The sequence below is a fragment of the Falco biarmicus genome, chromosome W (assembly GCF_023638135.1).
Source record: "Falco biarmicus isolate bFalBia1 chromosome W, bFalBia1.pri, whole genome shotgun sequence".
NCBI classification, from domain to species: Eukaryota; Metazoa; Chordata; class Aves; order Falconiformes; family Falconidae; genus Falco; species Falco biarmicus.
The window spans coordinates 19,025,838-19,314,195 of record NC_079310.1 but is presented as its reverse complement, the minus strand read 5'-3'; the positions used below and the strand labels follow the sequence as shown (position 1 = coordinate 19,314,195).

The following is a 288,358-nucleotide window of genomic DNA, read 5'->3' as shown; positions in this document are numbered from 1 at the left end:
CAGAAGCAAAAATAAATGTGTTATGCTGTATTCCAGAACTCAGCCTGCGAGTTACAGTCTGCTGTGAGTTCTGCGTTATAATCATTTGACACATGTTGGGGTTGCGATTGTGAAAGTTGTCCGTTTACAATTTTCATTGGCATTATCATAGCTAGTTGTTTTAAAAGCAACCCTTGAGCTTCCTCATGTTCGACTTGTTGCAAAATATTCTGAAGCCGATCAATAAAAGTCAGTATATGACTCTTTAGGACCCTGCAAGACTGTGGCAAGACTCCCATATCCTGACTGCCTTAATAGCCATCTCCTTCATTTGCAAATAGTTGTCCCTGAGATACCTTGCCTGAGTCACAGAATCGGCACAATTATTTTCTCCAGCCAACTGCTCCTAGTTAACAGCAATTCCCCAATTAAGGTTTTCAGTCAAGGCCACTACACATAGCTCACAAAAATCAGATAACCACATCATAGACTGTATTAGAGTTAGTACCATACAAAGCAGTAACTTCCAATCGTGCAGTGTGAGTGTATAAGGCTCTGCCATCACTTCAAGAAGGGACATAGCAAATGTATTATGAATCCTCCCTTCCTGCACTGCTTTGCTTAACTTTTTAACAGCCTCATATTGCACAGGCTGCCACTCTGGAGGTTGATTTGTGCAGGTATCCTGCTTTTTCTCATTTTTCTGGCCAACAATTTTATCTCTCTGTGAATACACAGTTTCTTTGTCTCCCTTGGCCTTGCATATGTCCTTCACAACACCTGCAGCTTGTTACAGCTTTGGCCTGCTCGGCCTGCTATTACAACAGTTACTTGGTCTGGATTGCTCATAATATATCCGTTGTCTTCCAGCCACCCCACACTGTACCAGACATTGTTACCCTTGTGTGTGCTGCTGGCTAGACTGGAATAAGAGTCTCACTTTGTGACTTAATTTACATACTACTCTCATACCCTTTTGGTCTTATTTTGCATTATCAATATGTAGCTGTGACAAGTGAATGTTTCTCTTTTTTAGTTAGGTATCTTTCCTTTGGAGATTGTGCAAACCCTGTTCTAATCGGGTTTGGTTACTTGGAAGGTTATCTGCACATTTTGCTTGCAGCTCATTGGCAATTCAACCACATTCAGAATTTGCTATTTTCATTGAAATGTGGAGTATCTTCCTATCTAGGTGTATACAGTAAAATAGTTTGAATCATAGGTGACATTCATTCCTCAGAGCTGGTATCAATGTTTTTATCTCTTGGGCAGTAGGAGGAGGAGCACTTGTGGTTAGGGATTCTTGTTCACTCCTTTCTTGGGCAGAGGGAGGGATGAGCCAGACAGTTGTTGCCCATGCTTTCTGTGAATACAGGAAATGTATTCTGCTACTAATACAAATGCTTTCATTACTAGAAAAGCTGATTAAATTGCTACCTACTTTAAAATGTGTACTGACATCTTTCAACTACATAAGCTGTGCAGATATGCCTGTGTGGTTTTAATGATGTCATAAATCATTATTGAATAAAATAAACAAATATGAAAGGACAGCCCTAGAACAATTCTTCATTATCTTGGTTGTGTTTGTTACATTACTGCATGAAAAGTCTTAAGAGGCCTTTCTTTTTATCAAATAGATGAGTGATGTTTGAAGTACAAATAAATAATATGCCTGAATGATTAGATGTGCTGCAGATAATTGATTGCTATAACCTGAGTCTTATCTGTTGAGTGCTACTTGTATCTGTCTAATGCAGTGTTTTGCACCAGGAGGTGCTGGTTTGTTATGATCCAAGTAAGGAAGGCACTTAGACTCTGTAAAGTAGGCTCCAGGGAGACCTTACTGAGGCCTTTTGATACTTAAAGGGGGTTTATAAGAAAGACGGAGAGAGACTTTTTACCAGGGCCTGTAGTGACAGGGCAGGGGGCAACAGTTTTAAACTGAAAAAAGGTAGATTTAAATTGGACATAAGGAAGAAATTTTTTACAATGAGGGTGGTGAAACACTGGAACAGGTTGCCTGGAGAAGTTGTGGATGCCCCATCATTGGAAACGTTCAAGGTCAGGTTGAATGGGTCTTTGAGCAAATTGATCTAGTGAAAGATGTCTCTGCCCATGGCAGGGGGGTTGGACTAAGTGATCTTTAAAGGTCCCTTCCAACCCAAACCATTTGATGATTCTATGATTCTAAGTATCTCTTAAAATGCTATTTATTGGAGCTAGCTATTGGAGCTATTTATTGGAGCTAAAGAAAAAGAGGACAGTACAGATAATCTTATCTCCCTTTGTCATGGTTTAACCCCAGCAGGCAACCAAGCACCACACAGCTACTTGATCACTCCTCCTCACCCAGAGGGATGGGGAGAAGAATCAGAAAGGAATGTAAAACTCAAGGGTTGAGATAAGAACAATAACAGCTTCATTCCTCTACAATTCCCCCCCTCTTTTTTTTTTTCTTTTTAACATTTCATACCTCATGTTTTTACCAATCATCACAAACTTTTTACAAATAAACTTTTCATACAGTCGTCTATAATTCCTCTACAGATGACTACTAAATTAATATTGTAACTTATTGCAGTGCCTGAAAATCCTTTAGGGCTGGCTCCCAATAACTGGGATTACAGCACAAGCTGGTACATCTGTGGTGTGCAGTATGGAACCACATGTCCCAGCAGGTCAAAAGAATATAATAAAACCTCTTTTTTTTCTTTTATTACTTTCTCCAAGATAATAGCTCTGCAAATAAGCAACTTGAAAATCCCTCACCTGCTAAACCAAGAAAAGAATAAAACCATTATTTTTGATGCAGTATTTGATAGTAATATTTACTGTATTTTTATGAGGGTAAGGGAAGAGTTTCCTAACCTTGATTGCTCTTAAGAATGCTTTTTATCTTATTTTAGTATTGCTTTAGTGTCTTCTAAGCTTATCTAACCTGTAAACTGTGCGGCTCCCTCTTCTGATTAACTAGTAGCAGCTTCACTGTTTCCTTATTTATTTAAAGTCATGATAACCAGCACACTAAAATGGCATCAAGTAAAGTTACTTTGAGTAATGACTGATGGTGCAAAGTTCTCCTCTATAATAAAATTAAGCTCATAAAGAATCAGCTCCAAATTGCAATGATGCTCTGCCTTCAAGTATTTGCTCTGATTTTAAGGCTTTCCCATGCATTCTTGCTCAACATATAACAAAGTGTCACAATAGAGCATTGTGAAATTACTAGCTAGTAGAAAATGATGAGCAAGTCTGCATATGACTGGCTCTCACACATCAGACTTTGGCCACTGTTAAGCTGAAATCTTGTGGTTCTTGACTACAACCAGTATTCTTATCATATAAGAGGTTCAATTAAGAACAGGTTTGCCAACCTTTCAAAGTCAGAAGGAAAATAACTCAAGATCAGGCAGTGGCACCGCTGCACTGTTTACAAATGGCCATCTGAGCCTCCACAGCCTTGCAACTCAAGCTGTTATATTAGAGCCTATCTAGCTTGTGTTCTCTGCATAAAGGCTGTTAAGGGGAAAGATAACTGGATCTCTGCTTCTAAATAAAGGTAGTTGCTGAAGTACCTCTTGAGTTTCCTTGTTTCTCTGTAGAAGAATGGCTGCAGAAGCATGGCCACAGAAACCCTAAAGATCTGCACAATCCAGGCCTGGAATTAGAATAGGCCTGGAATTAGAATTGTGCTGAAGTTGTTGTGCTGAAGTTAACAAGAAAGTGGCCTTGATCTATTCTTGAATCCTGAGACCAAGTAACTTTGTTGTACTAACAGGCCATGGCTGTAACAAGCTGCAGCTGTTAGGGAAGACAGGTGCAAGGCCAAGGGAGATAGGGAGTGGAATGTGAATAAAGGGAGTAGCAAACCGCAAGGCTAAAACATAGCTAACGCAAATAGCTGCATGGATAGAATGCTTGTTCTAATCATGATAATTAGTGGTGTGAGAGCAGCGCGCGCTTAGGGGCTAATAACCAATTATATGTTTGCTTTGGGAACATGCTTGTGTATCGAGGCTATATAAGAAGTGTTAGAAGCCAATAAAGATGAGCAAGATGCATAACTCATATTGAGTAATTTCTTGACTCCAGCGGACCCCTCTCCCAACATTTTTCAGTCCTTGGAATTGTGGGGCATTCTTCCAGAGTGGATTCTCTTTTCAGAGGTGCCAATCTAAGGCTGTCTTGTTCTCCTTGAAATTTCTGCCTGGGCTGAAAACCTTTCCAAGATTTAGGGTGCCAAAGATGCGCTAGCTGTATGGTGTTCCTGATGGCTAGTGCTGAATCATTCAGTCAGAGCCCTGTGAGAAAGGAGCAGGCTGGTAAAGCTGAAACCCATCATTTTTTGAGAAAGTTGTCTTTTAGGCAGCCTGGCTGCATTAATTGAATGGTGACTTCTCTCAACTAAAGGAGAGTACATTTATTTGGGAAGCAGGACCAAGCTTTGAAAGCTCTCAGCTGTTTATTGTGCCTGATTCTTGTTAAACTTTTTCAGTTTTCTTCTATACCATACAAAATATATAATGCTCAACAGTATCATAAACCTTGTAACATTGTGTGCTGGGAATGCTGCTAGGATCACTCTAGTCTTGTGGTCCTCATTGGGACTACAGTCATGCCACTTGCTAATAAACAAAAAACCAAGACACAAACAACCATCATCTGAATACGCAGAGTTTCATGAGGGATATAAGGTCCCTTTGAATGGCAGCATACTCATCTGGTGTATCAACCACTCCTCCCAGTCTTGTGTCATCTGCAAACTTGCTTAGGGTACACTCTGCTCCATCATCCAGATCATGAATGAAGATGTTGAACAGGACTGGACCCAGTATTGACTGCTGGGGTACACTGATAGTGACTGGCCTCCAGATGGACTTTGTGGTACTGATTACAACCCTTTGAGCTCAGCAGTTCAGCCATTTTTCAATCCACCTCACAGTCTAGTTATTTAGTCTGTGCTTCATCAGCTTGTCTATGAGGATGTTACAGGTGACAGTGTTGAAAATTCTGTTAGAGATAAACAACATCTACATCTTTCCCCTCATTCACTGAGCCAGTCATCTTGTCATAGAAAGCTATCAGGTGGGTTAATCATGATTTCCCCTTTGTAAATCCACATTGATGACTCCCAAGCACCCTCTTGTCATTAATGTTTTCAAATGGTTCCCAGGAGGACTTTCTTTTGTCACCCTGAGGCTGAATGGCCTGTAGTTCTTTGGATTCTCCTTGCTGAAGATGGAGCAACACTTGCTTTCTTCCATTCCTTGGGAATCTTGGGTAGGGCACCAAGATCTGATTGAATATCACAGAATATCTCAGGACACACGCTGACCTGTGCAAACTCAAGTTTTTCCTGCTTTTGGGGAAGTGCACTCTTTACTGGTCAAAGCAAAAATAAAAAAAAAAGGCGACATTATTTGGCTGATCCAAAAGTAAGTTTCAAGCTCAGATCTGGGGGGAGGGGAGGGACAGAAAGGAGAATGTTTGCCTTATATTACAGTCTTATTGTCAATGTTATAAACGATAAAAATTAAAACAATTTTATTTTGGGTTCAATCAATTTAGGTTGAGAAACAATAAGCAAAAACAGCGCTGGGTGCGCAGAGAACTCAATTAGCTCCACCACACGCACACCTGAGTCCTAAAAGCAGCATCTTTTACACCAGCATCTTGACCAATCTCTTCTCGCCGGATGTTCATCCTGCTCTTTCTCCATTGGGTCGTTAGGGTACAGCTTCTCCTCCTATTGGGTCGTTCTTTGGTGCACTTTTGAAAGTCTCAGGGTCTTTGTCTTTCCCTGGCGTGCTTTCTTTGTCTCCTTTGGGGGGCTTTTCTAAGTAGTGATTGCCTCAGGGGAAGGGGGAGTTTTTACATTGTCTTAAAAGGAGAAGCACATGTGCCTATTCATTACAATTGTGATACAGGTTATAATGGTCACAAACTAGTTTAGATTTACACAGGGTACAACAATTACACTTATCACACTATATTCTATTTTGACATGAATCATGACTGTGTTTATCACATCAAGAAGCAGCAAAAGTGGCTGCTTCCCAAGAGAAGACAAGCCAGGAGTTGAGGGTGACAGCAAGGCAGGCAGGAACAGCAAGGCCCAGCTGTTCCCTAAAGGACAGGCAGCTGGGCATAGTAACACAACTAGCAGGAGAGAGACCTCAACAGGGCCCTGTCCCACAATACCTGAGCAGGGCAATCCAGGGAATGGCAGCTGGGGTCAGTCAAGAGTCCAGATCATCAGGCAAGTTCACGGTGATGAGGCAGGACTGAGGTAAAGCCAGAAAGTCACTTTATGGTTCAGGGTCCAGATCAACAGGGTCCATGGTCAGGCACAGCTGTGACAGAGCTGGAGGCAGCCACACCTACAACATAGCTGAAATGGACTGAACTGAAATGGAGCTACTGAGCCCATGGGCAGAGGGTGTGTGTAGGCTGGTCAGGCCCGTTAAGGTCTTTTAGTGCACTCAAAGGCCCTCACAGCAGTCTTACCAATAGGGGGAAGTCCTACAGCACTTAAACAAGAAGAGCAGAACAAGTCCAGTGATAGTAACCAGGGGTCAGTCACAATCCAGTGTTTGCTTGAGAAATCCATAGTGATGGGGCAGGTCTGAGGTCAAGACAGGAAGCCAAGTCAACAAGTCAGGATCAATATAATACATCACTGAGCACCACATACCTACAGCATAGCTCAGCCAAGGCCCAAAGATGAGGACCTAAGCATAAATGCAGCTTGTCAGTGAAGAGGGAGGCTTCTCCCAGCACTTTCCCACCGAGCTCTTTCCCAGCAGCCTGATCCCAGGTTACATGGCTAGACCATATCAGACCTAGACTTGAGCACAGGTAGTCAAACCTTTAGGAGAGAAGGAGAGATTGCAGATCCTGTTCATGTGCTCGGGGCACTGACAAATTCTTTCATAATGATATGACATATAATGCTTATGATTACCAAAGTAAACCATGTCTTGGTTGCAGAGATTCATTAAAGCCTGGCAAAGTGAGGTTTGTTAGGAGAGCTCATGTTTATTATTAGAACTGCTGATATGTTGGGAGCTGTACATCTGCCTAGACATGGACCCTGTTGATATGGATCCCAACCCATAGACTGACTTTCCAGCTTGACTTTGGTCCTGACTTGTCACTATGGACCTGCCTGGTGATTACTGGGCTGTGTCTGACCCTGTTTACCCTCACCAGACCTGATCCTGACCTTCAGATTGTCTTCCTGGCTTGACCTCAGATCTGCCTCATCACCATGACTTTGTCTGGTCATCCACCTTTGGCTCTGTCCTGTTGACGCAGAAGGTTCGAACACAACTTATACGACCAATGTGATCAAGTTAGTGCCACTTTATTAGGGGATACACAGCAATTTATACAGTAGCACAAAGCACACACATTGCTTCTAGATTGCTAATAGGCTAAAGCTGCTTGTCTATTCACTCTCCTGCACTCTATGATTGGTCACGGCGTGGTATCCATGCTCCTCGCCTACACTCTGTTTCGACATTCTATTTTCTTATTTTTCAGTCCAACTCCTTTATCTCTTTCCCACGTACAGTTCCTTAATAGTCCAACTTTCTTATCTCTCTTCCAGTACACAGTTTCTATGTCTCCCTTGGCCTTGCATATGTCCTTCACAACAGCTGCAGCTTGTTACAGCTTTGGCCTGCTCGGCCTGCTATTACAACAAAGTTACTTGGTCTGGATTGCTCATAATATGTCTGTTGTCTTCCAGCCATTCCACACTGTCCCACTCATCTTGCTTGGGTGCTGTGGGACTGGGCCCTGGCTGATGAGGCCCATGTAATCCCCCTTGGATCCTGTCCCTTAGGGAGCAGCTATCTCTTACTACTCCCTGACATTTTCTGGGCCTTTGGGTATGGCATTGAAGATCCTTCTTTCAGGATAACTGTTCAAACCAAAAGTAGAGACAGCAGTTCAGATTTGTCTTAGCTCCTGCAACAATGCATGTGCAGCTAGTAGGTGAGTGGTAGCCTGCCTACATGCTTTTTTGGGTTCTTTTAAGTTGAATTTCTGTGTACCTTCTTATTCTGCCTCATTAAATTAAATAGTATAGAAAAGGTCACTCATAAAATCTTTCCTAACTCTCCCTTTTCTCCCTTTTTTTTTTTTTTGTGGGTTAACTTTGGTAGGCAGCAAAGCCCTACACAGTTGCTTGCTCCCTCCTCCGCAGTGGGATGGGGGAGACAATCAGAAGTGTAAAAGCGAGAAAACTCATGGATCAAGATATAGACAGTTTAATATGTAAAGCAAAACTGTGTATATAAGCAAAGCAAAATAAGGAGTTCATTCTCTACTTCTCATTGGCAGGCAGATGTTTAGACATCTCCAGGAAAGCAGGGCTTCATCATGCGTAACAGCTACTTGGGAAGACAAATGCCATAACTCCAAACATCCTCCCTTCCTCGTTCTTTTCCACAGTTTTTATTGCTAAGCATGATGTCATATAGTATGGAATATCTCTCTGGTCAGTTGAGGTCAGCTGTCCCAGCTGTGTCCCTTCCCAATCTCTTGTGCACCCCCAGCCTACTCACTGGTGGGGCAGCGTGAGAAACAGAGAAGGCCTTGATACTGTGCAAACACTGTTCAGCAATAACTAAAACATGGGGGTGTTATCAACACTGTTTTGGTCATAAATCAAAAACATAGCCCTATACTAGCTACTATGAAGAAAATTAACTGTCAGTCCAAACCAGTATACCCTTTTAGGAACAATTTTAAAAATTAGACTGAGTAGAAGGAGAATAAATTAAAAAATTGCAAGAACTCAGAAATAATTTAGCATTTGCTGTTAAAATTAATTTCTTTGAATTCTGAAAACAATAAACCTGGCAAACATCTCGTATACAGACTGATTAACAACAACAAAAAACTGAGTAGCTCTTAATTTTATGGGTTTGTTCTTGATAAACCTTTCCTGACCATTTCTGGAAGGGGTTTTTTTTTCCCCTCTAATGTAAAATTAATGACATAAATGAAAGCTACAGGGCCTAATAAAATACAACTGAGGATTCTGTTAATAATAATAACAACAACAGTGACAACAATAATAATTATTATTTTAATTATTATTATTTTAGGCTACTGTTACAAGATATGTAGTATTATAATCAAAATGCTTGCTACTGAGACAAAGTGGACAACACTGGTTAGTAACTTGCATTTGATTAAAACAGTTTCTTAATTAAGTGGTATGTATGGCAGAATACTGTAACTTAAATTGACAATAGTGATAACTGTGTACGAAGATATGCCAAATCCTACTGTTCAGTGGTAGCTAATCTGTTTAAAAAGGCATACTGCAGTTGGCAGTCTTGGAAAAATTATCTTAATCCTGCTGCCACTAAATACTGTGAAATTGTTACCATGGACTTAAATGCTGTGGTGGGTTGACCTTGGCTGGTCTCCAGATGCTCACCAAGCCACTCTATCACTCCTCATTTGCAACAGGACAGGGGAAGAAAATATGACGAAAAGCTCACGGGTCAAGGCCAGGACAGGGAGATTAATTACCAATTAACCTCACCAGCAAACCAGACTTAATTTGGGGAAATTAATTTAATATATTGCCATTTAAACAGAGCAGGATAATGAGAAATAAGAACAAATCTAAAACCACCTTCCTCCCACCCCTCCTTTCTTCCCGGGCTCAACGTCATTCCTGACTCTTCTACCGCCTCCCACCCTGAGTAGTGCAGGGGGATGGGGAATGGGGGTTGTGGTAAGTTCATAACACTTTGCCTCTGCTGCTCCTTCCTCCTCATGCTCTTGCCCTGCTCCAGCATGGGGTCCCATTCCATGGGATACAGTCCTTCAGGAATGGACTGCTCCAGCGTGGATCTCTCCACAGGTCACAGGTCCTGCTAGAAAACCTGCTTCTGTGTGAGCTCCTCTTCACAGGCTACAAGTTCTGCCAGGAGCCTGCTCCAGTGCAGGCTCTCCATGGGCTGCAGCTTCTTTCAGGGCGCATATCTGTTGGGGTCTGCAGCGGGTCTGCAGACAAGTTAGTTGACTTCAAAGACTTATCCGTGTACCTTTAAGACAGCCACAAATTTTCAGGTATGTAAACAGGGTGTGTGGAACAGGAACTTAGAACCGCAGCATACGGGCACCTACAGCAAATAGCAAATAGCAAGCAAGAAGAAGAACACAAAAACCTATCAGGGTCTGACACCTGTACTGTCTAAGATATATAAATAGTTTGTATAAACAATAAAGGCCATTTTGTCCGAACCCAGCCATGCAGACATAGTGTTTTTTTCAGTCTGCCTCGACTTGCATCACCACATTTGGTGACTGCGACGTGCCAATGTGATCCCAGTAAAGGGTATCAAAAAGAGACCCTGAGACTGTGCCGACGTGACCCCAGTAAGGGGTGTCAGGAGCAGATCCTGAGACTGTGACCAGTGGGTTGCTGGGGAGGCAGAGCCTGGTGAAGCGGAGTAGCGCAGCGGCTGCAAGATCCCGGGAGAACGTGACACCGGTAAGGTGAGCCACCAGGGACAACATGGGGAGTAAGTTATCTAAAGAAGATACCATGGTGCTATCAATGTGGAAATTAGTATTAGAGAAGCGTGGAATTACTTTAGGTGGGCTTCATTTAAAAAATATGTTATTGTGGGCCAAAACACATGGAGTGGAAGTGTCCCCCACGACTTCTCTTAGTGTGTCAACCTGGGACAATTTAGGATCAACACTGTCAGAAGCTCTGGAGAAAGGGGACAAAAAGGCGCTGGGGCTTTTGCTTACCTGGGGACTGCTTAGACATGTTGTAGGGGGCTTCAAGAATCCGCAAGACACAAATGGGGGCTTGCAAAGTCAGCAAAATGCGAATGGGGGTTGCAAAATCAGCAAAATGCGAGTGGAGGCTTGCAGAGTCCGCAAGACGTGAGTGGGGGCTTAAAAAGTCAGCAAAATACGAATGAGGGTACATCAGTTCAAACCTCCCCTGTATCCCCCTACAGAATACAGACAAGAGGATGAGGGGGGTGGGGGAGGGGGAGAGTCTGTGCCCCTTACCAGGCGCCACTCCCCAATGCCCTGAATCCTCTAAATCTCTCCAACTGCATCGACTTATGCTCGATACCGATTCCGAGGACGAGGATGACAAGCAGAAACCTCGGCAGACCGATCCCAACCCCCTGACTCCCCCCAACATTTGTGCTAGCCCACACTCCTTCCCCCCTCGGCTCCGGCCCTACCGCCCCGTCTACTCCAACTCTGCCTGCGCAGGATGGAAATGCCGAAAACCCGGATTCGGGTCCAGCTACGACAACGTTATCAGTCACAGGCAATGAAGAAGTTGGAGGTGGTAAAAATCCAGTTTCCAGTGGTACAGTAATGACGAGCGACCCTCGCCGATTTTGGCAGGCTGTAAGAGATGGGGCATTAAGAGACGGGAACTGGGATTTAGTAGAACTGATAGGCGGACCACTCCTTGATCTTCCTACTCCTTCCACCGATGCACCGCATGCGTATATTATTGTATTGGAGATGCGGCTGCTGGTAATCCTCACGTTCATACACCATTTGCTTGGGAAGTAGTCCAGGACTTGCAAAAAACTGTTTCTCAGTACAGGGTGAATTCGCCACCTACAATGCAATTGCTGCATTTGCTAACCATGGGTGCTTTGACTCCTTTTGATATTTCTCAGCTGGCACAGATTATGTTCCAACCTATGCAACTAGCCGTTTTCCACGCCACCTGGCGGACAGCTGCAGAACAACAGGGGCTGCAGAACAAACCTTCCACAAGATCATCCCCGGTTTGCTAATGGGCCTGATCTGTTGATGGGTCTTGGGCAGTATGCCAACCCTCAAGATCAGGCTCAGTGGCCCACCATAGTATTAGATCAAGTAAAAAATATAGGCATGCAAGCAATATTGAAAACTGCACAATTAGCAGAGCCAAAACAGTGTTATACAGCAATTAAGCAAGGTCTAAAAGAACCATTTTTGCCATTTGTGGAAAACTTGCAACATGCTATTGCCTCTCAAGTGTTTGACCCTCACCTGCGTGACATGCTAGTAAGGCAATTAGCCAAAGATAATGCTAATGCTGATTGTCAAAAAATAATAGAAGGATTACCAGGTGAACCCAGTTTAGAAGCGATGATATCAGCCTGTGCCAAGGTGGGCACCGTGGAACACAAACTAGCAGTAATGGCTGCTATGCAAATGAAATATTATTCTTGTGGTAAGTCAGGACATTGTAAACAGGACTGCCCCTCCAAAAAGCAACACGCGCCACGACATAAACTGTCCTCGGCGATAACTCCTTGCTTCCGCTGTGGAAGGAAAGGGCATTTTGCAAAACAATGTAATTCTCGTTACGATAAAGAAGGATTTCTTCTACCACGCCAGGGAAACGCTCACAAGACTGCGAGGAGGCACGCGATGACACAAGTACCTCAGGTTGTCATACCAACCGTCCAGCCTTATGTGACCAATTATCAGGGAGGACCCAGGGATCAGCAGGGATGGATGTATACACCAGTGAATCAGTAACTCTAACCAACCATGGAGTGTTTAAGGTCCCTTTGAATGCTCAGGGGCCAATAGGTAAGGGCCTTAGTGCCTTACTAATAGGTCGATCTAGTACTACTTTGCAAAATATCCAAGTACATGTTGGTGTTATTGATGCAGACTTTACAGGTCAAATATGTGCCTCAGTTTCTACACCTGTGCCTCCTGTTACAATTCCAGAAAATGCATGCCTTGCTCAACTTGTGCCTTTTATGAGTTGTGTTCCCAGAACAGAGCCTAGGTGGCGGGGTGATGAAGGATTCAGCTCCACAGGAATACCTCAAGTGTGTTGGACACAAGAACTATCTTCACAACTACCCAACCTGACCTGCACCTTGGCGTTATCGGGAGGCACTCCTGCACAAGTGAGATTGAGCAGTCTTCTGGATACCGGAGCAGATGTAACTGTCATATCGGGCAAAGACTGGCCACCTCAATGGCCTTTGATAAATAATGCAGCAGGAGTTGTAGGTCTGGGGGGCATGACTACTAGCTACTTGTCTGTAAAACCTATACAGATCAAAACACAAGAAGGACAGACTGCCACCGTCTGCCCATACATTGCCACCGCACCATTCACTTTGTGGGGTCGAGATTGTTTAGGACAATGGGGAGTTCATATCACCATGGATTTTTAACTGGGGCCACTGTACTGCAGGGAGTGAAACAGCCTACCCTTGGTCTCACTTGGTTAACCGACAAACCAGTATGGGTAGATCAGTGGCCCCTGCCCCAAGAAAAGCTGTATGCCCTGCATGAATTACTTAAGGAACAGTTAGACGCAGGCCACATTGAAGAATCACATAGCCCGTGGAACACCCCTGTATTTGTGATAAAAAAGAAGTCTGGTAAATGGCGATTATTGCATGACCTGCGTAAAGTCAACGCAGTGATGGCCCCCTATGGGGGCCTTACAGCCATGATTGCCATCTGCCACCGTGATACCAATGGACTGGGACATTTTAGTTATTGATCTGAAAGATTGTTTTTTTACCATTCCTTTAGATCCAAAAGACAAAGCAAAGTTTGCTTTTACAGTACCATCTAGAAATAACTCTGAGCCCACAAAAAAGTACCACTGGACCGTGCTGCCTCAGGGCATGAGAAACTCGCCAACCATTTGTCAATGGTTTGTGGCCCAAGCCCTGAGCTCTGTGAGAGACAAATACAAGGATGTTTACTGTTATCATTACATGGATGACATTTTGCTGGCAGCACCGTCAACAGAACTGCTGAACATAGTTGAAAAAGATGCCAGACATAGCTTAGCAGAGTTTGGATTGGTTGTAGCTCCTGAAAAAGTTCAGAGGCAAGAGCCTTGGAAATATCTGGGCATGAATGTGCTGAAAAGAACTGTGTGTCCACAACCTATCAAATTGAAACTGGACATAAAGACTTTGAATGATGTCCAAAAACTTGCAGGAATGCTAAATTGGTTACGGCCTTATTTAGGCCTTATTAATGAACAAATACACCCTCTTTTGCAACTTTTAAAAGGAGACACAGATCTTTTAGCCCCAAGGTATTTAACACGTGCAGCCTTAGCACTTGTGAAAGAAGATGAACAGTTGATCTCTTTGCGACATGTGTGGCATGTAGATATCACACTTCCTTTAAGGGGTTTTATTTTAATGGACCAATCTTCTCCTTATGCTATGTTGGCCCAGTGGAACCAGGCTTGGGAAGATCCGCTGCATGTACTTGAATGGTTGGTTTTGCCTTTGCAGCCTAAGAAAACTGCTGTTGAATGGTATGAACTTGTTGCCGATTTGATCATAAAAATCTGAAAAAGATGTTTAGAGTTGACTGGAGCTGATCCAGCAACTGTGATTATCCCTGTACAACAATACTATGTTGAATGGGTGCTGTTAAATTCTGCTGCCCTTCAAGTGGCTCTTGCCAATTTTCAAGGGCAAATTCAGTACCATCACCCACCTCATCCACTTCTAAAAATTACTGTAAATCTAACTTTGCAGCCACGGCAACTAAGTCAAAGACAACCAGTTGAAGGTGACACAGTATTTACAGATGAATCTGGAAAAATGGGAAAAGCCGCAGTTGCTTGGAAAAAAAATGGGCAATGGCATTCCCAAATTGTATATCAGGAAGGATCCCCGCAAGTTGTAGAATTACGGGATGCGTCTTTGGCATTTCAGTATTTTCCAGGCCCTCTTAATCTTGTTACTGATTCGGCATATGTGGCAGCCCTCCTTCCCAAGCTAGATATGGCTGTCCTTGGCCATGTCAACAACCCCAAGCTTTTTGCAATTTTGACTTTAGTTTGGGAAGAGATTCGGAAACGCCATTCTCTATATTATGTTATGCATGTTAATAGCCATACTTCCCTACCTGGTTTTATAATTGAAGGCAATGCTCGAGTTGATGCTCTAGTTTCTGTGGCTCTGTCAGTGCCTGTTCCTGATGTCCATCAGCAAGCCGTGTTAGCCCACCAATTCTATCATCAGAATTGGTGATCCTTGTATCATCAGTTTGGCCAAAAGGGTCTCTCTCAGGCTGCTGCATGCAGTATTATTGCAGCCTGTCCAGACTGTCAAAATGTTACTTCTGTGCCAAATTATGGAGTTAATCCTAGAGGCCTTCAAGCTTTACAACTTTGGCAAACAGATGCAACTCATTACAATGAGTTTGGCAGACAAAAATATGTCCATGTTACAATAGATACATATTCTACTGCAATGATTGCTACTGCCCACACAGGTGAGACTAGTCGTGACGTCATTCAGCACTGGCAATGTGCTTTTTCTGTGCCTGGTGTCTCTCTTGAAATAAAAACAGACCGTGGACCTGCCTATAGTTCCAGGCCTGTCAGTCAGTTCCTTTCCCAATGGAGGATCTCCCACAAAACTGGAATTCCCCATTCCCCTACGGGCCAAGCCATTGTTGAACGCATGAATGGTACTCTTAAATGCCAGCTTGAAAAACAAAAAAGGGGAATGAAGGGAATGACCCCAGAGGCACGATTAGAGAAAGCATGTTATGTTTTGAACTTTTTGAAAATCTCTGTTGACAATACAGTGCCTCCCATTGTGCTATATTTTGTGTCAATTGGTGACAAGCAGCAAAAGCACGAAGGCATCTTAGTACGCATGAAAGACCCTCATACCAGGCATTGGTCGGGACCACATGAATTGTTAACTAGAGGGAGAGGTTATGCTTGTGTTTCTACAGATGAAGGTCCGCAATGGATAACTGCTCGCTGTGTGCAGCCTGAGCTTAGCGTGCCAGACCGTGGGAGCACTGCTGCCGCCAGTCAACCCAACAACTAATGTGTGGCCTCCTTACTGAACCAGTCCTTGTTTGGTGTGCCCTTCCTTGAAACTGACTTTCAGACACTGTTGGAAAAAAGTGAATGTATGCGGGGAATGAAAAATTTACTGAAAGTCTTGATATTTTTGATAATTAATTACCTCTGTTTAATGTTAACCCAAAAGAAGTTGATATTGTTTGCTCTTTGAATATCGATAGTTGTCTTTATGTAGATGCTAATGTAGTAGGAGGCTATGATGGGGCCATGACACCCACATAAATCAACACGTGAACATGTTGATAAGCATGATGCGTTTAAACGCAATATAACTTTGGATGAAGCATGTAATGATGTAGTTGATTTATGGAACTGATGGGAACGTATTGCAGCAGTTTTCTCTTATCCGAAGTAACAGCAGGGAAAGCATTAAAGAGTTAAATCACCTTGTTTGTTAGGCAGTTAAGAATGTGAGTCAAATTTGCCACCATTACATACAAAACAGAGCAACTATTGGCTTTTTGTTGTTGGCTCAAGAACATGGCCGTGAGGATTTTGATGTTATGTGCTGCATGGATTTTAGGTGCCCCATTGCAGCAACACGTTATCAAAATCTGAGAGAATGTCAGCCTTTTTGGCATCCGTTCACTCAATTGGTAGTATTGTTTGTTTGCTATTGCCTTGTTACCATCATGTTTGCAAGGGCCCTGCAGAACATGACAAACCTGGTACTAGCTGTTCAAAAAAAAAAAGGGGGAATTGTTGGGGTCTGCAGCGGGTCTGCAGACAAGTTAGTTGACTTCAAAGACTTAGCCGTGTACCTTTAAGACAGCCACAAATTTTCAGGTATGTAAACAGGGTGTGTGGAACAGGAACTTAGAACCGCAGCATACGGGCACCTACAGCAACAGCAAATAGCAAGCAAGAAGAACACAAAAACCTATCAGGGTCTGACACCTGTACTGTCTAAGATATATAAATAGTTTGTATAAACAATAAAGGCCATTTTGTCCGAACCCAGCCACGCAGACATAGTGTTTTTTTCAGTCCGCCTCAACTTGCGTCACCACACATAACCACCTGCTCCAGTATGGGGTCCTCCACAGGCTGCAGGTGGGTATCTGTTCCACCATGAACCTCCATGGGCTGCAGGGGGACAACCTGCTTCACCATGGTCTTTACCATGGGCTGCAGGGGAATCTCTGCTCTGGCACCTGGAGTACCTCCTCCCCTTCCTTCTTCACTGACCTGGGTGTCTGCATTGTTGTTTCTCTCACATAGTCTCACTCCTTTCTCTCAGCTGCTGTTGAGCAGCAGTTTTTTCCCCCCTTCTTAAATATGTTATCACATAGGCACTCCCACCATGGCTGATTTTCTCAGCCTTGGCCAGCAGCAGGTCTACCTTGGAGACAGCTGAAACTGGCTCTGTCAGACATGGCAGCAGCTTCTGGTGTCTTGTCACAGAAGCCACCCCTTATAGCCCCCCCCCCCCCCCCCCCCCCGCTACTGGAAACCTTGACATGCAAACTCAACACAAATGCTAGGAGGACTAGATTACAAGTCTGTCTTAAACACTTATGAGTAAAAGGTGATGTGCCTTGTGCTTATTTATTTACTCTTATTTATAGTACAGCATTTAGAAATCAATTAATTTAACCTCAAGATTAATTCATCTTCTAGTTGACTGACACAAGTAACTCACGAGACAAAGGAGACTCGACCATTGTCTCTGCTGGGGCAGAAGGAAGGACCTTCCCCCTTCCCCTAAATTGACTACATAACTGATGTGATGCTCTAGAGTTGGAGAACGGAGAGCACACGAGTAACAGACAGGATCCAGGAAAAGCTGACCTTGCAAAGTTGATCTAACCACCCATTCACATTAGAACCAGTGCCACCAGAAAAGCACGTAAAGTATTGGAGATTCCTTACTGACAGGCACCAAAGCACCCATTTGCCATCCAGACAATTTCTCTAGTAAAGTTTGCTGCCTAGCAGGAGCTCACATTTGCAGCGTCACTGAGAGGCTGCCAATCCTGGTGAACCCTACAGGTTATCATCCACTCCTACTTTTCCACATAGGGTCTAATGCTGCGAGGCAACTTGGAACCCTCAGAAGAGACTGTATGTCCCTCAGAGCACTGTTAAAAGGATCTGGAGCACAAGTGGTGTCCTCCTCTATCTTCCCAGTCAGAGGAAGGGGTCCAGGAAGGAGGAGACAAATTGAACAGGTGAATGCCTGGCTGTGTGGCTGGTGCCATACTCAAGGTTTTGGCTTCTATGATCATGGATCTACCTTGGAGAAGCTGGGTCTGTTGGGAGTTGATGGGATTCACCGGACCAAGTAGGGCAAGAGGGTCTTCACCAACAAGCTGGACAGACTTATAAGGAGGGCTTTAAACTAGATTTAGTGGGGGAAGGGGATGGAGTTTTGAGCACCAGACAGGAGCTGGGGGTTGCTGATGTATTGGGAAGCACCTGTGAAAAGCCTCAAAGGAATTAGGGCATGTTCCTCTAAAAAGGTGACAAGTCTGATAGCCCAGCTGAAGTGCCTCTATACCAATGCATGCGGCATGGGTAACAAACAGGAGGAGCTGGAAGCCACTGTGCAGCTAGAAAGCTATGATGTAATAGCTATTGCTGAAACATGGTGGGATGAATCACACGACTGGAGCGCTGCAATCGATGGCTGTAAACTGTTCGGAAGGGACAGGCAAGGAAGGAGGGGTGGGGGGGACTTCCCTCTATGTAAAACAAAAATGTATTGACCACACGGAGCTGTCCTTGAAAAACTGCGATGAGCAGGTTGGGAGCTCATGGGTAAAAATTAGGGGCCAAGCCAACAAAGGAAACCTTGCGGCTGGTGTTTACTACAGGCCGCCTGATCAAGGGGAGCCTGTTGATAAAGCGTTCTTACTTCAGCTACAGGAAGCATCACACTTGCAGGCTCTGATCCTGCTGGGGGACTTCAACCACCGTGACATCTACTGGAAAATTTGGATAGTTTTTTAATCCGGATGATAGACAGCCTGACCAGGGCTACACCAGAGCTAGCAACTAGACCTGTTGCTTACCAACACAGATGAACTAATTGGAGAGGTCAAGATTATTGGCAGCCTGAGATGCAGTGGTCATGCCCTGGGGGAATTTACAATCTCGAGGGATATGAACCAGGTGAAGAGTAGAGTCAGGACCCCGAATTTTAGGAGAGCATACGTTCATTTCTTTAAGGAACTAGTGAATGTGACCTGGGAAACTGCCCTCAGGGATAAAGGAGCGGAGCAGAACAGAGCTGGCAGCTCTTTAAGGACATCTTTCTCAGGATGCAAGAGCTCTCGATTCCCATGTGTAAAACTCAGGGGAGGAAGGCAGGAGACCAGCATAGCTGAGTAAGGACCTCCTGGTCAAACCAAAGTGTAAGAAGGAAATGCACAGGCAGTGGATGCAGGGACATGTATCCTGGCAAGAATATAGGGACGCTGCCTGGATGTGTAGAAATGGGTCTAGGAAAGCTAAGGCACAGCTGGAGCTGAATTTGGCAAGGGATGCGAAGAATAATAAGAAAAGCTTCTACAGGTACGTTGGCCAGAAAAGGAACATTAAAGAAAATGTACCCAGCCCCAATAAATAAGACATGTGAACTAGTGACAACCAACATGGGGAAAGCTGAGGTGTTCAACACTTATTTTGCCTCAGTTTTCAATGGTAATCTCTCTTTCCACATCTCTTAAGCCCCTGAACCTCAAGACAGGGACTGTGGAAGTAAAGTCCCTCCCTGTTTTGCTGATTGACTGGATACCAAGCAAAAATGAATTCCAAACCAAATATAAGAATAAATGCATTTTATTACATTACAATATAATAAAGGAGAATAACATGCAATATGATAAAAGGAAACAGTACTAGTTATTATGCACAATATGATAAAAGAGCAATAGGAGCGATGCATCAACTCATTACTGAAAAGCATTACAGAGACTATGGAAAGGATACATCACCAATTACCACTTTAATAACATCATCTAGGCCCACACTTCAGCTGGGAAGCCTCATTGCAGCTGGCGCCAAGAGTCTCTTGGTAACTGGGAAAATTCCTACACGGTGCGTCCACCCATAGGTGAGGCTTCTGGCCCAGTCCTGGAGCTTGCCTGCCTTTATACTCCCCGAAAAAAACAAAATAATTTACACACCTAGTGTATGTAAACTTTTAAGTTTAGGCTAAGTCCAGGTGTGCACTATCTCGTGATTCACAAGGTTCATTCATGCCAGGGACATTGGCCAGACACCTGAGCATGGTGGAGTTACTGTCATGACACAGTTGCACAGAATATTGTCTGGTTGTTCCTGCTCATATCTTGCTTGTTCAGGGGGCTCAAGACAAACACCACCTGCTCATTAAACTTGTCCTTTTGCTCCCTGAGCTCACTGTCCAAGTTAAATGATTCCTAATTAAAGACAAAGACTTTCTCATAAGCAGTAATCAATTTAATACATTTTTACCACACTCTCATTGTAGGAGAAGATCAGGTCTGAGACCACCTGAGGAACCTGGACATACAGAAGTTCATGGGACCCGACAAGATGCATCCCAGGGTCCTAAGAGAACTGGCTGATGTACTTGCCAAGCCACTCTCCATCATATTTGAAAAGTCATGGTAGTCAGGCAAAGTCCCCAGCAACTGGAAAAAGGAATCATCATGCCTGTTGCAGAATGGATGAAAGAGAACGGCCACGGTTCCATGGAAGGACTGTGTGATACAGCTTTTGACATAAGTCTGGAGTGAACCAAGCTAGGCCGCAGCGAGAAATTACCAGGCTTGCTAAAAATGGAAAATTACCAGGCTTGCTAATAAGGGAAGAGAGATAAGGTTATGCTGACCTTGTGCCTAATGTTGTAAATAACTTTGAGGAATTCACGTAGATAAGAGAGAAAAAAAAATATATGTAATTAGCTATCCGCAGAAACCGCAAATAGGAGGACGTATGAAAGTGTAATCCTTTAGAGCTTAGCCAATCAGCAGATGATTTGTAGGCATAATTAACTGGAACTGTATATAAGACATAATTGCGCCGTAATAAATCGAAGCTTGCTCTATCACTCACATTGAGTCGGCTGCTTGCTTCCCCTCGCTCGTCAAAGTGGCACCCGAACAGGGACCCCCAATCCCTGTTCTTCACCAGACAGCGAGGACGGAGAAGCACTGGTAGCAGCGACCAGAGAGCAGAAGATCGGCTGATGCTGGCATCGTACCCGATCCGTGCTTGAGCCCAGGAAAATTCAAGAAGGGGTTCGCCGTCCGTGAGCTGCTACCCAAGGGAAAAGGCTGCAACAAAGAAGACTTTAACGAGCGCGCAATGGAAAAAGAGGTAGCGCTAGCACTTTTACAATGATTTTTAGAAAAGCGGGGAGTAGGCCCTTTAAAAGATCTGGCCGGGTTAATTGCATTCAGTAAAGCAAAAGGATATTTTGCAGATCCTGAGCATATGTTTGAAGTAGAAGAATGGCGTAATTATGGGGATTGTTTATGGGATTCAGTAATTGATGATGATAAAGCTGCTAAGAAATTAATGAAACCTTGGAGAGAAGTTATTAATTGTTTAAAAAGATATAAAGTTGAAAAACAAATGGCAGCAGCTGCTTCCAGCCGACTCGAACGGTCTGACCCGGCTGCTGGGCGTCTTACGGCAGGAGGTGATTATTTTACCCCCCCTGCCTCGGGAATCCCTCGGCTTATTGATTGTGACTATAAAGGAGAAATTTTTATAATTGTTCAAACAAGTTTTCCACCTATATATATTCCTAAAGGTAGTCGCATTGCTCAATTAATACCACTCCAACACTTAACTCACCAAATGTCTGCAATCTCCAATCACGATCGCGGGACAGATGGTTTTGGATCCACAGGAGGCTTAGTGATGTTGACTGTACCTATGAATCAACGACCACTCGCCCAAATTATTCTTGTACATGGGACTGATAAAAAACACATGACTGCACTTTTGGACACTGGTGCCGCTATCACAATCATCGCGCGTGGTCAGTGGCCTTCTTATTGGCCACTGCAACACGTCCCTGGAGGAGTTGAAGGAGTAGGGGGAATAGCGCCTGTTCAGCGCAGTCAACAAAGAATACAAATCATCATAGATGGAAAAACAGCGATACTACATGTTACTGTTATGCCCTTACCTAGTGGAGTGAATGCACTCATCGGAAGAGATGTGTTGAATCAATTAGGAGTACTACTTACTACAAATTCACCTTTTTAGGAACGGTCACTGCCAATTGGACTTTCCCGATTCCTTTGAAATGGCTAACAGAAGAGCCTGTTTGGATCGGACAGTGGCCGTTGAAAAAGGAAAGTCTGCAACAAGCACATTTGCTAGTTCAAGACCCGTTAACACAAGGTCATCTTAAACCGTCAACCAGTCCTTGGAATACACCGATATTTGTAATCCAGAAAAAATCAGGAAAATATCGGCTTTTACATGATCTACGAGCAGTGAATCAACAAATGCAAGCAATGGGAGCCTTACAACCGGGTCTTCCTAATCCTGCTATGTTGCCCACCGAATGGCATTTATTAATAATTGACTTAAAAGACTGCTTTTTTACGATTCAGCTACACCCCAATGACACTCAACGATTTGCATTTACATTGCCATCGGTTAACAGAGAGGGACCTGACCAGCGATTTGAATGGACTGTGTTACCACAAGGCATGAAAAATAGCCCTACCCTGTGTCAGCTATTTGTTGATGCTGCTCTCCAACCTATTTGAAAAGCATGGCCTCATGTTATTATTTACCATTATATGGATGATATTCTATTTGCTCAAAAACAGCCTTTCACTGAACAACAGGAGACCTTTTTACAACGACAGTTAGAGACGCAAAATCTCGTCATAGCAACTGAAAAGGTCCAGCGTTCACCCGCATGGAAATATCTTGGCTGGAATATTACTCAGTCACAAGTGAGTCCACAAAAATTAACCATTTGTAAAGATCTGCATACCCTCAATGATGCTCAAAAGTTATTGGGTGACCTCCAATGGCTACGCCCAGTAGCAGGCATCACCAATGATGAACTAGACGTGTTACGACCTTTATTAAAAGGAACAGATCCATCTAATCCTGTTATTGTTTCTAAGGATCAACAAGTTATGATTCAACAACTCAGTGAGCGGGTTGTAGAGCGTGCAGTGGATCGAATTGACCCTAATCTTCCTGTAGACCTCACTGTGTTAAACGGTCCCTCACACTTTATTGGTGCACTTACACAGTGCAAAAAGAAAAAGGGGGAGACTGTGAGAGTATTAGAGTGGATCTTTACCAAAATGCAACCAAAGACTACCATCCAAGAAAAAACGCAAAATTTGGCAGAAATCATTCGAAAAGGAAGAACGCGAATTTTACAAATTACCGGAATGGAGCCAAATGTCGTGTATCTACCAATACGCAGAGAAGACTTGGAGTGGTGGTTGCAGAATTCATCAGCTTTACAATTAAGTTTATTAAGTGAAGCTCTGGAGATTAAAGTTGAGCCTTTAAAAGCACCTATATTAAAATGGATTAGTAATTATGACTGGTTAAAGCGTCCGAAACGAAGTGAGCGACCCTTAGCGGATGCTATCACAGTTTATACGGATGCAGGGAAACGCTCAAGAAAAGCAGCAGCAACATGGCACGAGAACAATCAATGGCACCACCAAATCCTTCCTGCGAAAGCAGGAGATTCGTTACAAACTTTAGAGCTAGCTGCTGTTGTATGGGTATGTACCCAATGGATACATGCGAGGTTAAACATTGTAACGGACTCGATGTATGTTGCAGGAATCGTAAGCCGAATTGAAGATGCTCGCCTTAAAGAAGTGCAAAGTCAACGGCTGTTTGAACTCCTTAGGCAACTGTTGTCAGCAATACAGCAGCGCACGCAACCCTACTGCGTTATACATATTAGAAGTCATAAATAGTCTGAAGGTTTGGGGGAAGGGAATGCGCGCGCTGACCAGCTCGTGTCTGTAGCAGCTCCACTAAGCGAGTTTGTTAAAGCACGAGAATCACACAACACATTTCACCAAAACACGCGGGGACTGCATCGACAATTTGACATTACAGTGGAAGAAGCTAGAGGAATTGTACGAGCTTGTCCTACGTGCAGTCATCATGGACCGGGACTAGGTATCGGAGTGAACCCCAGAGGACTTAAAGCCAGAGAGTTGTGGCAAATGGATGTCACTCACGTTGCTGAATTTGGCAGATTAAAATATGTACACGTTACAATTGATACATATAGTAAATTTGTATGGGCTACAGCACAAACAGGGGAACGAGCACTCCATGTAATAAGGCATTTAACAAGTTGTTTTGCTGTCATGGGAGTGCCACAGACAATAAAGACTGATAATGGCCCTGCTTATGTCAGTGAAAAAATGAGACGTTTTTGTCAAGCATGGGGAGTGCGACATATTACAGGTATTTCTCACTCTCCCACGGGACAAGCAATCATTGAAAGAACACATCAGACATTAAAGCAATATTTACAAAAGTTTGAGAAGATTACAGATGTACAAGAGAGACTTGCTAAAGTTCTTTTTGTGTTGAATCATCTATGTATATTTGCAGAACAGCAAGAATCACCTGCATGGTTACATGGGTATCTTAAAACATGTAAAGATGATGTTCCAATGTTTGTTATGTACAGGGATCCTTCAACTGGTTTGTGGAAAGGGCCAGCAGAAGTAAAGTATGCTGGAAGAGGTTATATGTGTGTACTTACCCCCACAGGGCCGCAGTGGATCCCAGCAAAATGGACCAAAGCAGCAGTGACTGATGCTCCAGTAACCAATGTCAACTCGTGATTGATTTATTAATATTGTTTTAGCTATATTTTAAGCATAATGTTGAGAATTGTTGTGTTAATTAATTTTGTTGTCGTAGTTGTAGCTTTTGTGCCTAAATCATTGTTTGATTTGCGAGAAAATGTATGGGTAACTTTAAGTAGAGCTATTAACACAACCACGTTTTGTGCAAGTTTGTCAACCCCTAGCGTACCCTTTTTAACTTGTTTAGTAGGTGTGCCGTTAAATGACTCAGATTGGATCGCCCTTAACCAGTCTCTTAACCAGATGCCAAAAGTTACCATATTGGCTCGAGGTAATAATATGAGCAGCTTTTTTGAAAAATTTGATAACTGGGATGACAAACTCCCTATTGGTCCTAGCCCTCAAGAAATTGAACTAGTCGATTCACTAAATGCCTCTTACTGTGTATATTTGAATTCTTCCCGGTACCCTTGTGCTGGTGAAGCCTCTAACATGCCTTGTAGTACAACTGCTATCACTCCCGTATATCCAATTAAGAATCAGTTTAATTGGAGTGTTTGGTGTAACCATACCAGTCGAAATCTGTCTAATCCTGCACCTGGAGTATTATATCCTAGGAAATTACCCCCTGGTTTGTTTTTTATTTGTGGTAATAGAGCATGGAATGGAATACCCTCAATGCCTGTAGGTGGTCCATGTACCATCGGTCGTCTGAGTTTAGCCTTACCACATATTCATCCTAACAAATCAAATCCAGTGAGATGGAGAAGAGACACTTCCCAGATCCTTGGTAACATCTGTGATGATAACGTTCAACTTTGGAACAAATGGGAGGTATTTTTTGCTTCGTTATTTATCCCAGGTGCCGCCGCTGCTCGGGCCCACAAAAATTTAGAAACGCTGTCTTGTTGGGTGGTTAAACAAGCCAACCTCACCAGCAGAGTTTTATCAGACCTAGCTGATAGTTTAACTATTGTTCAACATGCTGTTTTGCAAAACCGCATGGCCATTGACTTTTTACTATTAGCACATGGACATGGCTGTGAAGATTTTGAAGGCATGTGTTGTATGGACCTTGAAGATAATTCAAGCTCCATACATAAAGAAATCAAACAATTGATGGAACATTCTCAAAAAATTCAACAAGATGTTGGATTTTTTGGCCTTGAAAGCTTAACAAATTGGCTTGGGATAGGAGGCTGGTTAAAAAGACTGTTGCAAAGTGTGTTGCTTATAGTAATAATTGTTATCATTGGATTTATATGTTTAAGCTGTGCTCTCTCTTGTATTCGAAAATTATTTGAGCGTGTAACTGGACCAGTTTTCCTTGTCCAAAAAGAAAAAGGGGAAATTGCTGCAGAATGGATGAAAGAGAACGGCCACGGTTCCATAGAAGGACTGTGTGATACAGCTTTTGACATAAGTCTGGAGTGAACCAAGCTAGGCCGCAGCGAGAAATTACCAGGCTTGCTAAAAATGGAAAATTACCAGGCTTGCTAATAAGGGAAGAGAGATAAGGTTATGCTGACCTTGTGCCTAATGTTGTAAATAACTTTGAGGAATTCACGTAGATAAGAGAGAAAAAAAAATATATGTAATTAGCTATCCGCAGAAACCGCAAATAGGAGGACGTATGAAAGTGTAATCCTTTAGAGCTTAGCCAATCAGCAGATGATTTGTAGGCATAATTAACTGGAACTGTATATAAGACATAATCGCGCCGTAATAAATCGAAGCTTGCTCTATCACTCACATTGAGTCGGCTGCTTGCTTCCCCTCGCTCATCACATGCCCATTTTAAAAAAGGGTAAAAAGGAGGACCCTGGGAACTACCAACCAGTCAGCCTCACCTCTGTGCCTGGTGAGATCATGGAACATATCCTCCTGGAAGACATGTCAAACCATATGGGAGACACAGAGGCGATTAGTGACAGCCAACACAGCTTCACTAAGGGCAGATTGTGCCTTCAATGATGGAGGGACTGCATCAGTGGAAAAGGGAAGAGCTACGGATGTCATCTACCTGGACTTCTGTAAGGCCTCTAAACTGGAGAGATATGGGTTTGACAGATGGACTGTTAGGCAAATAAAGAATTGGCTGGATAGCCACATCCAAAAAGTTCTAGTTGATGGCTCAATGTCCAAGTGGAAACCAGTAATGAGTGGCGTCCCTCAAGGGTCCGTACTGGGACCAATACTGTTTAATATATTCATCAATGACATAGACAGTGGGATTGAGTGTACCCTCAGCAAGTCTACAGATGACACCAAGCTGAGAGGTGTGGTTGATTCACTAGAGAGAAGGGATACCATCCAGAGGGACTTTGACAGGCTTGGGGAATGGGCCCGTGTGAACCTCATGAGGTTCAACAAGGCCAAGTGCAAGGTCCTGCATCTGGGTCAGGGCAACCCCCAATATCAATACAGGCTGGGGGCTGAATGGATTGAGAGCAGCCCTGCAGAGAAGGACTTGGGGATATACTGGTGGATGAAAAATTGGACATGAGCTGGCACTGTGTGCTTGCATTCCAGAAGGCCAATCACATCACATCAAAAGAAGCATAGCCAGCAGGTCATGAGAGGTGATTATCCCCCTCTACTCTACTCTCATGAGACCCCACCTGGTGTACTGTGTTCAGTTCTGGGGTCCTTAGCACAAGAAAGACATGGACCTGTTAGAGTGGGTCCAGAGGAGGGCCACAAAAGCAGTCAGAGTGCTGGAGCATCTCTCCTATGAAGAAAGGCTGAGAGACTTTTTTTTTGGGGGGGGGTTGTTCCACCTGGAGAAGAGAAGGCTCTGGGGAGATCTTATTGAAGCCTTTCAATAATTAAGGGGGCTTATAAAAAAGACGGAGACTTTTTACCAGAGCTTGTAGTGACAGGGCAAGGGGCACCTATTTTAAACTGAAAGAAGGAAGATTTAAATAAGGAAGAAATTTTTTACAAGGGTGGTGAAACACTGGAACAGGTTGCCTGGAGAAGTTGTGGATGCCCTATCATTGGAAGCATTCAAGGCCAGGTTGGATGGGTCTTTGAACAACCTGATCTAGTGAAAGATGTCCCTGCCCATGGCGGGGGGGGGGGGGTGGGTGGACTAGGTGATCTTTCCAACTAGGTGATCCCTTCCAACCCAAACCAGACAAGCTGCCAGTCTCACAAGTCCTTTAGTACCTCTCTGTTTTTTCCAAGTATATCAACTGGTTTAATAAAAGAGGTTGCCTGTCCTGCAAATCCTTGTTTTGTATAGATGTCTCATGGCTACAACAACTATCCTACTACAGCTTAAAGGTATGTGCAGCTTTGGTAGGTCTCCACCAAGTGCTCCCATTAACCTTTACACAACTTGCCATGCTAAGAAGCCACTTGGTTTTGTGTTGACACAAGGCCTTTGTTTCCCTTTCCTAATGTGCATGACATCTTAAATGTTCGAAATCAAGATGGAATTGATGCCATACACAAGTTCTTGCACACATAGAAAGCTCACTTTTCCTTGGAATGTGGCCTCAATTAATATCATGCAGAGTTTTAGCTACAATCATTCAAGGCCTGAGTTTTCAAACCTAAGTGCATTACATTGGGCTTCCAAATGATGGTTAAAGTGTATAGTTTTATTGACATTATAGCCCAAAAAAATCTGATGGGACCGTTATATCTACAGAAATTAAAATCCCAGGGCCCTGGGCTCCCCAGTGAAAGTGGCTTGATCTTTTAGAGGTCCCTAAGATATTATAACTTGTCTCTATACGGTGCTGCTTGCACTATCCTGGTCCTTCCAGCGGGGGACGCTGAAGCAGCACTAAAGAAGGAACAGAGAAGGGAAAGGGAAAATGGGTGAAGAGGAATTGGACAAGGAGAGGGTGAAAACATTGATGAAAAAGCATAGCCTGAAAGAAGAGAAAAAGGATAAGGAAAGTGGTGGTTGTGTTTGGACATTAAAGGGATGTGGACTAATGGATACTGGGATGTGGTGCAGTTGCCTGTGGGAAAAGGGAACATGAAGGAAGAGCAGTGGATGGAGAGCAAAGAGCAGAGAAGGACTGAATAGGGCCATGTGTGGGTCTGTGAGCTGGTGTAAAATGAGCAACAAAAGGAGGAGAGGGGTAAGGAGCTGTAGAAGAGCTGAGTGACTTCAGAATACATGGGCAGTCAGAAGGAAATGCTGCAGCCTGTATATTCTGGCATGTAAATGCATGTCTATGTCTCAAAAGCTTCTGGTGGACTGGGCTAAAAATGCCTCTTGCCCTGGAAATGATGCATATTCTAGGAAGTGGCTATTGGTAAGAGCTGCTCCAGAGACATCTGCTGATGAGTGACAGACCAAAGCGCTGGGAACTGAGACGTGGCTCCAGAACTGCAGTCCCTGAGGAAGTGCTGGGGCAAAGGCGAGGCTTTTGGACAGGCTTCTCTAGGAACACCTCCCTTTTCTTCCCATTTTTGCTCTAGTAACCATCTGTCACCATTCTCATGAGTATTCCCCTAACTGCTGCCTGCATAGTGTGAGAAGGCACAAAGGTGCCTGGCAATGGCTCCATGATTTGTACTCATTCCTCAAATTCTGTCACAGTCACACTGCATCCTCTGCTGCCTGTGAAGGATTTATTTTTTTAAGGATGTCATCAAAACCAGTCCAGCTGTTCTGAGAGTGAGGCTTAAAGAAATAGTTTAATTGATACTAAGATGTTATTTGTACTCAAACATCTTTAGTCTCTTTGTGGCCTGGAATCATAACCTGTAACTCATTAGGCTGTAAACCTGAGGTCAGTTATGAATCCTCTGAAATATGTGGAAAAGCAGAGGCAGGTTCTCAGCAGAAAAGATTCAGGTTTTATCCAGAAATTCATGCTATGTCTCAGGGTGGAATTTCTACATGCTTCGCTGTTGTTGGTAAAACGGAGCATTCATGTGTACCTCTGTTCAAAAAGTGTTTGAGAGCACAACTGAATGAAGACTGAAGAAGCAATTCAAAGAGAGTATGTCTTCCTCCTCACCCATACAGGTCAGCATCTCAGCTATCAAGAGCGTTGCATAATCTGTTTTTCTCTGCTAAAGGGAACTGTGAGTGCATGCTGCATGCCACCATATGGTTCTATCTGTGACGATGACGGAGACATGAGGAAGTAGGATAGTGTACCTACCTCAAACCTAGAAGCTTGGGTACATTAATTGTGAAGAAAAAAAATGTCCAAAAAGGGTCCGTCCAGGAAGTTTACTGCTCTGGTTGCAGACACAGTAGAAGGGCTGATCCTCCTGATGTTGATAAAGGGACTTCTAGTTTGCAATTACAGGAGTCAGGTAATGAATACTCCAACCAGGCCCTTCCTCTGGCCAGGTGGAGGAAAGGGATAACCCAGCTTACTGGACTGTGTGGATTCGATGGCCTAGCTCAGTGGACCCATGGGAGTATAAGGCTCTGTTTCACACCAGTGCATGGTGTGCCCTAATGCCATCAGGGTACAAGGGTGTCCTGATTTCAGCTGGAATCGAGTTAATTTTCTTCTTAGCAGTTAGTACAGTGCTGTGTTTTGACTATGATGTGAGAATAATGTTGATAGGATGCTGATGTTCTCAGTTGTTGTTGGGCAATGTTTATACTAAATCAAGGACTTTTTGGTTTTTTGGGCCCTGCCAGTGAGAGGGCTGGAGGGGCATAGGAAACTGGGAGGGGACACAGCCAGGACAGGTGACCCAAGCTAGCCAAAGAGGTATTCCATACCATATGATGTCATGCTGAGTATATAAACTGGGGGAAGGAGAAGGAAAGAGGGGGACGGGACATTTGGCGTTATGGCGTTTGTCTTCCTGAGTAACCGTTACGCGTGATGGAACTCTGCTTTCCTGGGGATGGCCGAACACCTGCCTGCCAATGGGAAGTAGTGAATGATTTCCTTGTTTTGCTTTGCTTGCGTGCATGGCTTTTGCTTTACCTATTAAATTGTTCTTATCTCAACCCTTGAGTTTTACATTCCTTTCCTATCCTCCTCCCCATCCATCTAGGTGAGGGGGAGTGAGCAAGCAGCTGCGTGGTACTTGATTGCCGGCTGGGGTTAAACCACAACAAAGGGGGAGGAACCCATATGGATTTCTGGAGTGACAGGGGGATCCTAACAGTTGTCTATGTTGGAGGCTGAGGTGAGCCTAACATGGAAAGAGCAGCAAAAGCATCCTACTGTGACTGGCCTGGAGGCTCTGTGTATCCTTGGCATAGACTACCTCAGGAGAGGGTACTTCAAGGACCCAAAAGGGTACCAGTGGGTCTTTGGTGTAGCCACAATGGATACAGAGACAACTAAACAGATGTCTACCTTACCCAGCCTCTCAAGCATCTCTCTGTTGTGAGGTTGCTGTGTGTCAAAGAACAGCAGGTGCCAATTGCTACCATGATGGTGCACTGGCAGCAATATTGCACCAACCAAGATTCCCTAGTTCCCATCCATGAGCTGATTCATCAATTGGAGAGGCAAGGAGTGATCAGCAAGACTTGCTCACCCTTTAATAGTCCCATATGTCCAGTGTAAATGTCTGATGGAGGGTGGAGGCTATTGTGGCCTGAATGAAGTCATGCCACCACTTAGTGCTGCCATACCGGACATGCTAGAGCTGAAACATGAACTGGAGTCAAAGGCAGCCAAGTGGTGTGCTATGATTGACATTGCCAATGTGTGTTTCTCAATTCCTTTGGCAGCAGAGTGCAGGGCACAGTTTGCTTTCACATGGAGGGGTGTCCAATACACCTGGAATCAACTGCCCCAGGGGTGGAAGCACAGCCCTACAATTTGTCATGGACTGATACAGACTGCACTGAAACAAGGTGAAGCCACTGAACACCTGCAATTCATTGATGATATCATTGTGTGGGGCAACACAGTGGAAGAAGTGTTTGAGAAGGGAAAAAGAATAACCCGGATTCTTCTGAAAGCTGGTTTTGCCATAAAAAGGAGCAAGGTTAAAGGACCTGCACGAGCAATCCAGTTCTTGGGCATAAAATGGATGGATGGATGTTGTCACATCTCTATGGATGTGATTAGTAAGATAACAACTGTGTCCCCACCAGCTAACAAAAAAGAAACACAAGCTTTCCTAGGCATTGTGGGTTTCTGGAAATAGGCATTTTGGGTTATAGTCAGCTTCTGAGCCCTCTTTATTGAGTGACCCAAAAGAAGAACTATTTTGAGCAGGGCCTTGGGCAACAACAAGTCTTTGAACAGATCAAACAGGAGATAGTTAATACGGTAGCCCTTAGGCCCATCCGTACAGGACCAGCTGTGCAAAATGTGCTCTACACTCCAGCCAAGGAGCATGGCCTCACCTGGAGCCTCTGGCAGAAAACACCAGAAGAAAACTGAGGTCGACCTCTAGGGTTTTGAAGCCGGGCTTATTGAGGATCTGAGGCCACCTATACCCTGACTGTAAAAGATACTAGCAGCATATGGGGGGGGTTGAGCTGCTTCAAAAGTTGATACAGAAGCACAGCTCCTCTTGGCACTGCAATTGCCTGTGCCACTATGCTGGACGTTCAAAGGAAGGGTCCGCTCCACACATCATGCAACCAGTGCTACATGGAGTAAGTGGGTAGCCTTCATCATGCAATGGGGAATCCCAAACATACAGAAAACTTGGAAGAGATTGTGGACTGGCCAGAAGGCAGATATTTTGGGAATACACCCAAGGACGTGGCTCATGCCCAAGAGGCACCACCACATAATGAGCTATCAGAAGGTGAAAGGCACTTGTTGTGGTTTAACCCCAGCCAGCAACCAAGCACCACACAGCTGCTTACTCATTCCCCTCACCCAGATGGATAGGGAGGAGAATCAGAAAGGAATGTAAAACTCAAGGGCTCAGATAAAAACAATTTAATAGGTAAAACAAAAGCTGAGCACGCAAGCAATTATTGGGCTATCAAGAAATTGCCTCCAAACTGGGACTTTGCAACTGATAAGGATGCAAACCTGAGGGTCCAGGATGTTGGAGGGGGGTCGGTGGCAATTGATGAAGGAATGTGCAGGGGAAGGAGGAGCAGGGAGGAACAAAGAGAAGAGTAACAGAAAGGGATATAAAAGGGACTGGTTGTGTTTAAAACAGGGCTTGTCAGTATGTGTGTCTGACTGAGCTCTGCACCTGATCATCACAGTCTATCCCATCTTCTCATTAAATCCTTTCTTAACTATCTCTGTGCATAATCTCATTCTTTATCCCATGTGTATATGTGCTGCAAAGGCTAAGTGCCAGCTATTGGTGAGACTGGTGTGAGTAGATTTGGAGCCAGCAACTGGAGTCTGACTGGGGGTGTAGGTGCCCCGTGGCCTATGGTGCCAGTAATTGGAGCAAATGAGGGTCACAGTGTCAGTACTTAGAGGGACTATAGCTCTCTAGATCTAGGGAGGCTCCTACAGATTTTGTGCCCAGATTGCCAGCTACTGTGGGGATGCTATAGTGAAAAACCTAGAACTCTGTTGCAGACAGAAGCTACATAGATAACAGAAACATTAACACCCGAGAAAGAGTGAAGGGCGGGAGCTTAGCACTTAGCACTTCCAGAAGGGACAATGCCGAGAAGAGACAATTAGTACCGATGTAAATGAGCTCAACAAGAATGTAAATAAGGAGCCTTCTGTCGAGGATGTGCTAACTGCTAAAAGAAAATAATCCAAGGTAAAATAATTGTGGTAGTAGGAGATTAGGGACCTCCTATTCAAATGGCCCCCACCCCAAAGAAAGTGGATTCCCCCTCCTGGGTATCATGCTGCTATAGATTAAAAGCAGCCCAGTGGGCATGTATTAGCTTGATTGCTTAGAGTGGACAATAAGGAAGGACTAATAGTTAGCTAGCAGATGTTTTAAGATGACAGAAACTAAATAACAAAGACTGCTAATGTATGCAAAGATAAACAAGAACTTCAGGTAACTGCCCAAGAAGGTGAAAAGTACATCTTGAAGAGGCGCCAGAGGGAGGAGATGCTGCATGTTCAGAAACCTTATGTATATGCATGACTTTGTATAATAAATATCAGACTGCTTGTTGAAATGGTGTGCAAGTTAGGAGGAGCGATCCCCCTTGCACCCAGCTCTGTAATAAACATACTTGCTTTATAACTCTCCTGGAGTTGTAGAGTTCGATTCCACATGTCAGGTATGAGCATGAGTGGATATTGAGCCAACAACTGGAATTGTACTGGGGGTTTAGGTGCCCTAGGCCTGTGGTGTCAGCTACTAGAGTGAGTGGGAGTCTCAGTGCCAGCTACTGGAGTGGATGGGGGTCTCAGGCACCAGCCACTGGAGCAGGAACAGTGTATGTCCTGAAAACTAGCTATTGGGAGGGACTGGTGTAAGTGAGGTGAGTGAGGGGGCTTAGCTGGAGTGGGACCACAGGTCACAGGACCATGTGCCTGTTGCCAGCTGCTAATGGGGGCTGAGTGTCTATCTTCCCCAAACCTTGTGTGTGTGTTCATGCGTAATACACTAGCAAACTCCAAGCTGGACTAGCTGGTGAGAGGATGTCCTGGGACTGGGGAGAGGTATCAAGTGGGTGATGGGTCCATACTAGTATACCCAGGTGGACTTGCAAATGTGGTGTGCCTGTGAGATAAGTGTGTGTCTGCTAAGGATCATCAAACCAATGATCCTTAGGCTTCAGGGGTGGTGGGTTGGCTGATGTAGATAAGGTGCAGCTGTGGCTGGTTCTGTTAAGTGGTTAAATAACTCTAAGAAGAGAACAGGCAATGAAGAGAGATTTGGGGAGTGGGATGGATGGATGGATGGATGGATGGATGGATGGATGGATGGATGGATGGATGGATGGATGGATGGATGGATGGATGGATGGATGGATGGATGGATGGATGGATGGATGGATGGATGGATGGATGGATGGATGGATGGATGTGCTTGTGAATCTAGGGGTGAGGTGGGTGGGTGTTTTCTCGCTAATGAACTTCTATCTCTAACTGAAGAGGAGGAAGGGGACTTGACTGTTTATGTCTTATGTGAACTGTATATGTGGGTACTACCATTTTATGTCACATAGCTATACATATTCATTACACTTCCAGGTGTTATCTGCATATGTATGAGTCTTCCTGGGACCTTCATCAATATTATAATGTCCTTTTACACCTGTGCAGTTATGACTCTAGGTGGTCGTCTTGATAGTATGGTGGTTGTTACTTCCTCTTCATCCCATTGTTTGCCCCATGACCTTTTAAGTCAGGGGTCCTCAAACTACTGCCCACGGGCTGGATATGGTTCCTCCAGGGTCCTCAATCCGGCCCCCCATATTTACAGAGCCCCCCACCCCTCCCCCTGCCGGGGGTTGGGGGGGGGGAACCAAGCAGCCGCAGATGACCTCCTGCCACTCCTCTTCTGCGATGCGCGGCGGGCGAGAGGCGCGGGCATGTCCTCTGCCGGGCAAGCTCAGTCGGCAGCCTCTGCACTGCGAGGTCCAGCCAACTCGGGCGAATCGCCAGAGCCCCGGCGCGGCAAAGTCCCTTCAGTCCCTTCTGGCCACCCTGTCCGGACTGCGCGGCCGGGCTGAGGAGGGGGGCGGCGGCATCAGCGAGGGGGGCGGCTCCCCCGTCTCTCCCTCCCTCCCTCCAGCTCCCAGGCAGGACAAGCAAGCCAGCACCAGTGGGAAGCGTGCGCACCATCATGTCAAAAAAAAAAAGAAAAATTGACTCCGAGTGCGGGGTATTCCAAGAAAAGTGGACTTCTGATTATTTTTTCACGGAGTACAAAGAAAGAGCTGTTTGTCTGATATGCCAGAATTCAGTGTCTGTGTTCAAGGAATACAATTTGCGTCGACACTACCAACCTCAACATAAAGATAAATATGATTCTTTGGTCGGACAAGTGAGAAAAGATAAAATATTAAGACTGAAACATGGATTGACAACTCAGCAAAATACTTCTGTGAAGCAAAAGCAGCTCAATATATCATCACTTTGAGCAAGCTATCAAGTTGCCAAGCTCATAGCGCGCACTGGCAGAGCATTCACAGAGGGAGAATTTGTTAAAGAATGCTTTCTTTCGGTGGCCAAAGAGATGTGTCCAGAGAAGGCGCATTTATTTAGCACAGTGAGTCTTTCAGGACCTACAATTACACGAAGGATTGAAGAAATGGGGGAAAATTTGAATCTGCAGTTGCAAAACTCCTCAAAAAAACTTTGCTATTTCTCATTGGCACTCGACGAAAGCAATGATGTTCGTGATTCTGCACAACTTCTAATTTTAATTTGTGGGACAAATGATTCTTTCAAAGTCACGGAGGAGCTTGCTGCACTGAAAAGCATCAAAGGAACAACTACAGGAGAGGATATCTATGAGAAAGTTTGCCAAACTATGAATGATTTGGAGCTGGACTGGGGTAAACTATTCAGTGTGACAACTGATGGTGCTCCTAGCATGGTGGGGTCCATGAAAGGAGTGGTTGCACACATTAACAAAGAGATGGACAAACGCAGCCATTCACATCCAATAGCCATACACTGCATCATCCACCAACAAGCACTGTGTTGTAAATCACTGAAGCTGGACTCTGGCATGAAAATTGTGGTTTCTTGTGTTAACTTCATTAGAGCTCATGCACTAAACCACAAACTTCCTGACTTCAAGCACCAGTTTTTGTCAAAAAGGCCCTTTGTTTTGGCAGGCTTTGGGAATCACCCAGTCTATGTAGCAGTGTACACAGCAGCTGGGGAATGACGTGATGTAGTCACTTGTACCTAGACCTTAGTTTAAAATGTGGAAATAAATTAGGTTTTGATTTTTAAGAAGGCTTTTTTTTCCCTCACGATCTGATATAATTGTCTGAGTTTTATGATGCAAATGGGAATTTCTAAACAAGGAAATCTGACTGTGGATTCCACCATGCCCTCTGTATCTGTTGGAAGGTGATCTGGATCACAGGTGACTTGTGGAAATACAGTCTTAGGACACAGTCATTTACATCAGTACTGATATATTCAGTATATTTTTTCATTCATACCTTTTCCCCACTCCTTGCTGGGCTGGAGAGGTTATAACGCCTTATGAACTGGTGGTGATAATGTTCTACAAAAGGCAATATCCAGTAGTCTGAATACCTACTATAATATCAAATAGTTGGGCATAAAACTGCCTGAACTTTGGCTTTTCTGCAATTGTATGACACAAGTTTTATTCTGAAATTTGTCCTTAGTGAATTTATTCCCTACCCTCCCTCCACTGTAAACCAGTGCAGATGAACATCAAACTGCAAAGCAGATACTACGTACAAATGGATCATGAAGAGAAAAACTACAGAAAAACAAAAAGACTAAATTAATTTCCACATTTCCTAGTTTTGCATTCACTTAGATCTTGTATTTCACAATTATCTTGGAATTAGAGGGGTTCTAGTAATAAGCCTGATTCTCTATCATAGAATTCTATAATAGATATCATAGATATCTATCAATCTCTATCATATTATATTCTCTATCAAAGAATCATAGAATGGTTTGGGTTGGAAAGGACCTTAAAGATCATCTAATTCCAAGCTTCCTGCCATTGGCAGGGATACTTTCCACTAGACCAGGTTTCTCAAAGTTCAGTCCAACTTGGCCTTGAACATTTCCAGATATGGGCCCAAAAGATGACCCAGGAAACTACAGGCCCATTAGTCTTACTTCAGTCCCTGGGAAAGTAATCATGGAATCATAGAATGGTTTGGGTTGGAAGGGACCTTAAAGATCATATAGTTTCAAACCCCCTGCCTTGGGCAGGGATACCTTCCACTAGAACTGGTTGCTCAAAGCCTCATCCAACCTGGCCTTGAACACTTACAGGGAGGGGGCATCCACAACTTCTCTGGGCAACCTGTTACAGTGTCTTACCACCCTCATCATAAAACATTTCTTCATAATATCTAATCTACATCTACCCTCTTTCAGTTTAAAACCATTGCCCCTCATCCTATCACTGCACTCCCTGATAAAAGAGTCCCTCCTCATCTTTCATGTAGGCCCCTTTTAAGTACTGGAAGGCTGCTATACGGTCTCGCCAGAGCCTTCTCTTCCCTAGGCTAAATAACCCCAATTCTCTCAGCCTGTCTTCATAGGAGAGGTGCTCCAGCCCTCTGATCATCCTTGTGGTCCTCCTCTGGACTCATTCCAACAGATCCACATCCTTCTTATGTTGGGGACTCCAGAGCTGAACGCAGTACTCCAGGTGGGGTCTCACGAGAGCTGAGCAGAGCAGAGGGGGAGAATCACCTCCCTTGACCTGCTGGTCATGATTCTTTTGATGCAGCCCAGGATGTGATTGGCTTTCTTGGCTGCAAGCGCACATTGCCAGCTCATAGTCATTTTTTCATCCACCAGTACCCCCAAGTCATTCTCTGCAGGGCTACTCTCAATCCACCCATTGCCCAGTCTGTATCCATATTTGGAATAGTCCTGACCCAGGTGCAGGACCTTGTACTTGGCCTTGTTGAACTTGAGGTTCACACAGGCCCACCTCTCAAGCCTGTCAAGGTCCCTCTGGATGGCATCCCTTCCTTGTAGAGTATCAACCACACCCCCTAGGTTTGGTGTCATTCACAAAATTGCTGAGGATGCACTCAATCCCACTGGAACAAGCCCTTCTAGAAACTATCACCAGCCAAATGAAGCAGAGATTTGGGAAAAGTCAGCACAGATTTACCAAGGGCAAATCATGGCTGACTAACCTGATCACCTTCTACAGCAAAATAACTTCTGTCAACATTGGGAGAGCAGTGGATGTTGTTTGCCTGGATTTCAGCAAAGTATTCAACACTTTTAAACAGCCTTCTTTCTCCTGAACAAACTGGCAAGATATAGACTGTATGGGTGGTCTGCAAGATGGGCAGGAAATTGTCTGACAGGCCACACTCAGAGGATGGTGATCAATCATTTTTCCTCAGGCTGGCAGCCTGTGACAATTGGGGTCCTCCAGAGAGCAATACTGGGCCCCACGCTGTTCAACATCTTCATAAATCACCTGGATGATGAGATTGAAAGCACCCTAATCAAGTTTGACGATGACACTAAAGTGTGTGGTGAGGTGGACACTCCAGAAGGGTGAGCCATCTTACAGAGACACCTGGATAGGCTGGAAGAGTAAGCTAGCAAGAACAGCATGAATTTTAACCATGTTCTAAGCACCATGTCTACATGTTTTTTAAACACCTTTAGGGATGGTGATTCCACCACCTCCCTGGGCAGCCTGTTCCAATGCTTGACCACCCTTTCAGTGAAGAAAATTTTCCTAATATCCAATCTAAATCTCCCCTGGCAAAACTTGAGGCTGTTTCCTCTTGTCCTGTCACTAGTTATCTGGGAGAAGAAACCTACCCCCACCTGTCTCCAACCTCCTTTCAGGTGGTTCTAGAGAACCTCCTTTCAGGTAGTTCTAGAGAGTGATAAGGTCCCTCCTGAGTGTCCTCCTTTCCAGACTAAACAACCCCAGTTCCCTCAGCCACTCCTCATAGGATTTGTTCTTTAGACCCTTCACCAGCTTTGTTGTCCTTCTCTGGACACGCTCCAGAACCTCTACATCCCTCTTGAAGTGAGGGGCCCAAAACGGAACACAGTATTCAAGGTGTGGCCTCACCAGTGCTGAGTACAGGGGGACAATCACTTCCCTAGTCCTGCTGGCCACACTGTTTCAGATACAAGCCAGGATGCTATTCGCTGCCCTGGCCACCTGGGCACACTGCTGCCTCATGTTCAGCTGGCTGTCAACCAGCACCCCCAGGTTTTTTTCCTCCAGGCAGCTTTCCAGCCACTCATCCCCAAGCCTGTAGCTTTGCATGGGTTGTTGTTACCCAAGTGCAGGACCCAGCACTTCTTGTTGAACCTCATACAATTGGCCTTGGCCCATCAATCCAGCCTGTCCAGATCCCTCTGCAGAGCCTTCCTACCCTCAAGCAGATCAACACTCATTCCCACCTTGGTGTCATCTGCAAACTTAGTGAGGGTGCACTCAATCTCATTTTCCAAATCATTGATAAAGATATTAAGCAGGACTGACCCCAATACTGAGCCCTGGGGAACACCACTTGTGACTGGTCGCCAGCTGGGTGTAACTCAATTCACTACCACTCTTTGGGCTCGGCCAGCCAGCCAGCTTTTTACCCAGCGTAGAGTACAGCCATCTGAGCCATGAGCAGTCAGTTTCTCCAGGAGAATTCTGTGGGAGACAGTGTCAAAGGTTTACTACTAAGCCTACTACTAAACCTGCCAAGGTCCAGGTCGACAACATCCACAGAATTTCCCTCATCGACTAGGCAAGTCATCTTGTCATAGAAGGAGATCAGGTTTGTCAAGCAGGACCTGCTTTTCATAAACCCATGCTGGCTGAGCCTGATCCTCCAGTTGTCCTGTACGTGCCATGTGATGCCACTCAGGATGATCTGCTCCATAACCTTCCCCGTGACTGAGGTCAGGCTGACAAGCCTGTAGTTTCCTGGATCCTCCTTCCAGCCCTTCTTGTAGATGGGCATCACATTTGCTAACCTCCTGTCTTTTGGGACCTGTCCAGTTATCCAGGACTGTTAATAAATGATGGAGAGTGGTTTGGGGAGCTCTTCTGCCAGCTCCCTCAGTACCCTTAGGTGGATCCCATCTGGCCCTTGTGCATGTCTAAGTTGAGCAGCAGGTCACTACCCATCTCCTCCTGAACTGTGGGGACTAATGTCACTTCCAACCTAGGTTATTCTATCATTCTATGATCTAACATTTGACTTTTTCTCAGGTTTGCTGAACCTAGTTTCATCTTGGCATAAGAGGAGATGACTTGTTGCTGAGGTGACAGAAAAACATGCCTCAAGGTGGTCAGTCCCTGGGTAGCAGGGTGTATGGAAGGATTTGGGCAGGTGCCTAGGGTAGTTATCATCTCCAATAGCCTGGGATTTTGTGCCTGAACAGGCAATTAATCCTTGTAAACTGACACGCCACCTGATAGAAGGGTGCCTTGCCTACCCCCATGAATCCCAGCAGCTCCTAGCACCATTCTGGGGCTTTTCCTGTGCCTATCGAGCCTTCATTCAGCATTATCAAAGGAGCATGGCTGAGACAGGGACCCAAACCACATCTGAGGACATCATGATTGAGACAGGGAACCAAACCCCAGCTACAGAAAATAAAGGAAAGTGAGAAGATTTATGGATCAAGATAATGGCGGACTAATAGGGAAAACAAAAGTTGCATGCACACAAGGAAAGCAAAAAGATGAATTCATTCACTGCTTCCCATTGGCAGGCAGATGTCCAGCCACTTCTTGGAAAGCTGGGCCTCAGCACATGTGGTGTTTGCTTGGGAAGACAAACACCATAACCACAAATGTCCCCCCCCTTCCTCCTCCTTTCCCTGAGCTTTTATTGTTGAGTGCAATGTCATATGGTATGGAATATCTCTTTGGTCAGTTTGAGTCAGCTTTCCTGTCTATGCCCGCTCCCAACTTTTTGCCTACCCTCAGCCTATTGGCCTTTGGGTGAAGGGGGTGGAGAGAAAAGCCTTGATGCTGTGCAATCACTGCTCAGCAATAGCCAAATCATTGGTGTGTTATCAACACTATTTTAGCCACAAATACAGAGCAGAGCACCATATTGGCTGCCATGAAGAAAATTAACTCTATCCCAACCAGACCCAGAACAAACTGGTAGAGAACTAAAACATCATGAGCCTAAAATCTGTTCAGGATGCATGCTTCTTTCCATTACAGTGTGGTCAAAAGTTAGTCTATTCTTTTGAGCATTCAAAGCTAGTTAGTGACTTGATTTTGCTCTTCCCTCTCTTATATCTTATGTTTGCAGAATATTAGAACACCACAAGCTGAAGGAGCTACATTATTAGAAAACTACAGCACAATGTTTCTAGTTATTTTGTACTCTCAACAGAGCTATTTTAGTCTGGATGCATCTCTGAGGACTCTTTAGCAGCAGTGCTTTTAGTTTGACAGACTTGTAAGGAATCGAGGGAGGTGGAGGAAGACTTGGCTAATGATGAAAGTGCATTAAAGGAATGCTCTGTGGGTTGCAGGTTTAATGGTGTCTGCATGTGACATTGATTTTAATTTTCTCTGTGGTTATCTGTATTTTGTCCTTTGAGGTAAAAAGGGTACAGCTCTAGTTTGGATCATATCAGTGATGTTGTGTTTTAACATTTCTTATAACTAGAACATGACTTGAAGGAGGACTGAAACATGGCTGCAGAGTAGCCTTGGTGAGTGTGTGATGTGGCCCACACAGCCCTTCCAAACTCTTTTAATATTAGTATCTTGTAACCCTTACACTTATTAAACCTCACACCCACTGTCCTGTGATCATCCTGTCTCCATTCTGATTGTGTGACTTATTGCAGGTTTCCTTAGATCTACACTGTTGGGGGTAGATCCACCAAAGATCTTAAATATGAGAACATTTGGCTTCTGAGTACCCTGTGGTCCTTGGCCTGAGTTAAACCTCTAAGCTCCTTGAGCATGGAGGTGGTAGAAAATTAGGGACCCAGGAGCAAGGTTCACAAGAAGTCAGCAAATTGAGTGGGCCACTAACTCAGCCAGTAAGTTGAATACGCTGGAGGGGTGAAATCCACACTTTAAAACAACCCACCCCTCAGTCTCTAATGTCAGGTTGAATGCAGGCACATCCTTCTGCTTGGAGTCCTCAGCCATGAGCACTCTGGGTGTCTGAGGAAGATTAACACCTCTCACTCATTTAACAAAATATTTCTGCCAAACTTTGAGGAAGGTTTTGTACCTGAATTGCAAAACATCTTTTTAGGTCTACTATTAGGATCTAAAAGGGAAGGAGGTATGTCTGTCACAGAGAAAAAGATGTAACCTAGCTTTGACATGCAAACTGTGGGTTTTGGATTGGATTGGAATAAAATTGGATGGATGCAAGCACTGCTATCCATTGTCAATGCTTTTGTACCCAAATGTCTTCTATGTAGAGTTTCACCAGTTTTACAGTATCTGCTGGGTTTGGACACGCAATTCAGATAGGTAGGAAAAGTCCCAAGCAGAAAGTCTTGCTTAAACTGCAATGAGAAATGAATCTTTATGGCTTTGTTGGATTTAGGGACTAGGTGCTCCAGTACAGGACCATTCTGATACTGCAGGCTATCAGGTTTGTTAGGGGAAGACATGCCTGAGTGGTTAAATTGGACATCTCAAGAATATTGAAATGTTGGGATCAGCCATTTAAAGCAAAACTTAGATGTCTAATGTGCTTTGGAATATTCCAAGAAGTTTTATGAGCTTTGTCTTTAAAACTGCAAGTCCTTTAAACCTACTTTTAATCTGTACAAAAATTAGGATTGCAGAAAGGCCCTGATCATTTGGAGGCTCCACTCCTTTCTTTAGTCTCATTCCTAATTAACTACTGTGATGCTTCAAATGAGAAGATTTGATGACTGTGAGGCTCAGTGTTTTGCTATAGCAGACTTTCAGGAATGTTTTTATTATTTGGAGACAAGGCATCAATGAGCAGAACATATATAGTTGCAGGAATGTTTTCTAAAATTATCCTGTAGACACAAGTCTTGAGACACAATGTAGTGCCTCAGGAGAATTCTACCAAAGTCTACATGCAATCCCATGCTGCATTGTCTTCTGTTTCAACATAGATGAGTAAATTTGGATTTACATCTCTCACATTTGTGATTCTTGGGAGACTGTGGGAAAACCTACCCAAGTTTATAAGAGTGAGTAGCATTATATTTTTGGGGTGGGGGGATAATAGGCACCTTAGTCCCACTTACAAACTAGTGTCAGAACTTAGCTTCTTTGCTAACCCTTTCTTCAGTTGGGCAATATATCTTGCAAATTCCAGTGTGCCAGCACACAGTGCTTACCTAATGCTGTGTAATGGTGAAAGTACATAAAAGCCTGTTGTTATGTGTTTAAACAAGGTGCATCAGCAAAGAAAGTTCTTTCAATGGAATATTTATACTTTACATTAGCCATGAAATCTTGGAAGATTTCATTAAAACCTTTTTAAAGCCCAATACTTTGGTATATTTTTTCTACCTGAGTAATAATTTTGGTATTATTACACACTAAGAAGGGATTATGGAAATCAAAGCATGGTAAAAATGGCAGTAATTATAGAGCTTGGTTTTGTTCTTGTAGAAGAATGGCTGCAGAAGTGTGGCCTTAGAATCTCTAAAGATCTGCACACTCCAGGCCTGGCATTAGAATTAGAATTGTGCTGAAGTTAACAAGAAAGGTAGCCTTGAGCTATTCTTGAATCCTGAGACCAAGTAATTATGTTGTGCCAACAGGCTGTGGCTGTAACAAGCTACAGCTGTTGGGAAGGCAGGTGCAAGGCCAAGAAAGATAGGGAGCAGTATGGGAATATAGGAAGTAGCAAACCACAAGGCTGAAGCATAGCAACGCAATTAGCTACATGGATAGAATGCTTATTTTAGTCATGATAATTAGGGGTGTGAGAACAGCGTGCGCTTAGAGGCTAATAACCAATTATATGTTTGCTTTGGGAATATGCATGTGTATCGAGTAAGTAGTGTAAGTAGTGTTAGAAACTAATAAAGATGAGCAAGATGCATAACTCATATTGAGTAATTTCTTGACTCCGGCAAACCCTTTTCCCAACAATTGGCGCCTGAATGACGGGAAAGCTGGAAAAACTCTGCCTTTGCATTGCGACGGTGGGCTTTGCGAACTGAGAGTCGCTGAGAGGAGTTCGAACAGGAAGACGTCCGTAAGAAGTAAAGGCGTCTGAATCCGGCATTGACGTCGTGCGCGGACCTGCACCGGTAAGACCGTTTTTCCCTCGATAATGGAAAGGGAGGCAGCACTCACGCTATTATCTGATATTCTTGCTAAGCGAGAGGCTAGCGTGAGCACAAAGAAGCTCCATGAGCTCTGTAGGTGGGCGAAGGAAAAAGGACACTTAAAAGACCCGCAATTGCTGTTTAGTGTGACTGAGGGGCGAGAGATCGGGGATTCCCTTTGGTATGCGATCCTTAGCGGCAGCAAGTCGGCCAAGGACTTGGGACCAACCTGGCGGGAGGTCATGAGCCATTTACGATCAATGGTTGCAGAGAAAAAAATGGCTATGGCTGCCTCAGACCTCCTCGGTAGGGAAACCGAGTCGGAGTCTACCCGATTATTTGGTCAAGGCGTTCCGTCTGCGAAAGGCATAATTGTGCCTGTTAAAAATCTGCGACAGAGCTATTACACCCGACACCGGAGGGTGCCGCCGCAACGGGTGCTCCACGCCGACCTGAAAGCTACCGAGAGCCGCCCCCCCTGCTAGATGAGGAAGAGGGTACTAGGGCGGGTCCGAGAGCACCTCTGAATGAGAGCGCAGAGTCCGATAAAGAAAATGAGCCCACCACAGCTTCAGCTGCCCCGATGCCCCGTCTCCGAACAAAACCGTCCGACCGGACCTTAAACCGCTTGCTGCAGCAACTGAACGAATGCCATCTGCCTACTGCCGGTCGTGATGTTCAAGTCCTGACCCAGGAAGGCGTTATCCTCCAGCCTGCCGCTCCCCAAAGTCGTTGGTCTGGGGTTATACGAGACGCTATATTGGCGGGAGAGTGGCAGGCTGCTTCTGCTGTTGCATGTCCGGTGCGGACCACCACTTTACCAGATGGTTCAGCAGCCACAGCATGGAAACCTTTTGATTGGAAGTTTATGCAGCAGCTGCGACAAGCCGTTACACAATATGGATTACAATCTGAACCAGTCAAACACCTGCTGAATTATTTGACTCTGAAATCATGACACCCAGTGACTGTACTTCGCTAGCCAGATTGCTTCTTACACCAGCACAGTTCCCCGCGCCCCGCCAGCGTGCCGTGCCGTGCCGTGCCGTGCCCCGCGGCTCCCCCCGCTCGCCCGCCCAACCACCGCCACGGATCCCCCCAGCTGCTGGCGAAAAGCGGAGTCCAGAGTTCGGCGTGGAGCTGCAGATCGCACCCCCGCTGGTGGTAAAACCGCGTAGAGTAAATCGCGGCAGGACTCTACGCTAAATTCCTCTCTGTGAACTACGGAAGACCGCGACGAGTAAATCGTGGCAGGGCTTCTCCGCGCTGATATCCTTTCTGTGAGAGGGGGGAGCTCTGAGAAGACCGCGATGGAATTAGACGCGACAATTAAACTGTTAACTGGCATCCTCCTTAAGAGAGGGGAGGGCGTTAAAGAGACAGAAGTGGAGACCTTAGTTCGCTGGGCACGAAAAAAGAATAAGATCCCCGAGCCCGCGTTATTGTTTAGTATTGCGGAATGGAGAGTAGTGGGAAATTGCCTCTGGGATACTACGATCGAGGGAGGCAAAGAAGGAAAAGAAGCTAAAGCGTTAGGAGTGACGTGGCGGTCGATAGTTAACACTCTGGAAACTATGAAGGCGGAAAAAAAAAAAAAGTAGCGGCGGCAGCCATAGAAGCGTTGGGGTGATGTGGTAGAAAAGCCGGTGGAACAGAAGGGTGATTCACCTAAGCCTTCTCTCTTGGCTACACTTTTCGGAGTTGGGCATACTCGTCCTATGAAGGGTATGTCCGCCCCTGCGTGTTCAACAGTGCCGGAGCTTTTAGATAAGACAGCGGACAACTAAAAGTTACTCCTCAAGAGCCTGCGGTAACTGAGCCGAACCCGGAAGAGGCTGCTGAGCATCCCCAGGAGGGCGGGGCAGAGAGTCCTGCTGCACCAATCACGTCAGGGAGGGCAAAAGCGCCGTCCGATGTCGTATCCTTCTGGTCCTGAAACATCATCGGACGAATTTGGGGAGGAAGGCGGGGAAAAGCCTTGTGATAACAATACAGAGAAATCCTTACAGGAGGTAATAGATAAATTAAGAAAACTGGTAAAGCGAGTTGAAATGAACCTGCCTACTACTTCAACACCTGTAATTCCTCCAGTTAGCCCAACTACCCCACCGATGCTGAAATTGGAAAGATCCAATTCTACAGCGTTGGTCTGGTGTTATTCGTGATGCTATTTTGGAGGGTGATTGGCAGGTGACCAGCTCGTTAGCTTGTCCAGTACTGATTAATAGTCGTGATGCACATAACTGGGACATGATTTGTGGAAGGTTAATGATCAGATTTTAGCGATGGGAGTGTTGCAACCTGCTCTTCCACCTTTTATGCTGATCCCTCAGATTTGGCAAATTGTTGTGATAGACTTGAAAGACTGTTTTTTTTTCATGATTCCCTTACACCCTAATGACAAACAAAGAGACCAACTAACGATGATTTGCAACTGTTCCGATCCTGGTTGCATGGCACCGAAGCCAACAGTCCTCAAACTTGTTCACCAGAACAGCGGGCTGCCCTGGAAGTTATGTCCCGCAAGAATCAGACTGGCTGGTGTGGTCGCTGAATGGCGAATCATCCGTTATCGTTTTTGGTTTGTAATGTTGCCACTTCACCTTTTGCCCTTATTTTGCAATGGCAAAAGAAAAAGGGGGAAAATACGGCGATCATTTTAGAGTGGTTGTTTTTGCCATTGCAACCCAGACATCGTATTTTAAGTCACCCTGAAGCAGTAGCGGCCTTGGTGAGAAAAGGAAGAGACAGGATTGTTGAAATTGATGGGACTGAACCGGCAGATATCAGTATTCCAGTCCGTGGTGATGATTATGAGTGGCTCCTGAGACATTCAACAGCCATACAGGAAGCCTTGATGGGCTATACAGGTGTTGTACACAACAACCGGCCAAAAGGACCTCTCTGGAAGATGTTAGAACATTATCAGTGGATTGCGAGACCGTTATGCTCAAAAAGACCAGTTAACGGGCCAACGGTGTTTACAGATGCAGGACGAAAGATGAAGAAGGCTGCATGTGTTTGGCAATCCGATAATCAGTGGCAGAAACAAGTGATCACCGGTGAACCACGGGACAACCTTCAAGCCTTAGAACTGAAAGCAGTGTGTTGGGCATTGGGAAGCTGGAACAACACACCTGTAAACATAGTATCAGACTCATTGTACGTAGTTGGTGTAGTACAGCGTATTGAAGATGCCTTGTTGAGAGAGACAAAGAACCAACATCTTGGTGAAATGTTTCTACAACTGCGTAGTACTCTTCGACAGAGAAAACATGAATTTAGTATTATGCATATTAGAAGTCATCAGTGGACCATTGGGTTGGGCGAAGGTAATGCTAGAGCTGATGAAGCAGTCAGCTATCTGGCAATAACTCCTCCAACAAGTAAGTTTGAAGAAGCTCGTAACAGCCACGAGATGTTTCATCAAAATGCAAAGTCTTTACATCAACAGTATCAAATACCCATAGCAGTTGCAAAGGGTATTGTCCGCTCCTGTCCTCCATGTAGTCATCATGGACCTGGTTTAGGGGTGGGCACTAACCCAAAAGGTCTGAAGGCACTTCAGGTTTGGCAAATGGATGTAACACATGTACCTGACTTTGGGAAGCTTAAGTATGTGCATGTCACAATTGACACCTATTCTCATTTTATATGGGCCACTGCACAAACCGGAGAAAAGGCATTACATGTGGAGAGACACTTAATGTCTTGGTTTGCTGTCATGGGAGTACCTGTAGAAATAAAGACAGACAATGGTTCAGCGTATAGTAGTCAACGAGTCGCTAGGTTTATGACAGCTTGGGGAATTAAACACGTTAAAGGGATTCCTCACTCCCCAACGGGGCAAGCAGTTGTTGAAAGGGCAAACCATACCCTGAAGGATTATCTTCAGAAACAGAAAGTATCGCAGGACATAGATGGAACTAAACGGTTGACTAAGGTGTTGTTTACCTTAAACTATCTCTCCCTTATGGAGAATAGAGAGGGACCACCTGTTGTTATACATCACCAAACAGCGCGAGGGAACCAAACAGCTGCAGTTCCTGGTTTGAATGTTCTGTATAAAAATATGGCTTCAGGTGTATGGGAAGGACCTAATCCGCTGTTATTTATTGGTAAAGGTTATTTTTGTATCTCCACAGATAAAGGACCTAGATGGGTCCCTAGCAAGTTTGTGCGACCTGTATGTCAAGATCAGAAGACAGAAGAGAAGACTCAGAGCGAGCAGATGGAATGAACTGTCTATGTTGCAAGGGATGTAACCCGTGGGTATTGTGCCGATGTATGCTATGTGGGGTAAAATGGTTCTGTAAGCCAAAGCTTAAATGTAAATGGTGAAAAGAGTGTATGTGTTTGATTAGTAACCGGGCATGAAGCAAGAGAAAACATACGACTAGTGTAATACCATGCTGATTGGAGACAGCATACATCATCAGAATCTGTGAGCACAGATTTGTGGGGTGGAATGTGAAAAAAAAAAAGAAAAAAAAAGGTGGAAATTGTAGGACTAAACATGTTTAAGTGGTGGACTTGGTTTACAGTCTTGATGAATTTTTTACCCGTTGGCCAAGGTATTTTTGACATCTTGCCTAGAACAAACATATGGGTGACATGGGCAAATATCACGGGAGTAACAGACTTGTTTGTCTGCAACAAGATGACAACCCCTTTAGAACTTGTTTAATTGGTATTCCCTTACAGGTGGATGAAACAATTTTTGATGGGTTTTGGAATGTTAAAACAGTGGATCTGACTTCCAATCAGAATGGTACATGTATGAGTCCAAATGGGCAATATGTTTGGCCTTCTATGCGTAATGCAGCGTGGCAGAAGACGGTTATTGAGAATTTAAATCAGCCACATCATTTACCTTTGCAGGAGTTAGACCTATTGGCTAGCGTTGTACCTGTTGAATATGTTAATGTTACTGCAACTGGTATGGCAGACTGTACCCACATGTCATCACCACTTCAACCCGTGAATGGCACTGGAGTAATTTGGTTTGGTGACCCGTGGCAGTTATGGCTAACACGTCAAGGTGAACGGGGGTTTTATACAGGGTTTCAAAATCTAACCGGTTCACCTAATTGGGGTGAATAGAAAACTGGAGGTTTCCATACAGATGTATCAGGGGGATATCAGTTGCCACCGAGACTCTTTTTGATATGTGGGGACAGAGCGTGGCCAGGAATACCTATGCATCCTGTCGGTGGACCATGTTATTTAGGGCATTTAACTTTGTTTGCTCCACGTATGAAAGACTTATTGAAAATAACTCCACAATCTCATAGATCACAGAGGGCACTGCGCACCTTTGATGAAACATGTAATGACCGAGTCGATCTGCAGTCTGTAACAGCAAATGTCCTAGCCTCCATATTTATGCTGGGAGCAATGACAGCATTAAATGCTAAAAATATACGAAGGTTAGCATGCTGGGGAGAGAAACAATTTAATCCTACATTGCAGATTTTAAGTTCGTTATCGCTTGATGAAGATAGTGTTAGGCATGCTACATTACAAAATAGAGCTGCAGTAGATTTTTTGTTATTAGCACATGGACACGGTTGTGAGGATTTTGAAGGGATGTGTTGTATGAACCTTTCCGATCATTCCATATCTATCCACAAGAAGTTGTCACAACTGCAGGGAAACATGAAGCATATTCTTGCTGATGATAATCCCTTTGATGAATGGTTGAGAGGATTGGGGATAATAGCTTGGTTAAAGATGTTATTGATGGAAGGAATACGCTTTGTTATAATCATTAATGTAATGCTTTTAGTTTTTAGCTGTGCTTTTTCTTGTTTAAAGAGAGTAGTTTTTAACATAACCAATCAGGCCTGGCTTGTGCAAAAGAAAAAAGGGGGAATTGTAGAAGCAGAAGCAGAAGTGTGGCCTTAGAATCTCTAAAGATCTGCACAATCCAGGCCTGGCATTAGAATAGGCCTGTAATTAGAATTGTGCTGAAGTTGCTGTGCTGAAGTTAACAAGAAAGGTAGCCTTGAGCTATTCTTGAATCCTGAGACCAAGTAATTATGTTGTGCCAACAGGCAGTGGCTGTAACAAGCTACAGCTGTTGGGAAGGCAGGTGCAGGGCCAAGAAAGATAGGGAGCAGTATGGGAATATAGGAAGTAGCAAACCACAAGGCTGAAGCATAGCAACGCAATTAGCTACATGGATAGAATGCTTATTTTAGTCATGATAATTAGGGGTGTGAGAACAGCACGCTACTGTTGCGACGGAGGGAAGACACAGTCACTCAATATGAGTGATCAGCAGACTTCGTTTATTGTCCCTTACAGTCACCTTTTATGCCTTCTTATAATTAGCTCATACATATTACAAAAGTTAAGCTCATTATTGGTTAGTTGCCTAAATACCAAGCCCACCCCTAGTTTCTCTTCTGTAGTTTTCTGTTCCCACCTGCAACATTCTTTTCCCACCGAAATCTTCCTGTTACTGTGTAACAAGGACAGCCAAAGACAGTGTATTTTGCTTTACTTCAGATAAGCTGAGAGCGATGTGCATTTTTGTCCAGCCAGCTGGACTATGTCTATGTGACCCTTTTCAGCTAGCCAGTTATCCATACGCTACTAACCAATTATATTTTTGCTTTACGAATATGCATGTGTATCGAGTCTATATAAGTAGTGTTAGAAACTAATAAAGTTGAGCAAGATGCATAACTCATATTGAGTAATTTCTTGACTCCGGCAAACCCTTCTCCCAACAGTTCTAAGTAAAGCATAAAGTGTCTTTAAAGAAACTGGTTTAAAACCAAACTAGCGTTTAAAATATAAGTAATATGAGTAAAATTTTGGGTTTTATTATAAAGTAAATAGAGAACTAGGCCATGGGTAAAAGAAACAGTATAAAGTTTGTATATATCTTCAGATTACTGCATTCCTCTTACCTGGAAATGATTGTAGAAATGGGGAGGTTAGCTTCCTAACACAGTTCTGGTTTGAGGAAAAATATACATGGTCTCACACCCTCAAAGCTGCAAGGTTCTAGCCCTAAAGTTCTGAGCCTGTTTTGACATGTCCTTTCCCTTGTGCCCGTTGGGTTACTCTTTCTTTCAATCCCTTATGAATTATAAAAGGTAGCCACAAGTGACAGTCAAACTGTAAGCAGGGATCACACAGGTATTAAATTCAGAAACTGACAACATAATTCACATAATTATTTTTTTCTTTGTGAAATACAAAATGTTTTGTATAGTAGCATATTCAAGAGCAGTGTTACTAAAGTTGATCTTCCACTTGACTACAGAAGAAAGTAAATAAATATGTGCTGTAAATATCAAATTAAATTTGAGACAGCTTGATGCAAATATTTTACATTTGTTGGAAGGGTGCAGTAAAAGAGGGACTGGAGAAAAGTCAAAGAATTATTCAAAAACAGTCTGCAGTTTACAAGAATACCGAAATTCTGTTTTGTAACAGCATACAAAAGTAAAAAGCTAGCTTAAGTTGAAAAGTGTAGCTTTAGAGTATATAAAAAATTGGCAAATAAATAAAGTTTGAATGCATATCTATTTAAAATTATAAAGGACAGACAACTAACAATTGTATTAGTTATCATTTTCATACTTGTTTAAAAGCAGATGAATCACAAATGTTTTGGTTTTTACATGTGTACTTTTGGGAAGAATACCCATTTCCAGTGTTATGCATTATCGATCTGTTTCACAAACATATTTTTTAAACAACAAAGAGTATAAAAGATGCTTTACCCAATATTAAACTTGATGATGCATACTTTGGCACAAATTTGAAAAAAAATTTAAACATGTTTGAAAACTTTATCTGTACCCTACTCAAGGTTAGAAGTGTCAAAACTTGTGTGTGCTAGTGGGTCAGCGAATCAACCTTCCCACCTTCCTCAGCATCCCTCCTCCTTCTCCAGATACCTAAAACTATACAAAGGAAAATTAACACGTAGTTGAAAATAATAGCAGTCTTACAACTATTAGTTCAAATTTTTGTATCTGGAAGGATTTTGAATATGCATATAACTACACAATTCTTTAATAGAAGGGATGGATAGGTGCTTGATTTTGGCTTTCAGTCTCCAAGATGTCTTTATCTGCCTATCTTTTGTGTCCCACATAGTGAGCCTAAATTCTGAGGTTTTTCTATTACATGTTTTTAGCATTTTAGTTAAAATTAGGTGGGAAACTCTGTGGAAAAAATAAGTTCTCAGTTAAAGGTAATGATACAATTAACAGTGGGAACAGATATTTTTCTTCTAGTTGGTAGGTCTACTGAAGACTCTGAATCTGTGGCATGACTAAGCAGAAGGTAGAGGGAAGGCAATAATGTCATATCTCTCCTCTTTCCTTAAGCACTACAACTTCAGGTGTTGTAATGAATTTGCTATATACAGAGATACAAGAAACTTCCAGTCTCCAGTGAATTTATTAGTGATTTGTAGCAAGCATAAACATGCTATAAAAAGGTGCCATACAGAGTGCAAGATCTTCTCTATGACAACCTGGCTGCATCTATGCTGCATATCAAAACAGCTGAAAGCACCTGAATTGGTTACTATAATTCAGCAGTTCCTTTCACTGAAAAACTGAAGAGGAATAAAGGTACAGGTTTACCTCTGTTGCGACGGAGGGAAGACACAGTCACTCAATATGAGTGATCAGCAGACTTCGTTTATTGTCTCTTACAGTCACCTTTTATGCCTTCTTATAATTAGCTCATACATATTACAAAAGTTAAGCTCATTATTGGTTAGTTGCCTAAATACCAAGCCCGCCCCTAGTTTCTCTTCTGTAGTTTTCTGTTCCCACCTGCAACATTCTTTTCCCACCGCGATCTTCCTGTTATTGTGTAACAAGAACAGCCAAGGATAGTGTATTTTGCTTTACTTCAGATAAGCTGAGAGCGATGTGCATTTTTGTCCAGCCAGCTGGACTATGTCTATGTGACCCTTTTCAGCTAGCCAGTTATCCACATACCTCTGTGTAGAATTCAAGTGAAATGTAAATGCTTCTATTGAACAGATAGTTTGTGGAAGCAATACTGCTGTTCAAAATATCAGTAATTTTTTCAACTAAAAAATTTATATATTTAAAATGCATTAAGCCATATCAACTTAGTCACCTAATGAAAAATTGGGTTCCCTGTAGACTTTTATTGACTTAGCAGTGCTTGTTGTTTGAAGTTTCAAGTCTCAGAATTTGGGAGGGTTGTATAATTACTGGCATAATTAAAGGTTATATGATGTAAAGAGGTCAGATTTCTAAAAGCAAAATGGGTGACAATAATGAAAACTAATCCTATTTGGAAAGTTCTGATAAGTAGAAGGCATGTTTAAAGTGAAGCTCAAATGGAACTGAGGAATTGGTATTAATTTTAAAGGTAGTGTTTTGGATCTGGTCTGACAACATCATTCCTTTGGAAAGGGGCTTAATTGGCTTAATAGTGTTCGATAAGAATAGGAAAAGGTTGTTCTGTATTGTAAATTAAGCAGTGGGGAATGTTCTTGTTCTGATGTCTTTTATGATGTAGACAATTTTATATGTATTTAGGGTTTGTAGCTTGATTAAACCATGATTTGAACTATGTTTCACCTTGGATTCACAGTTACTAAAATTTTCATACAAACACATTGCCACAGGTATAAAGGTATAACATCACTATGAAACTTTTGAGTCAAACAAAATCAGGGATATATCAGAAATTTTGTCTCACAAGAGTAACTTTCTTGAAGTAAGTGAAAGGGGAGTACCTGTGGTAGAGCTGTCAGAGTTAAGAAATGTTTGGGAGGTGCAAAGGGCCAGATTCTTCTGGTTTAGCAGTACAGTGCAGCTACAGCTGTTAGCCTACTGCAGCCCTGTTTAAAGAGCAGAAAGATTCTTTAATAATTGAAGCACAAGTTCAGAGAGAACTAGTTTACATATTAGTAATCCAAGTATTCTGTTTTGCTATTGCATTTAATATTTGTGGATTTTTTTTATGTTGAGAAAGACTGAAATGACTGAGTTGACTGTATAAAGACAGTACTGTGAATCTTTTAAATATTTTTTTTAGTGGTGGAAATGTCTTCCTCAATAGCCTCAACATGTACAATTTAGAAGCAACCTCTATCAAAGTGATTTTTCTTTTAAAAGCATAATTGCCTTAAACTGAAGAAGGGTTTTAATGGAGAAGCATGAGCTGTCTCTCAACCTATTCACAAAATTTCAGCTATGTAGCTGATTTATAAACTTTTGTAGTTCTAAAACTAGATGAGAGTTCCAAATAGTGGCAATTTAGGAATACTTTTTTTTCCCCCAATCCTTCTTTGCTAGTAGCAGTATGCATCCTATGTTGTCCTGTTGGATAACAGTTCATATTTACCTATAAAACACCAAGACAGCTGTTGCAAGTTTTACTTACAAAGCTTTCAATTCTGGGAAGGCAGAGGAAGAAAGTATCAACTTCACCTAATTCTGTTTTCACTCTGTGACCTCAGTCAACTTCATTTGAGAATTTTATTAATTCTTTTTTTTTTTTAAATACAGCTAACAGTAGGACAAAGATAGTGGGAGATCACAACCTCCGACTCAAATAGTCCCCCCAAAAGAGGGCAAAATCCTGCTTGAGGAGCATGTGTAGTTAGTAGAGAACTTCAGTAGTGCTATTTGAGGATGTGTACTAATTTGCATTAAAATTGAGAAACTTGTAACCAATCCTGTGTATGATGAATGAATATGCAATGTACTATGAAGCATAAAAAGTGGACAGATGAGGGAAGAAGTTAGGGAAGACTCCATCGTAACTTCTGGGATCAGTCGATGGGCTGAACCTGTCATCTCCCCCATAGGGATGCCTATTGGGTAAGAACTTTTTTCTATGACTAACTTATGCTAGCTGCTATTAGATATATTGCTTAAAGCTTACTTGCAGTTACTTGCAATCTTCGAACCTTATTCTGTCACAAGTTTATATTAATAAAGAGTATTATTCCATAAAGTGTTAGTGTTAGTCCTTCGTGGGCACTAGGAGTTGCTGGCAGCGGGTAACATATTTGAATAAAGTGGGAAGACCTGCTGAGGGGTCCCCCTTATGCTGTTGGCACGTTTCCCTGAACAAGTCAGTCAAATCGCCCTCTGATCCAGCAGGACTTCTCAGTGAAGGGTCCCTATAGCGGGACATTGACAGACCGGTCAGGCACAAGGGTCTTGCCTTTCTTGGGATGCTGATAGACAGATCAAACACTAGGGGTCGAGAAAATCTCCCCTCCCCTTTGCATGACATAAATCCTGCCTAAATGATGTCTAAAAACATGGTGCTCTAAAATGGCTAGTAATATACAAATTCTTGAAAATTAAAGAAATCAGAATTAACACATAAATTCTACACCTGGACATATATTCCAATTATAATTTTATGTAGAAGATACAAAGGGACATGATAGTCCAAGTTGCAAAGAAAACCAAGAGTCATAGTAACAAACTTTGTGCCTTTCCTCCTCTGAATGTTGAGTCTTTATTCTTTCTGTAGGAATGTTATTTTTTATACAAACTTTTTCCTTCTTGTTGGCACTTGCAGCTCTACTGTCCCCAGTCTTTTGAAATCTGATTGTAATGATTTTAAAAAGCTAAATGGTTAATGTTTCTACTCTGCCTCGATCAGTCTGCTAGAGGCTTAAAACATATTTCCTTATGGCATAGAGAAGCAGTGTTTTTATTTGGATACTATGCATGGAATGTACTTTTGTTTAGCTTTTGCAGGCTTCAGTTGCATACTGAGAATTACTGCAAATTGAAGGAAAAAACAGGATCAAAAGCATATCTAGTAATTCACATTCTTTTACTCCTCTAAAACTAATCCTATTTGTTATATATAACATGCTGCTATCTTTAGCAAATCTACTTCTTGTTGACCTTTTCTACATGTGTGCACCTACTGCTTTTACTTATTTTTTGTAAGGCAGATGATTTGCAATATTTGTTAACAACATACATGTAGTCAAGACTTGAAATTGGCTTTTTTGTTTGTTAAATAAATGTAGTTCATTGCAAAAGAGACATATCACTGAATTCTGATGGGTTCATAGGAAAAAAGCAGAAGCTTAAGTAAATCACATCCAAAGTCAGAAGTATTTACTATAATGTGATAAGAAATACACATGTAGTTCAATTTTCTAGAAAAGAAAATTCTGGATTTCCCCTTACATCCAGAATCTGACCTTCATCCTTAAACAAGGTATCATTTAAAAATATCAGTTGCATAAAGAATTTAAAAAAATATAAAAGTGTCTCATTGATATACTTATCAAAAACTGTCTTCACTTTTAAGGCCATCGTGTGACACAGTCACCACATTACAGTGCCATAGTGTTGATATCTGAGACAGGAATAGGAGAGAGAGAACCCACCATAATGTAGAAAACCTCTGAAAAATTTCACTAGCATTTACTTGCTGTAAAATAGATAGAATCCACAGTCACAATATGTGCCTTTCTATTTATGTGTATCATAAATGACAATATTACTGTGACTGGATATACAGCATTTGTCAGAATATGTCTTTAATGCAGGTGTAGACATCATTGGTAGACTTGTATATATAAAAAAAGAGTTAATTTTAAAGTAGTTAGAAGGATATTGCAAATAATGTTGTATAAATGCATTGTTTAAGGGGAAATATTACTTTACTGGAAAATAAAGTCCTACAGACTGAGTTGGCACTAGTTCATCACTATGTCACTTTTTTTTTTGCTTGAAGACAGCTCTTTCTGAATCTCACTGAATTTTGGCCGGTTTTCAGGTTTGTAGGCCCAGCACCTCTGCATTATTTTAAATATTTCTTCTGGACAATTTTGTGGTGCTGACATTCGGTATCCTGGTACACAAAAAAGGGAAAAATATATAGCATTGATAAATGATACATATTGACAAATTTAAAAAGAAACTAGCAAAATTCAATATTGTTGTATTAAAAAAATATTATGCAGTAGAAATATGTAGAGGATAAAGAGTCCTGAAATGCCACTAAAGATGATGAAATCAAAGACCTGAAACCCTGTTCACAGTTATTTACTTTTATTTAAGTCTTTTGATTATTTTGTAAAAGGGAAAAAATACGTGGCATTTGCTGTTCAACCAGCTTGTCAATCTCCACCATAACTTAAAATTTTGTCTGAAATACTTTAATAGAGAAGATGATAGAATGATATAATTTTTTTCCCTAGCAGTTTGGAATATTTCCACTTGCATTATCTTAACTAATTTATTCTGGTAAAGCCTTTATTTGCACAGCAATCAATCCCTCCTCTCCATTTCACCTTTTAGTTCTGTAGCCATGGAAGCCAACATGCTATAACTCTGTCCTCAAGTCACTAGTCATTATCTTCCTTTTTGCAATAAGTCTATAAATCACACTACATCTCCCAGAAAGCTAAACAGCAATTAAGTAATCTTATATTTTTGCTAAAGTAGCTAAATAACCCATATGTTATTTCTTTGACATTTTTTATACTGTATGTATCTACAGCCCTATGGATCTACACAGCATCTCTTTTGCTCCCTACAGTTAACTACCTTTCTCCACTTGTTCTCGTGCTTGTTGGTTTGTCATTCCAGGGTACGGACATACTCCTAAACTGAAGGTCTCCCACAAAAGGATTCCAAAGCTCCATACATCACTCTCAGATGTGTATCTCCCTAAGGAAAGGAAAGAAAACCAGTGGCTTAAATTAGAGAATAATTAATGTATTACATAATTATGGCCACATATTTTCTGCAGAGGTAAGTGTTATTTTGGCAAGCTTTAAGCATAATAAAGCGGTAGCTCCTAATGAACATTCTTCAGATATCATGTTCTCCTGTATTTCAAATTGTAAGCATAAATTATCTTAAAAGTTAATATCTAGGAATAATATAAGCTAACCTAAAGTTCTGTAATTTGACAGAGACTTGTTACACAAAGCACATGGTTGAGAAGATCTTACTATGTTGATAATTTTCCATGTAAGTTAAGAATTTATTTCCATTTACTGCTCAAAAATATTTTTTATTATCTTTTAATATAAAAGGACATAAAAATGTCAGGTTTTTTTTTCCTTGTTTATAATAACTTTCAACTCTGAACATACTTTTAAAAAATGTACCTTTTCCAGTTCCCTAATATAACACGAATCCTCCAAGAGGAGCTAAAGTCATTGTAGTTCTTAATTGCAAAGAGGACCTGGGTTTCTTACTCTGAGAAACTGTTCTCTGGAAATGAATCTACAGTTGCTTCAACTGTTGTTTAATTTGGACCTTGAAGAACTAATGCACCCAATCAGGTTACAAATAAATAATCTGGCCTACTACTATATTCAACTATGCTTCAGACATATGGTAAAATTAAGATAATTTAAATCCAAACCTCTTTGTGGAATGAAAGCTTTATATTATGGGAGAAGGACAGCTTTTGGGGGAGATATTTCTATTTCCCTGATGGATTCACATCAAGATGCACGTTATATCAGAAAGTGTAGGCTCCTAGCCCTTTGTAACAGGCCCCATGAAAATGTTACCTTAAAAATCCATTTATCATAATTTTTCATGACTGTATTTCTTTGTTACATTCTATGAGAGTCTTTAGACTTAAAAACATACACATGTTTGCAAATGTGTGTTTGTTCATCTCTGAGCATTAAACAAACCAAACTAACTCACTTCTCTTATTTCCCCTTCCTTCTGCCGCATTTCCAGAAAGGCCCTATAATCCCATAGCTTGTGTCAAATTTTCAGCTAAACATTTTAAATCCACTTACACTAGAAAAAAGGAAAATACATGTAATTTATAGCAACAGTTGGTGATATGATAACTGTTCTGAAGTCAGAAAGTTCAGTTTACTCTTAAACTAAATATCACTTCCGGCTGACCACTCTACATTAGCTTGTGTGATTAGTAGACAGTAATTAGGGACATTCACTTTGCTTTTTGTAGTAAAATTAGTTTTCTTGTCTATATATCAACTCTCTTCAGTTTGGCATCCAGTAATTTAAAACTTTTCAATAAAGTAATTTGATAGATATAAGTGATTTTTTTTTAAAAGAAAGTACAACTTCTGTAAAATTAATTCTCTGGAGAAAAAAAGGGCATACCCTTTCATAAACAAATACAATAGTTTATTAAGATTACAACGAAGTGTAAAAGTAGTACTGGAAAAACATACATTAAAAGTGCATTTTAATTTTGAGATAACTGGAAGCAAAAATGCCCTAAACCTTGGCCTAAATATGTAATTTTATTAAGTGTGTTTAAAGCAATTTTTCAGTTGCTGGAAGTGATGGAAATCATATACTCCCAAGTAAAAATAATGGCATGGAATGGCATTGAAGAATAACCACTGAACTAAAGGTTAAATCTTCATATGCTCCAGTAGCATCAAGATTTAATTCATGACTTCATACACAACTCTAACAGTTTCATTTGCCTTAATCCAGTTTCTAGACTTCTCAACCTGAATTTTTTAATTTACAATATTTTTGTGACTGCTATTAATGTCATGTAAGGTGAATCTATAAGTGTTTAAAAAAAGGCACTTTTATTTATTTTCTTCAGCACTGTATCATTCATGTAATGACCAAATGACTGTATTCCTCATTTTCCTCCAACCATTAAATTTTGCTAGTTAGAACTCACATGCTCAATGGCTGTCATGTAGATTTGAAATACTGTGCATTAAGTTCTGTTTCACTCTGGTATCCTTAAACACTTTCAGTTTTACCTATGCAAATAATACAATACTTATGACCATATTATTAGAATGGCAAAACACAAACCAATTATTTTAACTTGCACTTTTCAAGAGAGTGGAAAAAATGATCCATCAAAAAAACATGCATCAAACAAAATAGTGTGGTGGTTTGACCATGGCAGATTGCCAGGTGCCCACCAAAACTGCTATATCACTCCCCTCCTCAAACAGACAGGGGAGAAAAAATATAACAAAAGGCTTGTGGGTTTTGATAAGGACAGGGAGATTGCTCAGCAATTACCTCACGGTCAAAACAGACTCAACTTGGGGAAAATTAGTTTAATTTATTTCAATCAAATCCGAAAAAACACCTTCCTCCCACCCCTCCCTTCTTCCCAGACTTAACTTAATTCCTGATTTCTCTACCTTCTCCCACCAAGCGGTGCAGGGGAATGGGGTTATGGTCAGTTTATCACACATTGTTTCTGCTACTCCTTCCTCCTCACACTCTTCCCCTGCTCCAGCATGGGGTCCCTCCCATGGGGGACAATTCTCCATGAACTTCTCCAGCGTGAGTCCTTCCACGGGCTGTAGTTCTTCACACACTGCTCCAGTGTGTGTCCCCCATGGGGTCACAAGTCCTGCCAGCCAACCTTTTTCGGTGTGGGCTTCCCATGGGTCACAGCCTCCTTCAGGCATCCATCTGCTCTGGTGTGTGGTCCTCCATGGGCTGCAGGTGAATATCTGCTCCACTGTGAACCTCCATGGGCTGCAGGGGGACAGCCTGCCTCACCATGGTCTGGTCTTCACCACGGGCTGCAGGGGAATCTCTGCTCCGGTGCCTAGAGCACCTCCTCTCCCTCCGTCTTCACTGACCTTGGTGTCTGCAGAGTTGTTGTTCTCACATAGTCTCACTCCTCTCTTCTCCCACTAGCGCAGATATTTCCCCCCCCCCTTCTTAATATGCTATCACAGAGCCGCTACCACCGTCACTGATTAGCTCGGCCTTGGCCAGCGGCAGGTCTGTCTTGGAGCTGGCTGGCATTGGCTCCAATGGACATAGAAGAAGCTTCTGGCAGCTTCTCACAGAAGCCACCCCCGTAGCCCACTCACTACCAAAACCTTGCCATGTAAACACACTACAGAAGTAAACATGAACTAATTTTAAAGTACGTGTACTAATTGAATAGACAGCCTTCATCATTCAAGGATCTCAATACCTGAATGATAACATGACTTAGAATCACTGAGACATAAGCTCTATAATCAGAATATTCAGGGGAGAAGGAACTATAGGAGTAATTATTTCAGATGGCAAATGATAAGTCTCCAGGTATTTGCCCATTTTTTTGTGGGAAGGAGCTAGGCTGAGAATCAAGCTGGGTTCCTGGGCAAACTGAATGGAAAGATGATTCGTTGCTGCTTTTGATGGGATCGAGAAGGAAGGACACGATAAATCCTTGTTAATCTGCATGTGTTGTACACAAATATAGCAAAACATAATAAGCTATAGCAGTTTGATACCTCACATTCAGCTTGCTGAGTCACCCAAATCAAATCAGTGGCTAAGTGCTATTCTGTTCAGTGGGAGACAGAGGGTCTTGATGGATGATTCTTATCTCTTTCCAAGAGGTGCTGCTGTCTTTTATAGTTATAACACTATGTTACCTATCCAATAATTGCTATTAGCTTCTATGTGCACATGATCAAAGCGTGACAGGCCCAATCAAAATACAGAGATTTGGCAAGACAGTAAAGTTATAGCTTCCGGTTACCCTATCTTGGTTTGCTATCAAAGCTTTTTGCAGCAGAAGTTTCATTTCAGTAAACTGATAATACCTACTTTAAAATCCTCCATAACAGAAAAAAGATTCCCCAGAGGTGCAACTATGAACAAACTATGAGGAATTTATGCTAGATAGTGGTGAGTGATGAGGAAGTCTGTGTTGGCCCCTGCTAAGGCATAGGCCTGTGTTAGCCTAAAGTAGGCCTATGACAAGGCTTTGGCAGATTTATAGTGGATTTCAACAGTGTTGATAAATGGGGTATCAGAACTAAAATAATTCATTTTCACAATTTGCAAGTCATATGCTATAAAACATAACTTACTTGAAGATAAAACTTGTTATACTACCTCATTGGTAACAGAATGCCAGGTATAATGTTAGAAATAATATGGAATTTTAGAAGAAACCCCATCATTTTCAGGAGAAAATTTCACAAAAAATAAACCTAAAGCCTCGTTTTTAAGTTCTGTTACCTTCTGATGGTAACTGATGGTTCTGATTCTCTCTCACACTGTCGTAGATATTTTTTTTTTTTCTCCTCCTTCATATGCTGTCACAGAGGCGCTACCACCATTGCTGATTAACTTGGACTTGGGCAGTGGCGGGTCTGTCCTGGAGCTGGCTGGCATTCTCTCCAATGGACATGGGCAAAGATTCTGGCATCTTCTCACAGAAGCCACCACTTAGCCCCCCTGCTACCAAAACCTTGCCATGCAAACCCATTAGACACAGAAAGCTTCGACCATATTTTGAAAGCTGAATATTAGACTGCTGAATACTTTAATCAATGTTTGAGACAGGTTATCGTCCAAACACTGCAGAAAAACTCTTAAAACTGGCTGGGTGTTGATTCATTTTAGGAAACAGCAAATAAGTAGATATGTTAATCAGCTATGCATTCTTCTGTATGGTGTGGAAAATAGCATAGTCTCATAAATACAAAATGAAGGTGTCATAAAAGCCAGTTTCCTGCTGGACTGGTATGGCTGTGGAGAAAGGGGTTCTATTATATATCAAATAAACTACAAGTACTTTTGAAACACTGAAAATAAAAATTCAAAACACCTTTTATAAGTAAAGAATTTTACTTTTTTAAAATAAATGTACTTTTTAAAAGTAAAGAATAGGTTGAACGAAGTGTTTTCAAAATATGACCTCATTCATTTAATATGCTGCTGCTTCTTCACAGCTCACTTAGAAGAACTTTTTTTTCTACTTTTACCTACAAGCTAAAAAGCTAAATCCAGATGTTTTTATTTTTGTTTTCAAACTACTATATTATGGACCACTTCACTCAATCAGAAATAATAGATTTTTTCCCCCATAACAGCATAGTAATATATAAACAAAAGCTGCAGTTTAAAAAAAATAAAGCATTTTTTTTCTCCAATACAATGATTTATTTAATCATTTATTTGATAGAGTGCTCTAGAATGTTAAATTCTTCTGCCCTTTTTCTTAAAAAAAGCCATAAATATGCAGTATTTCCCACTCACTGGAACAACTTAACAACATAACCACAGCATTATTTTACTGTTGAATAAGTATCGAATTTGATGTTGCTGTCTTGTTCTTTTGAAGGGAAAACAGTATTTTTACATAACTTAAATGAGGCTGAAATATTATTTTTAAGGTAACTAAAATATTTTAAACAACTGTTGATCTGAACTGGGAAAAAGGAAAAATTATATATATATATATATGCTCAAATATTGTCCATGTTATAGTCCCCTTGCACCTTATACTGTATATTCTTTTTACCAAAAAGATAAGATATATCCTTACCATAGTTGAGAGCTTCTGGAGCAGTCCACTTGATAGGAATCTGCTTTAAGCCTGATGATGAATAAACTCCATCATCCTCTTGACGAGACATTCCAAAATCGCTTATTTTCAAAATGTTGTTTTCGTCTACCAAGCAATTCCTTGCAGCCAGGTCTCTAAGTTAGAACAAGAAATAACCACCCCATATTTTCACACATTTGAAACTACTAAAAGTCATGTAAAATGTGAAGAAAATTCTTAATTAGTGTACTGGGTCTGGTTGGGATGTAGTCAACCTTCTTCAGAGCAGCCCATATGGTACTGTGTTTTGGATTTGACTAAAACAATATTGATAACACACCAATGTTTTAGCTGTTGCTGAACAGTGCTTACATTGTGTCAAGGCTGCCTCTCTTTCTTGCTCTACCTCTGTCAATGAGTAAGCTAGGGGTGGGCAAGAGGTTGGGAGGGGACACAGCTGGGACAGTTGACTTGAATTAATGAAAGAGGTATTCCATGGCATATAATGTCATGCTCTGCAATAAAACTGGAGGGGAGGAGAGGTTGGAGTTTTCCCTAAGTAGTTGTTGTTTGGAGACTGTATGGGCATTGGTCAGCTTGTGGGAGGTGGTGACTGACTGCCTTTGTATCATTTTTTATTCTTTTTTCCTTCACTTATTAAACTGTCTTTATCTCAACTCATGAGTTTTTAACAATTTTGGTCTTTCCCCCATATAGTTGCAGGGGAAGTGAGAAAGCAGCTGGTGAGTGTTTAGTTGCTGGCTGGGGTCAACCCACCGCAAGTAGGTTCCTATATCTTTTCTATCATAGCTGAATTTATCAGTAAGAGTGAGTATGTCACAATATAGACTAGGTTTCTAGACACCAAATAGATATGCATTTAAAAGATGAAATAAGCAGATGTAAGGCAAAGAGCTGCTGCTGCTATACTACCCATTGAAGTCACTGAAATAAATCCACAGATTAACAACTTTAGTTGATGCAAAATGAGGCAGAATTCAAAGCAGCAGCCCAAAATGTTTTCTCATAATTGTGAAAGATACTGAGAAGCCAAAGAATTGGCTTTATCTTACCTCTCCTATTACAGTTTCCATCAAAAATCAAAAGCTACTGAGCATTATAGGAAAATATTTTTTGGTTCAGTGTTGGATGAGAAGCTCAGAAAAATCAACATCCTTCTTTTCCCCTCCCTCCATTTCAAACATGCTTTTCAACAAGAAACTGTAAATATATAGGGCTTTTGATAGGAAACCACTGTGAAGAGTCAATATTACAGATAACTTTGCTGTTAAATATTTGTAGTAACTCATCACACTTTCTAGATGGCCTTTAAAAAACCCCCACAAATATGTTGTTTGTTTTCTCTTCCTTCTCCTTATCTTTCCCCAAAGCAAACATCCCAAAGAAGTACAGGTATAATTGCATGGATTTTAGTGCCTCTTTCTCTCTGGGGAATTGTTTTTCTTTTCATACAGCATTACTACTTGCTGCAGTAATTCCATAAAAACAGTATTTAACTTAGAAAAGCAGCAAATGTTCCTTATTTTCCATTGTGAAAGCTGTACAAATTGAGCACAAATTACAGTGAGATGCTACAGAACAAGTTGATTAGTAAAAGAATATGTTTTTCACTTTCTCATACCAAGATTATGGAAGTTTCTAGTGATTATTAAGAACAAAGTAAAAAGCCCCTTCCTCCAACTACCAAAGAGTAAAAATTAATATTTCATTTTCAAACACTAATCTGGTTTCTATAAAAACAAACAGCACAGTGATCACATGTCACTAATACAAGTTGAATATGCTGAAACTACAGAAGATAGCTCCCAACACTTTTGCTAAAAATATAACAGCAAGTTATAGAGTAAGTGGAGGCAATTTCTTCATGCTGAGAATTGTCTGTCAGTGAAGACTTAAACCTCGTAAACTTTTCTTTAAGAACACCCCTGGAAAGAACTACAGAGGAGATAATACCTAGGATTTCAACTGAATTCCATCAGTTAAAACTACAGCCATGTTATTAAACCAACAGGACAGATTGCTTCACTGAAGCAATTAGCCATTTTATACCTCCTCCCCGGGTCAGGTACTTAAAATACACTTGGCTGATAAAAACAAGCAATTAATTAGTGAAAGAATCAGTATACCTACACTGCATATTTAATTCAACCAAAATATTCTATTATCTAATCAAAAAAGAAGGGGTGGCAGGTCTACAAGTGTAACTTGGTTTTCTGCGGACTACAGACACTTCCTCTCTTCCAGCCACTTCAGGTAACTTGCAATTCTGGCTGGCTAACTAAATAAAAACATACCAGTTTCTGAAGTTCTTGCTACTCATGTGCTGCTATTTTTGCTATATGTGGACATCATATCAATAGTATGTGCCATATCAATTAATCTGTGTCTAATAACAGGAAAAAATATTAGAGCGTCAGAAGTAGATCCTTCCAAGTGTTCTGTGTTAGCCTTCTCCTTTATACTTTTATTTGGTTTTTTTTTCCATATTGTTGTAGTTAACACATAAAGAATAATAATAGAAACTATTAACTGTAATACTAATCATTCCTTTCAGTTCCTAATGTCATCCTCATTGTCACAGATGGATAGTGCTAGGAAACTAGAGAAGATCCAAGTTAGATGCAGTAATGATTTCTCAATAATCTCAACTCTTCTACTTGCTATCCATAAGATATTGTTCAGTTTTTCCCAGCTATAAAATTAGTAGATTTCCCCACCTCAGAGGAGAAGTGACATTCAATTACTCCCTGTAAAGCATTTTGAGATTTTTCAGACAAGGGATTTAAAGATTTTGCAAAAACAACTCAAAAGTATCACAGAATGGTTGAGGTTGGAAGGGACCTCTGGAGGTCATCTGGTCCAACCACCCTGCTGGAAGACAGTGTCAAAGGCCTTACTCAAGTCCAGGTAAACAATAGCCACTGCTCTCCCCTCTTCTACCAGGCCAGTCACTTCATCATAGAAGTTTATCAGATTGGTCAAGCATGACTTCCCCTTGGTGAAGCCATGTTGACTACTCTTGATGACTTCCAGCACTTTATGTGCCTGAAAATGGTTCCCAGGATTAGCTGCTCCAACACCTTCCCAGGGATGGAGGTGAGGCTGAAAGGCCTGTAGTTCCATGGGTCCTCTTTCTTGACCTTCTTGAAAATAGGAGTGACATTTGCCTTCCTCCAGTCTTTGGGCACTTCTGGTGGCCATGATTGATCAAAGACTGTCAAGAATGGCCTCACAATTACATCTTCCAGCTTCCTTAGCACTTGTGAAAAACAAAACAAAAAAGCCCCAAACAACTGTCTTCAGTAACTGAACACAACCACAAAAACCAGGCTTATATCTAAAAACACATTCTTCCACAGAACCTTTATTTTCTCCACCTGTAAGACTAAAATGTATCCCTGTAAGACTAAAATGTATCCTATATTCCAGGAATAGTCTGCATTGCACTGCTCACTCTCACTGTAATCAGTGAGAGTTATCATATAAAATGATTTATAGCGTTTCGGTGAACATATCCTTGTGAACTAAGGTTACAAAGATAATAATAATAATCAAAAGGCAAACTTTGGAAGTAATATAGGTCAAAGAAAACAGGAGAAAATAAGAACTGACAATAAAGCTTAAGTATTTAAATTACTTTAGTAGACTATAATATGGTCTAGGCAGAAATTTAGGTTGGTAAACAAGTAGTCTATTCATAAATGTCAAATTTATGGAAAATAACAACTATATTGAAATAAAAAATGTATTCACTAGATATTGGAAGGTGTTAAGTGTTTTTAAAAATGCTCTAAGTAAGGATAAATATTGATATATATGTATGTACACACACACACTATTGAGTATAGTAGTGTTCCTAATTCAAAATTGCAGATTTATGTACATTACTGTCATCATCCCCACCCTCTAAGAACTTACTTGATGACCATTATGTACCTGATTTTTTCCAAGTGCTTTGCTATATATGTGATAGATTGTGGCATGTGTCATGGTAGTAGATGATGGAAAGTTACAGCATCCCATGCAGAATTGCAGAATGGGATGCATTTGGTTTACTAGGGCAAAGCAAATTGTTTCATTTACTGAGGACTGTACAGCTCAATAAGGAAACCACTGCATGCAGTGAAATTCACCCTCAGTCCTACTGTACACACCTTCATGCTATTTCCTTTTCTACAGCTAGCTTTTTTGCGCAAGTGAAAGTTGTCCTGAACTCTGTAAACACAGTAACAAAGAACAATCTTAAGGAACTGTTGTACAGAAAACTATATTCATATTTTCTCTACAGTAGTTATTGGTAATGCCTTCATATACACATATCTGAAACAAAATAAAGATATAAAGTTTACTTATTGTACAGTCATTTCTGATGAGCAAGTGTACTATGAGAATCAGAAGATTATATTCTTTTTTATAGTCTGCAAAATGGTTAGCTACTAATGAAAAAATACACAATTACAATAAGGTATACTTTGAGGTAGATACAAAAATATTTGGCATACTAAATTATAATATATAATTAAATTATTTTTGTAGAAGGGGTGGCAGTAGGACTTTAGGAAGAATACCTTCCCCAATGTTTATGTTTCAGAGACAAACTTTCTGTTTTACTTCTTGACCATGATAGAGATCACTCATATCTCAAAGGGCATAAACTGTTCCTGTAGAAGTACACAAGTAAAGCACAAGCCTACATAATGTTCATAATGTTATCACCTCTTTTTTTTTTTTTTTTTTTTTTTTTTTGTAATCTCCTAATACTTGGTACCTGATATAAAGACTCTGGTTCTATGAGCTGAATAACTGTGTTAATTATGAATCTCAATTTTCATTAAAAAAGAAAGAGTTTAATCTAGATGACTGTTAAAAAGAGACTGAAAGTTACCTTGGAGTTAAGAGGCAAATAAAACATACCCCAGGCTTCCTATTTTCTGAATGTTTTGCAGTTTTAAATGATGCAGTACATTTTTATAAATAGCGAGATTGGTATTTCTATGTGGAAGAGAGGGGAGCTGATCCAGCCTCCTGCTGTGATGAGTGACAGGGTCACTCCTGCTTCTTGGAGCTTTCTCACCTTCCTGTTCTGGGTACATTTTTATTAGGAAGAAACCCAAGTTGGTACCACACATTGTATGGGAACTGTTACCTACAGAGGTAATAATGGAGGAAAATTAAACAACTGTTAACTTACTGCTTGCAGCCTGGAGAAGGCTCCAGTGAGTATACAGATCTATTGACACATTGTAAAACTTTTATCTTCTTTGAGTTTTACTCAGGTAAGTTACCATGTATCCTCCATTTTCCTAGTAAAGCAAGATTTCTGTATCAGCTATTTTAAAAGAGGCAAAGAAGGGCATGGCACACAATGAGCAGTTCCTGAAGAGAAGTAAGTATCATCATAGCAGACTTAGAACCTGGAAATGGAGCAATAAACCAGTATATGAGCTATTCCTCCCACCATTTCTCTATTTCCATGGTTACCTTCACAATGTATGCATGTGGGACAAATATTCCTATCAGTAGCATCTACAGGTTTTTCATCTGCATTGTTTTTCAACTTTTAAAGAACTTAATAGTTATTGTTTGTATTTTTCTGAACAATTATTTTAATGAAAACTGCATCATAGTCAGTCTATAATATAGCCACCTTTGTACTGATATCCCTGTTGATTTTTGTAACACATTTTTCCCATGCGCATCTGATGGCATGTAATGTGCTAAGCAAAATGTGAGACTTAGGAATGCCTAATGCCACACACAGGAATAATACCACTGCTGGAATGACTCTTGGATTTCAATATTTCCTATGCTAGATGATCTATAGATAAACTTTATTAAAATTAAATTCAGCTGCAGCAATTCCTATGATGTTGAACTGCTGGAAACACTGCAGAACATAACAGACACAAATATGTATAAATTTGATAACCATAACATTTTTGATATTCATTGATATGCAACTGAATTATAAGGAAAAACATGTGTCTAAAAAGTGATTATCCAAGATAGACTCTGACCAGAATATAATAATCACAGAAGTACCTGTTTGTTTTTTTTAATTTTACCTTTCTAGCCTTGTTTGCAATTTATAATCACATTACTGGTGAATAGATTTGCCTGCTCTTCTGGACCTCAGTTTCTCTGAAAAACATTAAGCTAGAGTATATGAAATATTTAGGGAAAAGAAGGGTGAACAGCAGCTATGACAGCTGTAATGTAAAATGCATGGAACAGTCATTGCAATACAGACAACTTCCATGAGACTAAAATTCTGTAAGTGTCATTTAGAAATGCAAGTCAAATGTAAGTCAGCTTAGCTTTAGTAGTTGGATTTAAAGATGAAAGCAAATCTCAGGATAGAAATTGGTCTCTAACTCGCTAAAAAGAAGAAAGTGTGAAAGAGATGAGGCTGGAGCATTATGAAACTGCTAATGAAGTTGGAGATGTGAGCTAACTCTTCCTATATAAAAATAAGAAAGGAAAAAAAAGTATTTTCCATACAGTTAAAAACAGTAAATGCCTGCTTCTTATTTACTGTAAATGTGATCCACAGTGTGAAATCCTGGCTCTACTAAAGGTAAATAACTTAATGGAATCAGGAATTCAACCATTGTCTTCAAATTCAAGTTGTTCAAGTATTTTACTATATTTTTTCCAGCTTTGTTTAGTTTTTCTAAAGAATACATAATTTCTTGAAAGGGAAGCATTCTGCAGACTTGCTCTGCAAATGAATTGATATAACACAGGGGAGTAATGCACAGAAAAGTGGGGCCTAAGAATTTACAAAACCAAAGTAATTACTTGGTGACAGGACAAACTAAATGCCCTTTTTAAAGTAAAGAATAAAAATATGAGTTGGTAGCACATATTATTTTTGGGAAGCTGTCCTGGTTTTGGCTGGGATAGTTATTTTTTCTTCTCAGTAGCTGGTACAATGCTGTGTTTTATTTTTAGTATGAGAATAATCTTGATAACACACCAATGTTTTAGTTGTTACAAATGAGTTTGTATTGGAAAGTGTGGCATGATGTAAATGGTATGGAATAAGGGGTGAATTCTGTCCTGGTTTCAGCTGGGACAGAGTTAATTTTCTTCTTAGTAGCTGGTGCAGTTCTGTGTTTTGGATTTGGTGTGAGAATAATGTTGATAGCACATGGATGTTTCTGGTTGCTGCTAGGTAATGTTTATACTTAGTCAAGGACTTTTCAGTTTCTCGGGCCCTGCCAGCCAGAAGTCTGGAGGGGCACAAGAAATTGGGAGGGGACACAGCCAGGACAGCTGACCCAAACTAGCCAAAGAGGTATTGCATGCCATGGGATGTCATGCTGAGTATATAAACTAGGGGGGAAGGGGGGGTGGCTGGGGCTTGCCAATCGCTTCTTGGGGACTGGCTGGGCAGTCAGTGGGTGGTGAGCAACTGTATTGTGCATCACTTGGCTTTTTCCCTTCCCTTCCCTTTGGATTTTATTCCTCTCCACTTCTCTTTCCTATTCATTATTATTTTATTTTATTTCATTTCATTTCAGTTATTAAATTGTTCTTTTCTCAGCCCTTGAGTTTTACCTTTTCCCTGATTCTCCTCCCCATCCCGCTGGAGGGGTGGGGTGAGTGGGTGGGGAGGGAGCGAGTGGCTGAGTGGTTCTTAATTGCCAGCTGGGGTTAAACCATGATAGAAGTGACCATGGCAACTAGTATAATAAAAAAAAAGATATCCTCCGAATCTAAATGCTAATTTTACATAGCTTGGCTGAAATTTACTTTAGACACACAGACATACACACACACACACACACACTTCACAATCTTGAGGGATATGGGCCAGCTGAATAGTAGTGTCAGGACATTGAATTTTAGGAGAGCAAGCATTTAGTTGTTTAAGGAATTAGTGGATGGGATTCCCTTGGGGAAGCTGCCCTCAGGGACAAAGGAGCAGAATAGACCTGACAGCTCTTTAAGAACATCTTTCTTAGAGTGCAAGAGCTCTTGATTCCCATGTGTAAAAAATTGGGCAAGGAAGCCAGGAGAACAGCATAGCTGAGTAAGGACCTCCTGGTCAAACTAAAGTGTAAGAAGGAAATGCACAGGCAGTGGATGCAGGGACGTGTATCCTGGGAAGAATATAGGGACGCTGCCTGGATGCATAGGGATGGGATTAGGAAAGCTAAGGCACAACTGGAGCTGAATTTGGCAAGGGATGTGAAGAATAATAAGATGAGCTTTTACAGGTATGTTGAATAAAGGGATACGAAGAAAGGCTGAGAGACTTGGAATTGTTCACCCTGGAGAAGAAAGGTCTCCAGGGAGACCTTATTGCAACCTTTCAATACTTAAAGGGGGCTTCTAAGAAAGATGGAGAGAGACTTTTTATCAGGGCTTGTAGTGACAGGACAAGGGGCAAGGGTTATAAACTGAAAGAGGATAGATAAGATTAGACATAAGGAAGGATTTTTTTTTTTTTTTTTTTATGATTAAGGTGGTGAGACACTGGGACAGGTTGCCCAGGGAAGTTGTGGATGCCCCGTCCCTGGAAGTGATCAAGGCCAGGTTGGTCAGGCCTTTGAGCAACCTGATCTAGTGGAAGATGTCCCTGCCCATGGCAGCATGGCAGGGGAGGTAGACTAGATGATCTTTAAAGTTCCTTTCCCACCCAAACGATTCTATGATTCTATGATATACATATACGCTAGAAGTAATAGAACTTCAGGATACTTTTTCAAACTTTTTAAATTAGATTTCCCAATAATCAGACTATTTTTCTGTAGAAGAATGGCTGCAGAAGCATGGCCACAGAATCCCTAAAGATCTGCACAATCCAGGCCTGAAATTAGAATAGGCCTGGAATTAGAATTGTGCTGAAGTTGTTGTGCTGAAGTTAACAAGAAAGTGGCCTTGATCTATTCTTGAATCCTGAGACCAAGTAACTTTGTTGTACTAACAGGCCATGGCTGTAACAAGCTGCAGCTGTTAGGGAAGACAGGTGCAAGGCCAAGGGAGATAGGGAGTGGAATGTGAATAAAGGGAGTAGCAAACCGCAAGGCTAAAACATAGCAATGCAAATAGCTGCATGGATAGAATGCTTGTTCTAATCATGATAATTAGTGGTGTGAGAGCAGCGCGCGCTTAGGGGCTAATAACCAATTATATGTTTGCTTTGGGAACATGCTTGTGTATCGAGGCTATATAAGAAGTGTTAGAAGCCAATAAAGATGAGCAAGATGCATAACTCATATTGAGTAATTTCTTGACTCCAGCGGACCCCTCTCCCAACATTTTTTCTTTCTTGACTTTTAATCACAGTGCAGTTTGCTACATTTATTGGATAAGTTAAATCAAGTACTTTATCTCCTTTGCAATGTTATCATTTAGCTTCCTCTGAATGTGAATTTTGCCTATATTTTTGCTTTCTTCTGAATTACCAGTTTATTTACCACTTTTTAATATCAGTGTCCAGAGCTGCATATAGTATTCTGTTCAATGTGATTCACTGTTGCCTTACAGACTATCTATTTCTAGTGCATGGATATCTATTGTTATTCTTTATGCTAACTCTGAAAAATGGGAGATGTTTGATATGCTATGCTATAAATAAAATAAATTTGTCATGAATATGCATATCAGAATATAAAAGAAGTATATGATGCATCAGTGAAAGTGGTGTATATAGCACAGAATTTTAAGGGAAATAAGTGAACAATATTGTTGTTTGTTTGTTTTTTAATATTAAACCAATAGCTGCAACTAGTAAATTAGCTGAAGTGGATCTGAATTGTGTCCAACAGGTATGTTTACATTATCAAATAATTCAGTGCAAGAGAAACAGACTGAAGTGGCTGGTGCTAAGGCTCCTCAGATTTCCCTTACATGAAGTCAGAGAGGTTTACTTAGGATTAAATGCAGTCTGGTCTCCCATGCCAAACATGGTCACAAACTGTGTGCTGCAAAGCTAACATACAAATTATGGCTTCCTAAACTGCAGGCTTCTTTAGGGAGCACCACTTTGTCCAGCATATCAGTGCCACATCATTACCATCATTGCTCACAAAAGACTCCATATTATTTCTGTTCCTTCTCATGGCATTTTGAGTTATATCATTGTGCCTAATGACTGCCCTACCTTCCAGCTCAAAGTTTGGACATCTACTGCAAGGCATCAAAACACCAGTAGGAGTGAACTGTGAGAGTTTAAAGAATAGATTAAAACTATCATAGAATAAAACTATCAAAGAAAAATCCTGGCTCACAGTCAAATATAAAAGATTACCAGTCACTATAGCAGTTACTTATAGCAAGACTCCAAAAGGAAGCTGAAGCACTTCAATACAGTGTCTACTTCCTGGTTAAAAAAAAAGCTGGAACTGTATGTTTAAGGATGAAAATATGTCTTTATGTTTTAGATTGGAAAATCTTCCATAACTAAAAATTTTTCTTAGGGCTCCCTCTGCTTGACTCTTTCTGAAGCTTACAATGCTTTCTTGTGTTAGTGTCCTGGTTTCAGCTGGGATAGGGTTACTTTTCCTTAGTATCTGCTGCAGTGCTGTGTTTTGGATTTGGCGTGAGAACAATGTTGATAGCACACTGATGTTTATAGTTGTTGCTGGGTAACATTTATACTAAGTCAAGGACTTTTCAGTTTCTCAGGCCCTGTCAGCAAGAGGGCTGGAGGGGCACAAGGAATTGGGAGGGGACACAGCCAGGACAGCTGACCTGAACTAGCCAAAGTGGTATTTCATGCCATGGGATGTCATGCTCAGTGGCATGCACTGGGGGGGGGGGAGGGGGGTGTTTGGCCGAGGCCTGCCGATCATTGCTCAGGGACTGGCTGGGCATCAGTCAGTGGGTGGTGAGTAATTGTATTGTGTATCACTTGTTTTCTTTTCTCCCTTCCCTTTGGATTTCATTCCTCTCCCCCTCTCCCTCCTTTTCATTATAACTGATATTATTATTATTGGTCTCTTTGTTTTATTTTATTTCAATTATTAAATTGTTCTTATCTCAACACTTGAGTTTTACATTCTTTGTAGAATTTTACATTCCCGCTGGGGAAGGGTGAGGGGGAAGTGAGTGAGCGGCTGCATGGTACTTAGTTACCGGTTGGGGTTAAACCATGACAGTCCCCCTTCCTTCTTCTTCCCCCAGTTTATATACTCAGCATGATGTCATATGGTACGGAATATCCCTTTGGCTGGTTCAGGTCAGCTGTCCTGGCTGTGTCCCCTCCCAATTTCTTGTGCCCCTCCAGACTTCTGGCTGGCAGGGCCTGAGAAACTGAAAAGTCCTTGACTTAGTATAAACATTACCTAGCAGCAACCAGAAACATCCACGTGTTATCAACATTGTTCTCACACCAAATACAAAACACAGCACTGCACCAGCTACTAGAGAAGAAAATTAACTCTGTCCCAGCTGAAACCAGGACACATAGATTCAATAATTCTTACAGCTCCATGTACCTTGATGTTCTCTTTCAATCTTCCAAATCAGTTAACATGCCGATAAGAGTTTCTTCACTGACTGCAGCCTTGCATACGGGATTTTGAAATATCCTTTGACAAAGCGTAAGTCCCTCTTTCCGTCAGTACTCGCAGTGGTATAAAAATGTTTCATAAAAGTATGTGCTCACACTGTAATTCTGCCAAAAAACATAGAAAGAGGCTAAAAACTACAGAGTAATGAGAAAAAGTGAAAGAAAATAACATGCGCTTTGCTTACTGTATATTTTATTTTATTAATTCTATAGTAACTGTGGTTCCTTTAAGATGTATGATCCAACTGGATTCAATTTCTCAAGGATGCATTTGCTCAGATTTGTTCAGTCTTTTTTAACCAATATCTATTGTAACCGAGTCTAACTTTCATTATAGCTGAAGAAAAATAACCTTACCTAAGATTATCTCAGCTTTATGAGAAAAATATCTTGATGCTCTAAGAAAGATCAATAATAGGTTGGAAAACAGTAATTACTTAGTTATTTGATATGGAGAGCTATATGCCATCTATGGTCATGCAGAAGTAATATACCCTCTAAAACATAATGCTTTTCCATTAGATAAACTTAAAAATCAAATTTTTCATGGAGGCAAACTAAAAGCCATTTTATGTTCTTCCTCCATCTTGCTATTTTTCACTGTGTACACAGCCACACATATATACTGAATATAATATTTCACTAATAAAACTACAGCAATGTAAGGCCCTGAAGTACTTCTGAAAAACTTCTCAAGACACAGGGAACAACTGCACTAGAGTAAGGTATATAATCATTGGTATTATTGGGGGACACACACCAACCAACCAACCAACCAAAAACACAACAGTGGACAAATTTCATCAAACTCATAAAACAGCTATAAACTTGTATGCATATATGTGTGTGTACAAGGAAGTAGAAAAGGGAAATATGTTTATTCTCCTCATAAGAGCAATATAGGAATTCATTATTCATCATCAATGACATACAGCCTAAGAATTTTCAATTAAAATTAGTGACACCTTTGATACACTCCTTTTTGGGCTGTCAAGAATCAGTATCAGGAAGCCAATAAAATATTGAACCATAACATGTACAACGTATATTTCCTTTTCTAGAAATAATAACTAGAATTGTCCATTATAAGGTAAAACCAGGAAAAGTTCTACATTGGAAAGAGAAGTAAGTGTATGTTTGAGAGTGTTTTGGCTTTGTTTAGCAAATATTGATGCATATACTTATATTTTGGTCCATGATCTATATCTCATTTCTGAGGTGACCTTCTTGGCTGCCCTTCTTCACCCCCTCCCTAATCCATCTACTTCTGGGTTTTTTTATCATATGATCTAATTGGCTGTTCATATCTGCATTAATACCTCCTTTACCCACTGTAAAAATGAAATCCTGCAATCCATCTTTTTTCTACAAACTATTAAAAAATAGCTTAAAAAATCTGTGAAATTACCACCACTACAAATCAGCCATAACTATGCATTCTTACATCTCCTTGCTATGAAACATTGGTATTTAGTGTAGGTAATGGTGTTCCCCAGTGGTCAGTACTGGGTCCAGTCCTGTTCAACTTATTCATCAGTGACCTGGATGAAGGGATGAAGCAAGTTTGCTGATGATACAAAACTGGGAGGAATGGCTGATTCACCAGACGGCTGTGCTGCCATTCAGCAAGACCTGGACAGGCTAGAGAGCTGGGTAGAGAGGAACCTAATGAAGTTCAACAAAGGCAAGCATAAAGTCCTGCACCTAGGGAGGAACAACCCCATGCACCAGTACAGGCTAGGGGTTGACCTGCTGGGGAGCAGCTCTGCAGAGAAGTACCTTGGAGTTGTGATGGACAGCAAGTTGACCACAAGTCAGCAGTGTGCCCTTGAGGCCAAGAAGGCCAATGGGATCCTGGGGTGCATTAGGAGGAGTGTGGCCAGCAGGTCAAGGGAGGTGATCCTCCCTCTCTCTACTCTGCCCTGATGGGGCCACACCTGAAGTACTGTGTCCAGTTCTGGGCTCTCCAGTTCAAGAGAGACAGGGAACTACTGAAGAAGGTCCAGTGGAGGGTTGCAAAGATGATTAGGGGACTGACACCTCTCCCTTATGAGGAAAGGCTGAGAGAGATGGGCCTTGTTTAGCCTGGAGAAGGGAAGACTGAGAGGGAATCTTATCAATGCATACAAATATCTTAAGGGCGAGTGTCAAGAGGATGGGGCCAGGCTCTTTTCAGTGGTGCCCAGTGACAGGACAAGGGGCAGCAGGCACAAAGTACAACACAGGATATTCCATCTGAATATAAGGAGGAATGTCTTTACTTTCAGAATGACAGAGCACTGGAACAGGCTGCCCAGAGAGGTTGTGGAGTCTCCTTCTCTGGAGACATTCAAAGCTCGCCTGGACACGACTCTGTGCAATCTGCTCTGGGTGAACCTGCTTTAGGCAGGGGATTGGACTAGATGATCTCAAGAGGGTCCTTCCAACCCTGACCGTTCTGTGATTCTGTGTTGCCCTTTTGGACCTTCTCCTGAATCTTGGGATCCTAACATGAGTTCCACATGACAGAAAGACCAGATCATTAGCTGAGATTATAAGGAACGTATTCATTGTTATTCACTCAGATATATAAAACCAGGAATACCATCTTACTAGCAAAACAGTTGTGATGTACCTATGCTGTATAGCAAGAACAAATATACTTCCTGAAAAAGAGTTTTGTAAATTTCATTTTCCCATTCGTTTCTTTTCCAATTAGGCAGTGAAACCTGGAATGGTAGTGACAATGGAAATGAAAGGTAACAAATGCCAGAAGGAGAAGCTCTGAACCAAAAAAAGTAAAATTCTTTACTTATAAAAGGTGTTTTGAATTTTTATTTTCAAATTTGATACTTATTCAACAGTAAAATAATGCTGTGGTTATGTTGTTAAGTTGTTCCAGTGAGTGGGAAATACTGCATATTTATGGCTTTTTTTAAGAAAAAGGGCAGAAGAATTTAACATTCTAGAGCACTCTATCAAATAAATGATTAAATAAATCATTGTATTGGAGAAAAAAAATGCTTTATTTTTTTTAAACTGCAGCTTTTGTTTATATATTACTATGCTGTTATGGGGGAAAAAATCTATTATTTCTGATTGAGTGAAGTGGTCCATAATATAGTAGTTTGAAAACAAAAATAAAAACATCTGGATTTAGCTTTTTAGCTTGTAGGTAAAAGTAGAAAAAAAAGTTCTTCTAAGTGAGCTGTGAAGAAGCAGCAGCATATTAAATGAATGAGGTCATATTTTGAAAACACTTCGTTCAACCTATTCTTTACTTTTAAAAAGTACATTTATTTTAAAAAAGTAAAATTCTTTACTTATAAAAGGTGTTTTGAATTTTTATTTTCAGTGTTTCAAAAGTACTTGTAGTTTATTTGATATATAATAGAACCCCTTTCTCCACAGCCATACCAGTCCAGCAGGAAACTGGCTTTTATGACACCTTCATTTTGTATTTATGAGACTATGCTATTTTCCACACCATACAGAAGAATGCATAGCTGATTAACATATCTACTTATTTGCTGTTTCCTAAAATGAATCAACACCCAGCCAGTTTTAAGAGTTTTTCTGCAGTGTTTGGACGATAACCTGTCTCAAACATTGATTAAAGTATTCAGCAGTCTAATATTCAGCTTTCAAAATATGGTCGAAGCTTTCTGTGTCTAATGGGTTTGCATGGCAAGGTTTTGGTAGCAGGGGGGCTAAGTGGTGGCTTCTGTGAGAAGATGCCAGAATCTTTGCCCATGTCCATTGGAGAGAATGCCAGCCAGCTCCAGGACAGACCCGCCACTGCCCAAGTCCAAGTTAATCAGCAATGGTGGTAGCGCCTCTGTGACAGCATATGAAGGAGGAGAAAAAAAAAAAAAATCTACGACAGTGTGAGAGAGAATCAGAACCATCAGTTACCATCAGAAGGTAACAGAACTTAAAAACGAGGCTTTAGGTTTATTTTTTGTGAAATTTTCTCCTGAAAATGATGGGGTTTCTTCTAAAATTCCATATTATTTCTAACATTATACCTGGCATTCTGTTACCAATGAGGTAGTATAACAAGTTTTATCTTCAAGTAAGTTATGTTTTATAGCATATGACTTGCAAATTGTGAAAATGAATTATTTTAGTTCTGATACCCCATTTATCAACACTGTTGAAATCCACTATAAATCTGCCAAAGCCTTGTCATAGGCCTACTTTAGGCTAACACAGGCCTATGCCTTAGCAGGGGCCAACACAGACTTCCTCATCACTCACCACTATCTAGCATAAATTCCTCATAGTTTGTTCATAGTTGCACCTCTGGGGAATCTTTTTTCTGTTATGGAGGATTTTAAAGTAGGTATTATCAGTTTACTGAAATGAAACTTCTGCTGCAAAAAGCTTTGATAGCAAACCAAGATAGGGTAACCGGAAGCTATAACTTTACTGTCTTGCCAAATCTCTGTATTTTGATTGGGCCTGTCACGCTTTGATCATGTGCACATAGAAGCTAATAGCAATTATTGGATAGGTAACATAGTGTTATAACTATAAAAGACAGCAGCACCTCTTGGAAAGAGATAAGAATCATCCATCAAGACCCTCTGTCTCCCACTGAACAGAATAGCACTTAGCCACTGATTTGATTTGGGTGACTCAGCAAGCTGAATGTGAGGTATCAAACTGCTATAGCTTATTATGTTTTGCTATATTTGTGTACAACACATGCAGATTAACAAGGATTTATCGTGTCCTTCCTTCTCGATCCCATCAAAAGCAGCAACGAATCATCTTTCCATTCAGTTTGCCCAGGAACCCAGCTTGATTCTCAGCCTAGCTCCTTCCCACAAAAAAATGGGCAAATACCTGGAGACTTATCATTTGCCATCTGAAATAATTACTCCTATAGTTCCTTCTCCCCTGAATATTCTGATTATAGAGCTTATGTCTCAGTGATTCTAAGTCATGTTATCATTCAGGTATTGAGATCCTTGAATGATGAAGGCTGTCTATTCAATTAGTACACGTACTTTAAAATTAGTTCATGTTTACTTCTGTAGTGTGTTTACATGGCAAGGTTTTGGTAGTGAGTGGGCTACGGGGGTGGCTTCTGTGAGAAGCTGCCAGAAGCTTCTTCTATGTCCATTGGAGCCAATGCCAGCCAGCTCCAAGACAGACCTGCCGCTGGCCAAGGCCGAGCTAATCAGTGACGGTGGTAGCGGCTCTGTGATAGCATATTAAGAAGGGGGGGGGGAAATATCTGCGCTAGTGGGAGAAGAGAGGAGTGAGACTATGTGAGAACAACAACTCTGCAGACACCAAGGTCAGTGAAGACGGAGGGAGAGGAGGTGCTCTAGGCACCGGAGCAGAGATTCCCCTGCAGCCCGTGGTGAAGACCAGACCATGGTGAGGCAGGCTGTCCCCCTGCAGCCCATGGAGGTTCACAGTGGAGCAGATATTCACCTGCAGCCCATGGAGGACCACACACCAGAGCAGATGGATGCCTGAAGGAGGCTGTGACCCATGGGAAGCCCACACCGAAAAAGGTTGGCTGGCAGGACTTGTGACCCCATGGGGGACACACACTGGAGCAGTGTGTGAAGAACTACAGCCCGTGGAAGGACTCACGCTGGAGAAGTTCATGGAGAATTGTCCCCCATGGGAGGGACCCCATGCTGGAGCAGGGGAAGAGTGTGAGGAGGAAGGAGTAGCAGAAACAATGTGTGATAAACTGACCATAACCCCATTCCCCTGCACCGCTTGGTGGGAGAAGGTAGAGAAATCAGGAATTAAGTTAAGTCTGGGAAGAAGGGAGGGGTGGGAGGAAGGTGTTTTTTCGGATTTGATTGAAATAAATTAAACTAATTTTCCCCAAGTTGAGTCTGTTTTGACCGTGAGGTAATTGCTGAGCAATCTCCCTGTCCTTATCAAAACCCACAAGCCTTTTGTTATATTTTTTCTCCCCTGTCTGTTTGAGGAGGGGAGTGATATAGCAGTTTTGGTGGGCACCTGGCAATCTGCCATGGTCAAACCACCACACTATTTTGTTTGATGCATGTTTTTTTGATGGATCATTTTTTCCACTCTCTTGAAAAGTGCAAGTTAAAATAATTGGTTTGTGTTTTGCCATTCTAATAATATGGTCATAAGTATTGTATTATTTGCATAGGTAAAACTGAAAGTGTTTAAGGATACCAGAGTGAAACAGAACTTAATGCACAGTATTTCAAATCTACATGACAGCCATTGAGCATGTGAGTTCTAACTAGCAAAATTTAATGGTTGGAGGAAAATGAGGAATACAGTCATTTGGTCATTACATGAATGATACAGTGCTGAAGAAAATAAATAAAAGTGCCTTTTTTTAAACACTTATAGATTCACCTTACATGACATTAATAGCAGTCACAAAAATATTGTAAATTAAAAAATTCAGGTTGAGAAGTCTAGAAACTGGATTAAGGCAAATGAAACTGTTAGAGTTGTGTATGAAGTCATGAATTAAATCTTGATGCTACTGGAGCATATGAAGATTTAACCTTTAGTTCAGTGGTTATTCTTCAATGCCATTCCATGCCATTATTTTTACTTGGGAGTATATGATTTCCATCACTTCCAGCAACTGAAAAATTGCTTTAAACACACTTAATAAAATTACATATTTAGGCCAAGGTTTAGGGCATTTTTGCTTCCAGTTATCTCAAAATTAAAATGCACTTTTAATGTATGTTTTTCCAGTACTACTTTTACACTTCGTTGTAATCTTAATAAACTATTGTATTTGTTTATGAAAGGGTATGCCCTTTTTTTCTCCAGAGAATTAATTTTACAGAAGTTGTACTTTCTTTTAAAAAAAAATCACTTATATCTATCAAATTACTTTATTGAAAAGTTTTAAATTACTGGATGCCAAACTGAAGAGAGTTGATATATAGACAAGAAAACTAATTTTACTACAAAAAGCAAAGTGAATGTCCCTAATTAATCATGATGAGGGTAAACTTTGACCTGGTAGTTTGCCTATGAACAAACAGAATGGAAAACCCAAGCTGTGAAAGGACCCCCAAACGATCAGAACCTGAGATTGTACCATGATCTTTCACCAATATAAGAGGATTTTCTTGGTAGTGTAAAAGATTAAATATTTTCAGCTACAGATACTACCTCTCGAACAGGGGTCCTCAAATACGGCCTGCGGGCCAGATATGGCCCCCCAGGGTCCTCAATCCAGCCCCCGGTATTTACAGACACCCCCCCCCCCCCCGTTGGGGGTTGGGGGGGGAAACCAAGCAGCCGCAAATGACTGCCTGCCACTTCGCGCGCCGGCCCCCTGTTTAAAAATTTTGAGGACCCCTGCTCTAGAATGTCATTCATTTCAATTCAGACCAGTTCAAAAAAGAGGAAAAAGTATGTTCCAGGTTAAGTGGTAATATAATAACTTCCAGCATAATTTTTGTGAGTGTCATTTCCACTTCCCTCATCGCAAAGAATGTATTATGTTTTTTTTCATTAACAGACAGTAGAATTCAGGAAACAGTAACATCTAAGGAAGTCATTGGCAGATAATAGTTGGGATTGACTGAAAAGCAGTCTGAATGTGAACCTTGCTCTGCTGTTATCCTGCAACACAGGATTTCATTCACCAGAGCTGCTATTTTAGTTTCTTTCAAAAGTACCCAATTCACAGGGTTAAATTAAGTTTTCAGGTCATATATAAGTTATATATAAATAAATGGAGTATTCATGGTTCCTTAAAAATACAATACTAAGAGTCAAATTGTGGATTAGAGTCAAGAAGTTACCTTGTAATGGTAAATCTAACCTCTAATTGCTAACTGAAGAATGAGATATACCAACACAAATAGCAAAAGTGGAATCTGTTATACAAGCCTAACTACTGTGAAAAAGAATATATTTTTAAGCTTTCCTTGCATTAATGTTTATTGGTGAATTCTATTCCACAGATATTCCTATTTCAATAGTTTATAAGTAAGTCTACAGAATTATTCTGCAATAGCACAATTAAACAATTTATCTCTTCATGACATTTCAAATCATTATCCTAGGAAAAGTGACATACTGAAATCTCAGAGGTCAGAAAGAATTGGAATGTTTTACCCATTTTATGGGAAACATACAGGATGACATTCAAACACAATCAACAATGGGGAAACATTACTGTAAAATGAAAATATCAACCTTGTTAAAACCTTTAATTTAATAGACACTTTAAAACATTAATATAAGGGACTATCTTTGGCTGATCAAACTGCATTACCCAAATGCCATTCAATACACAGACTGTGTATTCACTAGATATAGGATGAAAAATAAATGAAAATTCAATTAAATAAGATGACATATTATAATATAATTGTATTTATAATTACAAAAATAAAAAAATATTTCTTGTTATTTATTTTATATGTAGAAACTTCAGTTTGCCATTCTAAACTGAGAGACGGCAAAATCTAATATCCTATACTAAACTGGCCTCTGGGAACTAGTCATTAGTAATGCTAGCCTCAGAATGACCATAGTTAAACCACAACTTTGCTTTGCAGTTTTATTAATAGATGTCTTGATAATTTAAAATTTAATGAGTGTAGCAATTTGCAAAGATTTTTATTGCTGAAATTCCCAATAGCAAGTAAGATCTGTCCTATTTGTCACAAACTTAGGTTGAAGAAAGGTTTGTTCACAAACAGCAGGTGATGAAAGAAATGTGGCATTATAAAAGACAACAGAACTTCGAGTTCTACCACTAATGCAACAAACATTATTTTAATATAATAATACACAATCAATTGTTTATTTATATAACACCAAAAAGCCACAACTAAAATATATATTTCCTACACACTGTGATCACTGACATCTCTGGTAACAGGACTGCAGCACTGAGCCTGATTCAGACATAAATATATTCAGATATTACTTTACATCATACTCTGATCATCTGAACCCATGCATCGCTACTGAAATCAGAAGCCTTCTGAACTATTTCTGCAGCTGTGGCAAAGCTAAATCTGAGATGTGGGACATAACTAATTTGCTTTTAAGCAAATGCAATGAATTTCAAACAAAGCACACCAGAGGAAGCAGTACCAACCCAAGCAATGAATACACAGTTTTCATTGGAAAACTATTCTTCTCTCTCCCTTTTAAAATCTTTTCTTATTTTGCCATGCCAAAATTTGGAGATTATTAATAACTTAGGGAAACTTGCAATACATTTGAAGGAAGTTCACTTTGTATTCAGAAGCAGCTCTTCATCATAAGGCACATCTGCTTACATTATAGTATGTTTAGAATTCAGTATTCTGTTTTACCGAGTTTAGAGTACACATTTGCAGTATTGAATTTAATGGGTTTGAATGCTTACATTTCCTATATTTTTCTCCTTAATACTTTCAGATCAGAATTACACAAGCACATTAAAGAAAAAAACAATTGTGTTGCTAAAATAACATTTCAGACAATCAGAACTACCATTTCAGAACTGATTCAAGTTTAACTGTAAATGGATTACTCTAGGATCAAACCACATTTACCAATGTGATAGTGGAGACAATTGTAAGTTGCAGAAAAAAACCCTTGAAAATATTTATGTCCAGTTGTTCATTTTTAGTCTGATATCTGTAATTACCTCACTTTGTTTTTTAAATTAAGATAAAACAGTAAAAGAATTAGTCAACTTTATACCTCTAATATATGTGAGCTCCATAAAAAATACCAAATCTAATTGTCAACAACCTATTTATGTGTATTTCCTTTTTGAAAAACATTAGAAGATATTGTGTTTCATTGTTAACAAAAGATTTAGAAAATAAAAAGATATTACAGTTAAGATAAGAAGCACTACAACTATACTCTCCTCCTACCTGCTTCTTATTGCAACATAAGGCAAAGCAAACCCAGACTCCAAATTTTTAGTGTGCCTCCAATGTAATGCTGTTTCTGGGCTGTGCTCTGCAATTCTCAGTACTACTTCTGATTTGTTTACCAGGGTGCTAATTAAAGGCTCATGTGATGGTGGGGTTTTGTGATGTAAACATCTACATAGAAAGTGAAATTATTTGCCCCATACCAGCTATCAGATGGTAACATTTTTCAGATTTCAAACTTTGTCCAAAATGCAGGACTGTAGTAAATATTGCAATATAATACTTCTGCAGTTGACTGCCACATTTTAAACTCGGGAATATTATTTGTACAGACAAGTTGCAAAGTTGAACACTTAAAAGTTAGGAAATGATGAATTAGCATTATTAGTGCAAAAATACAGCTGTACCTTCATGCTTTGTATGGAATTGATTTTTAAACTTAGCAATATCCATATCAATGGTGAGCCTCATTGCACTCTAATGTGCAATTCATGCAGTAATAGAAGGAACAAAGTATTCTCCTTCATCTAAATTTCTCTCAACCAAAGACTCCCAAGATTAGGGAGGACTGAAGAAGAGTGGAATTACAGTTGTGACTGCATGTACAACCCAACAGAGCAGTCAGAAGTAAAGAAATAATGTCTCTTCTTTGAGTCCTTGTCTGTAAGTATAGTCAGACTGCAAGTGTTTCCGTTGTACTCTGCAACACAGTACCTAAAGGAAAATTCACAGTTTCCCTATTTGATAAAGACTAAAGGATGATCTTTCCAAAGACAAAACAACTCCTACAAGATTAGGAAAAATATGATTCTCAATGGAAGTGTGACTGGAACTGGCAATTCCACAGATATCAAGCAGCCAGGTGATTAGTATTCATAGTATGATGAGTATTCAACTGTTAGGAATAAACTGAAATTAGACACTCTGAAGGTCCCCAAAAGAAAATCATGTGAGACAAACTAGATTGAGGAGTTCCTTGATCCTTGGTCTTGCCTTATCAGTGAAGGTATGTGTGTGGGGAGGGGGGGAGGGGGTGGGGTGGAAAATATGCACCAGTGCTTCTGAACATGGCATCAAGAATGCATTTTATATTGATCAAAGAGCTGGCCTCTGTTACAGTAGAATTTCAGACACTTCATCTTTGAGGAAAAAAGATTTGTGTCTGGGAAGACACAATTCTGAAAGATTTAGATTAAAACTTCCTCTTGAAACTGCACTTCCCTGCCTTTTGATGAAAAAAACACAGCACTGTACCAGCTATTAGGAAGAGGATTAACTCTATACCAGCCAAAACCAGGACATATGGATAATGTCATCTGTGATTATCTGAATATGCTGTTTCAAGATGAACAGAAGGAAGACATGACAAGCTCTGAGTTGTCAGAACTCTGAGCTCTGTGACATTGATAACTTGCACGTGTTACTAGGCGACTCATCTCTCTGAACCACAAGAGCAGTATTAGAGACTGCCATTCTGGACAGGGTTATGAAAACGAAAGGACTTTCCTATGCAAATACAATACAGAATTAGCCACCAGTGCAGGGATATGGGGCAGAAACCTACATAACCATTGTGTAGCAGACTTTCAGTCATTAGACCAAGAAAAACATCTGAAGCCTTCTCATCCAAAAGTTTGCCACGGGAAGTCACGTAGATACATGCAGACAGATGCTCCAAAAGGGACAGATTATTTTTTAATTTTTTTTAAACTTAAGACCAAAACTAATTTGTATGCATAATGAGTTTTGTTAGTGTAATGGGTTTACCTGGCAAGGTTTTAGTAGTGGGGGGTGTGTGTGTGTGCTGCAGTGGTGGCTTCTGTGAGAAGACACCAGGGGCTGGCCCCATGTTAGCAACAGCCAGTTCCAGAGAGCTCCAAAATGGACCTGCCACTGGCTAAAGCTGAGCCAATCAGTGACACTAGTGGCATATCTGTGATAATATATTGTTAAAAGGTTAAGAAACCCCTGCAAAACAGCTGAGAGAGGAATGAGAAAAAAATGAAACAATTCTACAGGCACCTAGGTCAGTGAAGAAGGAGGAGGAGGAGCTCCAGTCACCAGAGCAGATTCCCCTGCAGCCCACTGTGAAGACCATGATGGCACAGGTTGTCCCTCTGCAGAGCATGGAGGACCATGTCAGAGCAGATATCCACCCTGCAGCCCACAGAGGAGCCCATGCAGGAGCAGGTTTTCTGGCAGGAAATGCGGCCCATGGAGGACCCATGCAGGAGCAGTCTTATCTTGAGGGACTGTACCCTGTGGAAAGGACCTATGCTGGAGCAATTGTTGAAGAACTGCAGCCAGTGTGAAGGAGCCACATTGGAGAAGTTTGTGAAGGACTGTATCCCATGGGAGGGACCCCATGCTGGAGCAGGGGAAAAGAGAAAAGAGTGGCAGAGATGAAGTGTTATGAACTGATCACAGCTCCCATTCCCCATCCCCCTGCACTGCTCAGGGTGGGAGGAGGTAGAAGAGTCAGGAGTGAAGTTCAGCCTAGGAAGAAGGGGGGGGGGGGGGGGGGGGGGGAGGGGGGAAGTGTTTTAGTTTTGCTTTTGTTTCTCACTATCCTGCTCTATTTTTAACTGGGAATAAATGAAAATAAACTTCCCCAGCTCAAGTCTGGTTTGCCTGTGCCAATAATTGGTAAACGATCTCCCTGTCCTTATCCTGACCCATGAGTTTTTTCATCTTATTTTCCTCCCCCGTCCTGCTGAGGAGGGGGAGTGAGAGAGTGGCTTAGTGGACACCTGGCAGCCAGCCAAGGTTAACCCACCACAGTTAGTCATGAAGACTAACCTGAGAAAGGAATACTGGTATCCAACCTATTACCTTCAGATGTAGGAGCAGGCATTGGGTGAAGTTTCTGAATATTCACTTTCAGATTTAGAGAACCCAGATAAATTACAATATGTTTATAAAGGCCCTCAATGACATTAAGAGACTAAAGGGTAATCCTGATAAAGATAGTATTGAGCTGTGAAATAGAGACACTTTTGTTGTGAAGACCAGATCAATTTGTAGATGAGATGTTTTGCAGGTTGCAAAGCATGAACCGCTGCAACTGAATAATCTCTAACAGAGATACCAATGTAAACTTTTAATAAAGGCATTCAAATTACTTAAATTAAAAAAGGTCTTTAGCCTCTTTCCACATAAAAAGTACTTGTTAAAAATCTTTTTCCTCTAAAGCATGGAGAGACCAACTTTATGGTTCTATAAGCAATGACGGAATTTTCTGCTGAAACAGGCTTCCGTGAGAGGAGCCCCTGGAAAAGGATGGAAGGTCGTGTGAGCAGTACAGACTGATTACACAGAAAGTAGGCAGACTGCAAAAAATTTGTTTCAGCCAATGATTATCTTCCTAAATTTAATCTAGTTAGACTATATATAAACAATTATAAAAGTAAAATTTAATGCTAAAATGTGAAAATATTTAGAATGTTTTCCTGAATTTTATATTCATTAGATGCATAGCAGACATAAACTGTTTTAGAGATTCATGTCACTACATAGTACATGAACTTTAAAATAAGATACTAACTTAGCATGCATACTTCTGTTTAGACACAGATTACAATGCAGCATTGTGCTGCCAAAAGTTTAAATACTTCAGATAGTGAATATTTAACTGTTTGGCTCTTCATGTTATTTGTAAAGGAAATTGGTTGAACAGGAAAAATTTTCAACCAGAAGATTAAAATGATTAATGAATGACTAGAAATTATACAACTCAGTAGTTTAAATGTTGAGGAAGTAAGCAAATTGGAACTGTATTAACAGAACAACTTTTTTCAGTGTTACTTACAATGAAAGACACAGTAAATATAGGGAGAGCTCATAAAGGGAAGAAAAAACAAATGAAATGTTATTTTGTTGAGCTGATCCCTGAGAAGTACAGCAAAAGTTTATCAACAGCATCATTTCAAATTATCTGATTAAAACCAATAATTTCCAGTAAGATATTACAAGTACATCTATTTTTAAAACCTGAAACCTGGTCTATGATACTCCAGTCCATTGCTATATGGCAAACAGAATTAAATGGAACAGTGTTCACCTGCATCTCTCTCTCCCTAGATGACAACAGTCAAAGAGCACCATGTTAATTATTATAGGGTTGGAATTACCACACTTCAAAGTGCTCACAATAGCATGAAAACTACAAAAAATAATTTTCTGGAGCATTGCGGAGCACTGACATATTCATATTGTCTAATTCAGGTTAAAATAAATGTTAAGGTCCATAATGTATTTTTAATAGCCACTAATGAATTAAGGTTCTTGTTCAGAAAGACTACCTCAATAGCATCGCTCCCTTGGAGCACAGAAACAGACTGAAGACTCCAAACACCTTGGTACAGCATTAGCAGAGCATCAGCGCACACGGCAGCCTTTAGATGGGTGCAGTGTTCCTTTGTTGCACTAGAATCAGTGACAAGTGATGTGGAGAGGGGAGCAGCATCATTGTTTTGTCAACAGTCAACACTTCCTTGTTTTGCTTAGCAACGACTAGGAGTTCCAAGAGCTGCTCTTGAAATCTATTTTCTTTGGAAAGAGTTAGCATAGAGAAATTCAGCCACCCACAATAGGGCTAGGAGAAAGAGGGCTTCTGCAGCCTTCCTGTATACTTGCTGTAAGTCTGTGTCATTTCTCCACGTAAATGTAATGCATTTGTAATAGCTCTTCAATTAATAGATTTTAGGATTAATAGACCAAATTGAAAATAATCAACAACCGGTGTAAAAACTGTAATGTTATAACTGCATCTAATAAAGTCAGATGAAATCCTGTCTTAGTGAAAAAAAAAGTAATTAGGTAAGAGGCGATAAAGAAGTTTTCATAAAGGATATGCATAGTAAGAAATGAAAGCTCAGTACATGGTACTGCAATGTGGCAATCAGATTCAAAATTTGACTAAAAATGCTTTTATAGATATGAGAGTGAATAAATTTGTGGTTGCCTTTTTTAAGCAACATACCTATGTTAAGCAGCCAACAGAAAGTAACAGTTCTTTCATCAAAGTATACATTTGCAGTTTTGATTTCAAACAGAATGGATATTTTTTTAAATGTTTATATTGTAAAAAACATTATGCTTTGAAACATTATTTTAGATAAATCCAAGACATCATCTTATGAATAATTAAAAATTAAGCCTTATTTATTACATTTATGTGCTGTTTCAACCATACCACTGACAATAATTCTCTGAAAGAATTATTGGCTGAAGCATGATCAACTATTATTATTAACCATCAATAGTATAGAATATTTTGATTGAGGAATAAATGATTAAATGTTTTCTAGCTATGGAAAAAGGTACAGAAAAGGAACTTTGCGTGATAATTTAATTTTTTACATGCATTGCTGAATGAATCATAAAAAGCTAATTAATAATGACAATAAGTGTACACAGAAGTATAGAGACAGAAAAGACTAACAAATTTTCTGAGGATCTGCAACTTAAGTTTGTATAATACTTATCTAAAGAAATAATAAAACATTAATTTAATAATAAATTTAATATTTCTTCCACTACTGCTTTCTTTTATGAAGTCATTAATAATCCCTCAGGATATTTTATGAATTATGGGAGTAGATATATTCTTTTAAGAAATTACAGCTTGAACAATAAACCTTAATGAGTTTATGTAATTAATAGAAAGGCAAACTCATTCCATGGAAATGTAGTCTTTCTTCATAGTCATCACCAGCACAGAAAATTACAGAAACTACAATAAAGATCTTGGGTATTGCAATACCAACTTTTACACACTTTCTGCCCCAGGAGGAAATGTAGTATTCAAAGAATCATGTTGTGCTTGAGGACAATAAGGTACTTTAGAACAGAAATAAAACAGCTATTCTACTGAATTGCTTGGAGTCAGCCAAAATGAGGCACTAGGCACAGACATGTATTTAGCTCCTATCTTCTACAAGATGAGGTACAGAAATCAAGCAGGAAAGTTCCTCCACCAACTTAGGAAGGATACCTGCTCAACTTTGGAGTTTAAACCGTCACCTCCTATTTCCCAAGAGAGTTAGATCCCTACCAATATACTAAACTGAACAGGATCTACACTAAGCTGAATAGGAACGCATTCTTCGTGTAGCAACTGAACCACTAGTCCAGGGAGAAAGAAAAGATTCAGACTAAGTAAAAAAGAAGCAGTAGTAATATGAATAATGATATGGAAGAACTGGATCAAAGAGCTTGATCATCTCGCCACAGAATACAAAAAAAGAAGCAGTAGTAATTTGAATAAATATATGGAAGAACTGGACCACAGAACTCAATCATTTTACCATTGAATAAGTCTTTAATTCAAGATATGAGAGGCTTCCAGAACATTAACTCTAGTGACTGAAAGGAAAGCCTGAGTAAGGAATATAGATTGATTGCTGTTTGTACTAGTGCAGGTTTTGGCTGGGGTATAGCTAATTTTCTTCATAGTAACTAGTATGGGGCTATGTTTTGGATTTGTGCTGGAAACAGTGTTGATAATACAGGGTTGTTTTAGTTATTGCTGAGCAGTGCTTACACAGACTCAAGGCCTTTTCTACTTCTCACTCCAACCCACCAAATGACCAAAGGGATATTCCATACCATATGATGTCATGCTCAGCAATAAAAGCTGGGGGAAGAAGAATGAAGGGGGAGACACATTTGGAATTATGATGTTTGTCTTCCCAAGTAACCGTTACGCATGATAGAGTCCTGCTTTCCTGGAGATGGCCTGCTGATGGGAAGCAGTGAATGAATTCCTTGTTTTACTTTGCTTGTGTGTGCAGCTTTTGCTTTACCTATTAAATTGTCTTTATCTCAACCCATGAATTTTCTCAATTTTATTCTTCTGATTGTCTCCCCCATCCCACTGGGGGAGGAATGAGTGAGTGGCTGTGTGGTGCTTAGTTGCTGGTTGGGGTTAAGCCACGATAGTACCAATCTTCTCACATGTATGGTGTCTATAAGGAAAATAAGTAATTTGAATCTGATACCAACTTTATGCTATATCTGGCAAAGGAATAGTTGAAGGATATTGATGAAAACTTCAGTGAAAAACTGGCTCTGGGAATGTTTATTAATTGACTACTTTTAAGATTCAAACTTTTATAATAGCATATTTATAATAATTCATCTTGAATTTTGTTTACATTATTTTAAAAAGTAAGCTGGTTCTTAATTTGTTTGTAAACCCCTTCCACGGGAAAAATCAATTTACTTCTCAAGTAAAACAGTGGAAATGTACAAAACACTGTTAATGCACAAAGTAATTAAAAGAAAAAAGTATTTCTGCTAGTTTCAATTAGAATCATATATGTTTTACTTGTAGATACAACTGGAAAAATTCATACAGAAATAATATTTTCAAAACCTAACTGTTCCGTTGATTTTATGAAGTTTTACTGACTATCAAATAATAAAAACAGAAAAAAAATATAACTGCTTCTATTGATGTTAAAATATTTTACTCAATAATAATTTGATTTATTTTCATTAAGAGATGATGGTGGGTAAGGAGAGGGCAAAATAAAACAACATATATTCAAATTCTCTGTATAACATACCTTCATCTTTTCTCCTGTATTGCCACAGGGTTGCTTTGGGAGCTAAAAGTAAATTATGGACAGATGCATTCAACATATGCAATCAAATACTGGAAAGGATCAGTCATAAATGCTTATTGAACCAGAGATTATCACATGTCTATGCTAACCTTATTGTAGTGGGTGTGGTTGGGATGGAGCTAACTTTCTTTATAGTAGCCTGTATGTTGCTGTGTTTTGGATTTGTGACTAAAACAGTGTTGATAACACACCAATGTTTTAGCTATTTCTGAACAGTGCTTGCACAGTGTCAAGGCCTTCTCTCTTTCTCACTCTGCCCCCTCGGGGAGTAGGCTGGGGTGAGCAAGAGATTGGGAGGGGACACAGCCAGGATAGCTGACCAGAACTGACCAAAGGGATATTCCATACTATATAATGTCATGTTCAGCAATAAAAGGGGTGTGTGGGGGGGAGTTTTTACAAGGTAGCTGTTGCTCGGAGATTGGCTGGGCATCGATCTGCTGGTGCGAGGTAGTGAATGACTGCCTTTGCATCTTTTGATTTTTTTCTCTTTTTTCCTTCACTTATTAAACTATCTTTATCTCAACCCATGAGTTTTTCTTGTTTTTGCACTTCTGGTTCTCTCCCCCATCCTACTGCAAGGGAGTGACCAAGTGAGTGGGTGGGGGCTTAGATGCTAGCAGGGCTCGAGAGGTTGGAGATAAAGACAAATTTGATCAGAGTGCACTAGACTGAATTTATAATTATTAGACCTGTTTATCTGTTAATTGCTGTTGCTGTTTGCAATGTTGACTTGTTTGTTCATGACACTGGCTTATTTGTTCCCTCACCTGCTCCGTGATGTTCTCCCGCTCTTGCTGTGCATAAAAATCCAGGGCTTGTTAATGGCTGCTTTTGGCTTTTGCTGTTTGCTGTGCTGTTTATCACTCTGTTTTGCTTTACCTGGGAGAGCTATGATAAAGGCACCTCCCCCTTCTTCTCTGGGGTAGATGCTTCTGCCTTGTTACAATGGTCTTCAGTTTCTTGAACATCCCAGAATGCTCGTATTGGTGTGTGTCGTGAATGATTTCAGTTTTTCCTAAGGTTAACCAACTAGTTGGGAATGACACACAGGGATGTGCTCTGAGATAGTCTGATCATGGGTGGCAAGGTGCTTGGAGAATTTGGGCAGGAGCCTAGACCAGTTTTCACTTCCAATGGTGTGGGACTTAACTCCCCAACAGGCATGGAGTCCTGTTGAAGTGGCAGAACACTTGAAGAAAGGATGCCCTGCCTATACCAAAGAGATACAACTTCTTACACTGTGCTGGGGTCTGGCCTGCACCTACAGAGCTTGTGTATGTGTAGGTGAGATGGTCTCTGGATATGAGGCCTTACAAACAGAATCTGAGACCCAACCATCAACTATAACAGTTGCTCCTATATTCAAGAAACAATGGAAGTGGAAGTCGACTTGTTTAGTAAGGGAGGAAGAAGCTCCTCCTGAGAGGGAACAGGAAGAAGAATCAGAAGAGGCAGCCTGTTCTGCAGCAGAACACCTGAAAGAACAAGAGAGGGAAGAGACAGAAATCAAACACGTCAGAAACCACCCAGTCCCTATCCCTGAGTGAGCTGCAAGATATATGGAAAGATTACAGCCATCATTGAGACCAGAAAATTATCACCTGGTTGCTCTGATGCTGGGTTATTGGCACCAACAGTCAGGAATTAGAGAGTAATGAAGACTGGCAGCTGGGATCCATCACTAGGCACTTGGGAAACAACAAAGGCAATCGGAAGAAGGGCGACAATCCACAGCCTCTAGAGGCAGCTCCTGTCAAGCATGAAGGCAAGGTATCCCTTCAAGGAAGATCTTGTAAACTGTCAAGGCAAATACTCTATAGCAAAGGGAGGTGTCCAGTATCTGAGGGAATTAGCGGTGGTGGAGGTAATCTACAGCAACCTGGACAACAACCAGGCCTCCAAAGATCTGGATGATGTCCAGTGCATGTGGTTCATGTGGTGGAAGGTGTATGGAATGTACCAATGTTATACGCCAGAACCCTAGTAATAATAGATTGGACAGATTGAGGCACCAAATGTGGATAGACTAGCCTGACAGCTCCAGCAATTAGATTCTCTAATCTCTCTTCCTCCCCAACCCTACAGGCCTGTCTCAGCTATATCAACTGTTCCAACAGATCTTCCTCCTCACCCATACAGGCCAGCATCTCAGCTATTGTGTTGCATGGAGTCTGTCTTTTCCTATCAAAGGAAAGGGAATCATGAGCCCTTGGTTTTATCTGCATGACCACAGGGAGAACATGAAGTGAGCCAGCGCACCTAACTCAAACCTAGAAGCTCCTATACGTGCAGTGTGAGGAAAAATAGTGGTCAGAAAGGGTCCATTGGTGAAAATAACCCATGATTTGAGTTGTACAATGCCATAGTTGTATGTTAGAAGTACTACAGCAGGAGCCTTCTGAACCAATGGAGGATGAACCTCATAAGGAACCAAGCAAGTGCAGCAGTGATGCAACCTGAGCTGATTCAGCTCCCAACAATCCCAACACAATACACCATCTTTTCTGTTCTGAATGACCATTGCAACAGATGGAGCCCAAGTCATGGACTAAATGAACCGAATGGACATTTGAATGGGGATGGCCCTATAGACTAAGGGAATGATACCTGTGCATATGTCAAAGGACAAGGAAGGGTGTGGTGGTGGTTGATGAGAATTTATTGAATACTGTAGGACCTGAACATGATGCAAATGGTATGGAATTAAAGGGTGGAGATTTTACTGGGTGTGGCTGGGATGGAGTTAATTTTCTTCATAACAGCCTGTATGTTGCTGTGTTTTATATTTGTGACTAAAACAGTGTTGATAACACACCAATGTTTTAGCTATTTCTGAACAGTGCTTGCACAGTGTCAAGGCCTTCTCTCTTTCTCACTCTGCCCCCTCAGGGAGTAGGCTGGGGTGAACAAGAGATTGGGAGGGGACACAGCCAGGACAGCTGACCTGAACTGACCAAATTGATATTCCATACCATATAATGTCATGCTCAGCAATAAAACTGGAGGGGTGGTGGTGGAAGGGAAGATTTTTTATAGAGTAGCTGTTTCTCAGAGATTAGCTGGGCATTGGTCTGCTGGTGGGAGGTAGTGAGTGATTGCCTTTGCATCACTTGCTTTTTCTCCTTCACTTATTAAACTGTCTTTATTGACCCATGAGATTATCACTCAGAATGATAACATAAATTATCATCACATCTCTATGCTAATTTTGTGTTTCTATTTAAGAGAAAAAAAATGGAACCATATAAACAATGGAATGTTTTAAAAATGAAAGCAAGAAACAATTTGTCAAACAATTAAATGGAGATGAAATAACTGCATACTTTTGTATATCTTTAGCCACTCATTTTATTTCTTTTAATAACATTTATTCATGCAGCTTTCCTTATTTAAGCCCGCTGATTTCTGCTTTTTAATTAGCACAAAGAGAGAGCAAAAACCTAGTGCTTCCTGGAATCTAGATGAGATGAAAATGCAGATCAAAGAATCATTCATGTACATTAAGTGTCCTAAGCCTGACAAATTTAAACTTTATATCTGCACCTACTAAAATACCATAGCACACATGAAAATAGAAAACAGAGAGCAGATTAGTTGTTGCACTGTCTCAACTGCTGAAAGACTAAGCAAAAGCATGACTGAATTGGCAATTTTAAAAATCCAGATCAAATTTAAATATAACTTTAAAATATAAAAACTAAGTATAGCCAGTGTACTATAACTAAAAAGTGGCATGAAAATAATTTTAAGAAGCTGCTGAGCAGTCTTAGTTTCACATTAATAGCAAACCAAATGCACATGCTACTATAAATGTCACCTAAATTACTAAAAAAACCCCAAAACCCCCAACAAACAAACCCTACACAAGGGTTCCAAACAGATTTTTAAAACAAATAGGGGTACTGCATAGCATAGTAGCAAAACAACTTTTTTATTGCAACCTACACAACAGAAGCCACTTCTAATTAAGTATTATTTAAGGTCCTTTTTTCTTGGCTAAAACAGTAATCAAAGCTTTTTGTCTGTTAATTAAAAAAAAAAGTAATAACTCTGCTGCTTAGTCTTTTTTCCCTCTAATTTTCTTACCTTTTTTGTTTTCTCTAAGGAACTACTTTTAGTTGATGAATTTTCTGACAAACAAGTGTTTCTTGTTCTTTTAAAATGTTTTTTTTCTTTTTTTCATAATGCTAAATCTTCTTCCTAGTATAAATTAAGTTGTTCCATTCTAATCTACACAGTCTCAACATTAAATTTACCCATGACTAGATTGCATCATTGTTTTACCTGACCCGTAAAGGAGGGAACAAGGTCTCCCATATTCCTTGTACAGACCATACAGTCACACAGTTGCACCTTCAGTGCTCAAGTAAGGAGTGGCTGAAACTCTAATGAGGATGAGTCCTATATACCTAAGAGCTTTCTTACAAAACATTAGAGAGTGTGACTTTTCCCTGGTAGTCTGTCACTCTTGTATTTAATATAATCACAGCATAGCACCAGAGTGCTGCACTCAGTAGTGTGCAATAGGTTCAAAGTACATAGCAAGTAATAAACATTCTGTACTTCTGTGGCAGACATATCCAAGGTTTCTAGACAACAGGATCTCCAATCATTCCCCAGGGTGGCCAGAAATACTGGGCAAATGTTCAAGCTCCTCAACATTTCAAACAGAGAACATACCTAGAAAATTTTATGTATGCTGATCTTAATAAAATGCAATTTAGTCTTTGGTAAAACATATTTTAAAATTTCATGAGATACTTTCCTAGAGTGAGCATTTGCCAATTAACTTGTGTTAGTAAATCAAAAAAGCCCCAATAATTATGTAGTGCCTATAGCATTACTACTAAAAATCACTAAACTTGGTTGTTTGTCATCATGATTCAATTTTTTTCATTATATTTTCCTATCAAATTCAGAAAATTAGCTCATAAATATAAGCATACACTATGCTCAACCATAGAAGTCTGAAAAATCTTAAATATCCTAGAAAATAAGATTGTTAAAATAATACTGGAAATGCATATTTTGATTTATTAAACTGTGTTTCATAAAAGTAAGCAGTGTTCCTGAAGATATTGACTACTTGGTTATGTTTTGAAACTGCAACTTTCTCCAGAATATGTTTATTAAAAATTTTGTTTCTACCTTTAAAGGAAAGTGGCAGCTCTCTATCATAAACTTCTGTGATAATCCGTGATAATAATAAACAATTTTTGTGATTCTGAAAGTTAAAAGGTAAACAAAAGGGAAAGACCTTTTTCCCCCCATGTATACCACAGTATGTGTAACCCAGGCTGTGTGCACTGGCAAAGTCTGCAGTACTAAGAAAACAGAAAATTATATTACAGTTCTATTTCCTGGCTTTAGACCCACATGACATATTTGCATTCAGCTTTCTAAATTTATCATAATGAAACCCTCATAAGGTAAGACTTTGCTACATACATGTTCTCTCTGAAATGGATTATTTGAAATGCAAATTATTCTTTTCAAATATACCTTTAAAACAAAAAATAACAAAAAACTTATGAAGACAGAAGTTAGAGGAAAATAGCAATTAAAAAAGGACATTAACCATTATCATAAGCTGTTTTAGCACAATCACTATACAGTTCATCCACAAGCCATCATGGATATAATATAGTTGAGAGACAGCAGTTGATGTAATGAGTAGTATTATAAGTGAGTCTTTAAAGTTTACTCTAAATAGCAGAAAAATATCTATTCCTATTCAATGCTAACTGCCAGTATCTGTCTCACAGGTATTTTGAGGCCATACTAACTAGACCAGTACTAATTAAGACAGATGAGCAACAGAATGCTTTTTACAGAATTTAAAGGGGGAGGAAGGGGAAATAGCACTTCTCAAAAAATAATCGTTTCTAAAATTGTTTATATTTTACAGGTGTCACATTACCGTTTAATGAATAAATGCAGTACTCTTTTTCAGTAATCATAATTACCAAGTAAGACATAACACAATACACTTCCAATAGAGTTTACATATTTCTTTTCCCCTTTATTTTATTTTCTAAGAACATGAGATCTAAATAGGCCCTTCTCATCAAACATGGATACAACAGTTAAAGAAATGAGTAAATACTACAGTGTTTGTGAAGATAGTAAAAATCACTAATGCTGTTAATTGATTTGATTTGTATGCCATTATTTTCTTAACAGTCAGGCAAAAATGCATTCTACCATGACAGAATGCTGTGACTTCAATTATATTTTCCCCCATGTTGCTTAGAATACTTTTCTGGGATTTCCTATAAGGAATATTCTACAGTTTTACATAGTAAGTATGGGGGTTTTTTCTTCAGTTCTACTTATATATTATGGTCTAGCAGAAGTGTTTCAATTAATTTGTTCTTCAGAATAATTTATAAACAGCATAACTATTTTATTTAAGTATCCTTAAATCAAGTCAAACACAAAAAAATCTAGTAAAAACATATAAATGATACTTACAATAATACTATAATATTTTATAAATAGGTTTTAAACTTATTCTTGTTGGAAGAATATGTTTAAAGATAAACCTACTTCTTGACCGGCAGCATGTAGAACAACTCAGTTGTGATAAAAACCTAAGAGAAATGCTGTTCAGCTCTCATTAAAACTTTGCTAAGTATGAAATGGGCTGATTTTTTAAGTTAAGTGGCACAGAGTTTAGCTACAAATGTTTAAAAAAGCAAACTGGAAATAATCAGTATTATAAATGAAAATGTTATTTTATAATTTCCTCTGGAAAGGGGATTATCATCATGTTTCTGTCTCATATTTTAGCCATATGGGTTATATACTGTGTTATTTTGAGATAATTTTAATTTTTTTTTTTTAAAGAAAAATTTACATTCCTTTTGATACACAGAGTTAAGCAGCTACAGAACAGAGTCAATCTGTGGAAGAAACAACAATAAGGAATATAATGTACCCCAAAATCATAAGACCTGATCATCTTCAATATTGCAGAGAAAGCAGTCAAGACAATTAATAATGTTTTAATATATAGAACTCCAGCTTCTCTCCCTTGATCATCTGAGATATCGGTGGATTTCCCTGAAACACACTACAAACATACCTTAACTTCTGTATTGGCTATGCAAGTATCTTAAAATTTCAGGGAGGACTTAAGATGCATAGATTGCTATGATTCATTGGCACTAAAATTCATTGCCACTATACATTTAACTTGCTAGCAGTTCAAGTGATCAAAATTACAATACTGAAAATAAATGACTTCCTTACCTATGTATACAGTTTTTAGCTTCAAGATATGCCATACCAGAAGCAGCATCTAGTGAAAATTTCACTAACTGTTTGGGTTTTAGCTCATCCTTCTTTTTTCTTAAAAAGGACAGGAAATCTCCTCCTAGAGAAACAGACAGACAGACAGACAATGAGACAAGAGAGAGAAATGTCAGTAATCTGTTATTAGGGATGCAAGACCAAACAAAATGCAGCTATCAGCTATTCTCCTCAACCTATCAGTCTGAAGTTAATTTAAGAAAAAGGAAGGAATCACCAGATGTAGTTTCCATAAGCTCCCTTAAATATGAAGTGCTTAAAAGTGAAAACTGCACAAAGTATATCAGAAGTTAAGCAAAACCTGTGGTTTTGTTATATTAAAAATCTTCACTAGTATACATTAAATACACATTTATATGAAAAGTATTGACAAAAACAACTGATAAATTGTGATAAATGTAGTTCTAATTACAGAATGGTTGCTAGAAGGGTCTATTAAAATTGTGAATAAAGTAATTAGTTTCTACTTGTAGGTTTATATACATTAAAGTAATTGATTTGTAATTGATCATTTGTAGTAGTGTTTCTCAAACTCTACACTGAAGCTTTTGGAAAGGTTACAAATTTTACTTCTTGGACAATATTAACTGCCAATATTAACTGCTGACAATTAAAGGCAAACAATTATTACTGGGACTTCGGTCTTCTGCCTTGGAGGAACTAACTTGCTACCATCTTGTCTGAGGAGGGGAAGGTGTCAGCATAAAGGATTCCCAAAAGGGAATCTGCATTTGCAAAATAGTTTCAGAAAAAGTGATCTAGCACAAAGATAAACATGGGAGACATTATATAAACACTGCAATGCCAAAAAACCATAGTATAGCTTTCCATGTCACAATAATTACTTGTTAATTTATAGCCAGCCATTGTTCCAGACTTTGTTTCTTTTCATTTTGCACTGAACTGACTACAGCAATTCTCTCACAAGTAATACTCTATGACACAATCTGAGAGGTTATTGATCCAGTCTAGTAACTGACAAAAAGTAGATATAGCTAGGGAGAAGGAAGATGACCACTCCATTGAAATAGGTGTCATTTCTTCCACGTGTAAACAGAATTGTTCTGATTACAGCAGACGGTTAAAAATAATTTTTAAGCATTCCCTCATATACACACACACAAGCAATATTACATTTAGAGCTGACTAAAATTATTGTTTATATACTGAGCGCTCACTGCTCATACATAGGAATCATCTTCAGTACATAGGAATTGTCTTTTAATAAGTATGATTATACGTCTACACGAATGTGAAATTCTTCCAGTGCTGACAAATTATGGCATTGCTTGTATGGGAAGAGTAAAACAAGGCAGCTTACAAAAAAAGCCCTGTAAGGTCATCTTAAAAAACAACTAACCAGAATCAGCCAGTTTTCAATATTGAAACCCACATCACATAAATGCATTAATCATATGCTGGAGGATGCATGAATTTTGGTCCCATGAGACAGGAACACCTCAGGGTCCTGTCAGAACCAGGTTCCAGGCCATCAGAGCAATAACTGCCTTGCAAGCCTTGCCTTGCAAGGACTTTTAATTGAAAAATTGTATATAATTCCTTTCTAATATGCTTAAGCAAGCAGATTAAGATCCTAATTTTAATCAGGTGATTTCGACTTGCTAATTTATCTTCAGTGCTTGACATGCACTGCATGAATTTCCATATTTTTGAGAAAAAATAGCACAGTATACCTCAGTTGTATACAGTATATTTTATGTTTATCATCAAAATATAGATTAGTAATTCTAATGTCTCAAAAACACAATAGGGAAAAAAACTCACCAAGGGCATGTTTTTTTAGTAGTTCTGTTTACTGGTATTTGTTGATCAATAAAGGTCATGAAAATATCTTTTAGATACTCTGTTCAACCTTGACTTGAAAGCACTGTTAGTTATACATGGAATTAAAAAAAGTGATTTCCATTGTATACTGTACAAAATATATTATGTCATTTCAGGTTAAATCTGTTTATTCTCATCACTGTAACACAAACATAAGCTTAACTGACTGTCCTTTAACAAAATTGCTCTTACTAGCAAATTCTGACTTTTACAATCTATTGTGGCCCATGTTTCATCTATTCATCTTCACAAGAAACCGTCCACAGGAATATCTTCAAAACTAAAGTGGATTTCACTACAAGCCCTTCAGTATAGAACTCTAGTTAAATATCTTTATTTACTTCTTAAAACAAGTTTTACTATAAAAGCAGTAATTCACTATTTGCAGCATATAGTGTCAAAACATAATCTTAGATTTCATAGCTGTTAATAAAAATGAAATAAGCAAAATTTTAAGCAAAAATATTACATCAGCATCTCCCTGTCATGCTCATGATTTATAGCATAAATTTTATGTAATATTTTTTCGTCATATAACAGTTCACTTAATGTGGAAAGCAAAAAGAATCTACTTTTTTCCAAGACCAAAAAACTTTCTATGATGAATGAGAACACAATAAAAAACAGGAAACAGCAATGAAATATGCTAAATAAGTTTACAAAATATTATGGTAATCTCTAACTTAAGGCATTTATGATCAACTGTAAATATATACTTCAGTGTTCTCTTGAGCTGGTGCCTAAAATGGTACTTATCCACATGTTCTAGACAGTCTTGTAATTATTCTAATACCAATATTTATACTTAACATAATTAAAATATAGTTATAAAATTATGATGGGAAACATATATATTCATATATATATAAAAAATTAAAAAAGTAGAAGTTCCTTTTTTAAATAACAACCATATTAAGCAGAAATTTGTTTAAAGAGTCCACTTATTCTTTTTACAGACGGTAATCACTTGGATTCAGCATGCTTCTGGCAGTACCACTGAATGGTCACCTAACACAGATGAGTTCCATGATTCAATACTCATACCTGTTTTATAAGCTTTAATAATAATATTAAAATTATTTTTATATGCACTTCTAAGTATTTAGAAATTTGAGGATTCATACAGACTGTCTGAAGTCAAGAAATTAACATTTACTTTATTGCCTTGTACCTTAAAGCATTATGTATTATCAACAGAATACAGCCAAACACAGCTACTTAAAACTATGAATTCTAAACATTAAAAAGGCATCTGTAGCAATTCTAGAAAATACTTTTAAAAAATGTAAACATCTATTTGGCAAACTATAAAAATTTAAGACTTTAGAAATGCTAAAGTTGTCACTTTCCTCAACATAGTTAATTTTCACTTTTCAAGTAATTGAACATTTGTGTGTAATGCAGTACTTTCACCAGTATTTTTAAAATAACATAAGTAAGTAGTAACAGAAATTGTAAATAAACCCCAGTTTTTTCACGTACCTACAGATATAAATAATTGTATTACTGTTGCAAAACCGAGTTAAAACTTCTGTTAAGCAAACTAAATAAAAGCTGCTATAATAATGTAAAGTTTTGCAATACTAATATTAACATTGGTATTAATGAAGTATGAATGGAAATGCATGCTTGTAAAAGCAAAAGATGGAAGAAAAGATCAAGATCTGAAAGAATGTCATGCACTGGGAGCCATGGATATGATTTAGCAGCAATAAAACAGGTAAACACTGAGAAGATATTGCTTACACCAGGACCACAATGCAGATGACTTGTTAGCAGAAAACTTGTGATGAGACCACAACACAGATGACTCAGCCCAAGATCTGCATGCCAATAAAATTGGATAACAAGGTTACAACACATTATATGTGCTGTTACTCTTCCTGTTAACAGGAAGATGCACTGTCAACATAATATATTCAAAATGAGTTAAATATTGACAATGGTCTGCAACCTTGCCTAAGATTTAAGGTGGGTCAGATAAGCTAGTCTGAAGCCAATGATCCTACCGCAGCAACTACTGACTCCCAAAAGGCATAAAGGCCTGTCTAAAACCCAGCCTGTGATCACTAGTTAAGAGGAACCCAGAAATCATAGCAAGAACTCAACAGCCAGCATCTATTGTCCTCTGTGAATATGAGTGTATAGATACAACTTATTTAAGAAATTAATTAAAATGAAAATCACCTTCCCCTTTCATGAAGTCTTCTATTGAGTTTGGTTACATTAATTCCTGCAATTGGACTATATAATTTAAAAAAATATTAATAAAATCAATAACCTTAAAAGATACTCATGATAAGAAAGTAGCAATGATCCATGTGACACATACATGTAGAACAACTTTTTTTAGTCTAAAGAAAAGCAATGAACATTTATCTCCAAATGAAGACACATTAATATTTTTATTTAAAAGTTGGTTTTAGGCAAAGCAAAAAATAAGAATATGAAGGAATACCAATAAATAAAACTAAGGAAATAACACTACATATAAAGATCTTGTAGCTATCAAAATGCGTTGTCTACATTTTTATATTTGATCGGTTTCATTCAAATTTCCAAAAGACTGTCTATTTGTTTTGTCTGCTTGCCAGTGGATGAAATATACTTTTTTTGTATAGTCTTGATACAAAATATAGTTTTGTTAAAGCCTAAAATATTTAAAAATATAAAAATCAAATTCTACTCTCAAATATTACAATTAAAAAAGACTGTATAACAGGGCTTTGGTTTTGTTCCATCAGAAAGAGCAGCTCTGAGCTGAAAGAAATTTTTAATCATCATCTGTTCCCCAACAGAGGCATCTGACTGTTCTCCCTGTTCTCTTAATATCCTCACAGATGGAAATCATGCAGCAAATAAGAGGAAGGCAGAGCCACACATGAACGTATAAGAGTAAAGAAACAGGAGAGGAAGAAGAAATGGGGTCTGTTTGCATGTGGGAGTGTTACAAGAGGGTTTGGGAAGGAGAGGGTGAAGTGGGACATATATGCAGAGAAGAAAGTCATTGGAGGGTCTGACTCATAGGGTGATATGCACAACAGGAGAGAATGTGGCAAGGGCAGAAGCATTGAAAGTTGCAGAGGAGTAGAGAGAGAAAGAAAAATGGAAGCTGGAAGATTAGCTGAATGCAGGAGGAAAGGACAAAGTAAGAGAGATGAAAACTAGAGGAAGAGACAGGGGTCATATTTGTGTGAAGAGAAACTGTAGGGGTAGACAGAAGATGGCTTCAGCAACAGGCTGTGTATTGAGCCAAATAGCTTATTTGATTAAAAACTATATTACAGAGGAAAAAACAAAACTTGAATTAAAAACAGACAGTAACTATCATTGTTAAAAATCTGCACCTTATCTCTAATTTGAATTTGTCTAAAATTTGACTATTTGTTTGTGTTGCAATGATTTTTGACAGTGTGAAGTAAAAGATTCAGGATGTTACTGATAGTATAAAGATCTCAAATTTGCTGGCAAAACTCAGCTACTGATGATGTACAACACAACCAATGAGGCGGATCATGCACTACTATATTAAAGATTTAAGAGGTCTCAAAACAGAAATGATTGGAAAAAACCATGAATGATCTTTTATAAAGTTCTCACTGTCTCTATAAGCAATAGAAAATGGGAAAAAAAAAACCAAAAAACATACAAAGCAAACACCACAGAAACTGAATCACAGAACACAAAGAAAAAAATTAAGCTTTTTAAACATCAGTCAGCATTCCAGGCCTATGAATGGAATTGGCTGTATCCCAGAGATAGCAGGGCTAAACTTCAGGCTCAGGTAAGACAACGTATGCATATTTGAGTGACCCTTACACTACAGTGAGATCTCATTTACTCAATAGTTCATTTAGACACTCCAACTAGCAGAAAAACTCAGATAATCTGGATATTATACATGATATCAACAAATAAAACATACCTACCTTGGTACTTGGTTCCAAATGGGCTTGTTAGCTTTAGTGCAGCTAACAGCAGAAATATATGGAGTTAGCTGTGATTTGGTGCTATACCCAAAAATATAACTACAGAGCATAATACAGAAAATATGAGTAATTCCATAAAACTCAGCTTAGATTTAATAGGATGTATTAGCTGCATCTCAGCACCAGCTATACTGAATCTGTAGGCATTTCTCCACTTGATACCTTGTAGCCCTCCCTTCCAAGGACAAGAAAAAGGCTTGCTAGGTCAGGCAGAATACTGGCCTTTATTTGCAAATGCCTTTGACCTAATAAGCCCACTGGAGCTAAAAAGTGCTGTAGTATACAGAAAGCAGCAATGGAGTTGTCTTAATTTCAGAAGAGCTGGAGTGAATAAGCCAAGCTGAACCAAAGCCAACTGCAGATATGATGGCATGAACAGAGTGCATAGGTAGCCCGAGAGCCAGAGTTAGGAACGGCTTATCAGATCCTGTTACAGGCATTATAGAAATAGCCATGCTGTTTCTGAACATGCCAGCATAGCTGAAATCATGCAGTGCTGCACCTGAGCTAATAAAAACTGTCACCTCTGACTTGTTTCTTCATCAGTAACAGAGAATTTGCATCCTAAATGATTCTGTCCAAATGTGAACAGCTGCAGAGATGGGTGTGATGACCTTGCTGAATTCCACCTAAAAAACTAGTTACGTATGTCTAGGTATAAGCTGAACATACATAGCTGAAACCTGAATCCAATGATAAATTCAGACAACCTTCTTTTGCCTTTTATATGTACAAGCATAGCTCTACCTGTTTACAGTTGCAAGCATTCAGCAAATCTACTCCAATGTATGTCAGCATGAGCATAAATAAAACAAGAAACACAAACTCAGTGTCCAATTAATGTGTGTGTGTGTGGGCAGGTTGGAACCATGCATCCATTATCAAATAGAAATTTTATGGTGGTATCAGGAATGCATGCTAGTATTCCAGAGTAACATTTGCAATGCACTCAGTATTACAGTGAAAACCCCAGAAATGTCTGCTGGGGGGAGGGGGGGAAGGGGAGGGGAAAATCCCACTAAGAGCAGATCACTGATAGAATACATTAAATAAGGCCTGTGGCCATAGAAAGGATTTGGAGAAGAGAAACAAATACTGAAAAACTGTTCAGAACTGTATGAGGAACGGATCTGGTATGAAAAGGAAATTCAGTTATTAAAGGCTGCATCACAATATATATGCTAGAGGAAGCTAAATTCAGACTCAACAGACAAGTCAGATTTTTGAACTGTCTATTTTTGAATGCTTGACTTTGCAAAATGAAAGTTCTTTTAAAAAATTTCAAGGGATGTAATTTTAACTATGTTAATTATAAGAATGCTTAAATATGCACAAACCTGAAAGAGAGAATAGGCTATCTGCTTGTGATTAAATAGTCCAACAGCTAAAATGAGTAGGTCATGAAAAGTGTAACTGCAATCTTATTTCTACCACCTTGAATCAATAGTTGGAACTTATGAAGATGTTTGCATCTGCTGTCATTAGACAAATCCTTCTAGAGAGAACTGATACAGGCTTAACTAAGGCGCATATTTTGACAGCCTGTGCAGATTTTCTTTGCTGAAGAAATGAAGGCATCTTTGAAGGTTCTATAGGATATATTTTTCAAAGTATTTGCATGAAGTGGTAACTCCACAAGATGATACAACTAAATTAAAAATTCTCCACTCTAGAACACATAATTCATGAACATGCAAAGTTCCTTCCTCTACCTTAAGTCCCTTTAGAGCAAGCTGAAATTCAAGTAAATTGAAATGAACATAAAGTAGAACAAAGAATTTTGTGGCTTAGGATTGCTTTTTGCATCTGAAAATTTAATTTGATTTTTATTAGCTTTTCCCTAAACCTAGGAAAAGAAAAAAACATCAGGAGTTTAGAGGGTCTCTTGCAATTTGATTTTGATTGCATGGGAGATTGCATGATATATTATGAGCAAATGAAAACAGAATTAAATGATCCTCATGGTTTCAGTGAATTAAATCCCTTTATTCTGAAAGCAGAAATATCATAGTAAGGTCCATGATCAGTGAGAAAAGTTGGGACTAAGAAATAATAGTGAAGAAGGATGAGACAGAAGGGTATTCTAGCTTCTTCTTTTCCATAAAAAGATGCAGGGTTCATTCTGAAAGGAGAAAAGAGAGGGAATGATCTTTAGAACACTGACCAAGGGTTTCTTGTTATTAGGTAATCACTAACACCTACTGAGATATTTATCTGTGGTATATGTGTCACAAGAAATAAGAAAAGGTTGGTAGAACACTCTCTTTTGTAGTTAAAGAAACAATTATTATGCCTCCTTAAACAATGATGCCAGTTGCTTATCTGTAAAACAGAAGAACACAGCTCTTTTAAAAATATTCCAGTTGATTTTTTCTGTATCAAAATGTAATGTTTAGTTTTATGTGTTCCTTGATATAGGCTTTTTTAATATGTAAGAAAGAAGTTTATCTTGTGATTGACAACAGGCATATTTTATTAGACAATCATAAAATATTATTTGTTAAAATATTTGTTATGATCTCTGAGTCATCAGGAGAAATTGTCTTTAATCAATTTACTGGACTCTGTCAATTTGATACAAGAATCATATGAAGCTTAATCTTTAAAAACCCTAAGCCTCTTATTCCTATGTTTTCAATACAGTGGATAAAACTTCCCAAGTCCAGGTCATCATCAATGGTACCATTATGAAAACATGGTTAGAATAACAAGTTCTGTCTTCTCAGGCCTTCTCCTTTCTTAGTCAATTTAAGGGACTATCTTTTTCATCAAATGTTGTCTGAGAAGCTAGGACTAGAACGACCTCACACCAACCAACTCTAGAAAAAGATGTCACAATCTGGTTAAAGAATTTTCCTCCCCTTTCCCCTTGTAAAGATGTCTGCAAAGCCCACAGGACATTACTGAGAAGTGACCCAGCCCCTAACAACCCAGCCAAGAGAAGTGAGATAGGATGTATTTTTCCACACATACATCTCCTTAAAGTAAAAAGAAGCTATAACACACATGGACAAATTAGATTAAGATAATTCCTTCATTTTATGATAGGCAATGGACAGGGAAAAATATAACAAAATATTTCTTTATTGGGGTATTCTATGATGGATTGACACTAAGTGTATGTATGAAGTTAGGTCTAAATTTGCTGTTGGCCATGTTGAAGAAACTGAAATGTAGGTAAATGATGGTTCTTTTTCATTTAACATATATAATTTCTGACAGACCTTTTCATTTTGTTTATATATCTGCAACATGCTCTGCTACCTTACTTACTATTTTCAGTTACTCATTGCTATGTCAACTTTCTTGAATTTTCTTCATCAGTGTGATCTTTTCTTTAGGAAGCATGTCATTTATTATGTTCTGTTAACACAAAAAATAAGGGATCTAGCTATAAAGGATTGTTGTATTTGACAACTTGTTGCTAATAGATAGCAGACAAAACATCTGGGCTGCTTTTTGTACTGGGACTGGCTGGGATGGAGTTAACCTTCCTCATAGCAGCCCATATAGCACTGTGCTTTGTACTTGTGGTTAGAGTGGTGTTGATAATGCACCAATGTTTTGACTATTGATGAGCAGTACTTGTACAGCATCAAGGTTGTCTCTCCATCCCCCTCTTCCAAAAGCTGGTAGTGGACAAGAGCTTAGGAGGGGACATAGCTGGAACAGTTGACCTGAACTGACCAAAAAGATATTCCATACTATATGACATCATACTCAGCAATAAAATCTAAGAGAAAGGGGGGTGGGGACATTCATTATTTAGAAGCTCATATTCCGAAGCAACTGCTACATGTACTGAGACTCTACTTCTCAGGAAGCAGCTGGATATAGCCTGCTGATGGAAAACAGAAAATAAATCTCCTGACTCTTCTACCTCCTCCCCCGCTGAGCAACTGAGGGGGGATGGGAAATGGGGGTTATGGTCAGTTCATAACACTTTGATGCTCCTTCCACCTCACAGTTTTCCCCTGCTCCAGCATGGGGTCCCTCTCATGGGATACAGTTTTTCATGAACTGCTCCAGCATGGGTCCTTTCCATGGGGTACAGTCCTTCAGGAACAGAGTGCTCAAGCATGGGTCCCCCACAGGCCACAGCTCCTGTCAGGAGCCTGTTGCAGCATGGGCTCTCCACAGGATGCAGTTTCCTTCAGGGCATATCCACCTGGTCCAGCATGAGGTCTTCCATGGGCTGCAGGGTGAATATCTGCACCGATGTGGTACTCCATGGGCTGCAAGGGGACAATCTGCTTCACTATGGTTTTCTCCACAGGCTGCAGAGGAAATCTCAGCTCCAGCACCTGGAGCATCTCCTCTCCCTCCTTCACTGACCCTGGTGTCTGCAGGATTGTTTCTCTCACTGTTTTCCTCACTTCTTTCTCTTACTGCTGCTGCATAGCTTTTTTACCCTTTCTGAAATACATTATCACAGAAGCACCACCAGCATTGCTGATTGCCTCATCCATTTTGGAGCCAGTTGAAACTGGCTTCGTCCATCATGGGGGCAGCTCCTGATGGGAAGCCACGCCTGCATTCTCCCGCTACCAAAACATCACCACATAAACACAATACAGTTTTGTATATAACAATGGATGCACAGATGCTTAAGTATGCATTTGCCACTGTCTCTATTGTTTTCACTGATGACTTTATCCAGATGCATATTCCTTAGTTCCATTTACATTTGAGACAATGGAAAAAAAACAAACAAAAAAGATTTCCTCTGCAGAGAGAGTTAATGACAGAATCACTAATAGAATAACACTTCTCTACATAAAGTGCTAAGTTTCCAGAAATTTTTTGAACACCTGAACATAGTAAGAATCTGAATTGAAACCTGAATCTGAAATGAAAAGCAGAATCTGAAATGAAAACCAGAATAAGCCACTACTGAAACACTGAAACCCACATCAAAGTAGTCTCAAAAAGACACAGTAAGCATTCAGTGTACATGTATTTGGGAAATAAAAACTGTAAAAAAGTGAAATTAAACAGAACATTAAAAAACCTAACACAGAATTCCACACATTATGGAGCCATTTCTAATGTTTTCTCAGAGAAGAAACTGTAATGTATTAATCACACTTTCACTGCTGTACACTTACAAAATACAATTCTAACTTAAAACATGCCATTTTTTGTCATTAAAAATAATTTCAGAGTTATTCTGTTTAAACATTTTCAACTGTAAAGACATATAAGACAAAGCACAGATAAAGATGATACTGAGAAAGCTGAGTTGTGAGTGAAAGTCAAAAAGCCCACCAACATTTTATTCTTCAAAGGGCAGCATTAAATATCAAATCAAAGCACTAATAATATTAATTTTAGATAATCTCATCCAAACTTGCAATTAGAGAACAGAAAACAAGTAATATCAGAACCACTGTTTTTCTGAACTCTTTTGTCTGTCTTTCCTCTGCCAACTTCTTCAGTTAGCATCCTTATCTTTTCTAGCGGATTTGGCCAGTTTTACAGTGTGCAAGCTAAGTTTTAACTGTCCAAAGAACACAGAAAAGTGTGATGATTCAAGCACAGTGTAATGTTATAGAAGGCAGGCAAACATAGAAGTTATCCAGAGGACTTATAGCCCAGAGAAAATTAAGAAGTTTCTTGCAAACCCAAAGTCAGGACACAAAATTTTTTGATGGATTTGGACTGCAATCTGGGCATGAGAATCAGTGAAAGACTTCCACTAATTCCTTCTCTAATTGTATTAGTATGTTTCAACAGCTTGCCCTAGACTCTGAAAACCCTGAATCAGAACGATAAAGTTGTTAAAAGATGGGGCTTTATATTTATTAGCAGAGATGTCTAGAGAAGCCGATTACCACTGTATGTCTGAAAAAAATGTCTCAGGACAATGCCATTAGTTTCCATGTTAATAAAGTCAATCACATGTACTAATATAATAATCTAATAGAATAAAGGCAGAAAATTACAATAAGTCAAAGATTTCATCAATGCACTTCTACTAAAGCTAGTTAGTACTCAGGAATTATAAACAGTCTAAATATTTACTAAGTCTTCATGAATTAAATCTAGCAATATATAAAACAAAGTGTTGCATATTAACCAATACCAGAGGCTACCAAACTCACACATTTTCCAGCTTCTAAGAGAATCAGAGTGATACAGTTGCCTGAATCTGGTATCATCCCATCAATTTGAAACTTTCTCCAATCATTCATGAATAATATGAACTGAAGGCTAAAAAATAAATCAAGAACATCTGAAAAAATGAAAAAATGTGCTGAACAATGCATTTTCATAAAGAGAAAACCTATATGAAAGATAATCCAAATTTGAGTTACTAAAATTGAAACGCTACCCAGTCATTAAGTTTCTTTAAATACAAGTATAGCATTAATAATATAACCCTATTGTTAAAGGAAGTATTATTTAATATCTTTTCAGGAGAAAAATTAAGATATGGCAGAGATATATTGTAGAAAATTCTGCTCTTGAATAGTTACAGAAAAACTCACAACAGATTTGAATAGCTCCTTCCACACCTAAGGTGGTAGAAGTTAAGATCTCCAAAGATTTGCAACACGGGTGACTTTTGAGATTAATCATAAGAATGCAAATAAAGGCAAATAGGAAAAAAATATATTTTACACTATGGAAACAATACATATGAATATATGCTGTGAGAAAAGAAAAAAAAAATACCTGAAACAAGTTCCATAACAATATAAATAGGTTGTCGTTGTGTGCAAACTCCTATGAGTTTTACAATATTAGGATGATCATACTGTTTGAGTATTCTGCAAAACATACAGTAAATTTATTATATTAATAAACTTTATTGTATAAACTGATTAAGTATCATAGGAAAATATCTTAAACCCTTAAAATTATTTTAATGGAACACATCATTACTGTTATTAAAAATCAATACAACAGATCAATCATCACTGTGTTTGAATGAGGACACATCAACTCACTTATAAATCAAGACTGAATGCTATATTACTTTTATTATAATTCTACTATTTGTCTACATGACAAAAGAACTGAAAAAATGGCCTGATAGATCTGTAGTTCCTCAAGAACCCTTGTAATTAAATAACATTTCAGTGGTGGACCAATAGCAGTTAGGTCAAAAAAAGCCTGCACAGCACTTACCTATACTTTTCTTCTGCACTGTTCAAATGCACACTCATTCCAATTTAAGAGATTAATTTGTACAATAAGTTTTAAAATAATTTAAAAGACAGCAATTTCAACTTTGGAAATTAAACCAAAACATTCATGTTTTCTTACACAATGCTTTAAAAAGTACATTTGCAATCTAAACCAGCATTCTATAATTTACAAGTATAATGAAGAACTAGGAAAAACTCTGAAGAAACAATACAAAATTTAAATGTTTCTTCTACTATTTGCTAACTTAAACTATGTCTTCTTTTTCATAAAAGAAAGTAAATTAGTAACCTAGTTAGTACATACATACTTAGACACAGCACATTTATTTTTCTTTCATTATAAGACTGTTCTTCCAGCAGCAGGCTGCTTAGCAAATGAAGCATCTCTGCAGTAGCCAAGTTATACGCCATTTAAAGATATTAGATAGATATAATGGCTGATATTAGTGATTTAAATAATGTCTTATAGTTTTCCATATTGATCATACTATTTTTTGAGTAAAAATGAAAATATATCAAGTTCCATAGCAAGAAGAGAAAAAGATAATTTAAACTTTTAAAATTATCTTGATATACCTCTCTACCCTGATGACATTTATATACCCTGAAGATATTTATATACCCACATAAACAGCCTAAACTCAGAATAATTAGGGTATTGTGGCATGATTATAATCTGAAAAATAGATATGCAATCACATGCTGCCTGACACAGCACAGAATCTCTTCTGAAGTGAATACTTCTTCCCAAGAAAATATTAGTAAATGGGGATCTATACTATAACCTGGCCAAATTTTGTCAACTCTATTAATCAAGCAGGTGAGAAAGCAGGATTTATGACTGGTATATTTCAACAGTTACAATGCAACAGTGTAGTGCAACAAGGGGAAGTGCAAAGTCCTGCACCTGGGAAATAACCCCGTGTACCGATATAATGCTGGGGGTTACCCAGCTGGAAAGCAGCTCAGCAGAAAAGAAGGTGCCAGTTGGTGGACAAGTTCAACATGAGCCAGCAATGTGCCCTTGCGGCAATGGAGGCTAATGGTATCCTGGGATGATTTAGGCAAAGTACTGCCAGCGGGTCAAGGGAGGTGATCCTACCCCTCTACTCAGCACTGGTGAGGTCACACCTGTAGTATTGTGTCCAGTTCTGGGCTTCCAAGTACAAGAGTGACATGGACATGCTGGAGAGAGTCCAGTAAAGGGCCATGAAGATGATTAAGGGAATAGTGCATTTCTCCTACGAGGAAAAGCTGAAAGAGCTGGGACTGTTTAGCCTAGAAAAGAGAAGACTCAGGGGGGATCCCATCAGTGAATATAAAAACCTGAAGGGAGGATATGAAGAGGATGGAGCCAGGCTCTTTTCAGTGGTGTCCAGTGACAAGATGAGAAGCAATGGACACAAACTGAAACACATGAGGTTCCATCTGAACATCAGAAAACACTTTTTCACTCTTAGAGTGACTGAGCACTGGAAAGGATTGTCCAGGGACATTGTGGAGTCTCCCTCCTTGGAGAAATTCAAAAGCCATCTGGACATGGTCCTGGGCAACCAGCTCTAGGTGGCCCTGCTTTTAGCAGGGGGCTTGGACAAGATGAACCCCAGAGGACCCTTCCAACTGCAACCATTCTGTTATTCTGTGATATAATCATATTTAAAGTAACAGTGTCTTTCAGTCTCTTTATCTGAATCCTTATGGCAAAATGCAGAAAAAGTTTTAAATTGAGGCACTTAAAATAAGAAAAATGTGTTTTATAGGCATAGCTTGCTTTGCTGAAGAGTTGGTTTTGCCAAGTGCAGATGCTGCTGCATTCGCACCTTAAAAAATGCCTATTTTTAGTTACTGGGACAACAGTTGTGGAAAATATTGAGGGAGAGAAGAAAAAAAGGAAAAAAGTTTGATAATGGCTTCTTCAAATGCTTGTGAAAGTCAGATTTTATAAATTCATCTAGTAATAAAACTCAAAAAAACACCACAATGTAAATATATGTTTTAATTATATTTAGAAAACCTACCTGGCTTCTGACAGAAATTTTATTTTCAGTTCCTGCGGAAGATCTTCTTTACAAGTTTTTACAGCAACAGGAGTCTTATCCTTTAATCTTCCTTTATATACCTCACCAAAATTACCCTGAAATCAGGAAAAAAAATAATATCATTTTAAGTAAACAAAGTTTTTGCCTTTCCATAAAAGAAAACTAAAGTAAGGAGATTTGCATAATTTCCACCAGATGTATTTCTTACTTAAATAAAAACAAAATTAAAATTATTTAGGACAGAAATACAAGGAAGGTGTCAGCCAAATCCTCGCCCCACCCCTCAAAAAAAATAATCCCAAAACCAAAAACTGAAGATCTCATTCTTTTAGATAAGCTTTTTATTTCCCAAAGAACTCCACTTTAAATTTGTTGGGCAAATTTTCAGATGAATCCCTCTCCTGTTTGTTAGTATCTGGAGCTGCACATGAGTTTAATAAACAGCAAAAATCTGCTGGAAATGTTTTCCTTTCTTTCCTCAGTGATAGAGATTTATTTATACCATGCATTTGAATACTGTAGTGCCAAAGGAAGAAGACAGAAAAAAGAAGAAAAAAATAACCATAGATGGAAAATAGTAATGCTATTTAGTTACAAGAAAAGACATTCAGGTGCCTAAATACAAGCCTCTAGTACTGTTTGAGAAACCAACATAGATGGTAAGCATGGCAGAGGATCTTTAACAGCCATCTATTATTCTAGAATAGCACTTCGAAAGGTCAGGACACTACCTCTGATATCTAAAATGGCACTAGATGCCCAAAGATAAGTAGCTGAATCACTCCCAACATGCTTTTCCTCTAGCCTTCTGTTTAGAAGTACTTAACAGTGAAAACTGAAACTACCTTAAAGACTACTTAAGTATTGAAATTTGGTTTTTTCCCCTTAATTCAAAATATTTAATTATAATTTTATATAACTTTCATTTTACAGGGTATTATAGAATTAATACAGAGTAAATAAATAAAGCATTCACACCTGAGGTGAAGCAAAATCTTCCTCTTTAGTAAAGTTTGCATCATCTTCTACATCAAGCTTCCATGATTTTTCTACTGATCTTTTCCAGGCAACTCAAGATTTTATAAACCTTCAGATTTTTCATTTCCAGGGTATATTATGACAGTTTATTTAACATTTTCTTATATAGAAGCTGATCATCCTGTCATCCTTTGGTATGACTATTTTGTTTTTGAGATGGTTGCATGACAAGTTTAGTGACCTAACAAAGCTTTTTATTCTATTTATTATTTTCTAAATACTTCTTAACCAGATTTCCTTTTATAATCGCTTGTAAGCACTGAGTTGTCTTTATTGTTAAAAATGCTTTGTGCCAAAACCAGGCAAAACATACATAAATTCATTTTACTAAAGTAATCAATTTTCACATAGATTAACTGTCTTTACTAATCAAGACATTCATAGTTGTTTTTAGGAAGACAAACTTTTTTATGCCTGAAACATCCTTATTTTTGATATTTTTCTATTTAAGAATGTGAAACTGGCATAGTACCTGTATAGCATTTTATATGGATATAGCTCTGTCTAAAGGTAACTAATACTTTTTGTCATCTTAAGCTGTTAGAGATTTTGTCCTGGGAAACAGAATTTTTCTGACAGTATTTAATTCCCCATTTCTTGAACAGTTTATCAATTCTTATAGTGTCTCTTAATACTAAGGCAACTGTTGCTTTCATTTTACTTCTAATTTAAGCCTCTTTTTCAGGATTTGGGAAATCTTTTGGAACATTGTGTCCAAAGTGGCACTTGCACAAAATTTGTTGGTAGTTGCAAAGCTACTGAAAATGTAAAAGTGAGGCACAGGGCATTACCTGAGTAGGAGTGTTTTAAAAACTTACAGCTACTAAGCACAATTTGTGATAGAAACTGTAAGACTTAATTTAATACATATACCATTGTCAGGTTACCTAACATTCATTAAGTCATACAAAACCAATGAGAATTTGTTTTAACAAGTGTTGATTAAATCATATTATATCAGATTATTTGTATAAAACTTTCCTATTTTGCAACAATATTATTCTTTTGTAAGATTGCACAAAGTAAACCAGCCACATAACACTTTATAGAAAACCACTTATCTTAAACGCTTTCCAAATAAGAAAAATATATATGCTAGACTTAAACATTTTCATCACTGACTTTACATTGTTTCCCAGTAAATGCGATTTGCATTTATTTAAACCACAATGTTGTGTTACATATTAAAGTAAAATAATTGGTATAAAATTGCATACTGCAGTAATTTAAAAGATAAGGCAAATAGGAAATTGAGAGATTTAATGATTGATATATACCTATTTAAATGTTATTTAGCTCACTTGATAACTTACTTTGCCCAGTAATTCTCCCAGTGTGACATCTTCATGATGGAGAGCCCATTTCTTGTCCTATGGAAAGGAAAAGAAAGAAGAATTTTCAGTCTGTGTACTTTCTATAAATAAATTTCAGCCAGTAGAAACGTACTTAAAGAACAATTTTATTCAGACCACTCAAACAGTAGCATGCTAGGAAGTTATAAATTCAAGAGTTTGCAAAACATATTTTAGAAATCTTGCTATACAATAAGATATTGAAATATAGTATACAGCAAATTTCTATCAGATTATTCCTAAAACAACAGTATACAGGTTTTATATACAAGCTCTGGAAGGGGTATCTAGCACTCTATTTAAAAAAAAAAAGACAAGTAAAAATCAGCAAGGACAACTTCATTTTAGAATACAAAATAACATATTGCTAGATCAAAATAAAAATTTTTTGTCCTCAGTGTACTGAAAAAAGAACCAATTTTCCTATTATGAATGACACACATATTTGCATCTCTTAAACCTTTTGTGGTTGAAAAAGACAACACACGCTGATTACAGTATATTTTCAAGTGCTGATGACCAATACCACAAATATTCTGCAACAACCCACAGAAACATAAAAAACAAACACAAGCTTCTTACTATATACACCTATTTAATAATATGAGATTTTTGTCACAACTTCTGAGCAACCTGTTCCAGTGTTTGACCATCTTACAGTAAAGTTTTTTTCTTCTGTTTAACTGGAATTTTTTGTATTTCAGTTTGTGCTCATTGCCTCTTGTCTTCTTCCCCCTTCTCACAGAAAATAAGCAGTTTTGCAGGAGCGGTCTGGAAACTAGGACCATGCGTGGCAATCAGTTAGCTGAGGGGAATGTGCTCGAGCTTGTCTAGACAACAATTAACATGATGAGGCATGTTTACAGAGCACAGGGGAGTGGGAGACGGATGGTGCCAAGGTTGGCGCCAAGGAAAGGTAACACCTTGCGGTTAATTGCTGGTAGTTAACCACCAATCAGGGATTGCCTAGTATGCAAGGCTTAGCTTCAAGAACCAATTAGTTTAAAACGCGCAGCTTCTGAAAGTGTATAAAAACGCGTGCTTCTGTACAATAAATTGACATTTGCTTGCATCAAGCTGCGTCACGTCTCTTCATTCGCCGCACAGTTTCACTTAACTAAGTTAACATCAAGCACATTTGTCATTCTTTTGCTTACCTGCTAAAATTTAAAGGAGAAACCCGACAGCCTCTTACAGAGCACAGGTTCAGTCAAGTCAGGGGCACTGGAAAGCTCAGAAAGACAGACAAGAAGCACAGCAGCAAGACAGGAACAGTTAACTGCATTGAGATCTATTGCTATAACGACTTTGCTAGTACTCCAGCTAGTCATACATGCACCTAGCAAGTGAGGCAGAGTAAATATTAGCGGAAAGGATAGCAACCATCTATAGAGGACAGAGACAGTGGGTTGTTTGACATTGATAATGTGCAGCTGTGACCTTGCTTTGATGATGTGCAACTGTGATCCTGCAGCACAGAAGTACATAATTTTGAGGAAGTATGAGAAGAAGCCCGGATGAAACAGAAACAAAGGAGGAATGTGATCTCACCTCTAGAAGATAAGGAAACAACGTGAACAGCAGAGAGTAGCCTATAGTGAACAGCGGCTGGGCACATGGACAGTAGAGTTTGACCAATAATAAAGCTTTTAGCAGCACATGTACAGAGTATAAACTTACAAAAGCTGTAACTAATTAACAATAAAAGTCTTTGCTTCACTATCCTTGCAAAGTCTATGCCTCAATCGCCACAAATGGTTACCCCGATGTGATGGTCAAAAAGCCATGGAAGACAGAGCGGTTGGTGGAGACGCCCAGCTGAACTCAAGAAAGCAGCGGTACAGAGAGCTGTTCGGTCAGAACCTCATCACCTCTACAGGTGAGCAGCTGGGGATGTTATGGGTTCACATATGTCAAGTGAAGAAAAATCGATATGCGACATAATGATGAAAATACTAGAGAGGGGTGAAGATGAAGCTGTGAAACTTTTGCTTGCCTGGCTGTGCAATCAGGGACACGCTGCAGATGCCACAACAGCATTTTGCACTCATCTTTGGGAAGAAGCAGGAAAGATGCTATTTGATGCAGCAGCAAAGGGAGATTCTACAACAACCTTTTCTTTGACAATGTGGGGCTTAAGCAGGAGGCTCATGGAGCCCCAAACTGGTGGCGTAGCCCGACTGAACCAGGATCCGCAGAAACTTTGCGTACCCATCACCTACAATACAGGTGAACAGTTGGGAACAATGGGAGGGAAGGTATCCTGAGATCAACAGTGCAGCCTGGATGTATTGCGACAGCTGCTTGCAGCTCAGAAACGAGCTGTGATGGGTCCGCAGCCAGTAACTCTGTTAGAATGGATCCATGACAAAGTGCAGGACTTTCCACTTGATGGCACTTCGCAAATTCCTGCCTGGCAAGTGGTCAGCAGACGATTGTGTGATGCTGCTGCAGAGGGGGACTCCATGGCAGGCAGGAATGCATTTAGCACCTTGGTGGCAAATTCTGATTACTTTTTCCCATGTATTGGATAATTCTACTAACAGTGCTAAACCAGGGGAGGCTGTAAATTCCACCTACAGCGTGACTCTTCTCAACACACTGTCAACAATGGCCACTCTGTCCGCGCCTCCTCTGCCCCCAAAGCTCCTGTTGCCAATTGCAGTGACCCTCACAACGCAGGACCAAGTGCGGGAAAAGGACAACTCGGACAATGATTCCATTGACACTGATAAACCTTTTGATCCAGGTCCTGTAGATCTAGAAAAGGAACCAGACATTTTTGCTCCCCCCCACCATGATACTTCGACTGTGTTTTCAGGGAGGGTGAAAGGGGGTCTTGTAGGGCAAGGCCTCAAGGACGAGAGTCTGAGCACTGTTAGCCTGATGAATGGAGACCTGTTAGGACTTGTAGGGCATAAGCCCTGGGAACAAAGGGACAAGTTAACAGCAGACTCTTGAGCCACAGCAGTTGAGATGCCAACCCTACTGACAAAAGAGAGACATACAGCAAGATAAGGGAATGGATAGTGCTGATAAGGAACTTTGTTATTTACGAGAAAGTCAAGTAGAAAGAAAACCCCTAATCTTAGAATTTGATGCTAAGAAAAAATAGACTAATCAGTACTTATTGTTTAAATTATGTGTCTTACAAGATAGCCAATCTGTGTAGTTCACACTTAAGATTTAACCAATCAGTATCTAACATGTAGAAGGCAGAATAGTATATTAATGTAAAAGAATCACTAATAAATCGACATCTTGCTTGCATCAAGCTACGTCCCCTCTCTTCATTCGCCGCAGGGTCTGGGGGATCAGTGGTGGGAATACAAGCACGTGAGCGAGGGTATTTGGGAGTCACGATGGCATGTCCAGTATTTTATCAGCCAAATCAGCCTCCAGAGTGGCAGCTTGTGCAATATGAGGCTGTTAAAGAGTTAAGCAAAGCAGTGCGGGAAGGGAGGATTCATAGTACATTTGCTATGTCCCTTCTTGAAGTTATGGCAGAGCCTTATACACTCACACTGCATGACTGGAAGTCATTGCTTTGTATGGTACTAACTGATACAGTATATGATGTGGTTATCTGATTTTTGTGAGCTATGTGTAGTGGCCTTGATCGAAAACCTTAATCGGGCAATTGCTGTTAACTAGGAGCAGTTGGCTGGAGAAAATAATTGTGCCGATTCTGTGACTCAGGCAAGGTGTCCCAGGGACAACTATTTGCAAATGAAGGAGATGGCTATTAAGGCAGTCTGGATATGGGAGTCTTGCCACAGTCTTGCAGGGTCCTAGAGAGTCATATACCAACTTAATCGACCAGCTTCAGAATATTTTGCAACAAGTCGAACATTCGGAAGCTCAAGAGTTGCTTTTAATACAACTAGCTATGATAATGCCAATGAAGGTTGCAAGTGGGCATTGCAGCCCTTTCACTATCACAACCTCACCACATGTCAAATGATTATAACGCAGACCTCACAGCAGACTGTAACTCTCAGGTTGAGTTCTGGAATGCAGTGAAACACATTTTTGCTTCTCCAATCTCTTCTGTAAGAATAGTACACGCTCTTAACTTGTTTAGTAAATGAGCCTGCTAGCTTGCTAAAGAAAGTAATAACAAATACTGCTTTTTTCTGGCTTATTAGGAGATGTCGATTATCGAGATGCTATTGATTTTTATTGTTAGCACAGGGACATGAGTGTGAAGACTTTGATAGGATGTGTTACGTGAATCTGAGTGACCACTCTGAATCAATTCACAAAAGCATACAAAACTTAAAAGCCTTAAACAAAGATCTGCAGCAGAGCCAGGGGCGGGATGCCTTTGGTCGCTTCTCACGGCTGGGAAACTTTGGGCCATGGATCAAAAGTATTACAGGATTTATTATTGTAGAAGAATGGCTGCAGAAGCATGGCCTTAGAATCTCTGAAGATCTGCACAATCCAGGCCTGGTATTAGAATAGGCCTGTAATCAGAATTGTACTGAAGTTGCTGTGCTGAAGTTAACAAGAAAGGTAGCCTTGAGCTATTCTTGAATCCTGAGACCAAGTAATTATGTTGTGCCAACAGGCCGTGGCTGTAACAAGATACAGCTGCTGGGAAAGCAGGTGCAGGGCCAAGAAAGATAGGGACTGGTATGGGAAAATAGGGAGTAACAAACTACAAGGCTGAAGCACAGCAACACAATTAGCTACATGGATAGAATGCTTATTTTAGTCATGATAATTAGGGGTGTGAGAACCGTGTGTGCTTAGAGACTACTAACCAATTATATTTTTGCTTTACGAATATGCATGTGAATCGGTTCTATATAAGTAGTGTTAGAAACTAATAAAGTTGAGCAAGATGCATAACTCATATTGAGCGTCTTCTTGACTCCAGCGAACCCTTCTTTCAACAATTGGTGCCCGAACGACGGGAAAGCTGGTAATTGCTGGAAAAACTCTGCCTTTGCATAGCGACGGTGGGCTTTGCAAAATTGAGAGTCGCTGTGAAGAGTTCGAGCAGGAAGACGCCCGTAAGGAGTAAAGGCGTCTGAATCTGGCATTGACGTCGTGCGCGGACCTGCACCGGTAAGACCGTTTTTCCCTCGATAATGGAAAGGGAAGCGGCACTCACACTATTATCTGATATTCTTGCTAAGCGAGAGGCTAGCGTGAGCACAAAGAAGCTCCATGAGCTCTGTAGGTGGGCGAAGGAAAAAGGACACTTAAAAGACCCGCAATTGCTGTTTAGTGTGACTGAGTGACGAGCGGTCAGGGATTCCCTTTGGGATGCGATCCTTAGCGGCAGCAAGTCAGCCAAGGACTTGGGGACTGCCTTTCGGGAGGTCATAAACCATTTACGATCCCTGGTTGCAGAGAAAAAAATGGCTATGGCTGCCTCAGACCTCCTCAGTCGGGAAACCGAGTCGCAGTCTACCCGATTATTTGGTCTAGGCGCTCCGTCTGCAAAAGGCATAATTGTGCCCATTAAAAAATCTGCGACAGAGCTATTACACCCGACACCATCTCCGGAGGGTGCCGCCGCAATGGGTGCTCTGTTCCGCCCTGAAAGCTACCGAGAGCCGCCCCCGCTGTTAGATGAGGATGAGGGTACTACGGCGGGTCTGAGCGCACCTCTGAATGAGAATGAGGAGTCGATTAAGAAAATAAACCCACCCCACCTGCACCTGCCCCGATCCCCCGTCCCCGAACCAAACCCTCCGACTGGACTCTAAACTGCTTGCAGCAGCAATTGACTGAATGCCATCTGCCTACTGCCGGTCGTGATGTTCAAGTCCTGACCCAGGAAGGCGTTATCCTCCATCCTGCCGCTCCCCAAAGTCGTTGGTCTGGGGTTATACGAGACGCTATATTGGCGGGAGAGTGGCAGGCTGCTTCTGCTGTTGCATGTCTGGTGTGGACCACCACTTTACCAGATGGTTCAGCAGCCGCTGTGTGGAAACCTTTTGATTGGAAATTTATGCAGCAGCTGCGACAAGCCGTTACACAATATGGATTACAATCTGAACCAGTCAAACACTTGTTGACTTATTTGTATGACTCTGACACTTCGCTAGCCAGATTGCTTCTTACACCAGCACAGTTCCCTGCACCCCGCCAGCATGGCGTGCCCTGCCCCACAGCTCCCCCTCCTCTCGTCCACCCACCCACCCACCGCCACGGATCCCCCCAGCTGCTGGCAAAAAGTAGAGTCCAGAGTTCGGTGTAGAGCTGCAGATTGCACCCCCGCCGGTGGTAAGACCGCGTAGAGTAAATCGCGGCAGGACTCTATGCTAAATTCCTCTCTGTGAACTACGGAAGGCCGCGACGAGTAAATCGTGGCAGGGCTTCTCCGCGCTGATATCCTTTCTGTGAAAGGGGAGAGCTCTGAGAAGACAGCGATGGAATTAGACGCGGCAATTAAACTGTTAACTGGCATCCTCCTTAAGAGAGGGGAGGGCGTTAAAGAGACAGAAGTGGAGACCTTAGTTCGCTGGGCACGAAAAAAGAATAAGATCCCCGAGCCTGTGTTATTGTTTAGTATTGCGGAATGCAGAGAAGTGGGAAATTGCCTCTGGGATACTACGATCGAGGGAGGCAAAGAAGGAAAAGAAGCTAAAGCGTTAGGCGTGACGTGGCGGTCGATAGTTAACACTCTGGAAACTATGAAAGCGAAAAAAAAAAAAAATAGCGGCGGCAAGCCTTCTCTCTTGGTTACACTTTTCGGAGTTGGTCATACTCGTCCTATGAAGGGTATGTCCGCCCCTGCGTGTTCAACAGTGCCGGAGCTTTTAGATAAGACAGCGGACAAATCAAAAGTTCCTCCTCGTCCGGAAACATCATCAGACGGGTTTGAGGAAGAAGGCGGGGAGAAACCTTGTGATAACAATACAGAGAAATCCTTACAGGAGGTAATAGATAAATTAAGAAACCTGGTAAAGCGAGTTGAAATGAACCTGCCTACTACTTCAACACCTGTAATTCCTCCAGTTAGCCCAACTACCCCACCGATGCTGAAATTGGAAAGATCCAATTCTACAGCGTTGGTCTGGTGTTATTCGTGATGCTATTTTGGAGGGTGATTGGCAGGTGACCAGCTCGTTAGCTTGTCCAGTACTGATTAATAGTCGTGATGCACATAACTGGGACATGATTTGTGGAAGGTTAATGATCAGATTTTAGCGATGGGAGTGTTGCAACCTGCTCTTCCACCTTTTATGCTGATCCCTCAGATTTGGCAAATTGTTGTGATAGACTTGAAAGACTGGTTTTTTTTCACGATTCCCTTACACCCTAATGACACACAAAGAGACCAACTAACGATGATTTGCAACCGTTCCGATCCTGGTTGCATGGCACCAGTCCTCAAACTTGTTCACCAGAAGAGCGGGCTGCCCTGAAAGTTGTATCCCGCAAGATTCAGACTGGCTGGTGTGGTCACTGAATAGCAAATCATGCGTTATCTTTTTTGGTTTGTAATGTTGCCACTTTACCTTTTGCCCTCATTTTTCAATGGCAAAAGAAAAAGGGGGAAAATACGGTGATCATTTTAGAGTGGTTGTTTTTGCCATTGCAACCCAGACATCATCTTATTATAATTACTTTAACCACCTTATTGATGTTTGCCTTATGTCTCCCATGCTTTTTTTCCTGTATTCAGCGTTTAGTTGATCATAACATAAATCAGGTCATGGTCACCCAGTTACACATAACCTTGCCTTGTCACAATTAACGGACAAAAAAGGGAGAATGTCCAATCATTACTGATGGGAGATAAGAGAGAGGAGGATATAGAAGTTCTAAAGAGAGATATATGAGAGGAGGATGGAGAATGCCTGACCTGGCAGGAGATGAGAGAACAGCTGGGTATTGTGAAGGAGAATAAGAAAGATATATAACTGCATGAATGGTTTCTGCCCTGAGCCTGGTGGTACATACAGCTGAAATTTGTATCCGGGCTCAGAGATATAAATATGAGCTTCTCTGTGCAGTGGAGTGTCTCTGGTTGCATAAGAAACAAACAAACAAAAAAAAGTGACTTTCGTAAGACTTAGAAAAACAACTGTAAATATAAGAATTTTTTTTCAATTGCTCTTCTGTTTCTAGAATTATGCTTTTTCATCATGTGTGTTTTTCAATTAAGGGGTAAAATGTGGAAACTAGTTGTTAAGATGGCAACGGCAGACTAATCTAATTCCAAGAAATTTGAGATAAAATGATATTCTGAATTTTGTTTCTATAATTGTAATGGAGTGCTACATATATATAAATGCTAGAACATAACCCTATTTCAGTGTGACCAGTATTTAGCATACAACTACATCAGCATATTGACAGAATACCTTTTGAATTCTTTCTCTTTTTTTAACCTCTAAATTAGGAACAGCTCAAGGTGAAAAGACTGTTCAAATCCTCAGCTGTTGCTTCAGAAGGAATAAGTGTTCTTTGTGTACAGGTGAATTTCACACAGCTGAAAATTTGTTTTGTGTTAAAAGTCAAATATCTGTCACATCTTCATCACCACCACCACCACCACAACCTTTAAGGTCAGTGGGAAAAGTATTCTGTACTCCATTACAGCAGTGAAACTTCCCCTGAGCAGCATTAGTTTGTGTACTTAACTGCAACTCCTTTGGTCAAAATGAAGTTGTCATAGGAGTTAGACATTAACCCGAGTAACATACCATTTGATACCTTGTAAGTGAGAAAGATTGTGTCCCGACAGCATGCCGTTTCCCACACTTGTGCCTAGAGTTATACTTGAAATCAGCTTGCGTGTTAAGTTTAAATGTAATCACACACACTCAAAGGCCACAAAGATATGTTACTGCTTAGGGTATTCTTGCAGTATAGCAGGTGCAAAACCAGTTCTAAAGTAATGATCTAAAGTGTTTTCTTTCATGAACACCATTATTTCACTTCTAATGGATCACACACAATGCAACATAATATCTCTCCATAAAGTGTCTTGTGGACAGAATGCATTCTTCAAATTTGTATTAGAAATAAATGTTTGTATTTTCACCTGATGAAATAGCCTAAGCTAAAGGATTGTGACCTAGGCATTGTTACAAAGCTCAAAGATAGTGACAACAGTGATGGAGAAGAGTGATTTAACATATAGTTGATTTATGGTTCGTACAAGACTATATTACACTGCAAAAAAGGTATTCATTCAGAGTTGTGGATGTACTGCATGGTCATGTAACAGTTTATGTGAAAAAAAAAGGGTGACATTTAAGCTGTAAACACTGTATACTATTATTTTTCCTTTTTTTAAGCAACATTTTTACTTCCCTGTTTGTGTATAGTTCTCTATTTTTTAAAAAAAAACCAAAACAACCACAAAGCATCCAGAACATTTTGAGAAACTTTTATAGTTAACTTCTACATTTAATTCCAGTAACGATCTAAATGTGTCCATTCAGCTGTTTGTTTAGTTCTAAGTTTTCATTGTATGCTTGCAGGTTCTTTGAAAAGCAGCAATAACAGTTGAACAATTATTTAAAGTAAAACTTTGTTCTACACAATTTCCACTTCCATGCTTCAGAATGGAGGCACAGTGGAACACTCGCCCAAGTGCAAGATTTCAAGAGCTTTTAAGTAGGTTTTATCTTTTTTTTTAGGATAAGAAAATGTTTCTTAACAGCTTATATACAGAATTTACAAGTTAAACACAATTTCTCATGCTCATTTATTTGATTAGAAGTTTCTGATATAATATTTTCATAAAATTTCCATACCTTATTGCATGTTCTGACAAGTAATCATAAACCTATGCGTTGACCTCCGTATGAAATGTGCTGATAACAAAAGTTTTGCATTTTGTGAACCTGATTGAAATGTACAAATGTACACATAAAATAAGGCTAAAATTGGTAATTAAGTGATGAAAGGAAAAAAAAAGAGAGAGAAAAAAAAGGAATGAACAGTCCATAACATGTTAAAGCAACCTTATGAAAAAACAAAAAGGGGGAATTGTACAGAACAGAGACAGTGGGTTGTTTTCACATTGATAATGTGCAGCTGTGACCTTGCTATGACGATGTGCAACTGTGATCCTGCAGCAAAGATTTAAATAACTTTGAGGGAGTATGAGAAGAAACCTGGATGAGACAGAAACAAAGGAGGAATGTGATCTCACCTCTAGAAGATAAGGAAACAGCGTGAACAGCAGAGAGTAGCCTATAGTGAACAGCGGCTGGGCACGTGGACAGTAGAGTTTGACCAATAATAAAGCTTTTAGCAGCGTCTGTACAGAGTATAAACTTATAAAAGCTGTAACTAACTAACAATAAAAGTCTTTGCTTCACCATCCTTGCAAAGTCCGTGCCTCAGTCGCCACAACCATCTACCCAAGTTGGCCAGCAGTGTGCCCATGTGGTCAGGTGGCCAATATCATCTTGGCTTGGATCAGAAATAGTGTGGCCAGCAGGACTAGGGAAGCGATCATCCCCCTGTTCTTGGCACTGGTGAGGCCGCACCTCCAATACTGTGTTCGGTTTTGGGTCCTCACAACAAGAAAGATATTGAAGGAGGTGCTGGAGTGCATCCAGAGAAGAGCAACAAAGCTGGTGAAGGGTCTAGAGAACAAGTCTTATGAGAAGTGGCTAAAGGAACTGGGGCTGTTTAGCCTGGAGAAAAGGAGGCTCAGGGGAGACCTTATCGCTCTCTACAACTACCTGAAAGGAGGTTGTAGGCAGGTGGGGGTAGGTCTCTTTTCCCAAGTAACAAGTCATAGGACAAGAGGAAACGTTTAAAGGATGTTTAAAGGGAAGGTCTCCTTTACACATCATGCAACTGATGCTACATGGAGTAAGTGGGTCATGCTAATCATACAACAAGCTTGGATAGGAAATCCCAATCGTCCAGGAACCTTGGAAGTGATCATGGACTGGCCAGAAGGCAAAGATTTCGGAATGTCACCAGAGGAGGAGGTGACATGCTGAAGAGGCCCCATTGTATAATAAATTGCCAGAACGTGAGAAGCAATATGCCCCGTTTACTAATGGTCCTGCTGTATTGTATGAAAGCATTGGAAGGCAGATGTATGGAGTCCCCTACGACAAGTTGCAGAAACTGCTGAAGGAGAAGGTGAATCAAGTCAGTTTGCAGAGGTGAAAGCTGTCCAGCTGGCTTTAGACATTGCTGAATGAGAAAAATGGCCAATGCTTTACCTCTATACTGACTCACGGATGGTGGCAAATGCCCTGTGAGGGTGGTTGCAGCAATGGAAGCAGAGCAACTGGCAACAGAGAGGTAAACCCATCTGGGCTGCTGCATTGTGGCAAGATATTGCTGCCTGGGTGGAGAACCTGGTTGTGAAGGTGCGTCATGTCGATGCTCACATACCAAAGAGTGAGGCCACTGAAGAACATCAAAACAACCAGTAGGTAGATCAGGCTGCTGAGATGCACCACACTGTGAAAAGCAATGGGTGGTGGGACCTTCAAACATTTTGTTTGCCCTCAGATCCAGAGAGCTTCTCTGCCCCTTGAGGATACTGAATAGTGTTGAACGGGGCTTGGTAGGCATGGGCTAAGCCCCAGCACGTTACAGTAATTTGTGCCTCTCGGGAATTGCCAGGGTGACAGCATACTTCTTACAAATATTTTACTAGTTTTTCCAGATACTGCACTTGTTCAGGGGTGAAGTTCCAAAACACTGGAGGTACCCACTGTCCTAGTACTTACCCATACTATCCCACACACCCTGTCACTCATAACTATCCAACTTTGGGGCAGATCTCTGAGTGGTGTTCTTAAATAGTTGTTTAACCCTAAACAAGACCTGGAACATATTCAGCATTCCTAGCAATAGGATCATGTTGGCTTCAACATCCCAAGGATATTCAAAATTTTCAGAGTTCTCAAATGCTACTGTAATTAAACTGCTGGGGAAGGGCAAGATGTGGGAGAGTGTCTCCTGCATAGGTTGGCTCTCTGTCCTGGTTTCAGCTGGGACAGAGTTATTTTTCTTCTTAGTAGCTAGTACAGTGCTGTGTTTTGGCTCTGACGTGAGAACAATGTTGATAGCACACTGATGTTTTTAGTTGTTGCTGGGTAATGTTTATACTAAATCAAGGACTTTTCAGTTTGTTGGGCCCTGCCAGCAAGAGGGCTGCAGGGGCACGGGAAATTGGGGGGGGACACAGCCAGGACAGGTGACCCAAACTAGCCGAAGGGATATTCCATACCATATGATGTCATACTGAGTATATAAACTGGGGGAAGAAGAAGGAAGAGGGCAACATCTGGCATTATGACATTTGTCTTCCTGAGTAACCGTTACACGTGATGGAGCCCTGCTTTCCTGGAGATGGCTGAACACCTGCCTGCCCATGAGAAGTAGCAAATGAATTCCTTGCTTTGCTTTGCTTGCGTGTGCGGCTTTTGCTTTACCTATTAAATTGTTCTTATCTCAACCCTTGAGTTTTACATCCCGATTCTCCTCCCCATCCCTCTGGGTGAGGGGGCAGTGAGCAAGCAGCTGCATGCTGCTTGGTTGCCAGCTGTGGTTAAAGCACAAGTGCTCTCTGAGGAGATAAGGCAAAAGGTGCAATTATTAATAGTTCCCATTAGATGAATCCCAAAGTACAGAGGTGACAGCAACGCTGAGTACACAGACCAGGTTAGTTTCATGACCAGCAATTCTATCTTATCACAAACCAGTATTAAAAAGTACAACAAAATGATAACCTTAGCCCAGGCCCCAGACATGATAAACAGCACAACAGGGAACACATACTGCAAGTAAGGTGTTACATAATGCAACTCTGAGAATGAGTGCAACAACTCTGAGAGGAAACAAATCAACATTGTGACCAGCAACTATTAAACCAATACAATAAATGCTTATAACAAATTTGTTTTAACATGCTTTGGTCAGATCTGTCTTTATCTCAAGCTTTTGTGCCCTATGTTGGGCACCAAAAAGGATTGTCATGGTTTAACCCCAGCCAGCAACTAAGTACCACACAGCTGCTGCCTCACTCCCCACCTCCCCCCACCAGTGGGATGGGGAGGAGAATCAGAAATAAAAAGGTAAAACCCGTGGGTTGACATAAGAACAGTTTAATAACTGAAATAAAGTAAAATATTATAATAATAATTGTAATGCAAAGGGAGATAACAAAAAGAGAAAGAGAAATAATACTCAAAAGGAAAAAAACAAAACCAATAAACAAGTGATGCACAATGCAATTGCTCACCACCCACTGACCAATGCCCAGCCAGTCCCCAAACAGCGATCCCACCCCCTTGGCTAACTCCCCCCAGTTATTATACTGAACATGACATCATATGGTATGGAATATCCCTTTGGCTAGTTTGGGTCGGCTGTCCTGGCTGTGTCCCCTCCCAATTTCTTGCGCCCATCCAGACTTCTCAGTGGCAGGGCCTGAGAAGCTGAAAAGTCCTTGATTTCATTTAAACACAGCTTAGCAAGAAAAGCTTAGCCTTCATATTCTATTTTCAGCACCATTACTTTTTCCAAATAAAACATCTCCATTGTGTTCTTGGTCTTGCTTTCCTCCCATAGCTACTTTAAAATTCTCCCCTATCTACTTGTTAATACCTATATCATACAGGGCCAGGTCTGTCAGATTTTGTTAGCCATTCACTGTAATATAACAGACTAACTCTTCATGCTGAAAGAATGTGTGAACTCCTGGAGCACAAGTGTCATGGTTTAACCCCAGCCGGCAACCAAGCACCATGCAGCCGCTTGCTCACTTCCTCCCACCCAGAGGGCTGGGGAGGAGAATCAGAAAGGAATGTAAAACTCAAGGGTTGAGATAAGAACAATTTAATAATTTAAACAGAATTAAAAGGTAAGAACAAAAATAATAACACTAATACTACTAACAATAATAATACTACTAACAGCTATAATGGAAAGGTGGGGAAAAGGATAAAATCCAAAGGAAAAGGGAGAAAGGAAAACAAGTGATGCACAGTACAACTGCTCACTACCCGCTGACCGATGCCCAGCCAGTCCCCGAGCAACAATCCCCAGGTCCCAGCTAACCGTCCAAGTTTATACACCAAGCATGATGTCCCATGGTATGGAATACCTCTTTGGCTGGTTCAGGTCAGCTGACCTGGCTGTGTCCCCTCCCAGTTTCTCATGCCCCTCCAGCCCTCTGGCTGGCAGGGCCTGAGAAACTGAAAAGTCCTTGACTTAGTATAAACATTACCCAGCAACAACTAAAAATATCAGTGTGCTATCAACATTGTTCTCACATCAGAGCCAAAACACAGCACTGCACTAGCCACTAAGAAGAAAACCAACTCCATCCCAGCTGAAACCAGGACAACAAGGTATGTCAAAGTTGCCAACAGAATTCTCTGAAGGGTTCTTCTGAGGGCAGCCATGAACATACATTTAATTTTGCAGATTGGCAAGAGCACACCATCTTTCTGAGTCTGTGATTAAGCATCAGTCTGCAGTTGGGGGACTGGGGCTCTTCAAGCTGTTGCATCTCTGAGAAGATCCTGTCTATCTGCCTTTGCATCTTCTCTGATGCTGTGCAGCGTGCTCACTTTCTCCTGTAACTCCTCCACTTGGCAATACAGCTCCTCCAAGACAGCACACCTTCTGCAGGACAGAGGGCCATCTCTCCTAGAATCAGAGAGGCCCCAGGCACTCCCTCCAGCCTGGGACTTGGAGAGCTGCTTCCACCATCCAAACTTCTGTCTGTGTTAGAGCAGCTGCCCCTGTGTACAGGTTTTGGCAGGGATAATTTTAGCTTGTAAGGTGCTATGTTTTGGATTTGTGACCAAAACAGTGTTGATAACACAGGAATGTTGTAGTTATTGCTGAGCAGTGCTTACACAGCATGAAGGCCTTTTCTGCTTCTCACACTGCCTTGCCAGCAAATAGGCTGCACAAGAAGTTGGGAGGAGACACAGCCAGGACAGCCAACCTCAGTGGACAAAAGGGATATTCCATACCATATGATGTCACGCTCAGCAATAAAAGCTGGGGCAAAGAAGGAAAAAGTGGGGACATTTGGAGTGATGACACCTGTCTTCCCAAGTAACCATTACATGTGATGAAGCCCTGCTTTCCTGGAAATGGCTAAACACAGGTTGCTCAGAGAGGTTGTGACAAATATCTCATCCTTGGAGATGTTCAAAGCCCAACTGGACACAGTCCTGAGCAACCTGCTCTAGGTGACCCTGCTCTGAGAAACAGGGGGTTGGACTAGACGGTCTCCAGGGGTGCCTGCCAGCCTCAGTCACTGTGATTTTGTGATACTCTCACAACTCGAGCCCTGTCATATTAAGATGCTCAAGCCCAACATCTGGTTTGACAAGGTTCTTCAGGAACTGGTTCACAGTGAATCAGAAACATGTTGAACTTTGGGATATACTAGAACCCAGAAAAACCACAGAGGCTTCTGTATGCATGCAGTGGCATGGCTTCTAATGTTTCTTTCCCTTCCAGTTTGGGCCACATGTTCCCTTGATCCCTCTTTGTAACGCTATCCAGGTCCACCTTGTGCAGACATTCTCCATTTACTGCTGATGCTTTTCCTTGTTCTTTTGTCTTTAGTCCAGCTTTATCTCTCCCTTTCTCTTTTTCTTTTCCTTCCCTGCCCCCCCCCCCAATTGTTCCTAAGCACCTCCTGCCTTCCCACTGTCTCTCAAAGGGTAATTGTTGCAGCCCAAAGCCATAGGTTCATTCAAATTTGTTACGCTGCTTAAGTATTTTTTGAAAATTTGACAGGACAGAGGCCTCCCAGAAAACAGGGCCTCAGAAAGTGATTATTTTTTTCTGGACTTGACAATGAGAGAAATATGTGCTTCATCTAAAAAGAATACTGTTAAAACTTAAATTGCTGCTCAGGTAATGAGCAGTAACTTAAGAGACCAAGAGACTTGCTACACATAATCTACTTTTGCCCTTATGTACTTGTTACACTAAATGACTAGGATAGCCTTAGTGAAGACAATACTGATTTATATATCTTTAATTAATGTAGATGTTCATTAATAATGTGGAAATTAGTCAAGTGATGACTTTCATTATCAGGAGAAAAAGGCTGAAAACTTCTGAAATCTGTGCACAAATCCAGTTTTATTTCAGTTACCTGAAAGGACTTCAGTAGCTATACAGAATACTCTGGAAACTGAACATTAGCTGTATTAAGTACAACTAGTCTTATTAAAGAAACCAAATCTTTGCCCAATCAATTTTGAAAACCATTGTACATGAAACACTTTGTTGTTCCTATTCAAAGCAAGATCTGACAAATGAAAATGTAAAAAATACAAAGTAAAAAACGCACAAAACTATCAAAATAGCCCAGAGCATTAAAACATAAAAGACTTGATAAAAAAGAGCTGCTGTATCTAATGTACTATCCATACATACAAGTGACTGCAAGTTTAAAAGTCTGTATAATTATTAATTACATTCAGAGCATACATACATGTAGGCCTATTAAATAGTGTCAGGTGGTGTTTAAGAAACCTATTTTTTATATTCTCAGTATGGTATCAAAAGTAGAATTAAAAGGAGACTGGGATCAGTAAACTACTTAATTCTGACTTGACAATAGCCTAAGAAAGGGTATCTAACCTCTGAAGTAGTTTATGGCACTAGTTGGCTTAGTGTCCCATAATCAGCATTCATTCAGGATAACTGCAGGTTGCCTGGAAGCTGCCCTACTCTAGTTCCACATACAAGGTATAGAAATATAGCTGGTTGTCAGCCTTAGCTATATGTCTTCTGTCCCTGGTTAAACATTCAGTAGGTCTTAAGCAAACACATGCTGGTGCTTCTCAGTTGTTCTCTTGTGGCACTGCTGTTGCCTAAAAAGAGGAGAGATTTCTTTTTGAAGGGAAGAGACTGTGACCATCTACTTCACGTTCTTAACATGGGCCTTATTACTAGAGTAGCTCAGCACCTTAGTAATACTTAATGTATTTCTTCTCAGTACTCCTTCCAACATAAGAAGATATTACGCATGTTTTATAGAGGATACTGTAGCTTAGAAGAGTTTGGCTATCCCTGTTTCAGTGCTCATTCATCCCTGAAGAAATACAATATAAAGTACCCACAAGAGTCAAAGAGTTGAGACCTAATTATTGAATAAAGATTCATATAAACTACACGGGTCAGAACTAATCTTGGAGGACTACACAATTAGTCCGTGGTCGGGTTTTTTTTTCTTTACTAACCGGAGAGGCTGAAGCTACTGACCATGCCTGAAACGGAGTCTGATTCTCAAGTCTGCGATTAAGTTCAGCCATTTCAGCGAAGTCTCCGAGGCATGCTATTCCAGCAGACATGCTCCGGAGCGGAGGACTGCGCCGAGGGACCGTGGGGAGCTTTCCGTGAACCGGCAAAAAACGAGAAGCGAGCGCAGAGAGAGGATGCCAGTGCCCCAGCTCCCACCCCCCGAGCGGGAAGCGTTGGGACCCTGACGAGCGGCAGCTATGACTCAGCGTAGGCGGGGCCAGGAGTGGAGGCGGTCAACCCCCCACATATACAAAAGTAGCCCCCAGGGAGCAGTAGCGCGGCTCGGCAGTTTGCGAAGGGAGGGTGACGTCTCCCTAACGGTTTAAAGAGGCGAGCTCCAGTAGTGGTCATCGCCCCCCCCAGAAGAAACCTAGCCATGGTTTCCACTCGGCCAATGTGGTGACCCAGACGGAGCTCCCATGTAAACATGCAGCTGTCCAGGTCACTGGGCTGCAGGGAGTGCCTGAGCCTGTCACTGCTACCTGAGGGCAGCAGAGATAACAACTGTGTGAGGTGTGACCAGGTGGATGATCTGCTCAGCCTGGTGGCAGAGCTGAAAGAGGAAGCAGAAAGGTTAAGGAGTATCAGGGAGTGCGAGAGGGAGATAGACTGGTGAAGCCACTCTCTACCATCTCCTGAGACAAGTGCACTGGATGGACACATCACAAGAAGCGGAGGCTCCTTTATCTACTCGCCACCAGGTGAACGGAGGGGTCCTAAGTGATGGAGAGGAATGGAAACAGGTCCCTGCTCAGGGCAGCAGGCAAATCACCCCCCGGCCTACTTCACCTTCCCAGGTACCCCTGTACAGTAGGTATGCAGCTCTGGAGCCTGAGGGACAGGAAAAGGATGATGTGGACAAAAGCCTGTTCAGGTTAGAGGAGTTGCCTAGGCAGAGTCTGTCAACCCCACACATCATGACCAGCTCTGCTAGGAAGAAAAGAAAGGTGGTTGTCATCGGCGACTCCACTCTGAGAGGAACAGAGGGCCCGATATGCCGACTGGAGTCAACCCACAGGAAAGTCTGCTGCCTCTCTGGGGGCCGGGTAAGGGATGTTACTAGGAAACTCCCTTGTCTGGTATGGACCTCTGATTATTGCCTATTACTGGTCTTCCAAGTGGGCAATGACTGAGTCCAAACGACAAGAAGTCTGAGAGCAATCTGAGAGACCTCAGTGCCTTGGGGCGACTGGTTGAAAGGGATCAGGAGCACAAGTAATGTTTTCTTCTATCCTGCCAGTTGCAGGGAACAATAGGGCGTGTAATTGGAAGGTCACACAGATCAATACCTGGCTCTGGGCCTGGCGTCAATGGCTAAATTTTGGGGGGGGTTGATCATTAGTCAGTTTACATGGCACCAGGCCTGCTGGCAACAGGTGGGGTTCACCTGCCTCAAAGGGGGAAACGGATCCTAGGTCAGGAGTTAGCAGGGCTCATTGAGAGAGCTTTAAATTAGATTTGAAGGGGGAAGGGAATAAGACCAAGCTTGTTAGAGACGAGCCTGGGGGTGGCATGCCAGAGTTGGAGGCAAAATTGATAGCACAGCTGAAGTGCATCTATGCCAAAGCCCAAAGCATGGGCAACAAACAGGAGGAGCTGGAAGCCATCATGCAGCAGGAAGACTATGACATCATCGCCATCACGGAAACATGGTGGGATGACTCGCATGACTGGAGTGCTGCAATGGATGGCTACAAACCCTTCAGAAGGGATAGGCAAGGAAGGAGGCAGTGGGGTAGCACTGTATGTCAGGGAGTGTTTCAACTGCCTAGAACTGAATGATGGTGACAGTAGGGTTGAGTGTTTATGGGTAAGAATCAGGGGGAGGGCCAACAAGGCAGATACCCTGGTGGGAGTCTGTTATAGGCCATCCAACCGGGATGAAGAGGCAGATGAAACATTCTACAAGCAACTGGGAGAAGTCTCAAGATCGCTAGCCTTTGTCCTCATGGGGGACTTCAACTTACCAGCTGTCCGTTGGAAATGCAACACAGCAGAGAGGAAACTGTCTAGGAGGTTCCTGGAGTGTGTGGAAGGTAACTTCCTGACACAGCTGGTGAGTGAGCCAACTAGGGGAGATGCCCCGCTGGACCTCCTGTTTACAAACAGGGAAGGACTGGTGGGTGATGTGGTGGTTGAAGGACATCTCGTGCATAGCAATCATGAGATGATAGTTTTTGATTCTTGGAGAAGTAAGGAGGCGGGTCAGCAGAACCACTACCCTGGACTTCCAGAGGGCTGACTTTGGCCTGTTTAAAGAGCCTGGTCAACAGAATCCCTTGGGAGACAGGTCTGAAGGGCCAAGGGGTCCAGGAAGGCTGGACATTCTTCAAGAAGGAAGTCTTCAAGGTGCACGAGCAGGCCGTCCCCATGTGCTGAAAGACGAGCCAGTGGGGAAGAAGATCGACCTGGCTGAACAGAGAGCTTTGGCTGGAACTCAGGGGGGAAAAAGGAGAGTTTATGACTTTTGGAAGAAGGGGCAGGCAACTCGGGACTATCAGGAAGTCGTGAGGTTATGCAGGGCAAAGATTAGAGAGGTGAAAGCCCAGCTAGAACTCAGGCTGCCCACTGCTGTAAGAGATAACAAAAAATGTTTTTACAAATACATTAAAAACAAAAGGAGGGCCAAGAATAATCTGCATTCTTTATTGGATGTGGCGGGGAACATTGCCACAAAGGCTGAGGAAAAGGCTGAGGTACTTAATGTCTTTCTTTGCCTCAGTCTTTAATAGCAAGACCAGTTAACCTCAGGATACTCAGCCCCCTGAGCTGGAAGACAGGGATGAGGAGGAGCAGAATGAAGTCCTCACAGTTCAGGAGGAAATGGTTAGTGACCTGCTGCTCCACTTAGACAGGCACAAGTCTATGGGGCTGGATGGGATCCACCTGAGAGTACTGAGGGAGCTGGTGGAAGAGCTTGCCAAGCCACTCTCCATCATTTATCAACAGTCCTGGATAACCGGAGAGGGCCCAGAAGAGTGGAGGTTAGTCAACGTGACACCCATCTACAAGAAAAGCAGGAAGGAGGATCCAGGGAACTACAGGCTTGTCAGCCTGACCTCGGTGCCAGGGAAGGTTATGGAGCAGATCATCCTAGGTGCCATCACATGGCATGTGCAGGACAACTGGGGGATCAGGCCCAGCCAGCATGGGTTTATGAAAGGCAGGTCCTGCTTGACAAACCTGATCTCCTTCTACAACAAAATGACCCTCTTAGTCGATGAGGGAAAGGCTGTGGATGTTGTCGACCTGGACCTTAGTAAAGCCTTTGACACCGTCTTCCACAGTATTCTCCTGGAGAAACTGGCTGCTCGTGGCTTGGAGGAGTGTATTTTACACTGAGTTACAAGCCGGCTGGCTGGCCGAGCCCAAAGAGTGGTAGTAAATGGAGTTATATCCAGCTGGTGGCTGGTCACAAGTGGTGTTCCACAGGGCTCATTATGGGGGCCAGTTCTGTTTAATGTCTTTCTCAATGAGCTGTATGAGGGCATTGAGTGCACCCTCACTAAGTTTGCAGATGACATTAAGTGTGTGTGTGCGTGGGGAGTTAGTGTTGATCTACTTGAGGGTAGGAAGGCTCTGCAGAGGGATCTGGACAGGCTGGATCGATGGTATGAGGCCAGTTGTATGAAGCTCGACAGGGCTCAGTGCAGAGTCATGCACTTGGGTCACAACAACCCCATGCAATGCTACAGGCTTGGGGATGAGTGGCTGGAAAGCTGCCTGGTGGAACAGGACCTGGGGGTGCTGGCCAACAGCTGGCTGAACATGAGCCAGCAGTGTGCCTAGGTGGCCAAGGCGGCCAATAGCATCCTGGCCTGTATTAAAAATAGTGTGGCCAGCTTGACAAGGGAATTGATCATTCCACTTTACTTGGCACTGGTGAGGCCACACCTTGAATACTGGGTTCTGTTTTGGGCCCCTCACTTTAAGGGGGATGTAGAGGTGCTGGACCATGTCCAGAGAAGGGTAACGAAGCTGGTGAAGGGTCTGGCACACAAGTCTTATGAGGAATGGCTGAGGGAACTGGGGTTGTTTAGTCTGGAGAGGCGGACACTCAGGAGGGACCTTATTGCTCTCTAGAACTACCTGAAAGGAGGTTGTAGACAGGTGGGGGGAGGTTTCTTCTCCCAGATAACTAGTGACAGGACAAGAGGAAACAGCCTCAAGTTTTGCCAGGGGAGATTTAGATTGGATATTAGGAAAAAATTCTTCATGGAAAGGGTGATCAAGCATTTGAACAGGATGTCCAGGGAGGTGGTGGAATCACCATCCCTGGAGGTATTTAAAAAACATGTAAATGTGGTGCTTAGCAACATGGTTTAGTGACGGACTTGGCAGTCCTGGGTTAACGGTTGGACTTGATGATATTTTCCAGTCTAAATGGTTCTGTGGTTCTATAACATAAAAGTTAGAAATAGTCATGTCTTTTTTCTCTGTGATCATAAATTTCATAATTTTGTACATGTGCTTGTTTCTGATTATGGATAGATGATAAGAATTTTAGCAGTTGTAAAACACCATTACTTTATAAATGAATCATGTGAAAGATACAATGGAAATAAGTGACAGAAATGGGAGTTTAAAAAAATCTTTAATTTAGATATAGGTAGACAGTATAATGCTCATCAGTCTGAGTCATAAAATTCTCATTTTGAGATATTTGCTTCTAAACCAAACTGAGAAAATTCACTACATTCTTGTATGTAATCATAACCTAATCAGTATAAGAAAGGTCAGAATTATTTATACTATTAATGCCATTACTATTCCTCCCCAAAAAGGAACGTGTTTATGATGTAATCCTCTTCTTGCAACATCACGATGAATCTTTCTTTACCTAGTGCTTGTTTAGACTTTTCTATCGTTTATTTTGGCCAGTGGAATGTGAAAGCACTTTAGACAAATGCAATTACAGAAATTAACACTCAGACAGACATACCCTTATCTTATCTTAATGATATATCTTATTTCCAAACTGGATTATTCAAGAAACTTTATCATAGCCTACTTTATTTATGTCCTTTGGTTTCCACAATTACCAATATTATCTTTTCAGGGTAAATATGAATGAAGCTGAAGCTGAATTACATGAATGCCATACTTGATAACAAAGCATAACTCAGCTAGAGCTTCACTGCTCTAAGGATATAACCCTTTATCAGGTATGAGGAGATATTTGGCAAAAGCAGGCTTTTGAGATACTCTATGCAAGAATACCAGGGAAATGACATGATGTCTAAGGGATAGGAAGGAAACACTTCACAGTTGGACACTTCTTGAGAGAACTATAAGATATGAGCAAGAACCTTACTGAGATTGTTCTAGTTAGTACATGTTTTTTTCCATACGTGAAGGGGGTACTTGGCCCATATACCCAGGGCCTAGTTGTGAAAGGCATTACCTTACTATATTTTGAATCCATATTCTCCCATCTATTTTGTTTAATGATGTCAGTTTTTCTTGCATATTCTTCCGTATTAGTTACTAAACAGCTTGAGTGTCAGTGTGTAGCAAGGGCCATCTGCTCTTTGGGGCCCAGGAGCTGCAGAGGATCTCCAGGCTGGCAGGGCATGGGCCTCGCTAGACTGGGCATGTTCCACCACCCCCAGCAAGGGAATAGGGCAGGCTGGGGCGAAGCAGCCCCAAGTCCAGATCATAGAATCATAGTCTGAGTTGGAAGGGACCTTTGAAGATCATCTAGTCCAACCCCCTGCCATGGGCAGGGACATCTTTCACTAGATCAGATTGCTCAAAGACCCATCCAGCCTGACTTTGGATCCAGAGGTGGGGCATCTACAACTTCTCTGGGCAACCTGTTCCAGTGTCTCACCACCCTCATAGTAAATAATTTATTCCTTATATCTAATCTAAATCTACCCTCTTTCACTTTAAAACCCTCGCCCCTTGTTCTGTCACTACAGTCCCTGGTGAAAAGTCTCTCTCTGTCTTTCTTGTAAGCCCCTTTTAAGTATTGAAAGGCCACAATGAGGTCTTCCCAAAGCCTTCTCTTCTCCAGGCTGGAAAAAACCCAACTCAGCCTTTCATCATAGGAGAGGTGCTCCAGCACTCTGATCATCTTCATGGCCCTCCTCTGGACCTGCTCTAAAAGGTCCATGTCTGTCTTGTATTGAGGACCCCAGAGCTGGATGCAGTACTCCTGGTGGGGTCTCACAAGAGTGGAGTAGAGGGGAAGAATCTCCTCCCTTGACCTGCTGGCCATGCTTTTTTTGATGCAGCCCAGGACGTGATTCGCTTTCTGGGCTGCAAGCACACATTGCATCATCACAGATGATTTTTAAGTGGCTATTCTAATATAATTTGTCAAAATTTGCTGAAGCAGAGAAAAAACCTGAAGGCAAATAACAGTTGTGTACCTTTTGATAGGGTCTACCACTGTGAAAATGAGAAATGATTTTTTTTGAGAAGTACTATTTTTACACCACTTATGCCAGTAGATTTAATGTGTATATGAATTTCGTGAATCACAAATCCTTCATTAATCAAATCCTTCAGATTAAGTACAGAAGAAAAGGTAGCTAGTGGAAATGACTTTTCATAAGAACAAGGGTGTTTTACGAGAGGGGTTTAAAAAAAGCAGCTACTGACAACTTCTTTAAAACTGGTTCAGTATAAATATTTATGAGCTGTAAAACTTGTTATAGAAGCCATTCTGCATTATCAACACAGTATTAATTCAATTTAGAATGCAGTGATGTGAACTCAATGCAAGCTTTAAAACTGAATAATAGTACAGATAGCACATTTTCCAAGGAGGTAAATCTCTTTTTGTCTGATTTGTTATTGTCAAAATACAACAAAAAAAAGCAGCACAAAATAAAACAAACAAAAAAACCCCCATACCAACCTGAACTTCAACCTTTTTCTTAAACCAAATTCTAAATGGCCATAAACCAAGAGGATAGAACTGAGATTTGCAAAAGCTACAATACAGCATATGAACAGCAGAAGTGATCTCAGATTAACATCACATCTTTTCTGTGAGCATTCTTTCTTAAAGATCAATTAAAAAAATTACTGGAAAAGTAAAAATACAAAAACATTTTGCTTCACATTTTTTGGAAAGATGCACAGCATTTCCATGAGTTTATATTCTCTTATTTTCATCTAATGACTAGAAAGATCCTGAGGATCTTTCATGAAAAATACAGGAAATACAGGAAAATACAGACTATATCACCATACTAATAGTGCTTCTCCATATCAGAAACAGATAGAATGTGAAATCCTTAGACATAGGAAAAGAAGGATAAACTGAGTAAAAGTTATTATATTTCAAATACATCAAGGAAATTTATAGGATCTAACAAGGGTCTTCTGTTTGATCACTGTGTATTTTCTCATTCATCTACTGAATATAGTAACCAGCTCCTAAACTGAAGTACTCTGAATCACACACTAATAAAAAATATGCAAATAGAAAAATAATCTGCTCTTTATTAGATATGCCCTCCGAAACAGTGCTTTGAACAGAGTAGGTTCAAAGCAAAAGAAAACTTTGATATGTATAGTTTTATATTGAAACATTTAGTATTCTTTTAAGAGAGGAATGTGAAAGCTCACTCAGATCTTGCTTACACGAAAAGATACACTAAAATTGTTAAAATAGACTAAAATATTTTCATACACAGACACACTTCTTTCTCACCGCCCCAGCTATGGACAGTATATGTACAGTTAGGGTTGGGAGACCTTGAACTACATAAGCTACTTGTTAGCCACATATTTGGTCCCATCTTGACTTAACTTCAAAACAAATGGCTGTTTCCAGTTAGATGGTTTCTTTTTCCCAGGAGAGAAAACATTTAACTACTACTTTTGGCAACATCCACATGATAAACTATACTCCCTGCAAAACTGTTCCCTTATTAAACCAACAATCCTTCCAAAATCACCTCTAAATTGTAGTGATTAGTGGGCGATACCTACCAAAGAGCTGCAGTTTCATATTAAAACTTGTGCCAAATTAATAATTTGTTGAAATCAAAAGTTTAAGATCCTCCATTCTATACCTTCCTAGGCACATGTGCTCATCTTGCACTGGCTCTTGTAATCTTCAGATAGTATGTTAAGATCACTAAAACTGAAAAAAATTAACCTGTCAAAACATTTTAATTAGCTTAATATGTGATTGGAAAAGAACAGGAGAAAGGTAAAGCCATACAGAAAGGAAAAAGGAGCAAGGACACTGTAGGGAACGGAGACAGTGGGTTGTTTGACATTGATAATGTGCAGCAGTGGCCTTGCTTTGACAATGTGCAGGTGTGATCCTGCAGCAACGAGGTAAATAACTTTGAGGGAGTATGAGAAGAAACCTGGATGAGACAGAAACAAAGGAAGAATGTGATCTCTCCTCTAGAAGATAAGGAAACAGTGTGAACAGCAGAGAGTAGCCTATAGTGAACAGCGGCTGGGTGCGTGGACAGTAGAGTTTGACCAATAATAAAGCTTTTAGCAGCACATGTACAGAGTATAAACTTATAAAAGCTGTAACTAACAATAAAAGTCTTTGCTTCACTATCCTTGCAAAGTCCATGCCTCGTCTGCCACAGACACCACCCCATGCCCCATGCTGCCTTTTTGGCAGCAACAAGCTGTTCATTTGAAGCAGTGATAATGTGAAGCTGTAGCCTTAACTCATGATTTTTTCAGTGTGCATGTCAGTTCATTCCAAGCCAGAAAGATGATGGCTTTGAACCTGAAGTCATACAACATTATAGAAATGCCAATAGTTTAAATTAAACTTGTTGCATTAATTTCTTACATCAGATATACCCTTCCACTTTGTTCTTTAACAAGATATTGCTAGCTTCTCACATACCATTAACTTATTTGGGATAACAAAAGGATTGGGAAATCTCTAACAGCAGAAAAAAATCCAGTTCATAAAAGACACACCACAGGAAGTGGTGCAGAAATATCAATTGTCTCTGCTAAATATTAGTAGCTTCTATTACCACGTACTCATGCGTTCTTCTGAATGCTTTATTAGGCAAATATATATTTTCCTCCTATATGACTGAATTTAGATTGACAAAATTTTCCCATATGGTCTATGGCAATCCAGTCTTTGTTCTACCTTACTTTACATTTAGTAGGATTTGGGATTTTACACCTGAACAGGCAATAATCCTGGTGAATTGACACACCACCTGATCGAAGGGTGCCTTGCCTACCTCAATGACACCCAGCAGCTTCTAGCACTGGTTAGCAAGGCCAGTCGAGCCATGGCTCAGTATTATCAGAGGAGCATGGTTAAGACAGGGACCCAAACCACTTCTGAGGGTGCCACGATTGAGACAGAGATCCAAACCCCAACTACAGTAATTGCCCCAGTAGTAAAAAAGAAATAATTGATTCAGAGGTTGATGTGTCCATATCATTGATTAATAAGGGAGGAGGAGGAAAAGGTCTGATCAGGAAGCTGGTCCTTTGGCAAAGAAACAGGAGGAAGAAGTGAGAGAAATCACCCAACAGGTAGAAACTACTTGGTCCCTGACCTTGAGAGAATTTGAAGACATGCAGAAAGATTACAGCTGCCAGCAAGGTGAGCAGATTGCTCTGGGGACTGGGGAACTGACAAAGAAATCAGGAAAAAAGGCAACAATCTGCAGCCTCTGGAGGTGGATTCTGTCAAGTATGAAAGCAAGGTATCCATTCAAGGAAGATCTTGTCAATTACTGAGGAAAGTGGACTACCACTGAAGAAAGTATCCAGTACCTCAGAGAATTAGCGGTACTGGAAGTGAGCTATGGTGACCTGGACAACAAACAGGTCTCCAAAGATCTGGATGATGCCCAGTGTACATGGACCATGTGGAGGAAGGAGGTCCAAAATGCCTCAGCATCATATTCTAAAAGCTTTGCAAGAATGTATTGCCCAGATATGGATACACAACTGTGGGGAGAGCATCTTCCTGACTGAAATTTTGAAGAAAATCTCTCTCCCTCCTCGTACCCACAGGCCAGCACCTCGGCTGTCAGGGGTTCCCCATGGAGTCAGTCCCCTCCCACAATGGTCAGAGGGAAAGCCCTATGTGCATGCCATGTGTCACTCTCTGGTTCTTCCTGTGTGACCAGGGGGAGGATGGTGAGCTCACCTTTAAGCTGGAAGTCCATGTACAAACTGATGGGTAAGATGGCTGATAAGGGGTCATCCAAGAAGGCTGTCAGTTCAGTTGCTGTTGAGCCCAAAGGCAACAATCAGTGATCCCCCAGATGCAGAAAAAAGACTGAGATCACCTCCCTTGATTATGGTGAAGGGACCTCCAGTCTGGCAGTGCAAGGGTCAGACAGTGAATACTCCATCTGGAAATAAATAGTCCCTGCCTTCAACCAGGAGGAGGAAAGGGACAACCAGGTTTACTGGACTGTGTGTATTTGATTGCCTGGCACATCGGATCCACAGAAGTATAAGGCTCTGGTGGACACTGGTGCACAGTGTTCTCTAATGTCATCGGGATATAAGGGTGTGGAACCCATTTGGATTTCTGTAGCAACACAGTTATTCTAACAGTTGTCTGTGTTGGAGGCTAAGGTGAGCCTAACAGGGAATGAGTGGCAAAACCATTCTATTGTGACAGGCCCAGAGGCCCTGTGTATTCTTGGCATAGACTATCTCAGGATAAGGTACTTCAAGGACCCAAAAGGGTACCAATGAGCTTTTGGTGTATCTACTGTGGATACAGAGAACGTGATTAAACAGCTGTGTACACTGTCTGGTCTTTCGAAGGACCCTTCAGTTGTGAGGTTGCTGCAGGTTGAAGAACAGCAGGTGCTGATTGCTACCATGACAATCAATATCACACCTTGACAGTCAATATCACACCAACTGATACTCACCGGTTCCTATCAATGAGCTGAATCATCAACTGGAGAACCAAGGAGTGATCACCAAGACTCACTTACCCTTTAATAGTTCCATAGGGCCAGTGCAAAAGTCTGATGGATGGTGGAGGTTAATAGTAGACCATTGTGGCATGAACGAGGTCATGCCACCACTGAATGCTGCCATACCAGACATGCTGGTTCTCCAATACAAACTAGAGTCAAAGGCAGCCAAGTGGTGTGCTATGACTGACATTGCCAATGTGTGTTTCTCAATTCCTTTGGCATCAGAATGCAGGCCACAGTTTGCTTTCACTTGGAGGGGCATCCAGTACACCTGGAATCAAGTACCCCAGGGGTGGAAGCACAGCCCTACTATTTTTCATGGACTAATCCAAACTGCACTGGAAAAAGGTGATGCCCTTGACGATCTGCAATAATTTGATGACATCATTGTGTGGGGTAATAAAGTGGAAGAAGTATTTGAGAAAGGAAAAAGAATAATCCAGAGTCTTCTGAAAGCTGGTTTTGCCATAAAAAAGAGCAAGGTCAGAGGACCTGCACAAGCAATCCAGTTCTTGGGCATAAAATGGCAGGAGGGACACTGTCACATCCCTATGGATGTGACCAAGAAGATAGTAACTATGTCTCCACCAGCTAACAAGAAAGAAACACAAGCTTTCCAAGGCCTTGTGGGATTCTGGAGAATGCATATTCCAGGTTATAGTCAGCTTGTGAGCCCTCTCTATTGAGTGACCCGAAAGAAAAGTATTTTGAGTAGGGCCCTGAGCAACAACAAGCCTTTGAGCAGATCAAACAGGAGATAGCTTATGCAGTAGCTCTTGGGCCCATCCATATAGGACCAGCTGTGCAAAATGTGCTCTACACTGCAGCTGGGGAGCATGACCTCACCTGGATCCTCTGGCAGAAAACACCAGCAGAAACCTGAGGCCAACCTCTAGGCTTTTGGAGCTGTGGGTATTGAGGATCAGAAGCCAACTACATACACCCTGACTGTAAAAGAGATATTAGCAGAATATGAGGGGGTTTGAGCTGCTTCAGAAGTTGTTGGTACAGAAGCACAGCTCCTCTTGGCACCACACTTGCCTGTGCTACACTGGATGTTCAACAGAAATGTCTCTCTACACATTTTATAATTGATGCTACATGGAGTAAGTGGGTATCCTTCATCATGCAATGGGCTCATGCTCAAACTGCCCAGTAATCCTGTAAGAGATTGTGGGCTGGTCAAAAGGCAGAGATTTCACAGCATCACCTGAGGAGGTGACACATGCCCAAGAGGTACCACCATATAAAGACTTAACAGAAGATGAAAGACACTATACTCTGTTTACCAATGGATCCTGATATGTTGTAGGAAACCATCAGAAGTGGAAAGCTGCTGTGTGGAGTCATACACAAAAAGTCATTGAAGTAATTCAAGGAAAAGGCAAGTTGAGTGAGTTTGCAAAAGTGAAAGCCATCCAGCTGGCCCTAGAGATTGCTGACTGAGAAAAGTAGCCAGTACTCTCTATTGACTCATGGATGGTGGTAAATGCCCTGTGGGGGTGGCTACAGCAATGGAAGCAGAGCAACTGGTAGCGCAGATGTAAATCCATCTGGGCTGCTGCATTGTGGCAAGGCATCACTGCCCAGGTAGAAAACATTGCTCTAAAGGCAGGTCATGCAGGTACTCACTTGCCCAAGAACCCTACCACTGAAGAACATCAAAACAATGAGCAGGTACACCAGGCTGCCAGAACTGAATAAGCTACTGGGAGTGTAAGGGTGAACTATTTGTAGCTCGATGGGCCCACAAAACATTGGGACATCTAGGGAGAGATGCAACATACAGATTGGCTGGTTATCAAGAGGTAGACCTGACCATGGAGGTCATCACACTGTGAAACATGCACTGCAATCTAGCAAGCCATGCTAGTCTTCTTGCAATAGAGGGTGGTGGCTGGATTTCCAGTATGGTGAGGCCTGAAAAATTGACTATGTTAGAACCACTGCCATGAATACAAGTGTCCTGGTTTTGGCTGGGATAGAGTTATTTTTCTTCTCAGTAGCTGGTACAGTGCTATGGTTTTGGATTTGGTGTGAGAATAATGTTGATAACATGCTGATGTTTTCAGTTGTTGCTAAGTAATGTTTATACTAAGTCAAGGACTTTTCAGTTTCTCAGGTCCTGCCAGCAAGAAGTCTGGAGGGGCACAAGAAATTGGGAGGGGACACAGCCAGGACAGCTGACCTGAACTAGACAAAGGGATATTCCATACCATAGAACGCTATGCTGAGTATATAAACTATAAACTGGGGGTGAGGTGTGGAGTTGGCTGGGTCCTGGCAATCACTGCTTGGGGACTGGCTGGGCATCAGTCAGTGGGTGGTGAGCAATTGTATTGTGTATCACTTGGGGTTTTTTCCCCCTTCCCTTTGGATTTTATTCCTCTCCCCTTCTCTTTCATCATCATTATTATTTTCATAATCATCGTTATCATAATCATTATAAATTTCAATTATTAAATTGTTCTTATCTCAACCCATGAGTTTTACTTTTTTTCCTGATCCTCATCCTCATCCTGCTGGGGGGGAGGGGGAGCGAGTGAGTGGCTGTGTGGTACTTAGATGCCAGTTGGGTTTAAACCACGACACTAAGGCATGTGCTACATACTGATCATGGTGGAAGCGACTACCAGGTGTCTGGAAACATACCCTGTTGACCATGCCACTGCCCAAAACACCATCCTGGGCTGTGAAAAGCAAGTTCTGTGGTAACACAGCACCCCAGAAAGAATTGAATCAGACAATGGGACTCATTTCTGGAATAACCTCATAAAATGAGCTAAGAAACACAGCATGGGTTGAGTGTATCACATCCCCTATCACCCAAAAAGCCTCTGGAAAGACTGAGAGATATAATGGACTTAAAGACTATGTTGAGAGTGTTGGTCACTGGGCCATGGAAGCACTGGGATATAAATTTAGCAGAAGCCACTTGGCTGGTAAACACCAGAGGACCTGCTAACTGTCCTGGTCCTGCCCAAACAAAGCCTCTACATACTGTGGGAGGAGATAAGGTCCTTGTAGGGGAAGTGGCTGGGGAAGGTGATGTGGGTTGCTCCTCCCATGGGAAAAGGCAAACCCATTGGTGGGATTGTCTTCGCTCAAGGACCTGGGTGTACTTGGTGGGTAATGCGGAAGGATGAGGAGACTCAGTGTGTGCCTCAAGGAGATTTAACCTTGGGGAAAAAATAAGCTGTGATGTGAGTTGTATGTTGTAGGAAGTAATGTAGCAGCGACTACCTGAACTGACAGAGAATTATCTTCACAAGGAACTGGGTGAGTTCAGCAATGACCCAAACCAAGCTGGTGTTGGCACCTAACATTCAAACATGCTGCTTCTCCTGTCCTGAGCAACCACCTTGAGAGACAGGACCCAAATCATAGACTGTTATTATGGATATTTTGCAGGGGAGTGGTAGAAACCCATGGAATGGGAAAATAATATCTATATATATGTTAAGGGAGAGGGGATAGTAGTTAATGAGAATGTATAAATCTGTTTGTTGGGTATAAAGCATGTAGTATAAGTAGTAAGTGTTGGTAAGAGGGGATTTCAGGAATGAGAAAAAGATATAAGGGGATGGTCAGAAGATATATAAATGCATCAGTTAATGTGGGACCTCAGCATGATACAAACAGTATGGAATAAGGTGCAGAGATTGTATTGGGTCTGGCTGGGATGGAGTTAACTTTCCTCATAGCAGCCATGATAGTTCTGTGCTTTGCATTTGTGGCTAGAACAGTGTTGATAACACACCAATATTTTGGCTACTGCTGAGCTGTGCTCCCACAGCATCAAGGCTGTCTTTCCAACTCCCCCTGACCCCAGAGACTGGTAGGCTGGGATGGGAGGGAACATAGCCAGGACAGCTGACCCAAACTGACCAAACCAATATTCCATACAATATGATGTCATGCTCAGCAGTAAAAGCTAAGCAAAAGAAAGTAGGGGGAGCATTTGTTATTAAGGCATTTGTTTTCTGAAACAACTGGTACACATACTGAAGCCTTAATTCCCAGGAAGTGGCTGGACATTGCCTGCTAATGGGAAGTAGAGAATAAATCTTCTTTTTGTTTTGCTTTGCTTCCACACGCTGTCTTTGCTTTCATTAAACTGCCTTTATCTTGACCCACAATTTTTTAATCTTATTTTCTCCCCGTCTTGCTGAGGAGGGGGAGTGAGAGAGCTGTTTGCTGGGCACCTGGTAGCCAGCCAAGGTCAACCCACCACATGTGGTCACTGAATTACTTCTTAATCAACATTTGAATACTTCTCTCAGATTCAGCTTCTTGAGAATTCAGGCACTACTACACAGATTCAATACATATATTTGATGCAAGAAAATAGCCCTGTCCTTGTAAGTTTGCAGCTGCTTCTGAGCTTATCCTTTGCTCATCCACAGCTGAAGTGTCTGAAGACAGTGGACTTCACCAAAGAAGTTTAATTCTTTTGTGGATTGATCTTGTAGAATAATATATCTCAGTGATGAACTACCAAGAAAGTTAATTGCATTAGAGTGGAATAAATCCTTAAAGAGAAATCAGTTTTGGCAACTGCAAGATAGCTCCTGGAGATCCACACACATCTGTAACAAATGCTATGCTACTGTAGATACTTATGAAATAACTTGTTTTGTTTGATCAATAGTGGCTACTTATTTAGGAATCCAAGAGCTATTTCTGACTGAACTGCTCACTTTGAAATTATTCACAGTGCAATGGGTATACAAATAAGCATTATACCAATAACCACATTTACTGGTAGATTTTTTGGGACTCTCCCATCCTTATACATACATTATTTCCAGCTTCCTTTGTCCTCTATTGGAGACTCTAGTAGACAAAGGTTGGGAAAGAACATTAAAGAACAGAAAGCATACGAGCCCACTACACCCTGAGCAAAGAACATGGGGAAGGTCAGATGCACACACACTATATACAGAAGGTTAGGACAAAAAAGCAAAAGCAGTTAAACCATTTGATGAATTTGTGCAGATATGATAGAACACAAATATGGATAGCACACTGAGAAGAACCCCAGTTACTAATAAATTCTTTTATGTTCAGATACAATAACTTTTAACTTGCAAAACTCATTAAGGCTGAAAATTAAAAGGAAAGCTCACAACACACTTTTTTTTTTAATTCTGGAGTACATTTTTCTAACAACTCATTTTAATCAGATGGGAAAACAAAAAAAATCATAAAAACATAATTCAGAAAAAAGTTGTTGCAAAGATCTAAGTTAAAACAATTTTAAAACAACTGCTCTAACAACAAAAAATTTTTAGCTAACACTTAAATTTCTTATTTGATTCAAACTGCTGGTCATGAAGCATTTAAAGTGCATTATACATTGTTTTTAGCTTGTGCATGCTATAAGTAGCTATTAGAAACTCAAGGTTATACTTCTTAATTTTATAAAAGCAAACATACAATTTATGTGATACACAGATACTAAAACCATAAAGTTTCCTAGCGCCCAGTATTCTTTTTAGCACTAACCATCAATATTATCATAGATATCCTTTCTGTTACTTCATGTAACCTGATGAAAGTTGAAAAATTCATGAACCCTAAAGGAATTACTCTTGACTATTAACACTGAAGCACATCACCACAAAGAAAATCATATTGCCAAATATAGAACCTGTGTGATGGGATTTTATGGATAGATGAAGATTATTTGCAGCACTTGGGAAAACCTGAGTAATGAAAGTACTTTATCACTACAACTGCAAGCAATTACCACCTACCTGGTCATAAGACAGAAGACTAGCATCATCCTCAGTACTAAAATTTGCTCTAGTTTAAGTTAATATTGAAACTAACTCAAATCAACAAGTCCAGAAGGGGAATGGGCCTATTTCTTTTTCCATCTGAAAATTACTGATTTTGTACCCAGTGACAGTAGAAGAGAAAAAAATGTCTGTTTTAGAAATGGCCCTCAATACATTTTGTAAGGGGGTTATGATATGACGAATGCATTTGTAGTGGTATAGATTCAAGATGTGAAAAGATCCGCCACAAAAATTCATACATGTCTGTACAGTCTCTATGTCATATAAGGATTGGTTATACCAAGTGATTTTAAACTATTCATAAGTGCATTTACACCTCAAAGGGCATGAGGTCAAGTAATGCAATGCATAAATTACCAAGAAACTGATCTGGGCCCATATTTTACCAATAGTGTATGTACTAGAACTATACATAGTTACATAAAACTATGTATAAATAAAACCTAACTTTATTAAAAAAAATTACCAAAATGAAACAAAATGTTAAGAATATGAAAGTTTTTTCCATTACAAGTAAACAACAGAGAATAAAGAAATTATGTTTTCCAGGCCTGTTTAACAGTGAATAACTAAGAATAAATTCTGTTATCATTTAGCACATAGTAACATGCTCCATTATCATTTTACATTTGTTAAATTAGGGCTGTTCTCACAGGCTTTTAAACACTGAAAACTGCTTAAACTCTGCAGTAATATGTATATTATAAAAAGCCAGGAAACAGACAAAGCATTACATTTAAAAAATAATTCTAGTATTACAAAAGGAATTTGCAAACAAACATAGAAAGATTTAATTTTTGGTTTGACAACCTTTTATCTTTAGCTTAATTTATATAAAAATATAATTATTTACATATCAAAGATAAAATCCTAAGCTTTCCCATATATTCAATAATTAAACTAATATTGTATGTTCAATAAATAAAATATCAGTTTTGTAATTAGCAAGACATTAACCAAAAATTAGTATTTTCAAAGCCTCATTCTGTGAAATTAAAAATCATATATATAGACTAGAGAAAATATGTATCAATTAAGAACTAAAAAAAACCCTCTGCATATCAATTTCAATAAATGTTTAAATTCCCTAGTAAATAAGCAGAATAAATGCACTTCACAAATAGACCACAGTGTGCAATTCGTGTAAGATGTAATAAATTTTCAATATCTTTATAATCAGAGCAGACAAAAAGCAAAGGACATTCAAGTTTTAAGAGTTACCTAGAAGAAATAACTTTCATTTTTTATCTGATTATAATTGTCCATATGCATTTACCAAAGCTAGTAAGTATCCATTAAAAGATGCTGAACATATACGCAATATAGAGAATAGGTATATAGATGTTAAAAGCTATGAAGAAAAAAAGGCTTTCAGTTTAAAAGCTAACTCTTGCTGTCTCTTTTTTTTTTTTTTTAATTATTATTAAAGCAAGCACAGGTAAGCATTAAAACATTTTTGAGAAGAACAGAAATACACTTTAATTTCTTAGGATTATTAGAGGAAAATAACTAGGATTTTGGAGAAGGAAACTAACTCTGAATTATAATCTGTTATGCTTCCTAAAATTTTGTATAATGGAGAAGGTGCCTTAAGTGTGCTTGAAACCAGTCCATTTTTTTCATTAAGAGCAAATGGCTAACTCATAGTTAAAATGGAAAGATTAAGTTGAAAAGAGTTGGTTTATGAATGAAATATCAACCGAGTAAATACTAACTACAAAACTACTGGAAGAATGTAAGCTGTTAAGTTTTCTAAATAATGATATATTTTAATATCCCTTTTTGTTTCTATTTTGAAAGACATCTGAAATGGCTTACAGATTAAAAAGTTTTATTTCAAATTTGCAATGATACTGGTAGGACAGTACCTGTTCCCATGTCTATATCAGTACCTTATATTTGAGATATAAAATCGGGATGAAACTGTGATTTGAGAATTTTACCACTTAAAGAAAACCATTTTTATTCTGACAACTTCTTCATTACAATGTTATGGACAATGAACTAATAGTTTCAGTTACATAGTGAATAGTGGAATCCAAACAGTAAACTCCAAAACGGAAAAAAACAAAAGCAGTACAAGGATGTTTTGGGAGACTCTGAATGCCATTCTTTCAGGGTGGCAATTATTTATTATATAAATCAGGACAGAGTGTTATTTTGGAGGAATGCATTGGGCAGAGTATAGAAGGCTGAAAGCATTCAGATAAAGAATGGAGGTTCACAGAACTGAGCAAGAATGAAAAATCCTCCAAGAATTTGCATGCTGAAGTAAACACTAAAGAAAACTGCAGTGTCTTCTGTCAAGAAGTAAGCAACTGAGATAGTTCCGGTACTCAAATTATTGACTTAATAGCATATACAAATATTCTACAACCTACTTTAATATTACCACTTGTCATCGCAAAGAACATATGTTAAATGATAATACAAACCCCAAAATACTTTCAGTTTAATAGAATTCTTGGAATGCATGCATTACCTTAAAAACAGGATTCAGTAGAATAACACCTGATTTCTTTGTAATAATTTGCTTTGTTGTATAATGATGGTCTATGAGCTGAGGAATAGTTTGAAACCCAGTTCCTTCAAAGCGATACTGATTCTGTATGGACATAAAAGGAAATAATTGTTTCTGTACAAGCAAAATTTCAAAGAAGAAACTGTAAAAGAACATTACCAAGTTTCCATCACTAGTAACAAATAAAGAAAAATTTGCTTTTACAGAATTAAATCTCTATCCTATTCAATTTAATAACACTTCTACTGAAGTAAATAGAATGATGATCAGGAAGATAATAAATTAATAAATGAAAAATTACTGCACCACTCATTTAAGGCAACATAATAAAATAACTATTTATTTAAACTTATTTTTTAAAAAAGGAAGCTCTTCTAATGCAAGAGGTGGGGCAGTTTGGGATACTTAAGCTGTGACAGAATGAAATAAAAAGATTATAAACTGGAAGAAATGATACTAACTTCCAGAGTAAATAAAACTCTAAAAATAATAATAAAAAGGCCCCAAACATAAAAAAAAATATAAATCTGTCAATCTAATAAACAAGAGATAAGTAACACTATCTCACCCAGATATTACTGCACTTAGAACATTTGATAAAATTAACAAATCCCTAGCACAGAGTATGCACCCATGATTGGTCTTTAATAAGAAGTATATACCAAAGCAGTCTACAGGAGTACAGTCTACAAAGGCAGGTCATGCATGTAATTTATAAAGAAGTTGAGCAAGACAAAATTCCTTTTTTTTCCCCTTCTACCCTTTTTCTCAGTTTATATAATTTTAGGTACATAATTCAACATAATGCCAACAATACTGTGGAATCTCAATATTTTCTTAGAAGCATGTAAAATTTTCTTAGCAAAGAATGCTATAAGGTACTTTCAGATACTAAGGAAAAAAAAGGTTATCTTCATTGGTTATCCCTGCCATTACACTTGAGGGGAGGAAAAAAAGGTAAATTAGTATTTATTTAATCATCTTAAATTCTACATTAAGGCTAAGTGATTGGGAAGCAGAATAAACTACTGTGTCTATATAAGGTCTAAATATCTACAGTTAGAAGACTCTTCCCACAAAAGAGGAACTCCTGTAAGCCAGCCAGCAGAATTGGCAACAATAAACAAAGACCACAATTAAAATAAAGCATAGATGGTGATTCAGGTTAATTTACAAAACTGGGCAATGAAAACCTCTACCACTGCCATGCAGATATTTTTTTTCTAACACCTACAGTTAAATTCTTTGCAGAATGCATTATACGAAGTTTCTGTTCATTAGGAATAAACACATACATTTCCTGTAATGTTTTATCACTATTATTAAGGAGAGTTTGGTCACGTCACTTATTTTTATCTTATTACTGGTTCTCTATTGTAAACATGGTTTCACAGTCTAAAATACTTGTGGTTTATTCCCCTAATGTCATTCACTAATTAATACTGACTCAGCTTTGCTTGCCCAGTAACACTAGTCTCCGTTCCTTTCAAACAACCTCCTTCAGATTTCTGTTTGATGATCAAAAAAACTTTAGCACGGTTAGGGTGTCCTGAGATGTCTGCCTAGCACAATAACCAGACCTGCATAACATTTCCTCATACCAGATCCAGCCTCGCGCTCATCTGCTGCCATTTAAGCTTATTTACCCTCAGGGCAGACAACATTATTTTATTCTGTGTATTTACATGAGATCCTGATTAAAATCACTAACAAACAACAGTTTGAAAATAGCATAGCCTCAAAGAGGAACAGTGAAAAACAGAGTAGCCCTTAGCGACAGTGGTGAATTTTGATGCTTAAAACTGAAGGATGAGCTGATTTATCATGCAAATACTTTTATTTGGATTAGTGCTTAAAAATATTTGCAAAACTAGAAAGAATACTTATGTAATTAAAGAACTGTTAAAATGGGTATATGTTATATACTTCTGCTCTGCAGTCTTTGATTCAGAAGAAAATTTAAGGCCAATGGAGACCAAACCTGTCAGTGATGTAAGAATGTGATTTGACCAGTCACAGAGAGACGATTCAACACTATTTGTACCAAAGTGAAAAAAAATTATTACACTTTACTCTCAGCAGACTTCCCTACCAAGATGTTCATGAATTCAGTCACTCTTGTCATATGGCCATAACAATCTCATCACTTATTAAATGCTTTTCAGGGTTAATAAGCTTTACAATAAAAAAAGCAAGCTTTTTTTCACAGTAAAAGCAGATGATTCGACCCATAAGAGTGCATAAGGAGTCTTGCATTTCTTTATGAAAAAAAAGTTTTAGCTTCCATAATTGTCAAGAAAATCACCCACAAATTAATCCCAAGAGCAGATGAACATAAGGTGCTACTACTAAATGTACAAGCAGAGAGTTCTAGTGACCTGATAATGTTTGGATTGTGCAATAGTAAACTATCAATCTTACATTTCTAATATAATACCTAAAAGAAAATAGTGAAATTATGGGAATTTATTTACAATTCTGTAAATTTTTCTTGGAAAAGTGGATATTAAAAAGTGTCAGATTACAGATAAAGGTAGCCTCAAAGTAATACTTATTAAAAAATATTTCTATTTTAATTTGCTTTAAAGCCCAGTCCCAGTCTACATTGTTTGAAGCCCCACTGGTGTATGACACATACAATGATTTACACAAAATTATTTCAGCCACGCTAAGCACATAATGTGCATTTAATTCTGCTGAGTAAGGATAAGAGCTCCAAGGATCTTATAAGACTGCGTGTATCTAGGTATAGGTAGTTTTATCACTGTTATTCACTGACTTTTTGCCAATTGTTAAATCCTAAAAGGAAAGTTATGGGTGAAAATTAAGAGAACACCCAGACAGATCAGTGTCCACATTGATCCTACAAAAACATTCCAACTTCTATGAAGTTTGAACAATACCACTACCCCTCATTAAAAAAAAATAAACCAGCAACACAATACTGACTTCCCCAGGTATGCTGCATCAGCTGCGGATTTAGACTGGGAAACATAGTGTAAACACAGTTATACTACCGAATCTGTGCATTTGTCTGTATAGTTTGACTGAAGTTTGGCAGATTTTATTGCATCAGACTGAAGTATATTTTTTCAGTATTACTAAATCAAAATTGAGATTGATTTGCTGGTATATTACACCTATATTCACAGAGTAAAGAGCTAGAAGCATTTCTAGTAATGTTATGAGTACTATCTTATTTTCAATGAGTTTGAAATTCTGAAAGGTCCAAATAAAAATACATATATAAATAAAAACAAGAAATGTAATAAAAATTAAAAGTAATACATTGTGTAAAAGTGAATAAATATTAATGTAGTTTAAAATGACCAGTTTTTCATAAGCTAGAGAAACAACGGGATCAATTTTGGTCTTTACTCAGAAGCATACATGCTATGTAATATTCACAAATGTGTGTTCTGCTGAACAAAACAACATCCATAAGTCTAAAAATAAAACATATATTTCAAAAGCAGCATGGATTTCTATTCCCAGCTATAAACAAAACAGAATAGAATATTTTCTCCTAAGTGAACGTTTCCATTTTTCAGGAAGATTCAATGGAATCTTTACAATCTGAACTAAAAGTAGCCTAATAAGCACCAACTGTGAAAATAGGTTTAAAAATAAATAAATGTACATGCATAAATGAGTAGTAATAAGTTCTGGATTTCAAAACATATACAGAAATATCTTGGGTTTTTCAACATAGGATAAAATATGTAGAATAGCCTCATACTTCATATTTTTCTTTTATTCCACAAAATTACCTTTTCCTCCAATTTGAGCACTGATGGAAATATTTCCAACAGTTTTCAAATTTTCATATAAAAGCTAAAGGTATATCTCACAGTAAATGATGTAGATTCTAAATTGTTTATCTGAAATAATTAACTTCCTAACATTGAATATTTAGTACTGTATCAGAGACGTACATCAGCATATTGTATGATAAAGTGTCTCCGTTGTCCATCTGAAAACACAGAAAGGACATATTCACCAGGTTTCCCGTGGCTCTCTCGCACCAAGAAGTCTCCTTGCTGTTTTAACAGCTCCTGGGCTTCTATTCTTGGAATTGCACCATGGTACCAGTCTTGCTCTGCCAATGGTTTCACAGTAGTTGATATTACATCAAAGAACTTGGAAAAAAAGTCAAAGAAAAATGTTAAAGTAACAGTACATTTTTAGAGATTAGTTTTCCATGAAAAGCATGATGAACAACAATAATTTCTATTTCTGTATCTAAATTGCATATTGCTATTAACAAACAAAATTATTTTACACTAAAGGCATACTGACCACCTTTTATTCTATTAAAAAAATACTGACGAAGCTATCAGCCTTTCTCACATATTCTGACATGCTATTAACAACAGTACCAAATTAAGCATGTCTTTATCCAGAGACAAATTTCTGTGATATAAGAACATAAAGTAAGAAATTGAGGTGTCAAAAGTATTTGTATTGGCTAAATAATTTGCATCAAATTTAAAAATCCTATTCCAAATCAAATAATAATACTAAGAGCCATTTTCTTCCCAGTATTTACACCATAACAGATGTTGTGGTTTAACTCCAGCCAGCAACTAAAAGTACCATGCAGCTGCTCACTCACTCACTCCCTCCCCTCCATCTGGTGGGATAGGGAGGAAAACTGGATAAAAGGTAAATCTTGTGGGTTAAGATAAGAACAGTTTAATAATTGAAATAAAGTAAAATAATAATAACAACAACAATAATAATAATAATTGTAATGAAGAGGAGAGGGAGAGAGAAGAATAAAACCCAAGGGGAAAAAACAAGCAATGCACAATACAATTGCTCACCACCCACTGAATGATGTCCAGCCAGTCCCCCAGCAGCGATTGGTGGATCTCAGCCAACTCTGCTCAGTTTATATACTGAGCATGATGTTCTATGGAATGGAATATCCCTTTGGCTAGTTCAGGTCAGCTGTCCTGGCTCTGCTCCCTCCCAGCTCCTTGTGCACTTGCTCACTGGCAGAGCATGGGAAACTTGAGAAGTCCTTGATTTAGAGTCGGCACTACTTAGCAAAAACTAAAAACATTAGCGTGTTATCAACATTATTCTCATACTAAATCCAAAACACAGCACCGCCAGCCACTAGGAAGAAAATTAACTCTATCCCAGCTGAAACCAGGACACTATCCACCCCTTATTCATAGAAATATAGAATCATTTAGGTTGGAAAAGATCTTTAACCGGACTGCTGGCTGGGCCTAATCCCCCAGTTGTCCTGCACGTGCTGTGTGATCACACTCAGGATGATCTGCTCCATAACATTCCCCGGCACTGAGGTCAGTCTGACAGGCCTGTAGTTTCCTGGATCCTCCTTCCTGCCCTTCTTGTAGATGGGTGACACATTGGCTAACCTCCTGTCTTCTGGGACCTTCCCAGTTAGCAATGTTATTCCATACTATTTATGTCATGCCCAGGTCACACTTTCCAATACATCCCAGTTAACCACCATCACCTTTCCAGTCCTTTGATACATATATATACACATAGAGAGATATCATTCCCTTAGTCTATGGGCCATCCCTATAAAAGACCTTTGAGTTCATTTAGTCCATGACATTGGGCTCCATCTGTCATAACAGTCTTTCAGGGCAGGAAAGATGGGGTGTGGTGTTGGACTGTTGGAAGTTGAAGCCAGTTCTGATTCCACCACCACTGCGCTGGTCTAGTCTCATCAAAGTTCATTCTTCATTAATGTGGCAATCAAAAGGGAGCTGGGTTCAGATCCCAAAATCCGGAGCGGCTGAGATGGGTGCCAAGAGGCGCCTAGTGCAGTGATGGGCTTATAGTGTTGGATAGCAATTAACATCATACAATTTATTTCATTGGCTATTCTCACATAAATCAAATCCCCTTGAGGCACACATCGAACTTCCCCATCCTCCCTCATTACCCACCAAGTGCACCCAGGTACTTGAGCAAAAGCAATCCCACAAATGGGTTTGCCTTTGCCTGAGGCAGGAATAACAGATTCTTTTCCCAAGCATATTTTTAACGTGCACAACGTTATCCCCTTCTACAGTACATAAAAGTTTTGATTAGGCAGGGAAAGCTCAACTGGCAAATCCTCTAGTGCTGACTAACCAGGTGCGTTTTGCTAAATGTGCATCCCAGTGTTTGAAGGTCCCACCACCCATTGCTCTAAGCGTAGTCTTTAATAGTCCCTTACATCGTTCAATTTTCCCAGAGGCGGGTGCATGATAGGGAATGTGATATACCCACTCAATGCTGTGCTCTTTGGCCATGAGGTTTCCAAAATGAGTCTTGTCTGACTCAATTCTTTCTGGGGTACCGTGTTGCCATAAGACCTGTCTTTCAAGGCCCAGGATAGTGTTTTGGGCTGTGGCATGGGGCACAGGATATGTCTACAGCCACCAAAGGTCAGTTCCACCATTGCAAGCACATGGAGCTTGCCTTGGTGGGTCTATGGGAGCGATACAGTCAATCTGCCAAGCCTCCCTGTATTTATATTTCAGCCATTGTCCTCCATACCACAGAGTCTTTAACCACTTGGCTTGCTTAATTGCAGCGCATGTTTCACATTTGTGGATGACCTGTGCAATAATGTCCATGGTCAAGTCCACCCCTTGATCACAAGCCCATCTCTTCCTTGATGGTCTGAGGTGTCATGGGCCCATTGCACTATAAATAATTCACACTTCTGTTGCCAATCCAGAGCTGCCCAAGCCACTTCAATCTTAGCAGCCTGATCCACCTGTTGGTTGTTTTGATGCTCTTCAGTAGCCCGAATCTTGGGTACCTGAGCATCTACATGACATACCTTCACAACCAGGTTCTCCACCCAGGCAGCAATATCTTGCCACAATGCAGCAGCCCCGATGGGTTTACCTCTGCGCTGCCAGTTGCTCTACTTCCATTGCTGCAACCACCCTCACAGGGCATTTGACACCATCCATGAGTCAGTATAGAGGTAAAGTATTGGCCATTTTTCTTGTTCAGCAATGTTGTGGCTGTGTGCTCCCCCTCCCCTGCTTCCTTCCCAGCTTAAGCCATAACCACCAGTGAGGGTTGTGATGGCTGCATCCAGCTTACTCTGGAATTTGGGGGATGGATTGTAACATGGTAGCCAAGAGCTGTCTGGAATGGTGACCCAGACTACTTGCTGGTATGTAAATATGACTATAAATCTTTACTTTATAAATAGTGGACAGCCCAGGGCCCATTGAGCTCTCCTACATGGCAGCGGGGTGCACGCCAGGATCTCCCCTTGAGTAGGGACACCTCTCAAAGTTACTTCTTGAGGTTGAGAGATTCTTTGCCGCAACAGATCCTTGATAAGTGATTAACAGAATGCTAAACTTTGAAATCTTAGCTAAGTGATATAAAAGATTGATTGTGCACATATAATCTTTAGACATAAACCACTGACCAATTCTGGGACTTGGATTGGATTCACTGGCACCTAGACTCTTATCTGAGAAGGAGTTTAGAAAGCAAGGAGGTCTTTCCTGAACCTCATGACTCAACAGGAGGGTCTCCCTGATAGTTTGTCTGACCCTGTCCTCTGTGCAGTAAATAATCAAGGGTACCTTGCCATTGAATCTTGTTAAAACAGTCACATTTACCACTGAACTTTGCTAACTCACAGTTTTATATCAGTAAAGTATGTTGCTCTCTTATGAGTGAAGTGCATGACTCCATTCACAACAAATGCCAGCTGGACAGCTTTCACCTCTGCAAACTGACTTGATTCACCTTCTCCTTCAGCAGTTTCTGCAACTTGTCATAGGGGGCTCCATACAGACCCCTTCCACCTCCAATGCTTTCCTACAATATGGCAGGACCCATCAGTAAGCAAGGCATATTGCTTCTCATCTTCTGGTAATTTATTATACAGTGGGGCCTCTTCAGCACATGTCACCTCCTCCTCTGATGACATCCCAAAATCTTTACCTTCTGGACAATCCATAATAATTTCCAAGTTACCTGGATGATTGGGATTTCCTATTTGAGCTCGTGTGATCAGCATGACCCACTTACTCCATGTGGCATCATTAGAGGAGACCCTCCCTTTGAACATCCAGCCCAGCACTGGCAGTTGGGGTGCCTGGAGGAGCTGTGCTTCAGTACCAATCACTTCTGAAGCAGCTCAAACCCCTTCATAAGCTGCCAGTATCTCTTTTTCAGTTGGAGTATAGTGGGCCTCCGATCCTCTGTATCCCTGACTCCAAAAGCCCAAGAATTGACCTGAAGTTTCCCCTGGTGCTTTCTGCCAGAGGCTCCAGGTAGGGCCATTCTCCTCAGCTGTGGTGTAGAGCACATTTTTTACATCTTGCCCTGTCCGGACTGGCCCAAGTGCTACTTCTTGAACTATCTCCCCTTTAATTTGTTCAAAGGCTTGTCATTGCTCAGGGCCCCATTTGAAATCATTCTTCTTCCAGGTCACTTCATAGAGAGGGCTTACAATCAGACTGTAATTTGGAATGTGCATTCTCCAGAAACCCACAATGCCTAGGAAAGCCTGTGTTTCTTTCTTACTAGTTGGTGGAGACATTGCTGTTATTTTGTTGATCATATACATTGTAATCTGACAATGTCCATCTTACCATTTTATTCCCAGAAACTGGATCTCCTGTGCAGGTCAATTTACCTTACTTTATTTTATGGCAAAACTGGCTTTCAGAAGGATTTGGACTATTTTCTTCTCTTTCTCAAAAACTTCTGCTTTATTGCCCCACATGATGATATCGTCAATATATTGCAGGTGTTCTGGAGCTTCACCCTTTCTCGTTGCATCCTGGGTCAGTCCATGGCAGATGGTAGGGCTGTGTTTCCACCCCTGGGGTAGTTGATTCCAGGTGTACTGGATGCTCCTCCAAGTGAAAGCAAACTGTGGCCTGCATTCTGATGCCAAAGGAATTGAGAAACACACATTGGCAATGTCAATCATAGCACACCACTTGGCTGCCTTTGACTCCAGTTTGTATTGGAGAACCAGCATGTCTGGTATGGCAGCATTCACTGGCGGCATGACTTCGTTCAGGCCACAATAATCTACTGTTAGTCTTCACTCCCCATTAGAATTTCTTACTGGCCATAGGGGGCTATTAAAGGGTGAGTGGGTCCTGCTCATCACTCCTTGTCTCTCCAGTTACTGAATCAGCTTATGGATGGGAATCAGGGAGTCTTGATTGGTGCAATATTGCCACTGATGCACTGTTGTGGTAGTAATGGGCACCTGTTGTTCTCTGACCTTCAGCAACCCCATAACAGAAGGGTCTTCTGACAGACCAGGCAAGGAAGAAAGCTGCTCAGTTTCCTCTATCTCCAAGTCAGCAATAATGAAAGCCCACCTTTTGGGCCCTTAAAATACCATCTCCTGAAATAATCTATGCCAAGGATGCATGGAACCTTTAGGCCAGTCACAACAGGGCACTTTACTACTCATTCCCAGTCAGGCTTATTTCAGCCTCCAATAGTTAGCTGTTGGGATCCCCCTGCCACTCCAGAAATACAAATGGATTCTGTCCCTGTATAGCTTGATGGCATTAGGGTACAATGTGCACTGGTGTCTACTAGAGCTTCATACTCTTGTAGGTCTGACATGCCAGGTTATCTGATCCACACAGTCCAGTAAACCTGGTTGTCCTTCTGTGGTGGAAGTTTATTAAATAATGATTGATTTAGTTGGTTAATGCCAACCAACTAAATAGAGTACCAGCCACCTGTGTTTCAGTTGCACAAAAGCATCAGAAGAATGTTATTCATTTTAATATCTCTGTGGGAAAATCACCTTGAGGGGGGAATTAGAGATAAATCGGGTCCTAATAGAAGCGTAGTATTACAGAAAGCTTTTTAGGGTAAAATAATTGTGGTAGTGGGAGATTGCGACCACCTACTCAAATGGCCCCCCCAAAGAGGATGAATCCCCCACTCGGGGAGCATGCGTAGTAAATTTAAAATGATCTGTATCTTTAAATGAAAGTGAGAGAACTTTACACCAATCATAATAAAGTGACTAGAGTTACTCAAGCTCCACCTGAGAGTAAAGAGAAGTATAAAAAGTGAATGAATGAGGGGACAAGTGGTGAAGACACCACCGAGAACAAGTTAAGGGGAAGACACTACCAAGACTGACTCCTGGGATCGGCCGATGGGCTGAGCGTTTCTTCTCCCCCCCTTGGGACGCCTTGGGTGAGACTTAAACTAAGCGCTTCCTTCAGGAGACTTAGAAATATAGAAATATCTCTAGAGAGTTACTCTTTAATATTTGTAGCCAGGCTGTATTGTTTGTAACTTTTCCCCACGTTTTATACTTTATAACATTTAATTTGCATGTGCCTTTTGCAGACAGTCACTATCACTGGCAATCCGAAGAACCTGTATATCTGTTGCACAAATAAAACTGCACTGTTAAGTAGCTGGTCGTCGCAGTTTCTCATTGAACACGACCAAACCCTAGAGCGTGGCCGTGCTAGTTCATGAGTACGACTGGACTGGCAGTGCAGACTGCTATTAGCGTATCCAGACCTGTGGTAGTTTAATATACATATTAAATGTGACTGGACTGATAGTGGTAAATTGGACATCACTTAGAATTTAAACCTAGCCGCACCTAACCTCCCACCTCGGTGAGGACAGTTAGAAGGCAAGGGGGTTTATTTTCTGCCAAATTACTCCATCCCCTTTAACCCAACATATCTCTTTCCTGCATTTACCATTATGTCAGAAGAAGAGAGCTTGGTGGGACACTATTAGGTAGCACAGGTGCTGGTATAGGATTTGTAAATTGTATAGTTACGGAATCATTACAAAATAAGTTAAAGACAGGAGGACAGGATATATCCCAACTGATCAGCTTACAAGCGCAATGGATGCCTACTGTGTTCCAACCTCAAAAGTTCACATTAAAATATGATACTGAATTCTTATAATTGTTTGATTTGTCACAAGCCAGCAGATTGCAGATAAACCAGAACATGAGTCAGTTTGTAAATTGGGCTGAATGTACTTTGCAAATGTTTTATATAATCATGAAGCAAAATAAGACCCAGAATGATTTAAAAAGTAACAATGAATTAATTTGGTGGACCGTATTGAAACCATGGATTCCCACAACACGTTGGATTCTGTTGTCACCTGAAACAGTACAATGCACTGACTATTATTGTGCAGGGAAAATAACACACTTTAATATAAGCTGTCCCTCTGAATTAATGTGTAAGTTTGTAGTTTTACCCATTATTTTTGAGGAAAAGTCTCCCTTTATTCCTGAATACTGGCTACCCCATTTTGAGGGTACGTATCTAGATGCTAGAAATTAAACACACAATTTGAACTTGTGTTCTTGTACTACGGACGGAGTAGTATGCAGTCAAAACTCTCAATTATATGAGCCTTGTCTTTTAGAACACTCAGTAAATTTATGCCGATGGACAATACTACCATCTACCTTTTCTATGTTTATTGAAATAGGGCCACAACATGTTTGTGTAGTGACCTCTAATCAAAACACAACTCAGATTTATAATTTGACCAGCCCCTTTTCAGGATGTTTAGTAAATGTGACTCATTTATATTGGAAAGGGAGAAACCTCACTTTTATCCCGGATAGAGAACAGCAAGTAACTTTGTACTGGCATCCTGATATCTTAAACCAAAGTAATGAATATCTCTTTGGAACCTTTAAAGCAAATTTTGAAGGACATGGAACACATGAGGAAACATTTGGAGGAAACAAGAAATAAAACCTTGATTGACAGTCAAATACAGACTGTGATAGTGGGGCACCAGCTAGTCGATTTTGGGTGTCAAATAGAGCGTGAAACTGCCCATCATTGGTGGGATATATTTACTGGATATTCACCTTCCATGACTAAAGTGTTAAATGCTTTACTTCATCCTGTAATTGTGATTTTTATTATGTTGTTAATGGTGGAATTGTCATTCATGGTATAAAATTTGTAAGCTAACTCAAGATCCTATGATGATACCTTTATCGTATGCTTTTCATAAGCAGTAACCAAAGGACCGAATGTGGTGGAAGTTTATTAAATAATGATTGATTACTGCTTATGAAAGAGTCTTTGATCATGTATTTAATTAGGAATTGTTTAACTTGGACAGTGACCTCAAGGAGCTCAAGGACAAATATAAATTGCATTTAATGAATCTGACAGATGGTGCTTGTTCTGGGCCCCCTGAACAGGCAGAATGTGAGCAGGACCATCTGGACAGTAAATGTTGTGTGCAGCTGTGTCATGACAGTAACTCCACCACACCTGGACATCTGGCCAACATCCCTGGCACGTGTGGACCTTATGGATCATGAGACAGTGCACGCCTGCGCTTGGCACAAATTTAAAAGCTTACATACACTAGATATGTAAGCTGTTTCTGATTTTGCTGAGTATAAAAGCGGGCAAGCTCCAGGACTGGGCCAGAAAACTCACCTATGGGCGGACACACCACATAAGAACTTCCCAGTTACCAAGAGACTCCGGGAGAGAGGAAAGGAAGGAAAGGGGGGAAAGGGGGGGAGGAAGGGAGGGGGAGGAAGGGAGGGGGGGAGGGAATTAGTTGTGGGAAGATGTCTCCCCCATAGGTTGGGTCTCTGAGGAGAAAAGGCAAAAGTTGTAATTATTAATAGTTCCCAGTAGATGGCCCCCGAAGTACAAAGGTAATGGCAATGCTGAGTACACACACCAGATTAGTTTCACAACCAGCAATTCTATCATATCACAAGCCAGTATTACAAAGTACAAAACAATAACCTTAGCCCAGGCCCCAAGGATGATAAACAACACAACAAGGAACACATACAGCAAGTAAGGTATTACATGATGCAACCTTGAGATCACACGCAGCAACTCTGAGAGGAAACAAATCAACATTGTGACCAGCAACTATTAAACTAATATAATAAATGTTTATGAAAAAATTGTTTTAATATGCTCTGGTCAGATGTGTTGTTATCTCAGCCCTTGGGCATATTGTGCTTATGAACTTACATACAGGTTCTGAAGGCACAAAGATTCTGAGATGCTATTTTCATTGGTTATAAATGGAAGATAATGAGTTTTAACCTATAACTTCACATATTAATTTTAAACAACCTTACATTGTTTAAGAAAACACTTAGAAAACCATTTTTTTCAATGACTACTTCAGATTTATTTGTTATGGATAGACTGAGAAGCCCCTATTTAGGCTCTGTGTCATTCAAAATAATTAATGCCAGAGCTCATACAAATTCTTACTTTTAGAGTGATAAATCTCTGAATAAAATAATAGACTCCATATTGCATCATGAACACATATCTGAACATGTCCCAGAAAAGCCTGTTGAACTGCATTTTAGATAACAGAATGAAAACTAAATCCTCATAAAGGCCTATCAAACAGATACAAATGAAACCTGAATGAACCTCAGCTACTGATCTACCCAGATGAAACAAGGTTTTTCTTCTTCATATCATCAAGGATGATATGATATTTCTGCCATATAGAATTGTGAAAGAGAACAGAAACATCCCACTGATGCATGCAAGAGAAAAATGTAACACAATGTAACTCTGGGCAGACTAGAGGCTACCTGCACATTTACGGTTTCCCTGAAGAGTCATTCAGGTTAAGATGGCTTATCTAACAAAAAATAACACTAGGAAGAACTTCAAACTCTCAGGAGGAACAAGTAGACCCCAGAACGGAAGCCTACACAGGACTTTGGAGGATTGTCATCAGTGGCACAAAGTGCAGTTGGAGGCAAGTCACTAGTGGTGTACCCCAGGGATTGATACTGAGGCCAATACTGTTTAACCTCTTCATTAGTAACCTGTAGGCTGGGACAGAGCGCACCCTTAGCAAGTTTGTAAACAATGCAAAGCTGGGAGGAGTAACTGATACACAAGATTGTAGTGATGCCATTCAGAGGGACCTCAACAGGCTGGAGAAATGGACAGAGAAGAATCTCATGCAGTTCAACAAGGGGAAGTGCAAAGTCCTGCACATGGGGAGGAATAACCCCAGGCACGAGTACAGGCTGCGGGCTGACTGACTGGAAAGCAGCTCTGCAGAGAAGGGCCTTCCCCCTAAGAAGAGGGTCCTGGTGCACACCAAGCTGACCATGAGCCAGTAATGCACCCTTGCAGCAAACAAGGCCAACAGCCTCCTGGCCTGGATTAGGAAGAGCATTACCAGCAGGTTGAGAGAGGTGATCCTTCCTCTCTATCCAGCACTGTCAAGGCCACACCTGGAGTCCCGTGTCTAGTTCTGGGCTCCCAAGTACAAGAGAGACATGGACATACCGGAGAAAGTCCAGTGAAGGGCCACAAATATGATTAAGGAATTGGAGCAACTTTCATATGAGAAGTGGCTGAGAGCTGCAACAGTTTATCCTAGAGAAGAGAAAGCTCAGGGTGAGGGGGGGGGGGTGTGTGTGTCTTATCACTCTGTATAAATACCTGATGGGGGGAATGAAGAAGAGCTCTTCTCAGTAGTGCCCACTGACAGAAGAGTCAATGAGCACAAATTAAAACACATGAAATTCCATCTGAACACAAGAAAACACTTTTTTACTGTGAGGGTGATTAAATACTGGAACAGGTTGCCAGAGAGGTTGCAGAAGCTCTATCTATGGAGATATTCAAGATCCGACTGGACATGGTCCTCGGCAACCTGCTCTAGATGACCCTTACTGAGCAGAGGGGTTGGACTAGATGATCTCAAGAGGTCTCTCCTTCCAACTTCAACAATTCTGTAATTCTGTATAAAAAATGCCTTTAAGTCTGGGGGTTCCTAGCTTTCTTTCTAAATTATATCTCAAAAGGGCTAATTTAGTCCATGGTCCTGATGGAAAACAAGAATATATATAAGAGTCTGAAAGAGACTCATAGTCTCAGACACTGACATTGGGATCTAAAGCCCTGGGTGTCTATTTTATCAGGGATATCTTTAGACATGAGATCTGAGACCAACACTATAACCAATAGACCCATCACTAGAAAGAATAAGTATGCTCTATTACAGATTCAGAGAAGTGGGACAGTGTAAGAAAGAATAACAGTTTGAACAAAAAGTACACAGATTTTTTAAGATAGAAAAGGGATGTACTCCAGCATAATTAATTTATTAACATAATGAAAGACTAAAAGATCAGAATATTGTTCAGCCAAGATGGCAGTCCTATTTTTCAATTTCATCAACAGTTAAATACTTCTCAGACTGGAGATGTCTACCACTGTTGAAGTTAAATGACACAAATCTATTCTCTTTCAGAAACTCCTGAAACAAAAATAATGTTTCAAAATGTTATAAAAGGTGTGACAGGTACCTGCCCTTGACCCCTGGTAATAGTGTCATCATCATTCTGCCAAGGATCTCAAATAGAACCTGTCTGTCCCCTTAGTGTTGGGTGACAAAAGGTTATTTATTTTGTTAAGGGATATTAGAAGTAGCACGTGTACACACACCCCCCCACAACATTGACAAGTAGCATGTGTACCACCCCCACACACACACCCTGCACACACATGACATTGACACAGCCAGTTACACAGACTGCCACAGACAAGATGCTACCTTCAACCACACCTACATGTAGGACTAACATAAGTATAGGCAGCCAAGTCCCCTTCCACCTCTTCAGCTGGTAGAGATAGGAGGTCATTAGTGAAGGTACATGTAGAGGAATGAAGCTGGGTTAATTAACATTGATAATATACAGCTGTGGGCTGGCTTCAGGGGTGGTGGGTTGGCTGATGTAGATAAGGTGCAGCTGTGGCTGGTTCTGTTAAGTGGTTGAGAGCCAATGAAGAGAGAGCAGCTGAGGAAGAAGTAGAGAGAGTGAGTGTGCCCTGGATGAAGAGAGATTAGGAGAAGACAGCAGAGGGACTGTTGTGAAGAGTAAGTTGATATGTGATGGTAAAAGATCTTGTTGTAGCTGGCTAGTTTGAAGAGTGCTGTGACAGGTACACATATGATATACTCTCTATATTCACATGTGCACACACATTCACTGTGATCCCTTGAGTACTGGTATGGCCCCCTTTGTCCACTACCACGCCTGGATTCCAGGCACTCTTACCTGCTTCACAGGTCTCCTACTTGCCAGCTAGTCCAGTTCAATGCTTGTTAGCAGACATGCACTCACACACTCTTCCCACAGGCGCTCTACACTCATAAGTTCCCCTGAGTATATCAGCACAGATCCTTGCCCACCCAATATCCCTGCCCAGACCCAGGGCCTCCAAGCTGGACTAGCCAGCAAGTAAAAGTTTGCTAGCAAACTCCACACGCACACTCCCCTACTCCCCAGGTTTAGAGACACTTGGAAATGCCCTCCTGCCAGCAGCCAGCACCAAGGGGCTGTGACACACAGTCCTGCTCCAGCTCTCCAGCTGCTGACACTGAGCCCCTCACTTGCCTCACTCATGCTAGTCCCTTCCAGTAGCTGGTTTTCCCACCCCAGTGGCTGGAGGCAAGAGACCCACACACACACACACTCACTCCTGTAGCTGACACCACATCCATTCACACCAGTTCCCTCAGTAGCAGGCATTCCAGGCACAAGGTCTGTAGGACCCTACCTGGATTGAGAGCTATGGCCCCTACAACTACTGATACTAGGACCATCACTTTCTCTAGTAGCTGACACCACAGGCCAGGGGAGCCTACCCCCACAACACCCCTGACTGCAGCAGTGGGCACCAAATCCACTCATACAGCACACAGGTCTCATGAGTAGCTTAGTCCTTGCAGCGCACACACACAAGACAGAGAGTGATAGTTAAGAAAATATTTAATAAGATATAAGAAGATAGGATAGACCGCAGTGATCAGGTGCAGGGCTCAAGCATACTGACTGGCCCCGTTCTGCCTGTGACCAGCCCCTTTGATAGTCTTTTCTGTCTACACTCTTCTTTGTTCATCCCTATTTCCCCTTCCCCTGGATACTGCCTCATCAGTTGGCATAGTTCCACCTACCCCTCTCAAACATCCTGGACTCTCAGGTTTGCATCCAAAATCCCTATTTGCCTACAGTTTCTTGATAGCCCCTCAGTGTGACTGACCAGTTTTGTTTCTGGTTATTGTCTTTGTTAATGCTAATTGATCAGGTTTTATGTCTCTCTGTGTTTGTCTCCCTCCCTTTCCTTATCCTACCAGCTGAAGAAATGAACACTCTCACACTCCACATATCCTAACCAATTAGTGTGACTGGCCAGGTTTGTTCTTATAACCCTCCCTTATCATTTGTCCCTCAGGTTTGTCTCTGTTTTTGCTTATGACTCCTTTGACCAGATACCCTTAAAGGAGCACATATTCTCCTTCCACATACCCTTACATATTTGAACATTTATTGTTCAAAGACACTACATTTGACTGACCTTTGCTACATGATCAAGAAATGTTATGGGATTCAAATTAATAAACCTATTCCCACAGAAACACATTTCTACTCCAAAAGAAACACATCTAAGGATAAAAAAAGAGTTCAATTTCAACAAGCTAGTTCATAGCCTTCATAAAAAAAAGGTTAAAACCCCCACGTCTGACAATAACAACAGCTCTTATAAAATGGATATTATCCACTATGACCATGGAACTCATTTTATAGCTTACAAAAGAGGCAGCCACTGGATAATAACACCTGATTATATTCAAATTGGGTCAAGTCTGAATCACTGATTAGATTATCATGTTCACATCCCAGAATAAAAACATCTTTATTACACAGAAAAAACAGGGAACATTTTAGACATTGCTAATTAAGGTATTTTTTATAACACTAACATCAACCTTTCCCCTTCTTTTAAATTTGTTTAAACAAATATTCATTTCTTTAGAAGAAAGCCATGAAAATTCCACAAGGTATCCGATGCTTATTGTCTCCTACCTAACGTTACCTTTAATTTTGGTCATATGCCATTGGTTAATCATAACTGAGGTAGAAATCCATTTATTTTTTTCTGATGAAACAATGGTCATGTTTTGTATATTATTGAAATTGTATTATTTTTTATGAAAAATTCTTCCTACTCCAACATATTTTCTGTATGATACAATATTCACCCTGAGTGCTTATTGAAGCTTATTATTTCATGGCTGAAAGTCCAAAAAGATCAGTAAAAATGCAAGCTGTATAATAATTTTAATATTGATTTCAACTCAATTTATCACTTAGCACTAACATTTCTACTGCATTTTATAGTTAGAATAAAATGTTTTAAATACAAGAAATGTTAGTCTCTAAAGAAGATAGAAGAAAGAATGTTACAGGCACAAAATAAATTTACAATTCCCACATATTTTCTTAGTAAGTTTAAAGAACAGTAAAGCTGCTTGAAATTACTAACTAGAAATCCAAAAGAAAAAGGTTACATTCTAGGCCTCAGTGTTTTACAGTTTCACTGATGAAAAGATCTTTTGCCCATTTTTACATACACACTCACAGGAGCATTTTCAAATAAGTGACTGAACAGCTTAGATGGAGAAAATTTTTTCTAAGATTTTTGCTGTTATTTTTATCTTCCAATCAAATTAACAGTTAAAATCAAACAAAAGTAGAACTCACACTGAATAATTTCTACTTCCACCTCAATCCTTTTTTTACTTTTCTTTTTTTCTTTAAAGATTTCCATTTGTTCCCACACTTTGCTCATGAGATAGTTATCTTTCTGTGAGGAGGGAAATGCCCTCATATACTTCTTCATGTTCTTCATGTACCCAATAATGTCTTTTTTGCTTATTATTAATCTCCTTTCCTCCCCCTACTGAGCAATCCATTGAAACAGCAGTTTTTCTCCAACAGTAAATGAAGCAGTCTCAAGCTACTTTTTCAAAGCTGCTGCTTTTTTGAGAGAAAAACCGAGCGGAGCATTGTATTCTTTCTAACTGTAAAAAGAGAGAATATTCTTGCATTCGCACTGCCAATGAAAAGACAATAATAATGAAAATTATATGTTAACAACTCATAGGTTACTTAATACTTTATTTTCATATATATTCTGAGCTCAGACTTTGAGTACTACTTTATTTTCCATCCTTAAAAAAAGAAAACATTCTGTCAAGAAATTTTTTTCCCTCCCCATGTAAAAAAGAGGCACAGACATGGATTAGAAAGTAAAGCAACACATTTTAGTTGATATTTTGAGACATTTCCCTATAGAGTATCTCTGAACCTTGCCACTAGGCTCAGTGAAAACTGATTAATTCCCACATTGTATTGAATTTGCATGGCAAGGTTTTGGTAGCAGGGGGTACAGGGGTGGCTTCTATGAGAAGATGCCACAAGCTTCTCCTACGTCTGATAGACACAATGCCAGCTGGCTCCAAGATGGACCTAACACTGGCCAAAGCTGAGCCAATCAGCCATGGTGGTAGGGCCTCTGTGATAGCATATTTAAGAAGGGGAAAAAACTGCTGTGCAACAACAGCCAGAAGAGAGGAGTGAGAATATGTGAGTGAAACAACTCTGCAGACACCAAGGTCAGTGAAGAAGGAGGGGGAGGAGGTGCTCCAGGCACCAAAGCAGAAATTCCCCTGCAGCCCATGGTGAAGACCATGGTGACGCAGGTTGTCCCCCTGCAGCCCATGGAGGTCCATGGTGGAGCAGATATCCACCTGCAACCCATGGAAGACCCCACACTGGAGCAGGTGGATGTGCCCAAAGGAGGCTGTGACCCATGGGAAGCCCGCGCTGAAGCAGGTTTGCTGGCAGGGCTTGTGACTGCTTGGGGGACCCACATTGGAGCAGTGTTCCTGAAGGACTGCACCCTGTGGAAAGAACCCATGCAGGAGTAGTGCATGATGAACTGCAGCTCATGGGAAGGACTCATGTTGGAGAAGTTCATGGAGGACTGTCTCCCATGGGAGGGACCCCATGCTGGAGCAGGGGAAGAGAGCAAAAGTGAAGGAGCAACAGAAACAACATGTGATGAACGGACCACAACCCCCCTTCCCCATCCTCCTGCACTGCTTGAGAGAGGATGAGGTATAGAATTCAGGAGTGAAGCTGAGCCCAGGAAGAAGGGAGGGGTGGGGGGGAAGGGTTTTTTAAGTTTTGGTTTTATTTTTCATTACCCTACTCTGATTTGATTGGTAATAAATTAATTTTCCCAAGTCGAGTCTGTTTTTCCCATGATGGTAATTGCTGAGTGATCTCCCTGTCTTTATATCAACCCATGAGCCTTTAATTATATTTTCTCTCCCCTGTTACTGAGGAAGGGGAGTGATAGAGTGGCTTGGTGGGTACCTGGCATCCAGCCAAGGTCAACCCACTGCTCATATATACCATATGAAACCAAAATCAGCTTCACTGAAAAAGTGAAAAGTCTTGAGTATTCCATCCAAACCCATTTATATAAAAGTAAAAATGCACAGACCTGAAAATTATAAGATAAAAGCAATCATATTGGGGAAAAAAACCCCTCTCTTAGAAAGAACATCCCTGTGTACTAAGATCATCATTATTTAAACATAAGAAAAAATATTTAAAATAAAGGAAATTATGCATGCAGTTATCCCATAAACAGTAACAGATGGCTGTGACAGGCTGAAATCCCTCATTGGCAAAAACCAGACTAATTTTATCTAAAGGGAAAATGTTGGTATTCAAGATGCAATTCATTCAGACTCTTCATTCAGTTCATGCATAGAACAGTATCAAAGTACATGAAAGTAGCCCCTTTTTTTTTGTTTTGTCTCCTCAGCTGATTAAACTTACACCTCTTGCTGTTATAGACAACTGACTCGTATTTTCTATTTTTTCCTATATTACCTTTTACATTCTTATACTAAGAACCTGTAAATCATTTAAGTACTAACACATAATTAACAATTAACCTCATCTTTGCTAAACTGGTTATTGAGGAAGTACAGTTTTAGTTTCTCTGCTACTTTCTTCAGGTTACACTAAAAAAAAAGTTTTCTCTAATTCTTTTCTAATTTCTCTATTTTTTTTTTAATAATACACCTTTCAAAATCAAGTTGTATGCTTTTTTGATGGATATTAAGTTTGAAGTACCAGTTTATATATTTAGTGATTAGCACATGTAATTGTCAACAGGAAAAAGCTGAGCAACTAACCACATTAAGAGCTAAGTACTAATTTATGAAGCAAATTTTATCTGTATATGCATGGTTAGCTTTTATAATAAAGAAGAGATCACTAAATTACAACACACAAACACAAAACAAAAAACTGATTGATTTATATACTCTGACTTTGAAGCTCATTTAAATAAAAGCTAATCTAGAGTACACTCATTAATTAGATTTGACTTTATGCTTCAAATGACCCAGTTCTGATCCAATTTCTTCCAAAAATATTCCAAAGCTTTGGTAACCACACCTACCATATATTTATACCCAGGTTTACACAAACTTCAGTGGAGTTAATGGTGATATGAATTGGCATGAGAACCAGAATGAAGCACAGATACTCTTTAAAGTGATGCTTTAGTAAAAACTGATGACATTTTTGACAGACTTCCTCTGTTTTCATTCCAAATTTTTTATCTTGATCCTCTTGTTTAAAATTTGTTCTCTCCCATTTTTTGTCTGAAGTGTTTTTAGATAGATTTTTTACATTTTAAAAAAATCCTAACAAGTTGTTCAATGAATTGAAACAGAAAGTTGAAGGCTATGTCTCACCTACGCAAAGAAGAGGTCATAGCAACATAAATTCTAATATGCTTTTATTATAAAAAAATGTTGAATTTTGCACCAATTAGAAGTTTTATAATACAAAGATAATAATTTGGAAATACAATTTTTCACTAGGGATATATTAATATTTTAGCAGAGTATTTCCTATAACATTTAAAATGTTAAACAACTTTCACAATTTTTCATACAAAAAGTGCTCCTGTACTAATTTTATCTCATTATGATATTTATTATTCCACTTCTCTATCACTATATACAATTTTCCTATACATACACTATATATATGTATGTATGTGTATATATGCCTATGCAACTGTAATCTCTTCCACATATCTTAGATATTCTTTAGCTAAAATACATTTTACTGGGTCCTTCAATGTAATCTAAGAGTGACCAATAGAAGACCTATTCATTCTAAGTCTTTCTCAAAAAAGCTATTTTAATCTAATATTTCAGGTGACAAGATCACAATTAAAGGGCAGTTTTAAGAATTCTGCTCAGCCTCAATTGTTTGTTTGTTTTGATGGGGTTGGGACAATCATCTGTTCTACTTCAGGAAAACATAGCCAAGTTTTCAGGAGGAAGGTTTTCAAGTAACATCTGGTCTCCACCCTAAGTACATAAGCAAATATTTTAACTAGTCTTTCGAGCCAGTACATGAAAACAAATAAGCAAATAGGAGTAATACAAAACAGCTTTTTTTCCATTTCTCATTATATTTCTTAATTATTTTTTCATATTTGGCCAACAAGAAACTTTCTCCATCCATTGGGGGGCCTAAACAAAAGCCAAATAGAAGAGATACTCAATGAACATGAGCCAGCAGCGTACCCTTGTGGCCAAGAAGGCCAATGGGATCCTGGGGTACATTAGGAGGAATGTGACCAGCAGGCTGAGGGAAGTTATCCTTCCTCTCTACTCTGCCCTGGTGAGGCTGTACCTGGAGTACTGTGTCCAGTTCTGGGCTCCCCAGTTTAAGAGAGACAGGGAACTACTGGAGAGGGTCCAGCAGAGGGCTACAAAGATGATTAGGGGACTGGAGCATCTCCCTTATGAGGAAAGGCTGAGAGAGCTGGGCCTTGTTTATCCTGGAGAAGAGAAGACTGAGAGGGAATCTTATCAACATCTACAAATATCTTAAGGGCAAGTGTCAAGAGGATGGGGCCAGGCTCTTTTCAGTAGTGCCCAGTGACAGGACAAGGAGTAGCAGGCACAAAGTACAACACAGGATATTCCATCTGAATATGAAGAGGAACGTTTTTACTTTGAGAATGACAGAGCACTGGAACAGGCTGCCCAGAGAGGCTGTGGAGTCTCCTTCTCTGGAGACATTCAGAACCCACCTGGATGTGATCCTGTGCAACCTGTTCTAGGTGAACCTGCTTTAGCAGGGAGTTGGACTAGATGATCTGCAGAGGTCCCTTCCAACCCTGACCTTTCTGTGATTCTGTGATTTTCAGTGGGAATTGAAACAAAATGTATAATATCTGATTACATAAATAGCACCAGTTCTTGAGGCTTGTATTCGGTTTACAAGGTTTTGGTAGCAGGGGGGCTGCAGCTGCAGGGTCGACCTCTTTGAGAAGAGTCCAGGGGCTGCCCCTGTGACAGACAGAGCCAGTGTCAGCTGGCTCCAAAAAAGACCCACCACTAGCCAAAGCTGAGCCAGAGACACTGGTGATGCCTCTGTGATAACATATTTAATAAAGGATAAAAAATGCTGTGCAGCAGCTATGAGAGAGATAAGTGAGAAAAAATGTGAGATAAACAACCGTGCAGACACCAAGGTCAGTGAAGAAGGAGGGGGAGGAGGTGCTTCAGGCACTGCAGCAGAATTTCCCCTGCAGCTCATGGTGAAGACCATGGTGAAGCAGGCTGTCCCCCTGCAGTTCATGGAAGTTAGCAGTGGAGCAGATATCCACACTGCAGCCCATGGAGTACCCCACACTACAGCAGGTCGATACACCCTGAAAGAAACTGCAGCCCATGGAGAGAAGCCCACACAGAAGCAGGTTTGCTGGCAGGAATTGGGGACTGTGGGGTACCTATGCTGGAGCAGTCTGTTCCTGAAGGACTGTACCCCACGGAAAGGACTCATACTGGAGCAATTCTTAAAGAACTGTATCCAGTGGGAGGTACCTCACACTGGAGCAGGGGAAAAGTGTGAGGAGTAAAGTGTGGCAGAAATTAAGTGTTATGAACTGACTACAACTCCCATTTCCCATCACCTATGTGCTGCTTAGGGTGGGAGGATGTAGAAGACTCAGGAATGAAGGAATGAAGTTGAACCTGGGAAGAAGAGGGGGTGGAAGGAAGGTGGTTTTAGTTTTGTCTTTGTTTCTTACTTTCCTACTCTATTTTTAATTGCCATCAAATTAAATTAATCTTTCCCAAGCCAAATCCTGTTTTACCCAACTGGTAAGCAATCTCCCTGTCTCTATCTCGACCCATGAGCTTTTTAATCTTATTTTCTCCCCCTGTTCTGTTGAGGAGGCAGGGGTAAGAGAATGACTTAGTGAGCATCTGGCAGCCAGCCAAGGTTAACACACCATAAGTAGCAGTAGTAGTAATAATAATAATAATTTATATGATGGTAACTCTATAATAAATATAGAAAATATAATGCAGTGATGGGCAAAACATGCCTGACCATCTAATATCCTGCAGAATATCATAATATACAGCGTTACTAGTAAATGTACCACACAGGAAATGGTAATCTTTCAAGTACAGCACCAATCTGGGAGCAGCAAAGAATGTACAAATTATTTTTTCTGAACTGCAATAAAGTTGTTCTGATAAAAAATGCTACTTTTGGCTGGGATAGAGTTAATTTTCTTCATAGTAGCTAGCATGGGGCTATGTTTTGGATTTGTGCTTAAAACAGTGTTGATAATACAGGGATGTTTTAGTTATTACTGAGCAGTGCTTACACAGTGTCAAGGCCTTTTCTGCTTCTCACCCCACCCCACCAGTGAGTAGGCTGGGGGTGCACAAGAAGTTGGGAGGGGACACAGCTGGGACAGCTGAGCCCAACTGACCAAAGGGATATTCCATACCATATGACATCATGCTCAGCATTATAAAGCTGGGGGAAGAAGAATGAACGGGGGGAAGTTCAGAGTTATGGTGTTTGTCTTCCCAAGAAACCATTATGCATGATGGAGCCCTGCTTTTCTGGGGATGGCTGAACACCTGCCTGCCGATGGGAAGCAGTGAATGAATTCCTTGCTTTGCTTTGCTTGTATGCACAGCTTTTGCTTTCCTTAATAAACTGTCTTTATCTCAACCCACAAATTTTCTCACTTTTACCCTTCTGATTCTCTCCCTCATCCCACCAGAGGGGAGTGAGTGAGCGTCTATGTGGTACTTAGTTGCCAGCTGGAGTTAAACCATGACACATACTATTATGCCACAATATTATCATATCCACTGATCAGTCAGTACTATGCTTTTCATAATGCAACTTTACTTTTTTCCCATGTAAATAGAAATGTGTGATACTTAAGAAAAAAATCCTACTTAAGTTGTAACAATAAGAGAATTCTACATTGTTGATACTACTTACCGACGATGAGCCTAACATGGATTTTGGAGATCTCATAATTCCGGCTATTGAGTGACGTATAGTGTCCAACTTTGAGACTTTGTCCTTCTTGTCCTAGGAGAAAAAGTAATATCTCCAGTAAAACCAAGCAAATCAGTATGGATTTACTTCTGTGCATTAATATTTGTATTACTGGAGGACATGGAATGTAGACTCATGGATTTTGTTTGAATTTTTATTATCTTTATTATATAAAATTATCTTTTGATAGGGACTGATCTGCTACTGATACAAACCACCAAGCTTGTGTCAAAATCAGCCGGATTATGCTAATGCATACCAATTGAAGAGCTGAAAGATTCTGTGATTCCTTATATGTTTAGTGCAATTATTTTAAATATCACTATTGTTAACTATAAGGGACCTGAAATTCTTTTGTACCCTAAAGACAGAGGACCTAATTGTCAGCTGTCCTGAAATACCTATCTTTTTTAAAAGGGTATTGGTTTGAAACCATATAATAAAACCATACATAATAAAACCCATACATACATACTTGCATTATCTTTAATTTGTTTTATTCTTTTATTAAGCTGATCTTCTCTAATAATACACTACTTGTAAATATTAATACCAATCACTGCAAGTAATAGGATCCATTTGTTTTCTGGCACTACAATAAACAACAGGGGCAGCCACCACTATCTGAATTTTAAATTCTTTAAGAACAGAGCCATTCACTAAAACTACTTCTATCACAAGTAAATGGAATGTCCAAAGTGTTTATAACCTGATTTAGTCCAAGAACTGGTTATTTCCTAATACCTGATTCATTGTCAGCTCTCAAAATTTAGTATCAAAGAATCTTTCAAAAATGTAGATATGTATTTTTAACTAACTTCACCCTCAGACACAGATGAGGTATTTTAATGAATATTTGCAAAATAATTAAACCTAAAGCAGAGAGACCACCCAATAAAAATCTCATTCTAATTAGCTATGGATTAATTAAGCTGTAAGAAACTGAAAATGAAAATGGAATAAATCTCTTTTTTAGTGTAACAAAAAAAGATTGCTTCAAAGTTTTGAACATACACCCTTGACTGAAAAAACTGAAAATCTGATAATGTAATGAATGCAGTTTCAGTTTATTCCAAGAATTCTAAATGAGCAACAAAATCTATTAAATCTGTATACAGAATAAAGCATTGTTTGAAAATGACTCCCAAAAATAATTTAGTTTACATGATATAGTTTAAACATTGTCTTAGTAAAATAAATTGTTTAGCAGAAAAATTCTGCAATATTCCATAATTTGCATGCCATGAGAAGAGAGTATGAAAAAGAACATTTCATATAGGAAGAGAAAAAAGGCTAAAAGGGAACTTACTAGCCACTTGAAATTAACATTGATCAATACAATTTTTATTCTTTTTATCAGACTCAAGTAATATGGCATGTCAACTACTTTTCTTACAGTAAAACACTCTGTCCTGAGTCAACTGGCAAGATGATATTTATTTTTCAGTATTGATGAATAACATTGATTACTTAAGAAAATAAATCATTAATAACGGTGACAACACAGTGTCTAATTTTGCTTGCATGCCTATCAGGCTTGGAATGATCAATTAATTTCACTCATCTTTTCACAAGTGAGCCACAGGATTTAACTGTTACTAAACGTCTACTTCTTACACAACAGGAAAAAATAAGTTACCAAAATATGCATGAATTCCACTGTGTTGTTTCCACCCCTGGGGTAGTCAATTCCATGTGTATTGGACACCTCTTCATGTGAAAGCAAACCGTAGCATGCACTTTTCTGCCAAAGGAACTGATAAAAGCACATTGGCAATATTGATTGTGGCATACCGCTTGGCTGACTTTGACTCCAGTTCATATGGAACGCTAACATTTTCAGTATGGCCACACTCAGTGGTGGCATGACTTGGTCGAGGCCACAGCACCCCACTGTTAACCTCCAGCCCCTGTAAACTGGATGTCATCTGGATCTTTGTAGACCTGGTTGTCATCCAGGTCACTGTAGATGACTTCCAGCACAGCTACTTCTATCAGATATTGGATACATTCCTCCACTGTATTCCACTTTCCTCGGTAATTCACAAGATCATCCTTGAAGGGATATATTGCCTTCACACTCGACAGGAGCTGCCTCCAGAGGCTGCAGATTCTCACCTCTTTTTTGCTTTCTTTGTCAGTTCCCCAGTTCCTAGTGAGGGATCACAGCTGCTGGGCTTCCTTACCTTCTAACTCCTGACTGTTGACTTCACTATCACAGCATTGGAGCAGCCAGGCAGCAATCTGCTCACCTGCCTGGTGGCTGTAATCTTTCCGCAAATCTTGAAATTTGCCCAGGGTCAAGGACCAGGTAGTTTCTGCCTCTTGGGTGATTTCTCTCGCTTCCTCATCCTGTTTCCTTGTCAAAGGACCAGCTTCCTGATCAGACCCTTCCTCCTCCTCCTCCCTTACTAATCGATGGCATGGACCCATCAATCTCTGTGTCCAATGTTTCTTTTTGACTCCTGAGGCAATTACTGTAGCTGGGGTGTGGGTCCCTATCACATCCACGGCATCCTCAGACATGTTTTGAATTCCTGGCTCAACCATGGTGTCCTCAGAGGTGGTTTCAGTCCCTGTCTCAATCACACTCATTTGATGGTACTGAACAGAGGCTCAATCGTCACAGTCCAAGCCCAAATACAGTGCTAGGAGCTGCTGGGTTTCATGGAGTAGGAAAGGCACCCTTACATCAAGTGGCGCTCCAATTCAGCATGGATTACTTACCCTAGGAACCTGCCAAATCCTTCCATACACCCTGTCACCCAGGGATCAACCACGTCAAGGAACATTTCCTTGTCATGCAACAAACAAGCAGACAATTGTATTATTGTGCATCACTTCTCTTTCTTGGGTTTTATTCCTTTCTCTCTCCTTTTCATTAAAATCATTGTTGTTGTTGTTATATTTTACTTTATTTCAATTATTAAACTGTTCTTATCTCAACCCACAGGTTTTACCTCTTTCCGATTCTCCTCCCCATCCCACCGGGGGGGAGGGGGGGAGCAACTGTGTGGTACTTACTTGCTAGATTGGGTTAAACCACAACAGTCATTTTTGGCACCTAATGTGGGGCACGAAGTGTTGAGATAATGACAGATCTGACCAGACAGTGTTAAAAAAATTTTGTTATAAGCATTCATTGTATTGTTTTACTAGTCACTGGTTGCAATGTTGATTTATTTGCTCTCAGAGTTGTTGCGCTTGATCTCAGAGTTGCTTTGTGTAACACCTTACTTGCAGCATGTGTTTGCTGTTTTGGTATTTATCGCCTTGGGGCCTGAGCTAAGGTTCTTGTTTTGTTGTACTTTGTAACACCAACTTGCGATATGACAGAATCATTGGTCATGAAACTAATCTGGTATGTGTACTCAGTATTGTCATCACCTCTGTACTTCGGGAGTCATCTACTGGGAACTATTAATAATTACACCTTTTTCCTTTTTTCCTGGGAGAGCCAACCTATGGGGGAGACATCTTCCCACATCTTCTCCTTCTCCTCCAGGCTAATCACAGAAGTGTTTGAGAATTTTGAAAATTTTGTATATCCTTGGTATGTTGAAAACATCCTATTGCTGGTCCTGGTCCTGTTGCTGGGAATGCTGAATGTGGTTTAGATCTTGTTTAGGGTTAAGCAACTATCTGTAGTTACTCCAACCCCAGTGACAGGCACTGCAGCTACTCCAACCCCCACGATGGGCACTATGGTTACTCAGACTCCAGCGATGAGTAATGCAGAGGACCAACCCATGTCAGTATCAGTTGCTGCTATATGCAACAAGAATTGGACACAAAAACCAGCTCCTTTAGTAAAGGAGGATGAAGCAGGGCCATTAGAGGAACAAGACGAAGAGGCAGAACAAGAGGTAACCACCTGAACAAGCTGCGGGATATGCAAAAAGGTTTCCTGGCTGCCCTGATGCTGGGATAATGGGCCTAGTAATTTGGAATTCGAGGGTAGGGAAGCCAAGCAGCTGAGATCACTTTCTAGGGAAGGGGGCATTGACAAGGCAATTGGAAGAGGGACAATAGTCCTCTGCCTCTGGAGGCAACTCCTGTCAAGCATGAAGGAAAGGTATCCCTTCAAGGAGGATATTACATGTTGCCAAGGCAAGTGGACTGCAATAGAGAGAGGTATCCAGTATCTGAGGGAATTAGCCATGCTAGAGATTATTTATTATGACCCGAACAACATGCAGTTATCCACAGATACAGATGCAATCCAATGCACACGACCCATTGTGGTGGAAATTTGCATGGAATGCATCACTGTCATATGCTAACTCATTGGCAGTAATGAGGTGAAGAGATGAAGAGGCACTGACGGTGGATGAAGTGGTTCGCCAACTCCAGGAATACAAAGACAATCTTTCTTCCTTCCTCATCTCGGCTGTGGAGAAACTGGTCCAGTGACTCGACGAAGATAAATCCTACTCCCCACCTGTATGGACCCGCATCTCAGCTATTAACAGTAAGCATCCTTTTGCTCAAGAGGGAGGATATAGGAGGTACACTCTATGGGAACCTCCTGGATTGCTTATGCCCTGCTGCGTTGTCCCTCCTGCAGATATCAGGGTGGTTGAAGTCCCCCATGAGGACCAGGGCCTGAGAATGTGAAGCTGCTCCTAACTGTCTGTAGAGGGCTTCATCTGCTTGTTCTTCCTGGTCAGTTGACCTATATCAGACACCCACTACAATGTCACCTTTACCTGTCCTCTCTTTAATCCTAACCCATAAACTCTCCATCAGCCCCTCATCCACCCCCAGGCAGAAGTCCATGCATTCCAGCTGCTCTCTCACATAAAAGGCAACTCCCCCTTCTCATCTTCCCAGCCTGTTCTTCCTGAAAAGCCTGTACACGTCCATCACAACACTCCAGTCATGGGACTCATCCCATCACACCTCCATGATCCCAACAAGATCGTAGCTCTGCAACTGCTCACAGACTTCTAACTTGTTATGGTTATTCCCCATGCTGTATGCACTAGTGTACAGGCACTTCAGAGGCACCCCAGCATGTTGAGTTCCTGGAGACAGTTTGGGGAATTTCTCCATAATGGTACCTCATAGGCAAGGTACTTTATTTCCTCTTACACCAGGATGAAACCAGGTTCCACAAACCCACAAAAAGCTGACGGTCTTAGATACTAGGATCAAACAGCTTACATAAGGATGTGCAAGACCCTCAGGAGCCATTGCAAAAAAACTATGCGCATCAATCCCAGAGAAGAAAAGGGAGGTGTAATCCCTCATTCTCTCCACAAGACAGCCCAGCCAGAATAGGAATGGCATCAGTGCCAGGGTCAAGCACACGCTCACTGTTTTTATCAAACTGTTCCCAGGCACAGCAAAATAGAGAGTTAAGCAGTGCAGCAAATGGCATGAGCTAAAAGCAGCCACTAATAAGCCCTAGACTATTATACAGTAAAGCAAGCAAGCTCTGTGACCTGCACAAAAGCCTGCACACAGATCAATACTGTCGTTACCTTGAGCCCCACACTGGGTGCCAAAAAGGGCTGTAATGGGTTGACCCCATCCATCTGTCAAACACCCACTCTGCCTCTCTCCCACTCTACTCTCCTGCTATGGGGTGGAGAGAAAACAGAAGGAAGGTGAGAAGACCCATGAATCTAGATAATGATAGTTTAATAGGGAATGCAAAAGCTGCATGCACCAGCAAAGCAAAAAGAGGAATTCATCCGCTACTTCCCATTGGCAGGTCTGGAATACAGGGCCTCAACACACATAATGGTTGCTTGGGAAAAGAAATGCCATAACCACAAATGGTCCCACTTCCTCCTACTTCCTGAGATTTTATTGCTGAGCATGATGTTATATAATATGTAATACCCTTTTGTCAGTTTGGGTCAGCTGTCTTGGCTATGTCCCCTCCCAACTTTTTGCCCATCTCCAGCCTACACACTTGGGGGGGGGGGGGAAGAGAGAGAAAGCCTGGCACTGTGCAAGCCCAGTTAGCAGTAGCCAAAACACTTGTGTGTTATTGTGGGAAAATCACCTTGAGGGGGGAATTAGAGAAAAATTTGATCCTAATAGAAGCGTAGTATTACAGAAAGCTTTTTAGGGTAAAATACAGCTATCACTTTCAGGATGGTTGGCATGCATGGAATCTACATCACCACACAACCTGCTATCTTAGAGGAGCAGTGGAGGGTGGACTGGAGTGAAGCCACGATGGCCAGGCTCTGCTGTACTCCCTGCAGGATTGGGAATGTGATAGTACCATACAGCTGATAAGCTGCATGGTGGCTATAAAATATATGAGATGTCCGTTGCTGGGTCAACAACTCTGGTGAAGACCAAGCAAGAGCCTCATTATCTGTGAGAGAAGGTTGGGAACTAGACCTGCTCAGCACTTCAAAGCCTTCTGATGAGGATGTGCTAACTGCTAAAAGAAAAATAACTGCTGAAGAGCTAAAACTCAAGGATGCTAGGGTAAAATAATTGTGGTAGTGGGAGATCGCGACCTCCTATTCAAATGGCCCCCCCAAAGAGGATGAATCCCCCACTCGGGGAGCATGCGTAGTAAATTTAAAATGATCTGTATCTTTAAATGAAAGTGAGAGAACTTTACACCAATCATAATAAAGTGACTAGAGTCACTCAAGCTCCACCTGAGAGTAAAGAGAAGTATAAAAAGTGAATGAATGAGGGGACAAGTGGTGAAGACACCACCGAGAACAAGTTAAGGGGAAGACACTACCAAGACTGACTCCTGGGATCGGCCGATGGGCTGAGCGTTTCTTCTCCCCCCCTTGGGACGCCTTGGGTGAGACTTAAACTAAGCGCTTCCTTCAGGAGACTTAGAAATATAGAAATATCTCTAGAGAGTTACTCTTTAATATTTGTAGCCAGGCTGTATTGTTTGTAACTTTTCCCCACGTTTTATACTTTATAACATTTAATTTGCATGTGCCTTTTGCAGACAGTCACTATCACTGGCAATCCGAAGAACCTGTATATCTGTTGCACAAATAAAACTGCACTGTTAAGTAGCTGGTCGTCGCAGTTTCTCATTGAACACGACCAAACCCTAGAGCGTGGCCGTGCTAGTTCATGAGTACGACTGGACTGGCAGTGCAGACTGCTATTAGCGTATCCAGACCTGTGGTAGTTTAATATACATATTAAATGTGACTGGACTGAGAGTGGGAAATTGGACATGACTTAGAATTTAAACCTAGCTGCACCTAACCTCCCACCTCAGTGAGGAGAGTTGGAAGGCAGAGGGGGGGTATTTTCTTCTAAATTACTCCATCCCCTTTAATGCAACAGAAAACTGTTTTAGATACAAATACAAAGCAGAGCATCATGCCAGCTACTATGAGGAAAGTTAACTCCATCATAGCCAGAACCAGTACACAATGCAAGGTCAAAGGACCTGCGCAGGAGATCCAGTTTCTGGGAATAAAATGTCAGAATGGACATCAGTACTTCCCTATGGATGTGATCAACAAGATAACAGCCATGTCCCCACCAGTTCATAAAAAAGAAACACAATTTTCCCTAGTCATTGTGGCTTTCTGGAAATAGGCATTCTGGGTTATAGTCAGCTTGTGAGACCTCTTATCAAGGGACCCAAAAGAAAAACTATTTCAACTAGGGCCCTCAATAGATCAAACATGGGATAGCTCAGGCAGTAGCCCTTGAGCTGGTCCAGTAAGGAACAACTGTGATAAACATGTTCTATACAGTAGCCCATGGAGCATGGCCTCACCTAGAGCCTCTGGCAGAAAACACCAGGAGAAACCAGAGATGAACCTCTAGGGTTTTGGTGTAGGACAAGGCCTCAAGGACAAGAGTCCAAGTACTGATAGCCTGACGAATAGAGACTTGTTAGAACTTGTAGGGCACAAGCCCTGGGAGCAAAGGAACAAGCTAACAGCAGACCCCTGAGCCATCACAGTTGAGGAGGCAACCAGACGGACAGAGAAACAAGTAGTCAGATAAGGGAACAGATGGCGCCAATATGTAATCAAGAAAGCCGCGTAGAAAGAAACTCCCTAACCTTGGAATAGAAATTATTGCTAGGTCAAGATAAACTAGTAAGTATCTATTGTTCTAACGGTGTGCCTTAAATATTAACCAATCAGTGTTTTTTACGCTTAAGATTTAACCAATCAGTGTGTAATATGTAGAAGGTAGAAACATATATAATTGTAAGAAAATCACTAATAAATGGACACTTGCTTGCATCAAGCTGCGTCCCGTCTCTTCATTCGCCGCAAATTGGTGACCCCGACGTGATCCGTTTAAGGATCTAACATGAAGGGCTCTCGAATCGCCTAACTGAGCGACATGCAGCGAATCCCACAGAATTTTGAATGATCCGCTGAAAGGAAGCAGGAGCCGGCCTGAAATCCCTCCGGAGTTGAGAGGTGAGCTGTGGGAAATCCATAATGGGGAATCAGGCTTCGTCCCCAGAAAGAGACGTATATGGACTCATAAAGGGTCTTCTAGTCAGATCAGGGAGTCCGTGCCTCAGTCTCCTCAAATGGTGACCCCTATGGTGGTGTTCCGAAGCCTTGGAAGAATAAGGACGAAAAAAAGACAGCTCGTGGAAGAGGGCTGCGTTCCGGAGGAGACGTCTTGGCTGAACGATCGTCTTGCTGTCTGGACCAGGCGGACAACCTAAACCCCGAGGATAACACCTGTATTCATCGAGACAGGTGAGCAGCCAAGAAACTTTAGAGACTTTGAAAGAATGAAAGTGTGTACAGACAGCAGCCAATTGTATGATGCTGCCGCGGAGGGGAACTCCGTGTCGGGAATGCATTTAACATCTTGGTGGCAAATTCTGACTACTCTTTGCCAAGTGTGGACTAATTCTACTAACGGTGCTAAACCAGAGGAAGCTGTAAATTCCACCGACAGCGCGACTCTTCTCAAGACACCGTCAGCGACGGCGATTCTGTCCACACCTCCTCTGCCCCCAAAGCTTCTGTCACTGATTGCAGCGACCCTCACAACACAGGACCAAGCACGGGAACAGGACAACTCGGACAATGATTTTATTGACACTGATAAACCTTTTGATCCAGGTCCTATAGATCTGGAAAAGGAGCTAGACCTTTCCCCCATCCCCTTGTCTCTCCTGATGCATCGATTGTATTTTTGGGGAGGGTGAAAGGGGGTCTGAGGGATCGGTGGCAGGAATGCAAGTGGGAAACACTTAAGTGATGGGTTTTGGGAGTCGCTATGGCATGTTCAGTATTTTGTCAGACAAATCAACCTGCAGAGTGGCAGCCTGTGCAATCCGAGGCTGTTAAAGAGTTAAGCAAAGCAGTGCAGAAAGGGAGGATTCATAATACATTTGCTATGTCCCTTCTTGAAGTGATGGCAGAGCCTTATACACTCACACTGCACGATTGGAAGTTACTGCTTTGTATGGTACTAACTGATACAGTCTATGATGTGGTTATCTGATTTTTGTGAGCTATGTGTAGTGGCCTTGATTGAAAACCTTAATCGGGGAATTGCTGTTAACTATGAGCAGTTGGCTGGAGCAATTAACTGTGCCGATTCTGTGACTCAGGCAAGGTATCCCAGGGACAACTGTTTGCAAATGAATGAGATGGCTATTAAGGCAGTCAGGATGCAGGAGTCTTGCCACAGTCTTGCAGGGTCCTAGAGAGTCACTAACTTTAATACTAACTTTATTGATTGGCTTCAGAATATTTTGCAACAAGTCGAACATCAGGAAGCTCAAGGGTTGCTTTTAAAACAACTAGCTGTGATAATGTCAATGAAAATTGTAAATGGGCAACTTTCACAATCGCAACCCCAACATGTGTCAAATGATTGTAACGCAGAACTCACAGCAGACTGTAATTCTCAGGCTGAGTTCTGGAATGCAGCATAACACATTTTTGCTTCTCTAATCTCTTCTGTAAGAATAGTACACGCTCTTAACTTGCTTAGTAAATTAGGCTGCTAGCTTGCTAAACAAAGTAATACTACAAATGCTATTTTTTTTCTGGCTTATTAACAGATGTTGATTCTGTCCATCATATGTTGCTACAGAACCGAGTTGCTATTGATTGTTATTATTAGCACAGGGACACAAGTGTGAAGACTTTGATAGGATGTGTTACGTGAATCTGAGTGACCACTGTGAATTAATTTACAAAAGTATACAAAACTCAAAAGCCTTAAAACAAAGATCTGCAACAGAGCCAGGGGCGGGATGCCTTTGGTCTCTTCTCACGGCTGGGAAACTTTGGGCCATGACTCAAAAGTATTACAGGATTTATTATAATTATCTTTAACCACCTTATTGATGTTTGCCTTATGTCTCCCATGGTTTTTTTTTTCTGTATTCAGTGTTTAGTTGATTGTAACTTAAAGCAGGTCATGGTCACCCAGCTACACACACCCTTTGCCTCCTCGCAATTAACAAGCAAAAAAGAGGAGGTTACAGAATGTCTGAAGAGAGATAGGAGAGGAAACTGGAGAATTATTTGACCTAACAAGAGATGAGAGAACAGCTGGGTATTGTGAAGGAGACTAGGAAAGATAAACATGGTTATCTAGTGTTTAATAGGTGTCTGCATGCTTGTAGTGATATATAGCTATGTAACTGCATGAATGATTTCTGCCCTGAGCCTGGTGGAGCATACAGCTGCGGTTTGTGTCCAGGCTCAGATGTAAATAGGGGCTTCTCTGTTATGGTAAAAGTGTTTCTCTTTGCATAAAAAAGAGAAGGAATGAAGGGAATGACCCCGAGGTATGTTCAGAGAAGGCATGCGATGTTTCAAACTTTTTGACTGAACCAGTTCTTCTTTGGTGTGCCCTTCCATCTATGTATAATGTTAATCCAAAAGAAGCTGATATTCTTTACACTTTGAATGTCAATAATTGTCTTTATGTAGATACAAATGTAGTAGGAGGCTATGATGGGAACGTGTCGCAGCGGTTCTTCTCTTATCCAGAGTAACAGCAGGGAAAGCATTAAAGAGTTAAATCACCTTGTTTGGTAGGCAGTTAAGAATGTGAGTCAAAATTGCCACTGCTTTTTGTTGTTGGTTCAAGGACACGGCTGTGAGGATTTTGATGGTATGTGCTGCGTGGATTTTAGGCGCCCCATTGCAGCAACATGTTATCAAAATCTGAGAAAATTTCAGCCTTTTTTGGCATCCATTCATTCAATTGGCAGTATTGTTTGTTTGCTATTACCTTGGTTGCTGTCATGTTTGCAAGGGCCCTGCAGAACATGGCAAACCTGGTACTAGCTGTTCAAAAACAAAAAGGGGAAATTGTAAAATTGTACGGAACAGAGACAGTGGGTTATTTTAACATTGATAATATGTCTTAGTTGGTTTTTTATTTGTTTTATTACTTATACCTTGTCTTTTACAATGCTTACAAAAATTAATAACTCATTCGATTTCAGGGGTTCTTTTTGTGCAACAGGAAGGGGGAGATGTAGGACAAGGCCTCAAGGACAAGAGTCCAAGTACTGATAGCCTGATGAATAGAGACTTGTTAGAACTTGTAGGGCACAAGCCCTGGGAACAAAGGAACAAGCTAACAGCAGACCCCTGAGCCATCACAGTTGAGGAGGCAACCAGACGGACAGAGAAACAAGTAGCCAGATAAGGGAACAGATGGCGCCAATATGTAATCAAGAAAGCCGCGTAGAAAGAAACTCCCTAACCTTGGAATAAAAATTATTGCTAGGTCAAGATAAACTAGTAAGTATCTATTGTTCTAACGGTGTGCCTTAAATATTAACCAATCAGTGTTTTTTACGCTTAAGATTTAACCAATCAGTGTGTAATATGTAGAAGGTAGAAACGTATATATTTGTAAGAAAATCACTAATAAATGGACAACTTGCTTGCATCAAGCTGCGTCCCGTCTCTTCATTCGCCGCATTTTGGAGCTGGGGTTACTGAGGATCTGAGGTCCACTACACCCTGACTGGCCTCTGACCTCAGGACTAAAGTACAATAGCAAGTATGCATGATACAGAATCATAGAATCATTTAGGCTGGAAAAGACAAATGCAAAGCTTACCATAGAAGTGACTGATCTGGCATCTTCTTCATAATTCACTACAGGTGGTGGCTCTTTCCCATCATTTTCTTGAATTTTTTGTTCCAGTAGTTCTTTCTGGGCTACAAATTTTGCCTCAGAGCATCTTAATTGCTGAACTGTTTGCTTGAGTTCTTCCAGTGCATGCTTCTGGCTCAGCAAGAGTACAATACTGCAGAGAAAAATAACAATTTTAAAACACATGATTTAAAATACATATTTTGCTTCATGAAAGCTATATAGAATAAAGCATTTTTAATACTGGATATCTTTTTCTTTTTTCACTTTATCCATCCATGTAATGAAGGAAATTATTAACCTTTTATAAGTAAGAATGTGAGAAGTCCTCAGAATTATTTGTTCAAAGGCATGAACACATGAAGCAAATATTAGAAAATTCTCAAAGCTTCAAGACAATGAAAGCAGACACCTACTTATCTATTCCAAAGACAAAAATCATGTTGTAGTAAATACAGAAGGAATTCTTTTCATCCACTTCAGTTGAATTTACAACCATTAGGGTTCCCTGTCCTTTTGGGAAGAAATACACTTTCAGATTACGATTTCCAGTGATGAGGAATCCACTGCAATCCAAATAGCTGTTATAATAATTATCTTCACTATTAAACTCACCTTATATCCAGTATAAATTGGTCTGGCTCTGTGTTAGAGATACCTGTTGTCTCCATCTTCTGGACTGAAAGGTCCTCTACTGCATAAGTATTTCTGGACTGCAGTCAGAACACTCTAACCTTCTTTTTAATCTAAGCAAATTGAACTCCATAAGGGGCTAAAAGAAGTTCTTTCTCGTCTTCTACATGCTTCTATGGCTTTTTGCTGACACACACACATGTTTTTCAACATCTATCAGAACTGGACCCTATATTCTATTAGCAGTCTCACCTATATCACAGTCTTCTGATATAGTATTTCACAATTTATAGATTTAGAGATGTCAAGATCATTTTCAGATTTCCCTCATTAACTCTAACACCTTCCCAAAGACAGACTAACAGCCACTCTCAATCCCTATAAGCTTTCTTTTTTGTGTGTATAAGTTTACATTTGGAAACTTCAGAGTAAGAAGATTGAAATAGTTAAAGCTGAAAACCATTTGGTAAATATGTGGACCTTGCAACTAGTGCTTCAGCACTTGTAGATAACAGACTGACTAACCAGGACACTGTCTGCATGTGTAGATACAGAACGAATAGCTAAGTTGTAAGCAAGAATTGTGTTGTCTACAAAATGTACTACCCGGGAAGAGAACCAGTACAATCTGGCTCTGCGGTTGCTGATGTGGACTACTCAGCATTTTTGTGCCAAAGGGAAAAGTACATCTTGAAGAAGACTGTGAGCCTTCCTCTCAGAGATCCTGGCTCATGACCACAAGGTGTCAATGCGCCTGGGCCAGAGGAAGGAGAGATAATGAGTTCCTGGAACTAATTGTAATAACCCCACCTTTTCTTGGGAATCTAATGAATATGTATGCTTCTGTGTAATAAGTATCTGCTTACTTAACCCCTCGGTGTGCAAGTTAGGAGGAGCGATCCCCCTTGCACCTGGCACTGCAATAAACATACCTGCTTTATAACTCTCCTTGAGTTATAGAGTTTGATTCTGCATGTCAAGATTTAGTTAGTTATATTTCATGCCCACTAGCCAGTTTTTAGTCTATTTACTGATTCTTCTTTCTTTGAGAGACTTCATATCTACATTCTTACACTGACAAACTTCAAACTGTTACCCTATAAATAGTGCTTTGTAGAAGACCCGAGATTTTCTTTTCTAAAACAACACTAGTAGCACAGCCTATTGAAGGCTCTATCAGCTTTAAATACTTCAAGGACATGATAGTGCTTAAAACAGGGGGGGAGGACAAGGACGGGGGACATGACACACACAACCCTGCAAGTGGCCTCACAACAGCCATGTTAAAAGACTATACCAATCCCCTATGCTGCAATCATCAAAATTTCCACATTTGTTGCATGCAAATAGAGAGCCATTTGAAAAGATTCTGCACAGAGGGGAAAAAACCCAACCCAAAACAAACAAACAAAAAAACCAACAACCACAAAAGCCCTAGAGTCCTCAGTCCTCCAAGAAATTAAGTTTAACCTGGGAAACTTTCTAGACCTGTGTCAATAAAAGGAAAAAGTCCTCCTTACACTGAGAGTATCAAGCATAAATTCACTCCTAGCAGCATGAATCTTCAGGAATAAGGAAATATTGAAAAACTAATTTCTTCACTAAGAAAGAACAGAGATTAATTAAATTAAGATGGCCATAAGACAAACTTTCACATAAAAATATGGAAGAACACTCACATTCAACTCCAAGAGATGTTCCAAAACAGACATAATCAAACAGTAGTGAAGGACAAGCAGACTACTTAGAGCATATACAAGTATCTAGAGGACACTTTCATATTACCCCCAAGAACTGCCAAAACCAAAGATGAACAGAAGCTAACACAGAGAACCATCCACCATCCATGGTGCAATATAGACAACCTTAAAAGCACTCAACTGGAACCTAGAGATATGTAGTCTAGAAAGAGGCGCAGAGTTCTCATGGTTTGAAAAGACAGATGAAGCAGGTTGAGAGACCAGAACTACCAAGAATGAGGACAGTGTAGAGAAAAATAATAGTATTCTGTCACTCTACGCCTTGAGAATAACCTCTGGAAGACAAACCCTCCTGCCAGTCCTCCAATTCTTAGGGGGAAAAAAAGGAAATTTAGAAGTTATCCCTGACAACAACCCACTCCTGAGCAGAAATTAAAGTATTTCTCTTTGCCCTAACAACAAACAAATCTGGCTCATGTAATTCCTCTCTTACGAATGATGTTGGTTGTTCTACTCATGAACAAGATTCACACAGCTCTGCTGACACTGTCCACAAAAGATCTGGAAAATCCAGAAAAAACAATTCAAATGTCAACCTCATCAACAATTCCATACATCCACATCTTCAGTCCTCTCTTAACAAAGCAGAGGAGACCTGATTCAACCTTGTTTGTTGATGCAGCAAGAAGTTGCTCTGTCATAACCTGTAAATGTAAACACTGAACGTGAAATAGACATATTCTGAACGCACTACAGGCCAAATATCATGGATATCAATAGACTGTTTCTTCACAAAGTGATCCTGAGTCAGATGATTATTCAAGTAGGTTCCAAAATAATAAGGGAACACTCTGTCATAAAATTCTTGTTAGCAGGAAAAGATTAAAAGTCATATCCCTAAAAACGTGCATTGTACTAAGTCACAAAAAAAAATAATATCTGATAATCAGCAGAATGATCATTTATGGGGAAAGGATCAGTATGATGTATGAAGACACAACTGGAGGTCCTGGAAGTGAAGTTTGGCATGAGACTGCAGAAGTTTAAAAGTATCACACAAAGAAGTGAACAATCTCTACTCAAAATAATGTTCTATCATCTGGTCTTCATTATGAGAGAGAAAAAAGAAAAAAGATCTCCCTGTGAAAATTATGGCCTTTCACTATCAGCAAGACTTTGGTGAATACACCACATCAGCTAAAATGAAAACACCCCAAACTCTGAATGGTTACAGCTCATCATGATCCAGAGATAATAAGATGGATCCTGCAAGTTACAAGACATGAACTGTTCTCTTTCCTGAACTGTGGCAAGATGTGCACCAGGTAATCTGCTGAAAAGTATCTGAAACACTAAATATTTTCATTTTGCCAAAACAGAACATTCCCTGTTCCATCTATGCATGAAGAAGTAGCCCCTATAAAACTCTTTAGCTGTGGCTTCCATCAAGTCAAACTTTATGGTCCTTGAGGCTAACAAGAGCTCACAGAGTAAGATCTTGTGTGAAGAGTCCTTGTGAGACTGGATCAGGGCAACAGATTGGAAAGTGGTATTGGGTTTATATGGCAAGGTTTTGGTAGCTGGGAGGCTGCAGGTGTGACCTCTGTGAGAAGACCAACATGAGGCACCAAAAAACACTGTGGTGGTTTGACCCCATCCATCTGTCAAACACCCACTCTGCCTCTCTCCCACTCTACTCTCCTGCTATGGGATGGAGAGAAAACAGAAGGAAGGTGAGAAGACCCATGAATCTAGATAATGATAGTTTAATAGGGAATGCAAAAGCTGCATGCACCAGCAAAGCAAAAAGAGGAATTCATCCGCTACTTCCCATTGGCAGGTCTGGAATACAGGGCCTCAACACACGTAATGGTTGCTTGGGAAGACAAACGTCATAACCACAAATGTCTCCCCTTTCTCATCCTTTCTCTTAGCTTTTATTGCTGAGCAGATGTCATATGGTATGGAATATCCTTTTGGTCAGTTTATTTCAGCTGTCCTGGCTATGTCCCCTCCCAACCTCTTGCCCACCCCCACTCATCTGGGCTTTGGTGGGGGGAGGGGGGAGAAAGCCTTGATGCTGTGCAAGCACTGTTCAGCAATAGCCAAAACATTGGTCTGTTATGAACACTGTTCTAACCACTAATGCAAAACACAGCACCATATGGGCTGCTATGAGGAAAGTTAACTCCATCCCAGTCAGATCTAGTACACACTGCAAAGTCACTCAACAGCTCAGAACTGGAGATGCTGAGGTTGTGTCAGAAAGAAGCGAGCTGAAGTCCAAACTGGTTCCAGTGAAGAGACAGAAAACAATTTTGCAGACTTGACCTTCATTTTGCCCAGATAAAGCAGAACCAGGGAATATTTCCTCAGCACTGAAGGGCTAACCTCAGCATCTTGCGTGAGACTCAACAATAACAGACTTTAAAACTCTTGAATTTGGTGGTTACCTCCTCTCTTTCATGAGAGAAACTTGCATTAAAGCTCTTTGAAGGTGCCAAACTCTCAGTCAAGCAGTCTGACTTGACCAGCTCATCCACCAGCAGGATGACCACTGGCTCAAGAGGCAAGCTTTCATTCATTGCTCAACTGCCCTTGCCTTTGACCTTGCTTTGCAATGCTGAGGCTGTTGCTATATCATGTGACAGCAGTCAAGAATATGCAACAGTTGATTGAGACCTTCTAGGGTCCATAAGTACTTGTATAAGAAGAGCTAAACTATCAAAAATGTCCTGGTCATTCTTCAGTTAAAAATGAAAATGAAGTCTGTTGGTGGAAGACATAACCAATGCCAAAACAGAATGGGTGATTTCAGGGAAGCTTATGTCTTACACCTAGAAATCTAAGCCAGATCCCATGCTTTTTAAAAAGACTCACAGATACAGCTGGAGTCTACACTGAGATCATCTCCTCAAAAATACAAACATCTGCTACAGGATCAAAGGAGCCTACCTACAGCAGGAAAGGCAGAGACAAAAAAACACTTTCAGGGAGATATAATGGACAAGACAATACTGAAGAAACATTCCTAAGGGAAAAGAAGCATGAGGGAAAAACAAAGTCATAATGCTTAAAACCCCACAAAACTCATCTATTACAAAGTGTTTATCCCTTAAGCTATATACAGCAAAGAAGGTAGGTCAAGAATTGAAAAATGGGAAAATATACATACTGTGAGTATGTGTAGACTATCAAAGAAAGAACAGGAAACCATCAAATCAGAACAATTATATATATAAAGTTTCATATATGAATAAAATACTGCTCAGTGTATCAAGTTACAAGATGCCTTCAATGGAGAGCTTAGAAGTCTTTTTCAATTAAGACAATTATCTGAGGACTTGCATTCCATTTCATTGGTATTGCAAACCAATATTTATGACCAAGTTAGTAAGATTCTGATCAATCACAAAAATTGGAAAAACATCACTACAGACAGAAGTTATTTATCTGTTGTTATAACTTCAGACTGTGATGTGAAACTTAATCAAAGTTAGAAAAAAGACCAATAATCTTGATCAAAATTTATTATTTATAATAAATGTTTATTTGTGGCACTGTAAAACACCAATTAATCCCTCACTTTCATTATTTACTAGTCAGTATTACAGGGCATTGGTTCTACATTATTACATAAGAAAGTTTGCATATCTTGCATATGGCTCTGAAAAGTCTTTCATAAAATCATATCTATACAATTAACTGTCAGATAGACAATCTGAATTGATTCCTTTTTTCCATCAAGTTGAAGTTACACTGCTAACCAAAGGTCCATTTCTTGAGCCATTCCAATAGTATGACAATTAAACCAAATTAAAGGAGCTGCTCAGTTCTCTAATTAATTAGGATCTGGAGCAGGGAAGGTTTATTTAAGACATGGGAAACTAACTTTTTGTTGTCATTGATAATAATAATTTCTTACTAAAGAAAAACAATGTTAGTGCAGATTATTTCATATTTAAGTCTTAGGAACTGCATTACAGACAAATTTATCTCAAATTATATTTTGATATTTTAGTTGTACTTACTCTGATGTTTTTTCACAAGTCTTAGAGGACTCTTCTAATTTTTTCTCTAGTTCCAGCACAAGTTTCTCTTTGCTCAAAAGTGTCTGCTGTGTCTGAATCAATTCTTCTATTACTGTTTTTAACCTGTAATACATACATTTCAGAAATCTATTGTATGCATACGCACATGGAACATATTTGGAAACATTCAAATATTTTTCCTAAAGATGAAAATGATCATTAGTCTTCAAAATATGTTATTTGCTGGTCATTGGCCTTTTTTCTGGCTGTACCTTTATATTATATTATTAATCTATGTTATAGAATCCATACTAGATTGTGGATACATACAAACATACAGAATTATCTGCTCCCTGAATCTGCCAGAATGCATGACGCATTATGTGGATTAATTCTTTCCTAATATATTGCTGTAGTGGGTTTGTGTGGTAAGGTTTTGGTAGCGGGGGGGCTACTGGGGTGACTTCTGTGAGAAGTTGCTAGAAGCTTCCCCTATGTTTGATAGGGCCAATGCCAGCCAGCTCCAAGACAGACCCGCTGCTGGCCAAGGTCAAACCAATCAGCAACAGTAGGTAGCGCCTCTGTGATAAAATATTTAAGGGGGGGAAATCTGTGCAATACAAAATTGCAACTGGAGAGAGGAGTGAGAATATGTGAGAGAAACAACTCTGCAGACACTAAGGCCAGTAAAGAGGGAGGGGGAGGAGGTGCTCCATGCATCAGAGCAGAGATTCCCCTACAGCCCATGGAGGACCCCACACTGGGACAGGTGGATGCCTGAAGGAGGCTGTGATCCATGGGAAGCATGGCTAAAGCAGGTTTGCTGGTAGGACTTGTGAACCCGTGGAGAAAAGAGCCCATGCTGAAACAGGTTTTCTGGCAGAACTTATGACCCCAGAGGGGACCTATGCTTGAGCAGTCCATTCCTGAAGGACTGCACCCTGTGGAAAGGACCCATGCTGGAGCAGTTCATGAAGAACTACAGCCTGTGAGAAGGACTCATGTTGGAGAAGTTTGTGGAGAACTGTCTCCCATGGGAGGGACCTCACACTGGAGCAGGGGAAAGTGTAAGGAGGAAGGAGTGGCAGAAACGATGTGTGATGAACTGACCGCAACCCCCATTCCCTGTTCCTCTGTGCCACGCAAGGAGAGGAAGTAGAGAAATCAGGAGTGAAGTTGAGCCCAGGAAGAAGGGAGAGGTGGGCAGAAGGTGTTTTTAAGTTTTGATTTTTTAGTTCTCATTATCCTACTCTGATTTGAATGGTAATAAATTAAACTAATTTCCCCAAGTTGTGTCTGTTTTTTCCATTACAGTAATTGCTGAGTGATCTCCCTGTTCTTATCTCGATCTATGAGCCTTTCATTATATTTTCTCTCCCCTGTACGGTTCAGGAGGGGAGTGATAGAGCAGCTTTGGTGGGCACCTAGCATCCAGCCAGGGCCAAACCACCAGAATTGCTAATTCATGAGAATTTATATGAAAAATGAAACCCTTCAGACTGTTGAAGTATGTTAGATAAATATGTACAATCAGTAGTTGTGATGTATTAATCTCTAGAAATAATAAAACCAGAATCAGTAGGTTTTGCTTTGCAAGTTAAAACAATACTTTTTAGTATAAGAGTGATCTGTATATTCTTCTCTATATGACTAACTTTTATAAATCTACAAAATTTTTGGTAATGGTAAGTCCAAAATAAAGGTAAAATTTCTACAAGAATACTCAACATTAACTGAGAAACTATTATTACACATTAAAACCATTATTGACACTTTTCAATTATACTGGCAAACACTCCAATACCAAAAAAAGTCAACAAATGTAAAATGAGACTTTAAGATATAATTGTCAGTCAGCTCTACACAAAGCAGACATAAGGCTCACATAACAAAAAATATGCTTTGACTTCAAATTAAGCTAGGAGAATAATTAAAAAAATATCCTTTCCTTCTTGGCACTTATCTATCCATTTTCAAGTATCTTACTCTGCTTCCCCTGTATTTTCAAGCACAATTTCAATAAAAGATATTATAGTAAAAAGTTGGACAAAGGTAAAATACATATAGTACTTGATACTTATATACTTATATAGTACTTGATCTTTAAGGTCCCTTCCAACCCAAACCATTCTATGATTCTATGACAGGGGTCCTCAAACTTTTTAACCAGGGGGCCGGGGCGTGGATGAAGTGGCAGGAGGTCATCTGCGGCTGCTTGGTTTCCCCCCCAATCCCCAGTGGGGGGGGGGGTTTCTGTAAATACCGGGAGCCGGATTGAGGACCCTGGGGGGCCATATCCGACCCGCGGGCCGTAGTTTGAGGACCCCTGTTCTATGATTTATCAGGAGACACTACATCTCTCTAATTACTTTAAAAAGTTCCCTAATAAACTCTTGACTTTTAACTACCTCTTTCTGTCAAATCTTTTTTATTCATAAACAGAAACTTACCTGAAAGCGTAAAACTGAGCCAGTTTTGTCATAACTTGTCCCTAGAATATATTTTATTAAAGCCTTCAATAATGCACATAAAATTGTCATTCTCATATACTCAAAAAAATTATTGGTTTGACCAAAAATTCTTGATTCTGAATTAACATATAACTTCTAATCCATTCAATGTCTGGGAAATAAGCCCAGTATATGTATTAGATTTATGATAATTGCTAGATGCTGGAAGTAGTTTTCCACTGCAGAAACATAACGATGCAGTATTTTGAAGATCCAAGACCATGATCTCAGCTCTAAAGGTCAATGGTCAAATTCCTATTGTTTCAGAACATACAGAATGGATCTTTAAAAAGCTATCATCTATCAAGAAAGGATGTAATACACCTTATTTGAGAACATCTAGTCAATGCAGAATAAGTTGATGCAAGCATGCTATATTTTTCTAGTAGTTTTAAAGCAAGATTCTAGTAAAAGCTATCTAAAAAGCAGTTGACAAGGTATATCAAGCAAAAGTGTTTAAAGAAAACTAAGCAGTCATAAGAAGAAAGATTCTTGCTTGTATTAAAAACAATTAAAAAAAGAAGAAAGAGGATAATAATAAAGAGTCAGTTTTTACAGTGCCAGGAGATAACTAGTAGAGATCCACAAAAATCTGCACTGCTTAATATGTTTATAACAACTGAGATGAAACAACAATTTAAAAAGTGACCAAGAATGTTGACAGTACAATGTTATCTGAGGTAGTAAAGAAGGGGCTGAATGTGAATAATGCAAAAGGATTTGTCTGAATCTTATGAGAATCAGTAACTGGACTGCCATTTGGAAAATTAATCTCAATGTATATTAAAATAAACAAATATACAAGGGGGAAAAAATCCAAAACTTTATACAGTTAATGGCTGACCATTACCACTAAGAAATGAGAATCTTGGGGTTACAACAGACATTTCCATTAAAATACTGACTTGATACTCAACAGTGGTCAGAAAAATCAAAGAGAAGGATTGTCTCGTTTTTTAAAAAAATTAAGCAGAATAAGAACATAGGAAACCTTGATATGCCTCTCTCTAATCTATGTATCTGGATTACCTGTGCAATTCTGATCATTTATCTCAAAACCAGTACAGTAACCTTGAAAAAAAAATCAAAGATAGATAACAAGCTTAATAAAACATAAGAAGTTTTGGGAAAGGAAGGACTAAAGCTAAAGACTGTTTGCTTTGAAAAGAAAGATGACAGTGCAGGAGTATGATAAAAATTTACAATATCATGAATGGGGTGGAAAGCAGTACATTGTTCCTATTGTCTTCCAAAACAGGAGCTTAGAGTCATAAAATGAAACTAGGAAGTAACAGGTCCACATAATGTTAAATTGATCTTTGGAATTTCTTGACCGGTGGACAATAGATACTTATACATATTGAAACTGACTGGACAAATTCATGAAGAAAAATACATCTAAGGCTATTACAAACAAATATTACTTCTGGCTCAAAAAAATTCTAATCTGCAAATTATGGGAGGCTGAGAGAACATTCTGGGGAATGCACACACATCCTGTTCTTGTTATCTTGCCAAGACTTTCCCTTTGGGCTAATGTCAGAGATAAGAAAGTTGGCTATGTCAGTCTTTGGTCTGACCTAATATAGTCAGACATTTGCTCAGAGGCCCTAATATACTCCATACCAGAAAGTAGGCATGCAGCAACACTTCAAAGAACTATTTGATACCTGTTCCAAAAATAAAATCACAGCATAAAATTTCTCTCTCAAATGTATCAAAGAATTTAAAGTGCATGACTAAAAGCTTTGTAACAGGACTCACTGGAAGTTGTATTAAAAAATTATATTTATGAAAATATTAAGATACTTATTTACAAACACAAATTTCAACAAGATCATTTGCTAAAAATGCAGTGTTTAAGCTGCTTTGCTTAGACATGCTGATGGCTTACTTCTAAACACTGGGATATGGAAGACAAGCAAAAAAAGAAATTATTTCTGTTTTTGAGCTGTGGAAGGTAGAATCTTATAAAAATTGTAAGAAAGACCTTTCAAAAGAGAGTTTTAGTATATATTTTTTCCTTGTAACTATGCTGAAGTACAGCTAGCTGGACAACAAATACATAGTTCAAGCAGGAATAATCTCAATTTAGTAATGATGAAGAATATATCATAGAATCATAGAATGGTTTGGGTTGGAAGGGACCTTAAAGATCATCTAATTCCAACCCCCTTCCATGGGCAGGGACACCTTCCACTAGACCAGGTTGCTCAAAGTCCCATCCAACCTGGCCTTAAACACTTCCAGGGATGGGGCATCCACAACTTCTCTGGGCAACCTCTTCCAGTGCCTCACTTCAAAGTAAACAATTTCTTCATAATATCTAATCTAAATCTACTCTCTCTCAGTTTAAAACCATTCCCCCTTGCCCTATCACTATATGCCCTTCTAAGAAGTCCCTCTCCAGCTTTCTTGCAGGCCCCCTTTAGGTACTGGAAGGCCACTATAAAGTCTCCCTGGAGCCTTCTCTTCAGGCTGAACAACCCCAACTCTCTCAGCCTGTCATCATAGGAGAGGTGCTCCAGCCCCCTGATCATTTTCGTGGCCCTCCTCTGGACTCATTCCAATAAGTCCATGTCCTTCTTATGTTGGGGGCTCCAAAGCTGAACACAGTACTCCAGGTGGGGTCTCATGAGAGCAGAATAGAGGGGTAGGATCACCTCCCTCAACCTGCTGGCCGCACTTCTTTTGATGCAACCCAGGATTCGGTTGGCTTTCTGAGCTGCAAGCACATTGTTGGGCCATGCTGAGCTTTTCTTCCCCCAACACCCCCAAGTCCTTCTCCTCAGGGCTGCTCTCAATCCATTCTCTGCCCAGCCTGTATTTATAGTTGGGGTTGTCCCAACCCAGGTGCAGGACCTTTCACTTGGCCTTGTTAAATTTCATGACGTTCTCATGGGCCCACCTCTCAAGCCTGTCAAGGTCCCTCTGGACAGCATCCCTTCCCTCAAGCGTGTTGACTGCACCTCTCAGCTTGGTGTCATTGGCAAACTTGCTGAGGGTGCACTCAATCTACATTAGATCTCTGTTAGTACAGCTACATTGATGTTAGTAAATTAATACATATTAAAGGTTATAACAGTGAATAAGAATTTTCTTTGGAAAACAAAACACAACACCTACAAAACAGGTAAAACAAATGTATTTATGAACAGGTTTAGATTGGATATTAGGAAAATTTTCCTCACTGAATGGGTGGCCAAGTACTGGAACAGGCTGCCCAGGGCGGTTGTGGAATCACCATCCCTGGAGATGTTTAAAAAACATGTAGGGTGCTTAGGGACATGGTTTAGTGGTGGACTTGGCAGTCCTGGGTTAATGGTTGGACTTGATGATCTTAAAGGTCTTTTCCAACCTAAATGTTTCTATGATTCTATAATTCTATGATTTCCTGGTTGGCAATTTGCATAACTGACTACATCACTATACTCAGTGGCTTCATAAACAGATTTCACTATTTTTTCTATAATACTGAATGTGGAAGCACCTTTGAGAAAATCATTAAGTTCACAGGGAGAATTCATGTTGAATTTGGGGCACTGTAAAAATTAACTAGTGAGGAGGAGAGACTAGATTGAAAGATCAGGCAAGTGCTGCTTTTTTAATTTGGGGGGATTTGGGGGAGAGTATTTTGTGCAAAGGAACAATAAAAAGTGCAATGGGCAAAAGTCTATAGCTTAAAAACATTATTGCAGAAACTGGACCTTAAAAGTCAGGACACAGCTATGCAATGAGATGATAGAGCCTAGACATCGTGTATGACAATTTCTGAAGGATTAAAATTTTTAAAGAAAACTTACGTGACTTGTAAACTTTCTGCTGTTAGATTATTCCACATGATCTCATTAGCTTGAAGGTTTTCATTTTCTTCTAGTAAAGACATATCAAACTCTATTGCTTGTTCAACAACTTCTGATGACCTAATTTAGCAAATAAAAGTTATATTTGCAAAATTAACATGTATCTTTAAATCATAAAGAAAATTGGTGTTTTGAATTATTAATAACTAGAATATAGTTAAAATTACATATAAGATAAAGCAAAAACAACAATAGGATACATATTCTTTTTACGTTAAATAAAGGACACAGTCTTAATTCTTTGAATTAATATCACAACATAATCAAGGTTTTAAGGGGGTATCTATTATATATATATAATATATATATATAAAAGGGGGTATAGATCCACTGATATAAATATATATAGCTGATCCAGCTATAAATCTGCACATGACAGTTATCAATCTGCACATTAATAACAAAGGATAATACAAGAAGTCTTAGGACTATCCACTTATGTACCAATATGCAATATCAGTTCAATAAACAGCAAATAAAGTTTATTTTTTAAATTAAAAACTTTCTTGCATTACCTGCATATTTTGTTGTTTCAGTCACTACTTTGCAATAACTGCAGTGTATACAGGGGTACCTAGAGTTCACTTTAAACTATTTAGAATATAGGCAATGAGAGAAATATAACCGAGAAACTTAACTTAGCCCAGGATACAAAATACACACTAAATTAGCTCACACTGAATCTGGGTTATCATGTGTCCAAAGAAGAGCAACAAAGCAGGTGAAGGGTCTAGAGAACAAGTCTTATGAGGAGCAGTTGAGGGAACTGGGGTTGTTTAGTCTGGAGAAAAGGAGGCTCAGGGGAGACCTTATTGCTCTCTACAACTACCTGAAAGGAGGCTGTAGTGAGGTGAGTGTCAGTCTCCTTTCCCAAGTAACAAGTGATAGGATGAGGGGAAACAGCCTCAAGTTGTGCCAGCAGAGGTTTAGGTTGGATATTGTGAAAAATTTCTTCACTGAAGAGGTTGTCAAGCATTGGAACAGGCTGCCCAGGGAGGTGGCTGAGTCACCATCCCTGGAGGTATTTAAAAAACGCATAGATGTGGTGCTTAGGGACATGGTTTAGTGGTGGACCTGGCAGTGTTAGGTTAATGGTTGGACTTGATGATCTCAAAGGTCTTTTCCAACCAAAATGATTCTATGATTCTATGTATAGTCTGCTGCTAGTACCAATATTATGGCTCTTCATATGTGATAATAGTAATTGGAATTCTGTTTTTCTGGAGACAGCCAAAGAGATGGGTGGTTGAAGAAACAGGTTAAAAACCTGACATTCAGGCAACTGTCTGTGCATGCAAGTGGATTAGCTTTTCAAGTAGGACAATACTTTACAAATAACAATTTAAAAGAAACCAAACAAAAAAATACAACTCTGATCACTTTAGAAGTGTTGTAGTTTAATACAAATTTTTCCTCCAGAAGAAACATGAACATGTACACCAAGATGAAAACTTATACCTATGTGTATCTATGAAGTCATTATACTCAGAGTTAGGGTCTATCTGTTCAACAGAAGTCTGGATCTCTTTATGGACATTCGCAATCTCTTCAGTTACAAGACTGGTGATCTGGCTATATTCATCCAAGATTCCTTTTCTAGAGAGAAAAAAAACTATAGTGTATAACATGGTATTGAAGGCATATAACGATGATGCTTCAAGCTTTCAGTTTTCTGCTATGACAAACTCTTGTTTCAACTGGCTAAAAAGGGAGGAAAAAAAAGACCACATATTACTCAAAAAAATAACAGATCAATTGTGACCTCTTCTTTACAGATTGGCTATGAGTAGAGAAGTCTCCAAGACCATGCTCCTTTATACTAATTACAGTGCATCTACATATAGTGTAGTTAAATTAAAGCTGTAGAGATTACAGGGAAAAGGAATATATATAGCTCATTGATGACACCCTGCTTTATGACCAGAAAACTTATGCTAGTTATTATTTATACAGAAGCTTTTCACAATCTCCTGACTGACAAAATAAGTATATTCTGACATATGGTAAAAAGATTAAAAAAAAATAGTCAGTGTGCATTTCCTTTAAGACCTGGCTTTCTCCATTACCTTAAGTGTTCTCTTTCATATCTTGATTTTATTATTTGGTCATTAGGACAAAAATAAGCATAAGTCACAAGTTCACATATATTTACAAGAAGAAAAAAAATCAAACAAAAAATTGACGTGAAAAAGTACAAGCCATCTAGTCTAATGACCTGCCCGCAACAGTGGGCAAAAGCAAGTGATTAGGGAATGGTAAAAGAAAATAATATGTGATATTTTACCACTACATTTAATAGCATACAGTGATATTTCCCCAAAACACCTTCCTAGTCTTCAAGTTTTAGCTTTCCATAAATAGCCCTTCATAATAATTTCCTATTTCATTTTTATTTTTGACAGGTTTTTCAGTTTCTGAAGCATGGTGAGTATTTTTTTTTAATACTGATGAATTTTGACCATCCCAGAGGAATGTGCAGGAAAAAAAAGTATCAGCAGATTTTTCCTGGATGATAAGATCTCAAGTTATGTTTATTTTATAAAAAATATTATCAGCTTGTATTCCTTCAGTACTTTTTCTAAGAAGAAAACAAACAACAGAATTCATTAATGTCAACTACAGCAATGTCAGATCTAAAAGAAATGGAATCTATGTTAATTATTTAAAAAAAATAATTAGTGATGTTAATATACACTTCAAGTTTACCAAACTAATTGATTTGCAAAACCAAGATTATTAACAAAGTATATGTCACACAGATAGCTACACCAACCCCACACTTGAAATCACCATCTCCTTTTGTAGAATTAAGCCCAAAGATATTAGACAACAGTAATTTTCCAATAGATTCAGATATCACTGAAAATGTTTATTTAGTGACAAGAATATTTTTACAGGTTTTTATTTCAAAGATGACAAAGAAAATTGGGTTCAATGGATTTTTTTTCAATGATGAAACTCTTCAGTGAATTATCATAATTCACAGTTATGAAAAATCACATTAATTACAGCACACAAATTGAACTGAAGTCTCTTGCTGTGATTTTACATACAAAATTAAGATTAAAAGGACTGTGCAGAGACTACTATAGAGGTCTATTTCATTTACATAACTGTACCAGAATCAAAGGGAGCAATGAAACTTCATGAGGCTGTTAATATCGTCTGTATCACCTAAGCATATAAAGCATGAAACCCTCAACTCTCCTTCACTTCCTATGTGCTGAAGTCAAGATGAATGTAGACTTTGGAAAAGGTAAGAAAATGAGAGATAGAAGAGTGTCTCCCATCTAAATGAACAATACTTACAAAAAGAGGTAACTTGTTTTTCTTTTAGAGTAAGTGATTTACAAGCAATATTTTTTAATTGCAGCCCTCAGAATGTCTTAGAGAAAGATCTACAGAACAGTCTCCCAAACCAACTCATATTCTTAAGGAAAGTCAAAGACACAGCATGGTGGTTACAAATCAGAAAAGATAGCTTAGAGTCCTCATTGACAGTTCTCTGAGATCAATTTGCACATCTTCATCAGTGATGTGGGGAATGATATTTCAGAAAAAAGTAATTGTATTTTTAAGGCTGGATTCCATACAATGAAATTAGGTTTATATGATCCTGCTATTTGCACACAAATAAGTAACCATGCACCTGCCTGGCCCTCATCCCAAATGACTTTCAAGATTGTTGGCCATTTTAAACCAAATTGGTTCCCGGCAGAATTTCACAAAAATAAGGCTACAGGAGAGGCAACTAACTTTAGAATAGAATAGAATAGAATAGAATAGAATAGAATAGAATAGAATAGAATAGAATAGAATAATTTCAGTTGGAAGGGACCTACAACAATCATCTAGTCCAACTGCCTTACCAATTCAGGGCTGAACAAGTTAAAGCATGTTAATTTGCCATAGTATTCCAGCTGAAGCTAAGGATAAAGCATGAGGTTAACTATAAACACTGAAGTTAATCTCTAAGATTTTAAAAGTTTTATGAGAAGACAGTCTCTCACTAAAATGCTTAAGTAACCCCTTAAAATTACTATCTGCATTTATTTGAACAGACTTCTCCATGCACAATTGTTGTCAACAGAAAGAAGAAAACAGCTTTTTCATTATCCTCGATATACAAATAATTGATGAAGATTTATTATTTTCTAATAATACTATAAATTAATTAGGATATTATACATAACATGTGGAAATGAGAAAAATATAAGAAAATACAGCTTACAGGGCTTTAATCATTTCTTCTTCCATCTTCTGTAGTGAATCAAGTAACAGAGGAAGTGTAGTGTCATAATATTGGTGCTGATGTAACTGTGCTCCTTTCAGTGCCAATACATATTGATTATGCAATATATGAAGTTTCATAGTGGCTTTATCACACCGATCTTTGGCTTTCACAGTCTCCTTTCCTGAGAATAAAGAAATAAAGAAAATGCTTATGGTGATTTCAATGTATACAAACATCAATACTTGTGGTTGACATAAATCTAATAGATTCATGATAAGTTTGCACTTTATTCCACAATAAGTTTAAACAATTTCTCTGAAGAAGCTAAAATTTTACAGTTCTCAGGTCACTAGTAAGACCAAATGTCTTAGTGTTCCTATTCAAGACTAAGAAAAAAACGCTGCACTTTCTCTGAGCACAAATGTGAGAATACTTGAACTGAAAGTATATGAAAAGCATCATCTGCATAAGTATAAAAATAATATAAATACAAAGAATTAAATAAACCCCATTTAAACACATGACTATCACAAATGCTAATCTTTTATCTGTCTCAGAGTAAATAAACATTTTTTTAATTAAGAAAATAAGAAATGTCCTACTAGGTCAGACCCCTGATCCATTTAGACCAGTACTCTATCTCCAATAGCGATAGTGGGAACTGCTTTTAGGGAAACCATGTGTATTGGGGTTTACATGGCAACATTTTGGTAGTGGAGGGGCTGCAGGGGTGGCTTCTGTGAGAAGCTGCCAGAAGCTTCCCCCATGTCCAACAGATGCAGTGCCAGGTGGCTCCAGGACAGACCCACTGCTGGCCAAAGCTGAGCCAATCAGCAATGGTGATAGTGCCTCTGTGATAACATATTTAAAAAGGGAGGAGGGGAGAAGGAACTGCTGCACAACTGCAGCTGGGAGACACAGCAGTGAGAATATATGAGAGAAACAACTCTGCAGACACTAAGGTCAGTGAAGGAGGGGGAGGAGGCACTCCGGACACCAGAGCAGAGATTCCCCTGCAACCTGTGGTGAAGTCCATGATGGAGCAGATATCCACCTGCAGCCTGTGGTGGACTCCACACCGAAGTAGCTGGACACACCCAAAGGAGAGAACCCACACTGGTGTAGTCCATTCCTGAAGGACCACACTCCATGGAAAGAAACCATGCTGGAGCGGTCTGTGAAGAGCTGCAGCCAGTGGGAAAGACCCACACTGGAGAAGTTCATGGAGGACTGTCTCCCATGAGTAGGACCTCATGCTGGAGCAGGGAAAGAGAGCAAGGAGGAAGGAGCAGCAGAGACAATGTGTGATGAACTGATCAGAACCTCCATTTCCTGTTCCTTCTGTGCTGCTTGAAGGGAAGAGTTAGGGAAGCCGGGAGTCAAGCCAGGGAAGAAGGGGGAGGGGGGGAGGTGTTTTAAGGTTAGTTTTTATTTCTCATTGCCCTACTCTGACTTTTGATTGGTGGGCAGGTGCACGGCAGCAGGCAGGTGCAGGGCAGCATGGTGACCATCTGGCAAAATGCAGTGTCCCCTACTTCTGAGCTTCTAGCACCTGGTAGAACCAATGCAGCCTGTCATAGTTTAACCCCAGATGGCAACCAAGTACCACACAGACACATCCTCACTCCCCCTTACCCAGAGGGATGGGGAGGAGAATCAGAAACGAATGTAAAACTCGAGGGTTGAGATAAGAACAGTTTAATAGGTAAAGCAAAAGCCGCGCATGCAAGCAAAGCAAGGAATTCATTCACCCCTTCCCATGGGCAGGCAGGCGTTCAGCCATCCCCAGGAAAGCAGGGCTCCATCACCTGTAACGGTTACTTGGGAAGACAAATGCCATAATGCCAAATGTCCCCCCCTTCCTTCTTCTTCCCCCAGTTTATATACTCAGCATGATGTCATATGGTATGGAATATCCCTTCGGCTAGTTTGGGTCAGCTGTCCTGGCTGTGTCCTCTCCCAATTTCTTGTGCCCCTCCAGCCCTCTTGCTGGCAGGGCCCAAGAAACTGAAAGGTCCTTGACTTAGTATAAACATTACCCAGCAACAATTAAAAACCTCAGTGCGTTATCAACATTGTTCTTACATCAGAGCCAAAACACAGCACTGCCCCAGCTACTAAGAAGAAAATTAACTCTATTCCAGCTGAAACCAGGATACAGCCACACAGAGAGAGCTCCTGTTCAAGCATGCAACCACCCAGGTTTCCGGCTGTGGGATGTGTGAAGGGATATTCCTAGAGGTGGAAAGTGATTGTAAGCAACACTGTGGGAGATGTGACCAAACTGATGAGCTACTCTGCTTGGTGGCTGAGCTGCGGGAGGAGGTGAGCAGACTGAGGAGTATTCGATACTCTGATAGGGAGATTGACCAATGGAGACATACTCTGACACCTATGATGCATAGGAGAAAACTCAGCATGACCACTGTGGAGGCAGGTCCTGGATCTGCTTTGTGCCAGGAGGAAAGCAGTGTCACAAGGGATAAGGAGGGGTGGAAGAGTGTTACAGTAGAGAGCAGTAAGAGAAACCCCTCCTTACCCTCTAAGCTACCCTCTGAGATAACTTTACTGAACAGGTACAAGGCCCTGGGTATAGCAGATGAAGTGCATAATGAGAAAGAGGAGGAACCTGAGCAAGCAGTCTTGCCAAGATCAGAGAGACACCAACCCCTCACAACAAAACCCACAGTAAGACCAGCACCAAGAAGAAACAACAGTGAGTTATGGTCATTGGTGATTCCCTCCTGTGCAGAACGGAAGCAGCTGTTTGCAGACCAGACCCTCTTTCAAGGAAGCTTGCTGCCTCCCTGGGGCCCGAATTAGGGATGTCACCACAAGACTGAAGAGCCTAGTTCAACATTCAGACTACTACCCATTCCTGCTCTTTCACGTGGATACAAATGATGTCACAACAAAACGTCTGAGGTTAATCAAAACAGACTTCAGAGACCTGGGAAGAATAGTAAAAAATTCAGGAGCACAGGCAGTATTTTCCTCAGTCCTCCCAGTAATAGGGGGAGACCTCAGCAGAAACCCACAAGCCCAGTATATCAATACCCGACTCCAATAATTGTGCCTGCACCAAAAGTTTGGGGTTTTAAACCATGCAAGAGTATTCAAGAGACAAGGTATGCTGGGGCCTGATGGGATCCACTTGTCACAATGGGGAATATGAGTCAGGGTGTAAGTTGGCAGGGCTGAGTGAGAGAGCTTTAAACTAGAAATGATGGGGGAAGGGGATACCAACAGGATTATACTAGGTAAGGCAAGGTATAATAGGTTTGCGTAGCAAGGTTTTGGTAGTGAAGAGGGCTACAGGGGTGACTTCTGTGAGAAGCTGCTAGAAGCTTCCCCTGTGTACAATAGAGCCAATGCAAGCTGCCTCCAAGATGAACCCACTGCTGGCCAAGGCCAAGCCAATCAGCAACAGTGGTAACACCTCTGTGATAACATATTTAAGAAGGGGGGAGGGGAAAGAAAACTGAGCAACTGCAGCTGGAGAGAGGAGTGAGAAAATGTGAAACAACTCTGCAGACACTGAGGTCAGTGAAGAAGGAGGGGGAGGAGGTGCTCCAGGCACCAGAGTAGAGATTCCCCTGCAGCCCATGGTAAAGACATTAGTGAGGCATGCTGTTCCCCTGCAGCTCGTGGAGGTCCATGGTGGAGGATATCCACCAGCAGCCTGTGGAGGACCCCACACCGAAGCAGGTGAATGTGCCCAAAAGGAGAGAGCCTGCGCTGGAGCAGGACTTATGGACCTGTGGAGAGAGGAGCCCACACTAGAGCAGATTTGCTGGCAGGACTTGTGAACCTGTGGTGGACCTATGCTGGAGCAGTCTGTTCCTGAAGGACTGCATCCCATGGAAGGGACTCACGCTAGAGCAGTTCATGAAGAGCTGTAGCCTGTAGGAAGGACTCACGTTGGAGAAGCTCATGGAGAACTGTCTCCTGTGGGAGTGACCTCATGCTGTAGCAGGGGAAGAGAGTGAAGAGTACTCCCCCTGATGAGGAAGGAGCAGCAGAGACAACATGTGATGAACTGACCACAACTCCCATTCCCCATCCGGATGTGCCGCTAGGGGGGAGGAGGTAGAGAACTCTGGAGTAAAGTTAAGCCTGGGAAGAAGGGAGGGGCAGGGGAAAGAAAGTGCAAATTCATGCATGTGGGTCAGGGCAATCCCAAGCACATATACAGGCTGGGAAGAGAATGGATTGAGAGCAGCCCTGAGGAGAAGGACTTGGGGGTGTTGGGGGAAGAAAAGATCAACATGACTTGGCAATGTGTGCTTGCAGCTCAGAAAGCCAACCAAATCCTGGGCTGCATCAAAAGAAGTGCGGCCAGCAGGTTGAGGGAGGTGATTCTTCCCCTCTGTTCTGCTCTCATGAGGCCCACCTGGAGTACTGTGTTCAGCTTTGGAGCCCCCAACATAAGAAGGACATGGACTTATTGGAATGAGTCCAGAGGAGGGCCACGAAAATGATCAGGGGGCTGGAGCACCTCTCCTATGATGACAGGCTGAGAGAGCTGGAGTTGTTCAGCCTGAAGAAGACTCTGGGGAGACTTTATAGTGGTCTTTCAATACTTAAAGATGGCTTATAAGAAAGATAGGGACAGACTTTAGTAGGGTATATAGTGATAGGACAAGGGGTAATAATTTTAAACTAAAAGAGGGTAGATTTAGATTAGGAAGAAATTCTTTACTGTGAGGGTGGTAAGGCACTGGAAGAGGTTGCCCAGAGAAGTTGTGGATGCCCCATCCCTGAAAGTGTTCAAGGCCAGGTTGGATATGACTTTGAGCTACCTGTTCTAGTGGAAAGTGTCCCTGCCTATGGCAGGGGGGTTGGAATTAGATGATCTTTAAGGTCTCTTCCAACTCAAGCCATTCTATGATTCTATGAAGGTGTTTTTAAGATTCGGTCTTACTTCTCATTATCCTACTCTGATTTGCTTGGTAAAAAATTAAATTTCCCCAAGTTGAGTCTGTTTTGCCTGTGACAGTAATTGCTGAGTGATCTCCCTGTCCTTATTTCAACCCACAATCCTTTTGTTATATTTTCTCTTGTGGTGGTGCACTTCTCCCCTTCTCTGGGCTGTTTTACAACCCCAGGAGCTGCAGACCAGGTCTTAGCACCTTAGGTAATGAGTTGGGTGGTCAAGCACCCTTGACCATACCAGTAGCTACATCATTTTGAGTGCATATCACTTAAGATGAAACCCACTATAGCATCTTCTACTGTGGGTTCTAAGACTCATTGTTCTAGGAAGCTGTCATTTATTGTGAGCAAAAATTCCATTGCTACATATCATCATGATGAAGCACTGCTTCAGTTCATATTTGACTAGCTGAACTCTCTCATTGTTACTCCTGTCCAAAGCTCACAGCTTCTCTAGTACAATTTAACATTTCCTCATCATTGTCTGTATCCTGATCAGGAGGTCAGCATCACACAGTACTACACTATTAGAGTCTAGAAATCCTCAAGTCCACACTGACAAGACAAATTCAGTGCTGAACCAGAGAGCTATAAGGTACTTCAAGAGGTCACCTATTCTATTCTTTGTCAGGAAGACTAATTGCAGAACTATGTGGCAGATATTTTTATGATCTTCCTAAGACATCCAATGATGGATAACTTTGCAACTTCTCAATACAATTCAGGTCTAGTGCTGTGTGAGCTGAAAACAATCCCCCCCTTTACTCTCCAACCTAAATATTTCTTGCTTTAATTTAAATCCTTACTTCCTTCACCTACCTGCCATGGACATGAAAAATAGATTCTACAGTCCTCTGCAATCCATCTTTTACTTATTTGAAGATTATACACTCTCCTTCTCTGCCAATCTTCTAACCTTCATACCAAACAATTCACGCATCTTCTAAGTCCTGTTTTCTTTTTGCATGTAGCTCACACTCTTCCTCAAATGCAGTACCCAAAACCAGACAATACTTCAGTTGAGGTTCTATTAACTTTGAAAGCCAAAGAATCCCTTTAACACTTGTATGAGTTACATTTATTTCTAAAAAAAAATAAAAATCCATGCCTTTCTGGCAACATGGTATTACTGATTATCTTTGCTATGGCATCTGTTCCTGCTGAGTAACACTATTTTTTTTCAGACCATTTCTCCAGTTTCTCAAATAATATTTAACTCTGCAACTGCTCTCCAATGCACTTTCAATCCTTTCAGGCATACTGACGCCTAGGAATTTAATAAGCATACTCCAAACTAGTCATCCTGAGAGGGAGGATTACAAACAGAAACACTGAAATACCATCCAAAACTAATCTCAATATATATCCCATAATGTTGGATAGGATACATCACCCTCCTGTCAGGATCCCTGTAGAAGAATGGCTGCAGAAGTGTGGCCACGGAACCCCTGAGGGTCTGAACAATCCAGGCCTGGAGTGCACAATCCAGGCCTGAAATTAGAAGTGTACTGGAATTAGAATTGTGCTGAAGTTATTGTGCTGAAGTTAACAAGAAAGTGGCCTTGATCTATTCTTGAATCCTAAGACCAAGTAACCCTATTGTAATAACAGGCCGTGGCTGTAACAAGCTGCAGCTGTTAGGGAGGACATGTGTAAGGCCAAGGGAAATAGAGAAGGGAATGTAGATAAAGGGAGTAACAAACTGCAAGGCTAAAACATAGCTAACGCAAATAGCTGCATGGACAGAATGCTTGTTCCAATCATGATAAATAGTGGTGTGTGAGCAGCGCGTGCTTAGGGGCTAATAACCAATCATATGTTTGCTTTGGGAGCATGCTTGTGTATTGAGGCTATATAAGAAATGTTAGAAGCCAATAAAATTGAGCAAGATGCATAACTCATATTGAGTAATTTCTTGACTCCGGCGGACCCCTCTCCCAACAGATCCCATTAATAACCATTCTCCAAGCAGCTTTATGCAAACAGTTTTGCGCCTGTATGTATTAAATTTGGCTGAGACAGAGTTAATTTTCTTCACAGTAGCTGGTATGGGGGCATGTTTTGGATTTGTGCTGAAAATAGTGTTGATAATACTGGGATGTTTTAGTTACTGCTGAGCAGTGCTTACACAGTGTCAAGGCCTCTTCTGTTTCTCACCCCACCCCACCAGCAAGTAGGCTGGGGGTGCACAAGAAGTTGGGAAGGGACACAGCTGGGACAGCTGAGCCCAACTGACCAAAGGGATATTCCATACTCTATGACATCATGCTCATCAATAAAAGCTGGGGGATAAAGAAAGAAGGGGGGGACAATTGGAGTGATGGCATTTGTCTTCCTAAGTAACTGTTACATATGATGGAGATAACTAAACCCCTGTCTGTCGATGGGAAGTAGTGAATGAATTGCTTCTTTTGCTTTGCTTGTGCATGTGAATTTTTCTTTCCCTATTAAACTGTCTTTATCTCAATCCAAGAGTTTTCTCATTTTTACCCTTCCAATTCTCTCCCCCATCCCACTGCAGGGGAGCGAGCAAGCAGGTGTGTGATGCTTAGTTGCTGGCTGGGGTTAAACCACAACACTGTACTAGACAGAATATTTTCAAATCAGTCATGCTTCCCTGGTGTACTGCATTTACATGGCAAGGTTTTGGTAGTGGGGGGGCTGCAGAGGTGGCCACTGTGAGAAGACACCAGGAGCTGCCCCTGTGCCAGACAGAGACAGTTCAATCTGGCTCCAAAATGGACTCACTGCTGACCAAAGCTGACCTAATCAGTGAAGCTGGTTGCGCCTCTGTGATAACATATTTAAGACAGGGTAAAAAAACACTGCACAGCAGCTGTGAGAGAAAGTTATGATAAAAAAAACTGTGAGAAACAATTTTTTAGACACCAAGGTCAGTGAAGAAGGAGGTGGAGGAGATGCTCCAGGCACTGGAGCAGAGATTCCCCTGCAGCCCATGGAGAAGACCATGGTGAGTCAGGTTGTCCCCCTGCAGCCTATGGAGAGGACCACACCAGAGCAGATATCCACCCTGCAGCCCATGGAAGACCCCATGCTGCAGCAGGTAGGTATGCCCTTAAGGAAACTACAACCCGTGCAGAGCCCACACTGAAGCAGGCTCCTGGCAAGAACTGCGGCCCATGGAGAGGAGCTCATGCAGGAGCAGGTTTTCTGGCAGTAAGTGCATCCCATGGGGGACCCATGCTGGAGCAGTCTTATCCTGAAGAGCTGCAGGCCATGGGAAGGACCAACATTGAAGCAGTTTGTGAAAGACTCTAGTCCATGGGTGGGACCCCACACTGGAGCAGGGGAAAAGTGTGAGAAGGAAGAAATGGCTGACAGTGTTATGAACTGACCGCAACCTCCCATTCCCCACCCCCCTTGCACCACTTGGGCGTGGGTGGAAGCATAGAGGCTTGAAAGCAGACCTTGAAGAGATGAAATTTGTGTGAAATGAGGAATACACAAAGGATTGTGAACTCTTCTAAATTAAAACATGGAAAAATGTTAAGGCGGGTCATAAGAGTTGAGGGAACAACAAGTAAAATAGTAGCAAAACTGATAAATCCTATTTCAAATACACTGGAGTTAGGAAGCTTGTCAGAAAATTTAAAGAGGCTGTTGATGAGCAATGTATAAAAGGAACTGGTAGGAAAAAACCTGAAAGAATTTTTTGGCATCTGTGTTCATTATGAAAGACCTTCAGAGATTTCCTTGCTGAAAAGACTATGAAAAAGTATCTCTCTCTGATGAGGTATCAGAAGAAGAGGTTACAGAACAAATGTAAGGAGAAGAAATTACCAGGACTCTACAGTGCTTAGCTTTAGAATTTTAGAGGAACTTGAGAATGTTATAGCTGGAATATTATGGTCAGTTTTTACAGGAGAAGGTAGACACTTAATGGAGTGCATCAGTTGAGGCCTGTGTTTCTTAACATATTGATAAGTGATTTAGAAGAGGTGGAAAAATGAGGAGATAAAGATACTGAAGAAGATGCTGACTAAAGGAAATGAAAATGAGAGCCAAATGCAAAGAACTGAAAAAGAACTTTGAGACACAATGATTGAACTACAAAATGGTAAATGTAAATTTACTATTTTACCACTTACTGAAAGTAAGTGTGAATATTTATAGAGATGCATATGGGGGAAAACTATCCAAGCTTAATAATCAGTTCTAAGCTTACTAAATGCACTCAGGAATGAGATCTTGGGATTAGTATAGATAGTTTTATGGAAACATTAGCTCAGTGCTCCACAGCTGTCTGAAAAGGTGTTATTAATAAAGGACTAGACAGCATTATTCCACCACTGAGTAACTCCACATAACATGATATGCAGTTCTCTCAACTCAAGGACATATTTGAAATGAAAAAGGTTTAGAGAAGGGCATCAAACATCAGAAAGGTAGAAAACAGGGAATGCACAAGGAATGACTAAGATGAGGACTCTTGAAACTAGAGGAGTGAAGACTGAGGAGCAACATGCAAGAGGGAACAGTGAATAGATGTTCCCAACCTCTTTTAATATAACTAAAAGGTATCATATGAAAATAGTAGTTTGTCCCAAACAAGTAAAAGGACATTCTTCACCTAGATTGTAGCTAAGCTGTAAAATCCTTTGTCCAAGGTTATTGTGAACATGAAAAACTTGTGGTTTAACAAAAAAAAATATTTGAAGGGATATGTGGTGGGTTGATCTTGGCTATCTGCTCTCTTACTCCCCCTCCTCAACAGGACAGGGGGAGAAAATAAGATGAAAAACCTCATGGAGAGGGAGACTGCTTAATACCATCACAGACAAAACAGACTTGAATTGGAGAAGAGTAATTTAGTTTAATGCCAATTAAAAATAAAGTATATCCAACTGGAGCTCAACAATATAAAGGTGATGATAAATTATCCTGAGAAGGATGAACAACAGCCAGTATATGGTAAATATTATTACTTCCTGAACTTGAGTAGGAAAATAAGAAAATATTGAAATTATAAGAAATGTTGAATTAGAAGTGGAAAGAGAAAGGCGCTTTTAGATCTTAATATATAGAGAAAAATCAAGATTGAATTCAGAGATGTTAGAGTACTGCATTGGGCGCATGTGGAAAGTTTTTGGTAGCAGAGGGGGCTGCAGGGATGGCTGCTGTGGGAAGAGGTCAGGGGCTGTCCTGTATCAGACACATCTGGTTCCAGCCAGCTCCACAACAGCCCCACCACTGGTCAAAGTGAAGTTGATGGTATTTCTGTGAAAGCATATTTAAGAAAGGGCAGAAAATGTCAGGGGGAAACATGACGGACAACAACACACAACAAAAGAGTGAGAAACAACAGAGGGAACACCAAAGTCAGAGGAGTATGATGTACTCCATGGCAGAGCAGATATTCCTGAAGGGATTGCAGCCCATGAAGGACCCAGGCCAGAGTAGAGGAAGAGTGAGAAGGAAGGAGTGACAGAGAGAAACCACTATATCCTGACTGCACACGTGCACGCACACACACACACTGCAATCCCTTCCACTGAAGGGACTGAGAGTAGCCAGTAGCAATAACAAGGGGGGAGGAGTCTAGAGTGAAGTTGAGCCTGAGAATGGGGGAAGAAAGGTATTTTCCTTAAGTGCGTTTGTTTCCCAATACCCAAATCAGTACTCAAATATTTATATTAATTAGCAACAAATTAAGTTAAATTCCCCAAAGTTGAGTCTGTTTTACCCACAGTAATTGGCAAGTGATCTCCCTGTCTTTATTTCAACCCACAAGTCTTCTTGCTCTCTCATTCTTCCTATTTTCTCCTCCCCCAATCCTGCTGGGTCGAGGGGTGTGAGTGAGCAAGTGGTTGCATGGGTGCTGCAAGCCAAGGTCAACCCACTACAGGGTACAAAACATTTGCAACTACTAAAGGACACAAAGGCAGAAAGACAAAGCTCTAAAAATATATTACAAGTAAGAGTTGAAGGACACAAGAGATTCATTTCTTAATGGAATGCACAACAGAGAAAGCTGAAGGATTTTGTGCCATTTTGCTTCTAAGAAAGAAATTTGGTAACAAATAACCTAATAAAATTTTAACAGTAAGATAGGCTATAAGATGAAGCAAGAAAAAAATGGACTATCTGGCTACATTAGAGGCACTTGCATTACATGATTAGACAAAGTTCACACTAGAGCAGATGCTCCCAAACTGTGGTTTGCACATGCATATCTGTGTGGTACACATACCAAACTGTATGTGAATAATACATAGCAACAGTAGTATGCAAGTGTCCCCATGAAGGAGCTTTACCTGAACTGTAAGGTAGGATCTTGACATATGGGGTTTGATTGATAACCAATGAGAACAATTACCTTTGTGCAGTTGCTGACCCAAGCTGTCTAATCAGTAGTCCCTCATGCCACTTCAGACTGTCAGGGCATTGATAGCATGGGCCAGTGGCTACCTGCTGAGGGGAGTCAGGGGTTATGGTGGATTTCTGAGCTGGCAGGGGAGAGGCCTTGCCAGCCTAACCCACCAAGCCCAAACAAGGCAACAGGGCAGGCTGGGGGGCAGTCCTCAGACCAGGGAATCAGGCACTTCCTTCCACTGGAATTTGCAGAGGCCGAGCCAGGACATGAGCCTGCAGGTGGGTGTCAGGATCAGGCCTGGTGAGGGTACCCAGCATCAGACCTGGGGTAGCTAGGCAGGGACATGATGATAGGGCTGGGTAGAGGCCAGGCTGAGACATCAGTCTGTGGGTCAGGGCCAGCTCAGTGATGCTCATGGCCAGGCAAGGCAGGGCTGTGGCAGAGCTGGAGACTGGCATTCCTATGGTATTGCTGGGGCAGGGACTGACAGCCCTGTGCTGAGCTGAAATAGGGCCCCTGGGCAAGAGTGGAGGAGGCTGATAAGAGCCAGTAAGGTCTATTAGAGCCCTCTGGGCCTGCACAAGCTTCACTTTTGCACACTTTCTAAAAAGCTCCATTGTATTATGTGAGTTACTGTCTCTCAGTCAAGCCTTTCAAATGATAACTCAGGAGGAGAGGAAAGTAAACAAGATTCATACAGGAGCATTGTTCTTACAACATTCTTAAAACACACAAAAAGACTATAGATTTTTTGGAATTCAGAATAGTCTCTTTTTCTTATCTCTTGCTTGTTCATTAAAACTACTTGTTTCCAGTAACAATTCCCTACAGTGTCTGAAACTTGCCCTGATTTGATGTTTGGTTGGTAGCTGAATCATACCTTTGTTTGACCTTGCAGTTGTCTTCATACTTCTCAAATTACACATACATTTTTTCACATTAGATTAATATTTTTTTATATTTTGATTTATATTAATAACATTTCAATTAAATCTTATCATTTCTATGCTATTATATACTACAGAACATGATAGCTAAAACTCTACTCTCAAACTCCTCAGCTTTATCTGTTCTGTTAAAAACTGCATGGAAGAGGATCAGTCACTGTCATGCACAAAACCTTTTCTCTCTCTTTTCCTTCAGACCATGACATACAAGCATGAAACAAGTTATTCTCCTTTGGGTATATTTAGAGGGTTCTTTTGGTCATCTCATCCATTTTTTGGTTTATCTTTATGTGGCTCAGATACACAATCAATATTTTTATTTTAAATTCCTATCCAAAATTCTCTAGCATCAGTTAGTATATCTGTTTATTTCCCAAGAAAAGCCAAGGAATTTGGTTTTGGATTATGATAATTTTCTCTATTAAAGCTTCAACTAAGGTATCACAGCATTTTATTTCAGAAAAATTTAAAATGGAAACTGAAAATAATATTAGGGGAGTACCAAGGTTTTTGTTTTTATTTTTAATGAAGCAACAATACTACTTTGAGAAAAAAATGCCAGTTTTGAGAGTATGTTTCAGACAAAAAACAACCCTTCAGTTTATTTCAGAATTTAAAATTTTTCTAAACATCAGCACTGAAGTGTAAAACTAAGTCAAACCATACCATAATGCATTAGATATTTACCAGTGTTTAAGAAAGTCAATTTTGGTATGGACTAAAAACTTCTAAAATTAAAGCAAACAGGAACCTAGGCATGATAGGGAGGAAAAAAAAATACTAAACTTAGAGTGATATACCAAGCCAAAGCAGATAGGTATATTCAAGGTAACCAACTCCCAATACTGAAGAAAAATTTACACAATTTACAGTGAATTCTTAAGAAAGCTTTGTTGCTTACCACTTTTGGGGGCAACCCTCTAATTTGTCCATTTCTTCTATTAAGCCTTTCCTCATAGTTTGATTTCTCTAGTCTTCCATCATTAAATAGAAAAGACCAAGTCATAACACCTAGTAGAAGTTACCTTATAATTGATTATTCTATTACCTATTTAGTTGATCTTAGGATCTTCCTGATCCCATCATCTGCTTAAATTAAGTATTTTATATAATACCATGTACATCTAAATATCATAGGTGATAATGAAAATGATTTCTTCATTTGATAGCTTTTATTCATCCTGGGGAAACTGCTAGCACATTAACCAACAACATGGATTTTTAAGCATTTTTGTTTCCCATTTTGAACCCAACCTCACTAGGCTTCTACAAGACCAGAAGTCAAGAGACTTTAAAATAATTTATACTGATCTACGAAGTATTTTTAATGCAAACTACCTCAACTAAACTAAGATAGCTTTCATTATTAGTTCCATCTCAGGAAGCAAACTCTAAAATTTACTGACAAGCCTGAATTACCATCACTCTCCAAATAGAGATTTAAGTGCAGTGCTCTTAATTAACATGGATTTTATAAGACCTAAATCGCAAAAATGGACAGAATAGAGTATGTTGCCTTTTAGTCTCTAAGGTCTTTTTTTTTCCCTTTATGTATTGCAAGAGACTTACATGAATATTTTTTTTCAAAAAAAGAAAATCACCCATTCTCTCCTCTACTCAATATATTTGTGAAAAAAGTATAAGTTGTTTTTCCCCAAACCTTATCTAACAAATTCATGACTGCAAGTGTCAAATAGGTTTCTGATGGAGGAAAAAACTATTTGTATATACTTAAAAGTTTTCAGAATACTGAAGGTCTAAACTTCTGAGCTAAAAGTTAGGTCAATAAAGTTACCTGTTTAATGAGTATCAGCAGTTAAGATAAATAATAAAGTATAACAGAAAGAAAAATAAAAATGCAATCTTATGCACTGCCATAACATGCTTGAGCTAATAAATACCACTAACAAATTCTCTCAAAATTATGAGTGTTGGTCTGTGAGAACAGAGTAGTGCACATCCTGGGGCTGTACGTCTATGTTGATTTGAAACAATATGCCTAAGTTGGACCCAAACTAGCTCCACAAAAAGCCACCGAGATCTCTTGGCACCATGCTCCCTCCCCAGAGTTCCCTATGCTAAAAGCTTTATTTTCACAAGAAACAACCCTAGGCCTTGCAAGTACTGGTGTTCTCTCTCTGAGCGGAAACATGCAAAACACCATATTTCTTTCATTGAGCCTGCTAACATCTGTACATAACGCAGGCCAGTTTAACCAGCATTACTAGTTTCATCTTACAATGTAAGAGTTTCAGGCAAACACAAACTCAAACCCCTGAGTTTCCCTGATGTCAGTAATATCTAAAGGAAACATATGCCACCAGGAAACATAATGGTATAATCATGATTATACAAACAGCTCAAAATAAATGCACCAACAACCTAATAAAAATATTATCTGACCATTCAGCTATTACAAAGAGCGGTAGGGCAATAACCTAGTTTAACCAAAGCTTTTTTACAGCATCCTTATTTATCATAGATATAGCTTGTGTTCTGTACAGCTTCATTATATACCAATAAAATTGAATCAATTCTAATTTCACGTCCTGAAGTATTAAATCACGAGGTGTGCAGGAATCAGAAAACATTCTCCCAGCAAATATAATACTGTATAATATGCTAGGTGTACTTTAATATTATTAAGTCTTTTTTAAATCATAACATTGCCAGGGAACAGAAGGCAACCTAGAGACTGCAAACGTGATTTAATTTTTACTATGCTATTGCAATTCCACATATGTGTTATAAAAAGATGAAATTATATGCTTATCTACTGGGTCTGGCTAGGACAATATTAACTTTGTTCATAACACCCCATATGATGTTATTTGTTGCTAAAAGAGCATTGGTAACACACCAATGCATTGGCTATTATTGAACAGCACCTGCACAGCATAAAGGCTTGCCCCTGCCCCCGGAAAAGCAAGTAGGCTAGGGGTAGACAAGAGGTTAGAAAGAGACATAGCCAAGACAGCTGACCCAAACTGACCAAAGAGAGATTCCATACCCGAGAACATCATGCTCAGCAATAAAAGCTCAAGAAGAGGAAGGGGGGACAGTCACAGTTATGCTCCTTGTCTTCCCAAGCAACCATTACACATGCTGAGGCCCTGCTTTCCAAGGAAGGGCTGGATAGCTGCCTGTACATAGGAAGCAGTGAATTACTCTTTTTGCTTTCCTTGTGCAGAGAGCTTTTGCATTCTCTATTAAACTTTCATCATCTCAATTCACAACTCTTCACCTTCTTTATATTCTTCTCTGCATCCCACAGGAGAGGGAAGTGGACGAGAGGCAGGCTGAGTTGACTGACCACAGCACTTTTTGGTCCCTCACATTGGGCACAAAAATGGATTGTACTGGGTTAACCTCAGCCAACAGCCAGATACCCACCCAGCTGCTCACTCCCCCTCCTGATCAGGACAGGGAGAGAAAATAGGATGAAAAAGGTCACGGGTCAAGAAAAAGACAGGTAGATTGCTTACCAGTTACCATTACAGGCACAACAGACTCAATCTGGGGAAATTTAATTTATTACCAATAAAAATACACTTGGGTAGTGAGAAACAAAGAAAGAAAAACCCAATCAAATCCAACAAAAAATCCAAACCTCCACCTTCCCCCAAACCCCTTTTCCCAGGCTTAATAGAACAGGGGGAGGATGAGGGGTTACAATCATAGCATCAGGACAGCCCAGTAGGAAGAGACCTCAAAAGATCATCTAGTCCAACTTTTCATGGGGAAAAGGGAGCCTAGATGAGATTAGCCAGCACCCTGTCCAGTCACATCTTGGAAACCTCCAGTGATGGGGACTCTACCATGTCCCAGGGAGAGGTTGTTCCAGTGACTGATTGATCTCACCATAAAAAAAATTCTTTCTTATATCAAGATGAAACCTCTCCAGTTGCAACTGGTACTTATTGCCCCTTGTCTTCTTCATGTGACTCTTTGTGAAGAGAGAGCCTCCATCCTCTTTATAACCACCCTTTAAGTACTGGAATATTGCGATGAGGACCTCCCCAAGCCTTCTCTTCTCCAGGGAGAAAAGACCTAACTCCAGTCTTTCCTCATACGGCAAGTTCTCCAGCCCTTTGACTATCTTTGTGGCCCTCCTTTAGACCCTCTCCAGTCTGCCCACGTCTGTCTTGAATTGTGAGGACCAGAACCGGACACAGTACTCCAGGTGCGGCCTGACAAGGGCTGAGTGGAATGATCACATCTCTATTTCTGATAGCAACACCCCTGCAGATGCAGCCCAGGATCCAATTTGCCTTTGTTGCCTGAGGAAAAAACATTGACCACCACCCTCTGAGCGTGGTCTGTTAGCCAGTTTCCTACCCACCTCACAGACCACCCATCTACTCTGTATCTTGCCAGTTTCCCACAGCCTTCTCCTGGACGAACAGCATTGAATGCCTTGCTGAAGTCCAGGCAAACAACATCCACTGCTCTCCCCATGTCGACAGAAGATATTATTTTGCTGTAGAAGGTGATCAGGTTAGTCAGCCATGATTTGCCCTTGGTAAATCTGGGCTGACTTTTCCCAGTCATCTGCTTCACTTGGCTTGTGATAGTTTCTAGGAGGACTCATTCCATTACTTTCTCAGGGACTGAAGTAAGACTAATGGGCATGTAGTTTCCCGAGTCCTCTTTTGGGCCTTTCTTGTAGATGGGTATGACATTTGCCCTCTTCCAGTCATCAGGGACATCCCCTGATCACAACTTTTCAAAGATTATAGACAGTGGCCTCGTAACAATGTCAGCAACGTAAGAATAGACTAGACTGTTTCAGTTGGAAGGGACCTACAACAATCATCTAGTCCAAATGCCTGACTAGTGTCAGCCACTTCCCATAGATTTATGTGGGTTGAGGCCTTGCAAGAGGCTGCAGACCAGCCCTTCCTCCACTACTGGTGGGTCAATGCATGCATTGTCATAGCTACTTGATCCTGTGATCTGGGGTCCAGCTGCATCAGTAAAGACAGAGGAAAAGGCGGCAGTGAGAACCTCTGTCTTATCAGCATTAGTAGTGACTAGCTTCCCTGCCCTGTTTAGCAACGGGCCTCTGTCTTCCCTCTGCTTCTGCTTACTGCTCACGTGCCTGAAGAACCCTTTCTTCTTGTACTTTACATCTCTGGCCAATTTCAGTTCTGGATGAGCCTTAGCCTTCCTGACTGCATGCCCTAGCAAGGTTCTTGTAGTCCTCGATGGATATTTGGCTGCCTTTCCATAGCCAATACGCTTCTTTTTTGCTTTTAAGCAAACCCAAAAGCTCTTTGTTAAGCCAGGGTGGCCTCTTGTTCTGCCTTCTTCCTTTCCCTTTGTAGGGGATGGACTGTTCTTGTACTTTCAGGAAGCTGTTCTTGAACAACTCCCAGAACTCACAAGCTCCTTTGTCCTCCATAGATACTTCCCACAGAATCCCTCACAGCCCAACTCTGAGCATCTTGAAGTTGGCTCTTTTAAAATCCAGGGTCTTTGTCCTACTACTCACCTTCGGCGTGCTCGGCGGGATCTTAAATTCCACAATGTTGTGGTTGCTGTATCCAAGGCTACCATTGGCAGTTATGTTGTCAAGTAAGTCTTCTTGATTTGTGAGTAGTAAATCTAGCAATGTGCCATTCCTAGTCAGCATGTCTAGCATCTGTAGCAGGAAGAAGTCCTCAGTGTATTCCAGGAACCTGATGGACGACTTGTGCACTGCTGTGTTGTTTTCCCAACAAATGTACAGTTAATTGAAGTCACCCGTGAGGACCGGATTCTGTTGGCCTGAGACTTCCTTGAGTAGCCAAAGTAAGGTTTCATCAAGGGTGTCATCCTCATTGGGAGATTAGTAACAGATACCTAACAAAAGATCCCCCTTGGTGACGATCCCTCCAGTCTTGATCCAAAGGCATCCAACAATGTTCACAGACTCCATAGCTTATGTCCATGCACTCAAACTAGTCTTTTACATAAAGTGCAACTCCAACTTCCTCCTTCCTATTTTTCCAAAAGAGTCAGTATGTAACAGTTCCTCTCTGCTGTGCTCCTTTCTCCTGCTCTAGTGTAGGTTCACTATGGCTGCATTTACTTCAGGAAGTATCCCACTGCTCCAGCATGGGGCTCTCCTCAGGCTGCCTCCTGTGCCAGACATATCCAGTTCCGGACAGCTCTGAACCAGTTTGCATATAAAGAAAAACCATATCTCTTAATAGCACATAATTTTTTAACAAAAAACACCAAAAAACCCCACACTAGTTACTCAAACCTTCATAATTTATTCACCTCACAAACCAGCTTGACAATTCAAAGGTTCAGAAACCCTATGAAAATACCATGGCTTAAAAAAATTACAACAGCTCAGCTGACCTACAACTGATTTACTGATCTATTATCTACACCACTACAACTACAAAAATATTTGTAGTCAAGAACACAGCCCAGAAGGAGGTGTGTGTAAGAGAAGCTGTAAGACATTTAATTTTGCAATTCTTGGCAAAAATATTGCAACATTTTTCTGAGGATCAGTCTGTTAACTGAGATTTACACTAAGATAGTAGGGAAAGTGAAATTAAGTATGAAATATAATAATAGAAGACATACTAAATGGAAGAAAGAATAAGAAGGTTAAGGAAAACCACAATAGAATTAAGTGTCTTAAAAACAGTGCTTTTTTGGTTTTATCATGGTTTAACCCCAGCCAGCAACTAAGCACCACACAGCTGCTCACTCACCCTCCCACCCAGTGGGATGGAGAACTGAAAGGGTAAAAGGGAGAAACTCACACGTGGGTTGAGATAAAAAGAGTTTAATAATTAAAAATAAATTATTATTATTATTATTATTACTGTAAGGAAAAGGGGGGGGGGGGGGAAATAACAGAGAGAGAAAAATAAAACCCCAAAAAGACAAGCGATGCAAATGAAAACAATTGCTCACCACCAACTGACCTACGTATAGCCAGTCTCTGAGCAGTGCCCAACTGTGTCCCCCCATAACTTTTTGTTCACCTCCAAACTACTTGCTTGCTGATAGGGCAGTGTGAGGAGCAGAAAACATGGCCTTGACACTGCGTAAGCACTGCTCAGCAGTAACTAAAACATCAGTGTTATCAACACTATTTTCAGCACAAATCCCAAACATAGCCCCATACAATCTACTATGAACAAAATTAATTCTTTCCCAGCCAAAACCAGCAGGGTTTTATTTAAAAAAAAATATTAATGCAGTTGTATTGAGTTTACATGACACAGTTTTGGTAGCAGGGGGGCTGCAGGGGTGGCTTCTGTGAGAAGACACCAGGGGCTGCCCCCATGCTGGACAGACCCAGTTCCAGATAGCTCCAAAACAGATTCACCACTGGCCAGTTGAACCAATCAACAATGCTGGTGGCACCTCTGTGATAACATATTTAAGAAAGGGTAAAAAAAAACCCCAACCTAACAAAAAAACCCCAAAAAATCCACTGTGCGGCAGGTATAAGAGAAAGAGGGGGGAGGAAGTCAGAAACACAATCCTGCAGACACCAAGGTCAGTGAAGAAGGAGAGGGAATGCAACTGATGCACTCTTTGACCAAACTTATGGTAGTTTGGTTCAGGCTCCAAAGTAAAGGCCTAGGCCATAACCAGGCCTTGAACTTCTCTAGTTCCAATCTGTTCCTGTTCTTTGAAAACCCACACAGGAACAGGGTGCCATGAGGAGCATTGATGCATATGAGCTTGGAGACTGGAACACCAATCATGCAATTAACACATGAATACCAGGTGGTTCTTCCAAGACTAATTTGTCAAGGAACAAAGAAAATTGTAGATACAAGGAGTCTCATACTTACCTTTTCTAATCACATGTAATTTGACTACAAGCCAACCACTTTATTCCATAAATATGACAGCCCAGGAGAGCTTTTTTTGAACGCTCGCTGCTAAGCAGCTAGCTGCACAGCAGTGATCTCCCCTTAAGCTGGGACATCTCTCAAGGTTACTCTTCAAGGTTGAGACCCTCCTTACCAACTGCAGATCTTTGATAAGTGACCAACATCATGCATAACACTGCATTGTAGTGCACTAAGATTTCTGAATTGGAAACTTTGAATTGTTATTACATCCTCTGTGCAGTAAGTAATAGAGTGAACCTTGCCATCAGACTTTGTTAAGTCTCACTTTTACAACATCTTACTTCAATAAACCCACTTTTGCTGATACCTTTGGCAGTGATTCTTTAAGCAGTCTAAAATCTCCCCCATGACAGGGAATAGGTGTATTGGGGTAAGAGCAGATATTCCCCTGCAGCCCATGGTGAAGACCACGGTGAAGCAGGTTGTCCTCCTGGAGCCCATGGAGGACAACATTGAAGCAAATATCCATCCTGCAGCCCGTGGAAGATCCCATGCTGTAGTAGGTAGATATGACCTGAAGGAAGCTGCAGCCCATGGAGGGCCCACACTGGAGCAGGCTCCTGGCAAGAGCTGCAGCCTACGGAGAGAAGCCCATTCTGGAGCAGGTTTTCTGGAAGGAACTGTGGCCTGTGGTGAACTCACACTGGAGTAGTCCATTCCTGAAGGACTATACCCCATGGAAAGGGCCCATGCTGGAGAAGTTCTTGAAGAAATGCAGCCTGTAGGAAGTGCCCACATTGGAGCAGTTCATGAAGGACTGTATCCCATGGGAGGGACTCCACGCTGGAGCAGGAGAAGAGCATAAGGAGGTAGGAGCAGCAGAGACAAACTGGTTTTAGTTTGTCATACAAAATTCCCCATCCACCCTGCACTGCTCAGGGGAGGGCAGAAGAGTTGGGAACAGAGAAGTTGAACCTGGGAAGGGGGGGGAGGTGTTTTTAATTTTGTCTTTGGACATAATCCTACTATATTAGTAATTGGCATTGACATTAAATTAATCATCCCCAAGGTGAGTGCGTTGCCTGTGACTGTAATTGGTAAAGGATCTCCCTGTCATTTTCTCAACCCACAAGCTTTTTTCATCTTATTTTCTCCCCCTGTCCTATTGAGGAGGGGGAATGAGAATGGCTTAATGGAAACCTGGCAACCATTTAAGGTTAACCCACCACATCAGTTAATCAGGAGAACATCAAAACACTGCAGTTCCTGAATAGGCAAAACACTCTTTGATTTCAATGGGAAAGTTTAGTGCATGAGGAATGAAGAACAATGACTAGAAGTAGAACAGAAAGAATTAAAACATATCAGATCACAACACCCTGTCATAATTTTAATATTTTGTACTATAAGTTCCCATGTTATGTAATTACTTGGGGATAAACTTCAGATTAAAGCAATACAGAGGACAGATAGGGAACTAAATGAAATTAACAACTGAGTATATATTTATGTTTTTAAATGAACATAACACCAGTTTAAAAAAAAATGCTAAATGGCACTAAGTATAATTTCTCTTATCCAATGCCATTTTGTCTTTACATGCTGTAAAGGTATGTGGAAAGAGTGTCTGCTCCTTTAAGGGTATCTAGTCAAAGGAGCCATAAACAAAATCAGAGACAAACCTGAGGGACAAGTGATAAGGGAAGGTCATGACAAGAACAAACCTGGCCAGTCACACTAATTGGTTAGGATATGTGGAGTGTGAGAATGTTTATTTCTTCAGCTGGTAGGATAAGGAAAGGGAGACAAACACAGAGAGACATAAAACCTGATCAATTAGCATTAACAAAGACAATAACCAGAAACAAAACTGGTCAGTCACGCTGAGGGGCTATCAAGAAACTGCAGGCAAACTATCAAAGGAGCTGGTCACAGGTAGAACAGGGCCAGTCAGTATGCTTGTCTGGATAAGCCCTGCACCTGATCACTGCAGTCTATCCTATAATCTTATATCTTCTTATTAAATATTTTCTTAACTATCTTTCTGCATAATCTCACTCTGTGTCACATGCATGTGTGCTGCAAGGATTAAGCACCAGCTACTGGTGAGACCTGTGTGTGAGTGGAATTTGGTGCCAGATACTGGAATCAGACAGGGAGTGTAGGTGCCCTGCAGCCTGTGCTGTCAGCTACTAGAGCAAGCGAGGGTCCTAGCATCAGTAGTTGGAGAGGGCCATAGATCTCTAGACATAGGTAGGGTACTACAGATTTTGTGCCTGGAATGCCTGTTACCGGGTGAGTGGATTTGGTGCAAGCTACAGGAGTAGGACCAGGAGTGTAGGCACCCTGTGGCCTCTGGTGTCAGTTACTAGATGGGGGGGGGGATAGGGGTGCCTTTAAACTCCAATCACTGGGGTGGGAACAGTGTCTGTCTTGAAAACCAGCTACTGGGAGGGACTGGTGTGAGTGAGGGGCTCAGTGCCAGCAGCTGGAGTGGGACTGCATGTCACAACCCATGTGCCTGGTGCCGGCTGCTGGTGAGGGCCAAATGTCTGTATCTTCTCCAAACCTAGTGTGCATATGTATTCACTAGCAAACTTCAAGCTGGACTAGCTGGCAAGTAGGAGGCCCTGGATCTGGGCAGGGATATCAGACAGGCAAGGGTCTGTGCTGGTACACCTAGAGGGACTTGCAAGTACAGAGTGCCTATAGGATAAGCATGTGCATGCTTGCTAGTGAACATCAAGCTGGACTAGCCAGCAAGTAGGGGACCCATGAGGCAGCTAAGAGAGCCCAGGATCTGGGCAGGGGTGCCTGACAGACAGAGGAGCTGTGTCAGTACTTGAGGGATCCGCAAACATGCACATGCTTGTGAACCTAAAGTGTTGTGTGTGTAATTTCACTAGTGAACTTCTATCTCTACCAGCTGCAGAGGAAGAAGGGGACTTGTCTGTCTATGTGTTTTATGAGAGTCCTATACATAGGAGCTGTTGAAGGCAATGCCTTATCTGTGATAGTCTGTGTAACCGGTCATGTCAGCATCCTCTGGCTGTGTGTGCACATGTGTCTCTGGGATACATGCTCAGCTTTGCTACTGGTGGAACCTGCAAAGGGAAAGTAGTAGTCATGTCCCTCAGCCTGGGCAGAGAGACCCCAGGTCCCCAGGCACACCAGGCTGGGCTCCAGAAGCCAGACAGGAGGAAGTCCTGGGCCAGAGCAGCTGGAGGAGGAAGCCATACTCTTTAACATCCCTCAACAAATTCATTTATCAGTTTTCACCCAGAATTTTGGACAAATTTGGAAAGAAACAATCTTTCTCTCAGCACCGATAGCTACTATACTGCATCATGAATTATAGCGCAACAGAACCAAGGACAATAAGTATCATTTTAGGCAGCTATACAAAAAGTAAAGATAGATCTTGGAATTATATTTACACACTGCCATCCAATTTCTTTAAAGAAAAAAATAATCTTAGAAAGGCATGTAAAAAACCCCCACCAATTAACAAGATATTTCAACAGACAATAGAACAAAAGCTTTCATTTACTTAATCATTAGAACAAATCAACAGAAATCAAAACACACACAATTTGGACACACCATTCCTTTAAAAGCTTTAAAACATCCCAGCATACCAATGAATTCTTTTCCCCCTTTAGCTTAAGGTTAAACAATTTGGATCCATTCTACTAAGTGTCAGGAATTGATGCTGCTGCCACTGCAGCAACCATAAAAGATCACAGGATGCAAATAGGCTGCAGCTACAATGTAGATGAGACAGAACTGCAACCTGCTTACAACTATTACAGTTGATTTGAGTAACTTTACATACCAACTATGTCCACTGAAGAAATTATGAGTTTAAAAGAACAGAGCTACCATTTATTTTAAATAAGGGCTATCATTTATTTTCATTTTCAAGAACAGTATCATCAAGTATATATGATGACAATTAGCCTCTCAAAACACTTTGTATTTAATACTGCAATCGAGTTGCTTATAATAAAAAAATCTTGTTTCACTGCAAGAGTTTTAGTACATTGTAAAACCACAATAAAATTAATACAAGTCAGACATACCTTTAGCCACAGCTTCTTTATACTTTTCTTTGGCAGAATTTACTTCTTTTATTAGTTGTCTATAGCTAGATTTTAGTTTTTCCAATTCTGTCTTTGTGACCTTTAAGAAAACAGAAATATAAAACATATTAAAAATACTTAACCTCAACATTACAAACAATTATTTTTTGCTAATGGCAAGATTACAGAATTTATTTTCCAATATAAGCATATTAAATTTTTTCATTAGCTTGAGGTTATCTTAAAAGGCTATTACTTGCTGTAAAAAAAACCCAAACCCAATAAACGTAAGGGATGAAATTGAGGCCTGAAACAGTTTCCCTATTTGAATCAGTGCAGTACAGTAACAACAAATGTTTAGGAAACAGTTTATCATAAATATTAGTACATTTTAATCAAGTGGGAAAAAGCACCAAAAAGGATGCTTATTAAAATCACAGTAGATGAAAAAGTTTATACAATATTCAGTCTCCACCTCAACACCAACCATGTTGCTGGAAGAAAAAAGAAACAGTGCTTTTCCATCTCTCAGTAGAGATTTCAGACTGATTTTTTTTTCTAGACCTGATTTTTGATAGTTTCAACTAACCTTTCCCCAGAGCACCTGAATGAAACCAATTCCTGTCAGCTTCACTGCCTAGACACAGCACTCTCAACATCAACAGGATGACTGCCATCAGGTTTTATTCTACCACTAATGCTAAAAGTAACAGAAAAGGTCCTGAACAGCTCTCTACCTGCAGACTCAATATTTGGTTTACGCTTGATTTACATTTTAGAATAGGGACTAGAATCCCACTTCCACCCAAAACATTCTGGACAGTAAGGAGCACTCATGAACAAAAGTTTTTAAAACTCTTATTCCAAGGACATCAAGGGATGTTATAAGTAGCCACCACCTCCAGCAGCTTCAGAGTCCAGGGATTCCTTCTGCCAAGCCACTGGAGCCCAGCCCAGAGACCTGGAGATCTCCACCCCAGGCCAACGGATGTCGCTGCTGCTTTCCCATTTGCAGGTACAACCAGTAGCAAAGCTGAGTGTGCATGCCAGACACATAAACACAGAGGACAGAGGGCTACACAGACTGCCACAGACAATGCACTGCCTTTAACAGCCAGGACTCGCACAAAACAAGCATAGACAACCAAGTCGCCTTCCTCCTCCATGGCTAGTAAGAACTAAAGGTCACCAGTGAAAGCACACACACCACACAATTCACAAGTGCATTCATAGATCCCTTGATGAGCGGAAGAGCCTCTCTGTCCCTCCATGTATTGAGTTTACATGGCATGGGTAGCTTCTGTGAGAAGAGACCAGTGGCTGCCCCCAAGTCAGACAGAGACAGATCCAGCCAGATCCAAGAGACCCATTGCTGACCAAAGCTGAGCCAATCTGCAACACAGGTGGCATCTCTGTGATAACATATTTTAAAAAGGGTAAAAACCACTGTACAGCAGCTGTGAGAGAGGAGTGAGAGAAAAACCTGCAGATGCCAAGGTCAGTGAAGAATGAAGGGGAAGAGGTGCTCCAGGCACTGGAGAAGAGATTCCCCTGCAGCCTGTGCTGAAGACCATGGTGACACAGGCTGTCCCACTGCAGCCCATGGAAGACCATGTCAGAGCATATATCCACACTACAGCCCATGGAGGACCCCATGCTGTAGCAGGCAGATATACCCTGAAGAAAGCTGCAGCCTCCAGAGAGGAACCCATGCTGGAGTAGGCTCTTGGCAAGAACTGTGGTCTGGGGGGGACCCATAATAGAGCAGTCCGTTCCTGAAGGACTGTACCCCATGGTAGGAGCCCATGCTACAGCAGTTCTTGAAGAACTGCAGCCTGTGGGAAGGACTCACATCAGAGCAATTAGTGAAGGACTGTATCTCATTGGAGGGACCCCACACTGGAGCAGGGGAAGCACAAGAGAAGAAAGAAATGGTGGCCAAGGTCAACCCATCATACTCCTATACCCCAGCCTGTATCCTGAGCCCTCCTACCCACTCCACAGATCTACTCACTGGCTAGTCCAGCTTGGCACTCATTAACAAAAACACACACTCCTACACTCATCTCGGAGGCACTCCACACTCTGAAACCAGGACAGCGGGTCATCCCAAATATCTGCCCACCTGATACCCCATGTGACTAAAAGTGCTGTTAACACACCAGTGTTTTAGCTATTGCTGAACAAGTGTATGAACAGCACCAAGGTCGTCTCTGTTTCTCACTCTGCCCCACCAACAAGTAGGCTAGGGGTGGGCAAGAAGTTAGGAGGGGACACAACCAGGACAGCTGACCCAGCTGACCAGAAGGATATTACATGCCATATAACATGATGCTCAGCAATGAAAACTGAAGGGAGGGGTATTTGGGGGAGGCAGCCAATACTCAGAGACTGGCTGGGCATCAGTCTACTTGTGGGAGGTAGTAATGCAAAGATGATCATTCACTTCTTTGTTTCTCCACCACCACCACTTAAGCGGTCTTTATTTTGACCCACAAGTTTTCTTGCTTTTGCTTTTCCTATTCTCTCCCCCATCCCACTAGGGGCAGGGGGAGTGAGTGGCTGCGTGGTGCTTAGCTGCTGGCTGGGGTCAACCCACCATATCTGTCCAAATAAATGCATATAGAACATTTTCAGTCTCTGCCTTATCAGCTAGCAGGGGAGAGAAAATGTTGAGGAAATATTGAAAATTGAAACTAGACACAGTCTATATATCACAGGTTATCACTTGTACCATATCACAAAAACAGAACCAAAAAAAAAAATTCATCCTTTTCTAAACAACTATAATAAATCTATAAAACATAGTTGAATAAAATACCTTGTACATCTCTGCTTCAATTTGTTGATGAACACAAACATAACTCTTCTTCACTTGCTGCTTATCTTTGATCATCATTGTAAGCCTATGCAAAGGCCCAGAATTCAGATCCTCTGCATGTGTCTTCATTATTTTACTCAGCTGTTCTGTTTGCTGCATCATGAGCAACCAAGACTATTAAAAAAAAAAAAAAGGCAGAAAAGCAGTTACTTATTCTGGCTTACAAATAACCTTATAGTGAACAGGAACTGTGGGGGAAATGCGTCAATTTAAAACAATTTAGTAATTTTATTTTAAGTTACCCTAAACTTGAGATCTTCTAAAAAAGTTCTTCCTGCTACAGCAAAACAATCCCTTGAATTTATTCTTTAATAAAAAAGTATTAGACTGAATAATGGGCCATATATGATTTATTTAAAGAACGGTATGCTCATGTTTATCTGAGGAGACCCTTATTGTTTACTTGAGGATGCACTAAATCCTTGAATGGGTGACATAGGGAGTGTGCTAGTTGTCCAGGCATGAGATATGTTAATATTGTTAACTTGAAGATATACTAAATCCTTGAATGGGAATGTGCTAATTGTCCAGGTGCAATATATGTTAATGAGTTCCCAGAAAGTTAATGAATAGACATGAGTGACTTGTATAAAGAGGGGGCTGAAAGGCTCCCTTGGTGTGCATGACTTTGGAGGAGCGATCCCCCATGCGCCCAGCGCTGTCGAATAAAGATAACCTCCGCCCACTCGAATAGTGGTGATAGATTCTTTGAATCAATTTGGCGACCCAGGTGGGACCTCCTCTGCTCGGCTGCGGGACCCATTGAGAGCGGGGACTCCCTAGGGTACCCCCGGGGATTTTCCCAGAGGGGCTCCTCGTCTCATCTGGATCACCGCAGGAGCAGACAAGGACTCCATCTTGCAGAGCAAAGGTACTATCTTTATTCAAATATTATATTAATTGTAAATATTATATTACTATTATATTTAGAACAGTACTGTTTTGTTCTGGATATTTCTGGTTCTGGGGACTGGTCCGTCTGTAAAGCTGTCCGTAAGTCATAAGATTTCTGTGTGCTTATGCAGGGTGGCGTATGCCGGGTAGCTAGCACCGCAGGCATACATCTGATTCTGATCTGGTAATTTATGTTTTAGTCTGAAGACTAAAACTTCGGGTAATTCGGAGCCAATCCATATACATAGGATTGATATTCGATTCTGTTATTTGTTTCGATATTGAGGTAATATCGGAACTCTGATTCTGTTTTAGTATTTGTTTCAATATTGAGGTAATATCAGAAATTCGTGTTTTAGTCTGGAGACTAAAAACGATCGGTGATTTGGAGTCAATCCGTATACATAGGATTGATAATTACAGGACTAATATTAATTGTTGTACTTACTTTATGTTGTAAATATAAGAACATTTCTGTATTAGGTGTGAATGTGGGTGTGTGAGTACTGTCTTGAGCATCCGAGGGGTGAGTGTAAACCTCTATATGTTTTAAAGTGCATATAGTGTAAAGAATTATTGCGTATATGGTGGGGGTTGCTGCTTAAAGACAAAATTAATCTCTGAGCAGTTACTCTGTGCTGTTTTGGCATCAATTTGGTGAGCCAGCAAGGAGAACTCTCCACCAGTGCTGGAATCCAGGGGCCTGGGGACCCTCAGGGCCCCCGACTGCATCTTCTGTTGGCAAGACTCTCCTACCCCTCGACTTCTGACACAGGTGGACAAGGACTTTTGCACAACATGAAAGGTATTTATATTTATTCTTTGTTTTGAATATTTGATTGTCTTAAGATTTGGGAAGCTAAAAACTTCCTTTAGGTTGTCTTAAGATTTGGGGAATTCCTAGGATGTAACAACTGAAATCACGCTCTGTGTCTTGTTTGTTCTATGTGTTGTCTCGTTACATGTTCAAAATTGGAGTTATGAAATGTATGTTGAAAAAAAAAATAAATCTGGAAATTCTAGGAAAATAGCTGAAAACTTAACACTCTGCTTAAGGCCAGAAAAAAATTAGAATCTGTTTTATGGCAATTGTTCATTGAAATGCGTATTTTGTGTGATAAGGCGAACCGTCAGCGTTCCTGGAGTTGTATGTAAGTGTACGGTACCATGTAACATATGCCTGTGTGACTGAGGGCTGCCCGGAGAGTGTGATGTGTGTGAGAGACGCGGTGTCACTGCGAAGCGAGTGGGGAGTCCCGATCTGCGTTTACGTGTTCCCCGCGAGGGGCCAGTCAGAGACGAACGGAGCGATTGAAAAATCAATTTATGAAGTGTTGGAATGCATAATTAGAAATTAGAGCGGGAGACTGTTGTAGAAGAATGGCTGCAGAAACGTGGCCATAGAATCCCTAAAGATCTGCACAATCCAGGCCTGGAATTAGAATAGGCCTGTATTCAGAATCGTGCTGAAGTTGTGCTGAAGTTAACAAGAAAGTGGCCTTGATCTATTCTTGAATCCTGAGACCAAGTAACTTTGTTGTACTAACAGGCCGTGGCTGTAACAAGCTGCAGCTGTTAGGGAAGACATGTGCAAGGCCAAGGGAGATAGGGAGCGGTATGGGAATATAGGAAGTAGCAAACCGCAAGGCTGAAGCATAGCAACGCAATTAGCTACACGGATAGAATGCTTATTTTAGTCATGATAATTAGGGGTGTGAGAACAGCGTGCGCTTAGAGGCTAATAACCAATTATATGTTTGCTTTGGGAATATGCATGTGTATCGAGTAAGTAGTGTAAGTAGTGTTAGAAACTAATAAAGATGAGCAAGATGCATAACTCATATTGAGTAATTTCTTGACTCCGGCAAACCCTTTTCCCAACAATTGGCGCCTGAATGACGGGAAAGCTGGAAAAACTCTGCCTTTGCATTGTGATGGTGGGCTTTGCGAACTGAGAATCGCTGAGAGGAGTTCAAGCAGGAAGGCGTCCGTAAGAAGTAAAGGTGTCTGAATCCGGCATTGACGTCGTGCGTGGACCTGCACCGGTAAGACCGTTTTTCCCTCAATAATGGAAAGGGAGGCAGCACTCACGCTATTATCTGATATTCTTGCTAAGCGAGAGGCTAGCGTGAGCACAAAGAAGCTCCATGAGCTCTGTAGGTGGGCGAAGGAAAAAGGACACTTAAAAGACCCGCAATTGCTGTTTAGTGTGACTGAGGGGCGAGAGATCGGGGATTCCCTTTGGTATGCGATCCTTAGCGGCAGCAAGTCGGCCAAGGACTTGGGACCAACCTGGCGGGAGGTCATGAGCCATTTACGATCAATGGTTGCAGAGAAAAAAATGGCTATGGCTGCCTCAGACCTCCTCGGTAGGGAAACCGAGTCGGAGTCTACCCGATTATTTGGTCAAGGCGTTCCGTCTGCGAAAGGCATAATTGTGCCTGTTAAAAATCTGCGACAGAGCTATTACACCCGACACCGGAGGGTGCCGCCGCAACGGGTGCTCCACGCCGACCTGAAAGCTACCGAGAGCCGCCCCCCCTGCTAGATGAGGAAGAGGGTACTAGGGCGGGTCCGAGAGCACCTCTGAATGAGAGCGCAGAGTCCGATAAAGAAAATGAGCCCACCACAGCTTCAGCTGCCCCGATGCCCCGTCTCCGAACAAAACCGTCCGACCGGACCTTAAACCGCTTGCTGCAGCAACTGAACGAATGCCATCTGCTTACTGCCGGTCGTAATGTCCAAGGCGTTATCCTCCAGCCTGCCACTCCCCAAAATTGTTGGTCTGGGGTTATACGAGACGCTATATTGGCGGGAGAGTGGCAGGCTGCTTCTGCTGTTGCATGTCCGGTGCGGACCACCACGTTACCAGACGGTACAGCAGCCGCACAGTGGAAACCTTTTGATTGGAAGTTTATGCAGCAGCTGCGACAAGCCGTTACACAATATGGTTTGCAATCAGAACCAGCCAAGCACCTGCTGAATTAAGTGTTTGACTCTGAAATCATGACACCCAGTGACTGTACTTCGCTAGCCAGATTGCTTCTTACACCAGCACAGTTCCCCGCGCCCCGCCAGCGTGCCGTGCCGTGCCGTGCCCCGCGGCTCCCCCCGCTCGCCCGCCCAACCACCGCCACGGATCCCCCCAGCTGCTGGCGAAAAGCGGAGTCCAGAGTTCGGCGTGGAGCTGCAGATTGCACCCCAGACGGTGGTAAGACCGTGTAGAGTAAATCACGGCAGGGCTCTACGCTAAATTCCACTCTGTCGGGGGGGGGGGGGGCACTACGGAAGACCGCGACGAGTAAATCGCGGCGGGGCTTGTCCGCGCTGATACCCTTTCTGTAAAAGGGGAGAGCTCTGAGAAGACCGCGATGGAATTAGACGCGGCAATTAAACTGTTAACTGGCATCCTCCTTGGGAGAGGGGAGGGCGTTAAAGAAAAAGAAGTGGAGACCTTACTTCGCTGAGCACGAAAAAAAAAAAAAAAAAAAAGGTAGCGGCGGCAGCCTTAGAAGCGTTGGGGTGAAATGTGGTAGAAAAGCCGGTGGAGCAGAAGGGTGATTCACCTAAGCCTTCACTCTTAGCTACACTTTTCGGAGTTGAGCATACTCGTCCTATGAAGGGTATGTCCACCCCTACGTGTTCAATAGTGCAGGAGCTTTTAGATAAGACAGCGGACAAACCGGAAGTTACTCCTCAAGAGCCTGCGGTAACTGAGCCGAATGCGGAAAAGGCAGACGAGCCTCCCCAGGAGGGCGGGGCAGAGAGTCCTGCTGCACCAATCACGTCAGGGAGGGCAAAAGTGCCCTTCGATGTCGTATCCTTCTGGTCCTGAAACATCATCGGACGGGTTTGAGGAGGAAGGCGATGAAAAGTCTTGTGATAACAATACAGAGAAATCCTTACAGGAGGTAATAGATAAATTAAGAAAACTGGTAAAGCGAGTTAAAATGAACCTGCCTACTGCTTCAATACCTATAATTCCTCCAGTCAGCCCAACTACCCCACCGATGCTGAACTCGAGAAAAGATCCAATTCTACAGCATTGGTCTGGTGTTATTCATGATGCTATTTTGGAGGGTGATTGGCAGGTGACCAGCTCGTTAGCTGGTCCACTACTGATTAATAATCTTGATGCACATGACTGGGACGTGATTTATGGAAGGTTAATGATCAGATTTTAGCGATGGGAGTGTTGCAACCTGCTCTTCCACCTTTTATGATGATCCCTCAGATTTGGCAAACTGTTGTGATAGACTTGAAAGACTGGAGTTTTTCTATACAATTCCCTTACACCCTGATGACACACAAAGAGACCAACTAATGATGATTTGCAACTGTTCCGATCCTGGTACAAAAGCCAACAGTCCTCAAACTTGTTCACCAGAGCAGCGGGCTGCCCTAGAAGTTGTGTCCTGCAAGATTCAGACTGGCTGGTGTGGTCGCCAAATGGCAAATCATCCGTTATCTTTTTGGTTTGTAATGTTGCCACTTCACCTTTTGCCCTTATTTTGAAATGGCAAAAGAAAAAGAGGGAAAATACAGCAATCATTTTAGAGTGGTTGTTTTTGCCATTGCAACCCAGACATCGTATTTTAAGTCACCCTGAAGCAGTAGCGGCCTTGGTGAGAAAAGGAAGAGACAGGATTGTTGAAATTGGTGGGACTGAACCAGCAGATATCAGTATTCCAGTCCGTGGTGATAGTTATGAGTGGCTCCTGAGACATTCAACAGCCATACAGGAAGCCTTGATGGGTTATACAGGTTTTGTACACAACAACCGGCCAAAAGGACCTCTCTGGAGTTGTTAGAACATTATCAGTGGATTGCGAGACCATTATGCTCAAAAAGACTAGTTGACGGGCCAACAGTGTTTACAGATGCAGGACGAAAGATGAAGAAGGCTGCGTGTGTTTGGCAATCCGATAATCAGTGGCAGAAACAAGTGATCACCGGTGAACCACGGGACAACCTTCAAGCCTTAGAACTGAAAGCAGTTGTTGAAAGGGCAAACCATACCCTGAAGGATTATCTTCAGAGACAGAAAGTATCGCAGGACATAGATGGAACTAAAGGGTTGACTAAGGTGTTTACCTTAAACTATCCCTCCCTTATGGAGGATAGAGAGGGACCACCTGTTGTTATACATCACCAAACAGCACGAGGGAACCAAACAACTACAGTTCCTGGTTTGAATGTCCTGTATAAAAATATGGCTTCAGGCATATGGGAAGGACCTAATCCGGTGTTATTTATCGGTAGAGGTTATTTTTGTATCTCCACAGATAAAGGACCTAGATGGGTCCCTAGCAAGTTTGTGCGACCTGTATGTCAAGATCAGAAGACGGAAGAGAAGACTCAGAGCGAGCAGACAGAATAAACTGTCTGTGTTGCAAGGGATGTAAAACGTGGGTATTGTGCCGATGTATGCTATGTGGGGTAAAATGGTTCTGTAAGCCAAAGTTTAAATGTAAATGGTGTAAAGAGTGTATGTGTTTGATTGGTAGCCGGGCATGAAGCAAGAGAAAGCATACGACTAGTGTAATACCATGCTGATTGGAGACAGTATACATCATCAGAATCTGTGAAAGCACAGATTTGTGGGGTGGAATGAAAAAAAAAAAAAAAAGGTGGAAATTGTAGGACTAAACATGTTTAAGTGGTGGACTTGGTTTACGGTCTTGATGACCCATTGGCCAAAGTATTTTTGACATCTTGCCTAGAAAAAACATATGGGTGACATGGGCAAATATCACGGGAGTAACAGGCTTTTGTTTGAGTCTGCAACAAGATGACAACCCCTTTAGAACTTGTTTAATTGGTATTCCCCTGCAAGAGAATGAAAAAAACTTTGATGGGTTTTGGAATGTTAAAACAGTGGATCTGACTTCCAATCAGAATGGTAAATGTATGAGTCTGAATGGGCAATATGTTTGGCCTTCTGTGCGTAATGCAGCGTGGCAGAAGACGGTTATTGAGAACTTAAATCAGCCACATCATTTACCTTTGCAGGAGCTAGTCCTATTGGCTAGCGTTGTACCTGTTGAATATGTTAATGTTACTGCAACTGGTATGGCAGACTGTACCCACATGTCATCACCACTTCAACCCGTGAATGGCACTGGAGTAATTTGGTTTGGTGACCCGTGGCAGTTATGGCTAACACGTCAAGGTGAACGGGGGTTTTATACAGGGTTTCAAAATCTAACCGGTTCACCTATTTGGGGTGAATTGAAAACTGGGGGTTTCCATGTAAATGTATCAGGGGGTTATCAGCTGCCACCGGGAGTCTTTTTGATATGTGGGGACAGAGCGTGGCCAGGGATTCCTTTGTATCCTGTCGGTGGACCATGTTATTTAGGGCGTTTGACTTTGTTTGCTCCACATATGAAAGACTTATTAAAAATAACTCCACAATCTCATAGATCACGGAGGGCACTGCGCACCTTTGATGAAACGTGTAATGACCGAGTCAATCTACATTCAGTAACAGCAAATGTCTTAGCCTCCATATTTATGCTGGGAGCAATGGCTGCATTAAATGCTAAAAATATACGAAGGTTAGCATGCTGGGGAGAGAAACAATTTAATCTTACATCGCAGATTTTAAGTTCGTTATTGCTTGATGTAGATAGTGTTAGGCATGCTACGTTACAAAATAGAGCTGCAATAGATTTTTTGTTATTAGCACATGGACACGGTTGTGAGGATTTTGAAGGGATGTGTTGTATGAACCTTTCCGATCATTCCATATCTATGCACAAGAAGTTGTCACAACTGCAGGGAAACATGAAGCATATTCTTGCTGATGATAATCCCTTTGATGAATGGTTGAGAGGATTGGGCACAACAGGTTGGTTAAAGATGTTATTGATGGAAGGAATACGCTTTGTTATAATCATTGTTGTAATGTTTTTAGTTTTTAGCTGTGTTTTTTCTTGTTTAAAGAGAGCAGTTTTTAACATAACCAGCCAGGCCTGGCTTGTGCATAAGAAAAAAGGGGGAATTGTAGAAGAATGGCTGCAGAAGCGTGGCCTTAGAGTCTCTGAAGATCTGCACAATCCAGGCCTGGTATTAGAATAGGCCTGTAATTAGAATTGTACTGAAGTTGCTGTGCTGAAGTTAACAAGAAAGTAGCCTTGAGCTATTCTTGAATCCTGAGACAAAGTTTGTGCCAAAAGGCCGTGGCTGTAACAAGCTACAGCTGCTGGGAAGGCAGGTGCAAGGCCAAGAGAGATAGGGAGCGGTATGGGAATATAGGGAGTAGCAAACCGCAAGGCTGAAGCATAGTAACGCAAATAGCTACATGGATAGAATGCTTATTTTAGTCATGATAATTAGGGGTGTGAGAACAGCGTGCGCTTAGAGGCTAATAACCAATTATATTTCTGCTTTGGGAATATGCATGTGTATAGAGTCTATATAAGTAGTGTTAGAAACTAATAAAGATGAGCAAGATGCATAACTCATATTGAGTAATTTCTTGACTCCGGCGAACCCTTCTCCCAACAGGTGAGTTTTTAATAATGGGCCATATATAATTTATTTAAAGAACAGTGTGCTCATGTTTATTTGAGGAGACCCTTATCGTTAACTTGAAGATATACTAAATCCTTGAATGGGAATGTGCTAATCGTCCAGGTGCAATATATGTTAATGAGTTCCCAGAAAGTTAATGAATAGACATGAGTGACTTGTATAAAGAGGGGACTGAAAGGCTCCCTTGGTGTGCATGACTTTGGAGGAGCGATCCCCCATGCGCCCAGCGCTGTCGAATAAAGATAACCTCCGCCCACTCGAATAGTGGTGATAGATTCTTTGAATCAATTTGGCGACCCAGGTGGGACCTCCTCTGCTCGGCTGCGGGACCCATTGAGAGCGGGGACTCCCTAGGGTACCCCCGGGGATTTTCCCAGAGGGGCTCCTCGTCTCATCTGGATCACCGCAGGAGCAGACAAGGACTCCATCTTGCAGAGCAAAGGTACTATCTTTATTCAAATATTATATTATATTAATGTTATATTTAGAACAGTACTGTTTTGTTCTGGATATTTCTGGTTCTGGGGACTGGTCCGTCTGTAAAGCTGTCCGTAAGTCATAAGATTTCTGTGTGCTTATGCAGGGTGGCGTATGCCGGGTAGCTAGCACCGCAGGCATACATCTGATTCTGATCTGGTAATTTATGTTTTAGTCTGAAGACTAAAACTTCGGGTAATTCGGAGCCAATCCATATACATAGGATTGATATTCGATTCTGTTATTTGTTTCGATATTGAGGTAATATCGGAACTCTGATTCTGTTTTAGTATTTGAACTCTGATTCTGTTTTGGTATTTGAAATCTGATTCTGTTTTGGTATTTGATTCTGTTTTAGTAGTTGTTTTAATATTAAGGTAATATTGGAAATCCGTGTTTTAGTCGGAAGACTGAAACGTTTGATAATTTGGAGTCAATCCGTGTATGTAAGATTTATAATTATAGGATTAATATTAAATATTATACTTCACTTTATGTTGGAAATGTGCGAACATTTTTGTATAATATGAATGTTGGTGTGTGATTATTGTCTTGAACATCTGAGGGGTGAATGTAAACCTCTATATGTTTTAAAGTGTATATGGTGTAAAGAATTATTGTATGTATGGTGGGGACAAGACATTGAATGCCCTAACTGTAAGGTTTGGACGTCTTGGGATAAGAGAGAGTGAGCTGTAAGTGAAATTAGAGTGGTCTGCGGCTGGGATAGCAATTGAGATATTATGGGGGGAAAACAAAGTGGTGGAATAGTAAGAAAGAGTCCGTTGGGATGTGTTCTAAATCACTGGAAGGAAATAGGAGTGCAACCCGGAGGAAGCGTGAATAAGAGAACTTTGGTTAAATACTGCAATCAGTGGTGGCCCCTGTATAAGTTAGGGGACGGAGAAAAATGGCCCTTTAAATGGGACACTGAATTATAATGTTTTATTACAAATAATGTTATTTTTAAGGCGAGAGGAAAAATGGGATGAAGTAATGTATGCTGATATGTTCTTTACTTTGAGGAACCACCCAGAGTGGCTAAAGGAGTGCAGTATTAACCTAGCTCCACAAGATCCCTTAATATTAGCAATGGAAAAGGATCAGAGGGGAGACAGTGTCAGGAGAATGAAGAGATGTTGTTCAGCATGTAGTATTGGACAAAGATGTTTAAAATTGAATGAACCAGAGAATAGGATAGAAGATTTTGTCCCACCCTTGTCTCCGGCGCACAAAAATGGCAATGCAGGTAGAGAAGCGGCAGCTGAAGGGACAAGTGATGAATTAGGTAAAAAGGAATTTACTCCAGTAACTGCTCGTACTCGGAGCAGGACAGGTCCGATAATTCAAGCTCCTTTGCAGCAAGCTATGGGAACTAACGGTCCTGCCAGAATAAAAGTACCCTTTACAACAAATGATCTGGATTCCTGGAAAGAAGTAGTAAAAGGGTACCGAGATGATCCGGAGGCAATTGCTAAAAGATTTGAGCTAATTGTAAAAAACTTAGATCCAGAATGGAAAGATATAGTAATAATGCTAGCTGCGTTATCTGAGACAGAAAAACAACTAGTAATTAAAACTGCTCGGACACAGGTACAGAATCAAACAGTGATGGGAGCTCTACCAGGTACGGTAGAAGTTCATGTGCCAAGAGCAGACCCTAACTGGGATTATAATAATGAAAATGATTATCGATTGTTAAAAAGATATCAAGAATGGATAAGAATTGCTAGAAACTGCAATACCAAAATCGGTTAATTGGTCAAGATTGTATACGATAAAACAGGGACAATCTGAAACTCCTACAGATTTTCTCGACCGATTAAGAACAGCTATGCAAAAGTATACCACTTTAGACCCTTCATCTGAGGGGGGCAAACAACATCTGGTTTCACTGTTTCTAGGACAGTCCACCGAGGATATAAGGTGGAAACTCCAGAAATTGAAGGAACCAGATATAAGAGATTTGGAAAAGTTAGTGGAAGAGGCTTGGAGAGTATTTAGAAATCGAGAAGGGGATGAAAGGCAGAAATTAGGACAAACTATTGCTGCAGCTACAGTAGCTGCATTAAGAAAACAGGAAGAGCCCCTTCGAGGCAGAGGTCAGGGAGTTGGAAGGCGGGGAGGACTTCGGCAGCCCTTAAGATCAGATCAGTGTGCCTATTGTAAGGAAATAGGTCACTGGAAAGGACAGTGTCCTAAGCGGAGCGGAGCCCAGCCTGTGATAGCCAGCATTACCCCTGATCAATGAAAAGAACTGGGGGAATCTAACCTAGCAGATCCCCTGGTCAAAATAAAGCTAGGGAATGCGGAGCGGGAAATGGAAGTTTTGATAGATACAGGAGCCTCTTATTCAGTGCCGAACCAAAAACTAATACCAGAGGATAAAGAATTTGTGACTGTGATGGGAGCTACTGGCCAACAAGAAAAAGCCTTTTTCTTAAAACCATTGAAATATAAATTGGGAAAACAGATAGGGATACATAGGTTCCTATATCTACCTGGATCCTCAAAATCCTTATTAGGTCGAGATTTGTTAGAACAATTAGAAGCAGAAATTGTCTTTGAAAAAGGGAAAATGGAATTAAGAATAGGAGAAGAACAATTAATTAATGTTTTGAGTCTGGCATTAATGCAAACTGAATCTAAAAACCTTCAGAAATCATAGACCAAGTATATCCAGGAATCTGGGCTACTAAAGTTCCTGGAAAAGCTAAAAATGCAGCCCCAATAATTATTAAACTGAAGCCAGGAGAAAAACCCATTAAGGTTAAAAAATATCCCCTGAGGCTCGAAGATAGGAAAGGGATTAAAGAGATAATTGATAGATTTCTACAGCATGGAATACTAGTCGAATGTGAATCAGAGTACAACACACCCATATTGCCAATCAAAAAGGCAGATGGAAAAAGCTATAGGCTGGTCCAGGATTTGAGGACCATAAATAAAATCACTGAAGATATACATCCAGTAGTAGCAAACCCTTATACTTTGCTAACTAAATTAAAAGATAATCAAGTTTGGTTTACCATACTGGATTTAAGGGATGCCTTCTTTTGCCTAACCTTAGCTACAGAAAGTCAAAATATATTTGCCTTTGAAAGGGAAAACCCCGACTCAGGCAGGAAGACACAGCTTACCTGGACAGTATTACCCCAAGGGTTTAAGAACAGCCCTACAATTTTCGGAAATCAATTGGCGAAGGAACTTGAGACTTGGGAATCACCTGACAAAGAAGGAGTCCTGTTACAGTATGTAGATGATTTATTGATTGCTACAGAGACTAGAGAAAGTTGTGTTCGATGGACTGTAAGCTTTCTTAACTTTTTGGGATTAAGTGGGTATCGAGTTTCCCAACAGAAAGTCCAGTTGGTTAAACGACATGTGACCTATTTGGGACTTGAAATATCAGGAGGACAACGTGAACTCGGAACTGAGTGAAAAGAAGCAATTTGTCAAACTCCAGAACCTCAGACGGTAAAGGAATTGAGAACATTTTTGGGTATGGCAGGTTGGTGTCGACTTTGGATATATAATTATGGGATAATGGTGAAACTGTTATATGAATTAGTAAAAACAAATCAGTCAAAATTAATTTGGACCGGAGAAGCGCGAAGTGCCTTTAAACAACTTAAACGGGAACTAATGAGAGCTCCTGCTTTGGGACTACCAGACCTTTCAAAACCATTTTGGCTAATCTCTTCTGAAAGACAAGGAATAGCCTTAGGGGTACTGGCGCAGAAGCTGGGTCCGTATAAATGGGCAGTAGCTTATTTCTCCAGGCAATTGGATGAAGTAAGCAAGGGATGGCCAGGATGCCTTCGGGCTGTTGTGGCAGTCGTCATCAATATTCAGGAAGCCCAAAAATTCACAATAGGTCAAAAGATAACAGTGTTAGTTTCTCACACTGTTTCAATGGTTCTGGAACAGAAAGGAAATCATTGGCTCTCACCTCAGAGATTTCTGAGGTACCAAGCTATACTAGTGGAACAGGATGATGCTGAAATCATGGTTACTAACGTTATAAATCCAGCTTCCTTCCTCAGTGGGGCCCCGAGCAAGCCGGTAACACATGACTGCATTGAGACCATAGAAGCCATATATTCTAGCCAGCCGGACCGTAAAGAGGAACCGCTGGAGGACGCCGATGACTCGTGGTATACAGACAGGAACAGTTTTGTGAAACAAGGACAGCGTAAAGCAGGATATGCAATCACAACCTCACAACAGGTAATCGAATCTAAACCTTTACCTCCAGGAACTTCTGCTCAGAAGGCGGAAATCATTGCCCTCACTCGGGCATTAGAACTGGCAGAAGGGAAAAAAATAAATATTTGGACAGACTGAAGTATGCGTTTGGAGTAGTCCACGCACACGGACCAATTTGGAAAGAACGAGAATTACTGACTGCACAAGGGAAACAGATAAAACATGCTCAAGAGATCTTGAAGCTATTGAAAGCGATAAAATGTCCCGATAAAGTTGCTATTATGCACTGCCAGGGACATCAGAAAGGAGGCACCAATTTGGAAATTGGAAACCGCCTGGTCGACCATGAGGCCAGACAAGTAGCAGAGGAGGTGGGAAAGGAGGAATTATCCTTAATACCAGACGGTAAAATCCAAACTGTAAGTACAGATCAGGAGCCAAACTATTCTAAAGAAGACCTAAAGCTAATTCAGGACATGAATGGTAAGATAGAATTAAATAAGTGGGTTTATTTGACAGATGGCCGTATAGTGGTACCATCCAATTAAATATGGACCACAGCCCTAACAGAACATAATAAGACTCATTGGGGAGCTGATATGTTATATAAAAGTCTAAATCAGAAACTGATAGGGCAAAACTTATATACTGTAATAAAACAGGTGACTCAGCAATGCAAAGTGTGTTTACGTAATAATCCCAATACAGCAAATAGAAAAAAACTAGGGAACATTAGTAGAGGAAATTATCCAGGACAACAGTGTCAAGTTGATTTTTCCGAACTCCCAGGAAAAGGGGGGGTACCGATATTTATTAGTTATGACTGATATGTTTTCAGGTTGGCCAGAAACTTTCCCTTGTCGAACAAATAAAGCAAGAGAGGTAACGAAAGGATTGTTAAATGAAGTTATCCCCTGCTTTGGGGTTGCGGCAACAATCTCTTCTGATAGAGGCTCACACTTTTGTGCCAAAATAATACAACAAGTGAGTACAGTATTAAGAATAGATTGGCAATTATACACTCCTTATAGGCCCCAAGCAAGTGGACAGGTTGAAAAAATGAACCATTTAATCAAACAACAAATAGCTAAAATAGAACAAGAGACAAATCTAACTTGGCCACAATCTCTTCCCTTGGTATTATTAAGAATACAAACTAAACTGAGAACAAAGGAGAATTTGAGCCCTTTTGAAATATTATATGGGAGACCATACCAGTTACAATTTGCCGGAGAAGATTTAAGGCAGTTAGGAGACAGATATTTGTGTGAATATGTGAAGGCCCTCCAGAGACAATTAACAAGGGCCAGAGGATTAGATCAACCAGTCTATTCCTTTAAATCTGGTGATAGAGACTTTTTCAGGGAAACCTTTGGAAGAAAAGTGGGAAGGACCCTATCTGGTGCTGCTGAAGTGATAATAAATGTCCTTGGAAAGCTCGAAGCAAGACAGGGGGAGCATGTCCTGGAAACCCAGGGCAAAACACTTGTTCCCAATCTGATGGGTGGAATGATTACTGGATATATACGTAGAACAAAGTAATCAAATTGAAACAGATATCCATAAGATATGGAACAGGTTTCAGATTTTACGTGAAATTACTAAAAATGACTTATCATGGAATTTTAAGGCTATATGGGACAAATTAACTTCGTGGTTACCTAGTCTGGAATGGTTAAAGCATGCTTTTGTTATAATACTCATTGTAATAGTTTTAGGAATACCAATATGTGTATTACTTCAATGTTTTGTTTGGTGCTGTCAAAGAATGATCATAGGGCATAGTGATTTTTTTATAGTTGTAAAAGAATTTACAATAGTTGTTAGAAAAGGAGGGAATGAATAATGGGCCATATATGATTTATTTAAAGAACAGTGTGCTCATGTTTATCTGAGGAGACCCTTATTGTTTACTTGAGGATGCACTAAATCCTTGAATGGGTGACATAGGGAGTGTGCTAGCTGTCCAGGCATGAGATATGTTAATGTTGTTAACTTGAAGATATACTAGGTCCTTGAATGGGAGTGTGCTAATCGTCCAGGTGCAATATATGTTAATGAGTTCCCAGAAAGTTAATGAATAGACATGAGTGACTTGTATAAAGAGGGGACTGAAAGGCTCCCTCGGTGTGCATGACTTTGGAGGAGCGATCCCCCATGCGCCCAGCGCTGCCGAATAAAGATAACCTCCGCTCACTCGAATAGTGGTGACTGATTCTTTAAATCAGACGCAAAACGTTGTGGGACAAGACCTGAGTGGCATGTCTCCAAGTATGGTCCAACTGATAAGCGGGGACTTGTTGGAGCTTGTCGGCCATAAACTTTGGGAGGACAAGGAATGTGAACAGATAACAACTGACAGGATGAGTCAGGCCGAGAAAAGATAACAGAATGAGGAACAGATGGTGCCAAGAAGTAACACGTTGCTGTTAATTGATAACTGTAAAAACTTACTTAAAGTGTCCTTTGTTTGTAGTTAACCAATTAGGGATCACCCAGTATGTAATGTTTATTTAAAGAACCAATCTGTTTAAAGCGTGCGGCCTCTTATAACATATATAAACTTGTGATTGTATACAATAAATCGACATTTGCTTGCATCAAGCAGCGTCCTGTCTCTCCATTGCAGCAAAACATAATATTGCATGGTCATATTTCAGCAGTGTTTTAGTACTTCTGAACATCCATGAAAGCTGTACAGCCTTTTCTAGATTACATCCTCAACACCTTTGACATCATGTCCCCATGTTCTTTGTTCTCTTGTTTTCTAATCACAGTTCCTCTCTTTGAGCTGACTTTTCTGCCTTTAAATATTTCACAGTAATATAAATTTGATTTATAACTGTTTATGAGGATACTATTCATCAGCTGCTCCATGTTAATTAATATCATCAGTGTTCAGTCTATCAATGGCAAAACAAGGTGCTAACAGATTACTCATTTGTCACAGTAACTGAACATCTTTCTGTACCCTTACTTTAATAACTTCCTTGGCCATTCTGCTAGTCAGTTTTTGGGACAGCAAAATATACATTGGTTTTGAACCTTGTATAAATTACAAACCGCAATGTGAACAAAGATTTCAAACATACAGTAGACATGGACCTGAAATTAAAGTTCAGACAAAAGGAAAGTATTTCATACCCTAAAGAATCCTGTTACACTTTGTTGATGGGAACGGTATTGGATTCCTAAGAGATAATTCACTTACAGACTGCTATGCTACACTTGAAATTGCAGAATGGCTATTTGCAATACAATTACCAGTTTTTGAAGGCAGCTGATATGCTGTTTTTTAAATTTTGTTCTTTCTAAAGATACAAATTAACCTTAAATCATCAAACTTTCAAAAACATATTTGTTTGGTAGCTTTGGAGTTTTCTTACATCTCATTATACTGAGTCTAGCTGGAATGAAGCTAACTTTCTTCATAGCAGCCCATATGGTGCTGTGTTTTTGATTTGTGACCAGAACAGTGTTGATAACGCACCAATGTTTTAGCCATTGCCGAACAGTGCTTGCACAGTATCAAGGCCTTCTCTCTTTTGCACTCTGTCCCCCCGCAGCAAGTAGGTCAGGAGTATGCAAGAAGTTGGGAGAGGACACAACCAGAAAAACTGACCCAAATTGACCGAGATATTCCATACCATATAACATCATGCTCTGCATTAAAAAACTGAGGGGATGGGGATTTTGGGGAAGGTAGTCATCGCTCAGAGACTGGCTGGGCATCAGCCTGCTTGTGGGAAGTAGTGAGTGACTGTCTTTGCATCACTTCCTTGCCTGCCTCCCCACACACCCCTTTCTCCTTCCTCTTTCCTTTGCTTATTAAACTATCTTTATCTAAACCCATAAGTTTTCTTGCATTTGCTGCTCTTGTTCTCTCCCCCATCCCTGGGGTTTGGGGGGAGCAAGTGAGAAGCTTTATGGTGCTTTGCTGCTGACTGAAGTACCCATCACACATATTTCATTCTCTACATGACTATGCTAAAAGTCACATGGGATTTTAGAGAATAAAATGAAAACCAGATAACCCCTGTATACTTATTAATCTTTAACATTTCCTTTAGCTCATACACATTCCATGGACTGGCACAGAGCTGCCTCAGACTGCTTAAAAAGTAATGTTCTAAAAGGTCAGGGCCTAAAGCTTCCTGACTTTATCTGAAAACTGTTTAATTCTTTCACTACAGAACACTTTCCAAATGACATCAAAAGACATATTTCAAATTTGTGTATGATAAAAACAACATTAAACATCTTTATTACAGGAATTAGTCTTGTGGTTATAGAAGAGTTCATGAGAGCGCTAAAGGTAGAACACTGTAAAAGTTCTGCATTTTCTCTTTGACTGATTTATTACCGATGAAACAAAGTTTTAACCGATCCTGAAAAGCCCAACAAATGCATTTTTAATTTTAAATGGAAAAAACTATTAAAAAAAAAAAGCTAAGGGACAGATAACAACAAAGGAAAAGCATTACCTTTCAAACAAAAAAACCCAAACCCACAGTCTGTCAAAAGCAACAAAATAAAATATTGTTCGGTTTAACAAGTAAGGTTTTTAAACATACACACAGAAAAAAAGCAGTTAAAAATACCACTTTTTCTGGCATTAGGAGATGCTGCCACTGTGCCTTCCAAGTTTACTGCCTCTTCATTAAAAAAAAAAAAAAAGACACATTTTCAAAAAAACATCTCCAATTACTCACTTTTGCTGTACACTTGAATAAAAAAAAACATAAGAGATTAGAGATTTTGGCATTTATTTCTGATGTCACATAACACCAAAAATCAATTATATATGTGCAGTTTTTCAAATGTTAGGAAATGTAAGATACTGGGCTTATGCCACAAAAATATTTGGTCAGATTTTGATTCCGTAAAACCTCTCTTATCAAGAAAAGGTATCATGAAATAGCAAAGTAAATTAGAATGATGTCAGTAATCAAAACAATAATTCAGACATTTTAATTGCCAAAAATCAGTAAGACAATGTATTGCTAAACAACCTTAAAATCTAAGTTGACAGTGAAACTTCAAGGCAAGCCCATACAAAAGATTTGCCAGTAGCATATGAATATTTTTGCTATTGTGCAAAGATGTACAGAGATCAAGAATGCAGTTTGAAGAACATAGTGCCTCCTCAGAAGATGGGGGGGGGGGGGGGGCAGCTAAAATAACTCCTGAAAGAACTTAGGTGCCAATGTCTGAAACAAATTTTCAAAATATGACACAGATACCTCTTAAGATAAGTCTTCAGCTTTTTTATGTTTTATTATATGCTCACAAAAAAAACCCCAACTCATATTACTGGCACAAGTTGTGCTAGACTGAGCTAGGCACACAGCTTAAAGATTGCAATGTTAAATACTCTAATATCTATGCTCCTTTATTGTTCTAGCCTTAAGTCACTCTCAGTTTCACTGCCTAAAATAACTGCAAGACAGTTTTGCTAACACAAGAGCAATGCTACTGAGGCAGCAGTAGCAAGAATTGTTAAACATATCATCAATAAATCTATGTAAACTGAGTTTTCTATGCCATATATTCTATACCAATGGATCCCAAAGAAGATATCTGACTTCTGCCATTAAGCAGAAAATGTCTGAATCAGTTTACCAAAATCATCACAGCTTAGATGATAAAACCTATAACAAACTGTGAATGAAAAACATGACTGGGTGAAAAGCATTCCAAATACACCCAAATACATCATTAAAATCCACATGTGAAAAAAGGCAGAGCATCAATTTAAAAATACAATAATTACTGGGGAGGGATGGAATTATGTTAAACACTATGTGTTGATACTTTTGGGACAATTGAAACAGGCTAGTTATACCAGTGTAGACTTCAAATCACACAAACAACCACTTTAATCTAGTATAAATCTAGACTGATACACAAGGAGTAATGTTCCTACTCCTATGAGCATGATATACTATATATATGTGATGCTCATACATAAGAGGCTAGCATTCAAGCAGCAACTCCATAAGCCAACTATGAACTGCTTTGTCTAAAACTTAACCTGACTGAAAAAAATGCTTTCCTGCAGAGTAGGAGAACAGGATTTACGCCACGCTGAAGTGACTGTGTAACCACTGCTACAGCAGAAGGGCCAAGAATTAAATAAGCCCTTAAAACAGAACTGTTTTCTCTAGTCGTGAAGGAATCCAAGTCAGGAATGAAGCTTACTAACAAGTAAAATACAGAAATTTAAGTCATCTTTACCTTCATTGTACTTCCTCTCTAAATGTCATGATTAATCATTTAGGGAGAAGACAGCCTTGCCTTCGTAAAAAGTCAAGACAGTTATTTCAAATTGGGTATGAAATTATGTTTAAACAAATCTACAACTGTGAGAAACATCCTAAATTAATGCTTTGTTTTCACAAAAATATACTACGGTGTGAATAACAGTTGGAATGCTAGGCTTTGTCTTGGTTTAATGGCATTTTTTTACTACTATCACCAATTCTATAACAGAAACAATAGTTACTATTTAACTGTTTTATAAGAAAAGTTTACTACGTTTTGAAAACAGAGTATGCTAAACAAAATAGCAGACAACTCAGGAACCTAAAATATTGAAGTTCAAAATTCAGGATCCTGGTTTAGTTTATTGTTCTTAAAGCAAGACCGGAGCTTGATTTTTGCATATTCCACTGAGGGACCAAACACTTCAGCAACAGTAATTCTCAAGAGACTGAATCAATAGGAATCAAACAGAAACACTGTTATGAGCTGAGCCAGTTATCATTCCATATACTATCTTTCCCATTTCCCTCTAAATAAAACAGACAGAATATAAGACAGAGCCACTTCACAAAGCAGCCAGGAGAATAATATTTATTGTGACACATTTCAGTAGGTCATTGGAAAATAAAGAAAATTGCTGGACTTCATTACTTACAAAAAAAGCAGACAAAATCCCCAAACTAACAAAAACCCAACCCTCTTGATTTCTAAGGATTTTCTTACCTTGGACATGTTGCTGATATAATCCAGTTGACAAGTGCTCTCTTTATCTATTTGATTACAAAGATTTTGTAAAGTGGAAGCATACTCCTTATCACTTTTTACTCGCATAACCATAAATTTCTTCACTGTTTCCAGCAGTCGTAGTTCCCAGTCTTGCAGTTTTAATAAAGCATCATGAGAATACTTCAGGTCACTTCCAAACCCCATTTTTTTAAGGCACTCTGTACCACACAGGTAAGATATATTCTTCACCACATCTGAAAGCAGAACAAGATTCATCAGAAACATACTGAAAGAAAAACTTGTGTTACAAAGGACAACTATTAATGCCTAAACTCTGAAATAACATAATCATAAGATTAAGTATTACCTTATATATACCACTTGGAAGCCAACTGAAAGAAAGGTCAAAAAAATTTCGTAGACCAACCTATGCCTTGAAGAGATCTCAGGTCCTCCATGTTACTTTGAACTGTCAGCTTAAATCTCAGTATGTAGCCTCCAGTTTCCCATCTGTCAAATACAGTAGCGTAACAGTACCTACCTGTACTGAGTCTGGCTGAGACAGAGTTAATTTTCTTCATAGCAGCCTGTATGGTACTATGTTTAGGATCTGTGACCAAAACAGTGTTGATAACACACTGATGTTTTAGCTATTGCTGAACAGTGCTTCCACAGTGTCAAGGCCTTCTCTCTTTCTCGCACTGCCCTGCCAGCGAGTAGGCTGGGGATGGGCAAGAAATTGGGAGGAGACACAGATGGGGTAGCTGACCCAAATTAACTAAATGGATATATTCCATGCCATATAATGTCATGTTCAGCAATAAAAACAGGGAGCAGTCTTTCCACAGTAGCTGTTGCTCAGAGACTGGCTGGACATCAGTCTGCTTTTGGGAGGTGGTGAGTGATTGCTTTTGCGAGGTGGTGAGTGATTGCTTTTGCATTTGTTCCCACCCCAGCCCCCCCTTCACTTAAACTGTATTTATCTCAACCCACAAGTTTTTCTTGCTTTTGCTCTTCCAGTTCTTTCCCCATCTCACTGCAGGGAAAGTGAGTGAGCAGCTGGTGGGTGCTTAGCTGTTGGCTGTGGCCAGCCCATCACACTCCCTAACTCTAAAGTGACTAGCCCTAGTGACTCAAAATATTTGATTGCAGTGTTAAGTCCTAAGAGCACTGCAGCTCTGAGAAATGGATAACTGAAAGATGACTAGGTAGTTTGTTCCTAAATACTGTGGTAAAAGTTTCAGATTCAACCTCCCAAAAGTTAGAAGATATCTCAAATCAGGTTCCCCCGTGCAACCTTACATTGATCCCCCCCAAATAAACACATCATAACAGAGTCCTTAATTTCATACCATTTTACCCTAAAGTGCCTCCATTTCATTGCACAAAATGGACATAATTTGATAATCAGATAAGAAATATTGAATATTGCTGTATTAAATCCTAAAGCACAATGCAGGTCAAAGAAAAGTCTGAACTAGCTTTAAAACACCTGCTTCTGATACGCATGCAGCCACATCACAGAAGAGTTGAGTCCACATACATGAGCAGTTTCCAAAGACTTACATAGGTTTTTCCCTGTGGGCTAAACCCCATTTTCCATGTATCCATCTAAAACTTATCCCCATACTAATCAGCTTCAAACTTGGTCAGATAAACTTACATAAACTACGATTACAGCTCTAGACTGCAGTACAAACATACCCTGCGCGTTGCTTTTTCACCAATTCCTGCACTCTAGACAAGCCTTAGTTCTTTTGAAAACAGAGGTATTAATTTATTCATAGGCTTTTCATTGCCACTTAAATTAGCTCAGTGCTTTACAAACATTAATAGATTTCTCTTCCTAACAGTCCAAGAGGTGAAGCAGGACTGATACTCTTATTTTATACAGATAACTAAGACACAGAAATTCATGTCAACATTGTACCAGCTAATACTGGATACCTAATTTGCAAGGCTTAAAGGCAGACTTTTCAGTGCCCAGCATTTTTAACATATCAAACATCTAGAACAAAGACATAATCGGATTCAGTTACAACACAGAATTTCTGCAAATCATAATCTACAATTTGAAAGCTATCAGATAATGAAAAACAACCACCGCATAGGCAAATTTTCATGTATATGATTTGTCCAATATTATACATCATGGTAAGAGCAGCATAATTACTTTATCTCCAGAGTAGCCTTACTCCCAAAACCATTCCTTCTTTTCCTGCAGTTTCCTGCCTCAGTTAGCTCTTCCAAAAAGTTACTGAAATAAGCCTCATTTACTACATATTTATTCTCAGAACACAAGCTATGGTATGTAACTAAAGAAACCACGATCCTATAAAGAAAATAAAAATAGCATTGTGGTGTTATGCATGTACACAATAAAGACAAATGAAGGTTATACAAGTAACCTTAGTCTTGCTGTCACAAGCTTTCATATGCTCTTAACATCAAAAGCATCATATTATATTCAGAATTCTTACCGATGATTAAGAGCTCTGTTACAAAGAGTAAAAGCAAACTTATATTGACTATTTATAAAGTATTGTCTCTGTCATTAGCTGTTTTAATGTTAATATTTCTACAGTTAAAGTTTAGGAAGTCTTGCAAAAACAATTAGCAAGATGAACGAAAAAAAAATAAGACCCTTATAACATGACTAGTGCTTCATTTGTGATTTTTGACACGCTTTAGATTTATATCTGCTTTTGCAACTAAGTTCATTTTTCTCCTACCACACTTCAGGGTTATAAGCTACTTACATTTCAGAATCAGAAAAAAATGGAACTGAATCTCACTATAAAGTCTGGCCCTGTGCTATCAGTAAAGTGCTAGATTCCATTTTATTACTGAAAGACAGGAGGACAAGGGAGGAAATGTTCTCAGCATGTTTCATTCAGCTTTTACTGACTCACAGTAAATCAGTAGAACAAAAGACCCACTAATATCTCATTTCAGCCTCCAAAATCTCCCTTCATTAAGTAACAAATCGTTTCCAGATTACACTATCAGGTGCCTGGATACATTGACAAAAAACATATAAATACTGGACTCTGATACTTGTTTTAAATAATTCCATTCACCATAACAGAAGCAAAATAACAAAATTTTGTTTTGCAAGAGAGATAAAATTCTAATTCTTTAAGACTAACAAGAATAAAGTTTCAGAGCTGATGATTCTAACTGGGCAAGCCAGACTTAGTACTCCTCCCATGTAAATTGAGGCAACGTTCAACACAGACATTAAAATCATAGAATCATTTAGGTTCTAATGCATAGAAGCATTTAGGAAAAGCAACATTTTTATTTCCCTGTTTGTGTATAGTTCTCTACTTAAAAAAAAAAAACCAACCACAAAGCATCCAGAACATTTTGAGAAACTTTTATAGTTAACTTCTACATTTAATTCCAGTAACGATCTAAATGTGTCCATTCAGCTGTTTGTTTAGTTCTAAGTTTTCATTGTATGCTTGCAGGTTCTTTGAAAAGCAGCAATAACAGTTGAACAATTATTTAAAGTAAAACTTTGTTCTACACAATTTCCACTTCCATGCTTCAGAATGGAGGCACAGTGGAACACTCGCCCAAGTGCAAGATTTCAAGAGCTTTTAAGTAGGTTTTATCTTTTTTTTTAGGATAAGAAAATGTTTCTTAACAGCTTATATACAGAATTTACAAGTTAAACACAATTTCTCATGCTCATTTATTTGATTAGAAGTTTCTGATATAATATTTTCATAAAATTTCCATACCTTATTGCATGTTCTGACAAGTAATCATAAACCTATGCGTTGACCTCCGTATGAAATGTGCTGATAACAAAAGTTTTGCATTTTGTGAACCTGATTGAAATGTACAAATGTACACATAAAATAAGGCTAAAATTGGTAATTAAGTGATGAAAGGAAAAAAAAAGAGAGAGAAAAAAAAGGAATGAACAGTCCATAACATGTTAAAGCAACCTTATGAAAAAACAAAAAGGGGGAATTGTACAGAACAGAGACAGTGGGTTGTTTTCACATTGATAATGTGCAGCTGTGACCTTGCTATGACGATGTGCAACTGTGATCCTGCAGCAAAGATTTAAATAACTTTGAGGGAGTATGAGAAGAAACCTGGATGAGACAGAAACAAAGGAGGAATGTGATCTCACCTCTAGAAGATAAGGAAACAGCGTGAACAGCAGAGAGTAGCCTATAGTGAACAGCGGCTGGGCACGTGGACAGTAGAGTTTGACCAATAATAAAGCTTTTAGCAGCGTCTGTACAGAGTATAAACTTATAAAAGCTGTAACTAACTAACAATAAAAGTCTTTGCTTCACCATCCTTGCAAAGTCCGTGCCTCAGTCGCCACAACCATCTACCCAAGTTGGCCAGCAGTGTGCCCATGTGGTCAGGTGGCCAATATCATCTTGGCTTGGATCAGAAATAGTGTGGCCAGCAGGACTAGGGAAGCGATCATCCCCCTGTTCTTGGCACTGGTGAGGCCGCACCTCCAATACTGTGTTCGGTTTTGGGTCCTCACAACAAGAAAGATATTGAAGGAGGTGCTGGAGTGCATCCAGAGAAGAGCAACAAAGCTGGTGAAGGGTCTAGAGAACAAGTCTTATGAGAAGTGGCTAAAGGAACTGGGGCTGTTTAGCCTGGAGAAAAGGAGGCTCAGGGGAGACCTTATCGCTCTCTACAACTACCTGAAAGGAGGTTGTAGGCAGGTGGGGGTAGGTCTCTTTTCCCAAGTAACAAGTCATAGGACAAGAGGAAACGTTTAAAGGATGTTTAAAGGGAAGGTCTCCTTTACACATCATGCAACTGATGCTACATGGAGTAAGTGGGTCATGCTAATCATACAACAAGCTTGGATAGGAAATCCCAATCGTCCAGGAACCTTGGAAGTGATCATGGACTGGCCAGAAGGCAAAGATTTCGGAATGTCACCAGAGGAGGAGGTGACATGCTGAAGAGGCCCCATTGTATAATAAATTGCCAGAACGTGAGAAGCAATATGCCCCGTTTACTAATGGTCCTGCTGTATTGTATGAAAGCATTGGAAGGCAGATGTATGGAGTCCCCTACGACAAGTTGCAGAAACTGCTGAAGGAGAAGGTGAATCAAGTCAGTTTGCAGAGGTGAAAGCTGTCCAGCTGGCTTTAGACATTGCTGAATGAGAAAAATGGCCAATGCTTTACCTCTATACTGACTCACGGATGGTGGCAAATGCCCTGTGAGGGTGGTTGCAGCAATGGAAGCAGAGCAACTGGCAACAGAGAGGTAAACCCATCTGGGCTGCTGCATTGTGGCAAGATATTGCTGCCTGGGTGGAGAACCTGGTTGTGAAGGTGCGTCATGTCGATGCTCACATACCAAAGAGTGAGGCCACTGAAGAACATCAAAACAACCAGTAGGTAGATCAGGCTGCTGAGATGCACCACACTGTGAAAAGCAATGGGTGGTGGGACCTTCAAACATTTTGTTTGCCCTCAGATCCAGAGAGCTTCTCTGCCCCTTGAGGATACTGAATAGTGTTGAACGGGGCTTGGTAGGCATGGGCTAAGCCCCAGCACGTTACAGTAATTTGTGCCTCTCGGGAATTGCCAGGGTGACAGCATACTTCTTACAAATATTTTACTAGTTTTTCCAGATACTGCACTTGTTCAGGGGTGAAGTTCCAAAACACTGGAGGTACCCACTGTCCTAGTACTTACCCATACTATCCCACACACCCTGTCACTCATAACTATCCAACTTTGGGGCAGATCTCTGAGTGGTGTTCTTAAATAGTTGTTTAACCCTAAACAAGACCTGGAACATATTCAGCATTCCTAGCAATAGGATCATGTTGGCTTCAACATCCCAAGGATATTCAAAATTTTCAGAGTTCTCAAATGCTACTGTAATTAAACTGCTGGGGAAGGGCAAGATGTGGGAGAGTGTCTCCTGCATAGGTTGGCTCTCTGTCCTGGTTTCAGCTGGGACAGAGTTATTTTTCTTCTTAGTAGCTAGTACAGTGCTGTGTTTTGGCTCTGACGTGAGAACAATGTTGATAGCACACTGATGTTTTTAGTTGTTGCTGGGTAATGTTTATACTAAATCAAGGACTTTTCAGTTTGTTGGGCCCTGCCAGCAAGAGGGCTGCAGGGGCACGGGAAATTGGGGGGGGACACAGCCAGGACAGGTGACCCAAACTAGCCGAAGGGATATTCCATACCATATGATGTCATACTGAGTATATAAACTGGGGGAAGAAGAAGGAAGAGGGCAACATCTGGCATTATGACATTTGTCTTCCTGAGTAACCGTTACACGTGATGGAGCCCTGCTTTCCTGGAGATGGCTGAACACCTGCCTGCCCATGAGAAGTAGCAAATGAATTCCTTGCTTTGCTTTGCTTGCGTGTGCGGCTTTTGCTTTACCTATTAAATTGTTCTTATCTCAACCCTTGAGTTTTACATCCCGATTCTCCTCCCCATCCCTCTGGGTGAGGGGGCAGTGAGCAAGCAGCTGCATGCTGCTTGGTTGCCAGCTGTGGTTAAAGCACAAGTGCTCTCTGAGGAGATAAGGCAAAAGGTGCAATTATTAATAGTTCCCATTAGATGAATCCCAAAGTACAGAGGTGACAGCAACGCTGAGTACACAGACCAGGTTAGTTTCATGACCAGCAATTCTATCTTATCACAAACCAGTATTAAAAAGTACAACAAAATGATAACCTTAGCCCAGGCCCCAGACATGATAAACAGCACAACAGGGAACACATACTGCAAGTAAGGTGTTACATAATGCAACTCTGAGAATGAGTGCAACAACTCTGAGAGGAAACAAATCAACATTGTGACCAGCAACTATTAAACCAATACAATAAATGCTTATAACAAATTTGTTTTAACATGCTTTGGTCAGATCTGTCTTTATCTCAAGCTTTTGTGCCCTATGTTGGGCACCAAAAAGGATTGTCATGGTTTAACCCCAGCCAGCAACTAAGTACCACACAGCTGCTGCCTCACTCCCCACCTCCCCCCACCAGTGGGATGGGGAGGAGAATCAGAAATAAAAAGGTAAAACCCGTGGGTTGACATAAGAACAGTTTAATAACTGAAATAAAGTAAAATATTATAATAATAATTGTAATGCAAAGGGAGATAACAAAAAGAGAAAGAGAAATAATACTCAAAAGGAAAAAAACAAAACCAATAAACAAGTGATGCACAATGCAATTGCTCACCACCCACTGACCAATGCCCAGCCAGTCCCCAAACAGCGATCCCACCCCCTTGGCTAACTCCCCCCAGTTATTATACTGAACATGACATCATATGGTATGGAATATCCCTTTGGCTAGTTTGGGTCGGCTGTCCTGGCTGTGTCCCCTCCCAATTTCTTGCGCCCATCCAGACTTCTCAGTGGCAGGGCCTGAGAAGCTGAAAAGTCCTTGATTTCATTTAAACACAGCTTAGCAAGAAAAGCTTAGCCTTCATATTCTATTTTCAGCACCATTACTTTTTCCAAATAAAACATCTCCATTGTGTTCTTGGTCTTGCTTTCCTCCCATAGCTACTTTAAAATTCTCCCCTATCTACTTGTTAATACCTATATCATACAGGGCCAGGTCTGTCAGATTTTGTTAGCCATTCACTGTAATATAACAGACTAACTCTTCATGCTGAAAGAATGTGTGAACTCCTGGAGCACAAGTGTCATGGTTTAACCCCAGCCGGCAACCAAGCACCATGCAGCCGCTTGCTCACTTCCTCCCACCCAGAGGGCTGGGGAGGAGAATCAGAAAGGAATGTAAAACTCAAGGGTTGAGATAAGAACAATTTAATAATTTAAACAGAATTAAAAGGTAAGAACAAAAATAATAACACTAATACTACTAACAATAATAATACTACTAACAGCTATAATGGAAAGGTGGGGAAAAGGATAAAATCCAAAGGAAAAGGGAGAAAGGAAAACAAGTGATGCACAGTACAACTGCTCACTACCCGCTGACCGATGCCCAGCCAGTCCCCGAGCAACAATCCCCAGGTCCCAGCTAACCGTCCAAGTTTATACACCAAGCATGATGTCCCATGGTATGGAATACCTCTTTGGCTGGTTCAGGTCAGCTGACCTGGCTGTGTCCCCTCCCAGTTTCTCATGCCCCTCCAGCCCTCTGGCTGGCAGGGCCTGAGAAACTGAAAAGTCCTTGACTTAGTATAAACATTACCCAGCAACAACTAAAAATATCAGTGTGCTATCAACATTGTTCTCACATCAGAGCCAAAACACAGCACTGCACTAGCCACTAAGAAGAAAACCAACTCCATCCCAGCTGAAACCAGGACAACAAGGTATGTCAAAGTTGCCAACAGAATTCTCTGAAGGGTTCTTCTGAGGGCAGCCATGAACATACATTTAATTTTGCAGATTGGCAAGAGCACACCATCTTTCTGAGTCTGTGATTAAGCATCAGTCTGCAGTTGGGGGACTGGGGCTCTTCAAGCTGTTGCATCTCTGAGAAGATCCTGTCTATCTGCCTTTGCATCTTCTCTGATGCTGTGCAGCGTGCTCACTTTCTCCTGTAACTCCTCCACTTGGCAATACAGCTCCTCCAAGACAGCACACCTTCTGCAGGACAGAGGGCCATCTCTCCTAGAATCAGAGAGGCCCCAGGCACTCCCTCCAGCCTGGGACTTGGAGAGCTGCTTCCACCATCCAAACTTCTGTCTGTGTTAGAGCAGCTGCCCCTGTGTACAGGTTTTGGCAGGGATAATTTTAGCTTGTAAGGTGCTATGTTTTGGATTTGTGACCAAAACAGTGTTGATAACACAGGAATGTTGTAGTTATTGCTGAGCAGTGCTTACACAGCATGAAGGCCTTTTCTGCTTCTCACACTGCCTTGCCAGCAAATAGGCTGCACAAGAAGTTGGGAGGAGACACAGCCAGGACAGCCAACCTCAGTGGACAAAAGGGATATTCCATACCATATGATGTCACGCTCAGCAATAAAAGCTGGGGCAAAGAAGGAAAAAGTGGGGACATTTGGAGTGATGACACCTGTCTTCCCAAGTAACCATTACATGTGATGAAGCCCTGCTTTCCTGGAAATGGCTAAACACAGGTTGCTCAGAGAGGTTGTGACAAATATCTCATCCTTGGAGATGTTCAAAGCCCAACTGGACACAGTCCTGAGCAACCTGCTCTAGGTGACCCTGCTCTGAGAAACAGGGGGTTGGACTAGACGGTCTCCAGGGGTGCCTGCCAGCCTCAGTCACTGTGATTTTGTGATACTCTCACAACTCGAGCCCTGTCATATTAAGATGCTCAAGCCCAACATCTGGTTTGACAAGGTTCTTCAGGAACTGGTTCACAGTGAATCAGAAACATGTTGAACTTTGGGATATACTAGAACCCAGAAAAACCACAGAGGCTTCTGTATGCATGCAGTGGCATGGCTTCTAATGTTTCTTTCCCTTCCAGTTTGGGCCACATGTTCCCTTGATCCCTCTTTGTAACGCTATCCAGGTCCACCTTGTGCAGACATTCTCCATTTACTGCTGATGCTTTTCCTTGTTCTTTTGTCTTTAGTCCAGCTTTATCTCTCCCTTTCTCTTTTTCTTTTCCTTCCCTGCCCCCCCCCCAATTGTTCCTAAGCACCTCCTGCCTTCCCACTGTCTCTCAAAGGGTAATTGTTGCAGCCCAAAGCCATAGGTTCATTCAAATTTGTTACGCTGCTTAAGTATTTTTTGAAAATTTGACAGGACAGAGGCCTCCCAGAAAACAGGGCCTCAGAAAGTGATTATTTTTTTCTGGACTTGACAATGAGAGAAATATGTGCTTCATCTAAAAAGAATACTGTTAAAACTTAAATTGCTGCTCAGGTAATGAGCAGTAACTTAAGAGACCAAGAGACTTGCTACACATAATCTACTTTTGCCCTTATGTACTTGTTACACTAAATGACTAGGATAGCCTTAGTGAAGACAATACTGATTTATATATCTTTAATTAATGTAGATGTTCATTAATAATGTGGAAATTAGTCAAGTGATGACTTTCATTATCAGGAGAAAAAGGCTGAAAACTTCTGAAATCTGTGCACAAATCCAGTTTTATTTCAGTTACCTGAAAGGACTTCAGTAGCTATACAGAATACTCTGGAAACTGAACATTAGCTGTATTAAGTACAACTAGTCTTATTAAAGAAACCAAATCTTTGCCCAATCAATTTTGAAAACCATTGTACATGAAACACTTTGTTGTTCCTATTCAAAGCAAGATCTGACAAATGAAAATGTAAAAAATACAAAGTAAAAAACGCACAAAACTATCAAAATAGCCCAGAGCATTAAAACATAAAAGACTTGATAAAAAAGAGCTGCTGTATCTAATGTACTATCCATACATACAAGTGACTGCAAGTTTAAAAGTCTGTATAATTATTAATTACATTCAGAGCATACATACATGTAGGCCTATTAAATAGTGTCAGGTGGTGTTTAAGAAACCTATTTTTTATATTCTCAGTATGGTATCAAAAGTAGAATTAAAAGGAGACTGGGATCAGTAAACTACTTAATTCTGACTTGACAATAGCCTAAGAAAGGGTATCTAACCTCTGAAGTAGTTTATGGCACTAGTTGGCTTAGTGTCCCATAATCAGCATTCATTCAGGATAACTGCAGGTTGCCTGGAAGCTGCCCTACTCTAGTTCCACATACAAGGTATAGAAATATAGCTGGTTGTCAGCCTTAGCTATATGTCTTCTGTCCCTGGTTAAACATTCAGTAGGTCTTAAGCAAACACATGCTGGTGCTTCTCAGTTGTTCTCTTGTGGCACTGCTGTTGCCTAAAAAGAGGAGAGATTTCTTTTTGAAGGGAAGAGACTGTGACCATCTACTTCACGTTCTTAACATGGGCCTTATTACTAGAGTAGCTCAGCACCTTAGTAATACTTAATGTATTTCTTCTCAGTACTCCTTCCAACATAAGAAGATATTACGCATGTTTTATAGAGGATACTGTAGCTTAGAAGAGTTTGGCTATCCCTGTTTCAGTGCTCATTCATCCCTGAAGAAATACAATATAAAGTACCCACAAGAGTCAAAGAGTTGAGACCTAATTATTGAATAAAGATTCATATAAACTACACGGGTCAGAACTAATCTTGGAGGACTACACAATTAGTCCGTGGTCGGGTTTTTTTTTCTTTACTAACCGGAGAGGCTGAAGCTACTGACCATGCCTGAAACGGAGTCTGATTCTCAAGTCTGCGATTAAGTTCAGCCATTTCAGCGAAGTCTCCGAGGCATGCTATTCCAGCAGACATGCTCCGGAGCGGAGGACTGCGCCGAGGGACCGTGGGGAGCTTTCCGTGAACCGGCAAAAAACGAGAAGCGAGCGCAGAGAGAGGATGCCAGTGCCCCAGCTCCCACCCCCCGAGCGGGAAGCGTTGGGACCCTGACGAGCGGCAGCTATGACTCAGCGTAGGCGGGGCCAGGAGTGGAGGCGGTCAACCCCCCACATATACAAAAGTAGCCCCCAGGGAGCAGTAGCGCGGCTCGGCAGTTTGCGAAGGGAGGGTGACGTCTCCCTAACGGTTTAAAGAGGCGAGCTCCAGTAGTGGTCATCGCCCCCCCCAGAAGAAACCTAGCCATGGTTTCCACTCGGCCAATGTGGTGACCCAGACGGAGCTCCCATGTAAACATGCAGCTGTCCAGGTCACTGGGCTGCAGGGAGTGCCTGAGCCTGTCACTGCTACCTGAGGGCAGCAGAGATAACAACTGTGTGAGGTGTGACCAGGTGGATGATCTGCTCAGCCTGGTGGCAGAGCTGAAAGAGGAAGCAGAAAGGTTAAGGAGTATCAGGGAGTGCGAGAGGGAGATAGACTGGTGAAGCCACTCTCTACCATCTCCTGAGACAAGTGCACTGGATGGACACATCACAAGAAGCGGAGGCTCCTTTATCTACTCGCCACCAGGTGAACGGAGGGGTCCTAAGTGATGGAGAGGAATGGAAACAGGTCCCTGCTCAGGGCAGCAGGCAAATCACCCCCCGGCCTACTTCACCTTCCCAGGTACCCCTGTACAGTAGGTATGCAGCTCTGGAGCCTGAGGGACAGGAAAAGGATGATGTGGACAAAAGCCTGTTCAGGTTAGAGGAGTTGCCTAGGCAGAGTCTGTCAACCCCACACATCATGACCAGCTCTGCTAGGAAGAAAAGAAAGGTGGTTGTCATCGGCGACTCCACTCTGAGAGGAACAGAGGGCCCGATATGCCGACTGGAGTCAACCCACAGGAAAGTCTGCTGCCTCTCTGGGGGCCGGGTAAGGGATGTTACTAGGAAACTCCCTTGTCTGGTATGGACCTCTGATTATTGCCTATTACTGGTCTTCCAAGTGGGCAATGACTGAGTCCAAACGACAAGAAGTCTGAGAGCAATCTGAGAGACCTCAGTGCCTTGGGGCGACTGGTTGAAAGGGATCAGGAGCACAAGTAATGTTTTCTTCTATCCTGCCAGTTGCAGGGAACAATAGGGCGTGTAATTGGAAGGTCACACAGATCAATACCTGGCTCTGGGCCTGGCGTCAATGGCTAAATTTTGGGGGGGGTTGATCATTAGTCAGTTTACATGGCACCAGGCCTGCTGGCAACAGGTGGGGTTCACCTGCCTCAAAGGGGGAAACGGATCCTAGGTCAGGAGTTAGCAGGGCTCATTGAGAGAGCTTTAAATTAGATTTGAAGGGGGAAGGGAATAAGACCAAGCTTGTTAGAGACGAGCCTGGGGGTGGCATGCCAGAGTTGGAGGCAAAATTGATAGCACAGCTGAAGTGCATCTATGCCAAAGCCCAAAGCATGGGCAACAAACAGGAGGAGCTGGAAGCCATCATGCAGCAGGAAGACTATGACATCATCGCCATCACGGAAACATGGTGGGATGACTCGCATGACTGGAGTGCTGCAATGGATGGCTACAAACCCTTCAGAAGGGATAGGCAAGGAAGGAGGCAGTGGGGTAGCACTGTATGTCAGGGAGTGTTTCAACTGCCTAGAACTGAATGATGGTGACAGTAGGGTTGAGTGTTTATGGGTAAGAATCAGGGGGAGGGCCAACAAGGCAGATACCCTGGTGGGAGTCTGTTATAGGCCATCCAACCGGGATGAAGAGGCAGATGAAACATTCTACAAGCAACTGGGAGAAGTCTCAAGATCGCTAGCCTTTGTCCTCATGGGGGACTTCAACTTACCAGCTGTCCGTTGGAAATGCAACACAGCAGAGAGGAAACTGTCTAGGAGGTTCCTGGAGTGTGTGGAAGGTAACTTCCTGACACAGCTGGTGAGTGAGCCAACTAGGGGAGATGCCCCGCTGGACCTCCTGTTTACAAACAGGGAAGGACTGGTGGGTGATGTGGTGGTTGAAGGACATCTCGTGCATAGCAATCATGAGATGATAGTTTTTGATTCTTGGAGAAGTAAGGAGGCGGGTCAGCAGAACCACTACCCTGGACTTCCAGAGGGCTGACTTTGGCCTGTTTAAAGAGCCTGGTCAACAGAATCCCTTGGGAGACAGGTCTGAAGGGCCAAGGGGTCCAGGAAGGCTGGACATTCTTCAAGAAGGAAGTCTTCAAGGTGCACGAGCAGGCCGTCCCCATGTGCTGAAAGACGAGCCAGTGGGGAAGAAGATCGACCTGGCTGAACAGAGAGCTTTGGCTGGAACTCAGGGGGGAAAAAGGAGAGTTTATGACTTTTGGAAGAAGGGGCAGGCAACTCGGGACTATCAGGAAGTCGTGAGGTTATGCAGGGCAAAGATTAGAGAGGTGAAAGCCCAGCTAGAACTCAGGCTGCCCACTGCTGTAAGAGATAACAAAAAATGTTTTTACAAATACATTAAAAACAAAAGGAGGGCCAAGAATAATCTGCATTCTTTATTGGATGTGGCGGGGAACATTGCCGCAAAGGCTGAGGAAAAGGCTGAGGTACTTAATGTCTTTCTTTGCCTCAGTCTTTAATAGCAAGACCAGTTAACCTCAGGATACTCAGCCCCCTGAGCTGGAAGACAGGGATGAGGAGGAGCAGAATGAAGTCCTCACAGTTCAGGAGGAAATGGTTAGTGACCTGCTGCTCCACTTAGACAGGCACAAGTCTATGGGGCTGGATGGGATCCACCTGAGAGTACTGAGGGAGCTGGTGGAAGAGCTTGCCAAGCCACTCTCCATCATTTATCAACAGTCCTGGATAACCGGAGAGGGCCCAGAAGAGTGGAGGTTAGTCAATGTGACACCCATCTACAAGAAAGGCAGGAAGGAGGATCCAGGGAACTACAGGCTTGTCAGCCTGACCTCGGTGCCAGGGAAGGTTATGGAGCAGATCATCCTAGGTGCCATCACATGGCATGTGCAGGACAACCGGGGGATCAGGCCCAGCCAGCATGGGTTTATGAAAGGCAGGTCCTGCTTGACAAACCTGATCTCCTTCTACAACAAAATGACCCTCTTAGTCGATGAGGGAAAGGCTGTGGATGTTGTCGACCTGGACCTTAGTAAAGCCTTTGACACCGTCTTCCACAGTATTCTCCTGGAGAAACTGGCTGCTCGTGGCTTGGAGGAGTGTATTTTACACTGAGTTACAAGCCGGCTGGCTGGCCGAGCCCAAAGAGTGGTAGTAAATGGAGTTATATCCAGCTGGTGGCTGGTCACAAGTGGTGTTCCACAGGGCTCATTATGGGGGCCAGTTCTGTTTAATGTCTTTCTCAATGAGCTGTATGAGGGCATTGAGTGCACCCTCACTAAGTTTGCAGATGACATTAAGTGTGTGTGTGCGTGGGGAGTTAGTGTTGATCTACTTGAGGGTAGGAAGGCTCTGCAGAGGGATCTGGACAGGCTGGATCGATGGTATGAGGCCAGTTGTATGAAGCTCGACAGGGCTCAGTGCAGAGTCATGCACTTGGGTCACAACAACCCCATGCAATGCTACAGGCTTGGGGATGAGTGGCTGGAAAGCTGCCTGGTGGAACAGGACCTGGGGGTGCTGGCCAACAGCTGGCTGAACATGAGCCAGCAGTGTGCCTAGGTGGCCAAGGCGGCCAATAGCATCCTGGCCTGTATTAAAAATAGTGTGGCCAGCTTGACAAGGGAATTGATCATCCCCCTGTACTCATAGAATCATTTAGGCTGGAAGAGACCTTCGAGATCATCAAATTCAACTGTTAACTCGGGACTGCCAAGTCAATCACTAAACCATGTCCCTAAGCACTGCATCTTGAGCGGATCCCATCTGGCCCCATAGACTTGTGTATGTCTAAGTGGTGTAGCAGTTCACTAAACATTTCCCCTTGGATTACAGGGACTTCGTTCTGCTGCCAGTCTCTATCTTCCAGCTCAGCGGGCTGGGTACCCCGAGAACAATTGGTCTTACTGATGAAGACTGAGATAAAGGCGGCATTAAATACATCAGCCTTTTCCTCATCCATTGTCACTATGTTTCCCCCCCTCATCCAAGAAAGGATGGAGATTCTCCCTAACCCTCTTGTTGCGAATGTATTTATAGAAACTTTTTTTGTCTTTTACTGCAGTAGCCAAATTCAGCTAATCTCAAATACTCCAATATTGCAGAGGCAAAGAAGTGGTAAACAAGTATCAAGATTTAACCCACTTAACTGTCTATAGCCTAAAACCCAATAATTATATATACAAATCAAGTGAAAACAATATATATCACCGTCACTTACTTGAAGCCAAAACTGTAGAGAAGAATTACCAAATAGATTAATGGACATGGTCTATGCAATCTGTAGTTAGAATACTCTTAAAAAAAGCACATGTACATTTCAAAAGGTCAGCATTCAAAGAAACCAACCATATCTCACATCAATAGACTGGTATTTTCTCAGGTTTGATATTCCTCTGCTTGGTGTACACAGATGGCTTGACAGCTGCCCTACTGGGTCAGATTATTTAGGCTAGTGCTCTGTTTCCAACCATGGTAACAGGATATGCTGTTTCATTATAGTGAATGAGCCCAGCTGTTCTTTGTGGCTTGTTCATTCTTGTGCTTGCCCATATTCAGTTACTGGATTAGGGAAGATATTTTATTAGTTGCATTTTTTGCTTCCTCACACAACATTATAATGGTAGACCTGAATATGCAAGACAGACTCCCAGACAGGTTTTACAGCTACGGACTAGTGGTAGAACTGAGAAGTCCAAAGCAAAATCTAAATCCATAAAAGATTTACTGTGGAACCAGTACAAAATATGGGAAGTTTGAGACACAAAGATACTTTTTGAAACTCCAGTGCAGAAAATACAAAAAGAAAGTGTGAAAGATATTACAAATAAAATATTCCTCAAAAAAAGAGGCAGAAGAATATTTTATCTTAATGGGGAAAAAAAAGCAGAGATGGCATCATGCTTTGAAGTAGCTAGATCAAGAACTGATGACAATGAACACACAAAATGACAAATACAGAAAGACCTTCAAAAATTGCCTACCCTTACCGTAAAGGGATCTTTCCTAGTTCTGACAGACACCCATGCACTTTATCTCTTTTTCCACACATGAACGATGCTTGCATAATTTAACATGTGAAATCTGAAATTGAAGTCTAGCACATTTTGTAAAGGTAATAAAATTCCAGTAGCACCAAACAGAACAAATGAGTTTCAACTAGTTTAATCTTTATTTTAAGATGAGATCTATATCTCACTATAAAAATTAGTGGATATGCAAATTAGCTAATCAATATTTGATAAGTATTAACAGTTAAATTATGTCCCAGATCCAATATATTTTTTTTAGAATCAGTCCCAAAATAGCAAACTAATCAACGATGAGAATTTCCAATGTACATTTAATAATATATTGTAAATTTCACTTTGAGTGGACAAATCACTAAATGTTGAAGAATTGCATGTGGTAAGATGCCCCTGCCTGAAAATTCCATTTATTAAATCAAATTACTGATTTAAGCCACTTAACACAGACAAACTGTATCTTTTGCTTTCTGCACACAAACACACCATTCCTCACTAAAAACTCTATTGTCACATACGTAAGAAGGGATAGTTTTTGTTTTTCAATCTCTCCCATTTTCTCAACAGGCAATTTCAGGGGAAAAAAGGACTCGTGATTAATGCAGTTTAATAGTATTTTGAATTGTATTTGCTTCTGCGAAGAGCTCTTACACCATACTAAACAAATCACAAACTTTTCACAGGTTGTCCCTACTTGAAAGGTAACTGACTTTTCATTGTCTTAATTATGGTCGTTTATTTTGATGCTCAAGCTTAATTTCTTAATGTTTCATTCAGCTCCTCATGTTAACATAGCTTCCAAAACCATAATATTAAAATAATAAGTCATACCCTAAAATATAATTTTATGATGAGAGATGACAAGAATCCAAATTCCCCATCACATTAATGTGATAAAAAATGTTGATTAAAAAAAGACATTTTAGAAGCACCCTTGTTGCTTTCTACGAACTACTTCCAAAACATTCTATACACTGTGTACCATCACACACATGAAGCTCTTAAAGTTAACTATTTTTTCTCAAACCCTGGAAATAAAGCTAAGAATTCCATTGCTTCACTATTAACAAGTTTCCAAAATAAATCTTGGTGCAGAAATGCTGCAGTGACCTAATGCAAATGTTACAGAGCAGAAACTCACAGCATATTTACATACACAGTATTTTAGATCTTTTTATTCCTTAACAAAATGGTGAATACTCAACAATTCCCATGTCTCTCCTGCATAATAATCCTCCCTTAAGTTTTCTAAAACCATTTCTATAATTGTAGTGTTAATTTATTTACATTAAGACAGTATTAAATGGAAAGTCTTGTCCTCTTAAGATAAAAGCACATAGCAGTTTACTTTCTGCTGGAAGAAGCACAAGCTCTCTTCCATTGCTGCTGCCGCTCCCACCCCCACGCAAAAGAATTCCCCTTCCTTCTAGACCCACTTCCCCCACACTGAAAAAGACTCCTCCCTGAGAAGTGATGACCTCATGCAGCTAATCCATCCTTGTATGGAGCAACTCCAGGCTTACTGCCAGCTTTCCCTACCCTGAAGGCAGAGAAAGCAACTTATCTTCCCTCACCCTGCTGATAGCACAAAAAACATCGATAAGTGGCAGCTGATCACTTTATACGTTGACAATCCAAATATCAACTGAACAACCACCTTTTGACAGATTCAGCTGTGAAAAATAGTTAAAGTTGTAGGAAAGCAGGGAAGGATCTTAGTGATAATTAACAAAGCCTTTGCTCAGTTTAAAAGTAACCTTGCATATATATAAATACCTTTTCCTTCAAAGAAGTATCTTCTTTGAAAACTCAACTCTTTGGGGGTTAACATTCCACAAAGGTTTACTCTGAACTTTTAACAGGACTGATAATCTGCTACAAACACATTGAAAAGAAATTTATAGAAGGAGAAACACACAACATGCTCATCTCACCAACAATAATCATTATTGTAACTGAACCTACAGTATATCCATTAATTACAATTTGCTTTAATTGTGAGCTGTTTAGAAGTATGAACTTTCCAACTTCTTGAGTCTCCCAAAAGTTAACACACATATAGCAAAATGTATCAGTCATTTCTTTTCCAGACAACATACCTTTATATATATAAACATAACTTCACGTGTGCAATAATTAACCCAGTAAATTCTTCTGACCTTAAATAAATAATAAAAAAAAAAAAAATCAGATGTCACCCAGGTTTTTCTTACATTGCAACTTGTTAAAAGAAACTATGTTAAGATATAGCAGAACATCCAAGTCACTTTGCGTAGGTTTGTTACAAAGTGGGAAAAAGTTATGTCATCTATTTGGAAACATTCTTTCTCACTGCATTTAGAAAGTCAGAAAACAAGCTAACTTGTATTAAAAAAAACAACCCACATGGGACGAGTCACTTCCAAGTATGTATGGTCACATAAGTTTAAACAAAACAGAAACATATTCCAACACAAAAAGGTATCTTTAATGCCTTTCTATAGCTTTTGCCCTCATGTACCAAACGTCAGCATCTGGTATTCTTAAAGTACCAAACCCATAAACAGAAAATGTGTTTAGTTATATAGCAGATTCAAAAAAGGCACACGAATATAAAAGCCAACACAGTAACACCAAAAAGGCCCTATCTACACAGCCTCCAAATCTATATTCAAAGTTAATGAAGTCTAAGCTGTACAGCATTGCTAGAGGAAAAACAGGGACTTATTTCTCCATTTATTTGAGGGGAGGCACACATCATAAAGCTTCAAGGGGTGACTAGGGCACTCTCCCCCAGCAGTTATAGCCCAGCCAGTGTGCCTTGGTACACCAAGAGCAAAGCAAGGGAGCTGCAACTCTGAGGCCAGGCATCCTGGGTACTGGCAGAGGCAGGCACAGCAGGAACCGAACTGACTTGGCCCTTTCTTTCCCTTCATCCCCGAGGATGCTGCCGAACCCGGGCTTCCCATACCCGAGGGCCTACCCGACCCAACGCAGGGCCCCAGGCCAGGGCTCGACGGCAGCTCCTTGGACGGGTGCGGGACCGCGGGACCCCGCACCCACCACACTACCAGCTGCCGCCATCAGGCAAGAAGCACTCCCGACTATTTCCGGCAACACCACCACCACACCCTCAGAAGAAAGCGCAAGCTGCATCGGGTGCGTCCGGCCTGCAGGCAAATCAGCTCGCAGAGCCTACCTGCCGTCACCCCCACCATACCCAGCTCCCTCGCGAGTGAACAAGACACTACTTAGTATAACCACATCCCACCCCAGCAACGATACTCCTGGGGCGTAGCCACCACCAACTACACCGTACCATACACAAGACCAACCTACCTGACAAACAGAGCCCCTTCAACACGGCAGAGGCCACGACCCCACCAGTATCACATGAGCAGAGCCAACGAATCAACGCCAGATTCACTTCTCGCCGTCAACCAATCTGGGCCCTCACCGTCCCTTGGTGACGCTCTGTGACTGGCGGTTAGTTAATGAGGGAAGAGGCGCTGCTACTTCTGTTCCCCGGCTAGGAGGGAGAATGCGATTAGCTTCCGGGGCGGGAGCTGCGGGCGGTGGGTGCAGGCGGGTGGTGCGCCTCACAGGGGGCTGAGGCTGTTGAGGGGAGGCGAGGGTGGATACTCCACGCCTTGCGTCTGTGAACTGTGACGTTAGGGTTACCGCCCTGCTCTCGGCTTCTCGCCACTGAACTCCGGTGCCTATTGCTCTTGTTAAAGAGCAGAGTAATCAAAGGGCGACGACGGTACGAGCTGTTGGGGGTCCAGCCTGTTAGGTCCTGCGGAAGGTAGGCAGAGCGACACAGGTGGTTTGTCCATTCAAACTGCAGCCCCTTGGCTGGGGCGCAAGCACGGCAGTGTGGTCAGGCTACCGATGGTGTGGCAAAGCCACCAACAGTATTGCTACTTGTAAGGGAGAAAGAGCCTAATACCCGTTCACAGCTGTTTCTGGCATAATTTACTATGCATGATTAAACTGTTGTGACTTTCTGTGCACATCAAGCACTCTAATAAGATATAGATATCAGAATTATATATGTGCAATACCTATTATGTCAGAACCAATGGTAGACCATCAACTGCAAGCCCACGACTGGCTTGGAAATATAATGAAATCTGCTGATGTTGCTGGTGTACCCTGGCAGCACAAGGTAACCTGCTTTTATACCACTCCCTCCCATAAAACTGCAATATGAAGTAAACAGTGCCACAGAAAAAAGGTCTTCTTTTTCAAAGTGTGTAATAAAGTCTACATGCGTTAGTTTTCACCACCAAATTTTCCTCAACATTTTTTTTTTAATAGATGCAATTAGAAATACCTTAGACTTAAAAAAACCCAAATAAATTCACCAACAATCATTCTTTCATCCTTTGTAACATATTTTTTCTCTACTGGTCAATCACACCTGTTTTCATCTGCTTTTATATTCAGCAGCTGGTGCTGACAAGAGTCCAGATGTACAAGAGTAACACAGAACCTTTGCAATGATATATACTTAAAACATTATTTTATTGACTTAAGTAGAATGGAATAGTATACATACTGCACTGATGCAATCATATGAAGATTTCAAACAGAAAACACTTTTCCAGTATAATAAAATTGGCTTGTGGTCTTCTGTATCTTGAAAGACTATCCTTCCTCACCTTATAAGCCACATAAGAAAAGCTTCACGTAGTCAAGAGCCACAAAACACCATATGCCTCAGACTTCTGCAAAAGGAGGAAACTTCAAGAGCAGTTCACAGGAATAGTGGTGACTTTGCATAGAGAACCAGATATTCAGAAAATGTGTAAACTGGGGGGAGATGTGTTGATGCTGTATGTGCTGCAACAGAAGAGAGTGTATCCGGTGACAACTGCAATAAGAATGGGACTGTATGTTGGTGGGAAGGGGGAGGAACTGGAGGTTGTACAATTGCTGGTGCCCACAGCCCCACCTCTATATGGTACAAATGCAGGATACTTCAGAAACTGGAAAAATAAAACAACACAAGAAACCAAAAAAACCCCACCAAATAACCAAACCCAGATGGGTGATGAAAGCTTTAGTCCTGTTTCTAACAGGACTGCTCTGAGACAAGCAGTGGGGGTGGAGGGTTTATCATTTTTTTTATACGTGCTGTTTGCTACTTCTGATTTATTGAACTGGAAACAATCTGTCAGCTCTTATCGGGAAAACCCTGATGGAATGAACCCGCTTTTGGAAAACAGGGTCCTAAAGAAAGTCTGTCAGCTTTTTATGAGAGGTTGTGAGGTAACCAAAAAGTAGACAGATTGAAATCCAGATAAGGAAGCTAATCAGAAAATGTTTAACATTATTCATTGGAAAATCGTCACAAGACATAAGAAAAAGTTGCAGAAGGTTGACGGGGCAGGAGGAATGTCTGTCTTGCAGTTGACAGAGATAGTGTATAACAACCGAGAGGAGAAAAAGGAACAAAAATAACAGAATAGGATGAAATTACAAGCATCTCTATTGGCAGCAGCTATAACTGAGACTGATACAGGTAACAGAGGAACAGGTAGAGGAAGAGGAAGAATAGTAATGACGTTAGGAAGAAATCCACAACGTTGAACACCCATGGGACCGAATCAGTGTCCTATATGCAGGGGGGAAAAAAAAGACATTGGAAGAGCAAGTGTCCTACCCGGCAGGGAAAGAGAGAGTTAGGGGACTGAGGGAGAAAATCAAAGTTTCCCCACCTGATCCTCTGGTTCCAGTGAAGTTGGGGAATTAGGTTTATCCCAAGTTTGGACCAGACCTGAAGAAGGTAATTGGGATTACATGCAAACTACCCCCGGTGCATTGATTGGATCGGAGAGGAAGGAAAGACAACTAATAGAAACACAAAGGTTCCTAAATGGAATTGTGCTAGAATTTTAATTGCTCAACATCAGAAGTAGAAGTTCAAAGATTAGGACCAATAGCATGGACCTTACAATTAGGATGTTTATGTAGAAACTACTCCACTGATATAAAGGACACCTGGACAAATACTGTTATGAAGAATATCCTTACTACATGTGTCTGATACTGTACCCTCTATGGGACATACAGTATGGGCAAGTGACAAAGGAACATGGACAACTCGCCCTTGAAAGGAAAAGTGAGAAGTCATACGCAAGGAATGTTAACTCTGTGTCCTTTATGGAGAAAAAGACCTTTGGAACCTCAGTTGTGGGGAAGATTAAGAAGAGACTATGCTGACCTATGAAGACATCCCTCAACGGGAACCCAAGTAGAGTGGATATTAGAATCTATATTTAGTCCACAATTTACTTCTTTCCAAAACTGTATGTGGTTGCACAATTTGACTGGACAAGTGGAAATTTTAGCAAATACAACTAGAGCTGGACTACAAAATTTAAACAATCAGTTCCAGGCGACTTAAAAAATGACCTTACAGAATAAGCTGGCCCTAGATTTATTATTACTGCGAGAACATGAGTTATATGGGTATTTGAATTTAAACAACAAAAATTTTTGTGTCCATATCCCTAATGTTACAAAAGATTTAGACAGTCAAATTGACAAAATAAAACAATTAGCAAAGTCCAGTAGAAATCTTAGAAATTCAATGGAAGAAAGTTAAACAAAATATTCCATAGTTTTGGATTCTCCCTTCCTGAATGGTTAGCAAGCCTACTTCAGGCTGTAATTATAATAGTTTTATTTTATAATAGTTTTATTGCCATAATCTGTATTGTTTTGAGTTGTATTAAGAAATTAATTGTACAATCAGCTGTTGGAATTCATGTAATGATAGCTAAAAAGAATAGTGAGGCTCACGAGGCTTGTCATCAAGATAAATCTCTTAGCCTCAAAGGGGGGAAATTATATCAAATTAATAAAATTGAATGCATTGTTAGTAGTTTAACTTTTAAACAATTAGAACAAATAAGTTAATACGTTGATTCAGGTTACAAGCAATTTTGTATGTCCTTCTAAGCACTTCGTTAAGCACTGGCAAATCCTTTTGTTTAAAAGAACTTCAAGGTTACAAGCAAAAAGGAATTTCAAAAGAAAACACCCCCACAAGATCAGATGAGCCGACTGGAGGCTCACCACGAGAAATGAGCCCAGCGAAATTAGGGGAAAAGTAATCTTGAACTCAACAGGAAGTCAGTGAAACTAGAGGAAAAATAATTCCAGCAGGGGGAGACTGTGACCACCGACCCATTGACCACCAACTCAAGAAACCCTCCGACTCAAAAGGAAGTAAGAACTGAGCATGTGAACAAATTAACATAAGAAGCAAGAAAATTATTTGACAAATAGGGAACTGAATACTAAATAATGAAGGAATGATGTAACTTGTAACCAGTGAAGACTAACAACTTTGCTAAAATGTATAAATAGTGTAAAGTTTTCTCAGTGATTAGTTTTTGTGGATTACCACCTAGCTCCCTATCTTGCACAAACTAGAATAAAAGAACAGAAACACCTCAGCTTGGTGCGTGAATTAGTGCTGTGTACCGAATAACAGACCCGCTTATGGGACAACATTTCTTTCTTACTAGTTGGTGGAGACATAGCTGTTATTTTGTTGATCACATCCATTGGGATCTGATGACGTCCATCTTACCATTTTATTCCCAAAAACTGAATCTCCTGTGCAGGTCCCTTGACCTTACTTTGTTTTATGGCAAAAACAGCTTTCAGAATGGTTTGGATTATTTTCTTCCCTTTCTCTAAAACTTCTTCTGCTGTATTGCCCCATAATGATGGTGTCATCAATATATTGCAGGTGTTCCGGAACTTCACCCTTTTCCAGTGCAGCCTGGATCAGTCCATGGGAGATAGTAGGGCTATGTTTCCACCCCTGGGGCAGTCGATTCCAGATGTATTGGACACCCCTCCAAGTCAAAGCAAACTGGCCAGCACTCTGCTGCCAAAGGGATTGAGAAAAATGCATTTGCAATATCAGTAGTGGCATACCACTTGGCTGCCTTTGATTCCAGTTCATATTGAAGTTCTAGCATGTCTGGTACGGCAGCATTCAGTGGTGGCGTGACTTCAATCAGGCCACAAGTGTCTACTGTTAGTCTCCATTCTCCATTAGACTTTTGCACTGGCCATAGGGGGCTATTAAAGGGTGAACAGGTCCTGCTGATGATTCCTTGGCTCTCCAGTTACTGAATCAGCTTATGGATGGGAATCAGGGAGTCTCGGTTGGTGCAATATTGCTGCAGGTACACCATTGTGGCGGAGATCAGCACCTATTGTTCTGCAACCTTCAATAACCCCACAACAGAAGGGTCTTCTGAGAGACCGGGAAAGGTAGACAGCTGCTTATTTTCCTCCATCTCCAAGGCAGCTATACCAAAAGCCCACCAGTACCCTTTTGGGTCCTTAAAATACCTTCTCCTGAGGTAGTCTATGCCAAGGATGCATGGAGTCTCTGGGCCAGTCGCAACGGGGTGCTTTACTACTCATTCCCAGTCAGGCTTATTTCAGCCTCCAATACAGTTAGCTGTTGGGATCCCCCTGCCACTCCAGAAATACAAATGGGTTCTGCCCCTGTATGGCTTGATGGCATTAGGGTACACTGTGCACCAGTGCCTACTAGAGCTTTATACTCCTGTGAGTCTGACATGCCAGGCCACCCAATTCACACAGTCAAGTGAACCCAATTGTCCCTGTCCTCCACCTGGCTGATGGCAGGACCCCTCTATTCCTGGTCATTGGATTCTCCACTTACTTCTTGTAAAACCAGATCAGAATCCCCTTCTGTATCATCAGGAGTAAGATCAGCCCTTCCACTCTGTCTGGGAAACTTCCTACTGGAGAGCAAAGCATCAGCCTTCCTGGAAGAACCCCTACTTGTGTTTATTTTTCCTTGCAATTCACATACCCATGCCTCCAGCGTCCAGTTAGGTTTTCCATCCCACCTCTTCATGTCATCTCTGTGGTCCCACAGGTAAAACCACAGGGTGCCCTGTGTTGTGTACCTCCTATATTCTCCCTCTTGAAAAGAAGGGTGCTTGCTGAGATGCGGATCCGTACAGGTGGGGAGTAGGATCTATCCTCTTTGAGTTGCTAGACCAGTTCCTGGATAGACAAGAGAAGGGACTTAGAGATATTATCTTTGTATTCTCAGAGTTGGCAAGCCACTTCATCCACTGTCGGTGCCTCTTTGTGCCTCCAGCTCATTACTGCCAATAAGTCGGCATATGACAGTGGTGCACTCTGTACAATTTCCTGCCACATGGGTCGTATGCATTGGACTTTGTTGGGATCTGTGGGTAACTGCGTGTTGTTTGGGTCATAATCAATCAACTCTTTCACAGCTAATTCCCTCAGGTACTGGATACCTCTCGCTATTGCAGTCCACTTGCCTGGGTGGCATGTAATATCCTCCTTGAAGGGTCCCTCATGCTTGACAGGAGTTGCCTCCAGAGGCTGAGGACTTGTGTCCCTTTTCCAGTTGCCTTGTTGTGAGAAAATTACTTGGGGGAAATACAGAAAACTGGGGTCCAAAAGAAGCTGTAGTATTACAGAAACTTAGGGCAAAATACAGTTGCCACTTTCAGGACAGTTGGCATGCACGGAATCTACTCCACCATGGTTCCCTAGGCAACACAACCTACTATCCTAGAAGGCCAGTGGAGGGTGGAGCAGAGTGGAGATACTGTGGCCAGGCTCTGCTGTACTCCCTGCAGGATTGGGAACTTGATGGTACCATACAACTGATAAGCTGCATAGCAGCTGTCAAATGGGAAATATAAGAGATGTCCATTGCTGAGTCAACAACTGTAGCGAAATCATTTTCCTTAGATGAACCTTAACCTTGCTCATTATAATCTTATTATAATACTAACACACACCTCCATCCCAAAGTTACCCACCTCCAAGGTATGATCACCCCTCACTGAGCATGCGCTTTCTATTTTCCATTGGCTATATCTTTAAACAAGAAGTGAGACAATTTTACACCAATCAATAATAAGAGAATGTATGACAAGTCACTCAAGCTCCACCTGAGAGTAAAGAAAAATATAAAAAGTGAATGAATGAGGGGAGAAGTTAGGGAAGATTCCATTGTAACTTCTGGGATCAGTCAACAGGCTGAACCTGTCTTCTCCCCCATTGGGACACCTATTGGCTAAGAACTTTGTCTTATGCACACTAAATAACTAACCCATGCTAGCTGTTATTAGTGATTATAGTTTTGGTTGTATATAGTTTGGTTGTATATAACTTCAAGCTTATTTTTGCAGACAGTCCCTATCACCAGCAATCATGAATCTTAATTTGTCACGTTTTTATATTAATAAAGAGTGTTATTCCATAAACTTTTAGCGTTAGTCCTTTGTGGGCCCAAACAGTCACCAGCTGTGGGTAACATGTTCAACTCAGTGGGAAGACCCATTGAGGGGTCCCCCTTATGCTGTTGGTATGTTTCCCTGAACAAGGCAGTCAAATCGCCCTCCAGTCCAGCAGGATTGTTCAGTGAACGGTCCCTAAAACGGGATGCTGATAGACTGGTTGGGCACAAGGGTCTCGCCTTTCCTGGGGCGCTGATAGACAGATCAAACATTAGGGGTAAAGAAAATCTCCCCTCCCTTTTCACATGACACATGTCAATGCCCCCTTCCCTAGAAAGTGATATAGCTTCTTGGCTTCCCTACCCTAGCTACTAAACTACTAGCCCTGTTATCTCAGCATCGAAGCAGCCAGGTGATAATATGCTCACCTGGATAACAGCTGAAATCTTTTAGCATATCCCACAGCTCATTCAGTCACTGGGATCAAGTGGTTACCTCTTGTTCTGTCTCTTCCTTCTGTTCCTGTGATGATCCTACTTCATCCTCCTTTACTAAATGAGCTGACTTTTGTATCCACTTCTTGTGTATAGGGGTGATTGATACTGGTACAGGATGGTCCTCTGGTTCAGCTGCAGAGTCTGTCACAGGGGTTGGAGTAGCTGCGGTGCCTGTTGCTTTGTCATCAGATCCAGAGACCTTCTCTGCCCCTTGAGGATACTGAATAGTGTTGAACAGGACTTGGTAGGCATGGGCTAAGCCCCAGCACGTTACAGTAATTTGTGCCTCTCGGGAATTGCCAGGGTGACAGCATACTTCTTACAAATATTTTACTAGTTTTTCCAGATACTGCACTTGTTCAGGGGTGAAGTTCCAAAACACTGGAGGTACCCACTGTTCTAGTACTTACCCATACTATCCCACACACCCTGTCACTCATAACTATCCAACTTTGGGGCAGATCTCTGAGTGGTGTTCTTAAATAGTTGTTTAACCTTAAACAAGACCAGAAACATATTCAGCATTCCTAGCAATAGGATCACGTTGGCTTCAACATCCCAAGGATATTAAAAATTTTCAGAGTTCTCAAACGCTACTGTAATTAAACTGCTGGGGAAGGGCAAGATGTAGGAGGGTGTCTCCTGCATAGGTTGGCTCTCCAAGGAAAAAAGGCAAAAGGTGTGATTGTTAATAGATCCCATTCGATGACTCCCGAAGAACAGAGGTGATGGCAATGCTGAGTACACAGACCAGATAACTTCCACGACCAGTGTCTGTCATATCAGAAGCCAGCACTACATAGTACAACACAATGATAACCGTAGCCCAGACCCCAAGGTCAATAAACGGCACCACAGGGAACACAATGCAAGTAAAGTACATAATGCAACCTTGAGATCATGGGCAGACACATTAAGAGCAAAGAAATCAACATTGTGTCCAGTGATTTTTAAACCAATACAATGAATACTTATAACAAGTACAACGGTTTAGTCAGATCTGTCGTTATCTAAAACCTTCATGTCCCATGTTGGGCAGCAAAAAGGACTGTCATGGTTTAACCCCAGCTGGCAACTAAGAACTATGCAGCTGCTCACTCACTCCCCCTCTCCCCTGGTGGGATGGGGAGGAGAATCAGGACAAAGGTAAAACTCGTGGGTTGAGATAAGAACAATTTAATAATTTAAATAAAATATAATAACAACAACAATAATAATCATATTGACAACAACAACAACAATTGGAGAGAGGGGGAGAGAGGAATAAAATTCAAAAGGAAAGAAACCCATGTGATGCACAATATAATTGCTCACCACCTGCTGGCCAATGTCCAGCCATTCTCCAAGCAGCAATCCCCCGGCTCTGGCCAATCCCCCTAAGTTTATATACTCAGCATGATGTTCTATGGTATGGAATATCCTTTTGGTTAGTTCAGGTCAGCTGTCCTGGATGTGTCCCCTCCCAATTTCTTGCACCCTTCCAGCCTTCTCACTGGCAGGGCCTGAGAAACTGAAAAGTCCTTGATTTAGTGTAAACATTACTTAGCAACAACTGAAAACATCAGTGTGTTATCAACATTTTTCTCATACTAAATCCAAAATACAGCACTACACCAGCTACTTGAAAATTAACTCTATTCCAGATGAAGCCAGGACATGCACATTAAAACTATATTGGGGAAAACAGTCTGTTATTCCTGCCTCAGGCAAAGGCCAACTCATTCATGGGACTGTTTCTGCTCAAGAACCTGGATGCACTTAGTGGGTAATGTGGAAGGATGGGGAAGTTTTATGTGTGTCTCAAGAGGAATTGATTTGGGGTGAAAATAGCCAATAAATCAAATAATTGTACAATGTTAATTGCTATAGAATCCTGTATATTGTCACTTCTATATGCTTGTGGCACCTGTGTCTGCCATTCCGGATTTGGAGATCTGAACCTGATTCCCTTCCAATTGCCACATTAATGAAGAATGAACTTTGATGAAACCAGACCAGCGCAGCCGTAATAGAATCAGAACTGGCTTCAACATGCAACAATCCAACACCTTGCACCATCTTTCCTGCCTTGAAAGACTCTTATAACAGATGGAGCCCAACATCATCAACTAAATTAACTCAATGGACTTTTAGAGGGATGGCCCATAGACTAAGGGAATGATATCTGTGTGTTTATATAAAAAGACAGGGAAGGTGATAGTGTATTGGAAAGTGAGGCCTGATGTAAATGGTATGGAAAAGGGGTGGTTATTGTCTTGGTTTTGGCTCAGATAGATTTAATTTTCTTCTTAGTAGCTGGTACAGTGCTGTGTTTTGGATTTAGTATGAGAATAATGTTGATAACACACTGATATTTTAGTTGTTGCTAAGTGGTGCTTACCCTAAGTTGAGGATTTCTCAAGTTTCCCATACTTTGCCAGTGAGCAGGTGCACAAGGAGCCAGGAGGGAGCATAGTCAGGGCAGCTGACCCAAACTAGCCAAAGGGATATTCCACACCACAGAATGTCATGCTGAGTATATAAACTGGAGGGAGTTGGCTGAAAGATGCTGATTGCTGCTCGGGAGCTGGCTGGGCATCGTACAGCAGGTGGTGAGCAATTGTATTGTGCATCACTTGGGGGGTGGGGGTGGTCTTTGTAATTTACTCCTCTCTCTCCCTCTCCTCTTAATTACAATTATTGTTGTTGTTCTTGCTATTCTTCATATTATTATTTTTACTTTATTTCAAGTGTTAAACTGTTCTTTTCTCAACCCGTGGATTTTACCTTCTTGTCAGTTCTCTGTAGAGAGCTTTATAGCAAGTGCTGGAGGCCATGATGCCTGTGAAGGACCTTGAAGGCTAAAGAAGAAAGCAAGCAAGATAAGGTTGGCTGAACGCCTGGAAGAAAAATGGGTTATGAAGCAAGGCTGGAGCGGATGCACAATGCCATGTCTTGGCGGCTGGCTGAGAACATGAAACTCCCAGAGATAAGAAAGAAGAGGGGAAAAAAATGCAAGAAGTTCAGTGTGTTTGTAGCTTAGTAATTAACCAATTATATGTAGCCAAGAAGCGTGTGAACAGTATTGATTAACCAATGATATTTAGTATGTTGCGTGTGAACAGTGAACAAGGATATATAAATGTGGGGTTTGGACTAATAAAGGGTCTTCAAGTCAGATTCAGGAGGCCGTGTCTTAAGCTCCTCAAATGGTGACCCCGATGGAGGAGTTCTGAGACCTTGGAAGGATAAAGATGGAACTGGACAAAAAAAACAACTCGTGGAAGAGAGCTGCGTTCCGGAGGAGATGTCTTGGCTGTTGGGGTCTGCAGCAGGTCTGCAGACAAGTTAGTTGACTTCAAAGACTTAGCCGTGTACCTTTAAGACAGCCACAAATTGTCAGGTATGTAAACAGGATGTGAAGAACCGGAACTTAGAACCGCAGCATACGGGCACCTACAGCAACAACAAATAGCAAGCAAGAAGAAGAACACAAAAACCTATCAGAGTCTGACACCTGTACTGTCTAAGGTATATAAATAATTTGTATAAACAATAAAGGCCATTTTGTCCAAACCCAGCCACGCAGACATGGTGTTTTTTCAGTCCACCTCAACTTGCGTCACCACACTTGGCTGATCGATCGTCCTGCCGGCTGGACCAGGTGGACAGCCCAGACCCCGGGGGCTAAGGAAACTAAGGAAACAATGCCTGTACGCATCAAGACAGGTGAGCAGCCAAGAAACTTTAGAAACTTTCAGAAATTTTAAGAAGCTTTAAAAATGGGTTTGAATATGTCTGCAAAAGAAAAAAGTATATTAAGGATGTTTCAGCATATTTTGCAAAAAAGAGGAGTCGTATATGAAAAAAGTAATCTGGGACTGTTGCTAGCCTGGTTAAAGAGCCAAGGCACCCCAGCAATCTCTACACAAATATTTGATGTTAAAATGTGGGAGTCAGCAGGAGAGCAAATTAGGGAAAAGGCATCTCAAGGGGACTTGAATGCTAGCCAAATTATGACTACTTGGAGATTAGTGCTCGAGACATTGAAAGAGACGCGTGCAGAAAAATAGCTTGCAGGTATTGCTAAGGAGGCTTGGTCAGAGACTGAGAAGGGGCAGGAAGCTGATGTAACAACAAAACAAGATGTTGCTCAGCAGACAGAGCCAAATGAGAGCGAGGCTGAAACTGAGCATATTTCTGATGAACTAGAAGGAGCAGAGTCGGAGGACACGGATGAGGATGGACAAGATGAAAATCTGTTAAATTTAAGATTGGACGATTTGCGGTTAAAAAAGGAACAGTCAAAAGTAAGGAAGAAGCAAGTGGTGCGGCAGAGCGGTAATACGGGAAGCAGTAGCGATAATGAAAATGATAACAGGTGACAGATTAAAGAAGGGTGGAGGAAAGTGCACTTGGAAAGTATCAAAGATGGAGTGCACGCATTTCCCGTGACATTACAAGATAGACACCCAGGCCAATATCGGGCGTTTCACTGGGAAATGATTAAGGAACTACGGAAAACTGTAATGCCAAATGGACTATATGCTCCTTTATCACAAACTTTATTAGAGAATGTGATGATGGGTCCGCAGCTAGTGACTCTGTTAGAATGGATCTGTGACAAAGTGCTGGACTTTCCACCTGATGGCACTTTGCAAATTCCTGCCTGGCAAGCGGTTGGCAGACAATTGTATGATGCTGCCGCAGAGGGGGACTCCACAGTAGGAATGCATTTAGCACCTTGGTGGCAAATTCTGACTACTCTTTGCCATGTGTGGACTAATTCTACTAACAGTGCTAAACCAGGGGAAACTGTCAATTCCACCAACAGCAAGACTGCTAAACCAGGGGAGGCTGTAAATCCCACCAACAGCGCGACTCTTCTCAACACACTGTCAACGATCACGACTCCATGCACACCTCCTCTGCCCCCAAAGCTCCTGTCAACAATTGCAGCAACCCTCACAGCACAGGACCAAGTGTGGGAACAGAACAACTCGGACAATGATTCCATTGAGATTGAGAAACCTTTTGATCCAGGTCCTATAGATCTGGAAAAGGAGCTAGACCTTTTTCCTCCCCCTCCCCCCCCCCCCCCCCCCCCCGATGCATTGACTGTATTTTCGGGGAGGGTGAAAGGGGGTATGAGGGATTGGTGGCACAAATGCAAGCGGCAAGTGCTTAAGCAAGGGGATTTGGGAGTCGCTGTGGCATGTTCAGTATTTTGTCAGACAAATCAACTTCGAGAGTGGCAGCCTGTGCAATACGAGGCTGTTAAAGAGTTAAGCAAAGCAGTGCAGAAAGGGAGGATTCATAATACATTTGCTATGTCCCTTCTTGAAGTGATGGCAGAGCCTTATACACTCACACTACATTATTGGAAGTCATTGCTTTGTATGGTACTAACTGATACAGTATATGATGTGGTTATCTGATTTTTGTGAGCTATGTGTAGTGGCCTCGATTGAAAACCTTAATCGGGCAATTGCTGTTAACTAGGAGCAGTTGGCTGGAGAAAATAATTGTGCCGATTCTGTGACTCAGGCAAGGTATCCCAGGAACAACTATTTGCAAATGAAGGAGATGGCTATTAAGGCAGTCCAGATATGGGACTCTGGGCGAGCCTCTAGTGAGTCGTTCGCCACAGTCTTGCAGGGTCCTAAAGAGTCATATACTTCGCTTCAGAATATTTTGCAACAAGTCGAGCATGAGGAAGCTCGAGGGTTGCTTTTAAAACAACTACCTATG

General features: G+C 40.8%; 1 protein-coding gene across 6 annotated transcripts; it reads right to left on the bottom strand.

Moving 5' to 3' along the window:
* Positions 1 to 50,636: 50,636 nt before the first annotated feature.
* On the bottom strand, positions 50,637 to 275,365 carry LOC130141965 (tyrosine-protein kinase Fer-like). 6 transcript variants are annotated; one of them, XM_056323318.1, is made up of 20 exons: positions 275,182 to 275,365; positions 273,963 to 274,022; positions 255,354 to 255,610; positions 235,188 to 235,361; positions 232,367 to 232,466; positions 208,249 to 208,432; positions 205,476 to 205,613; positions 203,958 to 204,077; positions 197,645 to 197,767; positions 191,245 to 191,434; positions 179,149 to 179,241; positions 157,850 to 158,053; positions 153,876 to 153,998; positions 117,400 to 117,456; positions 115,028 to 115,143; positions 112,534 to 112,628; positions 99,962 to 100,085; positions 63,678 to 63,832; positions 57,956 to 58,078; positions 50,637 to 57,257 (listed from the first exon to the last, which is right to left on the bottom strand). In XM_056323318.1, exons 3-20 carry the CDS (start codon positions 255,558 to 255,560, stop codon positions 57,103 to 57,105), a joined length of 2,481 nt encoding a protein of 826 aa, XP_056179293.1. In that variant the 5' UTR covers positions 255,561 to 255,610; positions 273,963 to 274,022; positions 275,182 to 275,365; the 3' UTR covers positions 50,637 to 57,102. The 6 variants fall into 6 exon arrangements, with proteins under 6 accessions (XP_056179293.1, XP_056179294.1, XP_056179292.1 ...); XM_056323319.1 differs by lacking the exon at positions 273,963 to 274,022; XM_056323317.1 differs by lacking the exons at positions 273,963 to 274,022; positions 275,182 to 275,365 and adding an exon at positions 273,640 to 273,947.
* Between the last annotated feature and the right edge of the window lie 12,993 nt (positions 275,366 to 288,358).

What these genes read in the sequence shown, in the direction of transcription:
- LOC130141965 (XM_056323317.1), bottom strand. Translation starts at nt 273,694, where the DNA reads ATGTTAACCCCCAAAGAGTTGAGTTTTCAAAGAAGATACTTCTTTGAA. An exon ending in ATACTTCTTTGAAGGAAAAG is followed by an intron (nt 255,611 to 273,639) that starts GTATTTATATAT and finishes TTCTGCTTTCAG; the next exon opens with ATGTGGTGAAGAATATATCT. An exon ending in ACTTGTGAAAAAACATCAGA is followed by an intron (nt 191,435 to 197,644) that starts GTAAGTACAACT and finishes TTTTCTCTGCAG; the next exon opens with TATTGTACTCTTGCTGAGCC.